Genomic DNA, 288,358 nt, shown 5'->3' on the forward strand with positions numbered 1-288,358 from the left:
GGGCTCACTACCCAGATCATCCCGTTCAGTCAATTTGACTTGATAATGCTAGAGAGTTTACATTGAAAATTTTCGATGACTATTGAATATCATTGGGTATTGATATCAAATATCATATTCCCATGTACACACCAAATTGGTCTCGCGGAAAAGCCACCATCAAAAGACTACGATGGTAGCCCGAACTTTGGTAATGCGCACCAATATTTCCGCTTGGGTTATGCAATATCGCATGCAACTATGCTAATTCGTCTACGACTCATAGCAGCCACTCAACTTTTATTTGCGTTACAGCTAGTGACTGGGTTCGAGTCTAATATCTCGTACTTATGCATATTTGAGTGTGCAGTTTATGTGCCAATTACGCCGCCACAGCACATCAACATGAGACATTGCAACGAATGCATATGTATATATATATATATATATATATATATATATATATTTATGTTGGACATAAGTCTCCAACTATAAGTCCGCTATATAGAACCCTTGACAGGCAATCTCTTTTTTGCTGGATTTGCGAATTGTCACTTTGATGAGACAGTCTTCCCGTCGTTAGGGGGAGATTAGAACGTCAATGTTCAACAGGAACAACAGGAATTGTCGTGGTCTGTCCCCACTATGTCTCATCTTGATCCCCTAAAAGTGACGAGATCACATATACTTGCTGCAAACATGTCTGTAAGGATTGATGTCCCTACAAGAGGACATGGTGCCACCCAGAGGAGATGGGTACGGCACCACTACCATGGATGATGGTATGGTGACTCCACAAGGTGGCATAATGGCGTCATAGGCCATGGGTTCCGCTAGAGAGCGTAGGAGACCCATAGGTTCGATGGATTCTCAGCTTCTCGCCCTAGGAAGAGAGCGAGTTTGGCACAACTTGATCCATTGATCATTGATACTCAAAATCCGTCTCATGAGAATATTCTGGATTGTGGTTATGTCCAAGAGACATCGTTGGGGGACCCTCAATGTTAAAACCAATTCCTGAGAATATAGAGATCTCTACGAATTACACTAGTGTACATGAAGACGTGGAATTATTGAGACCAATGACATCGAACCTTACTCCGTTGAAGAATGCCAACGTAGAGAAAATTGGCCTAAATGGAAAGATGCGATCCAGGTCTAATTGGATTCACTAACGAAGAGGAAGACGCAAGGCTTCTCACAAAACGCCCTGGAATTGACTACGAGAAGACATATTCTCTCGTAATGGATGTCATTGCACTCCACTACCTTGTCAGTTTGGTAGTTTCCGAATAACTGAACATGCAGCTTACGAATGTGGTCACTACGTATCTCTATGGGGATCTAGATACGGAATATAATGAAGGGTCTTGTGTACTTCATTCACCCAAATCAAGTGGCTCTTGACCACGGAGCGCGTTTGCAATGAGGGTGAAACGCTCACTAAAGTGACTACTTGATTGGGAAGGGATATGATGAACTATGCCCCTGCGTTTTCATGACAAGTTCTGGATTTGCAATTGTCACAGTTTATGTTGATAAACATAATTGGAACCCTAGAGAGTTAAGGGAAACCGCTGAACACCTGAAATCCGAGTTTGAGATGAAGGACCTTGGGAGAACACGGTTTTGTCTAGATTTAGAACTTGTATACCGTGTCAATAAATGCTCTGCATTTTGATAAAGTCAAATATGCACTCCCATGGTCGTCCGTAGTCGTGACCCTAAGAGGGATACGTTTCGTCCCAGGGATGATGACCAAGATGTGTTAATTGGCAGAAGTGTCTTACCTAAGTGCAATAGGCGCATTATTGTACTTAACACAACACAAGACCGGACACCTCATTTGTTATGAACTTGTTGGCTAGATGTAGCCATGCGCCAACGCAACGCCATTGGACTGATATAAAGACAATCTTTCGTTACTTAAAATGTACGATAGATATGGGCTTGTTCTATCCCTGTAGAGGGCACCGTCCAAGTGGATCTCATTAGCCCAAGTGGCACCGTCCAAGACGCTGTGATCTGCAAAAACCGCCGGCCACCCATTCTCCTCCCTTACATCAAAACAATGATGATGTTTTGATGGATTTTGCTGATGTAGGGTATCTCTCTGACCCTCACAAATGTCGTTCCCAGACCGGTTATGTCTTTACCATTGGAAGCACCGCGATATCTTGGAGGTCTACAAAGTAGACCCTTGTTGCTACTTCCTCAAATCATGCAGAGATTATTGCTCTACATGAAGCCGTATGTGAATGCATATGGCTAAGGTCTGTAATTAGACACATTCGAGGAGCTTGTGGTTTGAAGTCTACCACAAATGAACCTACATGCATTTATGAATTGAGCAAATGAAATTAGGTTTCATCAAGGGCAACAACACCAAGCATATATCGCCTAAGTTCTTTTACAATCAGCAACAACATTAATCACTTCTAAAGATTGAAGTGAATCAAATCAGATCAGAGGATAATGTAGCGGACTTATTCACTAAGTCGTTACCTAAATCCACCTTCGAGAAACATGTGAAGAGCCTCGGATTGAAAAAATTATCCGAACTCCCATGATTGTAGCAATCAGGGGGAGATGTCGACATCAGGGGGAGGAATGATGTCTACAAGATCGATCTCGAAGAGTGAATGACGTGTTGTGCTCTTTTTGTCCTTCGACCAGGGTTATTTTTGTCCCACAGGGTTTTTGTTACCTGGCAAGGTTTTTAACGAGGCAACGATCAAAGCGTCATCACCAAGTTTGAGCGGCACAAGGGGGAGTGTTGAAGGATATCGACATTAAGTGTGCCTCTTCAAACTAGGGTTTAGTTCTAGAGTTGTAATAGGAGAGAAGGTTCTAGATTTCCTAATTATATTCGGATTCTATTTCCTTGTATGACAAGATTATGTACTTTGTAAATCCCTATATAAAGGGCTCCTATTATCAATAATAGAACACACAATTCTCTCATCAATCTCTCTGCAAATCATATTTTCCTTAAATACATTACAGTTTCAATCTTTGTGTGTAATCTCTTCTTTTCGACATGCAGAATATGAAAGAGTAACTCATACAGAGATTACCATATGAGAATACATTTGAACATATTTGAGGGTGGAAAGACTAGTCCAATTGAAAACTTGGCCCAACTTCTGTCCAAACTCAGAGAGATCGGATCAACCTTCGACGGGTTTTGGACCATCTTCTCTGAAACTAGGCAGGGACTTCCACCACAAGACATAAATTTGATACCACAAAGTATAACATTGTCTATTAGCCCCAATCTTTCCATTTCAATACATACGCATGACAGTTCAAGGAAACAAAGTTGCCAAATGCCAAACATATTTTATTACTTGTAAACTAACATGAAGGATGAATCAGAAAAACAAAAACACAAGAATATACAAACGATTTCTACCATAAAATGTTTAATGCAAATAGGATACAAAACACTTGTCCAAATTTAATTTGCAATCTCCATGCACATGCTACTATAGCTACTAGCCACACCAGATTCCAGAAATCGCATCCTACAGGCAAGCGTTTGGCAGGATAGCTTACCTTTACGTACTTTCTTAAATGAACATACTTCACAATGATGCGTCGGCGTCTATGAAGTTCCTCTGCAAACTTTCTTCTCTTTAAGTAAAATAGCAAGCCCCATGCTGAAGCAATAATCAACATAGAACCCCAATCCATACGTTGCATATACCCGATCTTGAGTGTCTTCAATAAAGTTCATTTACATGGGCAGTCGAATCATAATGTCAGCATAACATAGTCATTTGATCCAAAAAGAACATGCTTAAACTTTTCCACAGCTTCATAGTCTTGCCTATCGAGAAAAAACATGTTTAAACTTGCCCACAGCTTCATAATCTTGCCTACGCCTTCATATGCTGAAACATGATATTACACTTCCTCCTGACATACTTTCTTCCATGATTTGTAATGAACAAAAAAATTGTAACATAGGCAGCTTGTAAGAACTTTGATAGTGTAATCGGCTTCGGTTATCAGCATTACTACATTCTTTAGAAGCTCATCAAGTGCCCCAAGGGAGCAAGGACGAAAGGAAAATTGGAGGTAGGAAAAAAAAAAAAAAAGACAGAGAATCCAGAAGAGTGACTGGAAAATAGGTAACTCAAGGGTAATGAGGTTATTACTAGCCGCTGGAATATTCATAAAGATTTGTTTTGGACTTTTCTGGTTGCTCATGTGAAAAGTCAAATTTTGGATTGTGAATCAAATTAGAGCACTTTTTGCCAAAATGTTATTTTGAGACACTTGGTACCTTTCCGAAATAGGAACAACTAGATCTACAAGACTCATTTTAGTGAGCTCTATCTAATTTAGGCCCAAAATATACCGTTTTAATTATCCGATTCGGGATTTAGTATTTTTAAGCAAGTTTTACATTCTTTTTAGGATTCTTTTCATTTTTAGGTTTTTAGTTTCATTTTTAATTTGGATTCTTTAGGATTCCTTGTTAGATTATGATTATGATTATGATTATGACTTGAATGCCTATATAAGCACCATCATGTTTTGTATTTGGATCAGTTTTCATATCAAATTTAATAGAAATCATAGATTTTTCTCTCTTTCAGTGGTGAATTCTAGAACTATGTCTTTTAGGGTTTATCACTTGTAGATCCCATAACTTCAGGCTGTGTCATGTGCACTTGCACCAATAAAAACGGATGACTGGATTACATTAAGTACATATTTTTGTTATTAAAAAAAAATTACCTATAAATATTAACGACTGAGATATGCTGATTCACTTGCATTGCCGGTGTATAGAAAATTTTTCAATTTTATGTTTATTTTGAGTTTAATGAACTGACAAGATAGCTACTTTAAAGTTTATTGATGAGACGTACACTATGGCCTCGTTTGGTTTGCGAAAAGGAAAGTAATTCTTTGTATTTCCCATGGGAAGGGAAATGAAATTTCTGAAGAACTTTCCATTCTGATGTTTGGTAACATAAGGAAAATTATCCGAAAAGTTGTTAAAAAGTTTTTAATTAATGTAATAAAATAATGTGTTGTGAGTAATAAATACAAGGAAAGAATGGAGGAAAGTGATTCATTTGAAATTTGGAAGGAACCATTTTCCCCCTGATTTTCCTTTGCTTTAGGAAAACATTTCCTTTCTTTTTGCATCCCAGACGCAAGTAATGAACAACTTTCTTTTCCTGATGCTTACTTTCCGCAAACCAAATAAGGTCTATGTCTTCATGTATTAGGGACTCAAGGACCCTATCTAAAAAAAAAAAAAACACACACACACATGCACACACAAAGCAGTCTACCAAAACGAAGACACATGGGCCTGGTCAATTTTTGTTTGGTCCAATATAGTCAAACACCCTGACTTCAAGCAGGCGTCACTTTTCAATGTTGTTGGCTAATGGATATAAATGCAATGTGTGTAAATTTGCAACAAATAAAATTCATAGAATTTCCCTTCCATTTTCTAGTAGCATTACAAAGACCAACCAATCCCCAACCCTTGAATTCTCCGTACATTTTTGGGGAAACTCTATAGACCCGACTTTTCCATTTCTCCACATAATTCATCAAGTTACCATTGTTGATTCAGGTATCTACTTTTGGAGAGGATTACCATTTCTCCACATAATTCATCAAGTTACCATTGTTGATTCAGGTATCTACTTTTGGAGAGGATTGTTTGTATGCACCGACAGTGTAAGTGCACTGTCAGTTATTTTAATCTCAAAAAAAAAATAACAGCCACTCATTTAATCACATCCCTTTATATATTTTAATATAAAAAAATTACATTCATTCATATTACAAGTACCTATGCGCTGTCAGTGCATGGAATACACTCTCATCTACTTGCTCATCTTTTTATTTTTTTTTCTCTTTTCTCATTTCACTGGTATACAGGGCATGGTGATCAGTTTAATGAAACTGCACAAAGTACAAACTTTCTTGGATTGGATGGTGGTTGGTTGGTTACATGCATGTCATAATATGCATGTATAATATAATCGTCTCGCTAAATCGCTAATGACCAGTTCAGTTTAAGTATCAGAAATAATGATCACTTTCAGGAAATATTTTTTTAGAAGAAACAACGATTTTCTTCTGCAGAAAAGAGAAAGCAAACTCGTTGGACTAAACTTGTATTTTTTTATTTTCATTTTTTTCAATTTAAGAATAAAAAAAGAAGACATTTTAAGGTCAAATGGGTCAAGGGGAGTACTGAGCAAGTAAGCATCAACAAATTCTTTTGGAAAACTTTCATCTTTATTCTGGGACCTTATTCTGTACGAGAAACCTTTGGTGTTACTGTTCTTTTTTGAATAGGGTTTTCTTTTACTTCTTATCTCTCTTTCTTTCAACGCGTGACATTGATCGTACAGTACTATTTCAGATTCCTGACATTTCTGTTTTTTTATCTTTCTATGTAGCTTGCTTTGTGAGGAAGAAATCAAAAATCTTTAGCTCTCTTCAAGTGGGTTTTGAGGAAAGAACTGGGTTCATAATCATTTGGTTATGTTAGAGAAAGGGTACAGTGACTTGAGTGATAGACTGATAGTGCTTGATGGTGGGTTTATCTGAGACTGTGTTTTCTTGGTCTCTTGAAGATATTTGATTATTTTCAATGAAGATCTTTACAAGAACAAGGTAGTTTCTTGGTCCATTGTGGATTTATTGAAGAAAGGTGCCATCTTTATATTGCTGTTCTAAAAATTTTGTTGTGATTTTTGGAATAAATAATTCAAATAGTAAAGGTTTAATGTAGGACACTTTTCCCTGGTATTGATTCATTTTACTGATTCTTTCTTATGTTTTTCTTCTACTACAATCTTATTGTAGCCATCCACAAACATGGGCAAATGAAATATGATGAGTATATTGTGGCTGTGTGTGCAGTCAACTTTTATGAACTCTGAAACTATTATCACTAAAGCTTTTGGAGTTTGTTCAGGCCAAAGGAAGCCCTTTTAAACGAGTTGACGCTTTTAGCAAATAATTTTGAATTGCTAGCCTTCTTAATTCTATTTAATTATAGGCAATTACTAGCACGTATAATTTGAAACCCTGGATTATAAGATTGACTTAATTTTCAAGCATGCTTTAATTTTATATGGTTCTCAAGACTGTGAATTTTCTGTTCTTGTTAATGACTTAATGCTTTGAAGGACTCTGAATGCAAGTTGTTTGAGATTATATTATCTGCAGATGAAGTGTTCTATACAGATTTATAAAAAAAGTAGAACTGATCTCTCTTTAAGAACTTATTTTGAGCTTTTGTTTTTTCTAGGTGGAAAAGATTCCTGAATCATTTCAGTCGGTTGTCCAGTACTTTGGGTCTTATCTGTATCCTTTATTGGAAGAAACTCGAGCTCAGTTACATTCCAGTATGGAAACTATTGACAGTGCACCATTTGCGGAAGTAGTTGATTTTAAAGAGTCCAAGCCATATGGAACAAAGCAATATACAATCAAGGTTGATTGTTGGCGAAACAGGTTCAGTGAACGTGGCAACGAACCATACAAAACTTTGCCTGGGGATCTTTTTATTTTAGCAAATGCTAAACCTGAAACTGTTTCTGAATTACAACTGACTGGGAGGTCATGGTCTTTTGTATCTGTCACTCATCTTGTGTCTAACATCTCACAAATTCAGAAAAAAGATGGGAATGGGGATGAGGTTGAGGATGTGGAAGAGGAAACTTCTCTTTGTTTTAAAATCGAGTCTTCAAAAGAGTTTGAAGTCGATGATAGCAGATCACTGTTTGTTGTTTTCTTGTTGAATTTAATCCCCAGTGGAAGAATATACAAAGCATTGCACATGCTGGGAAATTTAACAATTATCAAAGAAGTTCTATGCTCTGATTCTGTGGTAAGACCTGAAGGATTAATAGATTAGAATTTGTTGGTTAAATTTTCCGTTTCATTTACTAACATGGTACACTGCTAACAATACAACATACAATATGTAATGCAACACTAGCCACAGATCATATAAATCTGTCAGTGCATTACTTCTTCATAGTTAACCAAATCTCTTAATAATGGTTTGATTATTTAGGCTACAATGTCTTCCTTTTTAAAGTGAAAGAAAACAAAATCTTTCTTAACTTTATTAAACTTTTACAACTCAAGTTATTGGCACTTACTCTCTCTCTCTCTCTCTCTCTCTTGATTGTTTCATTTGACATTTAAAATTGCAGAACTTCTGTAGTTATGTTTCTATGTTGACATCTATTGTTGGAACTGACTGAAAAAGATTATGCTTGATGACAGGCTCAGGAAAATCCTTCCTATGAGAAGAATAATGACATCATGGAGAAGGGGTTAGATGAGAATTTATTGTCAGGACTCAGGACTTAATGAGGCCCAAACTGGGGCAGTTTTGGCTTGTCTTGGAATGCGGCATTGTGGTGCAAAGTCTTCGGTGGAACTTATATGGGGTCCTCCTGGGACAGGAAAAACTAAAACAATCGCTACTCTGCTTTTTACTCTGTTAAAGATGAATTGTAGGACTCTTATTTGTGCCCCAACAAATGTTGCAATAACTGAAGTTGCTTCTCGTCTTCTGAAAATGGTGACAGAAGCAGAGTTCAATGCAATGTTTTGTTCGGTTGGAAAAATCCTTTTATTTGGGAATAAGGAACGACTCAAACTCAAAGTTGGTTCAGATATTGAAGAGATATATTTGGGTCACCGTATTGAAAAAATCATTGAGTGCATAGGACCACAAACTGGTTGGAGGCATTGCTTTGCTTCCATGATAAATTTACTTGAAGATTGTGTTTGTGATTACAACATTTACTTGGGCAATGAGTTGACTGAACTCACTGAAGGGGAAGAACAAAATAGTGCTTGTGAAGTGAATGATGAACGCAGAAGTGAACCAGGAGTTAGCGAGGGGAAGTGCAAAACATTTCTTGAATATTTCAGAAGTAGATTTCTCTGTACCGCATTGCCACTAAGAAATTGCATTTCTATCTTCTGTACCCATATGACCAAAAGCTGCATTCCAGAACACATATTCAAGGATATGGTTTCTCTTATCCTCTTAGTTGATTCCTTTGAGATGTTGTTGTTTGAAGGTAATGCGATTTCAGAAGCATTGGAAGGCCTTTTTTCTTGTTCAGAGGTTGAGGGTGTATCTGAGTTATATGTAGCTGACTCAATTCCTCTTGTCATGAAGAGAAAGGAATGCCTTGTAGCTTTACGCACTCTACAGCGTTCTCTTAGTAAACTTCAACTTCCAGATTTTAGGGAAGGAACTGATCTAATGGATTTATGTTTCCGAGGTGCATCCTTAGTATTTTGCACTGCATCTAGTTCATTTAAGCTGCATAGACTGGAAATGGAGCCATTTACCTTTGTGGTTATTGATGAAGCTGCACAGTTGAAAGAGTGTGAGTCAACTATACCCCTGCAACTACCAGGAGTAAAACATGTAATTCTTGTTGGTGATGAATGCCAATTGCCAGCTATGGTGAAAAGCAATGTAAGTTGCAGCTTTAGCATTATATAACCTGTGTTTCTTATTGCACTTCATCTTTTATCTAAAATTTTTTTTCTTCTATAGGTTTCTCAAGAAGCTGGTTTTGCAAGAAGCTTGTTTGAGAGGTTAAGCACAATGAGTCACCCAAAACACCTTCTAAATATGCAGTACAGAATGCATCCGTCAATAAGTTTCTTCCCAAATTCTAGTTTCTATAATAACCTGATCCTGGACGCTCCAAATGTCACAAAAAAAAGCCATGAGAAGCACTATCTTCCAGGGCCAATATATGGTCCTTATTGTTGAAGGAATATCGATTTAGTGTGCCTTATCAAACTAGGAGTAGCAATAGGAGAGAAGGTTCTAGATTTCCCAATCCTACACGGATTGGTATTCCTTGTAACATTAGAACTAGTACTTTGTAATCCCTATATATAGGGCTCCTATTCTCAATAATAATACACACATCTCTCTCTACAATTCTCTCTCAATTCTATTATCCTTAAACACGTTATCAGCACGAGCCCTAAACCACAAAAGCCAAAAAGCCAAAAACCCGAAAAGAATTTCATATCGCCAAAACTGCCGCAGCCCCTAGCCCGTGCTAGCATCGCTGCAGCCTGCCCCGCGTGCGCCCCTGCGCCTACTGCTGCCTCGCGTGCGCCCCTGCGCACACTGCTGCTCTGAGCGCCCGTGCGCCTGCAACCTTGCACAGCAGCCCCCGCTGTCCTGCGAGCTGCTCCTGCAGCCACACGCCCCTGCGTCGCTGCCTGCGGCCCCCTACAGCTCTGCCGCACGTCTGCTGCTCCCTGCAGCACCTGTTGCGCCTGCTGCTACCTCCTGCGCGCCCATGCGCCTGCAGCTTTGCGTTTAGCAGCTGCCACCCCTGCAGCCTTACTGCACCTCTCGGCCCAGCTTCCTCCTGCAGCCCCTGCTGCACGCTGCTACTCAGATTGCTTTGCTCCATCATGCCTGCATCGACACGCGCGTGATCCAAATACAAGTAAGTATTCAAAAGAGTAAGTTTTGAAGTTCCTGTTTCCCGAAATTTATATTTCCTCATTCTTTTTCTCGGGGACTTGAAAACCTCCCTTCTTCTACATCCCACCTTTCTTATAACGTGGGTTCGATTCTTGAAAAGCGGAATCGTGGGGATTCACGCAATTAACGAACTAAGAGCGTTCGTAAGACTTCGGACTAAGAGCGTCCGTAAGCATCGATTTAACGAACTAAGAGCGTTCGTATGCTACGGACTAAGAGCGTTCGTGAGCATCTATTTTGACCATTCAAACATCATTGTTTCGGTCTAATCCAATTATTCTTGGAAATCGATTTCTTGGTAGCATAGCTCGGAAATCTTATTTATATTAGTTTTCGTGGAAGCATTGACTCCAAAACTAACTTGTTCTTGTTTCATCTTTCAGGATGTCAAACATGAACAAACTCGATTTTGTTCCATTGGATTATGCAGGCAAAAGGTACTTATTTTGGGTCACTGATGTTGAGATCCACCTTATTGCCCGTGATTTATTGCATACTATCCAAGAGCTTTGTCCTATAGAAACAGCTCCAGACCCTCAAACTGAGAAAGATAATTCCAAGGCACTTGCCTTCATGAAACGTCACATGGATAGTGACCTACAGTTTGAGTTCATAAATGAGGATAGCGCCATAAAGCTTTGGCATGCGCTTCGCGAACGATATGGCAATGTTCGTGACTCCACACTTCCGAATACAGAAGCAGAATGGAAAGATCTTCGCTTCTCTGAATTTGACACGGTCATGCTATTTTATTCGGAAGCCCTCCGCATCAGAGTAATGATGCGTCTCTGTGGAAAGATGATCACAGAAGACCAGTTGATTGAGAAAACCCTCAATACCTTCCCCGCCTGTGCTATGAGGTCCTCTGACTTATTCCGGACTCATGTAAATGTAAGACGGATCACAAGTTTCCAACAGCTTATTGAAGCTATGGCCACTGCTGAAAGACATGGCAATGAACTTGTGAAAAGAGAATTTGATAGGCTTCAAGAGAGCCATCAAGAGCATCGTCCTATGGCTAGAGAAAGTCGCCATCGACGTCATGATCCATACGATCGAAATGCTCAAGAAGGTAATCGCTCAAGGCGACAATCACACGACCGTAGGAGGCGTGATTTTGAGGGACATAGGGTTGGAAACCATGGAGCCAACGTTGGCCATGGGCACCACTTTCCAACGCCACCAGTCCTAGGGACTATGCATATTGCGCCAATGCGCCTCAATCAAGGGAGAATCCTCTTTATGGTGTCTATTTCTGATATGGAACGTCTGATCAATGGACCTGAATTTGCAATGTACCTACGAAGGTAGTCGCATCATGGTGATCAAGACATTGAGTTCACAAAAACTTTAAATCTGGCGATGAAGACAAAATGCCGCAGATTTTTATATTTCCAAGAATTATGTAATGGCAATTATGCCTTAAATCAATAAAATGACTTATTGTATTAACTCTTTCCCTCTAGGCGTACTCAAGAGTAATTGTGATGTCTAGGCAAGGTTTGATCTGAGAGAACGGTTTTAAAAGTGAGCAACGCTCCACCAAAATCTCGCCTTACCTTACCTGGTCACAACTAAATTGAAATTACCGAACGGATTGAGTGACTACGATTTGTCTACGGTTTGATTTTTATATTGGATTAGATTTTGGTCAAGAAACTTTGATGTAATCATTGGCTATTATTAATAAAGTATCGATTGATTTTATCTCATGTCATGGACATATTTTTCGAACTTTATTACTTACAAGATGTAAGTGCCAATGATTTTCATGTGGAAACATATTGTGAGAATGGACAAGAGTTCCTTTGCATCACCTCTAATGACTACGGACATAAACGAGTCTTAGAGAAACTTATGTGTCGCTCTAGTGGGTTGTATGCAACCACTATTCGAGTCATTGAATCCAACCATGTCATGAGAGATGATTTATGGGATTCCGACACATATAGGCTTTGGCACGACCATTTGGGACACCCAGGTCGTGACATGATGATCCGTATATTAAAGACTTCACACGGACATCCTTTTTTTTTTCAGAACGAAAAGAAGTAAAACTCGGTTTTTGGACATCGAAGGAGCCCCTGCGCCTCACGGCGCCGTTCACCCCCAAATCCGGCCATCCTTGGCTGGCGCCGCCTTCCCCCTGCGGCCTCAGGGTGGCATTGACGCCACCAAGGCTCCTTTGTCTCCAACTTTTACTTCTAAAGTCACTTGTGATTTTGTGGCTCAACCAAAATCCTCATTGGTTGTTTCTAAAGCCCATCATTCGTTCTACAAAGCCTGCTCTTTAGCAAAGTTAGGATCGAGACCATCCTATGCAAAGGACACCAAAGAAAATATACCATTCTTGCAAAGAATCCAAGGTGATATTTGTGGACCTATTCAACCACCATGCGGACCATTTCGATATTTTATGGTGTTGGTTGACGCATCAACACGCTGGTCACATGTCATGCTATTGTCCACAAGGAACGTTGCATTTGCTAAACTCCTAGCACAAATAATTAAGTTACGGGCTCACCACCCTGATCATCCTATTAAGTCTATAAGATTAGACAATGCTGGGGAGTTTACATCAAAACCTTTTGATGATTATTGCATGTCCATTGGGATAGAAGTTGAACATCCAGTTCCTCATGTTCACACCCAAAATGGTCTCGCAGAAGCCGCCATTAAACGACTACAAATGGTCGCTAGGGCATTGGTAATGCGCACCAATCTCCCTATTTCTGCTTGGGGCTATGCAATATTGCATGCAGCTGTGCTTATTCGTCTGAGGCCCACTGCCACTCAACCCTTTTCTGCGTCCCAGATGGTGACTGGGTATGAGCCTAATGTCTCACACTTACGCATATTTGGGTGTGCAGTTTATGTGCCAATTGCGCCGCCACAGCGCACCAAAATGGGTCCTCAAAGACGATTAGGCATTTATGTTGGATATGATTCTCCAACGATTATCCGCTACATAGAACCCTTGACAGGCGATCTCTTTACCGCTAGATTTGCGGATTGTCACTTCGATGAGACAGTCTTCCCGTCGTTAGGGGGAGATAAGAACATCAATGTTCAACAGGAACGACAGGAATTGTCGTGGTCTGTCCCCACTCTGTCTCATCTTGATCCCCGAACCGCACAGTCCGAAATTGAAGTGCGGAGAATTCTCGATCTTCAGAACGTAGCAGAATCGATGCCTGATGCGTTTTCTGATATCGCTAAAGTGACGAGATCAGTCATACCTGCTGCAAACGTGCCTGCAAGGATTGATGTCCCTAAAAGTAGAGGACATGACGCCAACTCAAGAATGCATGAGCATGGCGCCAACGTCCCATCTCTCAATGATGGTGACGTTATGGCTAGGCCCACGGCTCCCTCCAGGAAGCGCGGGAGGCCCATAGGTTCGATGGATTCTCGCCCAAGAAAGAAAGCGAGTTTGGCACAAAATAATCCATTAATCATCGATGTGAATAATCCATCTCATGAGAATATTCCGGATTATGGTTATGTCCAAGAGACATCATTGGGGGACGCTCCAATGTCAGAACCAACTCCAGAGAATAGAGAGATCTCCATAAATTACACTAGTGTACATGAGATGATGGATAGAAATTCTATGGCGATTGATGATGCATTTGCATATCATATTGCAAAAGGAATTATAGAATATGATGATATCGAACCTCGCTCTGTTGCAGAATGTCAACGAAGAGCAGATTGGCCTAAATGGAAAGATGCGATCCAGGTTGAATTGGATTCACTAACAAAGAGACAGGTATTTGGGCCTGTAACGCAGATACCCCCAAGTGTAAAGCCTGTTGGCCATAAATGGGTCTTTGTTAGAAAGCGTAATGAGAAAAATGAGGTGGTAAGATATAAAGCCCGCCTTGTGGCGCAAGGTTTCTCACAACGCTCTGGAATCGACTACGAGGAGACATATTCTCCCGTAATGGACGTTATAACGTTCCGCTACCTTGTCAGTTTGGTAGTTTCCGAAAAACTTGACATGCAGCTTATGGATGTGGTTACAGCATATCTCTATGGGGATCTAGATTCAGAGATATATATGAAGGTTCCATATGGACTTCAATTACCCAAATCAAATGGCTCTAAACCACGGAGCGCGTTTTCAATAAGATTAAAACGCTCACTATATGGATTAAAACAATCCGGACGGATGTGGTATAACCGTCTAAGTGACTACTTGATTGGGAAGGGATATATTAACAATGAAATATGCCCATGCGTGTTCATTAAAAGAACAAGTTCCGGATTTGCAATCGTAGCAGTTTATGTCGATGACATGAACCTAATTGGAACTCTAGATGAGTTAAAGGAAACTGCTAAATACTTGAAATCCGAATTTGAGATGAAAGATCTTGGGAAAACACGGTTTTGTCTCGGTTTAGAACTCGAGCACCGTAGTGATGGAATTTTGGTCCATCAGTCTGCATATACTCAGAAAATTCTAAGGCGCTTTCATGAAGATAAAGCAAAGCCTGTGAGTACTCCCATGATTGGTCGTAGTCTTGAGCCAGGAAAAGATCCGTTTCGTCCAAGGGATGAGGACGAAGAATCATTAAAGGCCGAAGTGCCCTATTTGAGTGCAATAGGCGCATTATTGTACTTAGCTCAATGCACAAGACCGGATATCTCATTCGCAGTGAACTTGTTAGCTCGACATAGCTCTGCGCCAACACGCCGCCATTGGATTGGTGTAAAGACCATCTTTCGATACCTAAGAGGTACGATTGATATGGGCCTATTCTATCCCTACAGAGAGAAAAGGAATGACGGAAAGTTGGGATCGGACCCCAAAAGGCATAACACCTCCGTCCATGGAATGGCCGCCGGCCATGTTGCCGCCGCCGCTCATGGTGGCCGGCGTCCTCCTATCTCCCTCCATCAAAACGACAATGATGTCTTGATGGGTTTTGCTGATGCAGGGTACCTCTCTGACCCTCACAAAGGTCGCTCCCAAACTGGTTATGTCTTTACCATGGGAAGCACTGCGATATCTTGGAGGTCTACAAAGTAGACCCTTGTTGCTACTTCCTCAAATCATGCAGAGATTATTGCTCTACATGAAGCCGAACGAGAATGTATATGGCTAAGGTCTATAATAAGACATATTCAAGGAAGTTGTGGTTTGAAGTCTACCACGGATGAACCTACATGTATTTATGAGGATAATGCAGTTTGTATTGAGCAGATGAAGTTAGGTTTCATCAAGGGCGACAACACCAAGCACATATCACCTAAGTTCTTTTATAATCAGCAACAACAAACACTTCTAAAGATTAAAGTGAATCAAATCCGATCAGAGGATACTGTAGCAGACTTATTCACTAAGTCGTTACCTAAATCCACCTTCGAGAAACATGTGAAGAGCATCGGATTGAGAAAGTTATCCGAACTCCCATGATTGTAGCAATCAGGGGGAGATATCGACATCAGGGGGAGTTATGATGTCTACATGTTCGATCTCGAAGAGTGAAGGACGTGTTGTGCTCTTTTTGTCCTTCGACCAGGGTTATTTTTATCCCACAGGGTTTTTGTTACCTGGCAAGGTTTTTAACGAGGCAACGGATGAAGCGTCACCACCAAGTTTGAGCGGCACAAGGGGGAGTGTTGAAGGAATATCGATTTAGTGTGCCTTATCAAACTAGGAGTAGCAATAGGAGAGAAGGTTCTAGATTTCCCAATCCTACACGGATTGGTATTCCTTGTAACATTAGAACTAGTACTTTGTAATCCCTATATATAGGGCTCCTATTCTCAATAATAATACACACATCTCTCTCTACAATTCTCTCTCAATTCTATTATCCTTAAACACTTATTCTTTTATAAATGTAAATGATGGAAGAGAGGAGAAGGATGAGGATGGACATAGTCGAAAGAATATGGTTGAGGTCGCTATTGTTTTGAAAGTACTGCGGAATCTTTACAAAGGTATGTTGGATTTGTGTCTTATCTCAGTATTTTTCAAGTTTTTGGTTTCCAAATGGATTATTTTTATTATATTTTTATGTTAAATAATAGTGCAGTTGTATACATTTATTTATCAAATGGTCGTGCTGACGGGTTAAAGTGAAGGTAAATACAGTTGACGGGTTCCAGGGTGGGGAAGACGACATAATTATAATGTCCACTGTAAGATCCAACAGCCATCAATCACTTCAGTTTATTTCAAATATTCAAAGAGTCAATGTTGCTCTCACAAGGGCTAGGTATGGTTTACTTTTGCTTGAATTTGTATGCTTTTTTAATCTCATCAATTAGTTTTGTGGAAATACCTATTGATCCTCTGATGACTTTAGGCACTGTCTCTGGATTTTGGGCAACGAAAAAACTCTATGCAGTAGTGATTCTGTTTGGAAGGCCTTGGTTCTTGATGCCAAAAGTCGTGAATGCTTCTTTAATGCTGATCAAGACAAGGATTTGGCCAAGGCCATAGTAGACGTAAAGAAAGAGTTGGACCAATTGGATGATTTGCTCAATGCCGACAGCATACTTTTCAAAAATGCCAGATGGAAGGTAAAGGACTTGGTGTTATTTGTTTCTTCGATTTCATGCAATGGCACATGGTCCATATTTTTTATGACTTTGGACTATTTGGTTATACACAGGTGCTTTTTAGTGATAACTTTTTGAAGTCATTCAAGAAACTGACGTCAGCCTCTCTGAAGAAGTCAGTACTAAACCTTCTACTGAAGCTTTCAACTGGCTGGAGACCTAGGAAGCGCAACGTAGAGACAAGTTGTAGTAGCTCTTCACTAATCTTGAGGAAATTTAAGGTTAAATCTCTATATATTGTTTGCACAACAGACATTGAAAAGGATATTGTTTGCACAACAGACATTGCAAAGGATATGAGATACATTCAAATATTAAGGGTCTGGGACATATTGCTCCTGGAGGATATCCCAAAGTTGGAATATCGCCTGGAGACTATTCTAAACAGATATGCAGATGATTTTATTAATCTTTGCAAGGAGAAATATCTTGACGGGTATGTTGTATATTTGTCATAATAATCTTGAAATCCATCTCTTCATATTATGAACTTTTAAACAAGTTACTGATTGATATCTTTGGTTCTCATTTGTGACCAGTGATTTAGAAGTTCCACAGAGCTGGCCACTTTCTCTGGAATTTTCCCGGTTCAAGGATCCTAGTGTCACTGAAACCAAGAGAGATTTTGTTGGTGACACTTCTGATGGCAGGAGTTATGTTGAGAATTCACAGGTCAGCGAGAGTTTGTTGCTAATGAAATTTTACTCTTTATCATCTGGTTTGGTGAACCACTTGCTCTCTGACTGTGGGGGTAGAGAATTGGATCTCCCGTTTGAAGTTACAGACCAAGAAAGGGAGATTATACTTCATAGTAGAAGTTCTTTTATAGTTGGACGGTCAGGTACTGGGAAGACCACCGTCTTAACCATGAAGTTATTCCAAAGAGAACAATGGCACCATTTGGCTGTGCAGGCATGTTATGGTACTGAAAATAGCAATGATGAGCAAAGTTCTGCAACTACTGAAGGGAAAATTCTACGCCAGCTTTTCGTTACAGTGAGTCCTAAGCTATGTTTTGCCATCAAGCAACATGTTACACATTTGAAAAGGTGAGAAGACTACTCATTGATAAGATATTTAATGTGATTATAAGTATTATGTAATAAATCATTACACAGTGCTTCTTGTCTTATAAACCACACATAGATTATGGGTTTGATTGCAATATTATTCTTATGGGTGAGGGGGGGGGAAAATGAATTTTGGGTAAAGAAAAAGTTGTATTTCTGTAATATCATGGATGACACTCTTTTGTTTGAAGTTTGATTCACCATTTTATTCGTCTACTAATATTATTCTGCTTTAGTACCTACTTTGCTAGCTAGATAAGCAATGCTGATGTACTTGCTCGTACAAGATGCTCTTTCTGTCCTGACTTCTGATATCTAAATTTTTCTGCATCATGTTTTCTATGTTCGCAGTTTTGCGTGTGGTGGAAGTGACTCAGCTGAAAGAAGTTTGATTGATATAGTTGATTTTGATGAGGAGGAATCCCAATTCAAGGACATCCAAGATTCATTTCATAATATTCCTCCGAGTTCTTACCCTCTTGTGATAACATTCTATAAGTTCCTGATGATGCTTGATGGAACATTGAGTAACTCATACTTTGCAAGGTTTTGCGATGCATCACTTCCTCATGGCCAATTTAGAAATTCAAGATCAGTTGTGTTCCAGGCCTTTATAAGGACAAAAGAAGTCAATTATGAGAGGTTTAGTTCATCATATTGGCCCCATTTTAATACTCAGCTAACTAAGAACCTTGATGTTGCAAGAGTCTTTACAGAGATTATTTCTCATATAAAAGGTGGCTTGGGAGCTATAGAAACATGTGATGGGAAGCTCAGCCGGGAGGATTATGTTAAATTGTCAGAGGGCCGAGCTTCTAATTTAAGCAAGCAAAAAAGAGAACAGATATATGAGATATTTCAAGATTATGAAAAAATGAAGATGGGAAATCGTGAATTTGATCTGGCTGACTTTGTAAATGATCTTCAACGTCGACTCAAGCATGAGAAATATGTGGGTGATCAGATGGATTTTATTTATATTGATGAGGTTCAAGATCTCACAATGAGTCAAATTGCTTTGTTCAAACATATGTGCAACAATGTTGATGAGGGATTTATTTTTTCTGGTGATACAGCACAAACAATTGCCAGGGGTATTGATTTTAGGTTCCAAGATATACGGCATCTGTTCTACAAGAAGTTTGTGTTGGAGTCAAGAAGCAATAAGCAAGATGAAAGAAAAGAAAAAGGCCAAATTTCTGAAATATATCATTTGACTCAAAACTTCCGTACCCATGCTGGTATATTGAAGTTATCACAGAGCATTATTGAGCTACTATATCGCTTTTTTCCTTTTTCAATTGATGTTTTAAAACCAGAAAGCAGTCTGATTTATGGAGAAGCTCCGGTTGTGCTTGAATCTGGAGAAAATGAAAATGCAATCATCAAAATATTTGGAAATAGTGGAAATATAGTTGGCTTTGGTGCAGAGCAGGTGATATTGGTGCGAGATGATAGTACTCGAAAAGAAATTTCCAATGTTGTTGGGAAGCATGCTCTTGTCCTAACCACAGTTGAGTGCAAGGGCCTTGAGTTTCAGGTGATCACAAATATATGCTCATATATTTGACTTTTAATGGCACAGAAGTTTTTATCATTGATTTAAATTTAATTTTGTTTTTAAGAATGCTTCTGCAGTGGATTAATTCTTCTTCTATATTTCTTTTTCTTATTTTATATATTTTCAAACTGTTTAAGTAAAATAGAATTGAGAGAGAATTGTAGAGAGAGATGTGTATTATTATTGAGAATAGGAGCCCTATATATAGGGATTACAAAGTGCTAGTTCTAATGTTACAAGGAATACCAATCCGTGTAGGATTGAGAAATCTAGAACCTTCTCTCCTATTGCTACTCCTAGTTTGATAAGGCACACTAAATCGATATTCCTTCAACACTCCCCCTTGTGCCGCTTCAAACTTGGTGGTGACGCTTCATCCGTTGCCTCGTTAAAAACCTTGTCAGGTAACAAAAACCCTGTGGGATAAAAATAACCCTGGTCGAAGAACAAAAAGAGCACAACACGTCCTTCACTTTTCGAGATCGAACATGTAGATATCATAACTCCCCTTGATGTCGATATCTCCCCCTGATTGCTACAATCGTGGGAGTTCGGATAACTTTCTCAATCCGATGCTCTTCACATGTTTCTCGAATGTGGATTTAGGTAACGACTTAGTGAATAAGTCCGCTACATTATCCTCTAATCGGATTTGATTCACTTCAATCTTTAGAAGTGATTGTTGTTGCTGATTATAAAAGAACTTAGGCGATATATGCTTGGTGTTGTCGCCCTTGATGAAACCTAACTTCATTTGATCAATACAAGCTGCTTTATCCTCATAACTGCATGTAGGTTTATCTGTGGTAGACTTCAAACCACAACTTCCTTGAATATGTCTAATTATAGACCTTAGCCATATACATTCACGAACGGCTTCATGTAGAGCAATAATCTCTGCATGATTCGAGGAAGTAGCAACAAGAGTCTGTTTCGTAGACCTCCAAGATATCGCAGTGCTTCCCATGGTAAAGACATAACCTGTTTGGGAGCGACCTTTGTGAGGGTCAGAGAGGTACCCTGCATCAGCAAATCCCATCAAAACATCATTGTCGTTTTGATGGAGGGAGATAGGAGGACGCCGGCCACCAAGAGCGGCGGCGGCGCCGGCGGCGGCAACATGGCCGGTGGCCATTCTATGGACGGGGGCGTTTTGCCTTTTGGGGTCCGATCCCAACTTTCCGTCATTCCTTTTCTCTCTGTAGGGATAAAATAGGCCCATATCAATCGTACCTCCTAGGTTATCGAAAGATTGTCCTTTACACCAATCCAATGGCGGCGTGTTGGCGCAGAGCTATGTTGAGCTAACAAGTTCACTGCAAAAGAGATGTCTGGTCTTGTGCATTGAGCTAAATACAATAATGACGCCTATTGCACTTAAATAGGGCACCTCGGCCTCTAATGGTTCTTTGTCCTCATCCTTTGGACGAAACGGATCTTTTCCGGGCTCAAGACTACGACCAATCATGGGAGTACTCACAGGCTTTGCTTTATCTTCATTAAAGCGCCTTAGGATTTTCTGAGTATATGCAGACTGATAGATCAAAATCCCATCACTACAGTGCTCGAGTTCTAAACCGAGATAAAACCGTGTTTTCCCAAGATCTTTCATCTCAAATTCGGATTTCAAGTATTTAGCAGTTTCCTTCAACTCATCTAGAGTTCCAATTAGGTTCATGTCATCGACATAAACTGCTACGATTGCAAATCCGGAACTTGTTCTTTTAATGAACACGCATGGGCATATTTCATTGTTAATATATCCCTTCCCAATCAAGTAGTCACTTAGACGGTTATACCACATCCGCCCCGGATTGTTTTAATCCATATATATAGTGAGCGTTTTAATCTTATTGAAAACGCGCTCCGTGGTTTAGAGCCACTTGATTTGGGTAATTGAAGTCCATCTGGAACCTTCATATATATCTCTGAATCTAGATCCCCATAGAGATATGCTGTAACCACATCCATAAGCTGCATGTCAAGTTTTTCGGAAACTACCAAACTGACAAGGTAGCGGAACGTTATAACGTCCATTACGGGAGAATATGTCTCCTCGTAGTCGATTCCAGGGCGTTGTGAGAAACCTTGCGCCACAAGGCAGGCTTTATATCTTACCACCTCAATTTTTCTCATTACGCTTTCTAACAAAGACCCATTTATGGCCAACAGGCTTTACACTTGGGGGTGTCTGCGTTACAGGCCCAAATACCTGTCTCTTTGTTAGTGAATCCAATTCAACCTGGATCGCATCTTTCCATTTAGGCCAATCTGCTCTTCGTTGACTTTCTTCAACAGAGCGAGGTTCGATATCATCATATTCTATAATTCCTTTTGCAATATGATATGCAAATGCATCATCAATCGCCATAGAATTTCTATCCATCATCTCATGTACACTAGTGTAATTTATGGAGATCTCTCTATTCTCTGGAGTTGGTTCTGACATTGGAGCGTCCCCCCAATGATGTCTCTTGGACATAACCATAATCCGGAATATTCTCATGAGATGGATTATTCACATCGATGATTAATGGATTATTTTGTGCCAAACTCGCTTTCTTTCTTGGGCGAGAATCCATCGAACCTATGGGCCTCCCGCGCTTCCTGGAGGGAGCCGTGGGCCTAGCCATAACGTCACCATCATTGAGAGATGGGACGTTGGCGCCATGCTCATGCATTCTTGAGTTGGCGTCATGTCCTCTACTTTTAGGGACATCAATCCTTGCAGGCACGTTTGCAGCAGGTATGACTGATCTCGTCACTTTAGCGATATCAGAAAACGCATCAGGCATCGATTCTGCTACGTTCTGAAGATCGAGAATTCTCCGCACTTCAATTTCGGACTGTGCGGTTCGGGGATCAAGATGAGACAGAGTGGGGACAGACCACGACAATTCCTGTCGTTCCTGTTGAACATTGATGTTCTTATCTCCCCCTAACGACGGGAAGACTGTCTCATCGAAGTGACAATCCGCAAATCTAGCGGTAAAGAGATCGCCTGTCAAGGGTTCTATGTAGCGGATAATCGTTGGAGAATCATATCCAACATAAATGCCTAATCGTCTTTGAGGACCCATTTTTGGTGCGCTGTGGCGGCGCAATTGGCACATAAACTGCACACCCAAATATGCATAAGTGTGAGACATTAGGCTCATACCCAGTCACCATCTGGGACGCGGAAAAGGGTTGAGTGGCAGTGGGCCTCAGACGAATAAGCACAGCTGCATGCAATATTGCATAGCCCCAAGCAGAAATAGGGAGATTGGTGCGCATTACCAATGCCCTAGCGACCATTTGTAGTCGTTTAATGGCGGCTTCTGCGAGACCATTTTGGGTGTGAACATGAGGAACTGGATGTTCAACTTCTATCCCAATGGACATGCAATAATCATCAAAAGGTTTTGATGTAAACTCCCCCAGCATTGTCTAATCTTATAGACTTAATAGGATGATCAGGGTGGTGAGCCCGTAACTTAATTATTTGTGCTAGGAGTTTAGCAAATGCAACGTTCCTTGTGGACAATAGCATGACATGTGACTAGCGTGTTGATGCGTCAACCAACACATAAAAATATCGAAATGGTCCGCATGGTGGTTGAATAGGTCCACAAATATCACCTTGGATTCTTTGCAAGAATGGTATATTTTCTTTGGTGTCCTTTGCATAGGATGGTCTCGATCCTAACTTTGCTAAAGAGCAGGCTTTGTAGAACGAATGATGGGCTTTAGAAACAACCAATGAGGATTTTCGGTTGAGCCACAAAGTCACAAGTGACGTTAGAAGTAAAAGTTGGAAACAAAGGAGCCTTGGTGGCGTCAATGCCACCCTGAGGCCGCAGGGGGAAGGCGGCGCCGGCCAAGGATGGCCGGATTTGGGGGGTGAACGGCACCGTGAGGCGCAGGGGCTCCTTCGGTGTCCAAAAACCGAGTTTTACTTCTTTTCGTTCTGAAAAAGGGATGTCCGTGTGAAGTCTTTAATATACGGATCATCATGTCACGACCTGGGTGTCCCAAACGGTCGTGCCAAAGCCTATATGTGTCGGAATCCCATAAATCATCTCTCATGACATGGTTGGATTCAATGACTCGAATAGTGGTTGCATACAACCCACTAGAGCGACACATAAGTTTCTCTAAGACTCGTTTATGTCCGTAGTCATTAGAGGTGATGCAAAGGAACTCTTGTCCATTCTCACAATGTGTTTCCACATGAAAACCATTGGCTCTTATATCATTGAAGTAATAAAGTCGAAAGAAATCGACACTTTATTAATAATAGCCAATGATTACATCAAAGTTTCGTGACCAAAATCTAATCCAACATAAAAATCAAACCGTAGACAAATCGTAGTCACTCAATCCGTTCGGTAATTTCAATTTAGTTGTGACCAGGTAAGGTAAGGCGAGATTTTGGTAGAGCGTTGCTCACTTTTAAAACCGTTCTCTCATATCAAACCTTGCCTAGACATCACAAGTACTCTTGAGTACGCCTAGAGGGAAAAAGTTAATACAAAAAGTCATTTTATTGATTTAAGGCTTAATGGCCATTACATAATTCTTGGAAATTAAAAGACTATATAAAAAATCTGCGGAATTCTATCTTCATCGCCAGATTAAAAGTCTTTTATAGCTCGATATCTTGATTACCATTGATCAGGTACTCCATAAAATACCATGAAGAGGATGCTCTCTTGATTGAGGTGTATTGACATAATACATATGGTCCCTAGGACCAATGGTGTTGGAATAGTGCAATCATGGCCAAAAGTGGCGCCATGGTGTCCAACCCTATACCCTCAACGTCATGACTCCTACGGTCATGTTAGGGTTTTCTCAATCAATTTGTTCTTTTGTGTTTTCCACAATCATGCATAAATAATATGATGCAGAGAGCCTCCGAACAATATTTCATAACTCTTTCAAAGTTTTAGTGAAGCAGATATTATTTCATCGTGCTTCCATGTTCGGAAAGTTGTGAATGTTACTAAAACGTTCACTAGGCGCAACCCAAAGGTTGTTAGCGTTATCCTCATTCATGTACTCAAACTGGAGGGCCATCTTCATGTGGCGCTTCATCAGGGTAAATGCCCTGGAATTTTCTATCTCAGTTTGTGAGTCTTGAGCGGTTCCTTTAGAACATGGCTCTTGGATTGTAGGCAAATAAATATCCCGTGCCCGTAGAATCCAATGGAGTAAAATCGAGCTCGTTCAAGTTTGATATCCAAAAAAAAAGAGAAACAAGAACGGATTAGTTTCGGAGTCAATGCTTCCACGAAAACTAGTATTAAGATTTCCGAGCCTTAATGCTACCAAGAAATCGATTTCCAAGAAATTTGGATTAGACTGAAACAATGATGTTTGAATGGTCAAAATAGATGCTCACGAACGCTCTTAGTCCGTAGCATACGAACGCTCTTAGTTCGTTAAATCGATGCTTACGGACGCTCTTAGTCCGAAGTCTTACGAACGCTCTTAGTTCGTTAATTGCGTGAATCCCCACGATTCCGCTTTTCAAGAATCGAACCCACGTTATAAGAAAGGTGGGATGTAGAAGAAGGGAGGTTTTCAAGTCCCCGAGAAAAGAAGAAATATTTGAATTATAGGAACTTCAAAACTTTTTTGAATACTTACTTGTATTTGGATCACGCGCGTGTCGATGCAGGCGTGATGGAGCGAAGCAATCCGAGTAGAGGCGTGCAGCGAATGTTTATAAGGTCAAGCTTGTTGAAATTCGGAGCAAATTCTCTTCTGAACAGTTTTCACTTTGATTGTTGTACTGGTCTCAAAATAACTCCGATAAGGCTGAAATTCGGAGGTCAGATAGAAGAGACAGAGATGAACAACTTTGATGAAGAAAATATTTTGATCCGATGTTCCGAACTAGATGGTTCGGAGCCTGCAAACAGACGGACGTGCACAGGAAAGGGGAGAGGTGCAGTCGGTGTGCGTTGGTGCTGCAGGGGCAGTAGGGATGCGTGCGCAGGGGCGCATAGGTGCTGCAGGGACAGCAGATGTGCGGTAGAGCTGCAGGAGCAGCAGGACAGCGACGCGGGGCTGCAGACGCACGGGCGCGCAGGAGGGCAGCACGGAGCGCAGGGGCGCGCAAGGAGCAGGCTGCAGCGAAGGCTTGGCTAGCTCTGGCTAGGGGCTGCTGGGGCAGTAGGCACGCAGGTAGGCAGAATAGTTGCAGGCAAGTGCTTGCGGCAGATTTTGGTGAGAAGAACTTTCGGGTTTTTGGTTTTTGTTTTTGTGGCTAGAGTCGTGCTGATAACGTGTTTAAGTAAAATAGAATTGAGAGAGAATTGTAGAGAGAGATGTGTATTATTATTGAGAATAGGAGCCCTATATATAGGGATTACAAAGTGCTAGTTCTAATGTTACAAGGAATACCAATCCGTGTAGGATTGGGAAATCTAGAACCTTCTCTTCTATTGCTACTCCTAGTTTGATAAGGCACACTAAATCGATATTCCTTCAACGTGCAATAAGCAAGATGAAAGAAAAGAAAAAGGCCAAATTTCTGAAATATATCATTTGACTCAAAACTTCCGTACCCATGCTGGTATATTGAAGTTATCACAGAGCATTATTGAGCTACTATATCGCTTTTTTCCTTTTTCAATTGATGTTTTAAAACCAGAAAGCAGTCTGATTTATGGAGAAGCTCCGGTTGTGCTTGAATCTGGAGAAAATGAAAATGCAATCATCAAAATATTTGGAAATAGTGGAAATATAGTTGGCTTTGGTGCAGAGCAGGTGATATTGGTGCGAGATGATAGTACTCGAAAAGAAATTTCCAATGTTGTTGGGAAGCATGCTCTTGTCCTAACCACAGTTGAGTGCAAGGGCCTTGAGTTTCAGGTGATCACAAATATATGCTCATATATTTGACTTTTAATGGCACAGAAGTTTTTATCATTGATTTAAATTTAATTTTGTTTTTAAGAATGCTTCTGCAGTGGATTAATTCTTCTTCTATATTTCTTTTTCTTATTTTATATATTTTCAAACATCATTTTCCTAGGGAATTACTTTTTTGTTGATATTGGCTCTACATCAGAATTTGAATTGTTTTGTGCTGCAATAATATTTGATTGTGATATTCAGTCAGCTGGATCTTGACATGTTTTTGTTGAGGGAATATCGATTTAGTGTGCCTTATCAAACTAGGAATAGGAATAGGAGAGAAGGTTCTAGATTTCTCAATCCTACACGGATTGGTATTCCTTGTAACATTAGAACTAGCACTTTGTAATCCCTATATATAGGGCTCCTATTCTCATTAATAATACGCATCTCTCTCTACAATTCTCTCTCGAATCCTTTTTCCTTAAACACGTTATCAGCACGACTCTAGCCACAAAGCAAAACCCAATCAACCCTCTTCACCAAAATCTGCCGAAGCCACCTGGCCCGAGCTAGCCCTACCACATCACAGCAGCCCCTACTGCCCTGCGCGCTGCACCTGCAGCCACACGCCCCTGCGTCGCTGCCTGCTGCCCTCTACAGCTCTGCCGCACGTCTGCTGCTCCCTGCAGCACCTGTTGCGCCCGCTGCTACCTCCTACGGGCCCGTACGCCTGAAGCTTTGCGTCTAGCAGCTCCCACCCCTGCAGCCTTACTGCACCTCTCGGCCCAGCATCCTCCTGCAGCCCCTGCTGCACATATAACTCACTGCTGCACGCCTCTACTCGGACTGCTTCGCTCCATCACGCCTGCATCGACACACGCGTGATTCAAATCCCAATACCAACAAGTAAGTATCCAAATGAGTAAGTTTTGAAGTTCCTAGATTTTGAAATTTAAATATTTCTTCTTTTCTCGGGGACTTAAAAACCTCCCTTCTTCTTCATCCCACCTTTCTTATAACGTGGGTTCGATTCTTGAAAAGCTGAATCGTGGGGATTCACGCAATTAACGAACTAAGAGCGTTTGTAAGACTTCGGACTAAGAGCGTCCGTAAGCATCGATTTAACGAACTAAGAGCGTTCGTATGCTACGGACTAAGAGCGTTCATGAGCATCTATTTTGACCATTCAAACATCATTGTTTCGGTCTAATCCAATTATTCTTGGAAATCGATTTCTTGGTAGCATAGCTCGGAAATCTTATTTATATTAGTTTTCGTGGAAGCATTGACTCCGAAACTAACTTGTTCTTGTTTCATCTTTCAGGATGTCAAACATGAACAAACTCGATTTTGTTCCATTGGATTATGCAGGCAAAAGGTACTTATTTTGGGTCACTGATGTTGAGATCCACCTTATTGCCCGTGATTTATTGCATACTATCCAAGAGCTTTGTCCTATAGAAACAGCTCCAGACCCTCAAACTGAGAAAGATAATTCCAAGGCACTTGCCTTCATGAAACGTCACATGGATAGTGACCTACAGTTTGAGTTCATAAATGAGGATAGCGCCATAAAGCTTTGGCATGCGCTTCGCGAACGATATGGCAATGTTCGTGACTCCACACTTCCGAATACAGAAGCAGAATGGAAAGATCTTCGCTTCTCTGAATTTGACACGGTCATGCTATTTTATTCGGAAGCCCTCCGCATCAGAGTAATGATGCGTCTCTGTGGAAAGATGATCACAGAAGACCAGTTGATTGAGAAAACCCTCAATACCTTCCCCGCCTGTGCTATGAGGTCCTCTGACTTATTCCGGACTCATGTAAATGTAAGACGGATCACAAGTTTCCAACAGCTTATTGAAGCTATGGCCACTGCTGAAAGACATGGCAATGAACTTGTGAAAAGAGAATTTGATAGGCTTCAAGAGAGCCATCAAGAGCATCGTCCTATGGCTAGAGAAAGTCGCCATCGACGTCATGATCCATACGATCGAAATGCTCAAGAAGGTAATCGCTCAAGGCGACAATCACACGACCGTAGGAGGCGTGATTTTGAGGGACATAGGGTTGGAAACCATGGAGCCAACGTTGGCCATGGGCACCACTTTCCAACGCCACCAGTCCTAGGGACTATGCATATTGCGCCAATGCGCCTCAATCAAGGGAGAATCCTCTTTATGGTGTCTATTTCTGATATGGAACGTCTGATCAAAGGACCTGAATTTGCTATGTACCTACGAAGGTAGTCGCATCATGGTGATCAAGACATCGAGTTCACAAAGACTTTAAATCTGGCGAGGAAGATAAAATGCCGCAGATTTTTATTTATAGTCTTTTATTTTTCCAAGAATTATGTAATGGCAATTATGCCTTAAATCAATAAAATGACTTATTGTATTAACTCTTTCCCTCTAGGCGTACTCAAGAGTAATTGTGATGTCTAGACAAGGTTTGATCTGAGAGAACGGTTTTAAAAGTGAGCAACGCTCCACCAAAATCTCGCCTTACCTTACCTGGTCACAACCAAATTGAAATTACCGAACGGATTGAGTGACTACGATTTGTCTACGGTTTGATTTTTATGTTGGATTAGATTTTGGTCAAGAAACTTTGATGTAATCATTGGCTATTATTAATAAAGTATCGATTGATTTTATCTCATGTCATGGATATATTTTTCGAACTTTATTACTTACAAGATGTAAGTACCAATGATTTTCATGTGAAAACACATCGTGAGAATGGACAAGAGTTCCTTTGCATCACCTCTAATGACTACGGACATAAACGAGTATTAGAGAAACTTCTGTGTCGCTCTAGTGGGTTGTATGCAACCACTATTCGAGTCATTGACTCCAACCATGTCATGAGAGATGATTTATGGGATTCCGACACATATAGGCTTTGGCACGACCGTTTGGGACACCCAGGTCGTGACATGATGATCCGTATATTAAAGACTTCACACGGACATCCCTTTTTCAGAACGAAAGGAAGTAAAACTCGAAATTTGGATCAAGGAGGAGCACCTGCGCCTCACGGCGCCTTCCCCCATCAAGTCCGGCCACCACTAGCCGGCGCCGCCATCCCCCCTGCGGCTCAAGGGTGGCTTTGACGCCACCTCTGCTCCCCTGACTCCAATTTCTACTTCTAAAGTCAATTGTGACTTCATGGCTCAACCAAAATCCTCATTGGTTATTCCTAAAGCCCATTATTCGTTCTGCAAAGCCTGCTCTTTAGCAAAGTTAGGATCGAGACCATCCTATGCAAAGGACACTAAAGAAAATATACCATTCTTGCAAAGAATCCAAGGTGATATTTGTGGACCTATCCAACCACTATGCGGACCATTTCGATATTTTATGGTATTGGTTGATGCATCGACACGCTGGTCACATGTCATGCTATTGTCCACAAGGAACGCTGCATTCACTAAACTCCTAGCACAAATCATTAAGTTAAGGGCTCACCACCCTGCTCATCCTATTAAGTCTATAAGATTAGACAATGCTGGGGAGTTTACATCAAAAACTTTTGATGATTATTGCATGTCCATTGGGATAGAAGTTGAACATCCAGTTCCTCATGTTCACACCCAAAATGGTCTCGCAGAAGCCGCCATTAAACGACTACAAATGGTCGCTAGGGCATTGGTAATGCGCACCAATCTCCCTATTTCTGCTTGGGGCTATGCAATATTGCATGCAGCTGTGCTTATTCGTTTGAGGCCCACTGCCACTCAACCCTTTTCTGCGTCCCAGATGGTGACTGGGTATGAGCCTAATGTCTCACACTTACGCATATTTGGGTGTGCAGTTTATGTGCCAATTGCGCCGCCACAGCGCACCAAAATGGGTCCTCAAAGACGATTAGGCATTTATGTTGGATATGATTCTCCAACGATTATCCGCTACATAGAACCCTTGACAGGCGATCTCTTTACCGCTAGATTTGCGGATTGTCACTTCGATGAGACAGTCTTCCCGTCGTTAGAGGGAGATAAGAACATCAATGTTCAACAGGAACGACAGGAATTGTCGTGGTCTGTCCCCACTCTGTCTCATCTTGATCCCCGAACCGCACAGTCCGAAACTGAAGTGCGGAGAATTCTCGATCTTCAGAACGTAGCAGAATCGATGCCTGATGCGTTTTCTGATATCGCTAACGTGACGAGATCACACATACCTGCTGCAAACGTGCCTGCAAGGATTGATGTCCCTAAAACTAGAGGACATGACGCTAACTCAAGAGGATTTGAGCATGGCGCCAACGTCCCCTCTCACAGTGATGGTGACGTTGTGGCTAGGCCCATGGCTCCTGCCAGGAAGCGCGGGAGGCCCATAGGTTCGATGGATTCTCGCCCAAGAAAGAAAGCGAGTTTGGCACAAAATAATCCATTAATCATCGATGTGAATAATCCATCTCATGAGAATATTCCGGATTATGGTTATGTCCAAGAGACATCATTGGGGGACGCTCCAATGTCAGAACCAACTCCAGAGAATAGAGAGATCTCCAGAAATTACACTAGTGTACATGAGATGATGGATAGAAATTCTATGGCGATTGATGATGAATTTGCATATCATATTGCAAAAGGAATTATAGAATATGATGATATCGAACCTCGCTCTGTTGAAGAATGTCAACGAAGAGCAGATTGGCCTAAATGGAAAGATGCGATCCAGGTTGAATTGGATTCACTAACAAAGAGACAGGTATTTGGGCCTGTAACGCAGACACCCCCAAGTGTAAATCCTGTTGGCCATAAATGGGTCTTTGTTAGAAAGCGTAATGAGAAAAATGAGGTGGTAAGATATAAAGCCCGCCTTGTGGCGCAAGGTTTCTCACAACGCCCTGGAATCGACTACGAGGAGTCATATTCTCCCGTAATGGACGTTATAATTTTCCGCTACCTTGTCAGTTTGGTAGTTTCCGAAAAACTTGACATGCAGCTTATGGATGTGGTTACAACATATCTCTATGGGGATCTAGATTCAGAGATATATATGAAGGTTCCAGATGGACTTCAATTACCCAAATCAAATGGCTCTAAACCACGGAGCGCGTTTTCAATAAGATTAAAACGCTCACTATATGAATTAAAACAATCCGGACAGATGTGGTATAACCGTCTAAGTGACTACTTGATTGGGAAGGGATATATTAACAATGAAATATGCCCATGCGTGTTCATTAAAAGAACAAGTTCCGGATTTGCAATCGTAGCAGTTTATGTCGATGACATGAACCTAATTGGAACTCTAGATGAGTTAAAGGAAACTGCTAAATACTTGAAATTCGAATTTGAGATGAAAGATCTTGGGAAGACACGGTTTTGTCTCGGTTTAGAACTCGAGCACCGTAGTGATGGGATTTTGATCCATCAGTCTGCATATACTCAGAAAATCCTAAGGCGCTTTAATGAAGACAAAGCAAAGCCTGTGAGTACTCCCATGATTGGTCGTAGTCTTGAGCCCGGAAAAGATCCGTTTCGTCCAAGGGATGAGGACGAAGAACCATTAGAGGCCGAAGTGCCCTATTTAAGTGCAATAGGCGCATTATTGTACTTAGCTCAATGCACAAGACCAGACATCTCCTACGCAGTGAACTTGTTAGCTCGACATAGCTCTGCGCCAACACGCCGCCATTGGATTGGTGTAAAGACAATCTTTCGATACCTAAGAGGTACGATTGATATGGGTCTATTCTATCCCTACAGAGAGAAAAGGAATGACGGAAAGTTGGGATCGGACCCCAAAAGGCATAACGCCCCTGTCCATGGAATGGCCGCCAGCCATGTTGTCGCCGCCGGCGCCGCCGCCGCTCATGATGGCCGGCGTCCTCCTATCTCCCTCCATCAAAACGACAATGATGTCTTGATGGGTTTTGCTGATGCAGGGTACCTCTCTGACCCTCACAAAGGTCGCTCCCAAACTGGTTATGTCTTTACCATGGGAAGCACTGCGATATCTTGGAGGTCTACGAAACAGACCCTTGTTGCTACTTCCTCGAATCATGCAGAGATTATTGCTCTACATGAAGCCGTTCATGAATGTATATGGCTAAGGTCTGTGATTCGACATATTCAAGGAAGTTGTGGTTTGAAGTCTACCACAGATGAACCTACATGCATTTATGAGGATAATGCAGCTTGTATTGAACAAATGAAGTTAGGTTTCATCAAGGGCGACAACACCAAGCATATATCGCCTAAGTTCTTTTATAATCAGCAACAACAATCACTTCTAAAGATTGAAGTGAATCAAATCTGATCAGAGGATAATGTAGCGGACTTATTCACTAAGTCGTTACCTAAATCCACCTTCGAGAAACATGTGAAGAGCATCGGATTGAGAAAGTTATCCGAACTCCCACGATTGTAGCAATCAGGGGGAGATATCGACATCGAGGGGAGTTATGATGTCTACATGTTCGATCTCGAAGAGTGAAGGACGTGTTGTGCTCTTTTTGTCCTTCGACCAGGGTTATTTTTATCCCACAGGGTTTTTGTTACCTGGCAAGGTTTTTAACGAGGCAACGGATGAAGCGTCACTACCAAGTTTGAAGCGGCACAAGGGGGAGTGTTGAGGGAATATCGATTTAGTGTGCCTTATCAAACTAGGAATAGGAATAGGAGAGAAGGTTCTAGATTTCTCAATCCTACACGGATTGGTATTCCTTGTAACATTAGAACTAGCACTTTGTAATCCCTATATATAGGGCTCCTATTCTCATTAATAATACACATCTCTCTCTACAATTCTCTCTCGAATCCTTTTTCCTTAAACAGTTTTTGAAATCTATATATATTTTTGGTTTATTTCTGACATTTGTATATTGTCTTTGCAGGATGTACTCTTGTACAACTTTTTCAGCTCATCTCCTTTGAAAAATCAATGGAGGGTTATTTATGATTACATGAAGGAACAAGATTTACTAGACTCTACATTACCTAAGAAATTTCCAAGTTTCAGTGAAGCGAAACACAACATATTATGCTCTGAATTGAAGCAGTTATATGTTGCTGTTACTCGCACCAGACAGAGATTGTGGATTTGTGAAACTGTAGAGGAGATTTCGAAACCCATGTTTGACTATTGGAAGAAGAAATGTCTTGTGCAAGTTAGGCGACTTGATGATTCACTTGCACAAGCCATGCAAGTTGCAAGCAGCACAGAGGAGTGGAGATCCCGTGGGATTAAGGTTTGCTCAGTCTTTATATTTAACAGTTTTGGAAAATAGTACTAAGAAAGAAGAGATATGAACTATGAAAAGAGTTGATATTGCAGTAGTACTCAATATACCACACTTGCTCACTAGTATTCATGATATATTTTAAGCAACATGCCACTATTTTCATAACTTTTTCTCACTTGTTCTATATGTATCTTGTAGCTATATCGTGAGAATAACTATGAAATGGCCACAATGTGCTTTGAATTAGCTGGTGACACTTATTGGGAACAAAGGTCCAAAGCTGCTGGCCTTAAAGCTATTGCTGACCGTATGCGAATGTCAAATCCTGAAGAGGCTAATTCTATTCTTAGGGAAGCTGCTGAAATATTTGATGCTATAGGGAAGGCTGATTCTGCTGCGAGATGTTTTTCTGATTTGGGGGAATATGAAAGAGCAGGTATGCCTATTTTACATCATTTTACCTTTGTCTACAAGCAATTATATTAGTGTGAAATGGTGATGTCGTTTCTGTGATTTTGTTTGATCTATCATCTGTTAGACTTGAATCTTCAATTTTTTTTGCTTCCTGTTTGTGTGTGTACTCCCGATTAGTGATGAAATCTCTATGGAATTCATTTTCTTAATTCTATTGGTGCAGCCAGGATATATTTTGAGAAATGTGGTGATACTGAATTGGAAAGAGCTGCTGAATGTTTTTAGGGTTTCGAATGCCGAATTGTTGGATGCTCTTAATCTCAAAATTCAACACCTTTATGTATTATATGCTTCCATTTTCATTTATATATTCTTTTTGTTCAGATTGTATTGAAAATGTTTATATTTATGATGTGCATACACTGGAAAGTGACATTGTAGTAGAAGCAATGGCAGTAGGTATTGAGAGTTTCGTGTTTCGCACTTGTGTTCTAATCACCATCTTCGTGTAGGTGCCGCCGCCGCCGCCTTTGTCTCCTGGAGCCAGAGTATTACCTTCTTCTCTAGACGTTAAAGTAAACCCTGGTCAGTGCCTTAACTCCCACTCTTGTTGCTTCACTCATATGCTACTCAAATTGATCACTAAGATATGTTCAATTTTTTTAGAGTGTCTCTCTGTCTGTGCCAAAGGCAAACTCTTTGATAAAGGTTTGGGATACATCGATTATTGGAAAAGGCATGCAGTAGAGAACTCTTCTTTAACTAGAGGAGAAGAGGGGATACATAAGATGGAACAAGAATTTCTAGAGAGCTCTGCACTCCACTATCATAAGACGAAAGATAAAAGATCCATGATGAAATTTGTTAAAGCCTTCCAGTCTATATCATTGATGCGGAATTTTTTGAGGAGTTTGGGTAGCCTTGATGAACTTCTTTTGCTGGAAGATCAATTTGGAAACTATTTGGAAGCTGCGGAGATTGCACAGATTAAAGGCGAAATTCTACTTAAATCCAATTATCTTGGAAAGGCAGGTGAATTCAAAGATGCCTCAATGCATATCCTATTCTATGTACTTGCCAGCTCTCTTTGGTCATCTGGCAGCAAGGGCTGGCCCATGAAGAAGTTTGCACAACAAGAAGCTCTTTTGAAAAAAGCCAAGTCAGTTGCCAAGAATGAGACAGCTGACGACTTTTATGAGTTGGTTTGCACCGAGGTTGATATCTTATTGAATGAGCAGGATAATTTGGCTGTGTTGAAACATCAAATGAAGGCTTCTCAGAGACATGCAAGTATTATAGGTGAAGTGTTACCTGCTCGAAAAATGTTGGATTCCCATTTTTTCAAGGACTGATACTTATTTGTGGGAAAAAGAATTGATCAGTGATTTTGTGAAGCATTCTGAAGACATGATATCCCAAAATCAGGTTTCCATCGAATCCCTAGTTTACTTCTGGAATTTTTGGAAGGAAAAGATTGTTCTCGTGATTGAATGTCTAGGATGCCTTGAAACCCAAGGTGTTAATGTAAACAGAAGTTATCAAAAGTTTTGTTTAAACTACTTGGGAGTATGGAGGCTATCTAATCAAATGAATCCTGTGTACGTTTTACTCTTCCCTGATGCTGATTGGGTCAGAGATGTGGACAAAAGTTATTTCCAAAGTCATGGGAAGTTGGTCTCCATTGATGTTCGCCAGCTTATTTCAGCTGCTCAGAAATATTGGAGTTCAGAACTGCTTGCTGTAGGCATTAAGGTTTTGGAAAAGCTTGATGAGCTTTTCAAGTTCTCTATCCAGAGTTCTGATTCAACATTCTTCCAAAGCAGGGCTCTTACCTTCATCTATGATGTTGCGGTATATCTCCTGAATTCCAAATGTTTGAAGAGAAGGCCTCAAGATGCCAAGGCACTGCAGAAATTTGTAACTTTCTCAACTGAAAGGTTTGTTGCTTGCGTGTTTCCTTTAGATTGGAGGAAATCATTTAGAGAGAATATGATTTCTCTTAGAAGAACTGATGCTTCAAAGAATGTACTTAATCAAGTTATAGTTGAATACATCAGCTCAAAGAACGAGCTGTCTTATGGTCAAATTGGAAGGATCGCAATGACCATTCTCGGGTCTGGTATGCTGAATTTTGAACTATGTAAGAAGCTTGTGAAGAAGTTGGACTCCAATCCACCATGGAAGGACTTTATTGAGAACCTATGTGCGAGTACTGAAGCTGGAAATACCAGTCAGAAGCCTAGAGAGGTGTCTGTTATGTGGCTATTATCTGAGGCTTTAGTTGAAACTTATAATGCAAACTGGAGGGTTGTTAAAGACTACATATCACCTGGTTGCTTCTTGTATCTTGTGGAGCGTCTTCTGATTTGGGCTTCTCAATGTCGAGGTTATGTTATCACCACAAGTTCTTGTTTCACTGAATGGCTGATGTACCAGGATGAAGATACTCATGTGCAACCATCTATAGAAGGCATCCTTCATTTTGTTAGTAATGTGGTTACCGAATGCCTTTGTAACAAGGCAAATCTGATTGAATGGATTAGAAAGTCTAATGCAGATTGGAAGACCTGTTATTCACTACTCGTGCCAAGATTGGTCTTTCTACTATGTTTGCTTTGTGTGAACTTTGGAATATGCTTGGATGTACTCTCTGATGTGCTGGGAAGGAGCTATATCACTGAACAACTTCCATGTGAATTTCACGACACCCTTAAGAGGCGGAGGAGGAACAATTTTCTGAATATAAATGTGGAAGTGCTTGCAGCAGCTCTCAAGAAGATTCACAATACTTTGGTAATTGCTAGTTTTGGGTTTGATTGTTCAAGGTTCGTATGCCCAGATGCCATCTTTGTTGACATGAAGGCCATTCAGTCCAAGGATGACCTATTCAGAATAATGTTTCCTAAACCACCAGTCATTCAAGTTGCACCAGGTCGAATTGGATTTGTTGAAGCTGGAGGTAATACTCTTTGTGGTGGTGTACTTTCTGCAAATGATATCGATGCAGGGAAGAGCTCTTTAAACTCCAACTTGGTGGGAGAAACTGATGAGCAGTTTGATGCTGAAGACGGTCAGAGTAGAAGTGAGGAAATCTGCAAAGCCAATGTGTCTACACCAATGTGTCCACAACCTGATGCAGTCTCGGCTTCTACTTCTGCAACCCAAGCAAACAAAAAGGGCAACCGCAAGAATAATACTAAGAAAAATAAGGCGTGAAGAGGCCGAAAGTAGCCATCAAATGCAACTTGAATTTTCTCATGTAGGAATGTTCATAAGTTTTTTTTTTTTTTTTTTTGAAAGGGCCGGTGCGGCTGCCCTCAAGCCTTGATTAGTGAAACAACGGAATACATGGGGGGGACATGAAACCTAAACCCCAGATAACAAATTACATCAAGAGAACTTCCTGAGATAGTAACAGGAGCCTCGACTACAAACATGTATCCAAATAAGCACCAACTAGCAAAGAGCGCTCTGGCGTCTCTATTTGCTTTGACATAAGTCACACAGCGGTGACACAACGGAAAGATAACTTGATCTGCAACTCGATTACAGTTTAGCATAATTTCCATACGTACAGCTTTCCCTTCATGTTGCCACTGGACAAAACATCCAGCAACACTAAGTTTCACCCTGCCACTAGGCGGTAGCGACCATTTGACCAAGCAAGGAACTCGCTGCCAACCTAGAGCAGACACATTACTGCTACTAAAAAGATGCGACCATTTGCCAATGCAAGGAACTCGCCACCAATTTAGAGCAGACCAGGCACATAGAGTGCACTTACCGGGACCAAGCCCACAACCTCCTACCTGCACTCGATAGGGACTTATTGAAAATAAAAAGCAATACAATAAAGCATAAATGTAACACTGGACCGGGGCCGAATACCAGATAGCCCAGGTCCAGGCCCAACTAACAAACACAACGAAAAACAAAGAACTAGGCCGTCTCCGGTCCAAACAGCAAGGCCCTAAAACCGAGGCCCGGTCCAACCACCCCTTCCCCAACGGAAACAGCGCCGCATCCCACCAAGCTTTCTGTCGAAGCGCTCCGCTGTCACGATGCCGTCGCCAAGCACCGCCCCGGGCCAACACAAGCCGTGACACCCAAATCTGCCGCCGGCAACTCGCACCCCACCACGCACCACCACGCCGCGTCGCCGCATCCTTACGCCGCCGTCGCAGACAAACCCACCACCCTGCAGCCGACCTCAACCAGAACGATCTCATCCTCCACAGCATAGATCTCTGGAAAGCACCCTCGCGTCGCTGCTCCACAACCTCCGTATAGGGTATGTTAAGTTTTGGTTTTTAACCTCTAACAACTGAAACAAAAACAGAAAAGAGAGAGTGAGGAACGCGCCCCACGCGCGAAGAAAAAGAGAAACCTTCGACAGTGTGATTCTCTCCCGGCCGAACGTGGTCGGCGTTTCTGCCGCTGCGTAATGTTCATAAGTTTATGTATGTATCAAAATTCAAAACCAGATTATCTTCGGGAACTACTTATCAGTTTTTATTAGTGATTGCTAGGTGTTTGAAGCAGAGTTAGTGGAGTGATAGAAACTGAAACTGGATTCCAACTTAACAAAATGTGTGACATAGCAATGGATCTTGTTTAGGCCAAAAAAATCAGCTCAAGGGCTCAATTCGAGTTGCCTTTGTCTGTGAAATTTTTTTTTCTATTGAATAGTAAAAATTAATAATCAACTATGCCAACATGTCATCTATCATGTACATTAAGTTAGGAACGAAATTGAAGATCAAGATCAGCAATATTAGTGAAGAATTGATCATTCGATGATTTTTAGGGAGCGATAAGCACTGAAGTTTTGCTTACACAAGGGTGCTGGTCATTCCATTGCCGCCCAGTAACCAGTATTCACTTTACTCTTGAAATCTGGATGATAACTTTAAGCCTAAACAGTTGAGCATCGTTGTTATTGATGAAGCTGCACAGTCGAAAGAGTGTGAATCAACAATCCCTCTTCAACTACAGAGTGTGAAGCATGCTGTTTCTTGTTGGGGATGAATGTCAGCTACGAGCTACAGTGATGAGCATTGTAAGTAGATAACTTGGCAGTTATATACACGTCTACTCGTAAGTTTTTATTCCACTTCCAATTTATGTGCATTTTATTTCTCCTTTCTTTTCTGCTGTTGATATTTTCAATGATTTTATTCATTGTTTTTTTATGTGACGGTTTGAAGGTTTACATAGCCTTAGTAAGGATAAATGTGTATTCCCTTCCGATAATACTTTCACAATACTGACAATAGATATTAGCATTACTCACCTAATAAACATTTCTAATAGACTGTGAGAGATAATTGCATTTCAATCATTTATTAAATTTAAAGAAAAAACTATAACCTACAATTATGCATTTATTTTTAGCGTGAACTGCACTTGTCTCTCACTCTCAGTCCTAAAAAAACTATCCAGGTACAATTAGCATTGTGTAATTTTCTTCTTTTGGCTCTCTTTCTGAGTCAAAACAGAAACCCAGTATTAGTATAGTATCTCCATATGCAGCTCAAGTAGCAGGCCCTAATTACCAACTTTCAAGATTTTGAGCAATGGGAGAATGACACCTCTTCTTTAAATTAAGTACTCCCCGCACTCTCTCATCTCGTCTGCTCTTACTGAACAGAACCAACTTTCATTATAGAACATTACAGTTTCAATCTGTGTGTGTAATCTCTTCTCTTCTACATGCAGAATATGAAAGAGAAACTCATACAGAGATTTACCATGCGAGACTACAAATCATATTTGAGGGTGGAAAGAGTCCAATTGAAAACTTGGTCCGACTTCTGTCCAAACTCAGAGAGATCGGATCAACCTTCGACGGATTTTGGACCATCTTCTCTGAAACTAGGTAGGGACTTCCACCAGAAGACATAAATTTGATACCACAAAGTATAACATTGTCTATTAGCCCCAATCTTTCCATTCCAATACCTGACATGCGTATTTCAAGGAAACAAAGTTGCCAAACATATTTTATTACTTGTAAACTAACATGAAGGATGAATCAGAAAAACAAAAACACAAGAATATACAAACGATTTCTACCATAAAATGATTAATCCAAATAGGATACAAAACACTTGTCCAAATTTAATTTGCAATCTCCATGCACATGCTACTACAGCTACTAGCCACACCAGACTCCAGACATCGCATCCTACAGGTAAGTGTTTGGCAGGATAGCTTACCTTTACTTTCTTAAATGGACATACTTCAAAATGATGCGTCGGCCTCTATGCAGTTCCTCTGCAAACTTTCTTCTCTTTAAGTAAAATAGCAAGCCCCATGCTGTAGCAATAATCAACATAGAACCCCAATCCATACGTCGCATATACCCGATCTTGAGTGTCTTCAATAAAGTTCATTTACATGGGCAGTCGAATCATAATGTCTGCATAACATAGTCATTTGATCCAAAAAGAACATGCTTAAACTTTTCCACAGCTTCATAGTCTTGCCTATCGAGAAAAAACATGTTTAAACTTGTCCACAGCTTCATAATCTTGCCTACGCCTTCATATGCTGAAACATGATATTACACTTCCTCCTGACATACTTCCTTCCATGATTTGTAATGAACAAAAAAATTTGTAACATAGGCAGCTTGTAAGAACTTTGATAGTGTAATAGGCTTCCGTTATCAGCATTACTACATTCTTTAGAAGCTCATCAAGTACCCCAAGGGAGCAAGGATGAAAGGAAAATTGGAGGTAGGAAAAAAAAAGGAAGAAAAGACAGGGAATCCTAGTTCTACTTACTTGGTTCACAGTGTTTTCCATCCCATTAGTTCTTTAGATACTCTAATGTGAATATTTTTTCAAAAGTAAACCCATTTGTCAAAGGTCGAATAAACTGATAATACTCTTGCAGGTGTGACCATCTTAGAGCCACTTGCTGCACCTAAAGAGTAGTTGATTAAATCCAAGTACCAGATTCAGAAGCTACTTCAGGTTTAGTCTCTGGAAGGGTAATAGAAATTGGTTGCCATCCTGACTGATGATGAATGATCCATTTCTTCATAGCAATTGACATATTCAACATCTGGAGTACTTCACCCAAAGCAAGCTCTTGCAAGCAATTTTTTTTCAAAATTGTAGCTGCTTCATATCTGTAGAAAAAATAATGAACAAGAGCCACAGTCAGAACTCAACATTCAGCAATCTCAAGTAGCTGTATATTTTATTGTGGACACTTACTTGCATTGAGAAGCCATTATTGCCGATCGTCCATCTGATGAACTCAGAAAATTCTGTAACTTCTCCCATGTAGCTTTAGAGTAGAGATTAAGATTACCGCCTATAAGATTCACACACTTCCATAATTTTTGCTTTTTGCCAATATACATTGGAAGTGCAGCACCCAGGTTCTGCTTCACTACCATATGTTGCTCTATTGCATAATCCAAGGCCTTCCTTACATCGGTATTTCGGTGTTTTGGATCCCCATAACGGATGCAATCAGTAATGTTTGCTTCAGTAGGCATAATTTTCTCTACTTTCAAGGAGTTCAGGGCTAGTAGAATAACACCAATAAGGCCTTGAACATGTTCAGAAGGTGGTGCACAACCTTGACTTCCCCAGGTACCATTACTGGGAATGTCATTTGCTATAATGGGGGGGGATGAAGGAGGACGATATTCAGAACCACGAGGATACCTGTTGTTCATGGAATCATGATGAAACGGCTGGCCACCCCCCTGCATATTATGGCCTTTTTGGGGTCCATTATGGCTTTTTTGGGGTCCATTAGAGCTGCTAGGATTCTTCGACTCACTAGACCTTGGTCTATTATACTCTTCTCCAGTTCGATGTGGAAACCTGGGTGGATTTTGAGCATAATTGGGGTAATCAAAGATATTTAGCTTACCCATGTCAGGCACATTTGTAGGTGGAGCTGAAGAAAATCGAGGGCCATCAGGTCTGGGAGGAATAGGTCGAAAACCATGACTATGAGAATTCGGAGGGTACATATTATCCAGTCCAAAATTAGGTGGCATATGGAGGTTGTTCGGCCTCAAATGAGGAGGATACTGGTTTTGCTGACCTAGAAAACTATTTCCATTACTTCCAGAAGGGACAGAATTTCCAGGGAAGAAATTGGGCGTAGACCAGCTAGTGGAAACAGGATTCTCACTAGCACCAAAGAATTCGTGTGGAGCTTTCCTAAACTGCTTTGCCTGTGTCTGATCTGTTTGGTAAGGATAATCATTATTCTTGTCATCTTGGACCCCAACCGGCACACTTGATGCTCTTGATATGTTGGGTTGATTTTGATTTTGATTTTTCCTGTTAGCCTTCCCTTTCTGCTTAGGATCACCACCCCTTCCACCGTTAGAAAGCTTCTGATTTCCCCCAGCTTGATTGTCAAAGTAAGGTATCGATTGGTTAGTCTGATGATTTTCAGGCATCGACTGCTGCGGCATTTCTGGGTTAAAGGAATTGGTACCACCATTAGCAAGCTGAGACGATTCACCACTCGTAAGTGGGGGACCTCCAGCCGAGAGGCTTGTCCAAAGCCACACACTCTTTGCTGCAGCAATGAGGGGTGCCGATGCTTTCTGTGGTTGTGCGAGAAGAATATTATATCTTCTCATGCGTAACTGGTGTAGAGCATTAGAGAAGTCCCTGTCTCCGGAAATAAGCAGATAATTGCAAGGAGCAGGGTTATCTACTGCCCAGAAAAGCATATCAACAAGAATCTTCTTGTCACTTGCATCTTTTACACCTGTTTCACATCAATTAATGAATAATCTAGAATGATCAATTTTTAGCATCTAAAATCATAAGCAAAGCAATGATGTTAATTTTATTTATTGCTAGTGATTTTGCATTTGTCGGTGAATCAAGCACACTAAATTCAAGTCACTATTTTTTTTTTTTTTTTTTTTTTAAATCGATGAAATTAAAATCAAAGACTTCAATCCAAAAATCAAAAATAGTATAAAAATTAACAAAAATCAAATAAGTAGGAAAAAAAAAGAGAGAGAGAGAAGAAAAAACCTGCTGGGACGTGATTGAGGGCGATGCCGGTGCTGGAGAGCGCGTGCTGTACAGAGGCGGGGATGCGATTGGTGTCGCCGTAGGCGGAGATGGAGACGGGGCCGCAGTAGTTCATCTTGACCAGCGCCGAACTAATATTCTGGGCGATGGCGTGGACGTCGCACACCTTGGGCACCTGGCAGTTCTCTATGTCCCACCACACTGACGTCTTCGCCTTCACGTACTGCTGCTCCGCCATGTTCGCCGTCACTCCGTTCACATCTCCACGCATTGCCGATCGAGATCTGATTCAATCCGACTGTTCTCTGATCACTAAACCAAAATTCCCCCAAAAATCCTCTTCTTCGATCGCACCGCTAGATCGAATCGATTCCCCTTTGGAATTTTACTTCTTTATCTTCATAGATTTTGCTCGGTTACTCTCTCCCCTCTCTCTCTCTCTCTCTCTCAACTTCGCGTTGGAGTCGTTTGGGTTTGGACTACCTTCTCTGCTAGCACCGGCTTTATTCGAGCGGTGGAGGCTTCTGGTTTTACCAAATTAGCCCTGGCTTCTATTGGAGTATTGGGAGGACAAAAATGTCAAAGAATAGGACTCTGGCTCAGTATTGCTTTGACTCCTTGGAGGCTTCGTTCAGATACATCGAGTGGTTGGCTGTTGAGAGTCCCCTCTTCGGCTGAAATATTCGGCTAATCTGTAAAAATGTCTTGACGTGATTAGTGGGGAAAGACATATTCCAACCCTCTTTGCACTTCTTCTTCTTCTTCGGATGCCTCATTTTATTACCACAGTAAATTTACTTCACACGATAATGACAATGACAGTAATTAGGCTTATTTTGTTTCTACAGTGTCCCTTCGGTTATTTGGTGACCAAAGAATTTTCAATCACTCGTTCTGTTGCAGCAAGCGAGAGCAGAGAACTACAGAATATAGCTTGAATAATTCGTATTTTTGAAATAACATATCGACATTGGAATCAGGTTGAACAGTTAAAAATTAAAAGTTAAGAGTTATCTTAATGACTAAAAGAACACTACTGATTTGTTCATAACTGAAGAGAGAATGAATAAACAATTAAATAGGTGTGCCGTCCTTTCAATTCTGTTTCATTACAGTGTATGAGTTTTGATTAAGGTTTAAAGGGGGGAAATTACTGGATCAAGAGAAAAGCTGTTGCCCAAATGGTCCAATACCCACTAACAAAAGCCGAAAGCAAGTTGGGAAACAGTAAACACGTAAACACGCATTATAAATTAGAATCTAGAACCCAGAAAGAAGAAAAAAGAAAGAAAAAAGAAAAAAAGAAGAAAAGGTTGTTTGAATTTAAAACCATACAGTTGTGCCCCCATATAAATTTTGTCAAAATTACAGAGGAAGAACCACTAACTTTAGAGAATGGTTTTTTTACTTGCACCCACTAACTCTCTCTCATTGAATAGTAATTACTGTTACAAAAATCAAACAAGACAAAAAATAAAAGGAAAAAATACTTAGGGTTGAAGAAATTATACCTCACAAACTTGGCCTCAGCTTAAAAAATCAAACAAGACAAAAAAAAAAAAAGGTATGTGCATAAAACTTAGGGTTGAAGAAATTATACCTCACAAACTTGGCCTCAACTTAAAAAATCAAACAAGACAAAAAATAAAAGGGAAAAAAAATGTATGTGCATAAGTTTTGAAATTATACCTCACAAACTTGGCCTCAACTTAAAAAAAATTGCAGAAAAGAATACTTTGTTGTTTGATTCATGAGAGCTGTGAAAAACCTTGGTCGCAAGCCCTCACATATATAGAAGTAAGGGTAAGTTGGGTTTCAAACTCTAAACGAATCCAGAAAGGGTTAATTAATTAATAACCTTTGTGGTGGCTTGACGAAGGGGAAATTTGGAGAAGAGGTTAATTAATTAAAGGGTTTTTGTCTATTTACCCCATTTTTAGGGATTTTTTTCCCACTTACCCCATTAAGTTTTTTTAATTCTCCCTTACCCAAAACACTCTAAGAGAGTCTTTCCCTAATACCCCATTAAGTTTTTTTTTTTTTTTAAGACTATTTTACCATCACTCCTTTGTTACTTAGAGAGAGAGAGAGAGAGAATGAAAGAGAGAGAAACTATAAGAGACTTCGCTGGAGCCCCGTCACCGGGCGCAGGAATCCGGTCACTAGTAGCCGGATTCCTGTCACTGGTGCCACCCACCGGACTTTTCTGAAAACCTCGCTAGAGGTTCCCAAAGAGGTCGTCGGAAATCTCATAGGTCGCCGAAAAGGTTTATTGCCCCCAATAGACATCTATTGGCCCCTAATAGACGTCTATTGGGGGGTGATAGACATCTATTGCCCCCTAATAGAACTTTCGGTCATCGAAATGGGAACTAATCTTCTTAAAATTAGGCAAATAAAACTTTGATTGAAGCAAAAAAAACGAGGAGATTACATCAATTCAAAACGTCTATTGCCCTCTAATAGACGTCTATTACATTCAAAACTTTTTTTTTCTTTCCTTCTGTCCCATTACTTAAAAAAATAATAATAATAATAAAAATTTGACTTGGGCACCCAATCTTCTTCTTCTCCCTTCTTCCATGGTTGCAGACCAGAACCCTAACTTCTTCGTCGTCGTAAAACACTGAGGGACAAAGAGAACTGCTTATCGACAACGCCGATATCGAAGTAAATGAGGTCGGAGCTGGGCACATCGACTCGGATACCTTTCACCGGAAATCAAAGGAAGAGATCCTGAGCGGAGACGCCGGACAAGTCGGTGATTCGGTTGAAAGTGAGAGTCCCGGACAAGTTTGGTCATTATTCCTTTTATATATAAGGGGAATATGACTATGTTTATCCTTTTTTTAGATAATAGGTCGCAAAAATCTAGATTGCTCTACTATCTTTTTATTGTTCTTCGAAGCTCTAGGTTTTGATTAGAATAAAAGTGCATGGACTTTCAAAAAGGTGGATGTACTGAGAGTATTGGGAGCTTGTTCTTTAGAATATATAGATTTTTGTACTCTGTGAATTAGCTCTTTCTGACGACCCCATAGGGGATTGTCAATTTTATACTGTTTGCTGAATTTTAATAGAATTACTTACCTCCGTCGATCAAAAAAAAAACTTAAAAATTCATTTTATCTTAACAGAAAAAAAAAAATGATCCACTCTCACCTTAGAGCTTGTGATCCACAAAAAAATAAATGCTTTCACATCTCATTTATTCAGCAGTTTTCGTAAATCGATGGAAACCTGTGAAAGCTTCTAAGTTTGGTACCAAAAACTCCCACCTATTTTTTGCTGATGACTTAATGCTCTTCGTTGAGGCTACTGCTTCCCAAGCCTACACTCTCAAGAAATGTCTTGATATATTATGTTCCCTTTATGGTCAAGCTATTAGCCATGAAAAATCGTCAATTTTCTGTTCTCCTAACACTAATAAGCATACTTTCTCTGGCATTAGTAAAATTTGTGGCTCTCGTATCACAAATAACTTGGGCAAATATTTGAGAATGCCTTTCATTCATAACAGAATTAACAAGCATACTTATGCCGATCTTCTTGATAAAGTCCATAGTAGATTATCTAGTTGTAACAGCATGGTTCTAAGCATGGCAGGAAGGTTGACTCTAATTCATTCAGCGACCTCATCTGTCCCTATGTATGCTATGCAAACAGCTAAGCTACCTATGGATCTTTGTGATAAGCTGGATAGGGTCAATAAGAATTTTCTATGGGATGATACTGCTGAAAAGAAAAGAAAAAATTCATTTAGTTAATTAACTGGGATTCTGTTTGTATGCCTAAGACTCTCGGTGGTCTAGGAATCAAAAATACTTCTAACATGAATCAGGCCATGTTGGCCAAAGCCGGGTGGAGACTTAGAGCATGTGAGTAGGAATTAGGTTTTAGTTAAATTTAGCTAAAGTTGTGAAATATAGCTATTAATTTAACAATGTTACTCCAGCAGTAATAGCTATTTGTAAATAATATACTATATTTTATCGAATCGTAAACTGACATGTGGACAAAAGATGAGAGAGAAATATAACTTTTGTTTTAGCTATGCATGATCTCTAACTAAATATAGCTAGCCATTTTAGTTAAAGCTAAATTTAACTTAACTATAGCTAGTTTGTTGGAGTTGAATTTTGTTTTAAAAATAGTCATATATAGATAAAAATTGAATTTTGCTAGTCTGTTTGGAGATGCCTTATGCAAAATGACGCTGGTCTTTGGGCTGAAATATACAAGAAAAAGTATTTGAATAACTACAGTATCACTGACCTCAACTACAAGCCGAGCTCAAGTACATGGAGAAGCATTGCTATATATGGTGCCTCTCTCCTTAGAAGTGGTCTAATTTGGCGTCTTGGTGATGGTAAAACCATCAAATTCTGGTATGATCACTGGATCTTGGATAAGCCTCTAGAGTTTGCCCTCCCTAATACTTGCTGCTACCATATGTGATTTTTGAAATGGGATTGGTTGGGATATTGATTTTCTTGCTTCCTCTGGTCCTATTGATATCATGCAAAGAATTTTGAAGGCCCCTACTGGATTTGAACACTGTGGTGATGATGTTCAAATATGGGAACATTCTTCAAATGGATGCTTCAGTGTTAAATCTGCTTATAACTCTCTCTTTGATTTTACTGCGCAGAATATGTCTCAATGGAAGCTTGATATCCCTCCCAAATTAAAAACATTAAAGTGGGTGGTCCTGCACAAAAAGCTTTTTACCAATGCGCTTAGGAGAAATTTAACTAATTCTTCTTCTTGTGCTATCTGCAATAACAGTGATGAAAACTCATTCACCTCTTTAGGGACTGTGAGGGAAGCTATTGATCTCAACCTGTTTGCATTGAAAACTCCTTTGCTCTTTTACTGGATGAGCATAGTATGTTTCTTCTTTTTATGACCCATGAATATACCCATCAATTAAGTATTAACAATCATCACCACAATATACCCATGAATATACCCATCAATTGGAGAAGTTCATATCGAATCCATTCGTGATAATTGGACTTTTGCTATCACTCCGATGGACAGAGCAGGTGGTCAGCGAATCCTCGATAAGGGCCCGTGGTCGGTGATGAGATATGCGGTCTGTGTACATCTTTGGCCTCTGGAAGCTCGGCTGGAAGATGTTCAGGTCCATCTCCTCTCAATCTGGATCCAAGCTCATGGCTTGCCTCTTGGCCAAATGACCAGATCCAATGCTCTCCTTATTGGAGCTACTACTGGATCTGTAATTGAGGTTGAAGACCCAAATGCAATGAATGGCTGGAGAGGGTTCCTCAGGCTCAGAATCAGCATCAACACCCGTAATCCCCTCACCCCTGGAGTCTGGATCCGGAGTGGGAATCGCCCTCCTGTGTGGGTGGAATTCAGGTATGAACGCATCTCCCTTTTCTGCTACAACTGTGGAAGAATGGGCCACAGTGAGCGTTTCTGCTCCCATTCCCGACATCCAAGGGCTAAAAGGCTGGGGGCTTGGATGCTTTCTCCAACCCCTCGACGGCCAAACCGCAATCCCTCTGATGGAGAACGCGGCTGGGACCGTTTTCAGAGACAGTGTTTTCAGAGCCGCCAAAACAGATATCAATACCCAGGCCCACCCTCGGTCATGACCCCTCTCATTCAAGCTGCTGAATCAACATCACCCCAGTCACATCAGTCCAACCGGGGAACAATCATCATATCGGGGCTCCCTGCCTTTGATCCGGAGTGCCCCATCCATGGTCATCCTCTCCGTCAGGGGTCGGGCTCTGACATGTCTGACCGGGATAAAGGTAAAGCAAAAGCAATTATGGAGGATGACCCAATTATTAACACTAATCCTGATGCTGTTAGGCACAATGGTGCTTTACTGGACCCCTCTACCTTCCCAACCTTGGGCCCTGATGGCGAGATAACTATGGGCCTAACCCAATTTTTTTATGATCACTCCCTCAAGGACTTCATCTCTGTTAGTTCTGTTGATCATACTTCTTTGGGTCTGACTGATCACTCTTCTGTTCCCCTTTCTCACCACCCTTCTCAACCCCAGCTTCCTCAGGCCTATCAAACGAATATATCCAGGCCTGCTCCCAGCCACTTCTCTACAAAATCAGACATCCCTTACAACCAGTCCGTCCACACAAATAATCTCCCAAACACCCCCACTGAACTAGTCTCTTTCCGGTCCCCTTCTACTCAGACAACCCCAACGCTTCCCAGTTCGCCCCCCACTTCAAGTCAGGAAGGTGTTGTCACTGGTATTGCCTCTTTCCTGGATCAGCTTCGTCTCAAATGTCAGACTGATGATTCCTTTCTTCTCTCTGACCGGCTGACTAAAAAGACAAAATCAAGCTCTATCCCCACTACAACAGTTGGAATCTTACAAGGAATCCATATTTCCCCTTACTCCCCAAATGATGATCTCCCTGATCCAGATTTGGATTTGCCCCTGAATCTGCTTGCTGCTAGGGGCCGGGGCCGATCTGGTCGCAATAGGAGCCGAGGAGGTCGGGGAAGAGGGAGAAAACGAGGTACTTTGGTTGCCTCTGTTATGTCACCTCACCAATCTGAATCCATACTTAGGGAGACTCTCTCCACTCCTGAAGGGCTTTTTGCCGTACAAATCATCTTAGCTGAGACTTACCAGGCAACTATCTCACCTTTGGACCTGAGTCTCAGTTCTTTTCAGGCCCTGATCCCCCCCCGCCAACACCTCCACCGTTGACTTCCTTGCAGCACTTTGTCAACCCCTATCAGGTCCGAACTCCTCTGCAAATCCTCCCTGACCAAACAAACCCTGTTGGTCCCCCCGATTTTTGTGTCTACAGATCTGGATCCCTCTGCTCCTTCTACCTCGGGGACTACAATATTTGATTCAGATCATGCTTTTGATCATGGCACCGGTGGCTGGCCAGATGCAGCCACGGGGTCACCATGAGGCTTCTATCCTGGAATTGTCAGGGCTTGGGGGCAGCCTTGATTGGAAAAAATCTCCGGCGGTTGAAAAAACGCCATACCCCCTCGATGCTTTTTCTTATGGAAACTCGGCAACAAGAGCCTGTACTTAATTACTGGAAGAAACAGCTGCTTTTTGACCATGTTTTTGTGGTAAATCCTTCAGCTAGCAATGGCGGTGGCCTGGCTCTCTTTTGGGACAACTCTGTCCATGTTACGTGCATTTCCGGTTCAGTTAATTTTATTAATACCTCTGTAACTTTTGTATCGGAGGCTTTCTCTTGTAATCTTTCTTGGATGTATGGGAATCCCCATGTTAATCAGAAAAATGTATTCTGGCGTTCTCTTTACACAGCCTTCTCTCCACATATTGGCCCTTGGTTGTGCTTGGGTGACTTCAATGAGATCCTTTGGCTTCACGAAAAGTGGGGGGGTCTCCCTCAACCTCAGTGGAGAATCAGGCTCTTCCAAAACTTTTTGAATCATTCACATTTGACTGATCTACATTTCCAGGGACCTAAATTCACCTGGTACTGTTTTCAGCATGGAAAGGTGGTCATCAAGGAAAGGCTGGACCGTGCTTTGGGCAATAATTCTTGGATTGTTAATCAATCCCGATCTCAAATCTTCCATCTTCCTTTACTGGGATCTGACCACCGACCAATTTTGGTTGACACGGCTCCTGCTCAAAAGATTAATCCTCATCTCTTTCGTTTTGAGCATCTATGGACTCTCCACCCGGATAGCTATAAGATTGTCCAAGAAAATTGGAAGCCCTGTCTTCCTCCTTCAGCTAGTGTGTCTTGGGCTAGAAATTTGCAAAGCTGCAAATCCTCCCTTGGTTCTTGGGCCAAAAACACCTTCCCAAACTTTGGTAAACAGGTCAGCTCTAATATCAATCGAATCCAATCCCTTTTGGATTCTGATCAGGATGAAATTCAGGGGGATATCTCTACTGCTACTAATCAGATTGCTTCTCTCTGGTCTCTTGAAGAAGTTTATTGGAAGCAGAGATCCCGCATCTCTTGGCTGGCCCATGGGGATCTTAATACTCATTTTTTCCACCAGAGCACTTTACTCCGCAGATGCCGGAACAAAATTCTTCGGCTTAACAATGGTTTTGGCCAGTGGTTAACTACTGAGGACTCTATTGTCTTGCATCTCAACAACTATTTCAAGGATATGTACACAGCCATACCAACTAACTATACCCAAACTGTTCTGGACTTTGTTGATCCGTTGGTCACGGATGAGATGAATGATTCTCTGATGGCTTTTATTTCCCTTGAGGAGGTTAAAGCAGCAATTTTTGAATTAGGAGCTCTCAAAGCTCCCGGCCCGGATGGGTTCTCTGGTTCCTTCTACCAGACTTACTGGGACATTATCAAGGAGGTTGTTCTTGCTGCAACACATCAATCCTACGAATCAATGACCATTCTTGAGCAATTCAACAACACTTTCATTGCATTAATTCCAAAGGTAGAAGCTCCCCAACTAGCTTCACAGTTCCGGCCTATTGCTCTGTGCAATTTTGCTTACAAGATTTTAACTAAGATCATCTCCAACAGGTTGACTCCTTTTATGCCTATGCTAATTTCTGAAAACCAGTCGGCCTTTGTCTCTGGTCGCTAAATTCAGGACAATATCTTGGTGGCACATGAGATGTTCCACCACCTCAAACTCTTGAAATCTGGTATTTATGGGGAATTTGCTCTCAAACTTGACATGAACAAGGCTTATGACCGAGTGGATTGGAATTTTCTGGAGGTGGTGCTACTCAAACTTGGGTTCCACCGTACCTGGGTTCGCCTTGTTATGAATTGTGTAACTTCGACTTCCATGACTCTCTTGATCAATGGCTCTCCAGGTAGGAAATTTAGACCCACAAGGGGTTTACGCCAGGGTGACCCGCTATCCCCCTTTCTCTTCCTGTTTATCAACGATGTGCTATCTACTATGATCAGAAAGATATGTCATGCAGGTCTTTTAGATGCAATCAAGCTAAACACTGATGGACCTTTGGTTAGCCACCTCTTTTTTGTTGATGACTCAATCTTCTTCCTCAAGGCCACTTTGTCAAATTGCGAGGTGTTGTCTGATACAATTCATCACTACTGCTGTGCTTCGGATCAGTCTATCAATAAGCAAAAGTCCACCCTCTTCTTCAGCCCCAACACCCAACCACAGATTGCTCATCTCATTAGCTTGGTTCTGGACATGAAATCGGTCCCAAACCCGGGCCGATACTTGGGTCTTCCTACAGTTTGGGGCAGATCAAAGATCTCAGCTTTGGCTTATGTTAAAGATAACATACTTCAGAAGATTTCGGGTTGGTCTAAATCAACTCTATCTCAAGCAGGCAAGGAGATATTGATCAAATCCGTTGCAATGGCAGTCCCGATGTACCCAATGACTGTTTTCAAGTTCCCAGCTGGGCTCTCAAACCAAATAAACTCGGTGTTGGCTGATTTCTGGTGGGGGAATGCTTCATCCCCGAGTATGCACTGGAAAAAATGGGCTTCTCTTGGTATTTCAAAATCAAATTGAGGTTTGGGTTTCCGGAATTTGGCTGATTTTAACATTGCATTGCTTGCAAAGCAGGGTTGGCGCATCCTTTCCAGTCCGAATGCATTGTGGGTAAGAGTTCTAAAAAGTAGATATTTTCCTCGTTCCTCGTTCCTCTTTCCTAGAGGCCACCCATGGTTCTTCCCCTTCATGGGCTTGGTCTAGTCTCCTTGAAGGTAGGCATCTCATCACGGGTGGAGGAATGTGGCAGGTTGGTTCTGGATCCCAAATTGACTTCTGGAAGGATAACTGGATCCCTAGATGCCCCTCTGGTAACCTCCTCCAATACAGGCCCCAAAATGCCCCTTTACTGAACTCGATGAATGTCTCTCATGTCATCGATAGATCATCCAACTCTTGGAACCTGGATCTGGTCTCATCTTTCATTCCTTTGGAGACCTTGAATGCCATTCAAGCTACCACTTTTGGCTCCCAGAACGACCATGACAAGCTAATTTGGGCTCCCACTTCTTCAGGAGTTTATTCGGTCAAGTCGGGTTATGCACTTCAAGTTTCTGGTACTTCACATAACCTTGCCTCTCACCCTCATCAATCCCATTCTATTGACTCCAAAGTTTGGATATGGCTATGGAAAGTCCGAGCTACTCCAAGAGTGAAACATTTCCTTTGGAGGGCTCTGTCAAATGTCTTGGCTACAAATCACAATCGTCACACTAGACACTTGACTCAATCTCCTTTGTGTCCGCTGTGTCAATCTCACCCTGAAACGGTTGAACACATTCTCTTGTTATGCCCATGGGCCATGCGTACCTGGTTTGCCCACCCACTCTCCTATAGAATTGACTCTCAGACCATCACTTCTTTGGACAGGTGGCTTACTGAGTTGTTCCTTTCAAATGGTGGCCTTTGCAAGACAGACTCGCAGTTCACTACACATGTGGTTTTCTTACTGTGGTACATTTGGAAAGAACGGTGTAATTGTGTGTTCGATCATATCTCCCCTAATTCTCTTTCGGTGGCGTCGAGGGCTTTTAGAGCTTCCTCGGAATTTCTGGCAATTCCTACTTTCATCAGCCCAAAGATTCACCGCCCTTGCAACTCAGAGGACTCCTCTCATTGGCTTCCACCTCCGGTTCACTCTTGGAAAATTAACACGGATGCGGCATGGGATTCTTCCACTCTTTCTTGTGGGCTCTCAGCTCTATTACATGACTCTACTGGAACTTTAGTAAAAGGCTTGTCCCAGTCGAATTTTGCTTCCTCATCCTTGGCTGCTAAAGCCATGGCAATTGATCTTGGCCTCAGCCTTGCCTCCTCTATACCTCTATCTTCTTTTCAGTTGGAATCAGACTCTTTGGTTTTGATATCAGCTTTTTTAAACCCTTTGTCTGCGGTTGACTGGTCGGCTTCTCAGATTGTATCCTCCATCCGAACAAAGGCTTCTAGCTTCAACTGTGTAAACTGGCGTTGGACCAGTAGGGGGACAAACGCTGCTGCGGATCTTGTGGCAGCGTGGGCCTCGCGCAGGGTGTGCCCGGTGGATTGGGTCTCTAATCCCCCTCCCTCCCTAATGCGCATTTTACTTTATGATGCAGCTGGTCCCCCCCCCCCCCCCCCCCCTTAGCTCTGCTATCTTGAGGGTGCGTTGGATTGGAGTTTGTTGTCCAGTTTTTCTTTTCTGTCTTTGTTTTCCTGGCGTTTAGCCTCTGTTTCTGTTGGCTTCTTGGCCTGTTTGTTTCTCTTGTAATGTTCCTTTGCCAAAAAAAAAAAAAAATTAAGTATTAACAAAAACATGTTTCACTTAATAATTGAACATGATATATTGCAATATTTGTAATTAACCCTTAGACCATGATTAGTGTTCTCCGCCATTGATGCAGAGTAAAGGTCTTTGCAAAGTTCTCGTGTTCTTGGTTTCATGCACCAATTCTTCAATCGGCGTTAAGTTCATATCTTTATGTTCATGTTCTTGGTGGTGGTGGTGGTGGTGGTGCCAGAGAGTTGTGGTGTTATGTTCTTTTATTTTTGTCTTGTTTGTTAGGTTTGTATTTTTGTAAAACAATTTATTTATATTTTAGTTTTGATATACATTAAAGGAGTTATAAAAATCGTTGGATATAGTTAAATTTAAGGGCTAAAAAAAGTGTCAAAATAAATGTCCCTTGATCCTGACCCATGTTCAAAATGCCGGGAGTTTATCCTTGGAGCTTCAAAAAGTTACCTTCTTCCCCGCTGTCATCTTTATGTAGGACTTTTTTGGGAGAAAACTCAACATACAGAGTGAGATGGGAAAAAAACATAAAATAAAATAACGAACGGGTACTCTAATATTCAAGCAAATTTCCAATTAAAATGATCTTAACAAAGGAACCATCTATAAAATCATTAACATCATCACTGTGACATATAATTTCATTGCCAAGCTCATTTATAAACGAATATTCAAATAAATTTCTAAATACAATGGTCTCAGAAACCATTTGTGAAATTATAAAGATCCTCACCCATGACTTGCATTTTAATTTAGTTCCATAAAAACTCAATAGTAAAATTTCACGGCCAAACTCATTCATCAATGAATAAATGTTGAGCATTATATATAAAAAAAAAAATTTGAAAAATGAAAACCCATTCCAATAAGAACATACCCCCCCTTGCATTATGAACAAACTAAATACACAGTAAATAATGAAGCATATAGCGCATTGTGCAAACAATTTACCACAACCCTCTGAAACAATCTTTTTGTTATATTATGCATGCAGAGTTACTCATGCATGCACATTTGACACATCTTCACAGGCAGAGCTAGAGAGAAGGATTGAGATTGAAATCTACAAGCTTGGTGATTCACCAGTAGGTCCAGGCCGAGCATTTAGCAGTGGTTGTAGGGCTTTGACCACAATGCTCATGTTTGGGCGGAAATCAGCCTCATATTGCACACACAAGGCAGCAACTGCAGCCATCTATAATCAAGAAATAGTAGCATTTAGTACTAGATGTATGCAAAAGCAGACTTGGCTATGATGTTTTATGCCTTCTAAATACAAATTCAAGGGGAAAATAACAATGAATCTGCTAGTTTGGCAACTGCACACTTGTTCCAATAACAAAATCAAATCCATCAAGATTACATATCTGAGTATAATATATGCATGTGAGTGAGAGATAATGAATACCTTCGCAACAGCCTTGGGGGGGAATTCTCCTCCTAGTCTTGCATCAACACACTGCCTAACTTTGTCTTCACTAAGTTTTGGTGTAGCCTACCACATCCCAAAAATTCCAAAATCAGCTTGGTTCATATGAACAAGAGCATATTCCTATGCTAACAACTAAGAGACCGATAACAGGTGCATAAGAAATAATTAGCAACACAGGCGCATAAGAAATAATTAGCAACACATATAGTACCCATGTCACTAGGCTCTGCTGTCCCCGTGGTAATGTATGATCAACAGGTTTTCTTCCGGTCAAAAGCTCTAGCAGGACAACACCAAAACTGTAAACATCACTTTTGGCATTCAACTGTCCAGTCATCGCATATCTGTCACACACAGAACACAATTAGTGAGTATGCTAGTACTCAGGGCCTGCGAGATACAAAACTGTAGGTAGTAAGTATTTAATGGCTAAGCTGATGCTCGGACTGATTAATATGCAATGAGGAAAAGAAGTAAATCGTAAATCCTCTGAAAGATTTTGGGGTTTTTTTTATTGTGCAATTACAAGATTGAAGGACTCTAAGGCATCAAAACAGCATCTTTTCGCTTCAAGTCGAGAAGGACCAAATGAATTACGTAGTTGCAGAACATAATCTTTGGAGAACCCAATAAAAGCTTACTCTGGGGCATGATAACCAAAGGTTCCTAGAACACGAGTGGAGTGAAGACGTGCTGCCATATCAGGAGCTTGGTTGGATAAATCAAAGTCTGCAATCTTAGCAACATCATCATCAAATATTAGTACATTGCTGGACTTGATGTCGCGATGAATGATATGGGGGGCCGCTTTTTCATGTAAATACTCGAGTCCTCTTGCAGCACCCACTGCAATTTTAACACGCTGTGCCCAAGTTAGAACAGGACCAGGTTGAGCTCCTTTGACACCTTTCCTTCCTGCATTAAGAAGAAGATATCAGTTGAATCACTATGATTTCCGAAAATTGAAAATATGACAGCAGTCAAGTACTTACAAGAACGTAGTCTAAGTATAAAAACAACATGGGTAATTTCATTGCCTATGCAACACATTAACCAAGGTTGTGAAACTAAAAACAGCAATCATGTAGTACTCTTACATACCATGTAGAATATCATGAAGAGATCCATTAGATGCAAACTCATAGGCAAGAACACGAGAACTCCCATCAACGCAGTAACCAAGAAGTTGAACAAAATTATCATTTTTCAGCCGTGATACCATAGAAACCTGCAGCAGCAATTTATCAATTGACAATTGAATTATAATTAACTCACATAGCAACAATAATAATCGACAACTTCTTTTACAAACCTGCGCAAGATATTCCTCATCAGGTTGTTTGCTGGCATCGAGCTTCTTGATTGCTGCCTGCTCCCCGCTTTTAAGTACTCCAAAATATACTCTTCCATAAGAACCTTCCCCAATCAAGGCACTTGTCCCAAAGTTATCTGTAATTTCCTTTAGCTCCTCTACTGGTATAAGCGGAACTTCAATAGGTTGGGCCTTTACGGCTTGACCACCTTTGGGCGCATTGCCGGAGTCATGATGAATCCCCTCATTTCCTGCGTCACGAAACCCAACTCAGATTGAATTCCGAAACTTGAATTGATAAAACCAGTGACAGATATACAAAAAAAAAAAAAAAAACAAATGCAAGTCAAATACCCAAAACAAACAAAAAGAAGCATCAAATAATAGTCAGCGTGAACATACAGGCTTGAACTACAGGACAGTGCGCATTACCTGCAGGATTTTTCATCATGTAATGACCTCCATTGTCAGCAGATTTCTGCATATCATCTTCATCACAACAGCCGAAGCAGCTCATGATTCTTTTCTACACACAAAAACCCACAATCAAAATGAGGAAATGAACAATACCCAAGTCATGAACACACAAAAATCAGCAAAAAAAAAAAAGTGATCCCCTTTAAATCTAATCCCATCAGAAACAGCAAATTTGGTTTCTTTAATGCAATACCCTTATAGGCAAATACAATTTCAGCTCAGCTATGGCATGAACATGCAGATCAAATAAAAAAGATTGAAACTTTAAGAAATAAAGAAGAAAGACGTAGAGATCAGAGCAAGAAAATAAAGAAAGGAAGAAGATTTGAGGGACAGATCGGGAGAGCTTACCTGAATCTGAAGTGGGTTGATTTGGGAGTGAGAGAGAAAGAGAGTGAAGGACTGAGTTGGTGTGAGTCTTGGGAGATCTGATGAGCTCCAAAGCCGGCGAAGGAAGCGCAGCGCAGGATAGGAGGGAAAAGGGTGCGTAGGATAATCAATCAATCAATCAATCAAGATTATAATTCTACTGATTTTAATTTTTGATTTTGGATTTTATAAATATATAAATTTTCTACAAAAATTTATTTCCTGTTTTTTCTCTGTTTTTGGTGTCGGCCAGATTTGACTCTGCCCTGCTTCAATCTTGACTTTGACCGTTTGACTTTTTTTTCCCCAGGGAAGGGTTCAACTGCAGCCTGCCACGTGGTCAAAACTGGTTCGTCCGGACTAGGGTCTGGAAGAAAGGCTCATCTCGTGGAATTCGTCTCTCCTGCTAGTAGTAACTTCTCAAAAGTTTATTAATCGAAAAAAAAATAATAAGATGGGTATTTAACGGCTAATCTGTCTCTGTATTTTACCGCTAATCTGTCTCTGTCTTTCGGAATTAAGATGATTAATGTCGGTTTGGGTCACACCTGAACTAATTGAAAGATTGATACGGTAATAAATTACCATAGTACAAATTGATTATCTGTACTTAAATTTGCAATCTTTAGATATGTTTAATGTTGATGAGTAGATTCACCATGTGGGATAAGTTTTTCCGGAATTAAATGTAAATATTTACCCACTATGAGGAATTTGTTCTTAACTACTTCACTTATTGAGCAGTTGAATCTTTAACCATGTGTCTGCTTATCTGGAAATAATTCAATCGATGAATCAACTATGACACAACTTGAAACTCAAACAAATACTTAGTAACCCCCCACAATATAAGGTGAAAAGTGATTATAAGTTGTGAGCTGCAGGATATTGTGGGGGGTTATAAGTATTTGTTTGAGCTTCAAGTTGTGTCATGGTTGATTCATCGATTGGAATAATGATCACCATTCCAGATAAGCAGGCACATAATTAAAGATTCAACTGCTCAATAAGTGAAGTAGTTAAGAACAAATTCCTCATAGTGGGTGAAAACATAACCCAAAAATAAACAGATCGAAAAAAAAAAAAAAAAATTGGGCTACACTTGATGTGGAAGGCAATGAAGGAGATGATGGAAAGTTGGAAACCAATGAAAATTATCCCTATCTCTTTTCTAATTTGTCGGTTCTAGGGTGCGTACTTTACATTACTAATTGTGATAGAGAATAACTAAAGTTACTCGGATGATATTTTTTTTCATTATCTTTAAAAAAAAATGTAATATTTAATATATTTAATCTTAATATATTGTTGCCTTCCAAACAAACCTGGTCATATATACTTCAATGCCTAGACTAATGTAGCCACGAACATCTTTGCCCAATGGTTAATGGGAGTAAATCCTTACCAATGTAGTTCAACAATTGTAGAGAAGCAAAAGCAGCAGAATTTTCAAGATGTAAGTCATTCGTGAGTCAAACAATTTGGAGTTAATCAATGGCGTCAACAATCGCATTGGAAAAGGTAATCGGATCGAGGACTCTTCCTCTCTTCTCTTAGAATTCCACAGTTGAAAAGCCATTAATTCCATGGTGCTTCTTGGAACCCTCTCCCAGTCGACTTGTTCCTGTAGCTAAGGACATGCAGGATAGCAAGTTTAGAGGATTCTAAATAGAAAAACTTCTATCATTTCCATTTGTTTGGGGATCACCAGTGAAGCAAACTATGCTGCAAAGGAAACCAAATTAAGACTTGTAATCAACAATAAGTCCAACAGACTCCTGATCTCTCTTATTTGCTCTTCTCGATCTTCTATTAGATTTTCACATCTTCAAAAAAGCCTCTTTCACAGTACTTTTTTGAATTGGATTGCCAGTGAAGCAAACCATGCTGTAAAGATAGCCAAATTAAGATTTGTAATCAACAATGGATAGACAGACTCCTAAGATTTGTAATCAATAATTTACTCTTGTGTAGTGAAAATCCTTTAGTTATTACTAAATTAAACGAGTTTAAAGCAAGAGACACTGGACTTGTATTTCCGCAGATTATCCCAAGCCGAAGCAGCCAAATGAGTGCATGAACTTGAACGTAACCATGTAATATCTTTTGCTAAATGAGGGTCAAGTACAATAATAGACATGGTAATCCAAATTTCAAGCAACTCGAAAGAAGAAAATATAGGCCAACACGGCAACACCAACTAACAACTGTTCAAAATGCCACAAAACTAGCAGACAACCATCTTTGCCAATGATATTAGGATTCCAATTTAAAATGAGGGGACCAAAGAAATGCCAATTATCAATACCACAGATGAGTGTTCGAAGCATTCCCAATTTTTTAGAAATAGGTTAGTCTTTCATCCGCATGTACCCTCTGCAAATCATCAAATCATCTATGGAGCTGCTAGGTGCAAAACTATGGATAGCTAATCTCTCTGGTTTGGAACTTAAGAATTCAAAATTTGTACATATTTAGTGGTAATCACTTGATGAAGATACGACTAAACTGAAAGATCGTTCGGTTAGAGACAATAATTTAGCAGCTTCTGGCTTTGTAATTAGAGACTTTTGTGGTAATTCTCTCTTTGTCGCAACTAAGAACATTGGTCAAGAGGAGGGTTATTAGTAGTCACGTACTGCCATTATCCAAGGGTTATTATCGAGGGTGTTTCCAAGCTTCTAATTGACAACATTAATGGAGTTTGTGAAGTGTCTTGGAGTTAGAGGATGAAGTTGTTGATGAAAGATATCAAATCAATTGTTGTTGGGTTGGAGTTTCTTCAGTTTAAAAATGTTTTTCGAGAGGTTAATTTTATAGCTGAGGCTATAACTCTTGATCATGATATTTAGTATGTAGATTTCTGGTCAAATTTCTTTTATTTTTTTGTAGTTGATATGAAAGTTTATTTCTCCAATAAAAAATATAAAAAATAGAAATAAAAAAAAAAACTCCCAAAATCCCTGTAATACCCCGAAAAATCCAAATTAAATTCCGTGGATTTTTAGAATTGATTTCGCGGTATTAGGAGCGAGTACGAAGCTTGGAGAAGTTGTGGAAGTAGTTCGAACGATTTTATTTTCGAAATCGAACGTTATTTAGGGGATCTCAAAAAATGACTTTTTATACGTATGGAATTTGGGAAAACTTCCTTCATGAAAGTTGTAGAGCTCGTCGATACGATCGCGTGCATATGTGGAACGCAATATTCGGAGTTCGTATGAATAAGTTATGAATATTTAAAAATTGAGAATTTTCTATAAATAGGAAAAATTTCAGAATTTTTCATTAAGGACGAGAGTTTTCAATTTTGCGGAATAGTCCCTCCGTTCTCTCTCTCTCGACCTTCAGACCCGGCAGGTCAAGCTCGACCCGACCCGGCCTGTTCTTCCTCCTCCGGCCTCCTCCGTCCCCGGACCCGGGCTCCCCTGGGATCGCCGGCCCACGACGAGCCTCCCTCTGGTGTCGCTTTGCTCCGCCGCTGCCCCGAAAGCTGGATCGAAGGAGCCACAGTTCCGATCGGTGACCCGACCGGAAAACCAATTTTCCGGCATCACCTCAACCGATCCTCTCGGTTTTGGGTTGTCCTTCTCCCCCTGATCATACCCATATGAGCCTTGCACGACGATTTTGAGTGTGGAGTGAAAGATCACGAGTTGAAGATTTCGACGTCTCTGATTCAATCTGGAATCTGATCAGACGCACGAGATTAATCCAACTTCCAAGCTTGATCTAGGACGATCTAGGCCAAACCAGACTTAGCTCCAGGTATGGAAGTCGATCACCCTTTCATTTTGAACAAGTTTGTAGTTGGTCGCTTTTCCATCGGAGGTGGTTGACCCGGAGTTGACCGCCGCGTTGACCGCCCACTGACCACCGCTTGTGGCGGCGCGTCAGACCATATTTCGAGTTTTCATTATCTAGGCGATGATCTATGCATCCATACGAGCGTTTTGATATATAACATGGTCATGTTAGAAAAAGTTGATAAATAGTGGATTTACGTTTTTACGTTATTATTTACGGTTTTTACGTTTTATCTTCGGTTTACGATCTGCGAAGATCAGACCATTGGTTTTGCTTCAAATTTAGATATGTTGATCGTATGACTGTACCGATGACTTTGTGAGGTCACGGGCGAAGATCCGACCGTTGGATCTTCGTATAATTGTAAAACAGTAATTCGGAAGGCGATTCGTGAGAATCTGACCGTCGGATTTTCATATAAAATTATGGAGATATTAGTAAGGGCAATTCAGGAAGATTGGACCGTTGGATCTTCGTGATAATTTTGGAGGATGGTCCTAAAGGCGATCCGTGAGGATCCGACCGTTGGATCATCATTAAATTCAGATCCGACCGTTAGTTCATCGTTTAATTTGAATCCGACCGTTGGATCATCATTATATTCAGATCTGACCGTTGGATCGTCGTTTAAGTACGTTTATGAGTTGTTGGCTAAGTTAAGATCATTATTGGATTAGGTGATCGATGGATTGATTTGGTGGACGATTCGGATTGATATATTTGGCTTTTTAGAAGACGCAGCTGGATTAGAGGTGAGTAAACCTCACGTGGTTCATATTACGAACCGAATAAATTTAATTACTTTATTTTTATCGCAATTGTGTGAAAATATTTGTGGAATAAATATTTGTTTTAAATCATATGGACTTGATCAACTACGGTCCATAGGTAAGTAAAATGATTTTATTGTACAAATGAATTTCACGGTTTTTATGCTTGAACTATAGTTGGTATTAGTGGTCATCCCTGAGCGGATGATTACGTATATATATATTTACGTGGAATATATATATTGGTTGATGTGTGATTGGTGTGATGAAATGATTGAGAATGGATTGGATATTATTCAAGCTATTAATCTCGCATTTTAATTGTTGAATAATGAAATGTTGATCATGTGGTGTGAAAGCTATTTTATATGCCCACTTGTGATTATGTGGAAATTATTTTAAGAAATAAAGATTTATCTTGAAATAATATGTCTCTTTATGTGGGTGTACATATACATATATACGATCTATAAATCATAAAGATTGTATTTTGTGAATTTGATTATGTCTGAGAAGTACAATTGTGAAGCCGAGTGATTTCTACAACCCCGTGCTTAAATGAATTACTGGTAAATGTGTTTTGGTGTTATGAGACGTTAAGCCTGGGCCCTAGTCCCTATAGATAGTGCACTATTATACTCTTAGGAAAGAGGTGTTCTCCTTGAGTATACATACTTTGGATTTGTCCTCTGTATGCTACGGCTTACCCGTGCTTTGGGTATAGTAGACATACCCTAGTACGTGGATTTGTGATTTGTTACCAGTCAACCTGGCTTACCCGTATTTTGGGTATAGTAGACATACCCTAGTACGTGGATTTGTGATTTGTTACCAGTTAATCCGAAAATTCACTAAAAAGAGAAGTGTGCTTATATTATCCTGATCAAATATCTATCTGTGATATATTGCTAATATGTGAAGGTGTTAGTGAAAAGAGAATCAAGCATGCTTTGCTTTAATGTTATTTCACATATTAATGTTGCAATATTTGTTGGTTGTGATCAGTCAAATGTGGAGTTTTAAAAGAAAGCATCGAGAATATACTTATATGTTTCTGTGATTTTTGGAGTTACCTTGTGAGTGTGTTGATTGTTTACTTGAGTTATAGTAAATATAATTGAATAAATCAACAGTTCTTTCTTGTTTACTCATACGGGCTGTCAAAAGCTTACCGGGTTTTGTGTTGTTGCAACTCCCGGTACACTATTCAAAATGTGTAGCGGGTAATCCTACAGGTCAGGAGAATCAGGGCAGTGATCGTGCGGTTTAGAGTATTAGTATTAGATTTATAGCATTTGTTTTGTGAGGAGAATTGTGCTCTCTTGAGCTTTATAATTTGTTTTGGTGAGAGTGTACTGTAATAAGTAGCTTAAGGATTTGGTTTATGTAATTATTGAGAGGTGTAATGTGCAGTTGATTTTGAGAAAAAAATTCTTAGATTATAAACAGGGTATTTGAGGTTCATGCTTCGAATATGAATTACTTAAATTCAGAATTCGGGGTGTGACAATCCCAATTTATTGATGGCATAACCAGAGCCCGTAAGGGCAACTCCAACCATGGGGTGCCAAACTTGATTTTGGCCAATTATAAGACTTTCCATCTCCAATCATGGCTTTTTGGTGGATCTGGTCTTATAAATATAAGACTTGGGGCCATTTAAAGTCTCATATTTGAGACTTTTCCAAGACCAGGACTCGGTCACTGTAGATGGGGGCCAGCCCACTTGCTGTCTCAGCCCAAATGATGAACCAACGAGCCGAGAAGAGGAAGTAACGAAGACGCGCGCGCCAGCTGAAGGGAGGAAGAAGCACGCGCGCCACGGCGCTCGAGAGAGAAGGTGAGCTGCTTTTTCGTCTGCAGATGTGGGGCCCGCCTTCTGTTTTGTCCCCTGGTGACCGTTGGAACCCCCAACGGTCATGAAATGTATGGTCCTGATTGATCAGGTTTAAATATGGACGGTCCGATGTGCACTTTTTTTTTTTTTTACTCAACAGATCCACTTTCAATCTGATGGCTCAGATTTGAGGGAAAAAAACTTATCAACGGCTCTTATTAATTGAAGGGTTATTATTTCCTTTTTGTTCCAAAAAAAATAAAAAAAATTACCAGAAAATTGAGGGGAAAAAAATATACCCGTCGAAATTCGGCTATTTGGCATATATGCCGACACAAAACATCAAAATATCTTATAAATACTTAGATTCTTTGTCGTATGTGCCGACACGTTTGTCGTATATGCCGACAAAAAAAAAGTTTTAAACTTTTTTTAATTCATTAAATAATAAGAATAATTTTTAAATATTATGATAAAATGTTAAATTTTTTTTTTACCTTATTTAATTAAATTAACATATTTTTAATATAATATTCATCAAAATTATACTCATATTATATTTTAATCAAGAATAGTGAAAATAGCACCTCCATATAGCACCTCATGGTTGGAGATGAGAATTGAGTCCTATATGAATAGTACTTCAAGGGGGGTGCTAAAATGAGAATAGCACCCCCAAATTGTGCCAATGGTTGGAGTTGCCCTAATGATATAATAGCAATCGGTTATGCCCATAATGATATAATAGCAATCATCATGTCATGAACTCCTAAATGAATAGGGAAACCACTCAAGTGTGCCATTTTTGTTGTGTGAGACTGTAGCACATGAATAGATGTGCCATTATTTTCCCTTTGCTTCTTGTTGTTCAGTGCATAAATAGACCATTTCCCTTTGCATGCTGCATAAGTGCATAGAATGGTGCCCCATTGGAAATCAGGAAAGAAATCAAGTGCATCCGGGACAAGCACCACAAAAGCAAATCGGGAGAGGATCCTCTCCTGAGCTCCCTAACCACCTGAGCTTCCTAAGCTTTCTACCAGATTATGACACGTGTCCAAGCTTAGATTTAATGGTCCACAAGTTCTCCATTTATTTCCCTACTCTTTTGCTTCCCCTTCTGTCTCTTCTGTTCTTCACTCACACGACCCAAAATTGCATAGAAGAAATCTGCTCAGTTCGTAACAAGTTCACTGTGAACACCACAAGACCTAGTGAAATCCATTTCGGCAATTGCCGCTGCTTTACTATGATCTACCACCACTTCACTGCCCTTAAATCGAAAAAAAGAGAAGATTTTATATCACCCAATTCTTCGTTTACAAATGGAGAGAAAATCCCACTCGGACAATCTTCAACCAAGGCCAACGACGATTTCATTTCCATACTGAAAAACTCGCTCTGCTTCGGGTGGTTTTGGGCAATTTCCGGTCTAAGATTCAAGATCCTTCAATCGGTTTGATTACTTGGTTGATTTTATCCTATTTTATCTTGTCTTGTCCTTCATCCCTTGAATTTGGGGATCTGCATTTTGGATTGATTCATACTTTTCTGGATCAATCGCTGATGACTTTCCATGAAGAGGAATTGGAGGAGTGAGCACTTCAATATTCTTTAGTCATTTTTGAAGGTACTATAGAGATTGAATTGATTCATAGAGACAAGGAGTTTGAATGTTTTTAAAGGTTCTTCTGATTAGGCTGCAAGTACTCTTATCACAATAAGAAGCATAATTCTAAATATTACCAACAACAAGCAAGTTAAAGATTAAATTTGGGGCTGAATTTGGGGTTGCGATTCAATCGATTAGTTTGATTTGGGGCTGGGTTTTTCATTCATGGGTTTCTTCCATGCAAAATTTCTTTGAGTAATCTCTTCAACAACTACAAGATCAACCACAGAAGTCGCGTAGTAGATTGCTTGCTAATCCCAAGTGCAGGAGTCGCGTAGTAGTATAGACTCAGAAGTACGAGTGTCGTTTCCGCCGAGAGCAGTGAGAAAAACACAGAATGATGAATAAACTGAAAAGAAAACAATTTGAATGAGTTTAGTTGAGGAGAAAATTCAATAAGGACATTCACTAAGGTTTCGGGGTTCCACCTTAAATCACCTATGCAATCATATTAATTCAACTCTTTTCCTTGAAACTTATTCAAGAAAACTGACACTAAGGATGAATTCAATTTAAGGTAGTTCAAATACACAAGGCCCAATCAATTTCTCTAGGAATAGTTCAAGTATAACCTGTACCTATGGCAACAACCTATCAAGACACAATTCCAACGAAATTATTTATCAATCTGCAACTCTACTTAGTCTCAAAAGCATGGATATTTTTACTACACAATAGGAAAAACATGGCTGATCCTATGAAATAGATTATCAAATACCCATCAATCAATCAAAAAGTAAATGCAGAAATTAAACTTGAACATCCAAAAACTGAATTTGCTTTGAAGTTCTTGTCGAATCGAACTAATAAAAACTACATAGGAAATCCAAAGTTTCTCCCCTAGCCTTAGCTAGGAGATTAGTTCTCCATAAGAAAAATGAAAGCAAAAAGATCCATAAGTTTTGAAGAGTACAACGCAGAAGACGAACTTAGGTTGAAGGAAAAGAAGAGAGAAGAGAAATCTGCTCCAACCTCTCTTAATAACCTTTCACTTTTGCCCCAAGAAAATCTGAAGAAGAATCCAATCCCCAAAATACTAGGAACCATTTGATGAAGTTTAATTGCTTTCCACTTCTTCTCAGAATCTGGTTTAATTGGGAGATCTCCTTCCATCTTGACATGACGTCCATCTTGATTCTCTGATTTCACGGAGATTGGGCTCTTCATACTTATTCAGTTTCCTTCACACCCCCTTAATTAAGGGTTATTGATTCTGAGTATTTGGAGAGTTTGGGCTGCAGGAGGAGTGTCTTCAAAAGAGTGGAGAAAATGATAGAAAGCTGGTCACGTGAGGCTTATCTCTTCTCCAAAGTTGATTATATATATTGGCAATTGACCACATAAGTCAACGTGTCCACCTCCAAGTCCAAGTGCAGCAATGGCCTTTAATTGTCCAATTCCATCATCCAAGTCCCAGACCTAATAAAGCAAGAATATGATATAGTTAGATTAAATTAGGCCAATAAAATACTCAATAGTTAAACAATTATGAAGATATGAATGTATTTTTAACCACTTATCAAACAACTACAAGATCAACCACAGTATCATACCCATTAAAGTTGTCATTTTATTTTACTGTTTGTATTGACTAGTTGATGTTTGTTCCTTCATACCCATTGGAACCCACTTGATTAATTAATGCTTGTATTGAACTATTGATTAGTTGATGTTTGTATTGCTGAGTGAAGTGGAAGAATAGGAAGGGACGAGAGAGAGGCGCAGCAAGCATGTGGAAACTAGAAAATCTAGAAAAGAAGAATGGGAGACAGAAAGAACGATAAGAACAAACTAAAATTGTTGTAGACCATTGGATTCATTAAAGACACGTGTCATAATCTGGTAGAAAGCACAGGAAGCTCAGGTGGTTAAGGAGCTCAGGAGAGGATCCCCTCCCAAGCAAATCAGACTCACCTGCCCTTATTCCTTAAAGTATTCATTTTGGCTGCTTTTACATCAAATCCCAGTGCACAGATTCTCCTTTTTTCACCATTTCCATATATGTACTAATGCAACTTATTTTTACACTTTTGCCCCCTTGAACCAATACTATAGTACTCTTTACCAAAGGGTATGTTTGGTATCTCAATCTATACCCCCCTGTGAAGGTGTACTATCAATCTCAGTATATAAACGCCTCAGTACTGCTCATACTTCTTCACTAAGCTCTCTCTCTCTCTCTCGAAATTTCTCTCCGATACTCATACTCCGACTTATTCAGAGTAAGAGATGACAATGGAGGTGACATGGCGGCCTTTGGCATTGCTCACTATGGGAGTAGCTCTTCTTTCTTGTTTTGCTACTCGCACAGGTGTGTGCTACTTAGCCATTGTCCATTAATTTGAAGTCGAATGCTCCAAGTTTTAGCATGTTTATAAACGTCAAAGCCTATGTTTTTGTTTAATTTTCAAAATTTCTCAATTCGTGTAGCCCTAACATTGCAGAGTCAAGGAATTCTGTCCCTCAAAGTGATCGAGTAAAGGTGTGTTATTTATTTTTTTTCTCATGAATGGAATGAAGAAAGAGAATTTGACCCCTGTTGTGTCACATGATTCATTTCTTTTTTTTTTGTCGTAACTTCTCTACAGGTACTAGAGAATGAGGAAGCTGCACCTACATGGTGTATTGCCAAGCCTTCTGCAGATGTCGAAAAGCTTCACCACAACATTGACTTCAGCTGCGGCCAAACTGGAATAGACTGCAGACCTATTCTGCCCGGTGGTAATTGCTTTGATCCGGACAATGCTGTTTCACATGCTTCAGTTGCAATGAATCTGTTCTACAAGGCCACCGGAAAGAACCCTTGGGACTGCCATTTCAATGGCACCGGCTTAATCATTTATCAGAACCCATCTGTCGGCATTTGCCACTATCAAGCTTAAGGAATCATGCTAAGTTCATAGGAGTGATAGGACTGCAATTCGGACAGAGTCTTTTTTCCATGTCAAAGTTTAACAAGTCAGTTGCTCTTATTGTACTTGTTATTGTTATCCTACTTTCAATAATGTACCAGTATATGTTGGTCTCAAAATCTTTTCTAAATATCTGCCGATTTACTGATACATTTTCCCACCAAATGCACTACATTACAAATCTTGTCCTAATTTTTGTGTGCCAAACTGCCAATATATATGCCAAGTTTTTAAAACTTGCTCACAACTTTGCACTAGCAAAATCTACATATGTAACAGAGAGTGAAAGAGAAACAGATGAACACAGGTTTGAGGTTTGAACCAGCTTAAACCAGATAATTTGTTTCTTTGACATAACAAATATGAAAGGAATAACAGGTTCATGTTTGAAAGCTAATAACTAATAACATGGATAGCTTCAGTGCCATCAATTTGGACAAAATTCTGTTCATTACAGAGACACTGGTGGATGAAAATACAGTAATCCATTAAATAAAATAAGAAAAACAAATAATAGAAAAGACGAGCGATAACGTATGAAAATTAGAAATTAGACTTTGAGAACACGCATATTATTCATCCCACTTGATGCAAGCACTGAATGACCGGCAGGGCACACTCGATCAATCTCAAGACTGAGGCTTCTCCCACTTGAGGGGCTTCACAACCTCCCAGGTGAAGTCAGGGTCATCCCTTCCGAAGTGCCCATAGGCGGCTGTCTTCAAGAATCTTCCATTGCCACCCCTCTTGAGGTCCAGGTTGATGGTCATCATACCCGGCCTGAAGTCAAAGTTCTCCTTCACAATTTTAAGGATCTCCTTGTCAGGGATCTTTCCAGTTGCGTATGTCTCGACAAAGACCGACAAGGGCTCAGGGACACCAATGGCATAGGAGACCTGCACGAGGGCCCTGCGAGCAAGACCATTTGCTACAATGCTCTTGGCAGCCTGCCTGACAATGTAAGCACCACTCCTGTCCACCTTGGTAGGGTCCTTTCCAGAGAAAGCACCACCACCATGGGCTCCCCAACCACCATAGGTATCAATAATGATCTTGCGTCCAGTGAGACCTGCATCACCATGAGGGCCACCAATCACAAAGCGACCAGAGGGGTTAAGATGGAAGATTGTCTTCTCATCCAGGTACTTCTCGGGGATGACAGGCTTAATAACATGCTCCTTGAGGTCAGCAGCAATCTCATCGTTTGTGACAGTCTCATCATGCTGGGTGGAGATAAGAACAGTGTGGACACGTAGTGGAACCATAGCACCGGCTTCATTCTGGTATTCAACTGTCACCTGGGTCTTGCCATCAGGTCTCAGCCATGCGCAAGTACCATTCTTTCTAACTTCAGTGAGGCGAGCACCAAGCTTGGTTGCAAGGACATGGCTAAGGGGCATCAACTCAGGGGTTTCATCAGTGGCATAGCCAAACATGTGACCCTGGTCACCAGCACCAATCTCCTCTGGGCGCTTGGTAAAGTGACCATGGACACCCTGAGCAATATCTGGGCTCTGCTGCTCAATGTTGACTAGGACCTTGCAGTTATCGGCATCAAGACCGACATCATCAGAAACAAACCCAATGTTGCGGCATGTGTCACGGACAATCTTCTCGTAGTCAACGATGGCCTTGGTGGTGATCTCCCCGAACACCATTACCATGTTTGTTTTGGTGCATGTCTCACAGGCAACCTTGCTGTCAGGGTCCTGCTCAAGGCAAGCATCAAGCACTGCATCAGAGATCTGGTCGCACAGCTTGTCGGGGTGTCCCTCGTTCACAGATTCAGATGTGAATAGGAAAGTCTCCATTTTCTACACAACAAAATAATAAACCGAGATACAATCAATATCAAGATAAGCAGTCACGCCATGATTCATGCAACAACAAAACAGTCATAAATGCAACAAAATTGTAATACTAAATTCAAAAGTATGGAGGACTCCACACAATTGGCAACCGGATTAAATCTGAATTAGAACATCTACTTTTACAAAAGTAACTGTAAAAAAGAGTCATATTCCAAAGCATCACATCGTATCAAATATAAAGCCGAACAGAACAGAATCTACTTTCAAAATACAGAATCAGAACACAATGCTTGAGAAGGGAACTACCGCAACATGTCCATGACTGAAAACGACATTTCAAGAATAAAGGAGAGATCGAGAATATATATACATACATCATCTACTACAATGACACCAAACAGAACACGCAACACATATCAAATACACTCGATCTACACCAAAATCTTCGGAAATAATAAATTTCATAGCTACAAGCAGTAGAAACCAACCAAGCCAATAGGCCATGAACTATATATAGACTCAGATCTGCAAATTCACTATATGAAAATGAAACACCAGCGAGCAACAAAGAGTGAATGTCAACTAAACCAGGCTCAAATCTATCAGATCTTAAATATTCCGAAAACAAACTCATAAACCCCAACCAAAACTCCCCATAAACATCCAGATCTGCAAGCATTTCAGCTAATTAACCAAAGCAGAAACAAAAAGGGATTAGAAGGACGAAAATGGCACCTGTAGAGCGTAGATCTGAAACTTGGAGGGAAGGAAGACGGAGGCTGTGGTTTTCGAACCAGACCCCTAACGAACAGGAAGGAAGGTGAAATTGAAATTGTGGGACTCAAAAGTCTATGCAGCCTCAAATGCCTGCGCCTTGGTATTTATAGATCAGCTGTGCTCACCGGTTTACCGGGCCCTCCGGTTTTGGGCTTTTTTTTATTTACCTTCATTAACACGATTAGGATTAAGTAGGGCTGTGGCCGTTGGATGAGATGATCAATGGATGGGATTAGTCTGGGGTTTGGTGAGAATATCTTGTACCTGGGGGCTTAGGTATTACTGGCTAGTGCCGGTCTTTCCACCAACCCTAACCGGTACTCGGCTCGCTTAGCTCAAATGGCTTGGCTCCGCTTCACTCAGCTAGTAGAACCTTGCACCTTTTTCTTGTATTTTTTAGATTCGAAAATCTCTAATTTTGTGAATTTATTCTAAAGACATACAATTTACGCGGACATTAACAGTTGAGTTTTGATTTATTTAGTACGTGAAGCTCACGGGTTCAAATTAATCGCACTAATATTATCAGATGGGCTAGTTAGAGGTAGAGATTGAATAAAAAAAAAAAAAACCTAGTTTGACATTGACATACCCTACTAGGTGTTGGTATTGGCCCTTTGGGTCAATTGTTCTCAGTGTAGAAAACTTCTAGGCGTGTTGAATGAAGACATGAACTTGTGCATTATACATTTTGGACTAGAAAACCCTAAATGGGTTGTAGCGTTAACGGAAAATGAAAAAAATTAAATATCAAATCAGATAATAATTAATTGAAGATCCTCATTAATTGAAATTGAAAATCTTACTCTGATTAACTAATTACCGTTGGTTAATTATTGGGAGGGAGTGAATTGCAAACCATTTACAGAAACGACAAACCGCTGTTTTGCCTCTTTGGTTGGAAACGACAAACCGCTTCGGTTAGATTTGTAATCTTTTTATTTCCATTTGACTCAGAGCCAAATAAAGGAGGGGGAATATCTAAATGGGAAGCGGGACAAGAATGGAGCATGAATGCACGAGGCATTTGGCTGTGGAAGTACTAAGCTGCCCCTGTGGGACTAAAGCCAGTGCCTGGAGTACGAAAGCGGTGCCCTTATTTACGTCATTTCTTGAAAGGAACTGCGGCAGTACATTAATTATGAGAATGATTATTTTTAGTGTAAGCATCCTCTATAACAATTAATTACAAAATAGAAAATCCAGGTAAATAAAGACATTTCTCTTAAAATGGGATCGTATTTCTAGTCTTGGAAACACAGCTGGCCAAAGAAAAAGAAAATCTAGCCTTATTTTCTTCAGTGTGTATCGAGAATTTGGTATGTCTTTATATCTTCAAATGAACCAAATTTTTTTTAATAATATCACAAATGATCACTCAATTTTTACATGTTTGACACTTTGGTCACTCATTTTTTAAATATATCATTTTTGTCACTCAATTTTAACTCTGTTAATTCACTTTAGTCATTCTGTTAATTTTTTTCATTAACAAAATTTTTATTTGCGACAATATCAATGATATTTTCGTCCGACTAATTGTGAAAAATTAAGAAATCTGAATTTGAATGATTGGGAGAATTGATTAAAGTTAGATAAAATGCTCATTCGGTGACTAAAGTGATTCACAGAATAATTGTTGAGTGGCTAAAGTGATATATTTGAAAATTGAGTGACCAAAGTGTCGAATGAGTCATAGTTGAGTAACTATTTGTGAAATTCTCCTTTTTTTTTTTTATCAGATAAACAACTCAAATGTTACAAGTCTTTTATGAGTTGAACTCATAACATCCCACTTACGAATGAGAGACTATGTCACTAAACCAAATGGTACTGGGCTAAATCAACCATTTTTATGAGTTTCTCATCATTTTTTTCTTTTTTGTATATTCAAAGTTTTATTATTATTATTTTTTTTTTTTTTTTTTTTAGTGTTTTGGGTTCATAGAGGCTGATGCTCTTGATCCTCCTATAACATTGTTGATTGTCTTTAACGAATTTGTAAGGAACCTAATGTTGGATTCTTAGAGAACTATTTTATCATATATATGTGATTTTGTTGTTAATGTGCTTGTGAGCCACCCTTACATGTAGTTTGGTAATTTTAAGACATGGTGTAGAAAACAGAGTATTTTTGTTAATGTTGATTATAAAGATTTATTTTAACTCTCAAAACTATTTTTTCTCTCTAATTTGTGAAAACAATAATTACTTTTATCAGTTGGAATACAATAGAAGTAATCCTCATTTCTGAAAGAAGGTAAAAGTTTTTCTACAAAATGACAATAACTTTTCTAAAGAATGACTATAGTTTTTTGGTTCGTTGACAGTAACGTTTCAGTTAATGACAATAATTATTTGGACACAATGATATGTTCATAAATAATACAAATTAAAAAATATTTAAGTGGCCTAGAAAATAATAAAGTTACTAAAAGTGATCTTATATGGTAGCCCAATTGCCATTATTGATACAACTTATCAAAACAACCACCGGATTGCTCCAAAAAACTAGGACTATTTGGGTCTAGGGTTGGAAAATTCTTCTCGTCTGACGACGCTCGGGTCCATCTTTGGGTTCGCCTCGCAGATGATGGGCTACTACCGGGCGGGTGATTAGCTATTGCCTTTTGTCCTGTGGAATTGTTTGGGGTTGAGGTGTTGATGATTTGGTCGACGTCGTTTTTCCCAATCAAACTTTGTGGTAGGATGTCCATTGATACCGGTTTCAAGGAACGAGGTGGCGGCCCAGGGTGAGATTGGATCTGATCCACATCTTCTCCAGGCAACAGTGACATCAAATTTTGCTGGCGGCTTGGCGCGAGGGGATCTGAACTTGTTTTGATGTTGGGTCTAGCTAGCTCTTTTTCCGATAGCATCTTCTCGAAGTGGGCTTTACGGTGACAACTTTTCCTTGAGTTGAGGCGGCAGGTGCGCGTGCGGCTTGTTGAGCAAAGGTTTAGTCGTGGCGGCGGGTCGGCTCGAGGTGTAATACCCCGGAAAATCCAAATTAAATTCCGTGGATTTTTAGAAATGATTTCACGATAGTAGGAGCGAGTACGAAGCTTGGAGAAGTTGTGGAATTAGTTCGAACGATTTTATTTTCGAAAACGAACGTTTTTAGGGGGTCAACAAAGTTGACTTTTTATACGTTCAAAATTTGGGAAAACTCCCTTCATGAAAGTTGTAGAGCTCGTCGATACGAGTTCGTGGACATGTGGAACGCAATATTCGGAGTTCGTATGATTAAGTTATGAATATTTGAAAATTGGGAATTTTCTATAAATAGGAAAAATATCAGATTTATTCATTAAGGACGAAAAAATGCAAATTTTGCATTTTGGCCCCCGGTTTCCTCCGTTCTCTCTCCTCCCTACGCAGCCGACCCGACTGACCCGACCCGGACCCATCTCCCTCCTCCGGCGTCCTCCGGCCACGACCCGGCCCTCTCCGGACTCGCCGTGCCACGCCCAGCCGCCTGGTGGCCTCCCCTTGCACCGCCGCTGCCCCCAGACGTGGATCGAAGCCCCCCAGAGCCTAGCATTCGACCCGACCGGATCTTGGCCGTGCCGGCGTTGCACGGGCCGATCCTCCCCATTTTCGTGATCTCCTCCTCCCCCTGATCATCCCCATATAGGCCTTGCTTGACGATTTGGAGTGTGGAGTGAAAGATCACGAGTTGAAGATTTCGACGTCCCTGATTCAATCTGGAATCTGATCAGACGCACGAGATTAATCCAACTTCAACGCTTGATTTAGGACGATCTAGGCCGAACCAGGCTTAGCTCCAGGTATGAAAGTCGACCACCCTTTCATTTTGAACCAGTTTGTAGTTGGTCACTTTGCCATCTGAGGTGGTTGACCGGCGTTGACCGCCGCGTTGACCGCCCACTGACCACCGCTTGTGGCGGCGCATCAGACCATATTTCGAGTTTTCATTATCTAGGCGATGATCTATGCATCCATACGAGCGTTTTGATATATAACATGGTCATGTTAGAAAAAGTTGATAAATAGTGGATTTTCGTTTTGACGTTACTATTTAACGTTTTTACGTTTATCTTCGGTTTACGATCTGTGAAGATCTGACCATCGGTTTTGCTTCAATTTTGGATATGTTGATCGTATGACTGTCCCGGTGACTTTGTGAGGTCACGGGCGAAGATCCGACCGTTGGATCTTCGTATAATTGAGAAATAGTGATTCGGAAGGCGATTCGTGAGAATCTGACCGTCGGATTTTCATATAATTTTGTGGAGATGTTAGTAAAGGCAATTCAGGAAGATCTGACCGTTGGATCTTCGTGATAATTTTGGAGGATGATCCTAAAGGCGATCCGTGAGGATCCGACCGTTGGATCATCATTAAATTCAGATCCGACCGTTGGATCATCGTTTAATTTGAATCTGAGCGTTGGATCGTCGTTTAATTACATATTTGAGTTGTTGGCTAAGTCAAGATCATTATTGGACTAGGTGATTGACGGTTTGAGTTGGTGGACGATTGTGGATCGTATTTTGAGCTGAATTGAAGACGCAGCGGGATTATCGAGGTGAGTAAACCTCACGTGGTTCATATTACGAACCCAATATATTTAATTGCTTTATTTTGCAATCATATGAACTATTGTTGGTGTATTAGACATTCCTGTGTGAATGTCTGTATATATATTATTACGTGAAATAATATGTATTGTTGGAGTTGTGTTGAGTTTATTGTTGAGAAACAATATATTGTGAGAGGTATTGAGTTTATTGTTGAGAAACAATATATTGTGAGAGGTGTTGAGTTTTATTGTTGAGGAACAATAAATTGTTGTGATCTGTGGAGATCACTAGGTCACGAGGTGACCATGGCATCTATTAGTGAATCACGCTCTCGTACCGGGCTGGTGGTTATTAATAGTATTAAATCGTAATCACGTCTGTGGCCGGACGAGTGGTTACGTTCAGTTAGAGCTCTAGTCTGTCTGCCAAATGTGGAGTGACCTTATGAGTGAAATTGAGAGTAACTCATAAGTGTCAATATATATATGGTAACCTTATGAGGGAAATTGAGAGTAACTCATAAGGGTCTATATATATATATGAGTCTGTCTACCAAATGTTGGGAAATCTTATGAGCGAATTTGAGAGTAACTCATAAGTGTCTATATGTATATATGAGAGTGAGTGATCTTATGAGCTAAATTGAGAGTAACTCATAAGTGTCTACATATATATATGAGAGTGAGTGATCTTATGAGCTAAATTGAGAGTAACTCATAAGTGTCTATATATATATATGAGTCTGTCTACCAAATGTTGGGAAATCTTATGAGCGAATTTGAGAGTAACTCATAAGTGTCTATATGTATATATGAGAGTGAGTGATCTTATGAGCTAAATTGAGAGTAACTCATAAGTGTCTACATATATATATGAGAGTGAGTGATCTTATGAGCTAAATTGAGAGTAACTCATAAGTGTCTATATATATATATGAGAGTGAGAAAGTAACGTGGGTTTGTGGTAGTCTTGAAATCTAATAAATCAACAGTTCTTTCTTGTTTACTCATACTGGCTGTAAAAAGCTTACCGGGTTTTGTGTTGTTGCAACTCCCGGTACACTATTCAAATTGTGTAGCGGGTAATCCTACAGGACAGGAGAACCAGGACGGTGATCGTGCGGTTAGAGCAATTGTTAGAGTTTTACAACAATTGTAAGTTGTGAGGTGTGTTATGCTCATTTGAGCTTTATAATATATTGTGAGAGTGAATTGTAATAATGAACTCGAAGTTTCGAGATTTGGTTTTTTTGTAATTGTAATTATTCAGGTTTCGGATTTGAATTTATCATTCAAAATCCGGGGCGTGACACGAGGAGTGGTAGCGGTCTGCTCAAGGGAGGTGAAGGGAGAATTGGGCTAGGAGTTGGGCCTTGGGTTCTGACTTTTTCTTTGGGCCATATGGGTTTCTAAATAGTTAGATTTTTCTTTCTTTCAATTCACTTTGTTTAGGGAACTCTATGTTAGTAGCTTAGTCTATTTTCAATAATTCTCTAATTTTTAGAGAGCTATACACTTTTATGTGCTATTAGCGAATATTCTGAAGTAGTATTGAAGGAGAAGATCCGCTATTTCAATGTATTTGATGTTTAATGAGTGTACCTAGTTTTACGCACCATTGTGGGTACTAACACGTATTAGTGTCTGTCTATAGATTGCAGCGAAAAATATGTAATGATCATTCTACCTTGAGTTGAATGATATTGCCGCCCTTGTGGGTTTGATTAAAAAAAAATAATTTGTTGGCCCGATTTAAATTAGAATTCTTTTCCCTTATGATAAAATAAAATAAAAAATAATAATAATGAATTTTTCCAATCCGAGCTTGTAAATTGATAGAGATTATTCTTCACTTTTTTTATTTTGTAACTTTTGCTTTATATATATATATATATATATATATATATATATATATATATATATATATATATATATGTATTTTTTTTTTTAAGGGAAACGTAGCGGAGCATTTAATCAGTAACCCATATGAATTTTGATGTTTTGATAAGGTTGGCATTGACATTGAACTACCAAAATGTTGAGGATTCAGCACAGACAATGACATAATCGTGACCTTGGTCCTTCAATTCTTAAACCATAAGAAAAACGTGCGTAGGGAATCGAATGGAAGTCATCTTTTTATCTTTTATCTTTTTTATTATTATTTATGTCATGAGGTAGGAGCAAAAGACTAAAATGCTATTTAGTCATAACTCATAACTGATGTGAATTATCTTTGTTGAAAAAAAAAAAAACTGATGTGAATTATGCATCCGTCATGACACGTAATGAAAGCCATTTTTAAACAGACTTTTGTGCATATTTTCAATGTGATTTTCCCTGTTCTCTCTTAAATTGCTTGAGATGAGTGATTTGATTGATAACATTCTTAACAAGATAACGAGATATTGAGAGATTCCAAATACTCTTATCCTTATCTCCAAATTATATCCTGAGTACAAGTTAATTGAATGCAAAATTAGTGAATTATGATATCTCGTTCTTTTACTATTTTCGATTTGGTCAAATTATGTCAACTTATTTATTTATTTTTTATTTTTTATCAATAGCCAATGTTAAATATGACTCACCTGGATCTCCAGGCTATGACAAAAGAGAGCCATAAAAGACAAATTTAAAGTAAAACCCTAGATTAGATTTAACTAACATAATGCAACCTTAGAATTAAGTTCCAAGTAACAAGTAAGCTGACACTATTAAGGAAGGTTCTGAACGCAGTCAAGCGTCTTCCCTAATTTATCAATTCAATCTCACTAATAACTAAATATTTTAGACAATATCAATCGTTCCAGTAAAATATATGTCCCTTCCAAAAAAGAAGATACACAAAGAAGTGACTGTCTCATTTGTTCATTCTTTTTTAAAAGTTTTCATATTTTCTCAATTCAACGATGCATGATTAACGCTTTGCCCGTGGTCATATAGACCAGACTCGTTCGGTCAATGGCAGTTTAGTTATGTTATCGGTTTCAGGCTTTCAGCACGTCTTCTTTCCTGTAACTAATGAGAAAAAAACATATTTCGAGTCTTCAGGTGGCATATGGGTGTGGCATGACGCATGCTTGTTATTTTAGGTTTACTCGTCTCTACGGAAACAAGTACAAACTTGCTTGATGCATCCCATGAAAACTAGGTTTTATGCATTTCATACATAAGCTTTTGAGGTGGGTTTGATCACGCCCGCACCCGCACCCAAATCTGAAAGAGAAAGCTAGCCATGATGGATCATTCCTCAACGAAAATCAGATTTGTTTCTTCCGATTTGGTTACAAGTCAAAGTCATTATTGACTTGGGAGGCATGTTGCATGATAAATTGGTAATTCCCTCTTTTGGGATCGAGATTGTGAGAGAGCCATAGACTACAAGTTTGGTCACCAACCCCAATCCAGTAATTGACCCAATTCATCCACTTCTGGGTTCCTTCCAGGGTAGAATGGGAATACCATTTAACCAACCCCATTCAAGAAGCATTGAACTTTCAATATGACTTGGCAGCTACTGATAAGGAAGTGACAATGCATTATTTGATTAAGAAAGTGGTGCAGTTGGGATTTGTTAAGGGCTGAGGTAGGTGCGGTTCCCACTTCCGGCCGGTAAACAATCCCAAAATGTTGGGGGAACCGGCACGTACCGGTCGTCGTTGTTGATCTGACATGTCTGTCTATGGTCCTTGGTTGGTGAAATGGCTTGTCTGTGTGTGAGTGAGTGCCTAAATGTAGATCCAGATTCCACATAGGACATTTTAGCAAGGTTGGTGAGCCGTGGAATCGTTAGCTTTACAAAAGAAGCACCCTCCAAACTCCAAAGGTGCAAGGAAATTATGAAAATTAAATCAAAGCAAAGCAGCCAGCCGGAGCCGGCAAGCCTTGTGTTTGAAGAAGGATGATGATGATGATGATATTGGTCGTCATTATATATTAAGCACTTGTTAATCAACTTGCTAACAAGGGGCAACTAATTGTCCCTACTCCCTAGAACGGCTTCTACTGTTTGGCTTATTATTCGATGGTGTTTGGCTGCTAAGGATGGGACTATTGTGTTCTCTGTAGTTTGTACCCATAAGCATCTTTTCTTTGAGTGCCTCCATAATGATGGTGTTTGGGCAAGCCTCATGGGGTTAAGTGTGGAGAGTGTTTGCTGAGATTTTGTTGTTGGGTAAATTAGTATAAATATTTATATTCAATAAATCAAATCAAGCAACTGAATTTATGAAGCACATGGTATAAACACAAACATTATAAGGGAGAAGAGAATTGAAGAGTTTGACCTGAGAGGCATAGCATTCGTTGTTCTAAAGTAGTAGACGTCTCCCTACATGCATATTATGACGATCGTTTACAACTTCAAGATACAAATCCTTGAAGTCTCACAAGATGTCTATCCCGCTTTACACGACTAACGGTATATGGGGCGTCCAATGTTTATCAATTGCCAAGAAATATGATATAGAAATAGAAATAGAAAGAAGGAAGATGAAGAGTAAGAGAATGAGAGCAACGCAAAATGTGTCAACTCTTTGTTTCAAGAGTTGAGTAGTTATAGAACTCTTCATAACCATTTGAAAAATATATGACTCTTGAGTTTGAATAAATAATACTAGAAAAAACACACCGATGAGTGTGAATAATTGATTGAATAAATGTGAGAAAATTTATCACAAAAAGTGGGGAGTTACTACAGTGGGAAGTATTTTCATGGATGAAATGCACATAGTGGGAAGTTACATGTAGAGAAGTGTAATTTTTTTTTTCTTTTCGTTGCTTTTTCAATTTTTAATTTATTTACCTTCATATTCCTTAATTATTAAATATATTTAGGATAAATTAATATATGATGTAAGGATCTATATGTAATTTCACAGGCACTTAGGCTAGCAAAGCCTCTTCCCTTAAATGTAGTATATATACAACTTCTAAAAAAAAAAAATTAATAATAATAATAATTATTATTATAATAAATAATAGTTTTGAATCTTAATAATTAAATAAGAGTTCTTGACCCATATAAGGACAAAAATCTTTAAAATTTTCCCCACAAGTTGAGTGTTAAAAAATTATTTTCTTATAAAGACACTAAATCAAAAACTGATACAAAATTATAATATTATCCATCAACTACCCCAAAATAATTTTACACACACACACATTCTCTCTCCCTCTCTCTACAATCCAGTAAGATAGATGCTCTCTCACAATTGATCAAGCGACATCAAGAGCTTATCTACAAAAGTAACAGTCATCATGTTAGTTTAGTGACCTAGTGCAACAATATAAAATGAAACAATTATTGACCCTCAAAAAAATTTTCCTGACCATCAAAAAAATTTTGATGACCCTAAATTTTTTATGTTATTCAACAATTCTGAAAAATCTATACTTTCAATTTAGGGAAATTTGTTTGACCATCATAAAAATAAAAATTAAAAAAAGGCTCCCAATTTGTACTAACAAAAATTTATTGACCTTGAGGGAAAAAAACACATTGAAAAATTTTCCGACCCTCAAGAAAAATATATTGACCCTCCAAAAAAAAAAAAATAGAGGCTCCCAACTTGTACTAACAAAAATTTCTTGACCCTCAGGAAAAAACACAGAGGCATATTTCTTGACCCTCCCAACTTATACTAACAAAAAATTGTTTGGGCTGTTATTTTTATCTTTGTGGGGAGGAATATGGGCTTTATAAAAGCTATGGGGAAATTTTAAATGGATCTCAACTTGTGAGGAAAACTTGAGGGGAAATTGATACTTTGGGTATTTTCCTTTAATTGAAGACATACATTTGTTGGCTAGATTTTATTGAATGGGTTGCTTCAAAGTGGAAACATTTATCTATACTTTTTTTTTTTTTTTGGAGGAACATTTATCTATACTTATTATCCTTGATTTTAACTTCTTATACTATCTAGCGAGCATGAAAGTCGAAACAGCCGCTTTTCGTGAATGAATGCATACGGTAACTTTGCTTCTTACTACAGTAATCTTTTTGGCAAAGTAATCAAATTGCCCACACATTTTTCATGTATGTCAATTTATGCCTTGAATTTTTAATTTTGATAAATTTACATCATAAATTTCTAATTTGTGCAGATCTACCCCCTATCTTGAATTTTCCGTCACTTTTTTTGTAATTCAATCCAAGTAATTTTATGTGAAACTCAACTTAAATGCTAGGCACGTCAAAGTATTTTCGTCTTTGTTAGAGCATCTTTAGCAGACTCTCTATTTTGACTCCTTAGCTATTTTAGAGAGCATGTTTAGCTTTTTATCTATTTTAACAGCTGCACCAGACTCCTAAGTGACTATCTATTATAACTTTTAGCTATCTCGCTCCTAAATATAGAGAGCGAGATGAGACTCTCTTTAATTTAAAACATTCTTTTTGAGTTACTTTATATAATTTATAAATACATTTAAACTATTTAATATTCCTTTAACAAATAATATAAATTCAAAATTAGCTAAAATAGAGAGTAGACGTATTTCTAAAGTGGCTAGCCAAAATGACTTTTTAGCTACTTTAGCTAAAATTTGACTCAAAAATGGCTAGCATTGCTAAAGATGCTCTTACCCCAAGCGTGTTATTCTTAGGGCTTATTCTTATTGATTGCTAATTAAGCCACCAAAGTGGTTTTCGGAATCCTTGTCCGTAAGAGAAAGGGTACTCCTTGTTGAATTAGAACTCAGGGTTGGTGAACGATTTAAGTACGAAAGCCTCGTTCTTTAGCCGCAAAGAATATGGCAGATCAGTTCAGAACAGTTGAGATCAGATCTCGTCGTCGTTCTGTTCAAGGTATGGAGGAGTTGTGTTATTTTGACAAGGTCAAGCAAAGAAGCCAGGGCATTGGGGAGAACAAGCTTCTCATCGTACTAGAGTTTTTCAGGGTAAGAGGCGTCGAACTTAGCAGTAGGCTGCCAATTTCTGTTGAAGAATATTCTAAAATAGCTGAAAAACGTATTGGAGTCCGCTTTTCACATATAAAGCAATTGTCGTCATCATCATCATTCAATGAAAATGTGTATGCACGAAAATTATCTGAATCTCTTTCAAGCATGGGTGTCCCGCACGATTTACACCAGGGTATTCTTCAAAAGTTGTTTGCGGCGGTTGTGGCGGCCGTCTCCGCCAACACTATTGTTGTGGGTGTGTGGGAGTACACCACTCACCTCATTGGTGTTGGCGTTGATGCTGATGGAGATGTATATGGAGGAGATGGAGAGGGAGATGTATACGGAGGACGTGCAGATGTATTTCAATACGAATCTAGTTCTAGGCCGAAATTTATTCCTGCAAGTAATTCATCAATTGAGGGTTTGGAGCAAGTGACACTTGATATTACTACTATCACACAGACGCCCTCGTGTGTGATTTGTTTGGAGGATTTTGCAGCTTTTGTAGATTATCAACAAAAAGAACCGATTACTCGGTTGCCCTGCGGACACCATTATCATGTACATTGCATTGTGCAGTGGCTGGAGTTCAGCCACCTATGTCCTCTCTGCCGATACCCAATGCCAACCGAAGATGATCGGTCAAATTGTGGAGGGAGCGAAGCCAGCATTGCTCGTTGATCAAAACACACCCCTATCGCATGCCAAGAAGTGCTAGCTAGCTGCTAGCTGTCTCTTCTTAATTAATATTTAGCTGCTACTGTGATAATTTAATTTGTTTTCAGTGCATCATCTTTTTTATTTATTTTGTTGGGAATTTTGTAGGTGACATTGGGATTCTTTACTCTACTTGTTTAAATTTTATTACACTTTAGTATGCTGAACAATTTTAGGTTGGTTCTTCCAAAAAAAAAATAAAAAAAAATTAAGCCACCAAAGTCGATATTTACTTTAAGAATCTGAGGTCCTTTTGCATGGAGAAGGGTTTTTGTTTCCAATAGGCTAGGATTGCATCAAAACTGTAGAGGATTTTGGGTTTTCTTCATTAAATCAGCATTGTTCAAAGCAGCAATGTCTTATTATTGGCGTAGTACGTAAAATGTTACGTACATTAGAATACCTTGAATGTGTAGCAAAGTACGAGGTGGTAAAATGTTTACGCGCGTAGTCTCTACTCTATACTTATTTGTAGTAGTGCACAGTTCGTCAACCTTGTCAGATTCAGTGTCTCATATAAATTAACCTGTAGAATCAGATGGTACCATCTCTCTGAATGTGCTGATTGATCGAGATAGATAAGCCCCAACAGAAAATATTTTATATCAAGGAACGTGTTTTATGATATCTGCATTAAAAGCCATGTTCTGGACTTATGGCAATACATGTAGACGTCGGTCACCACTCTGACGAGTGTGTTCACTAGACAATTTGGCAATACGGCACTACATGTAGAGTTACGATCGTCTACGTTCATCAATTTATTGATATATTAAGTAGATCTGTTCGATTTAGAGGTAGATTAGTTTCGTATATTGGTAGACTAGTTTGAGACCATTTAACTTGTGTACTAAATTAATCTACCTCCGATTGAACTAAGTTTACTTGATGATCGATACATCAAAGTAGAACTTCCCCTACATATAACTGAACAAGTCATATATTATCACAAGCTATCATTGGTTGCACTGGCTTTTTACCCATGATCGATATGTGTCTCAGTGCTCTCCACCTGTATCATTCTAATTTTATCAAACGCCCCTTGGGGATGTATTAGTGCCCTCAAAACTGAACACAAACAACAATGCGACTTGCACAAGATCTATACACTTAAAAAAGAACATGTAACCCACTAAGCAGGATATTTTATGGTACTTTTTAATGTACCGATATGTCAAGTAGACTTTAGTTTGTTATAAATATAGACTTAATTTGATACAGAAATAAACTTAATTCGATACAATGACTAGTTCAATATCGAAGTAAAGTAGTCTCATACTAGTCTACTAACTAATAGAATTAGTTTAAATATGAATCGATTTAGTCTATTAAATATATTATTCTAAATATCGAACGAGCTTGAGGCCATGAGCAATGTTTTAGATTTGCAAAGCATATAGCATAGAAGAAACAACCGAAGATGCAAAATTAAAAATAGCTTGAGACCTCAAGTCTTATCCTTAATTTTAAATTTGGTCCTACCATTAAACTTGGCTCATTGGCCTTTAAATCAAGTCCAACGTTACCTCAGGGAAGAGGACCACAGGATAAACCGATCTGGGTTTGGGGTAACATGTCCAAATAATTTAAACACAATCTATCATATCGTTCCCTGATTGGTTAGGAAGGTGAGTTGAATTCTCTAATCAATTGATCACCCCAAGGACCAATGAGGGAAAGGATGAAGATACACATGGATACTTGGATAGGATTATAGATCTCACAGAGCCCCTATAAAGGAGAATCTGATCTTCTGCATTCTCAACCATCAAACAACTCAGTAGCTTAATCAGCACCTACTTACCCTCTCTCAAAGTTATTACACATGGCATCCACGGCTCTCTCGTCTCCATTCATAGGCAAAGCCATTATTCCTTTAAACACAGAGACAGGGCTTTTAGCTGTCCAAGGCAATGGTAGGGTTTCTATGAGGAAGACAGCAAAGAAGCCAGCTGCTTCATCAGGCAGCCCCTGGTACGGCCCTGACCGTGTCAAGTACCTTGGACCATTCTCCGGTGAGGCTCCATCTTACCTAACCGGCGAGTTCCCTGGTGACTACGGGTGGGACACCGCAGGGCTATCAGCCGACCCAGAAACTTTTGCCAAGAACCGTGAACTCGAGGTTATTCACTCCAGATGGGCAATGCTTGGGGCTCTGGGCTGTGTTTTCCCTGAGCTTCTTTCCAGAAATGGAGTCAAGTTTGGTGAAGCAGTGTGGTTCAAAGCTGGAGCTCAGATCTTCAGCGAGGGTGGCCTGGACTACCTTGGAAACCCAAGCTTAGTTCATGCACAGAGCATCTTAGCAATATGGGCAACCCAGGTTCTTCTCATGGGAGCTGTTGAGGGTTACCGCATTGCTGGAGGGCCACTTGGAGAAATCACCGACCCATTGTACCCAGGAGGCAGCTTTGATCCTTTGGGGCTTGCAGATGACCCAGAGGCATTTGCAGAGCTTAAGGTGAAAGAGCTTAAGAATGGAAGACTTGCCATGTTCTCCATGTTTGGCTTCTTTGTGCAGGCCATTGTAACCGGAAAGGGCCCTATTGAGAACCTTGCTGACCATCTGGCTGACCCTGTTAACAACAATGCCTGGTCGTATGCCACCAACTTTGTACCTGGCAAGTGAGGACATGCACCTAGCTAGTTACCAACACAAGATCTAGCTAGCAGCTACGCACTTATTTCTATGTAATTTAAGCTTCAAAGGATGGACTCCTCAAAAATTGAAATCTATCATAAGAAATTCTAAATCAAGTGATCCGAACTGGAAAAAATGGCTAAAGATATACATTATGTTGGGCATCAAAGTCTCTCTAGCCGGGTTTACATTTGTGATTGTAATATAAATGGTTATGTTAGGAAATGTATGCAACTAGAAGGATGAGCAGTCGAGCATTTGGTCTTGCAAGAGTAAACAAGTTGTTGCATAACAATGTAAGAACTCTTCCAAGGTGGTCACTCAATAGAAGCAATTATAAGCAAAGCTGCTGCTGATCCTAACCGAAGGCAAGTACTTCTTTGGCATACTATATATTATGTCTTATAAACAAATCCATTAATCCCAGCAGTTCCTACAACTTAAATAATTAGCATATATAAAGCAGTTTGTGATCCAGGGACCCTCTGTTTCTGCCATTCATGCTTCCTTCTCCTTAAGCCCTTCATATTTTTGAAGAGAGTAAATGGTTGCCAGTTAAGTTGACGAACTCAATCTAACTTATTTGTTACCGATTACAAATTTTTCATACGGTAGACAATTAGACAATGTCCAAACACAGATCAACATCACAGCAATGCACTTACTATATAACATAAAGGAAGCTCTTGAGATGACAAATATACCAGAAACTAGGAGCAAAATTTCAATTCACAACATTAATGTATCAATTTGCCGGAATAGGGTGTTTTGCAAGGCCATCCTTGATGCAGAACGGATGACAGCCCAATTTGAAGAACAGTTGGATCGTGCTAAAGGAGGAAAACGAAAAGTGACTAGTAGACACGAAACAGCTCGGTGTCCGATTGGGACGTGCCTTAGCTTTCCGGAAAGGGAATCGCGTTGTGGCATTTTTAAGCCTTTCGGGCTCGTTTAGGGCCTCAAAACTGCATTTTTCTATTTTTCGGACTTTTGGTTTTCCTAGTTATTTTTGGGTTGTTTTCGTTTTTACCCATGGGCTTTAGGGTTTCATTGTTAGTCGCCCTAGGGTTACTTTTCTCTTATTTATGCAGCCGCAAGCGGCTGCAGAACCTATCTTTCAACTTTTAATCAATAAAATAGAGAATTTCTCTTTTATCTCTGGTGGACTCCAGAATCCTTTTGTTAGGTTTATTGCTGGTAAACCTAGTTATCAATCCGACTGCGTCAATCCTGAATAAATATGCTATGAAGAGGAGTACAGAAAGGCCTAGTTACAACACTATTCAGCCAGAAGGCTTGATTCCAATTTTCATCTCTTCCGTGGTCTTCAATTAATGGTGTGTCTTACACTGGGGATATCAGAGATCAAAATATATTCCAAAATTAAAGTATAAGCACCTTGCAATGCATTCGAATTTGCCCTTCTGGAGAACTTAATTAAGTGTTTCTGATGTAGCTCATTTATGTGCGGAGTCTTGTTCACTTCTAATCTTGCTCTTATGATAAGTTTGATTTTAAAATTGTTCATAGTTCTGCAAAATATATTCCAAGTGATGGAGATTGGTGGTCTCTTATTGACAATGTTATGTCTGGCAACATGCTTTCTTCATATTCAATATATTTTAGGAGTTCCCATCTCTACATTTTAAGTGATATTCTGCATCCATGTTCTATGCTATTGCTACACAGGAAGTCTAGGGACTTGTTTGGCATATGCTACTCAGTTAGGTGAACCAATAGGTGATCTAGCAGAAGGTATAACTCCATCCTGATCCCTGATTAAGTCACTATCTTTGATGGCTATTTATCAATCTGAAGTATCGGTGTGTGTTTTAAACAGGCAGCAGACAAATCATCTACAACTAAGCCACATTGATGTTGTGGTAAATTTAGACTCATATCTACTTGATCTTGTAATTGATATATCAAGAATTAGTTTACATGCCAAAAATCATGTTTTACAACTATTATGCTAGATATAGTTTTTTTTGCGTGCCAACACTATATGAATAAAAACTCTCATATTAGCTTTCTCCATTATCTCAAAGGTGTAAAGAAACTTTGTTAGAATGGAACAAATATTTTGCTTATATATAGATCTAGGTCATGAAATTTGAGTGCAATACCTAACACCTCATGCCAATGTAGATAATAATTTCACAAAATACATATGGTGTGGTATTACCTGCTGTTAAGGGAAAGTGAACTTAACCAAAACCTTCATCCAACAAATTAACAAAAGAGAAAGACAAAAGAAATTCTTCAAATGATCTATAACTAAGCCACACTATTATATGAAATGACATGATAACAAAATTTAATCAAGGACATGAGCAGGATGTTTTCAATACTAATCCAAAGTCTACACTTGATGGGCCATTATTTTGGGCCAAATTAGGAATCCTCCTCGGTCCACAAACAATTCAACAAAAAAGAAAAAAATCAGAGAAAAGGAAAATCCCCAAATCATCGATAAGAGTAAAAGACTAGAGAGGCTGCCACGCCAAACTGTTTTTGAGTCCCAACGACGAGGAGCATGGCAACGGCCTTCTCTTTTGCCCAAGCTGCTCTCTTCTCCAAAACCCCACTCTCTCTTCGCACCAATGCCCTCAGAACCTTAACCTTCTGCTTACCCTTCTCTTCTTCTTCTTCTTCTGCAGCTCTTGCCAAGAAATGGAGGCACCCAGTAACTTCAGCAGCGCTCGAGCTCGGCGGCGTCAAGATTGCTAGAGATGGTAACTTGGGTTTCTGCAAGCCTCTTGCTTTCTTTTGAAAAATATGTAATATATTTTGGGTTATGGTTTTTTAGATGTGTTGAGGGATGACCCCACAAACAATGTTCCGGATACGATATTCGCAAAGCTTGGAATGCAACTGCATAGAAGAGACCAGCACCCACTTGGAATTCTCAAGAATGCTATCTACGAATACTTCGACACCAATTACTCGAACACGTTTGATAAGTTCGATGATCTTTGCCCACTTGTATCTGTTAAAGAGGTACGACACTGATCATGTTTTCTACTTTGATGTCATAAGAAAATGTATGTTTCTTTGTTATTCTAAGACCTTGTGACTTAATTCTTGACAATAAGTTACTTCTTTCAGAATTTTGATGATGTATTAGTCCCTGCTGATCATGTAAGTCGAAGCTATAATGATACATACTATGTGGATTCTCAAACCGTTTTGAGGTGCCATACAAGTGCTCATCAGGCAGAGTTATTGAGAAGAGGACACACTCATTTCCTTGTAACTGGAGATGTGTACCGTAGGGATTCCATTGACTCTACACATTACCCTGTGTTCCATCAGGTTTCGTATCTATAATGCGCACTACAATTTTATTGCTAATTAGGTTGTTGGAATCATTTCATATCTGATGAAATAGTTTTCTGCCCCTGTAGATGGAAGGCGTGTGTGTTTTTTCTCCAGAAGATTGGGCAGCATCTGGGACAGATGCAACATCTTATGTAGCTGAGGACTTGAAGAAATGTCTTGAGGGTCTGGCACGCCACCTATTTGGTAAGATAAGATCATAAGAGTGACTAATATCTTGAACACTCATATATGACTGTAATTTTGGGCACACCATTAAAAGGTTAGAATCCGAAAAGTATTGTGCATAAGTTGAGAATATGGAGGCTAGTTCCTGAACTGTAGACAACAAATACTCACATAGAAGCAATATTTGAAGTAATATTGAAGGAAAACTTTGCATATAGCTATTAAGTATATCAAAATTTTCTCTATACATTCGTGGAGTCGTTTATTCCTTTTTTTTATTTATTTTTTAATTATTAATTATAAGGTCTTCATTTATTTCTCTTTTTTGCCTTGTAATTTTCTTATATTTGATTTGATGAGATCAATATTTTCAGGTGCTGTGGAGATGCGCTGGGTTGATACGTACTTTCCATTTACCAATCCATCATTTGAACTTGAGATTTTCTTTCAGGTATTGATTCCAATCATTTAATGGGTTAGAACTTTGAATTTTGATCTGCTTTATCTGTCTCATGTGATCATTCTGTTGGAAATTCTTTTGTTCCATTTATGGGTAATCAAAACTTATACAATAGTCAGGGACATATCTTATTAACTGACTGCAAACAACTTTTCAGAATGGCATGTATCCAAGAAAGACAAGATGAATTAAAACAATCTGCTTGTTGTGATATCTAGGAACACTAATAGGTGATGAAACTATGGAACTTGATGCATGTCCTAATTACATGTACTGAACATTCTTGAGACTCTTAGGTTTAGTTTGGTACTGCTGTGGGAATAATTAACTTTTTAAAAACTCAGTTGTTAAAGTAGTCAAAGGTAAGAAAAGTCAGCCAAGTGTTTGGTGAAATGAGTTTTTGAATTGACATAATCATACAATGCTATTCTAAGGTTTGGATGTTTTAGTGTTAAGTATTATGAAAACGTAGATGCACCAAAATGGACATGGGGCTGCAAGTGTTTACCATTTATTTTAGCACAGAACAAAATGTAGAAACCAGATCTTCGAATAGCACAAATTTTACACAAAAACATTAACAACATTTTCATTATATTATAACCTTGGTGGATCAATTAAAGATGGCAAATCAATAGAAATCTGCTCATTGATTTGTTACATAAAAGACAAAGTCTGATTTACAGGAAATATTTGTATAATACAGAGTACAGATTTGAGCTTTTTGAGAGACCAATCCTTGCAAACGTCAGGATCCGGTCTGAGTTTTCATGTTTCCAATGCCTGGTGGATGGTCTGAGTTCAATCACATCTGTCCATAGCTAGAAAGAAAGAAAAAAGAAAAAGGAAAAAAAAGAAAAAGAAAAAGAACATAAACAAAGCAAGAAACCCATTGAGCAAATCAAGCCATATATTAGAAGGAATGCTACCAAAAACTTAAAAACCAATTAGGTTAAGAGTAGATATATTGGAACTAGCAAGTCAAGAATAATCAAAACTATTCTAAATGAAAAAGCAACTTACAGCACTTGGGAAACAAATTTAAACAGTGAGCCACCAAAATTGGAGGGGAACTACAGAAGAAGATTCTCAGGAAGAAAGATGAGCGACGAAGGGGAAGGGTTGGATTCACACAATCACAATTCACTGGTGTTTAACTTAATAAATGAAAGAAAAACCATCTTATCTAAGAAGAAAGAAGAATTGAATGGCTATAGTAGTACAATATAGAAGCATTGGACATAGATTCAGGTGAACAAGAGATGGAGAAGAAGGAAATGGAAGAGAAAGGGGGAGGACCGGAGGAGGTTTCAATTGTTCGCAGAGGATAAGGGCTGAACTTTTGATGAAAAGGTGTGGGTATTAGTGGCATTTGCAAAATTTCATTAAACCTTGGGCCTTTCCATACGCTACGGGAAAACTCAGTTTTTAGAAAGCAGGCAAGGGGCAGCTTTCTGAAAACCACTGTTTAGGACCTATGGTTTCAATAAACCCGCTATAAATATTTTTACCAAACAGAAATTCCATCTGATACAGTGAGAAAAAGTGATTTCAGGCTCCAAAACGCAGAACCAAAAGGGTCTTAGAAACAAAAACAGAAAGTGCTTAAATTCATGTGGACCAAAATTTATAAGAGTTGCAGTAAGACATCTCAAACTCTTGTCAAAGATTGGCACCATTACCTGAATATGGTGAAGTTTTATAAATGCCACCTCCAGCTCCCTCCCTCATCTCAAAACCTAAATGCCTCTCTCCCTCTCTCTCTGCTTTTGGTCATGCATCATATTTAAGTTAGTGTGTGTGGTTCTTTTCTTAGCATTACAGAACATTTATAAACTGATATTGAATATGATTTCAGGAAAAGTGGTTGGAGGTTTTGGGTTGCGGAGTAACAGAACAAGAAATATTGAAGAGAAGTGGGAAAACAGACAATGTTGCTTGGGCTTTCGGACTTGGATTGGAGCGGCTGGCAATGGTTCTATTTGACATCCCTGATATTCGCCTTTTCTGGTCAACTGATGAGAGGTTTACCTCTCAGGTGGTTCCTGTACCCATTAAATAATGTTTTTGTATTGTTCTCTCTCTCTTTCCTTTTTTTTTTTTTTTTTTGGAGCTCGAGTCTTCTTGAAAAGTAAAAACACCAAATTATCAGTCTTTGATACTTGGGTAGTCAACTGATATCTTTCTTTTCCTTGTTTAATTGCAAGTCTGATTATTTGATTTTGGATTTCTTGTTACAGTTTTTGAAGGGGCAGCTGGGAGTCAAGTTCAAGCCATATTCAAAGGTATTTTTGCAACACACTGAGAGAAGAAACTTACATCTTTTGTATGCAATATGGTTTCTACTGATGCTTTATATTTGATTGGAAGATTTTCATTAGGTGTAAATTCATAAAAGCTATGTAATTCTCTATGTATTAGTCACCTGAAGGCAGTTTCCTTTATTTCTAACTATAGGTTTACCGGATACATACTGCCGGCAAACATTTCTTATCGTATTTGTTCTTTTGTTTTCAGTATCCTCCATGTTACAAAGATGTTAGTTTTTGGATCAGTGAATCTTTCACCGAAAACAATTTATGTGAAGTTGTTAGAGAGGTTGCTGGAGATCTTGCTGAGGAGGTATGTCTTTTAGTGTTTGCTCTGGTGTAGCCGTTGAAAATCATCAATTGAAAGAATCTCTTGCACCAAGAAAATATATTGGTTCTTGTGGAATATAGTCCTTGCATTTCACAAAGTATTTTGTATTTCAAATTTGAAAGTTCCATCAAGCAGTTCCCTGAGGAATGTCTGTTCAAAGATTGTATTGCCCTGTAAATTCAGTATATTTTGACGTTTTCTCAACCTTGTCTGTCCAACATATTGTTCCAAAATCTCTCCAAAAACATGTACATTGTGCTCCAAAAGACTAGAAGTCTTGTGGAATAATCCCTAATACTTGCATATATATTTTTCCAATCCATCAATATTGGCTGTTTTTCATGCTGTTTACTGAAATATCTCTTGTATAATGCCAGGTGCAATTGATAGACAATTTCACAAACAAGAAAGGAATGACCAGTCACTGTTACAGGATTGCTTATAGGTCTATGGAACGATCACTTACAGATGAGGAAGTCAATAAATTGCAGGTAATTCATATACATAAGAGTTCGTAACATTTCTTTCGTTCTTACAAGCATACATAAAGCATAACCTCAAAACTTGTTTCAATTGCATATGCAGGGTACTGTAAGAGAGTTGGTTGAGAGCAAGTTGAAGGTTATCTTGAGATGAGAGTTCCTGGTGTACAATAACCTATTAGCTCAAAATTATGTAAATTCTGAACTTCGTTTATAGGTGTTGAATTTTTGCTTAACCATGTAAAACTCCTGTCTTGTTTCTGACCAACTGTATTTGAGCCTGCCTAATACACATGACTTGAAAATAAAACTAAAAACTTTTGGGAGACAAAATGTACTCTCAAAGGGTTATAGGTACGAGCCGAGCTAAAAAGGCACATAGGCCCAGTAAATGAGGCACAAAGGCCCAGCAAACATAGAATAAAATCCGCAATGGGTCTAACTTAGATACAAGACAAAAGCCCAGAGAAAAAATAGTAAACTCTAGAATCCTATCGAACTGCCACCGAGGGATCTGCTGTCGCAAAGTCCTGCTGCCAAATTTGAGCAACTTCTTGGATAGAAGCAACTGTTGCAGAACCATATCGCACCACCTCCTCCAACTAGTTATTGCTAAGGGTGGGTGCGGTTCGGGGCGGTTCGGTGTTAGGCTAAAACCGCAACCGAACCGCTTCATTCGGTTGTGCTATATTTAAAACCGCAACCGCATTTTAAAAACCTACACCATTTACTTCGGTTACACCGTTTTGCGGTGCGGTGCGGATCGGTTTCGGTTATGTTCGACTTTCTTTTGTTTTTGACATATTTTCGACCAAAGTCGACAAATTTAACCGTCCTAAAATGAATAACCATTACTATCAAAATATCAACAAAATAAAGTATAAACCACTCATAATCTGTTCACTAAATCAAGTAATGAACATTACAAGTAACCTGTTCATGACATCAACATCTCAAGTTCTCAACTACACAAATAAGTAATAACATTAAGTTAATGTTAAACCTGCAGATCAACTATCAAATTATTCAAATATCAACAATCTGCTCCAGCTGTTCAACATTTATAACCAAAAAGCAATTTCCAAAACTAAATCAAAGTTCCAACAGTCTAACAATCTGTTTACAGACCAAATAGCTAACATGCAGCACAAACATAAATCAAAGTTCCAACTTCCAAGTTCTAGCAATAAATCAAAGTTCCAGCAGCACAAAAACTTCAAAGTACGAAACATTAAATTTAAAGTTATTACAAACTATAGTTAAAGAACTTAAAGGCTGCAACATCAAGTTCCAAGTACCAAACAGAAGTTAAAGTTATTAGTTATTACAAACCAAAGTTAAAGCAGTTCATACTTGAATGAAACCGGAAGGGAAGAAGAAAAAACAGAAAGTTGGGTCACGGAGAACTTGCTCCAGCAGCACAACAATTTATTTCAAAAAGTTGTTCCATTAGTCCGATTTCCAGCAGCTGCAACCTACTTCATCCCTCAGAGTCAGACACTTGGGTCACAACAGAGTCTAATAAAAAGTTAAAAACCAAAAACAACAATCACAAACCAACAACTTACCAATTAATTTATTCAAATTAACAATTAGTGTAAAGTAAAAAAATATTAAAATACCTGATTCAAGCTTTTCAAGCTCACCATAAAGCTCCAACTCGGTCTTCGTCGGCTCTTTGTACTCATTAAAAGCACCACCTCTTAACCAATCATTGAGACAAACCAGCCCTTCAACCATTGTCGGAGTCAAGGAAGCTCTAAATGGGTCAACAACCCTTTTTCCTAGGCTAAAAGCAGCCTCCGAAACCACCGTTGAAGCTGGAACAGCAAAGACATCCTTTGCAATTTTAGACAAAACTGGAAACCTAGGAGAATTCTCTTTCCACCAATCTAAAATATGAAATTTTGTATTGGTAGGGTCTTCGGCAGCTTCAAGCAAGTACTTGTCGACTTCATTCCTTATCTCAACCACATCTTTTTGCTTCCTAAGCCTCAAGAACTTGTTCATTGATGCAGCATGACTATCCTCCTCTCCGACATTAGAAATTGATTGAGTAGGTGGCTGTGTAGCTTCAAATGACGCTTGTGCAGCCACAGGGTCAGAATTAACATACTCATGATAAAGCTGCATCAATTGACCCTTAACATCATCTATCATCTCCGAGACCAAGGACATGTCTTGCTGCAACAGAGGGAAAAAGAACTCAAGATACAATATCTTGTATCTTGGATCTAATACCACAACAAGCAGCAAAATAGGGTTCAAGTCCTCCAACTTCAACCAATACTTGTCGAATTTTTTCTTCATTGATGCCCCAATGTTAACCATCAAAGGATCGACACTTTGGCTGCATTTTTCCAATTCTTCAATGATGGTACACATCCACACAACAGGCTGGTTTGCAGTTACCACTTTAGTGCCGCTAAATGCCAAAGTTGCATCATAAAAAATCTTGAGAAATTTCACCAACCTAGCAGCCTTCTCCCAATCCTCTTTCTTAGGCGGCCCGACCCTTTTTCCTCCCCCAACCCTTTCCTGAAAGTAGTTTTCATACTGCTGGTCCTCATCTTCCAACCTCACGAAGGCCTGCCTATACTTCACAGCTATGTCTAACATGAAATAGGTGGAGTTCCACCTTGTGCACACATCTAAAGGCACAATACCCCCCTTATGATCAACCTTCTCTCTAGATGCACACTTCCTAAATTTCTCTAGCCTTGCAGGTGAACTCCTAATAAACTTCACAGCGTTCCTAATTGCATCGATGGAGGAATCAAGCTCCTCCATCCCATCCCTCACAATAAGATTCAAAACATGGCAGCAACACCTAACATGTAGAAAACTCCCACCTAACACTAACTGCTTCCAATTCCCAATCTTCTCCTTCATATACTCTATTGCAACCTGATTACTCGATGCATTGTCAACTACAATGCTGAAAACTCTCACAATACCCCAATTAATGCAGCATGACTCCACCAATTTCCCTATTGTCTTACCCTTGTGATTCGGAATAACAGTGAAGTTTATTATTCTCTTATGGAGTACCCAAGTCTCATCTATGAAATGAGCTGTCAAGACAAGGTAATTGATATTCTGGACCGAGGTCCAGGTATCGGTGGTAAGAGAAACCCTCAGATTGTTCCTAGCTAAAAACTCTCGAATCTTTTCCTTCTCAAATTGGTAGATATCCCTGATATCTCTACCAATTGTCCTCCGAGAGGGAGGATCAAACCTTGGTGATGCAATTTTCATAAACTCAATAAAACACTGCCCCTCTACATGACTAAACGGCAGCTCATCCCTCACAATCATTTTAGCTAAAGCCCTTCTACATTCATCTGGGTCCCAACCCCTAGCAACTAACTTACCACCACTATCAGCAGAATCAAAGGAAAGAAATTTTTGCTTCTTAGCTGGTTCGTATGCCGGACACTTCTTGCATTGGTAGAGCATATGAGTCCTCATGGATGTCGTCCCATTTGATCTTGAGTCGCAAGCATACGTGGTGGGACAGTACTTGCACTTAGCTCTTGGTTTCGCCATCGGAGTACCATCCGGATTCTTCATCTTCTCAAAATGATCCCATGCTGCAGACTGGTTCTTCCTCTTCACATAGTCAGCTTCACTAATTGGAGCAGCAGCTGCAGAAGGTGGTGGGGGAGGAAGCATAAGCGGTGCAGCAGCTTCACTTGTAGCAGTTGGTGTTGTTCCGGTGCTTGACCCAGTTGGTGTCACATTGGGAGTTTGAGATGCTCCACTTCCCTGACAGTAAAATAAAAAACAGAATTAGCATGATAATTTAGCATCAAACCACAACCATCAAAGTCTCAAACTATCATTAGCATCAGTAAAGAATCAGATACAAACAGAAACAAGATACAAATATAAACAACAGAGCAGCTCAATAATGATTTCACACTTGTAAATCAAAACATTCCCAATCGAACCACAATTCTCAAACAGTAAGTAAGAAACTGATGAATCCAAAATCCAGCTACTAAGAACAACACCCATTTTCAGAGAATGCAGAGTAACTAAGATGCTTGTTCATTCTACAAAAACTATTAAACTAACAAATCCAAGAAACTAAGCCAAATTTATGAACAACAAGGTACACCAGCTCATAAAGAAACCCAAGAAACAGAACCAGTCATGGAGTTTTAAGATCCATCAGATTAACAAATTAACCCAAGTAAGATGACTAAGATCCATCAGATTAACCCAAGTATGATCCATCAAATCGAAACAAGCTGAACAAATAGAAACAAGCTGAACAAATTAACCCAAGTAACAAATCGAAATTAACCCAAGTATGATCCATCAAATCGAAACAAGCTGAACAAAGTCGTGAGTCGAGAGAGATGAGGTCGGGAAGAGGCTAGCAAAGTCAGTCTTCGGCGTCGTCAGTCGTCAGCGTCGTCGGCGTCAGTCGTCAGCGTCGTCGGCGTAGTCAGCTTCAGTCGTCTTCGTCGTGATTCGAGAGAGATGAGGTCGGGAGGAGGCTAGCAAAGACTGCAAAAGTGCAAAGTGAAAAACTGAAAATGAGAGGCTGATGGGTGTTTGCGAATCTGCTAGGGTTTTCAATTTTGAGACAGTAATCCAGTGCAGCAGGGAGTACCTGTACCTGGACCTAAACCAATTACAATTCGACAGCACATTTAAAAATATAAACATAATACTAAAATAACTAAAATAATATTAATTTAAATAAATAATATATATCCGGTCCGGTTCGGTTATTACCGGTCGGTTCTAATTACAAACCCGGTTCCGAACCGTTACAGACCGGTTCGGTCCGGTTTTTTTTTTTGCAGCCCTGTTTCATCCGGTTCGGTCCCCAAACTGGATTTCCGGCCCGGTTCGGCCGGTTTTTGACGTCCGGTTCGGTTTCTGCCCACCCCTAGTTATTGCTACCCTAGTTTGATTTTTTTTCTCTTCTTCGTTTTACTAGAATCAATGACATGCATTAATGCAACTTGTTTCATACCGAACATATCACATCAGCAAATATATATTTGATATGCAAATACATACGGTAGAATTATTCATAATTCAATATATTGATATACATTACAAGAAATATACTACAATTCAATATGACAATTACTAGGCCACGAGCATGTGACAATTACGTACCAATTTTTGGGAGACAAATTCGCCATTACCCCTCGATTATTTCACCTTCAGCACTCTGGTTCTAGCTAATAACTATATAAATACACACATAAGCAGGTGATCATTAGTTTTGTCTTAGTTTTTTTTTTTTTTTTTTTTTTTTTTGTGTGGGTCAAATAGTTCATTCATTAACAGAAACATACTACAAATGTAGATGTAGATGTACGTAAGGAAGCAAGGGTCCTGAGCCCAGAAGCCCAATAAACAAAAATTTGATTAACCTACATCTAACAGAAAATAACAAACCGAGGCCTAAAAGCCCAACAAAAAAAAAAAAAAAAAAAAACCCTAGATCTATGCATTGCCTCCAGGAGACCAGCCGCCATGGAGAGAGGTACAAATTAAGCGCTCCAGGTCTCTGCTAGTACTGGGGATTCACTCCAGGTTTCTGCGTACAATCCTAGACTATGCTGTGGTCTGACTTGCTAATGTCAATTTTCCACCTGTTTTTCGTATTTGGAAAATACTCTTCTCAAGTCCTTGGCTGTGAGAACAAAGCCTTCTACTTTCGAAAAGCACTTCACATTGAAGCCAGAGATGGGAAGCTGGCATAAATTCTTCTTTTGTATTACCCAGTCGATCAGTTCTTCGGCGCCGTAAAAGGCACCTTTGTCAAGGTTGCCTGACGGGCAATTTGAAATACTACCCTTTTCTGCGTCTTCAGTTGCAACCTGATCATCATTACTGGTAGTTCCGCAGGTCGATAATGCGCCTTCTGTAATGAGTAGCATTCTATGTAGTTGAACTCCCTTTTGGAAAACCTCGTCGCCGTCGTCATACTTCACCGGCTTTAGATTGTAACACATCATTTGCAATACTCCATTATCCATCATTTTAAGCTTCGGTACCTATCGAATATAAGATCGCCGAATTATTAGCTATGTTATGTCATATATTTATCAACAAATTAAGCGTGTTCATTAGCCTAGGATTTTTTTTTTTTAGGGATGCAAAAGAAGTCAAAAATGTTCTTCAATTCAAGAATCATGTATGCAAACAAGTCTACAGTGGAGAGAGAGAGAGAGAGATTTGGGACATACTTTCTTTAGCAGTTCCATGCCGAGGAAACGCCTAAGACACTTCATCGGAGTAGTAAAGAAAAGAGTCTCAAGATCAGTATCTTTGTTCTCTTCCAGTTTTTGCTCAATGTTCTTCATAATGTCTTTCTTCAAATTCTCTGGGAGCTTATGGCTGTCCATCCATTTTCTTATACCTGTCTCTTTCAATCGTATCTTTTTTCTTATATCCTCCCATCTTTCAGCTTCCATGGACACAAATGTCTGTTTCACCAGAAACGATTAATAAGCTCTATTAGCTGCTTAAATCCAGCTTAACTACAGGTTACATATAAACTATACATATGAAAACACCATGAAGGAAATCATGATGCGTGTATTGAAGTTGAACACATCTACACAAAGATAGAGTACCAATAGAGAGATTCATAACCAACCTGTACATTTCCAATGAGATATATAAATAGTAGCAAGCCAATGACAGAAATAGAAACTGCAAAGCAAGTTTCCCACACATAGTTGCTTGTTTCTAGATTTGAGCCAAAATTACTGCAAAAAGCCAGAAGTAATATTAAGACATTAACAATGAACTAGTGTGCATACAACCTATATTTGGAGCTCAAGAAAAAGGAAATTAGTTTGTATCGAAAAAAAGAAAAGAAAAGGAAATTAGTTAATTAAAAATATTTGAAACTATCCATCTATGACTACACTACGGTTATTTATCCGGTCATCAGGTAATTAAAGAATTTATAGTCATTCACTTTTAGATTTAATATCAAGCGTTGAAACTAAATCAATATACTTTAAGTGTTTTAATCACAACCATTGATATTAAAATGATTCATGACCGCAAATTATTTGATCATCTGATAACAGTGGCCAGGCACTGTGCTGCAATGCACAGTTGGAGCATTTCACATGCGTCGAAGGGGTTTATCTTGGGCCTAGGAAGCCTTTGGGTTCCCCTTGACAAAGTCAAAAAAAAAAAAAAAAAAAAAAACCACCATATTCGACCATTGCAAGAGACATTACAGTAAAAGAATCAAAGTTCAAACTTATTGTAAAACAATAGTTGACTTTCTGTGCATATAAGCAAACCTTAGATTACGTAATCCCCACCAAAAAGAGTAAGATAACTTCGTTCCAAAAGGTATATCCCGTGTGATATTATTTTTGAGGGAATGCAGAAATATTCCAAAATCAAAATGGGGCTTAGCATTCTCTTCAGCACTTATGGAGCATAATTGATTAAGGAATGTGGAATTTCTTGCAGCAGCATTGTGACCCTTGCAGTATAAGGTACTCATACATCCTTCAACTGTACTATTCTCTACACATGCTCGACGCCAACAAGAAGTTTCTCGTTGAATAGAAAAAAAGTACCAAAAAGCTCCAAGGACCTAAAAGACAACACACAAATTATTTGCTGACCATATTATTAATGAACGGAAAACTCATGTAGCTATATATATATATATATATTTTATGAAAGCAAAAAAGGATAATTCAACTATGTAGGGGGATTTCAACTGTGGGGAGATGTATTTTAGCAACCAACAAACTCAAACATGAGAATTTGTCAATTTTGAAAAATTAATCATATCTTTCCCCAAGTCAGCAATTTTAGTAAAAAAAAAAAAAAGTTCATCAAGTCTAGTTTGCAAACTAAAGATTAATAAAATGAAGTGACGTGATGGGAATTAAACTTACATGACTTGCAAGGATATATAGAAAAAAGTTCAACAGAGCTTTAGTCCATATTCCAGTAGTTTGTCTGAGTTTTTGAGATGATAGGTAAATTCGATAGATCCTCGGCAGATATTGAGCTAGAACAAAGAAATTCAGAATCTTTCTATGCCGCAAGTGTCCATGGCATCTCATTTCGAAGAAGACAGATATTAGAAGCAGCTGGAAAGAATAAATAATTTTGGTCATCAGATTGCTAAACCTATATATCTATCTACTTATTAATTAAACTAGCTATTTAAAATAATTGGATTAACTCAAACTATGATCTGCTTACTTGTGACATGGGAAAAACAGCTAAAATGCTGGTTAGCGTAGAGCGCCAGGCTAGCTTCCTAGCAGCTGATTTAGCAAATGGAATTATCTCCGCTGCTGATACCTTCGAAAATTCCCAATATTCCGATGCCACTTCATCAGACTTTTTTTCTTTTTGTACTTTGTACGCATCGTTGATGGCTTTGCAAACATGATATATGATACTCACTACGAAAGTGACATCAGTGAGCGATCGCAAAGTGAGAGCTATAGCCATCAACTCTATGTTTACTGCAACGCACTTTTGTTCTGCATTGATGACTGGAATGTAGAAGAACAACGGGTCTAATGAGACCGCGATCACACATGCAATTACGAACATCGTATTCCAGAATGAACCTGAAATAAGTGTTTCTCCCAATTTTTGTTTTTTTGAAGCTGTATCTGGATCTTTCCACAGGGGATCTCCCAGTTGTGACTCAACATTGTCGGCATTGTGCTTGCTTCCCCGTGTGTTGCTGACCAATGAAAATAGAATCAAATGGAATTGACGAGAAAGAGAAACGGTAACCAGACATACAGAGACTGCAACTCCTTGAAATCATGATACCCGAAAAAAAATAACGAGGAAAAGAAGCTGACCTCATCATAGGGCCATCATTGGGTACCTGCGTGTTAGACATATATGTTGGATAGGATACGACTCTGAAAGATAGTCCTGAGAAATTACTGAAAATATGGAAACTGAGGTGATTACTGATAGCCTGAACCTATCATATATAGTAAATTTATGAAGTTTGAGCGAGGATGGAGAAGGGGAACCTCTAGAGATCGAGAAGCAGATAGAAGGAGAACGTACAGCCGAAACAAAATTCTGGTTGGTGGAACTTTGGAAACAATTTCAATATGGGAAATGAAAACCGAATGGCTAGTAAGAAGTAGAACCAATATGGACAAATTGGTTGGATTCAATTATATAGAAAAAGACGTACACCAAGAGCAGCTCACAGCATATATAATATAACAAGCTACAAGAATAGGGAGTCTAAGGCCATCTCCAACCGAAAGGGCTAAAAATAGCCCTGAATTCTGTGCTATTCATCGATGTGACATCAACCGTCTCTAACCCGTCAAGGTTTTGGAAAAGGGGCACCGACATCGGTCACTATGGTTGAAGGATGGAGCATAGGTGGCTAGGTTTTGGAAGCTGAAACATTTTTTATTAATCTCTATTCAAAATATTGTTTTAGAAGTCCTATTAACTACATATAAGTACTGTACATGACAGATATTGATATTTTTATGTCTATATTTTTACGTACGTATTATCGTTTTGAACACGTACATATCATGCATGTTTTATAATTTGTCGTTTCTGTATTTTATGGCCCAATTTTTCAATAAAAGTTACCGAATTATTTTTGACGTTTAATTCTAGTTCCAAATATTATTAACGTAGTCTACACGAATTATTAAGCACTTACAATCATAACATACACGTGGACAACTTATATTTGGTAACTTAGAGGACATATGTCGTTGTACATTCACATGTAGGCAGACCTGGATTTGGTATCATGATATAGTAATATGAGTTTTACAATTAAAATCAATTGACAGTGGTTGGTTGGAGAGGCCCAATTCTTATAAACAATTATTTATAAAGATTTTGGTCTCCAATCTTTAGACTTGTTTATCAGGATGCGAGTCTCTGCGGTGGTTGGTTATGACACTCAAATAATTTTATTATGGTATCAGAGTCAAGTTGGCTCACTAGTGAATGTGCAATGGCCACATGTGATTCATGTCATCAAATATAAGTTGTCTATATGTATGACTTGAAAAATCGTCACATGTGTGGCAGTATATGAAAATGTGAAGTATATCCTACATTGAAAAACCAATAGAGTACAAAAAAATTTATGCCTCTCCGACTATTGTTAATTAATTTTGACTGTGAAACTTAAATTACCCTTTATTATAAAAAAAAATGAAACGAATATATAACACGAGTAAAACAAAAAAGGCAAATGCTTGAAAGAGACTTGGGACATTAGATTGCTGATCGTAGAAAGTTAAATTTCTTGGCCATAAAGGAATCTACTTTACTTTGTAGAAGGGCGACAAAGGTGAAAGGGCGACGATCTCAGGACTCATAAACATATTTGAAGGATTCTCGATATCTGATATGGGTTCAAATAAGATCGGCAACTAGATTTTCAACAGCATTGTGCTCCACCGTGCTCGCTGGCAAAAATGAATTACTGCATTTACACAGTTTTTTGTTTTCATCTCAAAGACTAACAGTACGTGTAATTCACGTACTGTTAAAAGACGAAGCCGAGTGCCCACCTGGGTGGACAGAAGAAACTCCGATAAGTGAGTCATTATCCTGTCTTCATCAACCAAGATCCGTCATTGTCCTCGATAATTGTCCTTGTCTGTTAACCAAGACCCATAATTGTCCCTTGTGTAATTGTCCCAAGACCTGTCCCCGTCTATTAACCAAGACCCATAATTGTCCTTGTCTATTGAAATTGTACGTCCTGCCCTGTCCTGCGTTGTCTATTGAAGAAGGCTATGTACGGAAGCTGAGCTGGTTAAAGATGAATGAGAAAGATTAACCCAGACAATAGCTGTAAAAAGTTCTACCTGGTCTAAGATAGAGATAGTAAAAAAAAGGTTCTGGACCAAGGGGAAAATCTACAGCTACAGCTAGTCTTTAATCAATTAATAGTCCTTCTCCCAATGCAATATTTTGTCTGCATGGTTAGCTTCCATTAATTAAACCCCACACAAGGGGCACCCAGACAATAGCTGTAAAAATATCTACTTTGTCTAAAATAGAGATAGTAAAAAACAGTTCTGGGCCAATAGGGAATCTACAGCTAGCCTTTAGTCAATTATTAATCCTTCTCCCCAATGACAAAATTTTGAGTATTGAGGAAATATCGATGATTAAAAAAGTTGAAATTTCGACGGAAATATTGAGTATATATCGATATTAATAAAAAAAATTAAGAAAAATGATGGAAATTTGAAAAAAAAAAGTGAAAATTTTAAATGAAACTTTTAGAGATGTTTGTTTGATCAATTATCTACTGTATTTTAAAAGAAAATCTTGAATAAATATTATTATATAGAGGATATATGAGATTACAAATTTTCACTCTCTTCATCATCTCTCACTATAGAGCTTGATAGTCATTAAATGATATATCGCCCTTGTAGTTTTGCATATATATAAATACATATGTGTGTGTGTGAACAATATGGCTTAGAGGAAATTAGCGATGGATTTTTGTGCTAATAGTTATTACAAATATTGATCAATTTTGGCCGTAAATATAATTATATGTACGTGTAAAATTTTGAAAACTGTAGAAAACCTAAAAATATTGGTGAATTTAAAAAATCGCAAGTTGGTTATTGGTATAACACAAAGTTTCAGATTCGTAAAAAAAAAAAAAAGAAAAAAAGAAAAAAAAGGGGTAAATAAACATATAAGTTACATAAAATCAAATGGAAGGGCAGCGAAGTTGGTTGAGCTGCTTATGTGTTTCACAATCAATCAAACACGTACTCTAGTGACCAGTGACTTTATTATAAAGTTGTGCGATTGGTCTTTTTTCTTGTCATATTTTCTGTGTATCATCAATTAGCTTTATCTTGGTCTTTTTTTTTTGTCATATATTCTATGTATCATCAATTAGGTTTATCGTACGGTCAGCACTGTGACTATCAAAGCTAGCTATGTCGCTTTTACAGAAGTTTCCCGAGACCGATACATTATTTTTGTTTGTCTAGAGTCTGGACTCATGAGGACGAAAGTGGCCTACTGCTGCGAGGCCGGTACGATGCTCCGACTTAAATACGAGGATTTTTCTTGCTCTTTGAATTTGCTTTTTCTTTCTCGTTTTTCTCGTTAATTTTGGACATGTAATGATGTAATACCACCGGTTCCCAGCTTTCTCCAACTAATCTGCCCCTCGATCTCCAATTTGTTTATGTTGATATTTTGAGTGAAATTATCAGCATCTAACAATCCAAATTCCCAAGTGTTTTCGTCCCAAAAAAAAAAAAGCTATCCAAAATGTTATCTTGCAAAATTTTCTGGAAAAGTGACTTGAACTTTACAATTACAATTGAATGTGGCCCAAAAACACTTATACAATAATACAACCTTGTTTGACATTTTTCAAAAGGGAGTTTTTGTTATCTTCCAAGACCCATAATTGTCCCTTGTCTAATAACCAAGACCCATAATTGTCCTTGTCTATTGACATGGTACGTCCTGCCCTGTCCTGTCTATTGAAGAAGGCTATGTACGGAAGCTGAGCTGGTTAAAGATGAATGAGAACGATTAACCTAGAGTCCTAGACAATAGCTGTAAAAAGTTCTACCTGGTGTAAGATAGCAAAAATTCTAACAGGATACAGACTTTACTATAAAGTTGCACGAGTGGTCTTTGCCTCGTAATATTTTACTGTGTATCATCAATTAGCTTGATCGTACGTGATGTTTTCAGTGAAGTCAGCACTGTGACTCTTATCAAAATTCAAAGCTAGCTATCAATTGCTTTTATAGGACGAGATCGATACAGTACGTATTTTTGTTTGTCTGGACTGCAGGGCCGGTACGATGCTCCGACTTAAATATTTGGATTTTTCTTTGTGCTTTTTCCTTCACGTTACTTTTTCTCGTTAATTTTAGACATGTAATACCACCGGTTCCCAGCTTTCTCCAACTAATCTGCCCCTCTCCAATTTGTTTGTTGATATTTTGAGTGAAATTGTCAGCATCTAACTATCCAAATTCCAAAGTGTTTTCGTCAACAAAAAAAAAAAAAAAAAAAAAAAAAACCTATCCAAAGTGTTAATTTTCTGGTTAAATTTTCTGGAAGATATAAGATCATTTACCATCACAATCAAAATCAGCATGATTCTTGGCTACGCCAGGTGTAAATTACGCCTGTACCAGCCGTTAATGGAAGGTCAATATGGTCATTCAACAATACACAAACGACAAGCCAGATGGAGTGGGTTAAAAAAAAACCTTTACTGCGGTCCCATCTCTCTCAATGAGGGACGAAGTGGTCATTTAATATTCCACTCCCTCTCACCTGCCAAGTCGTGTTGTCGAAGCTATATCTCATCGGAAACTCTGAAATTTCAGCAAAAGTAGCAATACACACAGATTTTAAACCTACTGACTTTCACACTGATAAAAAATCTGTGGGATTTGATCTTTAGCTACAGACATCAGTGTGAGATGATCAACTGGACCCTACAACGCACATGTTGCCAATATTACCCACTGAAATCTTTGTGACATAAAGTTTCTCACAGATATCCGTGTGTCTCAAATATTAAACAGATACTGACATCTATGGGAAAAGTTCTACACACGGATATATATGTGTAATAACAAAAATATAATTTATTAATTACTTTTATATAGATAGACATCTGTAGCAAAGGTTTTACACACAGATATCTGTGTCTAATAACAAAAAAATGATTTATTAAACTATTGTATATTTATAGATATCTGTAACAAAGGTTATACACACAAATATCTGTGTCTAATAACAAAAATATGATTTATTAAATAAATTTATACTTATAGATATCTGTAACAAATGTTTTACTCACTGTCATCTGTGTCTAACCCGGTGGCCTGGGCTCCGCGTATGAGGGTTCAATATTTGGCCGGCCGGAAGCCAATACGTGCGGTGGCGATTGTGATCAGTGCAGGAGAAGGACGGCGAGATTTGGGTTGGGTGCCCAGATCACTTTCAAGGCCCAATGTGTGGCCCAACTCATGTCCTAGACCCAAATCAGCTGGAACACTTTGGGTGTCCAAATTTTTTTTGGATACTTCTTGTATTTGGGCCCTTGTGTGGACCAAACTGATGAACTCTAATTTTTTAGGGTTTCGTATTTGGGATCCCGGAGGGTTAATTCGAATTACAATTTGGTTTGTCACATGTGGTACTAGCGAATCTTCTGGAGTAGTACTGAAGGAGAATTCAAGCTATTCTGTAATGGCGGAGCATGGCGTGTTCAATGAATGGACCTATTTCTATGTACCACTGTGGGTACTACCACATCTTCTTGTTCTGTCTGTATATGGCTGCGGAATGGTATATAACGGCCATTCTGGTTTGAGGCTAGCACGAGTTTCTCTTGTTTGGATGACGCTCCAGAGAGTGTTCTGGATGTGTTACGATATGATTGTAATCAACTCGATTGAGTTTTAATCTATAAAGTTATTTCTTTGATTCAAAAAAAATAACAAAATAACATTTATTAAACAACTTTATACTTACAGATATCCGTAACAAATGTTTTACTCACTGTTATCTGTGTCTAATAACAAAATAACATTTATTAAACAATTTTATACTCATAGACAATTATAATTTTTTAATTCTTTCCCTAAAATTAAAAAAAAGTTAATAGGTTTTGAATTTCAAAACAGAATAACAATTACTCATAATAATAAGAGTAAGTAAAAATTACTCACAGACATCAGTGTGAGTAAACAATTCTCACCGAAATCAGTGTGAATTTAAACGAATTTGAATTAACAAGTACACAAATGTCGATGAAAACTCTAACTGCCACTGTTTTCTGTATGTAATAAATCTGCATTTCTCTCTCTCTCTCGTCCCATTTCCCAGTATATGTTATGTTATGAGTTCTATCTTCAAACAGTCTACACATATCCAAGTGGAGTGCATGTATCTCTCCTTTCCCATAGCCTATCTTCCCCTTCCCAGTCTCAGTCTCAGTCTCATCTTCTTCCCAGCCTCACGCGCATAGAGAAAAATATGATGATGCAGCTCTCTTCTACCCCTGCCCGGATAGATCAGGAAGAAGCAGAGCCCAAACATTGAAGGCAGATCGTGTTGCTGGATCAGAAAGGATATTGCGTTGGTGCTCCGATCGAGGTGGTTAATGATATCGTCGGAGGGTGCAAATGTTTCTGGTTGATTCTCCTCTCTGATTTCTGATACCATCGATCAATATTTTGTTTCAGATCCCACCTGTGTTAGGCTGGACTTGGTCCGATCTGTTGGACGACTAGGATGGATCGTTTCGGGTTGGCGGCGTTTTGAAGTCGAATAGCGCCTGCATCTCTCTTTTGTTTCTGTTTATGTTTTTTGTTTCTTTGTTGTTGTCAACAAGTCCTTAGTACTCCGATAAGGTTATAGATCTAGAAATCTAGTCGGATTCTTTAGGGTGGAGGATTTGGTCTGAGGTAAGTCTTGCTGCGATTTGTTGGCAATGATTTATGACAGGACCCGCCCCGAATTTCGCCCTGAAATCCGAGGTGGCCCTGCGGGGCCCACCTTAGAGATAACTCTACCGGGAACTGGTCGAGTCATCACTAAAGTGGACTACCCAAAACAGTAACCCACGATAGGTCAGAGCCAAACAAAGAAGTGCGGAAGCAATTCATCAACTATGCCTCGAACCATGTACGCCCGACCTCAACTAATAGCGCCTGCAAACTGGGCATTTGAAACCGAAGGGCCCAGGGAAAAGTACACGAAAAACGTTAGAGTGAGTGGACAAAAATAAACAATTTAAAAGAAAAAGGATTTCATACTTTCCCACACTTATTCCTTTTAAAAACACGATGCATGCAACATTTAAGAAAAACACATTTAGCTTTAAATCCAAGGATTTCAAAACGATAAACCGACTAGCCTCGCTAGTCAAAACATTCGAAAATCATGTATCGTAAACCGAAATCTCGTTTCTCAAGAAAATAAGACCAGCCCCGCTGGTTACGATAACATCGAAATCCACAATTCTCGTGAAAACATACCAGCCCCGCTGGTTACGAAAATAACGGACTAGCCCCGCTAGTCAAGTCACGAAAAAGTATGGGGAAGAAGTTATCACCATACAAGAAGGGAGCCTCCCAGGCTCGGGTCGGAGTGTCCCACACTCTGGAGCATCCCATGCTCTGCTCTTACTCACCCACAAACACATAGTAAGCAGGGAGGAGTACTAATAGGCTAGCTAGCAATAAATATAACGACCCAGGTATGGTGGGTTAAAATCCATCTGAAAACTCGAAAATCAATAAGGCTTCCCCATCATCTCACGAGAAAATACATATGCCAATGACGTGACCCCGCACGCCAAAAATATTCTCGAAATCATAAACCAAATCTGAAAACATCAACAAGACATTCCAAATGCCAAATTCCATCGAAATCCCATTTCGAAAAATATTCAAAATTCTTAATATCGACGAAAAGAAATGTATTATAAATTTCCGGAAATCACCTCGGAAAATAATTCGTCGAAAATCACTTAAATCACAAGTTCAAATCCGAGCGGATAAAACTCACGTTCCAAAAATCATGATGGAAAATCCAAGTAATATTCCAAAACCGAAATCGTATCCGAAACTAAAATAATATGGTAATTAATAAAACATTAATTCGAAAAATAAATGCATGCATCAATATTCAAAAACAAACGTCCACTCACAGTACTATTGGCGACCACACAAACGAGTTCCTTCATCTAGCCATAGCTCGCAACAACGTCCTGTACACAAGTACATTTCCATAAACGACAATTCGAATAAATAATTACGAACCTAAACGAAACCCGAAAATCCCTATCTTCACTACTTCTCAAATTCAACCCAAATCTCTTCCACAACACCAATTCCTCAATCAACATATTCCACAACGAAAACGAGGAAAATCCGACGGCCGGATTTCCAACAATTCCATCACAAAACACCGAACTTCGAAAAATCACAAACAATTCCAAACTCCTCCAAAATTCACCAAACTTCATATACAAGCTCTACAACATATATACAATTTAATGGACTAAAAACTGGAATTAAATCACTGCTCAACACACCTCCACGCGCCACCAACAGTGGCGGCGCGTGGGCCCCACGCGCCGGCGGCCACCACCTCCGATGGCCACCAAACTTGGACAGTAGCATCTACTCAACACACTCAACCATTCATTCAACTACAACAAGTGCCAATTTTACCTGAAAGAGCTCCAGTTCGGCCGGTGAACACAAGCCCAGAAATTCCTCAAGAACCCTAAAATTTCAATTCATCAATTCGACATCTACACAACAAATCGTGACACAAGGCCATAGGGGAAATGATCAGTGATGAAAACCGAACCTTCGATGCCAATTTCGTGGCCGGAAACGGCCGGAATCGCCGGAAATCGACGAAACTCTCCAACTGCTACAGTGGACTTCACGGCTCAATTCCGAGCTCCACCGGTCGAGCCACCGCAAAACACCACCCCAGGCGTGACAAGGGAGAGGAGGCGAGCCTGCCGGTGCCCGGATTCCGTCGTGGGTCGGCCGGAGAAGGAAGAAACCGGAGGAAGAAGAAATCGGGCCGAAGAGGAGAAAGGGTCGGGGGAGAAGAGAGAGAAAAGCCGGTAAGTTTCCAAAATGGAAACTTACCACAGTAAATTGGCTATTTATAGAAACTTACCATGAACAGTAACCATGAACAGTAACTTTACTATTTCGCTTATAACTTTTGCATACGAGCTCCGATTTTTACGTACCACATATCCACACGCTCGGTTTAACGTCCCCAACAACTTCCATGAAGAACATTTTCTCAAATTTTGACCCGAACAAAAAGTCGACTTTTAGGGCCACTAAAAGTACTAAACCGAAAGTAAAAGTGAAAGTAAAGGTCGTTTACCGTCCAAATGACTAGTAAACGGGTGAATTTGGGTTCGGGACGTTACAATCTCCCCTCCTTATAAAAATTTCGCCCTCGAAATTCACACGGACAAGTAGTAACTACATACGTCCCCAAATGTCACTTACATAGTCGATCACGTCATGTAACACATCTTCCGAGACTTGTTTCAACTTCAGAACCAATATCTCACAGCTTAACCCATTACCACCAGTAATAGCACCAAAATATTAAGACCACTCAATTCCTCCAAAGCAATCCTCTACATGTATTAAACTCAAACAACAAACAATTTTCCCGGACGACAAAACACCATTCACCAAGTCTTCCATAAACGGTATCCATGATAGAGAACAAATGGCACTCGTCCAATATCTTGTATCAAACACCACAACACTCGGATCCGAAAGTGGTCCCACCACATAACAATCCAATTTCCTCGAATTAATCACCACTAGAATACTCCACCATTATCAGTGACCATAGTCACTTGAAAACACGGCATCTAGCCATAAAAATTCAAAATATTTATTCAATTTCCTCTTGTAAATGGTTTCCAACACTGAGGTTCCCAAAGAATCACCAAAAACTTCCAATAATATTTCAAATGCTACATAACAACCAATCACAACACAAAACACGTTTCCTCGAAACTTGGTTCCAAGTCAAAACCACCATTAGTTCCAATCCCACCAACGATCCTGATTCCGAAACAATTATATCATCCAGAGGCAGCCCAAAGCTATCGTCACTCGTCTCAGACACTCAAACACAAACTTGAACTCTGGTTTCCGCACCATAATCCATGCCCCAACAAAATGGTTGGCAACGAGGAAAAGACAACCACAACATTTTCCTCGAATCACATTTCGTAGTACAACTCGAAACTCTAGAGTAGTTTTACTCTACCATCACCAGGGATAGGCGCAAGACACTTAATCAATCGAATACACAAAGGAAACCCTAGGAGGTCGGCGTACAAGAGGCATAGCACCAGAAGAAAACCAACTAGCTTTGTACCTTACACACTTGATGTATACCACAGTACCGAAGAGTACACGATGGGGAACCGCTGCAGTCGGGCCATCACTCGAGAGGTACTGGGCAACACCAAGCATATAAGGTAACAGAATAGAAACGAGTCTACAGAACCTAACAACCTAATGCTCTGATACCAAATTGACAGGACCCGCCCCGAATTTCGCCCTGAAATCCGAGGTGGCCCTGCGGGGCCCACCTTAGAGATAACTCTACCGGGAACTGGTCGAGTCATCACTAAAGTGGACTACCCAAAACAGTAACCCACGATAGGTCAGAGCCAAACAAAGAAGTGCGGAAGCAATTCATCAACTATGCCTCGAACCATGTACGCCCGACCTCAACTAATAGCGCCTGCAAACTGGGCATTTGAAACCGAAGGGCCCAGGGAAAAGTACACGAAAAACGTTAGAGTGAGTGGACAAAAATAAACAATTTAAAAGAAAAAGGATTTCATACTTTCCCACACTTATTCCTTTTAAAAACACGATGCATGCAACATTTAAGAAAAACACATTTAGCTTTAAATCCAAGGATTTCAAAACGATAAACCGACTAGCCTCGCTAGTCAAAACATTCGAAAATCATGTATCGTAAACCGAAATCTCGTTTCTCAAGAAAATAAGACCAGCCCCGCTGGTTACGATAACATCGAAATCCACAATTCTCGTGAAAACATACCAGCCCCGCTGGTTACGAAAATAACGGACTAGCCCCGCTAGTCAAGTCACGAAAAAGTATGGGGAAGAAGTTATCACCATACAAGAAGGGAGCCTCCCAGGCTCGGGTCGGAGTGTCCCACACTCTGGAGCATCCCATGCTCTGCTCTTACTCACCCACAAACACATAGTAAGCAGGGAGGAGTACTAATAGGCTAGCTAGCAATAAATATAACGACCCAGGTATGGTGGGTTAAAATCCATCTGAAAACTCGAAAATCAATAAGGCTTCCCCATCATCTCACGAGAAAATACATATGCCAATGACGTGACCCCGCACGCCAAAAATATTCTCGAAATCATAAACCAAATCTGAAAACATCAACAAGACATTCCAAATGCCAAATTCCATCGAAATCCCATTTCGAAAAATATTCAAAATTCTTAATATCGACGAAAAGAAATGTATTATAAATTTCCGGAAATCACCTCGGAAAATAATTCGTCGAAAATCACTTAAATCACAAGTTCAAATCCGAGCGGATAAAACTCACGTTCCAAAAATCATGATGGAAAATCCAAGTAATATTCCAAAACCGAAATCGTATCCGAAACTAAAATAATATGGTAATTAATAAAACATTAATTCGAAAAATAAATGCATGCATCAATATTCAAAAACAAACGTCCACTCACAGTACTATTGGCGACCACACAAACGAGTTCCTTCATCTAGCCATAGCTCGCAACAACGTCCTGTACACAAGTACATTTCCATAAACGACAATTCGAATAAATAATTACGAACCTAAACGAAACCCGAAAATCCCTATCTTCACTACTTCTCAAATTCAACCCAAATCTCTTCCACAACACCAATTCCTCAATCAACATATTCCACAACGAAAACGAGGAAAATCCGACGGCCGGATTTCCAACAATTCCATCACAAAACACCGAACTTCGAAAAATCACAAACAATTCCAAACTCCTCCAAAATTCACCAAACTTCATATACAAGCTCTACAACATATATACAATTTAATGGACTAAAAACTGGAATTAAATCACTGCTCAACACACCTCCACGCGCCACCAACAGTGGCGGCGCGTGGGCCCCACGCGCCGGCGGCCACCACCTCCGATGGCCACCAAACTTGGACAGTAGCATCTACTCAACACACTCAACCATTCATTCAACTACAACAAGTGCCAATTTTACCTGAAAGAGCTCCAGTTCGGCCGGTGAACACAAGCCCAGAAATTCCTCAAGAACCCTAAAATTTCAATTCATCAATTCGACATCTACACAACAAATCGTGACACAAGGCCATAGGGGAAATGATCAGTGATGAAAACCGAACCTTCGATGCCAATTTCGTGGCCGGAAACGGCCGGAATCGCCGGAAATCGACGAAACTCTCCAACTGCTACAGTGGACTTCACGGCTCAATTCCGAGCTCCACCGGTCGAGCCACCGCAAAACACCACCCCAGGCGTGACAAGGGAGAGGAGGCGAGCCTGCCGGTGCCCGGATTCCGTCGTGGGTCGGCCGGAGAAGGAAGAAACCGGAGGAAGAAGAAATCGGGCCGAAGAGGAGAAAGGGTCGGGGGAGAAGAGAGAGAAAAGCCGGTAAGTTTCCAAAATGGAAACTTACCACAGTAAATTGGCTATTTATAGAAACTTACCATGAACAGTAACCATGAACAGTAACTTTACTATTTCGCTTATAACTTTTGCATACGAGCTCCGATTTTTACGTACCACATATCCACACGCTCGGTTTAACGTCCCCAACAACTTCCATGAAGAACATTTTCTCAAATTTTGACCCGAACAAAAAGTCGACTTTTAGGGCCACTAAAAGTACTAAACCGAAAGTAAAAGTGAAAGTAAAGGTCGTTTACCGTCCAAATGACTAGTAAACGGGTGAATTTGGGTTCGGGACGTTACAATCTCCCCTCCTTATAAAAATTTCGCCCTCGAAATTCACACGGACAAGTAGTAACTACATACGTCCCCAAATGTCACTTACATAGTCGATCACGTCATGTAACACATCTTCCGAGACTTGTTTCAACTTCAGAACCAATATCTCACAGCTTAACCCATTACCACCAGTAATAGCACCAAAATATTAAGACCACTCAATTCCTCCAAAGCAATCCTCTACATGTATTAAACTCAAACAACAAACAATTTTCCCGGACGACAAAACACCATTCACCAAGTCTTCCATAAACGGTATCCATGATAGAGAACAAATGGCACTCGTCCAATATCTTGTATCAAACACCACAACACTCGGATCCGAAAGTGGTCCCACCACATAACAATCCAATTTCCTCGAATTAATCACCACTAGAATACTCCACCATTATCAGTGACCATAGTCACTTGAAAACACGGCATCTAGCCATAAAAATTCAAAATATTTATTCAATTTCCTCTTGTAAATGGTTTCCAACACTGAGGTTCCCAAAGAATCACCAAAAACTTCCAATAATATTTCAAATGCTACATAACAACCAATCACAACACAAAACACGTTTCCTCGAAACTTGGTTCCAAGTCAAAACCACCATTAGTTCCAATCCCACCAACGATCCTGATTCCGAAACAATTATATCATCCAGAGGCAGCCCAAAGCTATCGTCACTCGTCTCAGACACTCAAACACAAACTTGAACTCTGGTTTCCGCACCATAATCCATGCCCCAACAAAATGGTTGGCAACGAGGAAAAGACAACCACAACATTTTCCTCGAATCACATTTCGTAGTACAACTCGAAACTCTAGAGTAGTTTTACTCTACCATCACCAGGGATAGGCGCAAGACACTTAATCAATCGAATACACAAAGGAAACCCTAGGAGGTCGGCGTACAAGAGGCATAGCACCAGAAGAAAACCAACTAGCTTTGTACCTTACACACTTGATGTATACCACAGTACCGAAGAGTACACGATGGGGAACCGCTGCAGTCGGGCCATCACTCGAGAGGTACTGGGCAACACCAAGCATATAAGGTAACAGAATAGAAACGAGTCTACAGAACCTAACAACCTAATGCTCTGATACCAAATTGACAGGACCCGCCCCGAATTTCGCCCTGAAATCCGAGGTGGCCCTGCGGGGCCCACCTTAGAGATAACTCTACCGGGAACTGGTCGAGTCATCACTAAAGTGGACTACCCAAAACAGTAACCCACGATAGGTCAGAGCCAAACAAAGAAGTGCGGAAGCAATTCATCAACTATGCCTCGAACCATGTACGCCCGACCTCAACTAATAGCGCCTGCAAACTGGGCATTTGAAACCGAAGGGCCCAGGGAAAAGTACACGAAAAACGTTAGAGTGAGTGGACAAAAATAAACAATTTAAAAGAAAAAGGATTTCATACTTTCCCACACTTATTCCTTTTAAAAACACGATGCATGCAACATTTAAGAAAAACACATTTAGCTTTAAATCCAAGGATTTCAAAACGATAAACCGACTAGCCTCGCTAGTCAAAACATTCGAAAATCATGTATCGTAAACCGAAATCTCGTTTCTCAAGAAAATAAGACCAGCCCCGCTGGTTACGATAACATCGAAATCCACAATTCTCGTGAAAACATACCAGCCCCGCTGGTTACGAAAATAACGGACTAGCCCCGCTAGTCAAGTCACGAAAAAGTATGGGGAAGAAGTTATCACCATACAAGAAGGGAGCCTCCCAGGCTCGGGTCGGAGTGTCCCACACTCTGGAGCATCCCATGCTCTGCTCTTACTCACCCACAAACACATAGTAAGCAGGGAGGAGTACTAATAGGCTAGCTAGCAATAAATATAACGACCCAGGTATGGTGGGTTAAAATCCATCTGAAAACTCGAAAATCAATAAGGCTTCCCCATCATCTCACGAGAAAATACATATGCCAATGACGTGACCCCGCACGCCAAAAATATTCTCGAAATCATAAACCAAATCTGAAAACATCAACAAGACATTCCAAATGCCAAATTCCATCGAAATCCCATTTCGAAAAATATTCAAAATTCTCAATATCGACGAAAAGAAATGTATTATAAATTTCCGGAAATCACCTCGGAAAATAATTCGTCGAAAATCACTTAAATCACAAGTTCAAATCCGAGCGGATAAAACTCACGTTCCAAAAATCATGATGGAAAATCCAAGTAATATTCCAAAACCGAAATCGTATCCGAAACTAAAATAATATGGTAATTAATAAAACATTAATTCGAAAAATAAATGCATGCATCAATATTCAAAAACAAACGTCCACTCACAGTACTATTGGCGACCACACAAACGAGTTCCTTCATCTAGCCATAGCTCGCAACAACGTCCTGTACACAAGTACATTTCCATAAACGACAATTCGAATAAATAATTACGAACCTAAACGAAACCCGAAAATCCCTATCTTCACTACTTCTCAAATTCAACCCAAATCTCTTCCACAACACCAATTCCTCAATCAACATATTCCACAACGAAAACGAGGAAAATCCGACGGCCGGATTTCCAACAATTCCATCACAAAACACCGAACTTCGAAAAATCACAAACAATTCCAAACTCCTCCAAAATTCACCAAACTTCATATACAAGCTCTACAACATATATACAATTTAATGGACTAAAAACTGGAATTAAATCACTGCTCAACACACCTCCACGCGCCACCAACAGTGGCGGCGCGTGGGCCCCACGCGCCGGCGGCCACCACCTCCGATGGCCACCAAACTTGGACAGTAGCATCTACTCAACACACTCAACCATTCATTCAACTACAACAAGTGCCAATTTTACCTGAAAGAGCTCCAGTTCGGCCGGTGAACACAAGCCCAGAAATTCCTCAAGAACCCTAAAATTTCAATTCATCAATTCGACATCTACACAACAAATCGTGACACAAGGCCATAGGGGAAATGATCAGTGATGAAAACCGAACCTTCGATGCCAATTTCGTGGCCGGAAACGGCCGGAATCGCCGGAAATCGACGAAACTCTCCAACTGCTACAGTGGACTTCACGGCTCAATTCCGAGCTCCACCGGTCGAGCCACCGCAAAACACCACCCCAGGCGTGACAAGGGAGAGGAGGCGAGCCTGCCGGTGCCCGGATTCCGTCGTGGGTCGGCCGGAGAAGGAAGAAACCGGAGGAAGAAGAAATCGGGCCGAAGAGGAGAAAGGGTCGGGGGAGAAGAGAGAGAAAAGCCGGTAAGTTTCCAAAATGGAAACTTACCACAGTAAATTGGCTATTTATAGAAACTTACCATGAACAGTAACCATGAACAGTAACTTTACTATTTCGCTTATAACTTTTGCATACGAGCTCCGATTTTTACGTACCACATATCCACACGCTCGGTTTAACGTCCCCTACAACTTCCATGAAGAACATTTTCTCAAATTTTGACCCGAACAAAAAGTCGACTTTTAGGGCCACTAAAAGTACTAAACCGAAAGTAAAAGTGAAAGTAAAGGTCGTTTACCGTCCAAATGACTAGTAAACGGGTGAATTTGGGTTCGGGACGTTACAATTTAAGCCCAGATCTGCTTTTACTGAGGAGAGGAATTAGTTTTCATGGAGTTCTTGTATCATTTTTTAATAAAAATTGAGAATTAATGCTATATAAAGATTTATAATTAGAAGTGAATACTATTTTATTATTTTTGAAGGAATACTATTATTTCCAAAATTTAATAAATTCATCAGATTGTATTGATTCACACGGATTGCACTCCCTTTATTTCACACTGATTTGATGGATATATAGAAAATGAAATCTGAGTGGGTCCCATAGAAAACTCTCGCACAGACTTTTTTATCTGTGTGCAAAGGCCAATGGCCACCCCCCTCAAATGGGACAGAAATCTAATCTGTGAGTGTAGGGTGGCCAATGAGCATCACACACAGATTTCAGTGGGTAATAAGACTAATACATACGGATTAAAATCAGTATGTAATAGCCTTTTTGCTAGTGGCGATCCACACCCAAATTGAAGGTAATTTGCTGCAAGCGACGATCAAGTATCTCAGCAATCACTACAAGAGAAAATAGCAAAAGCGAGGAATTTCATTGTGACAACCCAAAATTCGTTGCAAAAACTTAACAAATACGAGGAAATTTCAGTTATCGCACATGATCCCATCGGCGACAACCAATTTGTCGCATAAAGTAAGTATTTGTGACAAATTGACAGTTGCCCATTTGACATTATGCGACACCCAATTCCTCACAAAATGTCAATTAGGCAACAATTTCTACCAACTGTCGGTTAATGTTTCTGTGACAACTTTAACATCCTTGCAAAAGATTAATTAGGCGACGACTTCTAGCAATTGTCGCTTAATGCTTATGTGACAACTGGATTTTTGTCACTGAAGAATGATTTAGCAACAACTTTTGTGAGTTGTCAGTTAATGTTTATGTGACAACCTTAAGTTCCTCGCTGAAAATCAATTGGGTGACAACTTTAACTAGTTGTCGTTTAATGTTTATGTGACAACTTGAATTTCCTTACTAAAAACTAATTAGGTGACGACTTCTACTAGTTATCGCTTAATGTTTATGTGACAACTTTAATGTTCTCGCAAAAGACCAATTAGGCGACGACTTTTACAGGTAGTCGCTTGATGATTATGTGACAACTTGAACTTCCTCACTAAAACTCAATTAGGCGACAACTTCTACTAGTTATCGCTTAATGTTTATGTGACAACTTTAATGTTCTCTCAAAAGACCAATTAGGCGACGACTTTTACAGATAGTCGCTTGATGATTATGTGACAACTTGAATTTCCTCACTGAAACTCAATTAGGTGACGACTTCTACGAGTTGTCGGTTAATGTTTATGTAACAACTTTATTTTTCTCGCAAAAAGCCAATTAGGCAACGATCTCAACGGGTTGTCACTTAATGTTTATATGACAACTTGAAATTCCTCACTAAAAACCAATTAGGCGACGACTTCTATTAGTTGTCGGTTAAAGTTTATGTGACAACTGCAATTTTCTTGCAAAAGATGAATTAGGTGACGATTTCTATATGTTGTCAATTAATGTTTGTGTGACAACTTGAACTCTCTCGCTGAAAACCAATTGGACGAAAACTTGTATGAGTTGTCAGTTAATGTTTATGTGACAGTTTTAATTTTCTCACAAAAGACCAATTAAGCGATGACTTTTACTGCTTGTCGCTTAATGATTATGTGACGACTTAAACTTTCTCACAACCCACTGATATATCATAGAGGAAAATATCTTATTTTCTACCGTTTCTGCGAAATTTCTCTAATATCGTCAAATATATGTGCGAAGAGAAAAAATATTAGATATATCATATATCCCAAATATCTAATATATCTCCGAGGTGAATCCCCTCATAAAGAGGCAGGAAATGGCCTAATAGAGAGGCAGCTCAATATGTTTGTGAAAAAAACCTCGAAGTGAAATCTCTTAAAGCCAATCTGGGCAAGGTGAATCTAAATGAGGTGAAACCTCTCAATGTTGATTTGGGTGAGATAGGAAATTCCCTCAAGGTGAATCCGTGTGAGGAGAAATCGCCTCAAAACGAATATGAGTAAGGAGTAATCCCCTTAGGGTGAATCTTGGTGAAGATAAATCATCTCAAGAGAAATCCAAGTAAGGAGAAATCTCCTTAAGACGAATCTGAGTAAGGAGTATCCTCTTGAGAGAAATCCGGCTAAGAAGAATATGTAATACCATACTTCTACGAGCTGTCGGTTAATGTTAATGTTTAAGACATCCTTGTAACAAAAAAAAAAAATGTAATACCAAGGCAAACAGAGAGACTAGTCTGTGGTTGATCAAACAAAGAGAGGTAAAGTGTTGCTTTTGTCAATTTTCCTAGCAATAATCAATTGGATAGTGTAATTAACAAGCTTGTGGAAATTAAAGAATAATCTCACTAAGAGACAAAAGAAAATAGGTCTATTGCATCACATCTTTTAAGGGTAAAATCTCCCTATAACTTGATTTTAAACTTTTAAATTTGTATATTGCTATGTTTCTACTTTTGAATTAACTTAGAAATTAGAGCCTTATATAGGGTGTCAAACCAGTGTCTTAATAGTTATCATTTTGTTTTTTTACAGAATAAGATTTATAAAATAAGACTTTTACTAGAAAGACACCCTTACTTAAAGCTTTAAACTACCATACTACAATCTATATGTCACAAACTCGCTCTCATATGAAATTTTTTGAATAATGCCCAGCGGCGGTGGTATCTTCCGGAGTCTAGAATTGTAAATTTTAAACCCTAAATAATACAAAATATAGAGATTTTGAATGAAAATTATTTAAAAAAATGCGCCATCATTGAAAAAAAAGGCGGAATCCATCAAAAGACCGGGTTTTTATCAGAAAATAAAAAAATAATAAATACATAGAAATTATAGAATAAAAACCTAGTTAATTACGACCCCATGCCCTAAATCTGTAGAGAGAGGCTGGCGGCCGTATTCTTCTTTACCTCCCAAGACAACTTCTTTCTCGTCATCACCAACCTAACCTCCACCCCCAATCTTTCGTCATGAGTAGATGGCGATGAATGCCGAGACAGCGGAGGGGATGCCGCCGTCACGCTCCTCGTTTTCTGAAATGGTTCGTCGAAAGTTTCAGCCTTCGTCGCTGCTGTCCGCCGCGACAACTACCGGACCGGGTTTGGTGCGATCCACTCCGCTGTCTTGACGTTCGTCACCATCTACACGCAGCCGTTTTCACTCAAACCAAGCGAGCTCCTCCCATCACATCACGAAGAAAAACAATGGTGAATCTCCTGCTTCGGGTTTAATTTAGCTTTCTATTGTTTAATTATACTCTTCATTGACATCTCACATTTGTTTCATCTTTTTGACTTTGGCCTGATTTTTAATGGCTCTAGTAGTAGTAATCTTGCTAGCTGTTACTTCTACTGCCTTTCTAGGCAAAGCGAAACCAGTAGCAAGTAATCATGATCACTGAGCTTTTATTTGTAATTTTAGTTATCTTTTGGCAATCAAATCCTACAGAATTTTGCTTTCTTCGCTCTAATGATTGAGCTTTGATTTTGTTATGTTGCTGATTGCATTTTAGAGAAATGAAGAGCTGATATGGCTGGAGGAATTCTTATTGAAGTAGCATGTTTAACATTGCCTATTGTTAAACATTGCCTATTCTTATGCCATATTTTTTCTGATGAGATTGATGCTTGGTGAATTACTGCTATTATTTGTGTTCTCTTGGCCTCAAACTGCCAGTCTTATCGATGATATTCTATCTCTTGGTTTCTATTTGTCAGTGTGTCCTGATTTTGTTGTGGATTCTTGTAATTTGGGAATATTAATTGATAATGAAGGACTAGTTTTCTCCTTCTCTCTTTCTTTACAACCTCTGTTATATTTTCTCATTTCTACTGTATTGTGTGTGTGTGTGTGTGTTGTATTTGGTGTGCTGGTTTTGTCTTCAATTGCATCTTATTTGGGCGCTGATTGAATTTTGCAGGTTTCTATATTATCGATGACATTCTATCTCTTGTTTTATTCCCACCTAAAGGACAAGTTGAATAAGATGGAGGACTCAAGGTGAGTCTAATCTAGAGGCACAGCGGACGACAGGATCCTAATCATAGTGGAGCAGTCTAGTCATGGAGGAAGATTAGAAGCAGGCTAGTAGCAGTATTTTTCAAAACCATTTAGATAGTTACCCTTTTTGTATAAGAAATTATATGTATAAGATCCGCCATGCAGAGTGTATGAACCTCTTATGCATTTTATAATGTAAAGCATATTTTTTGTGCTTCAGGTTTCTATTCAATTTCATATCCAAATTAGCTACTAGATATCAATTTTCACTTTGGGTTGTTGCTGATATCATTTGTCAATGTTGACGTAAAAAATTTAAATTTCTCACTTAATTGAAAATGTGACAATTTTGTGTTGTCGCAACCAATTGTCGCCTAATGTGTTTTACTGATTGTTAAAAGTGATGAAATTACACAGTTGTCGCTTTTTCAATATGCGACACAATAGGTTCCTTGACGAAATTATATGAGACAAACAAGGAGTCTCGCATATAATTTTCTGCAACAAATGTATATGTGTCACATAATAATATATGCAACAAAAATGAAACCTCACAGTTATTTTTTGCAACAAAAATAAATCTCGCATATAAATTTTTGGTCAGACATACAAGCCTTGCAAACAGAATATGCAATGTAAATTCGTTCCTCACATATGACATCTTGCGAGACACATAAGTATGTTATAGAATACTATACGCGAGACTTCATGTTTGTTACAATTTGTAACAAACATGAAGTCTCGCGTATAGTATTCTATAACATATTGTGTCGCTTATTGAAAATGTGACAAACATACAAGCCCCGCATATGGAATATGCAATGTAAACGAAGCCTCATATATTAAAAATAGTAACAAATATAAAGTCTAGCATATAGTTTTTGGTAACACACTTGTGTGTCTCACAATTTGTGATATGTGAGGAACCAATTGCGTCGCATATTGAAAAAGTGACAACAGTGTAATTTAGTCGCTTTTGACAATCAGTAAAACACATAAGGCGACAACAGGTTGCGACAACCCAAAGTCGTCGCATTTTCAATTCAACGAGAAATCTAGACTTTTTACGACAACTTTGAGTTGTCGCCGATGACAATTTCTCTTGTAGTGAATTGAGAAGTCTGATGAGGAATAGATGCTTGCGATGAGATAGAAGATGAAGGTTCGGAGGTTGAAGACGATGATGCATGATGGCTGAAGAATGAGATTCGAAGAGCTCTAAAACTCTGAAAGCTCAGGAGTCTCTATGTTTCCCTGAGATTCGAGGCTGTGGTTGATTTGGTTCTCTGTTGTTTGGCTCCAATTTTGTTGCAGCTGGTCAACAGTCTCTTTTCTTGTGCGGGCGTGCCAGCACCGTTCGGGTGCGGTCGTCGGGGATGTCCCTTGACCTGACTTCTTTCAAGCAATTGTGGACGAGGAGAGCACCAACCTCGTCGTGGGATTCTTTGTGCCTCGTGGTGAGGACTTTTGCTGAGCTTCTTGAAAATCACCAAATCGATACTCGATGTTGTAGATCGAGCAGAGCGAGAACCACCGGGAAGTGAGGAGAACTTGCTAAAGCGTGACTTTAGCTTGGCTGGGTTGCTAGGGCGTTACCCTTGCTTGGCTGGTTCCGTAACCGTTGTGGTCGCGGCACTACCGTCGGCTTCCGAGGAGACTAGGACCGAAGCACGTTGACAGAGGGTTTGGTGGCACTGAAAGTCGGCTTCTGAGAAGACTAGGACTAGGAGTGTGATCACCGGTAAGAGAAAGAGAAAGAGAGAGAGGAGTTGCTCTTAGAGAGGTTTGCTCTAGAGAGAACTTAGATCATCTTAGAGATGTTGTTGTTGAATGTGAATGTGTGTGTTAGAATGAGAGGAGAAGGTGTTTATATAGGGAAGAAAAAGAAGAGTGAAATGATGAGTGGAAGAAAAATAATGAAAGTAGATCTAAGTTCACTTGTAAAATATGGAAAAGATAGAGAAAAGATGAAATGAAAGCAAAGCATGAAGGTGCAGCAACATGGAAGTGGTGATGATCTATTAAAGAGATTGTAGAAGAAAAATATATCCAAGGAAAAAGAGAAAAGCATCTAGCTTTCTTCATGTGGGTAGGAAACATGAACATGTGAATATTGAGCTGGTTTTAGGTCAGTTTCTGCCCCTTTATTCCTTCAATTATTTCTCCAACAAGACTTCATTATATGCCTTCGACTTCTTCATATGAAATGTTCCACTATGAGTGTAGATCATCCTGACAAATTTTCATATTTTTATTCCATGTGGTTGGGCCGAAAATGCTGCTGGACCTATTACAGGTCCAGTTTTCCAGTTTTGCTTCTGTAGAAAATTGGGCTGATTGTTTGAAGGCCTTCCACTCAAAAAAACTCTGGCACTCTTCATAAGAAATGATCCTTGGGCTGTCTAGAATGGATCTGCAGAGTTTCAGCTCATTTCAAGTTCATTTGGTCAGTCTGCCGCCTCCTTCCTTGTTTAGCTCGGTTTCTCCTAGCCGAAGTAGGAAAATGTGCTAAAGTTGACTTTTCATGTTTCCATGCTTCCATGCTTTCATAGTAGGCTTTATTTAGCCTCTAAATATATATTTCGAACTTGTCGACAACATATAGCTTGAGCCACTGACATTGGCTCAATTTCTCCAAGACACGCCTTGTCAGGCCAAAATGCTTATTTTGGATCCAAACATTCCCCCCCTCTCCATGCACAACCTCTGTGTAAGGCTGTGACTCAACAGTGAGACCCTTATGTTGATTGCCACCTATAGGAAAGTTAGTCTCAGAAATGACCTCTTCGCGAGCAGGTTCTGGAATCGTGAACTCATCGAGCCGTCGACGGTCCTCCGCGAGAGCTTTACTCAGATTCTCATGGTATGCGGTAGAATTCTTTTGAAGGATATCAAGCCGCTCTTCTATGCTCGCATTCTCTGGAATGGGAATGGGCACATAGCCTTCTATCGTCGCCATGACTTCAGGAATTTCTTTTGGTAAAGAATTTCCTCTGGCATCCCAATGATGGTGAACATAAAAAGACTCTGGTGTAGTCCCACTGGGCGTGCCAAAATGTTTGGCTCCAATTTTGCTGCAGCTGGTCAACAGTCTCTTTTCTGCGCGGGCGTGCCAGCACCGTTCGGGTGCGGTCGTCGGGGATGTCCCTTGACCTGACTTCTTTCAAGCAATTGTGGACGAGGAGAGCACCAACCTCGTCGTGGGATTCTTTGTGCCTCGTGGTGAGGACTTTTGCTGAGCTTCTTGAAAATCACCAAATCGATACTCGATGTTGTAGATCGAGCAGAGCGAGAACCACCGGGAAGTGAGGAGAACTTGCTAAAGCGTGACTTTAGCTTGGCTGGGTTGCTAGGGCGTTACCCTTGCTTGGCTGGTTCCGTAACCGTTGTGGTCGCGACACTACCGTCGGCTTCCGAGGAGACTAGGACCGAAGCACGTTGACAGAGGGTTTGGCGGCACTGAAAGTCGGCTTCTGAGAAGACTAGGACTAGGAGTGTGATCACCGGTAAGAGAAAGAGAAAGAGAGAGAGAGGAGTTGCTCTTAGAGAGGTTTGCTCTAGAGAGAACTTAGATCATCTTAGAGATGTTGTTGTTGAATGTGAATGTGTGTGTTAGAATGAGAGGAGAAGGTGTTTATATAGGGAAGAAAAAGAAGAGTGAAATGATGAGTGGAAGAAAAATAATGAAAGTAGATCTAAGTTCACTTGTAAAATATGGAAAAGATAGAGAAAAGATGAAATGAAAGCAAAGCATGAAGGTGCAGCAACATGGAAGTGGTGATGATCTATTAAAGAGATTGTAGAAGAAAAATATATCCAAGGAAAAAGAGAAAAGCATCTAGCTTTCTTCATGTGGGTAGGAAACATGAACATGTGAATATTGAGCTGGTTTTAGGTCAGTTTCTGCCCCTTTATTCCTTCAATTATTTCTCCAACAAGACTTCATTATATGCCTTCGACTTCTTCATATGAAATGTTCCACTATGAGTGTAGATCATCCTGACAAATTTTCATATTTTTATTCCATGTGGTTGGGCCGAAAATGCTGCTGGACCTATTACAGGTCCAGTTTTCCAGTTTTACTTCTGTAGAAAATTGGGCTGATTGTTTGAAGGCCTTCCACTCAAAAAAAGCTCTGGCACTCTTCATAAGAAATGATCCTTGGGCTGTCTAGAATGGATTTGCAGAGTTTCAGCTCATTTGAAGTTCATTTGGTCAGTCTGCCGCCTCCTTCCTTGTTTAGCTCGGTTTCTCCTAGCCGAAGTAGGAAAATGTGCTAAAGTTGACTTTTCATGTTTCCATGCTTCCATGCTTTCATAGTAGGCTTTATTTAGCCTCTAAATATATATTTCGAACTTGTCGACAACATATAGCTTGAGCCACTGACATTGGCTCAATTTCTCCAAGACACGCCTTGTCAGGCCAAAATGCTTATTTTGGGTCCAAACATTCCCCCCCTCTCCATGCACAACCTCTGTGTAAGGCTGTGACTCAACAGTGAGACCCTTACGTTGATTGCCACCTATAGGCAAGTTAGTCTCAGAAATGACCTCTTCGCGAGCAGGTTCTGGAATCGTGAACTCATCGAGCCGTCGACGGTCCTCCGCGAGGGCTTTACTCAGATTCTCATGGTATGCGGTAGAATTCTTTTGAAGGATATCAAGCCGCTCTTCTATGCTCGCATTCTCTGGAATGGGAATGGGCACATAGCCTTCTATCGTCGCCATGACTTCAGGAATTTCTTTTGGTAAAGAATTTCCTCTGGCATCCCAATGATGGTGAACATAAAAAGACTCTGGTGTAGTCCCACTGGGCGTGCCAAAATGTTTGGCTCCAATTTTGCTGCAGCTGGTCAACAGTCTCTTTTCTGCGCGGGCGTGCCAGCACCGTTCGGGTGCGGTCGTCGGGGATGTCCCTTGACCTGACTTCTTTCAAGCAATTGTGGACGAGGAGAGCACCAACCTCGTCGTGGGATTCTTTGTGCCACGTGGTGAGGACTTTTGCTGAGCTTCTTGAAAATCACCAAATCGATACTCGATGTTGTAGATCGAGCAGAGCGAGAACCACCGGGAAGTGAGGAGAACTTGCTAAAGCGTGACTTTAGCTTGGCTGGGTTGCTAGGGCGTTACCCTTGCTTGGCTGGTTCCGTAACCGTTGTGGTCGCGACACTACCGTCGGCTTCCGAGGAGACTAGGACCGAAGCACGTTGACAGAGGGTTTGGCGGCACTGAAAGTCGGCTTCTGAGAAGACTAGGACTAGGAGTGTGATCACCGGTAAGAGAAAGAGAAAGAGAGAGAGAGGAGTTGCTCTTAGAGAGGTTTGCTCTAGAGAGAACTTAGATCATCTTAGAGATGTTGTTGTTGAATGTGAATGTGTGTGTTAGAATGAGAGGAGAAGGTGTTTATATAGGGAAGAAAAAGAAGAGTGAAATGATGAGTGGAAGAAAAATAATGAAAGTAGATCTAAGTTCACTTGTAAAATATGGAAAAGATAGAGAAAAGATGAAATGAAAGCAAAGCATGAAGGTGCAGCAACATGGAAGTGGTGATGATCTATTAAAGAGATTGTAGAAGAAAAATATATCCAAGGAAAAAGAGAAAAGCATCTAGCTTTCTTCATGTGGGTAGGAAACATGAACATGTGAATATTGAGCTGGTTTTAGGTCAATTTCTGCCCCTTTATTCCTTCAATTATTTCTCCAACAAGACTTCATTATATGCCTTCGACTTCTTCATATTAAATGTTCAACTATGAGTGTAGATCATCCTGACAAATTTTCATATTTTTATTCCATGTGGTTGGGCCGAAAATGCTGCTGGACCTCTTACAGGTCCAGTTTTCCAGTTTTACTTCTGTAGAAAATTAGGCTGATTGTTTGAAGGCCTTCCACTCAAAAAAAGCTCTGGCACTCTGCATAAGAAATGATCCATGGGCTGTCTAGAATGGATCTGCAGAGTTTCAGCTCATTTCAAGTTCATTTGGTCAGTCTGCCGCCTCCTTCCTTGTTTAGCTCGGTTTCTCCTAGCCGATGTAGGAAAATGTGCTAAAGTTGACTTTTCATGTTTCCATGCTTCCATGCTTTCATAGTAGGCTTTATTTAGCCTCTAAATATATATTTCGAACTTGTCGACAATATATAGCTTGAGCCACTGACATTGGCTCAATTTCTCCAAGACACGCCTTGTCAGGCCAAAATGCTTATTTTGGGTCCAAACAATATTGTCGACAAGTTCGAAATATATATTTAGAGGCTAAATAAAGTCTACTCTGAAAGCATGGAAGCATGGAAACATGAAAAGTCAACTTTAGCACATTTTCCTACTTCGGCTAGGAGAAACCGAGCTAAACAAGGAAGGAGGGGCGGCAGACTGACCAAATGAACTTGAAATGAGCTGAAACTCTGTAGATCCATTCTAGACAGCCCAAGGATCATTTATTATGAAGAGTGCAAGAGCTTTTTTTGAGTGGAAGGCCTTCAAACAATCAGCCCAATTTTCTACAGAAGCAAAACTGGAAAACTGGACCTGTAAGAGGTCCAGCAGCATTTGCGGCCCAACCACATGGAATAAAAATATGAAAATTTGTCAGGATGATCTACACTCATAGTGGAACATTTCATATGAAGAAGTCGAAGGCATATAATGAAGTCTTGTTGGAGAAATAATTGAAGGAATAAAGGGGCAGAAACTGACCTAAAACCAGCTCAATATTCACATGTTCATGTTTCCTACCCACATGAAGAAAGCTAGATGCTTTTCTCTTTTTCCTTGGATATATTTTTCTTCTACAATCTCTTTAATAGATCATCACCACTTCCATGTTGCTGCACCTTCATGCTTTGCTTTCATTTCATCTTTTCTCTATCTTTTCCATATTTTACAAGTGAACTTAGATCTACTTTCATTATTTTCCTTCCACTCATCATTTCACTCTTCTTTTTCTTCCCTATATAAACACCTTCTCCTCTCATTCTAACACACACATTCACATTCAACAACAACATCTCTAAGATGATCTAAGTTCTCTCTAGAGCAAACCTCTCTAAGAGCAACTCCTCTCCCTCTCTTTCTCTTTCTCTTACCGGTGATCACACTCCTAGTTCTAGTCTTCTCAGAAGCCGACTTTCAGTGCCACCAAACCCTCTGTCAACGTGCTTCGGTCCTAGTCTCCTCGGGAGCCGACGGTAGTGCCGCGACCACAACGGTTACAAAACCAGCCAAGCAAGGGTAACGCCCTAGCAACCCAGCCAAGCTAAAGTCACGCTTTAGCAAGATCTCAACACTTCCCGGTGATTTCGCTCTGCTCAATCTGCAATATTGAGTATCGACTTGTGAACAAGAAGAAACTTCAGCAAAGTCCTCACCACGAGGCACAAAGAATCCCACGACGAGGTTGGTGCTCTCCTCGTCTACAATCGCTTGATAGAAGTCAGGTCAAGGGACACCCCCGACGACCGCACCCGAACGGTGCTGGCACGCCCGCGCAAGAAAAGAGACTGTTGACCAGCTGCAGCAAAATTGGAGCCAAACAATGAACACCATCATGCATATTATTCCATCACACATCACTCACAAGAATATATATATTCCACGTAAATATATATATATACGTAGTCATTCGCTCAGGAATGCCTACTAATACCAACTATAGTTTGCAGTTACTAAATAACTCTCAAAACAATAAGGGTATTCCGTTCATTAATGAACCTTATGAGATTACTCACCTCGAAACTCCCGCTGCGTCTTCAATATAGAACAAAGCAGCCAATCCGCCAAATAACCGTCCAAAATACTTCGTCAAGTACCTAAGGAAGTACAGCTCTGATTCAGTCAACGAATCACAAGGAATAACGTTCGAAACCCTAAATCGAACCAAAATACCCAAAGTGGCGCCAATCGAGGCAAAACCACATCCGAGACCTCCCAAAGTCTCCAGAATACGTTCACGATCGCTATGACCAAACCACAAGTCGATCGGATGCTCGAATACCCACGGATCGAATAAATCCACCGGTATGAAACGGTAAAAATCATAACAAATCCATACAAACTCCAAAATTTGCATATTATATATCGAAACGCTCGTATCAACGAGTAGAAATATATAATACTAGAAACAGTTCCCAATATGGCCGGAACGTCACCAGAACGCCGCCACCGGCCAAAACTCAATATTTCACAAAACTCCCAACATCAAAGCTTATCATCTAAGCATGCTTGTGAATTTTCATAACTAGCTCGAAGTCAGAAAACAAGCATAAAGGGTCGAAAACTACCTCACAAGCCTTGAATTTTTGCTCAATCCGAGTTGAACCGATTTCCACGTAAATCGATCCAAACAAACACCAAGGATCGATCAAGGGGGCTCCCACGAACCCAAAGATGGAAGCTTGAAGCCGTGCCGTCGCCGGAACTAGGATTTCCGGTCGGGTCCGAAATCCCCTAACTTTGTCGACTTTCAGCGCCGCCGTGGAGGAGGATCGCTGCTAGAGAACACCACAGAGACAACCAGACGGAGGAGACGAACCAGCTGTCCAAATTTCAAGGCCAGAGATCGCCGGAGCTGCGAGTTCCGGCCGGGTCGGATCGCCGGGTTCGGGTCGGGTCAGACGGAAGATTTCGTCTCTGAAGGAATCGAGAGAGAGAAGAGAGTTTCCAGAAAAGGAAACCAAATGAAAATAGTAGTTTCCTACTCGGGAAACTTGTATTTATACCAAAATGGAAACTTCTTCCAATGGCCATAACTTCCTCATACAAACTCTGATTGACGCGTTTCACATGTCCACGAACTCGTATCGACATGCTCTACGACTTTCGTGAAGGAAGAATCAAAACGTATCAAAAGTCAACCTTGAACCCCCCCTAAATCCACACTTTTCGAATAATTATTCGCCCGAAACACTTCCGCTCCATCCAAAAGCCACGAAACCGTCCAATAACCACAAATTAGATTCCGGAAAATCCTCGGAAAATAAATATGAATTTTCGGGGCATCACATTCCACCCCCCTTAAAGAAATTTCGTCCTGAAATTTAAACGTACCAAACCAACAAGTATGAATAAACTCATCCCCAAAAATCCAATTCTCATTCCTCCCAAATTGTCCTCGTCTTGCTGTACAACATACCTAGGTCAACAACAGATACAGGTACCCTACCTAGTATCACAACACTAGGAATCTTTACCACACCGCTTGGTGGTAACCCAATCATTTCAAGGATCTCATCCTCATACACTATCCAACAAAGACTCTGTGACTGCAGCACTACACACAGGCCACACAAGAGTCCAGAGTCCAGAATCCTGTTATCACAACAGTATCTGTATCACATCATCGATAATGCAAACCTTGCATTACAAGAATTGAAAATGAAACCTTCATTTCAACTCAAACAACAATAGCCCAAGCATCACAACTCAATAAGTGTCTACCCAACTTGAGACACAAAGCCAAGCTAAGGTCTGGCCCTGCCTGACCCGCACACACATCATCACCTGTCATTGTAATCACAATCAAAGTGGCCTCTACTACCACAACAATTAAGGATGCCTCACACCACAAACCACACTCAAAGTCTAACTTTAGTCAACAGGGAAAACCCAACACAACACAACACATGGAAAGAAGTACACAACTATCACACATTATTCTAGCACACAAGCAGAATTAGATAAGGTACCTTCAAATCCTCACACACATCAGCTTGAGGAAACCATGTGTTTGGACCCAAAATAAACATTTTGGCACACCCGGTGGGACAACATCAGAGTCTTTTCTCTTGAATCACATTCAACCACCGGGCTTCAAAACAAACATTTTGGCACACCCGGTGGGACAACATCAGAGTCTTTTCTCTTGAAGCACATTCAACCACCGGGCTTCAAAACAAATATTTTGGCACGCCCAGTGGGACAAGGTTAGAATTTTTTTTTTTCTTGAAGACATTCAACCACCGGGCTTCAAAACAAACATTTTGGCACACCCGGTGGGACTACACCAGAGTCTTTTTATGTTCACCATCATTGGGATGCCAGAGGAAATTCTTTACCAAAAGAAATTCCTGAAGTCATGGCGATGATAGAAGGCTATGTGCCCATTCCCATTCCAGAGAATGCGAGCATAGAAGAGCGGCTTGATATCCTTCAAAAGAATTCTACCGCATACCATGAGAATCTGAGTAAAGCCCTCGCGGAGGACCGTCGACGGCTCGATGAGTTCACGATTCCAGAACCTGCTCGCGAAGAGGTCATTTCTGAGACTAACTTGCCTATAGGTGGCAATCAACGTAAGGGTCTCACTGTTGAGTCACAGCCTTACACAGAGGTTGTGCATGGAGAAGACGGTCCACAAGAATGTTTTTCTGACAATGAAATTGTCTCTGAACATATAGCTGATTTCTCCACTGATCAAGCCAAATATGTGGCTACTGATCAGATGCATGGGGGGCAAGATATGACCCATGATCATCCCTTTGATCAAAAGAAGCAAGTTCATGATCATTTTAATTGTGACTCTGCTACTGGACGTCATGGGAAAGGTGATCAAAATCAGGACCAACTTAATTATCAATTAAGTTGTGGCCTACAGAAGCCAATCTGTGGCTTTATTAATCAATTCAACTTGAATTTCTTCATATATTCTTCAAGGCCAAGCGGTGGCTTTGATATATGTGGAGGGCACATCTACAACCCACGTTGCATGAATGGCCAGAACAATTATTTTAGTGGCCAAGTTGTCCTTCGCAACTGTAAATTTAAGTATCATCAATACAAGTTAACTCTTGTTTACAATTATCCAGCAAGTGAAGCTCTTGACGTGGAGAATTCAGACCAGCAAGTGGTCGTTTATAATGGCCAATCTGTGGCTAATCCTGAAGACACCATGTTCTATGACATGGTAGTTGGCGACAAAGCCGATCTTGAAACATCTTCATCTCCAAAAGTGCAATTGAAGATCATGCTTCGCCAACCAACAAAGATACTTGGGGGGCAAGATTACCCCTCTCTCGAGCCAAATTCCTCCAAATTCTTCAAGGAGAAGTATCTTTGTTCTTTTCCTACAAGCTCTCACAGGAGGGATTTTTACCCTACAAATTTTGATACATCGGAGCTTGGAATGAAGCATAGATGGCCTCCCCCGTGGTCTTCTAGAGGTTAGCCAAACGTGTCGCTGCTAGCTCCTTGTTTTGTTATTAATTTCCTGTTAGTTTTTAGTTTTTTACCTTTATTTTCATAGTAAAAAAAAAAAGTTGAATTTGGTAAGGGGTTGTGAATCATAACGGAATAGGTGAAGTCTCTTTTGTTAATATTGGCCTAAACTCCTTATTGGTGCCTAGTTCAGGTCCCTTAAGGTTAAGGGCGGCTTTTATTAATACTTGTTGAACTGTCTTCACAGTTATGACATTTCTCATCTTAGTAAGTATAACCTATGTGAAATGGTGTCTAGAAAGGGGACAACGTTCATGACAGGTTCTTGAATCCAGAAGTGCGTGCAAATGGGCCTAAACCACTATGTGGGAGTAGCTCATGCCAAAATGGATTCTGCCTCTCTTGTTCGCCCTCCCCCACCTGGCCATTTCAGTAAGGTTGCCCAAAGGATTTGAAAGAAAATTTGTGTCTAGACGACTATACTTGGGCCGCATGTCTAAACCTTGATTCACATTGTCTTATTAAAAAAAAAAAAATACAAAAATACAAAAAGAGTTTCAAATTTGTGCGTCGCGGAGGATGCAAAAAATTGTGTTCTTGCCTAATAGTGGCTGGAACTTGCTAATATACTTAAGAGGCCATTGGTATTGGTCTGGGCCCATATACAAGAGGCATTTAATATGCCTAGTATGGTATTAGCAGTGGAGGAGGTCAAATCAATATTTTTGCCAATAATTGTGGCGAAAGCTGGGTTACGAATTGTTGGCAGCGAGGTGGTTTTAATTACATGGCCTCTCAAAGGATGGTTCGCGAAGGAAGACTGGCGATTAATATATGTATGCTCATTATATATAATTAAGAGGGAGAGAGTCCACTATTCAAGTAATTTTAGTCAAGCCAATACAAGTGGCTTTGGAGCAACAGCATTATAAGAGCAGTGCTGATTCAAGACCTCTTCAGTCAAGACGAAGACCCTTTGACTTCGAGGTCTGGGGGGCAATGTTTGGACCCAAAATGAACATTTTGGCCTGACAAGGCACGTCTTGGAGAAATTGAGCCAATATCAGTGGCTCAAGCTATATATTGTCGCCAAGCTCGAAATATATATTTAGAGGCTAAATAAAGCCTACTATGGAAGTATGACAAGTCAACTTTAGCATATTTTCCTACTTCGGCTAGGAAAAACCGAGCTAGACAAGGAAGGAGGGGTGGCAGACTAACCAAATGAAATTGAAATGTGCTGAAACTTTCCAGATCCATTATAGACAGCCCAAGGATCATTTCTTATGAAGAGTGCAAGAGCTTTTTTTGAGTGGAAGGCCTTCAAATAATCAGCCCAATTTTCTACAGAAGCAAAACTGGAAAACTGGACCTGTAAGAGGTCCAGCAGCATTTTCGGCCCAACCACATGGAATAAAAATCTGAAAATTTGTCAGGATGATCTACACTCATAGTGGAACATTTCATATGAAGAAGTCGAAGGCATATAATGAAGTCTTGTTGGAGAAATAATTGAAGGAATAAAGGGGCAGAAACTGACCTAAAACCAGCTCAATATTCACATGTTCATGTTTCCTACCCACATGAAGAAAGCTAGATGCTTTTCTCTTTTTCCTTGGATATATTTTTCTTCTACAATCTCTTTAATAGATCATCACCACTTCCATGTTGCTGCACCTTCATGCTTTGCTTTCATTTCATCTTTTCTCTATCTTTTCCATATTTTACAAGTGAACTTAGATCTACTTTCATTATTTTTCTTCCACTCATCATTTCACTCTTCTTTTTCTTCCCTATATAAACACCTTCTCCTCTCATTCTAACACACACATTGACAACACAACATCAAAACATCTCTAAGATGATCTAAGTTCTCTCTAGAGCAACCTCTCTAAGAGCAACTCCTCTCCTTCTCTTTCTCTTAGCGGTGATCACACTCCTAGTCCTAGTCTTCTCAGAAGCCGACTTTCAGTGCCACCAAACCCTCTGTCAACGTGCTTCAGTCCTAGTCTTCTCGGGAGCCGACGGTAGTGCCGCGACCACAACGGTTACAGAACCAGCCAAGCAAGGGTAACGCCCTAGCAACCCAGCCAAGCTAAAGTCACGCTTTAGCAAGATCTCAACACTTCCCGGTGATGTCGCTCTGCTCGATCTACAACATCGAGTATCGATTGTGTTAACAAGAAGAAACTTCAGCAAAGTCCTCACCACGAGGCAGAAAGAATCCCCACGACGAGGTTGGTGCTCTCCTCGTCTACAATCGCTTGAAAGAAGTCAGGTTAAGGGACACCCCAACGACCGCACCCGAACGGTGCTGGCACGCCCGCGCAGAAAAGAGACTGTTGACCAGCTGCAGCAAAATTGGAGCCAAACACCATGCAACCATGATTCCTTCTAACATTCCATATCCTTTCCACCGAAAGGACAACATAAATCACCACTGTGATAATGTTCTATTTGCTAACTTAACCATCAATAAGCAAATCAAGTCTCATCTAGACAATAAAAGAGAGAATACTCTCGAGACTCTCTTTCAAGCTACATACTTATAAGTCTCCAGCAACCTCGACTGTTATCCCCATAAGCTATAACGGCAGACAGACAAGAACTCTGACTGACATCGTAACCACTCATCCGGCCAAGGACGTGATTACCGATAACATGCCTTTGTCACAATTTGTGATCATCTGTGATTCAATCTCGATCACCATCTCTGATCAGTCACCATCTGTGACTCAATATCGATCACCATCTGTGATCAGTCACCATCTGTGACTCAATATCGATCATCATCTGTGATCAGTCACCATCTGTGACTCAATATATCACCATATGTGATCAGTCACCATCTGTGACTCAATATCGATCACCATCTGTGATCAGTCACCATCTATGACTCAATATATCACAATCTGTGACTTAATATCGATCACCATATGTGATCAGTCACCATCTGTGACTCAATATATCACCACCATCTGTGATCAGTCACCATCTGTGACTCAATATCGATCACCATCTGTGATTAGTCACCATCTATGACTCAATATATCACAATCTGTGACTTAATATCGATCACCATATGTGATCAGTCACCATCTGTGACTCAATATATCACCACCATCTGTGACTCATTATCGATCACCATCTGTGATTAGTCACCATCTGTGACTCAATATCGATCACCATCTGTGACTCAATATATCACCATCTGTGATCAGTCACTATCTATGACTCAATATCGATCACCATCTGTGATCAGTCACCATGTGTGACTCAATATATCATCATCTGTGATCAGTGACCATCTGTGACTCAATATATCACCATCTGTGATCAGTCACCATCTGTGACTCAATATCGATCACCATCTGTGATCAGTCACCATCTGTGACTCAATCTATCACCATCTGTGATCAGTCACCATCTGTATTTCAATATCGATCACCAAATGTGATCAGTCACCATCTGTGACTTAATATATCACCATTTGTGATCAGTCACCATCTGTGACTCAATATCGATCACCATATGTGATCAGTCACCATCTGTGACTCAATATATCACAATCTGTGACTCAATATCGATCACCATCTGTGATCAGTCACCATCTGTGATCAGTCACCATCTGTGACTCAATATCGATCACCATATGTGATTAGTCACCATCTGTGACTCAATATCGATCACCATCTGTGACACAATATATCACCATATGTGATCAGTCACTATCTGTGACTCAATATCGATCACCATCTGTGATCAGTCACCATCTGTGACTCAATATATCACCATCTGTGATCAGTCACCATCTGTGACTCAATATATCAGCATCTGTGATTAGTCACCATCTGTGACTCAATATCGATCACCATATGTGATTAGTCACTATCTGTGACTCAATATATCACCATCTGTGATCAGTCACCATCTGTGACTCAATATCGATCACCATATGTGATTAGTCACTATCTGTGACTCAATATATCACCATCTGTGACTCAATATCGATCACCATCTGTGATCAGTCACTATTTGTGACTCAATATATCACCATCTGTGATCAGTCACCATCTGTGACTCAATATCGATCACCATCTGTGATCAGTCACCATCTGTGACTCAATATATCACAATCTGTGACTCAATATCGATCACCATCTGTGATCAGTCACCATCTGTGACTCAATATATCACCATCTGTGACTCAACATATCACCATCTGTGATCAGTCACCATCTGTGACTCAATATTTCACCATCTATGATCAGTCACCATCTGTAACTCAATATCGATCACCATCTGTGATCAGTCTCAACACATGAAATTCTACAATCACAACTCAATACATAATTTCACAATCCTCGAGCAATAATGAACTCATTTTCAAATATTGCTCACATCTTAACGAAATTGAAACACCTCACGGGTGCCACCTGCCCCACAGGTGCAACCCTAACAGGTGCAGCTACCTCTCCAGTTGGCGCCTGTTAATGAGTCATGTGCCTCTTCCAGAACTCACCCTCATAATCCCTCACACTCTTAGTCCCTTGGGCTAAAGAGATGAACTGCTCCCAGCCTTAAATCTCCTTAGCCAACGTTGACAAACGAGTGGCATCCACAACATTCACGACCTCCACAACAGGTGGAACAGGCAGCTCAACATCCAATGCCTGGACATCATCCTCAAAAATCTCCTCAACAGGAGGAATCCTGCCCCTACCTCGAGCACTACCCCTGCCTCTGGGTCTACCTCGACCCCTAGCTCTGCCTCCTGGTGAATCCATCACCCAAGGAGCAAAACACACTTGATTAATACTTGCAAAATCTCCAAACGCAAGCATAAGTCAAACAACATGACTTCAACAATCTAACAACTAAGCTTGTATGAAAGGATACAGTTTTCTCCGAAAACAATCCTCATCACCCCACCAGAGTTCAATCCAGAGGTTCCCATTCCTCAAATGACTGCAACTCAAAGAACCAACACCTAGGTTCACAACTTCACTAACAGAGCAAACCAATGCTCTGAAAATTCTACACTCTAACTCACAACTAGCATTCCTACATACCCAGTGATTATATCAATACTGAAGAGCATCAGATGAGGATCCGCTGCAGACAGGCCATCACTCGGGTAGTACTGATTATCACCAAATATGTACCTTACGCTCTGATACCAATCTGTCACGCCCCTGATTTTTAACAAAATTAAAAATAGATATATAATCTCATACTTATATATGCGCGATTGTTCAGCCATCATTACAAAATACCTGGAAACTTTTCCCTTTTAACCCAAGTACACATTGATGCCCTGAACCCACAATAATAACATATACTCGCCCTCCACAAGAATTCGAAATGATCGGTTCGTTTTATATATTAACTTAGGCAAGTATTTTATAATCGAAGGTGGATGCTTTTCGTCTCCTGTGTCACTGGGACTTGCACTAGTCATTGTTTATCATGTCTTACCTAAGCACGGTCCCGTTCCCCTGGTCAGCAGCTGACCAGGAGAACATCTCTGTACCTAAGCATACTGAAGAAGTTTCAAAGAACTTAAATTTGGAGCTTTGGGGTATGTGTGTTTCACTGTTTTGTGTCAGAAGGGAGGGCAATGGGATGCAGAGACACTACTGTTGGATTGATCAAGACAGAAGATATGATGCCTAACTAGTAAGAACAGACACCACATATTAAGTTTGCTCTACACGGGGGTTGGTTTCACACACACACAGATTCCAAACACTTCTTACCAACGATGAAACAACATTTAACTAGAAGAAACAGATAATGGTAAAAATCTCATATAAATGAAAATAAACAGGAAAAAAGAATAAAAAAATGATGAGATGAGGTCACCTCTTCCTCCAAAGATGCATCTAAACACATTATTCTACTTCCGAAACTTGATGTGAATTCAGCTAAAAGAGACACATCACAGCTCGTTGCAGAGTGATCACACAGCCTCCACAGCTTCAATGTTCCTCTAGGATCAGTAGTGAAGATGAACCTACATGGTGACAACAGCAGAATTGATGAGCTGAATATTCTAACTTTAGGCATCTGAAAAACAAATCAAGAAGATTTGAATGTCTATCATGGGAAGTCTAAGTAGCATGGCCATAATCAGTCTGCAAATTGGCACAGCGATATTAGTAGCAACTCTAGAATATGATCAACATTGACATTCATGGCCAATACATCTACATGGGAAATTGGATAGCATCCATTCAATATGTATGAGTAACTTAGGTATGGATGAGAATTATAAGTGAACATTACCCGTAACCTAGTGACTGGCACCAATGTGCTCTAAGGAGTTGTCTTTCTATTCCAGCTGACCAAGTAAAGGCAAAACCAACTCTAGGGGTACAAGCACCATATATAACGCCAACAACTGTCATGTTTACTTTACCATCTCCAACAGCAATCCAATCCTTAACACCAGAAGAAAGTTTGAATGGTTCTGACAATAAATCCATGCAAACAATTGGCACCTCCTCACTGACGCGAACAAGTTTTGTCCATTCTACTTCGGTAATCGGTACCCAATAGCTTAGCATGGTACATATAACCATGGTTTGTGGCAACATAAAGGGTGTCCTCACATGTAAAACGCAAGCAACGAACATATTCACTTTTGCTGGAGAGATAAGAAAGAGGCCAATAAGTCCACTTTTTACCAATAAAGTAAACAATATTTTGGTTTGTTTAAAAAAGAAAAAAGAAAAAAGGAGCACTCAGGAAGAGAACTTGAAAAGGCATATCTGAAAGAAAGAAAATGGGTGTGTGTGTGTGAAACTAAATTAAATGTAAGCATATTTATAAAGCTTGAGGTCTTAATACACCATCTATTTGACAAATGTATCATCATTACCTGCCGCCAAAGAAACCAAGATTTTAAGCAGTTGGACTCTTATAGTCCAGTCCATTCTTTTCTATTGTGCCAAGTTGGGTAGTCCACTGATATCTTTCTTTTCCTTGTTTAACTTGCAAGTCTGATTATTTGATTTTGGATTTCTTGTTACAGTTTTTGAAGGGGCAGCTGGGAGTCAAGTTCAAGCCATATTCAAAGGTATTTTTGCAACACACTGAGAGAAGAAACTTACATTTTTTGTTATGCAATATGGTTTCTACTGATGCTTTATATTTGATTGGAAGATTTTCATTAGGTCTCTAGATTCATAAAAGCTATGTATTAGTCACCTGAAGGCAGTTTCCTTCATTTGTAACTATAGGTAATAGGTTTACCGGATACATAATGCCGGCAAACCTTTCTTATCGTATTTGTTCTTTTGTTTTCAGTATCCTCCGTGTTACAAAGATGTTAGTTTTTGGATCAGTGAATCTTTCACCTAAAACAATTTATGTGAAGTTGTTAGAGAGGTTGTTGGAGATCTTGCTGAGGAGGTATGTCTTTTAGTGTTTTCACTTATATAAATTTTCTGGTGTAGCCGTTGAAAATCATCAATTGAAAGAATCTCTTGCACCAAGAAGATATATTGGTTCTTGTGGAATATAATCCTTGCATTTCAAAAAGTATTTTGTATTTCAAATTTGAAAGTTCTATCAAGCAGTTCCATGTGGAATGTCTGTTCAACAATTGTATTGCCCTGTAAAATTAGTATATTTTGATGTTTTCTCAACCTTGTCTGTCCAACATATTGCTCCAAAATCTCTCCAAAAACATGTACATTGTGCTCCAAAAGACTAGAAGTCTTGTGGAATAATCCCTAATACTTGCCGACATATTTTGCAATCCATCAATATTGGCTTTTTTTTCATGCTGTTTACTGAAATATCCCTTGTATAATGCCAGGTGCAATTGATAGACAATTTCACAAACAAGAAAGGAATGACCAGTCACTGTTACAGGATTGCTTATAGGTCTATGGAACGATCACTTACAGACGAGGAAGTCAATAAATTGCAGGTAATTCATACACATAAGAGTTCGTAACATTTCTTTCGTTCTTAGAAGCATACATAAAGCATAACCTCAAAGCTTGTTTCAATTGCATATGCAGGGTACTGTTAGAGAGTTGGTTGAGAGCAAGTTGAAGGTTATCTTGAGATGAGAGTTCCTAGTGTAGTAGCCTATTAGCTAAAAATTATGTAAATTCTGAACTTCGTTTATAGGTGTTGAATTTTTGCTTAACCATGTAAAATCCTGTCTTGTTTCTGACCAACTGTATTTGAGCCTGCCTAATCACCACTACAATAACATGATTTAAGGACACCTAAACCGTGTCCTTAAATACATACAAGGACACGTTAAAAACGTGTCTTCTATCCGGGTGTCATTGTAAGTCCCAAACAAGGACACCGAAAATGTGTTCTCTTATCTATACGAGGACACAGTTTATGTGTCCTAATAGCTGTGTACGTGGTGTCCTTAAATGTATAAGAGGACACCTAAATTGCATCCTTATATTATCAAATAAGTGTCCTCTTTTCTATATAAGGACACACAAATTATGTCCTAAAAACTCTGAAAATGGAGTCCTTAAATCCATAAGAGGACACAGAAAATAAACTCTCATGTGTCCTCTTTTCTATTCTAGGACACTCAAATTGTGTCCTCAAATATTTGAAAATGGAGTCCTTAAATCAATAAGATGACACAACAAATACACTATCAAGTGTGTCCTCTTTTCTATATAAGAACACACAAATTGTGTCCTCAAGTACCTGTAAATGTAGTCCTTAAATTCATAAGAGGACACAAAAATACATTCTCATATGTGTCATGTTTTTTATACTAAGACACATAAATTATATTCTCAAAGTTCTGAAAATTGTGTCATTAAATCCACAAGGGAAAACGTTCTCATATTATAAAAATTGTGCGCATAACATCGAGTATACATCAAACAAGTCCATATAAACCTAAGATTCAAAACATGCAGCCTGCAAAAAGCACAAGTCCAACACTAGATCAAATGTACTACAACTGATTTGAAGCTAACTAGCTACCTAATTCAAAGCACTAGCTGCTAGGTAGCTGCTGCTGCTGCTGCATATATATACACCATCCAAAACAAGTATTAATACCTGCAAAGACAACAAGTCCAACATCCAGAATTAACTTATTACTACATTAGAAATTATGCTATTAGTACTAAGGTAAACATAACTACTACTTAGTGTAACGCATAAAATCACGTACAGAGTCAAAGTTTTTTGAAATAGTGTTCACTAACTCAATCTTCTCTATAATTACCTTGGCATATTTTAATTTTCCTTTTCATGATGTGACTGTGTGTTATCCACCAATGCTGAAATTCGCAGACGGATTTTGAACTGATACATATGGTGAATGATGTCTGGGATAGTGAGCGAAGAACAAATAAAGTTACTTTTGCACCAAACGACCAATACTGCCAAGCTAATTGAACATTCAGTATTATTCTAAAACTCACTCTAACTTGAGCTCATCAAGAGCAGGACTCAATGAAGCTCAAGCTCAAGCTTATTCACCAATCTCCATGGCATCAACTGAAAATCCAAGGGATGCAAAAATTGCCACCAAAGTGGTTAGACAAAATCTGTCATGTAAGGCAGAATCCAGAAGTTTTATTCTACTTCGATTTTGAAATTGCAAGAGGGTAGCAGAAGTAATCCTAATCATTAATCAAGGAGTACTTCCATATCAGAGAGAATCAAAACTTTCCCTGCTTTCTTTCAGCCAAAACTCTCACAAAATCGATAAGAACACAAATCACAATTGAATTCCATACAACCAAATCTAAATAACAGAGAAATAAGTTGAAAAAAATCACCTCAGGAACACTTTCAGCTGCTTCAAAAAAGCTTTCCCTATCTGAAACCAAATAACACTGTCAGTGAGTATAAAATCCTAACAAATTTGGAGAACCAAACCAAATAGTACCAAACATTAAAATGTGAATAAAATCAAAGTAAAAACTTAAGATTTCAGAGTTTTCCATTCAAAACGATGAACTTAAGCATTTACTAAACAATAATAAAAAAATAAAAAATAAATAAAAATGCATGTTTGTTGACAAACATATGAATTTGAAGTTTGCTGACAATTTAGTAAAAGATGGAGCTTTATCATATTGTTAATAGAAGAACTCAGATAGAATCAAAGGTACATGCAATTAAACAAAATATTATGATGCAGAGAGAAAAAGAGGGCATTGCAGTAAAGAGATTATGATCTAAGTGGCCAAAATTCATTGAAATTAATGTAGCTTTGTGTGATTTGCTGGCCATTGCAATAGCAAACCATAACGCTTGCATAGCTACGGCTTAGTTAATATCGCTGTGTTCTTCGTGTTTGGTCTTATGCAGCTGTTACTTATGTTCGGATTTTAGAAGTTCTTGTTTCCCTTTATTAATAAACATAAATACTTGAGAAGCTCCCAACTAATAATCATCATCAGATTGGCCACAAAAGATTGGAAATATAATTTGATAATGTATGTCAACTAAAGAAATGTAGAACAGTAGAAAAGGAAAGGAAAAAAACTGTCAAAAGAGAAAACCAAAGGAAATTAACAAAAAGACTTTTCTACAGAACATTATACTAACATCAAATTAAAGGAAAAAAAGGGTCACTAAATGCCCATTCAGTTGAATTTGAGTAATATCAAGTGATAAACAACCAATTAAAAAGATACTACTTACCATTCCAAAGTAAAAACATCATGGCAAGAGCTGCTACTGTAGACACTCCTGCATCTGACAATGATGCTTCTGTCAAATGTCTTGGAATTTTTCTGCACATAGGGTAGGCTGTAGTATATATATTATTTTAAAGGGCAAGTCATTTCGGCTATTTTTTATTTATATATCTACCTTTTTTTCTGCTTTCAAATAGACACACCAAACCTCAGATCACTATGTAGAACTAATATCAGCTTCTTGAATCATTCCAACATCATTTGCACCATCACCAATTGCTAATGTAGTCTTCCCAGTTCCTTGTCTTACTAACCTCGTTACCTAGTGCCAAAAAAACTGAACAAATCAAGACACGGCACACTGCTATACATACCCATATTGATAAGTACATACCCATATTGATAAGGATATAGTTCATTTGACAATTGAAATTAGAAAAATGAGATTTTGGAATAGAAAGCAACAAAAATTCTTACCAATGCCTTCTGCTTAGGGGAGACACGACAGCATATGACAGATGCACAATCAACAGCTAATTCCAAGAATAGATGCTTCATATCAGCGTCCAAAGCATAGGTCAAAGTTTTTCCATCAATAATTAGTGCAAACGCTGCATGTGGATCTGTTTCCAACTTGATCATTTGAGAGGCATTTGTAATTTGATTCAAAATGTTGTCTTTCACAGCCTCATCATTATTCACGGCAGTGCTTTCTACTTAAATGGTTAGAGACAAACCCTATGTTGATTGCAGTTTCCATCTTATCCCCTGTCAACACCCAGATCTTGAAACCAGCTTGTGCAAGATTGTCTATGCATTGGGGCACCTAAGAGAATAAAAAATGGTACTAAGTTGCCGTAAATCAAAGAGGCAGTTCCTTATTTACTACTGTAATAAGAAGCTTATCTTATCCCTTTTTGCAATTTTCCCTCCACAGCTGTAGGCTGTAGCACCAACCATGATCAAGTCTTTTTCCATCTTCTCTGCTACTAGCTCGAGCATCACCTCCCTATCAGCCCCAATAGATGATTTTGCTTTCTGAAATTCGTTGTTCCAAGCAGAATACTCGGACTCCTCAAGCTTTTTATAAGCAAGTGCCAACGTACGCAACCCAGCTTCTCCATATTCATTCAAATGCTTGGTACTAGCTTCCTCATAAATTCTTCCATTCTTTGACAGTCGATCAAAAAATATGAAGAACTAAAAAAGCTAAAAAAAACAAATTCAAGAGTAAAAAATAAAAGAAAATAAAAAAACATAAGAAGCAACTCACCCAAATAGGCAAAGAAGAGCCAATCGATGCATGCAGAGTGAACAACAAAAAAAACCGGAGAGCAGCAACAGCAACAGGAAGAGAGTGAACAGCAAAAGCTGAAACAAAATTTAAAAAAAATTAAAAATCGATTGGACCTGAATCTTCCAAAATCAAAACAATGTTCCAATACAAAATAGAACACAAACTACTCACCGAAATCAGCAAATAGGAAGCCCCCAGCAGCAAAAAAGAAGAGGTTCTAGACAAAAGAGAAATCGAATAGACTTCCAGTTGTAAACTCGTATCAAGAGGCATCAATTCATTAACACTGCAAAATATACACAATGGCATATCAATCTCACTAATGACTTCAATAAAAGTTTATATTTTTAAGCCCAAATTAGTATCACTACATGTGTAAGATTAATTCAATTTAGGCACCATCTAGTTTAGTACTTCCTACTTGTTTACTACTAAGACTAGAAGCTGGCAGATCATGTTCAATTACAAGAACCCACAGAGATATATATGCAATCGCTGCTTTTCCAATTCCACCCCATGCCCCAAATCCCAATACATGCGAAACATCTTCCTATCAAAAATGGGTTCGGAACCTCAACATGCTGCAATAAGACATTCAGTGCTATCAAATTTTTCCCAGAATCTCCCAACCCAAGACACAAGCATAACAAGAAATTAGAAAAAATAAGGATCGAGTAACCTCCAAATTCAACTAACCTCACTAACCACTGAACCCATGATATGTCTCATCAATTCATCAATTCATCATCCTTTGGTTGGTGGATTGTAACAAGATCAGGTAGAGGAGTCATGGGTCCTTGCTTGCCATTGGGATCCCAGTCAAGCATGATCTTGACCTTAATGAACACCCTGCCTAAGGAGAATATGTCTCATAGCTGCGTCAATGTACTCATTAACTGGCTGACCAGAAGAAATCATGTAATTATATAAACAAAAACAGTATTCAACATTCAACAACCATTCACAGAGGCCAAAACAGATGCAAATGCAATTCAATTAATCAATCGATTCAATTCCCATTAACAGAGGCCAAAATAGATGCAAATATGCAATTCAATCAATCAATCGATTCAATTCTCATTCACAGAGGCCAAAACAAATGCAATTCAATTATTAATTAATCAATTGATTCAATTCCCATCCAAAATAGATACAGAGGCCAAATATTGATATTTCAAAACAGATACAGTAAGCAAAGTCGTCCAACACAGCTCGAACCCAGCAACTTAATTGAACCCAGAAACACCACAGCCCAAAATCAAAAACTTAAGAATGAGAAACTTAATCGAACCCAGCAACTTAACAAGAGATTCAAGAAATTCGAACCCATAAATTGAGCTTGAAGAATCACCGAACTTGAACCCAGAAATCGAACCCAAATTTCTCCAAGCTTGAGTCACCGAGCTTCACAGAATCACAGCTTGAGGAAGAGTCGAAGAGAGCAAACCAAGAGTGAAGAGTTCGAGCCTTCGACTGAAAAGTGTAAACCCAGAAATTGTGAGATTGTGAGAATCATGATTCATGAGAGAGGCAGCAAATCAACTAAAAGTCTAAAACCCAGAAATTCGACTTACCAGCGAGGTAGCAAATCAACAATGTCACCGGCGACTGAGAGAGAGGCTGAGAATAGAGGGGCCGTGCAGCTGTGCCGGAGAGAGAGAGAGAGAGAGGAGAGACGACGTATCGTCGTTTTGATTTTGAACCCAAGAACCCTCACACCATTACTACGAGTTGGACCTTGTTGCGAGTCACCTTGTAGTCGCCACCTCCTCCACCGACTCGAATCAGCTCGAAGCTCCTTTCAGATCGAGTTTCTTTTTTTTGTTCTAAAAACTGGAAATAGATTAAAAGAAACATCATCTTTCCTCTTCTAGTGGGTTTTAATTGAAGAGGGAAGTCGAAAATTTGGGGAGGAGGGAAGTGAAATTTGGGAGGGAGGAAGCGAAATTTGGGGAGGGAGAGGGCTCGGGCGCGAAAGCAAATTTTGGAGTTGTTTTGGAGCAGTAAACTGAAATTGGCTTATTTAGGACACCACATTCAAGAGGCCGGCTGTGTCCTCCGAATAGTCTCAACCCTCTAAATAATCTCATTTATATGTGAGTGTCCTTATAACCCTTCAAGGACACCACATGAATAATGTGTCCTTGATAGGTGTCCTTATAGCATATAATTGTAGTAGTGAATACACATGACTTGAAAATAAAACTAAAACCTTTTTGGGCCTCAAATGGTTACACCAGAAAAATTGTTTACCAAGTGCTAATTTTTTTTTTTGATTGATGGTTGATTGTATTAGAAGATCTAAAGGATCAAACAAAATACAAGAGGTACAAAAGACCCAAGCAAAAAAAGTACAAAGGCCCAGCAAACATAAATAAAATCCGCAATGGGTCTAACCTAGATACAAGACGAAAGCCCAAAGAAAAACTAGTAAACTCTAGAATCCTATCAAACTGTCACCGATGGATTTGCTGTTGCAAAGTCCTGCTGCCAAATTTGAGCAACTTCTTGGATAGAAGCAACCATTGCAAAACCATATCGCACCACCTCCTCCACCGATCGGAACACACATAGGGCTCAAAGACGCCCAAGAGAAAAGTAACCGTAGAGGGCGTGATTGCCAAGGCAATCTGAACAACCTCTTTAAAGTGGACAAAAATCCTCCAACGGACGAAAGCTTGCCTAAATGTGGTGGAGAACTAAGTCGATTTGGAGCAACGGTAGTTGTCATTAGCACAACAAAATCATTTTTCTACACAGGTGGTAGAGAACTTGTAGCGGTGGTTGATGAGGATCTTATCCTCTTATTCTCAACTAGTTATTGCTACGCTAGTTTGAATTTTTTTTTCCCTTCTTTTTATTAGAATCAATGACATGCATTAATGCAACAATAAAGACACCATACCAAACATATCACATCGGTAAATATATATCTGATATGCAAATACGTACTGTAGAATCATTCATAATTCAATATATTGATATACATCACAAGAAACATACTACAACTCAATATGACAATTACTAGGCCACAAGCATGTGACAATTACGTAATAGTCTTTGGAAGACAAACTCGCCATTACCCCTCGATTATTTCACCTTGAGCACTCTGTTTCTAGCTAATAACTACATAAATACACACATAAGCAGGTGATCATTTGTTTTGTCTTAGCTTCTTTTTTTTTTTTTTTGGGTCAAATAGTTCATTCATTAACAGAAACACACTACTATTTAGATGCAGATGTACATACGGAAGCAAGGGTCCTAGGCCCAGAAGCCCAATAGATAAAAACTTGATTAAACTACATTTAACAGAAAATGACAAACCGAGGCCCAAAAGCCCAAAAAAAAAAAAAAAAAAAAAACCCCTAGATCTAAAATCACATAGCACCGCCTCCAGGAGACCAGCCGCCATGGAGAGGTACAAATTAAGTGCTCCAGGTCTCTGCTAGTACTGGGGATTCACTCCAGGTTTCTGCGCACAATCCTAGACTATGCTGTGGTCTGACTCGCTAATGCCATTTTCCACCGGTTTTCGTTTTTGGAAACTACACTTCTCAACTGCTTGGCCTTGAGAACAAAGCCTTCTACTTTCGAATTGCATTTCACATTGAAGGAAGAGGCGGGAAGCTGGCCTAAATCCTTCTTTTGTGTTACCCACTCGATCAGTTCTTCGGCGCCGTAAAAGTCACCTTTGCCAAGGTTGCCCACTGACGGGGAACTTGAAATACTACCCGTTTTTGCGTTTTCAGTTGCAGCATTTCTGTCGGTCAATAATGTGCCTTCTGTAATGAGTAGCATCCTATGTAGTGGAGCTCCCATTTGAAAAACCTCGTCGCCCTCGTCATGCATCACTGGCTTTAGATAGTCACACATCATTTTCAACACTCTTTTATCCATCCTTGCAAGCTTCGGTACCTATCGAATATAAGACAAATTAAGCGTTCATTAGCCTAGGGTTTTTTAGGGATGCAAAAGAACTCAAAAATGTTCTTGCAATTCAAGAATCATGTCTGCGGTGTAGAGAGAGAGATATATATATATATATATATATAGATTTGGGACATACTTTCTTTAGCAGTTTCAAGCCAAGGAAACGCTTTAGACACGTTCGGGTATGTGTCGGAAGAATAGAGAAAAGATTCTTAGGATCAGTATCTTTGTTCTCTTCCAGTTTTTGCTCTATGTTCTTCATAATTTTTTTCTTCAAATCGTCTGGGATCTCATTTCTGTCCATCCATCCTGAATATTTCTCTTTCAATTGTATCTTGTTTCTTTCATCCTCCCGTCTTTGATTTTCCCATCTTTGAGTTTCCCATCTGTGAATTTCCATGGACATAAATGTCTGTTTCACCAGAAACGATTAATAAGCTCTATTAGCTGCTTAAATCCAGCTTAACTACACGTTACATATAAACTATACATATGAAAACACCATAAAGGAAATCATGATGTGTGTATTCAAGTTGAAATCATCTACATAAAGATACAGTACGAATAGAGAGATTCATAACCAACCTGTACATTTCCAAGGAGATATAGAAATAGTAGCAAGCCAATGATAGAAATAAAAACTGCAAAGCAATTTTCCCACACATAGGTGCTTGTTTCGAGATTTGTGCCAAAATTACTGCAAAAAGCCAGAAGTAATATTAAGACATTAACAACGAACTAGTGTGCACACAACCTATATTTGGAGCTCAAGAAAAAGGAAATTAGTTTGTATCGATAAAAAAGAAAAGAAAAGGAAATTAGTTAATTAAATATTTGAGAGTATCCATCTATGAATAGACCACGGTTATTTATCCAGTCATCAGGTTATTAAAGAATTTATAGTCATTCACTTTTAGATTTAATATCAAGCGTTGAAACTAAATCAATACACTTTCAGTGTTTTAATCACAACCATTGATATTAAAACGGTTCACGACGGCAAATTATTTGATCATCTGATAACGGGGTGAAAACCACCATATTCGACCATTGCGAGAGACAATACAGTAAAAGAATAAAAGTTCAAACTTATTGTAAAACAATAGTTGACTTTCCGTGCATATAAGCAAACCTTAGATTACGTAATCCCCACCAAAAAGAGTAAGATAACTTCTTTCCGAAAGGTATATTCCCTGTGATACCATTTTTGAGGGAATCCAGAAATATTCCAAAATCAGAAGGGCCCTTAGCATTCTCTTCAGCACTTATAAGGCAAAATTGATTAAGGAATGTGGCATTTCTTGGAGTAGTATTGTGAACCTCGCAGTATAAGGTACTCATACATCCTTCAACATTTGTACTATGATCTACACATGCCCAATGCCAACAAGAAGTTTCTCGTTGAATAGAAAAAAAGTACCAAAAAGCTCCAAGGACCTAAAAAACACACAAATTATTTGCTGATCATATTATTAATGAATACGGAAAACTCATGTAGCTATATTTTATATATTTATGAAAACAAAAACGATAATTCAACTATGTAGGGGGATTTCAACAGTGGGGAGATGTATTATAGCAACCAACAAACCTCGAAAATGAGAATCTATCAATTTTGAAAAATTAATCATATCTTTCCCAAGTTAGCAATTTTAGTGTAAAAAAAAAAAGAAAAAAAAAATATTCATCAAGTCTAGTTTGCAAACTAGAGATTAATAAAATGAAACTTACATGACTTGCAAGGATATATAGAAAAAAGTTAAACAGAGCTTTAGCCCATATTCCAGTAGTTTGTCTGAGTTTCTGAGATGATAGGTAAATTCGATAGATCCTTGGCAGATATTGAGCTAGAAGAAAGACATTCAGAATCTTTCTACCCTGCAAGTATCCACGGCCTCTCATTTTGAAGAAGACAAATACTAAAAGCAGCTGGAAAGAATAAATAATTTGGTCAGATTTCTAAACCTATATATCTAGCTACTTATTAATTAAACTAGCTATTTAAAATAATTGGATTAACTCAAATTATGATCTGCTTACTTGTGGCATGGGAAAAACAGCTAAAATGCTGGTTAGCGTAGAGCGCCATGCTAGCTTCCCAACAACTAATTTAGCAAATTCCCAATCCGATGCCAATTCAGGCTTTTTTTCTTCGCGTTTTCTGTAGGCAGCGTTAATGGCTTCGCAAACATGATATATGATATTCACTACGAAAGTGACATCAGTAAGCGATCGCAAAATGAGAGCTATAGTCCTCAACTCTTTGTCTTCTGCAAGGCACTTTTCTTCTTCATCGATGATTGGAATGTAGAAGAACAATGGGTCTAATGAGACTGCAATCACACATGCAATTACGAACATCTTATTCCAGAATGAAATTGAAAGAAGTGTTCCTTTAAATTTTTCTTTTGTTGAAACTGCATCTCGATCTCCACACGGGGGATCTGGCGGTTGCGCCTCAACATTGTCGAAATTGTACTTAATTCCCCGTGTGTTGCTGACCAAAGAAAATAGAATCAAATGGAATTGACGAGAAAAAGAAAATGAAAACGAGATGGACTCATCATCTATACTATTATTAAGAGAAGAGGGTTTGTTAGCCAAAATTGAAAATTTTGACAGATTTAACCCTGAAAGATTTAAAAACTTTGAGAATAAATTAAATCACAAGGATAAATAGGACAATTATAAAATAGATTTTTATTAAGAAAATTATAAAAAAAAAATGATTCCACAACCCCCATTTTTCTCTCCCACTATTTTCTCTCTGCGATAACTACCAGTGAATCTGTTTCTTCTCAATAACTACCCACATTTTTTTTAAACGAAAATTTTTTGTACACATGCAGAGCATGTGATTGCAGACTAGTTTCTTTTATGTGATGTTCTACATTTTTATGTTTGTAGCAATATAACTTAAGTCAATGGTATGATTTTAGAGCATTAATTCCTCTTCTTAAAGTCTATATCGTCAATCTTAATAAACTCATGCACGTAGCAAAAAGAAAAACCTACTGCCCAGAAATTTTTTATTAGTTAATGATAATGATAAAAATCTGCTGTCGATAGTCATAATTATAAAAATAAAAATTTGCTTGCAAGGGAAAATCAAATACTACATATCTGGCTCATAAAATAAACGGTAACCAGACATATACAAAGACTGCAAATCCTTAAAATCATGATACCCAAAAAAATAACGAGGAAAAGAAACTAACCTCATCATAGGGACATCATTGGGTACCTGCTTGTTAGACATATATGTTGGATAGGATAGGACTCTGAAAGATAGTCCTGAGAAATTACAGAAAATATGGAAACTGCAGGTGATTACTGATAGCCTGAACCTTAATATATGTATCACATATATAGTAAATTCATGAAGTTTGAGCTTGGATGGAGAAGGGGAACCTCTGGAGATCGAGAAGCAGATAGCAGGAGAACGTACGGCCGAAACAAAATTCTGGTTGGTGGAACTTTGGTAACAATTTCAATATGGGAAATGAAAACCGAATGGCTAGCAAGAAGTAGAACCAATGTGGACAAATTGGTTAGATTCAATTATATAGAAAAAGACTTTCACCAAGTGCAGCTCACAGCATATATAACAAGCTACAATAACAGGGAGCCCAAGCAAACAACTCTATTCCCCAAAGTAACCTTGCGTTTTTTTTTTAAAGTCAGCTGAATTATTTGAGTTTTTTTTAGTCAGCACTCAGCCGAATTATGTGGAATTATACATATTTCCAAAATTTTCAATTAAAAAGAGCTAAATTACAAAAAAAAAATTATTTTTTTATTTTAATTTTATTAATAAAAAAAGTCAAGTTTAAGATTAAGTTTTATTTTTATTTTTATAATTAGAAAATTATACAATTAATGGTAATAAATATTTAAAAAGTTATATTTACACTTTTCATTTATTAAATAATTTATATGTGTTACAGTTTTGTATGTGCAGATGGTAATATTTGAAAGAAAAAAAATTCTGGATCACCTTGATTTTTTCTTCAAATTTATGTTTCAGAATTCATATATACTATCCCGTTAACATGTGCTCCGCACATGTCTATTGGCTTTTATTTTTTATTTTTATTTTTAAATTAAAAAAGTTACAACAATTTCTTTCATTTTTTGAAATAGAAGGTTCATATCATAGATGACCAGCTAAAAAGCCAGAGTCTACATACCCTTACAAGACAAAAAAATGGCGGGGTAACAACCAAACTCCTATCTAAGTACTGCAAACTCATTACAAGTCAAATGGAGCCCACTTTTAAAGCGGACTCATAAACAAAGAACAACTTCGTGTCTTCTGAGGCAACATCATCTTCTAGCCAACTATCCGTCAATCACGCAATTGTGGTACGAAATAAAAAGCTACTTCCCAGCAAACAAATAGGAGCCAATTCCTCATCTATAAGCCACTTTCTCCAGTCCAACTCGAGATAATTACCAATTCCGGAGAACCATGATCTAAGTTATGATTGGCACTTTAGAGACCATAAAGGCCCAACATCACCCAAAGAGGTCCATCTCTCGGGCTAGGCTAGCCCAAGCACTAGGTAATGAATGAGGGTGTCAAGGCACCCTCCAACCTGACCCAACTGTGAAGAGAATTAAACCAACTCAACTGGGCCCAAAAGAGATGAAGCCCACATCGTCCAGGCCCAAACCCAGAGGCCCAACCCCAGACAAAACCACTGCCCAGAGCTCTACTCCCCTGTGGCCAGCCTGCCGCCTCCCCGTCCGGTGGATGTCCAACCCAGACAGTCATCCCTGTATCCACTCCCCTTCCAATCAAAACCAGTTCTTCGATCAGAAGCGGCACCACTCGATCGCAACACAGATCGGGAGAAAACCGAATTCAACCGTCGATCCTGACGCCGATCGATCAAGCACCAGCAGAAGCAATCTCAGGCTCCCCAAACTACTGTACTCTCCTCGACACCGGCAGCCGAGACACCAAATCACTGTGAAGCAAGACACCCAAGTTTCCTATCCACGACGAGGTACCTCGCCGATACTAACAATAAACGACAACCGGAAATTTTCCGCTGCCGCCGCCGCACACTGCTCGAAACCCTAGGGCTTTGCTAGAGAGCGAAACTTCCAAGTTATTTCATTTAGTATTATAAATTATCTAAGATGCTCTATTGTTTAATTTTACACCCTCAACTACAATTTCTTTCATAATTTTAGGGAAGCTTCTCATTTTTTCATGAGAGGTATTGCAATTTTTTCAAATATAATATACTCTATTGACTATCTTATCCTCATATAGAAATAATTTATTTATTAATATTTATATTATGTGAGGGCATATATGGGGTACTTCAAAATTTTAACCATTCACTCAAGAATTGGCTTAATTATATAAGATATATATATATATATATATATATATATACATTTTGAATAAAGTCTAAAAGACTTGTCATTGATACGAAAGCCAGAATGGTTATTACATACCATTCCCCTGCCATCTATAGACATGCAAAAAGTTATGGCGGTACCACAGAGGTACATAGGAACATGTCCATGTATTAAACATTTAGTGCTCACTCAATCATAAAAAGCCTATTAAACTATGAACTACAAACATAGTACATAGACTCACTACAAACATAAAGAACAAAAGTGTGATTAGTTGGGTCAATCCCCTGGATCCCAAATACGAAACCCAATAGAGGAGAAGCCCATCAACCGAGTCTAGCTTAGAATCGATAGGCCCACTACCAAACCCTCCTCCGTTTAGGCCTGAAAATGACTTTGGGCTTCCAATTAGGGTGAAAATTAGGCACCCAAACTAATGTGGACTCCCAAATTGAATTAGGCCCCAAAACGGAATTAGGCCTCAAAACTGATTTTGGCACCAGAACTCCATCTTCATCATCTTGCCTTCGGCCATCCACCAGTCGTGCCTCTACCACACCCGATCAGAGAGCTATGCCTTCTGCCTCGACCCCTTGAGACCGGATGCCTCCGTTCACAGTCACAGTGCGATGGAAGCCTCTATTGCGCAATTCCAAAGCCGACTCCGAGCCACCCAGCTAGCCACTTATGGCCGGTAAAACTAGAGATCCACTTTAAGCCCATCCCTTAATCAGCATGCCTCTCATAGCCAACAAAACTAGCATCGATTCAGATCGAGAGATTCTTCTAACTCACCGCTTTGTGACGCGCCGACATTGCCATCAAGTTAGCCCATGCAATTTTGGATAAACTCCCCAAACTCTTCGTTGCCCTCCCTGCCGGAACAACAAAAATCTGGAGGTGAAGATTTGGTTCTGAACCACGCTGGATCAAGATCGACCTCCACCTTGATGACTGCACATCCATTTGATGAAGCACTGCCTCCATACTCATTCTTTCCAACAATAGCTAAAGCCATATGTGCAATTTCAGTCGTCCTATTTTGGACCTCAAACAGCCGATCTGGATCGAACTCGATTCGGCAAGAAGCAGAAACTGTGAAAGTTCCAAACACTTGGCTTTGTTGGGTAATCATCGAGAAACATCAGCATTGAAGGGTTGAGATTGGATGGCGGGTGGTCGAGACCTCCACTTAGAAGGGGGACCGACATCGGTCGCTATGGTTAAAGGACGAAGCACAGATGGCTAGGTTTTGGGAGCCAAAGCATTTTTTTATTAATCTCTATTCAAAATGAGTGCTTCTATTCATACCTCCATATTTGATAGGTAAACCTCTACAAATTTTTGTAACATGTTTTAACCCATTTTGCCCCTCGAGAAAAAAAAAAAGTAAGAAAAAAAAAACTTCTTCTTCCCTGCTCTTACAGACTTTCTCATCAGTCTCTTTGACTCTCACTCTCTTGGTTGAAGAGTTATTTTTCCAATTAATTTTGGTAGGAGTTGAGATTTGAGATTCAAGGATGGGGTTTTGGTTTTAAATTTGGGAAATTCTCCCTTTCTTCTTGTATAGAAAGGGTAAAGTGTGTTGTAAGGGTCTATATATTTGATATCTCGATTTTTCTACTTTATCAAGTTTTATACCATATGTATTCTGCTATATGGTTTTAGCAATTGCAAATTGCAATCCTGCAATTGTCATATAATTCAAGTCTGTAAGGACGTATCCTCCAAACTTGAAAATATAATTGGCATAAACAATTAAATACTAGCTTCCCATAAATCACAAAAAGACACAAACAGTGAGAGAAGAAACAAAGAGAGAGAGAGAAGGAGAAACAAAGAGAGGAGTACGCGAAGGAGAATCAGAGAGAAGAAGATAGCCGAAGATGGAAGACAGCTCGCTAGTTTTTATTTTTCTCTTTCAATTTTTTGGAGGGGCATTATGGGATATAAATGTTTATAATTTGAGGAGGTTTACATGTTAAATGTGGAGGTATAAATAGAAGAACTCATTCAAAATATTGATTTAGAAGTCCTATCAACTATATATAAGTACTATATATGACAAATAATGATATTTTTATGTCCATATTTTTACGTACATTTTTCATTACATATCGTTTTGAACAGGTATTTATCGAATTTTATAATTTGTCGTTTCCATATTTTATGACCCAATTTTTCAATAAAAGTTACTGAATTATTCACCTACGTATTCTTGACGTTTAATTCTCGTTCCAAATATTACTAACGTAGTCTACACGAATTATTAAGCACCTACAGTCATACTATACACATGGACAACTTATATTTGGTAACTTAGAGGACATGTGTCGTTGTACATTCAAATGTAGGCGGACTTGGCTCTGTTATCATGATATAGTAATATGAGTTTTACAATTAAAATCAATTGACAGTGGTCGGTTGGAGACCCAATTTTTATAAACAATTATTTATAAGGATTTGGGTCTCCAACCTTTAGACTTGTTTATAAGGATGCGAGTCCTTCCAATGGTTGGTTATGACGCTCAAATAACTTTATTACGATATCAGAGTCAAGTTGGCTCACTAGTAAACGTGCAATGACCATACGTGATCCATGTCATCAAATATAATTAAGTTGTTTATAGGGGTGCACTGAAAAAACGGTTCGGCAACCGCACCGAACCGTATAAAAGCGGTTCGGTTGCGGTTTTGGGTCATAAACCGCCCGATTTAAACCGACCCACACCAAATTTATTTTAATTATATTTTATATGTATGACTTGAAAAATCGTAGTATATCCTACATTGAAAAACCAATAGAGTACATAAAAATTTAGGTCTCTCCGACTATTGTTAATTAATTTTGATTGTGAAGCTTAAATTACCTTTTATTATAAAAAAAAATGAAACCGAATATATAACGCGAGTAAACCGAAGAATGCAAATGCTTGAAAAAGACTTGGGATGTTAGACTACCGATCGTAGAAAATTTAATTTGTGGGCCATAAAGGAATCTACTTTACTTTGCGGAAGGGCGACGATCTCAGGACTCATAAACAGATTTGGAGGATTCTTGATATCCGATCTGGGTTCGAATTAGTTGCCGATCTTGATTCTCAACAGCATCGTGCTCCACCGTGTGCTTTAGCTGGCATTTACACAGTTTTTCGTTGTCGTCTCAAAGACCAAAGAGTCTTCTTTTGCTCAAAGACTAACACCGCGTGTAATTGATGTGCTGTTAAAAGATAAAGGTGAGTGCCGACCTGGGTGGACAGAAGAAGCTCCGCTGACGAAGACCCATAATAATTGAGTCGTCGTCCTATCTTCATTCTATTAACCAAGACCCATAATTGTCCTCGTCCATTGACGAAGACCCATAGTTCATAATTGAGGAGTCGTCCTGTTCTTGTCTATTGACGAAGACCCGACGACTTTGAAGAAGGCAACAGCTTCCATAGTTTCCATACTAACCCAGACAATAGCTGTAAAAAGATCTACTGGGCCAAGAGGGAATCTACAGCTTTAGTCAATTATCTGCATGGCTAGCTTCCAATAATTAAACCCAAACAATAGCTGTATTCTTGGTCTAAAATAGAGATAGTAAAAGAAGTTCTGGGCCAAGAGGGAATCTAAAGCTATTCTTAATTGATTAAATATCAGTCCTTCTCCCAATGCCCCGCAATATTGAATATTTTGTCTGCATGGCTAGCTTCCTTTTTTTTTTTTTTTTTTTTTTTGGCTGAACAAAACATTCCTTAATAAGAACACAAACATACAACAGTACACCCAAAAGATGGAACTCCTTCCATTAATCAACGCATACTAGTGACTTTATTATAAAGTTGTACGACTGGTCTTTTTCTTGTCATATTTTTCTGTGTATCATCAATTAACTATATTGTACGTGATATTATTAGTGAAATCAGCACTGTACGTGACTCTATTAAAGCTAGCTATCTTGCTTTTACATGACCAGATCGATACATTATTTTTGTTAGTCTGGACTCATTATTTTATGGGTTTTTGTCTATTTACCCCATTTCTAGGGATTTTTTTCCCACTAACCCCATTGTGTTTTTTTAATTCCCTCTTACCCAATACACTCTAAGGGAGTCTTCCCTAATACCCCATTAAGATTTTTTTTTTGTTTTTAATTTTTTTTTAATACCATTTTACCCCTCACCCCTTATTTACTTAGAGAGAGAGAGAGAGAGAGAAACCATAAGAGACTTCACTGGAGCCCGTCACCGTCCGCCGGAATCCGGTCACCGGTCGCCGGAATCCGGCCAACTTTCGCCGGAATCGGGTCACTGGTCGCCAGATTCCGGCCAACTTTCGCCGGATTCCAGTCACCGGCGGCCGCCCATCGGACCTTTCAGAAAATCTTGCCGGAAATGTTTATTACCCCAATAGACATCTATTGCCCATCAATAAAGGTCTATCGCCTCCCAATAGACGTCTATCAGCCATGTATTGCCTCCCAATAGACGTCTATTGCCTCCCAATAGAACTTTTGGTCTATTGCCCCCCAATAGACGTCTATTGACCCCCAATAGACGACTATCAGCCATGTATTGCCCCCCAATAGACGACTATCAACCATGTATTGCCCCCCAATAGACGTCTATTGCCCCCCAATAGGACTTTCAGTCGCCAGAATAGGAACTAATCTTTCTAGATTTAGACAAATAAAACTTTGATTAAAGAAAAAAATGAGAACATTACATCAATTCAAAACGTCTATTGCCCCCCAATAGATGTCTATTGGCCCCCCAATAGAACTTTCAGTTGCTGGAATGGAAACTAATTTTTCTAAATTTAGAAATATAAATCTTTGATTAAAGAAAAAAAAAAGAGGAGAACACATCAATTAAAAACGTTTATTTTCCTCAAATAGACGTCTATTGCCCCAATAGAGAGGCAATAAACCTCTAGGCACCGATGGAAGAGAAAAATATGAGAAAAATATATGTAAAGAGACTAAAGCATAAACATTGAGCTACAGAACAAATCATTAGTTCACTACTCATTTCAATCATGCTTTCTTTTCTTCTTGCATCGGCCAATGGAGTATGGGCATGTTGTATACCATGATCTAACAAGCTACCTAGGTATAGCTGCACCAGAAAATATTAAAATTTCAACAAACTTTGGAAACAAGTTCTTATTCTCCTGACATACGAACACAATTAACCTCCTCTCCCAATTTAGATGCCCCATCTATCTGGTGGACCTACGCATTAATGGAATTGCCACCTAAAGCTGCCGGAATTGCTTGCATCTGGACACCCATCTGAATTTGTCTGCATCATAACAACTAAGCAAAACCAAACTTTAATACGCAGAAATATGATTCACATTAACCCTTATAACAGAGCACCGCTGCATGCAATTCGACTCAAATTGCTCAAATCTAACAAGCAAGGAACAGTTAACAATAACAGATCACCAGAAAATACAATCATAAAGTGGATTTCACCTAAGAAAAGTAGCAAACTAGATCAGGCTACCCGTTTCAGTGGCAGACCCAAACCAAGGAACCTACCGACGCATCAATGTCATTGTTACCGGACTCGCTGGAGCTTAAAGTCGGCGCCGGAGCTAGAGAAATCCAGAGTAGAAGGCGCGGAGGTCAGCATCTTAGACGTTGAATGCGGGGCGGAGATCGGAGGATTAAGACGAAGAGGTCAAGGTCGTCGACGTTAGGGTTCGGACCTCGTCGGCGTTGTCCTCGTCGTCGTCGCTCGAAGAGGAGACGCACTGAGCAGATCGGAGAGGGATGAGAGAGAGAGAGAGAGAGTTCAGATCGGAGAGGGATGAGAGAGAGAGTTCAGATCGGAGAGGGATGAGAGAGAGAGAGTTCAGATCGTGGAGAGATGAGAGAGACATAGAGGCAGATGTAATTAATTAATTAAGTGAAAGGCATAACTGTCATTTTGTTTTAAACAGGGTAAGTGAGAATAAAAATTTGTTGCTGGGGTAAGTGGGATAATTTTGGCCAATTTTGGTGCTTTTGGTCAAGGACCCTTATTTTATTATCTATACTAAAGCTCTAGATTCTATGAATAGTAATATGCAATTAATATTGACTTTTCATTCCCCCAAAAAAAAAAAAAAAATTATATACAGAATCCAAACATATAATTGAGAGTGAGATAAGGGAAGATTTTGATTCCATAACTCACACACCATTGAGTCCAATGGCTTTAGTACATGGAAAAATGCTTCTGATGAAACTCACATTATTAGCAGCTGCAACGACATTGCTAGCTGCAGCAGCTGATAAACCCCTCCCACCGCTGTGGTGACATCACAATACCATATCCATTTGGCATCGGTGACGGCTGTTACATACTACTGAAGGGACAGGAGAACAAATTCGAACTCACTTGTGATCATTCCATTACGTACAGCCCCATGATATCACTGAACTGGAAGTACGGCAAAAGCCTCCGTGTCACTGATTTTATCCTTGCTGAGGGTGAGTTGCAAGCTATGAATTTTATAAGCAAGGATTGTTACAATGAGAGCGGCTATAATGTGGAGAGCAACGTTCCTTGGCTCCGTTGGAATCTTCCTTTCAGCATTTCCGGTTCCAAAAAAAGGTTTGTCATCGTAGGCTGCGACACTTATGCTGTTTTCAGGGTTTTCGTGGCGAAGAAGAGTTCATGATAGGGTGCACGTCCGTTTGCCTCAACATCAGCAGCGAGGATCAAAACTCTTGCTCTGGTGTCGGGTGTTGCCAGACCAAAATCTCTGAAGGACTGAAGAATCGTACTGTGACATTGCTTAGCTATTACAATCATACGGATATATGGAAATTTAATCCCCGCAGCTATGCCTTCCTTGTGCGAGATGGCTACTTTAACTTCAGCGGTAAGAGAAGTTTCAAAGAGCTCAAGAACATGGATCAGATGCCAATGATCGTTAATTGGCAGATTGGAAATGAGACATGCGAGGTAGCTAAAAAGAATGCTGTGGATTATGCATGCAAGGCAAATTCCAAATGTGTCAACCGGACCAAGGGCCCATACCCTGGTTACTATTGCCAGTGCTTACGAGGTTACGAAGGAAACCCATACATCGGTTGCCGAGGTGATCTCTTTGCCGATGCAGATGTAATTTTATATTTATGATTGATATGTGCATGATATTCATATTTTTTTGTGTGTGTTTATGAATTTTTTATGTTCTTTCAGATATTGACGAGTGTTTGGCTGAAATTAACCCATGCGGGAATGAAACGTGCCAAAATTCACCTGCAAGTTACTCTTGTCAATGTAATAATTAAAGGGTTCAAAAATGAAAGTCCTTTCAAGTGCATTGCTCATCCCACGGCAAACAACACTCCTCTGAAAATTTCATTGGGTATGTTCTAGCCAATACAACTCTTGTACCTGTCGTATTGGCATTCCCATACAAAGAGTCCATTTATGTGGAGTCAGTTTTTAGGAAGTGATTTTGGGCTTTATGGAATTATATTCTTAAAAGATTTTCTCTGATAAATAAAAGGGTAGTTTTTAAGTCCTAGGTATTCTAGGATTCTGTGGTTATCTTGGAATAAAAACTCTTTCCTAATACAAGTCGAATTAGGGTAAAATATTGGTTTTATTGAGTAGTTGCCGCAGGCCTATTATATTAACTGAAGAAATACACGGTCTGCAGCACACATTCAGAAACGCAAGAATTTGTGATAGGGTCTTGCATGTTTGTTTGAGTTTGTGTCTTCACAAATAGTCAAAACACTTGGTCCATGTATAAGTGTTTGTGATCGTAGTTTCATATGCATAATACTCTCTCGAGATCAGTAGGGAGACTGTGAAGAAAGAAGAACAAGATTTGAAGATCGTTCAAGTGAATGAGTTCTAGAAGGAAGACATACTTTGTATTTGATTTTGTGTGAATCTTATAGCCGAGCTAGTGCTATTCAAAGTTTGTAAAAGAGCATATCATTTTCAATATGATGATCTTTATTTTGGGTTCTCAAGAGTAAGAGCTCCGCAGTGTTTTTAATCTCATACTTGAGGTTTTCACTGCGTAACCAAAATTTGGTGTTTAGTTTGTTATTTTGGTTTCTGCTGCCCAGTTAGGATTGATCAGTGCACTGCAATCCTCGTTTTCCAGAAAATCATATTCTGTCCTTGTATTTTCACTTGGCATCAGAGCAGGTTCTAAAGCTTTTTTAGTTGATCCGTGGTCAAGGATGGAACGTGAATATAACAGAGCCTCTAGTTCTATAAATTGCCCGCCTTTGTTTGATGGTGAAGACTATTTACAATGGAAGATTATGATGGGGGCTTTTCTCTACTCTCAAGATGAAAACATGTGGAATATAGTTGAGAATGGATGGGAACACCCAACAAAGGCAGAAGATTCAAAGAAAGTAGAAGGGTCCTCTGCAAGGGTTCTCAAACATAGGAAGGAATGGACAGAAGAAGAAGTTCGTGATAGAACTTGTGACTTTAAGGCAAGGAATTCACTATTCACAACTTTGTCCAAGAAGGAGAGGATGAGAATTAGCTACTGTGACACAGCCAAACAAGCTTGGGATCTACTTCAGGTTACTTATGAGGGAAACAAGAAGGTTAGAGGTCAGAAGCTTCAAAGACTCGTATTGGAATTTGAGAACATGATCATGGGGGAAGATGAATCAATTGATGATTTTCACGCTCGACTTCTCAATGTGACAAACCAATGCCGTAGCCTTGATGATTCATTTGAGGAGCATCGAATAGTCAAGAAATTTCTCAGAGCTCTTCCTTCAAAATTTCAAGCCAAGCAAATTGCCATAGAGGAGACTCAAGACCTGGACACCTATTCTCTTGACGAACTGATAGGTAATCTCAAAACCTTTGAGATGAGGATCAAGCCCGAGAAAAAGGTAAAAAATATTGCTTTCTCTTCTGTTAAAAAGAAAGATTATATTGTTGATGATTCTGTGGATTAAGCTTTGTTGACAAAAGAGTTCAAAAAAATTTTAAAAAACAAATCCTTTGGAAACTCTTCGAAAATTTTGCCTAACAAACCTAAATGCTTTGAGTGTGGTGGAATTGGTCACCTTGCTGCCGATTGTGGCAATAAAAGGTATAATTTGCGTGGAAACAAGGCTCTAAAATCTACTTGGTGTGATAGTGATGAAGGCTCTCAATCTGAGAATGAAGAGGTAAATCTTGCTCTTACTTCTTCTCTTAATATTGATTTTTCTGATGGTTCTGACTGGGAATATGATACTCTTGATGAAGAAACAAATGAAAAGTGTAAGCAATTGTATAATGCTTCCAAAATTGTTCTTCGAAAAAATAAAAAACTTGAAGAAGAAATTGAATCTTTAAGAGTGAAAAAGATGAAAATTGAGCAAAAATTTGATACTTAATTCTTTAAAAGAATAGGAAGAAGAACGTACTGACCTTGATGATAAGATTAAAGTTTTGCAGGGTGAGGTCAAATCTCAAAATTGGGACAAGGAGCATGATGAGCTTATAAACAAAATCAAAATTTTGCAGGTTGAAGTCAAGGCTCAATCTAATCTAAATGTTTCACTAACCCTTGAAAATGAGAAGTTGCAGGATGAATTATTGAGGGTCAAGGAAAGCTTGAACAAGTTCTCTATAGGGTCTGAAAAGGTCTCAAAAATGATTGGATTAGGCAAAGCTCATTGCAACAAAGAGGGATTAGGATATAATGGTGAGACCTGCAAGCCTTTAAGGTTTGTAAAAGGTGTGGAATGTGAAAGCTCATCAAGTCAGCCACAAAGTTCTTGTGAAAATGGGTCTGGTTCCAAGTTGCTTGCAAAATCAGAACCGCGTGTGACTCACAAAACACTTCAGAAAAGCTCCTCGGTAAGTCCTGACAAACTTTGTCAACCTAGGTATATTCACAACCCCAAAAACTTCATTCCTACTTGACATTATTGTGGAAAATTAGGACACATACGTCCTAGGTGCAATATGTTGCGCAGGGCTACTCAAAATCAGAGGAAAACGTTGAGAATTAACTCACCTGCTTCGCTGCAAGCTGAGTTGAAAGAGGGTCTGAATTTGATCGCCAGGATTGCAAAGCTGGCTTCAATCCCCGTGGATCTAGAAACAAAAACGAAGCAGAAGCAAATCTGGATTAAAAAATGTTCAAATAATCGTTTTTCTACTCATATGGATAATCTTGATAATATGCTTGAGCGTGCTTTTGTTCCTACTGATCACAAATTGGATAATTCGTTTACTAGGCCTTTAGACATAACTCAATTTGAATAACTTAGAAGCACCGTTGGTGGATGCTCTAAGTATTGATACTCTCACTTCGCTTGATCCATTTTGCATGCATTCATGGTGTATGTCTTCATGATAGTATAGGTGCATTTTCTTTACGTTTCTGCATTGTTAGGTTCAGTTTCTGGAAATTTAGGATTGAAAAACAGTGGTTTGTATACCCGAGTGTCTGACAGATTCAAAATTTGACAAGGGCCATACTCTTTTCTTTAAATCTGTGTGCAATAAGGTGCCTAGCACGTTTTGAACTTGTACTTACGTCACTCTGTAATTGTGAGCTTGAACAACATATTCTCTACAATCTTGAAACATCACATGCACACATACTCGAAGTGGTGGTAAGTTTTAATTGATGGTTGGCTTGTTCTCATTGCTCATGTACGAAATTACTCTTGTTGGTTGCTCCTTGATATAAAAAAAAATGTAGTTAGTTAATGGAGCATGGCCAGGCTATTCTCAAAGTAAACAGGCCTCGGTCGTGACGAACGATATGAGGATTGGGAAGAAACGAAAATGGTTTGGTCACCCCGGTGGATTGTGAAACTATTGACTCGAGTAGATGTGCTCTTTGGGATGTCCTTGTTACATTTAGTACCCTAAAGTCATCTGACTTGGGAGCTGCTGGCATAATACTCGTTACATGGGTCGTAGTTTTCTTAAAATAAATAAAATAAAATAAAATTAGTTATGTTGTGTGAAAGGCAAAAAAAAAAATTCTAAATCATGCCCACACAGTGTTATAAGGGGGAATAAAGTTTATATGCTTAATTGTGTTTCGTATGTGAGCTTTGCTTTTCAGGTTTCCACAAATATTACACACCCCATCTTGAGATATGTTCACTCTACACACCAAGAGGTATAGAATACTCGATCATCATCTCTCTTACCCTGTGGTTGTCGGAATCGATTCGCATGTGTGAACTTATTTTATTGCACCCTTATTTATGGTTAAGTGGTATTGCTCTTGTTGGAAAAGCTATGCAAATTAAATCTATTCTTAGCATTTGGATACAAACCCACTCATTGTGTGTTTGTATTTCATTCTTGCATCTTTCATAACATGATCACACTTAGGGGGAGTATTAATACTTAGACTATCTTCCTCTGATTGATTCGACTTGGGCTAGTGTCTATTGTGCACCTTCTATTTGTGATCCTTCTACATCGCTTCCGCTACGTAAGTTACCTTTGTCATTCCTATTCAAAAAGGGGGAGAAAGCAAATTCATAACTGTGATAACCTTATTCTATCTTTGTGTATTTTCACAATGTGTGTGTGATAAGTGTTTCAGGATTGACAGGTGTGTTCACAAGGGAAAGTTCTCAAGTACCTGTTGAGGGGGAGTTTTCATACGGTAAAGTTGTTTTGTATAGGAATGCCAAAGGGGGAGATTGTAGGTACAACTCTTGTACCTGTCGTATTGGCATTCCCATACAAAGAGTCCCTTTATGTGGAGTCAGTTTTTAGGAAGTGGTTTTGGGCTTTATGGAATTATATTCTTAAAAGATTTTCTCTGATAAATAAAAGGGTAGTTTTTAAGTCCTAGGTATTCTAGGATTCTGTGGTTATCTTGGAATAAAAACTCTTTCCTAATACAAGTCGAATTAGGGTAAAATATTGGTTTTATTGAGTAGTTGCCGCAGGCCTATTATATTAACTGAAGAAATACACGGTCTGCAGCACACATTCAGAAACGCAAGAATTTGTGATAGGGTCTTGCATGTTTGTTTGAGTTTGTGTCTTCACAAAGAGTCAAAACACTTGGTCCATGTATAAGTGTTTGTGATCGTAGTTTCATATGCATAATACTCTCTCGAGATCAGTAGGGAGACTGTGAAGAAAGAAGAACAAGATTTGAAGATCGTTCAAGTGAATGAGTTCTAGAAGGAAGACAAACTTTGTATTTGATTTTGTGTGAATCTTATAGCCGAGCTAGTGCTATTCAAAGTTTGTAAAAGAGCATATCCTTTTCAATATGATGATCTTTATTTTGGGTTCTCAAGAGTAAGAGCCCCGCAGTGTTTTTAATCTCATACTTGATGTTTTCACTGCGTAACCAAAATCTGGTGTTTAGTTTGTTATTTTGGTTCCTGCTGCCCAGTAAGGATTGATCAGTGCACTGCAATCCTCGTTTTCCAGAAAATCATATTTTGTCCTTGTATTTTCAACTGCAATTAAAGCAATTGGCTAGTTAAAAAGAATCTCTTACAGCCCAAATCTTTACTGCAGAAGAACTTAAGAAGACAACAAAGGATTACGATGAAAATGAAAAAATTGGTGAAGGAGGTTATGGAACAGTCTACAAAGGCGTACTCGAAGATAAAAGAGTGGTTGCAATAAAGATTTCCAAAATGACCACCTAGGACGGAGGTGATCAATTTATTAATGAGGTTATTGTTCTTTCTCAAATCAGTCATAGAAATGTGGTGAGGCTGCTAAGCTGCTGTTTGGAGACAAAACGCCTTGGCTAGTTTACGAGTATGTTGGTAATGGAACTCTGTATGATCACATTCATAAAAAGAATGGAGAACCACTTTCATTTGTACAGCGATTGAAGATAGCAACAGAAACTGCGAGGGCACTTTCACACTTACATCGTTCCGCCATCCATCGAATTATTCATCGAGATGTCAAGGCAACGAATATACTGTTGGATGAGAAACTTACGGCCAAAGTGACGGACTTCGGAGCTTCAAAACTGGTTCCTGAAGATCAAACTATACTTTCAACTTTAGTGCAGGGGACAATGGGATACTTGGACCCTGAATATGTTCGGTCCAACACACTAACAGAAAAGAGTGATGTTTATAGCTTTGGAGTTGTCCTCGTGGAGCTACTGACATGCAAAAAAGCAGTTCGCTTCGATAAACCCGAGGCGGAGAGAAACCTGGCCAACGTCTTTGTTTCTACAATAAATAAAGGTCCGCTGCATCCAATTCTTGATGGTGAAATAGTCAAGGATGGAAATTGGGAGATCATCGAAAGAGTTGCCAAGCTCGCAGAAGAATGCTTGAGTGTGAAAGGAGATGAAAGACCTTCCATGGAAGTGGTAGAGAGGAAGCTAGATGAAATACTGAAAACTTTGGAAAAGCAACCAGGGGAATAGAAGCTTCGTGCCTCCTCTTCCAGAGAGACAGACTGTTGGAAATTTTGATTGTGTATTTCAAAATACTTTGTGTAACTCCCAATGCTTTGAAAAACTATTTACTATACATTTATGCTAAAACGTTACTAATTCATTATGTTCATAATATTAGGGCATATTAAGGTTACGGGAGTTACAATATTCCAATAATTATTTTATTAAATTTGCATAATATCTTTAAGCCTTTTCATCTACTATATATACCTATCACTTCTTGGTCTTACACACACAATGAAACTTATTATTTTCTATATTTCTCTTAATAGCCATTTTTCTAGTGAGTTCTTTGTTCTTGCTCTTCCATAATGCCAAAGGAAAAATCAAGCATTTCTAGGATCCAAGTTTGCGAGTGTACGCTTACAAGGATTAACGGTTGTTGTACCCTGGAGGGTAGGGCGCCACTAACCTGCTACACCGAGACATTGTCTCCGAGGGGCGAAATCTACTCTTAAGGGCAGTGTTTACACGCCTCAACCTTAAACGCTTTTCGAATGATGTGTTCCTTAGAATCCTACAAATTCAAGAGATAAGTTCTATAATCCTTGTTATTTTATCTATCATGGCAATAATATTATGATTATTATTTGTTACTAATATATTGTATTTTTGAGATCTTGTAGGAGGTGAAATGTGGAGAAAGAAGTATGATCCATCGACCGAATTTTCCAACACAGACCACTCTCTCGAGTCACTTTCAAACACTTGCATTGTGGAGGTTAGTGGTGAAGGCGATGGTGGCTCTACCGAGATTATTAGCAGTGCAGATTATGACGCCAGCATGCAAAATAAAAGCCCAAAAGCCCTTTCATGAATCATGATGGTCGATAAATATCTTTCGGCCGTTGGAGCCTTTTCGTATTGGATTAGGAACTAATTATGTGCTCTCTCTCTCTCTCTCTCTATTCCAATTTGATCATTCCCGTGTCTTGTAAAATAAAAGGGACATGAGTACCGCTGTTAGTCATGTATGTTTTTTTTCTTGAGGTGAAAGTTATGTATGCATAAAAATTGGATTTTCTAGACTTGCTCTATGTAAGTTCAAGAAGTTTTCTTTAGATATACTATATATCCTAATTGCTAAAATTCAAGGTGAAAAAACAAAGGATTAATTTCAGTTTACCTACCTGAACTTTCACCCATTCTTCATATTAGTCCCTGAACTTCCAATTTGATCAAGACTACCCCTGAACTCTCAATTTCCATCACCCGTGCCCAATCCTTCACACTTTATCCAAATTATCTGTCAATTGATGACGTGGCAAGAGACAAATGGTTAAATTTCTATAATACCCTCGTCAAAATTTTCTACTCTGTTTACATCCTCGCAAAAAAAAAAAAAAAAAAAAAAAAAAAGGGCAGATGCATCGCCCTCTCTCTCTCTCTCTCGCTCCTCCGATCCCAAATTCAGACAATACACTTTCAATAAGAAGAAAACACAAAAGCTCCAAGCACAAAATTTCATCTAGGTTTCCTCAGAAGAACCTCAAACTCCAATTTAGGTAGTGAAATCTACCCAATTCCTCATCTGGGTTCTTCTAATTTCTTCACAAAAGCCTCAAATTTGATTTGGTTATCAAATTCTACCTCATATCTATCTCATATGGGATCTACTCATTCTTATGATTTCACGACATCGACACAACGATCTCAGCATCGACCCGTTTAGAATTGCTCTCTCCCAAGACACCCCCCAATTCAATTTCAATTTCTCTTCGTCACAAGACTCCTCCTCGCAGTGGTCGCAGTTCGATTCAGAGCCCTATTCGTTGAAGAGGCCCAATTCGCAAAACGCCGATGTTAGGAGATCGAAGAAGGCCAAGAAGACTTGCAAAAGCCACTGCGGTGCTGGCGACGGCAACGTTGATGGAGGCACAGGAGATCGAGGAGATGATGGAGCAAGTCGACGGGGTCAATTTCGCTCTAGATGGGCTGAGGAAGGGTCAACCGGTTCGGATCAGATGACAATGTCTTGGAGCTCGACGACCAGGGAGTTCGAGGCTTCAAGTGGCTGGCTGAGGAGGAGGAGTGGGAGCAGTTTTAAGGCTGAGATCTTCGTCAATGCTAGAGCCGCTGCGGTAGACGGTGGCGGATTGTCTAGCTTCGTTGGCGGCTGCTCGCACCATGCCAGCAGTTCATCCTCCGCTGCTCTCGGAAGCTTCGAGAATTCTGAGGGTGAGTGAATTGTGCGTGTGTGGTTTTGTGATTTCAATTTTTTGGATTTTGAAATGCTGGCTTGGTTTGTGGAATCTAGGTCTTACTGTGTGTGTGATTTAGCTTTGAATTGGTGGAATTTGGGGTTGCGGAGTCGAGGATGAGGAGGAGTAGTAGAAGGAGTTTCCAATTGGCGACATGGCGGTGCTCCTTCATCTGTAAGAGATTTCGATGAACAGGCATGGGAAAGAGAAGGGCGTCATTGTGTAGGTTCTTGTGCATTGTAGGTGAGTCAAGAGTCTGAGTTGGACTCATGCATGGCCGAGTTAAATGAGTTGTTGTTTCGAGTCATAAGCTCATGAATTGATTGAGCTGTGTTGTTTACTTTTTTGTTGGAGTTAATAGATTTCCTGATTTCCCTATCTGTGATAGGTTTGAAGTTGTTCCCCAAAATGATCGAGGCTCAGGGATCTGGGGGTTACTGTGATCAACAAAGACTTAGCTTATTTGTTTTTTTTTTTAATGCAAATTATCTATTTTAGCCCTCTCTGTGGGCCTGACGGCTTAAAAATTTGCTTGCTGACTCGTTCCACGTCAGCAGTAAACGGAATTTTTGGACGGCGTTAGGAGAGTTGGACACGAGTGATGGAAATTGAGAGTTCAGGGGAGTCTTGATCAAATTGGAAGTTCAGGGACTAACATGAAGAATGGGTGAAAGTTCAGGTAGGTAAACTGAAATTAATCCAAAAACAAAAGGTAGAAGAAGGCTAGCAAGAAATCTAAGAAAATCTAAGAAGGAAAGAAGAAAGGCTACTGGTATTTGATATTTTTCTAGTAATTTTACACGGCTTAGAATTTAATATCCAATACATGATTAGGCTTGGGTAGTTTGGGATTGCTTTTGAAACCTGCTTTTGGTCCAATTAAAAAGTATTTCTGGTCCTTTCAAAAAAAAAAAAAAGTGTTTCTGGTGGAAAACGAGGCTGTTTGGTAAACTTCAAAATTGTTGCTTTAAGCGATTATGTGGGCAGTAGGAAATTAGAAGCTACTTTTAGTTGCACTTTTCACTTCCAACTTACCGAACACTCAGAAATTATTTTTCGTTCTTACAACACTTTAAAAACAGTTTACCAAATACTCAGTTACTTCTTCTCACAGTAAAATTCAGAAGTGCTTCTTCTTACAGCACAACAATCCCAAACTGGGCCTTAGTATATCTAAACTGAGTCTACTAATAGAAGGCTATAACAAACTTCATTCTCCATTTCCAGATGATTGATACGTGTGGTTTGACTATCAGAATTTGGCTCTCCCTTGTTGACCAAATTTGTTGAGATTACTCTCTTTCTCTTTAAACACTAAAAATCTCACAGAAAAGAACATACTCCAAATTCCAATAACAATACACAAAAAGACCCAAATCTTTATAAATTGTTACAAAGTCACAAATTTCTAATGTGAGACAGTATTCCACATTTACAAACCCACCTATTATGGCTTGGCTGGAACAGAAAATCCCTCATCCAAGTTACAAATTATCAAACTTTGTATGACGAAAATTAATCAATTACACAAAATAATAAAACTACGTAGTTTCGTTTATTCGATGAGGACCCAAATTGAAACCAGCTACCTAAAACTCCCACCATCATAGGGCATTAACATCTGAATTTGCATGCTGTCATACCCACTAGTTGTGCCACTAGAGCCTTCATCACCATCACCTTTAACATTAACAATGTAAGCTTCTGAATTGATAGGTGACCCCAAACAAGTACTCAGTCCTTGGGATTTGGATTGTAGAGTTATGTTGGGATCTGGTTTGGTATACTTGTGCTGGAAAGTTTTGGATGGCTTCTAAGTCCTTGGCTGCAACTCCCGTGACGTTTCTGAGTCACGCGGTGGTGACGTTTCTGAGTCACACGGTGGATCGCCTGTCGGCGATGACGACAAGTTCGCTCTCCCCTTCTGCTGGGTTTGCTAGTGGGCTGACTGTCATTGGGCTTGTTTGTTGTTGGGTTTTGTTATTTACTTCCTTGCTTATGTACCTTTGGCCCATGTTTGGGTCTTTGTCTGTAAGTTTGTGTTTGTGATTCAATAATACTCTATTAACCGCCAAAAAAAAAAAAAAAAAAAAAAACAAGTACTCAGTCTCCTCGGGACATGAATTTTCATTATTTTCCCATGGACGCTTTGCTGTAATTTGCATTCCCTCCAACTCCATGGCTACTTCATTGTAGGCCTTCCTCTCCTTATATCCTAGCCTCAGACATCTTTTTGCTAGATAAGCACAGCAGAGAGCTGTCTCTATGTTCTTCTCATTCACTATGTCAGCATCAAGAATTTCAATCTAGCAATCTTTCTCTATTGAAGAAACAAAGAAACTTGCCGGGCATCTCTCTGCTTCAGGTCTAGCAAAAGAAAGTGCCACTCTGCTCGTTAGTACTTAGTAGCTCTGCGAGGACAACTCCAAAGCTATTGACGTCACTCTTTTCGGTGAGTTGATTGGAATGAAAGTGTTCAGGCTCCAAGTAGCCAAGCGGCCCTTGCACTAGTGTTGCTAGTTCAGTTTGATCTAGAGGAATGAAACGCTTTGGCCCTGTAATTGTCATCTAATAGTATATTTTGTTGCTTTCACGTCTCCATGTATGATGGGTACGGAAGTAAAGTAAGCTAGCTAGCGCCCCTGCCGTTTATGATGCTCAAAAAGAGTGCCATGGGTAATGTAGCCTCAGTCTCGAAATAACAACCGAATAGTTTTACTACATTTATGTGGTTGATTTAAGAGAGAACGATAACCACATTAACGAACTGCTCACTTTGAGTTGGGGCGCCAATTTTTTATTTTTTTATGTTAACAACTTTCTTATCAGGTAGAATTCCTTTGTAAACTGTTCCATAGCCTCCTTCACCAAGGATCTCATCTGCAAGGTAATTATTTGTGGCCTTCTAAAGTTCTTCCTGTAAAGATTTTTGTTGATTCCATGGCTCCTCCATGACTAGCGAGTTGTTGTAGCGTTAAGCCAATAAGCTAAAAGGTTTAGAAACAAGGGATGGAAATGTAGTATTGAGCACACCTTAATTGATGGCCAATACCATGTATTTATATTCAACAGATACTAGTGATCACTACAAGTCGTTACACAAGATAGAGTAGAACTCTATTATATTAGATTTACATATACAATTGATAAGCATGATAATTATAAAGAAGGTGGGATAAGGTCGGTACAATGATGGGCCACGGGACACGCTTGTCGCTGTTTAACATGGTATCAAAGCGGGTCCCTCTCCAATTACGTCTCCAATTATCATGAGCCCGAATTTGGGTTCCTTATATTGCCATCGGAAAAATTCCGATCGGATTGTTACCAAGTGTCCAATGTGGGCCTTGGATTGTATTGACCAAGTCTCTTATATGAGGCTTGTGTCCCAATTTCCAAAGTGGGAATTGGATTAATTAATTTCACGTGCTAACCTAGAGCTAGGTTGCACGTGAGGGGGCGTGTTGGAGAGGAAAGATCCCACATTGGAAAAATGACAAATAAAATATAACTTATAAGTGGGTGGCTCTTACCCAATTGTACCGAGGCCTTATGTGATTAAAACTCAACACCTAATGGGTGGTTAAGTTGGGACAGTATCGGTACAATGGTGGGCCACGGGACACGCTTGTCGCTGTTTAACATAAGCCACCGTTTTCTTTGAAGTACTAATTTTTGAGCTTGATGAGCCTTCTTTTGTTCATTTCCCAAAATATCCACGAAATTAAGACCACTCAAACTAAGAAGCCTATCCTGACACCTGCACATTTGGAAAATGAAATATCAATATTTCTGGCGGTTGAATGCTAAGGGTAGTTCCAGACTTCTAGATAGACCAAAAAGAGCAGTGTTATTTTTCATATTCGATGCTATAAGTCTATAACTGTTCATTTTTAAATCTTGTAATGCCAAATAGCAGATCTTTGTGGTGTTTGCACTTAAACTGTGGTTAACAAAAGTGCAACCAAGATATAAATAACTCACTTCTTTTAGTTGCTCCAACCTTCTTTCCAGATCTTCCACTGATGCTTCCTTATGAATACTTTGTAAAGCAAACAGCACGTGAGAATGGAGATCATCTGAATGATGCTGCTCAAGCTTACAACGTGGTACTGGGGATTGCCATCCCACTGCATAGAAAGGACAACAAGCTTCATTGAAGAGACGGTGATACAATGTCTGTCCATCTCACATCTTGTCGGGGCAGTTTTGTTCGCATGGAATTATCTTGATTCTTGAAGGAGCATATTGCATCACGTTTATACACCTGACTTGCACAAATTATGGCATTACATCCTTCATTTGTGCAACTCATAGACCTGTAGCCACAATTTGGAAAATTCTGTTCAAGCTCCTCTTGGGTGCGAAAATTTCATATTGCAGTGATGCTCATTCTTGAGGTCGACATTCTTTAGCAAACTCTGTGCTATTGTCTCTATCTCATCAACCAACCAAAACCCATTTATTTCCATCTCTTGAACAAAATCATCTATTTTATCTTCTCTCTTTTCACTTAGCAGCCATCCTCAAACACGACTAAATAAATTTCTCTTGGACCTTGCAAAGTCATCAAACAAAATCAGAAATGATGTCATAGAGATGATCAGACACTTGTCGATCTTGGCCACCTTCTAGGATAACAGATTGTGCAACAAAATTCTCATATCTTTGAGTGACATACTCCACCATTTCCTTTCTCACATCGGCCGCCACAGAAGCAAGGGTCTTGAAGATATCACCAGATGTCTTATCAACACAAGCAGTAGCTAATCCAGGAATGAAACCTTGAGCTATCTTGTGGACTAATTCCTCATCGTAAAGATCAGAATGGAATGAAGGACCTCCATTTTTCCCATCTTCAATCTTTTCTGGTTCAAGTTCCACAGTAGTTGCAGGTAGATCATCAATGGTTGACAATTCCTATAAATAATATACACTTGATTACCCAATAATCATTGTTTTCCAAGGGGCACATTGTTAATAACTCAATATGAACAATTTTGAAGTCCAATTGCTCATCACAAATTTAAAGCAAAGATACAAAGACTTCCACATTTTGGGTCTAATTTGTGAAATTCATTTTTGAAAACCTAGTTGCCAGATTTTTCTCAGTGTCAAAGCTTGTTTTGCCCTCACAGATTCGCTATATGGGTATCAGAATTAGCAGGTAAAAAAATATGGAAAGAAGGAAAAAGTTTGTGGCTGCTGGATGAATCAATACAAAACCCAATTCTTTGGTCTTTTTCTAAAGAGTTTTGAATTACCTGCATCATTTGCGTAAATAAGCGGACGAGATGTGTCTGGTTCAAAATCTCACAAAATCGTTTTAGTTCTGCAATACCCAATGCCAATAATCAGAAGAATGAATAAAACTCGACAGAATTAGCCAAAGCAATCATAAGAGTGAATAAGACCCTGAAGGAAGTCCAGATATATCAAATTTGAAAAATGAAATTACATTTATGTGTTTGTTTTGTAGGTACTCGTCCTTGCGTAAGTATCATGTCTGACTCTCTCCAAGACGTTTTAGGTAGGAGGAGAAAAACAAGGAAAAGTTCTCCAAATTGTACTCTGAGAAAAAGGAGGAAAATGCAACAGAGAAGTTTTGAATGCCCCTTTCCTCATCAAATCGAGGAGAGGGATTTAATTTAAATGGTTGGTACGATTAAAAATGAGAAGAAGAGAAAAGAAGGGCAGTGGATTATTTAGTATTTTATTAACTTCTTTTTGTCATCCAACAAGTTTTTTTTTTCTTTTTTCTTTTTTTGGTCTGAAGCATCCCACAAGGTTAATATAAATACACTTTTTCTAAGAAAAGAATATTCCAAGCAAAAAGTAAAAGAGTATCTTAAGGTTAAATGAGTATTTATTTTTGATAACACAAATGGTCATTGCATTCTAAATCAAGATGTTAAATACACTGACCAGGTCCCTCAACATTCTGGCGAAAATTTTGATTCTTAATTATTAAGGTAAGACATAACCCATTGTCAACACCCCGAAGCTCTTTTAATTGCAAAAACAAAAACGAGCATACTATAATAGAACTTAAAACTGTTGGATCTAAGCAGCATATAGTAACCAAGAAAACCTAAATAAATAAAAATAAAAAAAACAATGACATTACCTTCCCTCTTACTGGGTTATATCAACTGATGCCAGAATTTCAGAGAACTCCAGCATCTGCATTCCCCTCCCAGCTACTGCAATCTGATATTTGTTCCTAAATAAAACAAACAACACTTGTAAATTGTTATCTGCTAAATTTTATATTAATCAAATGCTACATCATTGTCCAGTAAGGCACTCTACTCACCTGCCACACAGTTTAGCATCCAGTGCTTCTGGCTCTGGCACACTGATGACCAAATAAGCATACTCGATTAATTTACCTTCCTCCTGGAGACGCCAGCACCTGACACGCTGATCCAGACCAGTTGAAAAAACCCAAGATCCGTCTGTCCAAACACCTAAATAAAAGAAAGTATCTTAGTAAACATGATCAATTTTAGCAGATCACAAACTAGAAGATCAAAATTCAAGTAGGAAACAGAGACATCAAGGGGTAAAAGAAACAAGGAAAAAGGAGTTCAACTACACAAAACTTCTTTACGCTCATCATGTACTCAAAGACGGCATTGTGAAATTAGGATTGAATATATGCCTTCACATTGAATATATGCCTTTACCTTTTACGGCAGAGCTGTGAGCTGAGGGGACTTTATCATGATTTAAGAATCGGATCCAATAGTTCTTCTTCTTGTCTTGGTTAGAATGAACTAACTTCTTTGCATTTCCAAGTTCAGTGATTGAATTTTTGATTTCCAGTGTCATATTATCAAATTCAGAGCTAAATGTTGACACTGACAATTCAAATGTAAGACAGCTAAGGGCTTGATCATCACCCCCACTAATTAAATTATAAAGAAAACCGATTTCAGGACGTACACAACCCTCTACATTTGAAATGTGGAGAGAATTGACACCAGATTGGTGAATGGCCTTGAAGACAAGTAAAGGTGATATTTCACATATGTCCGATGAGGAATCATAAGCACTTGCTTCTGAATCTAGGCAAGCAGTATGAATAGCATGTGAAGAAGCCGTTCTACTGCTCCCATTATCATTTAGCATTGATGAAGTTCCATCCCCAGAATGCTTTGGCAAATTCTCATCAGCTTCCACTCCAGCTTTAACAGTGGTGGAACTGACACCTAGCCTACTCGTTGACATGCTACTGCCTAAAGATCTCCACCATCGTCCACCCTGACTTCCCCTCCCTGTTCTCGGCCGTTTCTGACAGTCAATGAACTTTTCTGTATTAAGTACTGACACCAGCTGCATAAAAGCTTCAATGCTTCTAGTGAGGTCCCAAAAGGCAATGCTTCCATCAGTAGCCCCACTGATGAGAAAATACAAACTTCCAATCTGCCAATTGCCTGTGAATCAAAGTGACAAGAAGCAACACTTCTGTAATGCAACCCAAAAAATCAAGATATTAAGAATCAGGACAAACATTTTGAATAAGACCCTAGCGTGCATATGCTTAAAAAATACAAAAAATAATGACAAGGGGAAAACCTTGGGCGACAGAGAGCCAAGTGACTATCTACATTTTGAAACGTAATTTCAAATGTCAAAAGATATCAATCTTACATTCAACTAAAATGTCTAGACTGTGGATGAGTTGTGAGATAGCAAGAGAAGCCCAAGAAAATACCAAAAATACTTTACTTGATGGTTAGAGACAGAGGAACAGCACTTATTCTAATGGCATAGTTGCAATGGTCAATGCCACTTAAAAGGTGCTTCCCAAACAAAATTCCCGAACTAAGATGCAGTTCTGATTCAGACCAAATGCAATTAAGGGAGATTCTGAATAGCCACATTCTTAAAATTACATCATTCGATTTGCAATACGAGGAAATTATGTAACTAATGGGGACCAACATTACGATCCAGAATAGAGGGGCTCAACAATTCCAACTATGTATGTCAAAAAGTTTTCCCAATGCACAAACTTCTACCCACTAGAATAATAACTAACCTTCAGAAGGTAGACATGCAGGAAGGATGACATGCTGTAGGGACAGAACTGGTGATGATAGAGGACACAGAAAAGCAACATCAAACCTACAGCAAGATGAAGTTATAGAATATCATACAGGAGGCCATGAAAAAACATTAAGAAAAAGAAACAACAAAAGCTCTTCATAAATACCATAGCCTATAGGGCAAAACTAGAGCCCGTAATGCAAGGGTGGCATCAGAGCAAGCAACACCAATAAAACAGACAGTTATCCTGAAAAGCAATGCAAGACAATGTATTAGGTCCAAAGTGGAAATTGACAAGAAAGACAAATCTTAGTTGTTTTCTATTACCTGGAATTGGCACACTTTACAAGAAAAGCAGTAACAGCCATGTATCTCCAGTCATCTTCATATTTATCTTTAATGCAGGAGTTCGACTCTTTGTTTCCCTTTTCTGATGCTGCATCATCTTTACCATCAGCATCGCCAGCTTGATCAGCTCTTTTCTCGATGTTTGTTGGAACTTTTTGAAAACTAGAATATTTTGCTGGCATATCTGTAGAAAGCCACTGGAATGACATTGAAGGCGACTCTGGGGACAAACATGTATTGCCATTTCCAGTGTTGTCATGCTGCGGATCACGTACGATTTCTTCCTTCTTGTCTACTTTCCTACTTCTTAGTAGCCAAGAAGTCAAGACCCGCTTTGCACCAACAGAAATCAATAAAGTCGGAGTCTCTCTATTCTCTGTTGTTCCATTGTTAGCAGTTCTTATATTGGGAATGCCAGTCATATCTGACGGAAGTATGTTTATCTTTGACACACAGCATATTGATCTCACAGCTGATCCACCAACATGCTCCCCAAGCAATTTTGATCCAGACCAATTATCAACATCTGGCATATACCTAAGTAAACCATTACACGATTAGCTGCTCTTGCATAAACATTTACTCACTTTACTGACTTGGGTGGAGTTGCAAAAATATTTAAAATGCCAAGCATATGCTCATTTCTCTGTAGTACATACATGCAGCAAGCATGTATACTCTCAGCTGACCAACTTAAGGTCTCGAAAATAGGATAAAATATTCAATTATATTACCAAAAAAAAAAAATCAGCAAACTGGCCACATTTATCAGATTCTAAACTGTTGTGTTTTTGGCTCATTGATACAATCTGAAAATTAGGATGCAGAATTCAAATCCAAGTCTAGAAAGGAAAGAGGTTTGCGCGCAGCTTTTCTATAAGTTCTAGGAAAGTTAGTCTTTCAAGTTCTATTAGGATTTGTATTAAAAGCTTAGTCTATTAGGGTTAGGAATCCTAATCCCATGTTGTATCAGCAGTCTCTATGCCCTATAAATAGGAGCTGCAGTCAGTTTTCTGATATAGAAGACAGAAAGTGCAGAAAACTGAGAGTCAAGGTGATAGAGAGATAAGAACTAGTCAGAGGGGTTTGAGGGATCTGCAATAAGTACTTGTAAACACCTAAATTTTTCATAGTGCTAGTGAATCTCTCAAGAGAGATCACGAAGTGGACGTAGGCTAAAGTTTTGGCTGAACCACTCTAAAATCTGCGGTGTTGTTTCTGTTTTCAGTTCATCTATTTCTGATTTTGCTTTAGTAAAACACAACGATCCTAAAGGGGGCTTACACAATAAGTGGTATCAGAGCTTAGGCTCAAGGTGTTTTGCAATGGTGAACGGCAAAGTCATTGTCGAAGCAGGAGATGTGAAACCGTCCATTAAGCCCTTTAATGGCAAGGACAACTTCACGCTTTGGCAGAGGAAGATGAAGAACGTTCTGGTTCAGCAAGAGGTTGATGAGGCAATTGGAGATAAGCCTGCAACAATGACTGAAGCAGATTATACGAAGAAGAATAAGAAAGCAAAGAGCTCCATTGAGCTGCATCTTGCTGATAATGTCTTGCTTCATATTGGTGAGAATATGACTGCAAAGCAAGCATGGGAGAAGCTTGAAAGCGTCTACAGGGGTAAAACTATCAGCAGCAAGCTACTCTTGAAGGAACAGCTCTTTGGCCTCAAGATGGAGGAAGGGGATGATCTTAATGATCACATATGCAATTTTCAGAATTGCATATCAAACTTGGAGAAGGTTGGAGCAAAGATGGATGACGAAGACACGGCTGTCATGTTACTTCATTCGCTTCCACCTTCATTCAAGCACTTCAAAACCACCATGATATTCAAAGATACTATCACACTTTCTAAAGTGTGTGAGAACTTGGAATCATATGTCAAAATGGACAAAAATGAAGAAAGTTCTCAAGCACGGGGACTTCATGTCCGAGGCAAGGAGAGAGGAAGGTCCAGGAATAGAGGTGGTGGATTTGAAGAAAAAGGCAGGTCTAAATCCAAGGGGAAAGGCAAAGAAAAGAAGAATGGTTGCTTCGAATGTGGTTCACTCGACCACTGGAAAAGGAATTGCAAACAATGGAAGGAGAAAAAGGCGCAGATGTTAGGAGAAAGCTCCAAGTCAGCCAATGTCGTTACTGGAAATTATAGTGACGATGGAGAACTTCTCGCAGTAACAACCAGCTCCGGCGCGCTTAAATATTGGACCTTGGATACAGCCTGCACATTTCATATGTGTGCACACAGAGATTGGTACGACACATATGAAGAGAGGAACACCGGGGAAGTGTTGATGGGAGATGATTCACCTTGTAGAATCATGGGAATCGGAACAGTAAAGATCAAGATGCATGATGGAATTGTCCGAACGCTGGGAAACGTCCGACATGTCCCAAAATTGAGCAGAAATCTGATTTCATTGAGCACTTTGGATAGGGCTGGATTTTGGTATAAATCTGAAAAAGGACAGCTCAAGGTAGGAAAGGGACAAATGGTCTACATGAGGAGTGTGATGCAACTAGATAACATGTATAAACTTACGGGTTCTACAGTGGTAGGTGGAGCTGCAGTTTGTACGGAGGAAGACAAGACTGAGCTTTGGCATAAACGGCTAGGGCACATGAGTCAGAGAGGGTTGCAAGAATTACACAAAAGGGATCAGCTGGAAGGTGTAATGAGCTGCAAGCTTGAATTTTGCAAGTATTGCACACTAGGAAAGCAGACCAAGGTGACGTTCAATATGGGCAGCAGTGAGAACAAATCCAAAGGAGTATTGGACTATATTCACACAGATGTTTGGGGGCCTACACCAACAAAATCAAAGGGTGGAGCCAGATATTTTGTCTCTTTCATAGATGATTTTTCAAGGAAAGTTTGGGTATATTTCATGAAAACTAAAGACCAAGTTTTCACTAAGTTCAAGGAGTGGAAAGCTGAAGTTGAAAACCAAACAGGCAGAAAAATCAAGTGTTTGAGAAGCGACAATGGAGGTGAATATAGAGATAATCAGTTCTTACAGCTGTGCAAGGATGCGGGCATCACAAGACACTTTACTGTTAAGAAGACTCCTCAACAAAACGGTGTTGCAGAAAGGATGAACAGAACTCTCATGGAGAGAGAAAGAAGCATGAGACTTCATGCGGGGTTGCCTGAAACTTTTTGGGCAGAAGCGGTTAATCATGCATGTTATTTGATTAATCGATCACCTTCTAGGGCTATTAACTTCAAGTGTGCAGAGGAGGTATGGTCTGGAAAGCCAGTTGATTATTCCAACTTGAGAGTGTTTGGTTGCAGTGCTTATGCACATATTCCCAGCGATGAAAGAACCAAACTGAAACGTAAGTCCCATGAGTGCTTGTTCATCGGCTTTGAAAAAGGGGTGAAAGGTTATAAGTTGTGGGATATAGTCAACGACAAAAGATTGATCAGCAGGGATGTAATCTTTGATGAGAAGACTATGCCATTGAATGAGGAGGTTAATAGCAAGAAGGAGAAGATGGCTGTTGTTGAAGAAGAAGCAATCAAGATTTCATTAGCTAAACCATCAGATGAAGATTCCCAAGTTCAGGTGGAGCAAATTGAGCAAGTAGGGAATGATCAAGGAGCTATTGAAGAAACAGAGCAGCAACAACAGTCACCAGTTAGGGCTCAGGTGGAGCAATCCCCACAGAGGGGTCGAAATTCCCCTATCCCACAAGCACCTGAGTCATTTAAAAGAAGCATAGCACTTGACAAACCGAAGAGGAATCCAAGAAAGATACAAAGGTTTGGGTTCGAACCGGAAGAAGATGTGAGTCATGCTCTGAGTATAAGTCAAGGAGATCCAACTACTTATCAAGATGCCATAGAAAGCGAAGAACGGGCAGGTTGGATTGGTGCTATGACAGAAGAGATGGAATCTTTGCATAAGAATTCCGTGTGGGAGTTGGTTCCTAAACCCAAAGAAAGAAAACTTGTTGGCTGCAAGTGGGTGTTTAGGAAGAAAGAAGGAATACATGATGCTGATGCCATAAAGTACAAAGCACGTTTGGTGGCAAAAGGGTATTCGCAGAAAGAGGGAGTGGACTATGACGAGATTTTCTCTCCGGTCGTCAAACACACTTCGATTCGGTTATTGTTGTCTATAGCAGCTCAGTATGATATGGAGATTGAGCAGATGGATGTGAAAACTGCGTTTCTTCATGGGGACCTCGAAGAAGACATTTATATGTCGCAGCCGGAGGGTTTTGTCGAAACAGGAAAAGAGGATCTGGTTTGTAGGTTAAAGAAGTCCCTATATGGACTTAAGCAATCACCAAGGCAGTGGTACAAGCGTTTCGACACATACATGCTGAAAATAGGCTACACAAGGTGTCTATATGACTGCTGCGTTTACTACCATGTATTCGAAGATGGGGAGATTATTCTACTACTTTTGTATGTAGATGACATGCTAATTGCATGCAAGGATATGTCGAAAATTCAAGAGCTTAAGAAGAAATTGGGAGCTGAATTCGACATGAAGGATCTAGGAGCTGCACAAAAGATCCTTGGAATTGAAATAAGGCGGGATAGAAAAGCTGGTAAAATTTGGCTTTCACAAGAAAAGTACATTCTGAGGGTACTTGAACGCTTCAACATGGATGGAGCTAAGGTTGTTTCTATCCCATTAGCTGCACATTATCAGTTAAGTGCAAAACAAAGGCCATCAAGTCAAAAAGAGATTGATGCGATGAAGGATGTTCCATATGCAAGTGCAGTAGGGTGTCTCATGTATGCGATGATTTGCACAAGACCAGATTTAGCTCAAGCATTGAGCGTTGTCTCTAAGTACATGTCAAATCCGGGTAAGCCCCACTGGGAAGCAGTGAAGTGGATTTTGAGGTATTTAAAAGGGACTAGGCAGCTTGGAATCATGTTTGAGAGAAAACAAGAAGTAGCATGTGTGGCTGGTTTTGTGGATGCAGATTATGCAGGAGACTTAGATAAAAGAAGGTCCACAACAGGTTATGTTTTTACTTGTGGAGGAGGACCTGTGAGTTGGAAATCAACTCTTCAAGCAGTCACAGCTCTATCTACTACTGAGGCAGAATATATGGCATTAACAGAAGCTTCAAAGGAAGCTATTTGGTTGAATGGGCTAGCAAGTGAATTTGGAATTCACCAAGAAGGCGTGGTAGTGAAGTGTGACAGTCAAAGTGCCATTCATTTGGCAAAGAATCAGGTGTTTCATGCAAGGACGAAACACATTGATGTTCGCTATCACAGGATCAGAGATTGGGTAGAATCTGGAAATATCTTTGTGGAGAAGGTTCACACAAATGACAATGCTGCAGATTGTCTTACCAAGCCCGTTGCTGTAGAGAAGTTCAAGCATTGCTTGAACTTGCTCAGTATCACAACATGCTGAGTTGTGGTGGAGCACCTCCTCACTTGAGGTGCGTTGAGGCAAGAAGAGTCTTGCCAAGGTGAAGGTTCTTGAAGGTTTGTTCGGGATTACTTCAAGAAGTTCAAGACATCCTGAAGGTTGCAGCAATCGTTTTGGTATCAACTCACCAAGGTGGAGATTGTTGTGTTTTTGGCTCATTGATACAATCTGAAAATTAGGATGCAGAATTCAAATCCAAGTCTAGAAAGGAAAGAGGTTTGCGCGCAGCTTTTCTATAAGTTCTAGGAAAGTTAGTCTTTCAAGTTCTATTAGGATTTGTATTAAAAGCTTAGTCTATTAGGGTTAGGAATCCTAATCCCATGTTGTATCAGCAGTCTCTATGCCCTATAAATAGGAGCTGCAGTCAGTTTTCTGATATAGAAGACAGAAAGTGCAGAAAACTGAGAGTCAAGGTGATAGAGAGATAAGAACTAGTCAGAGGGGTTTGAGGGATCTGCAATAAGTACTTGTAAACACCTAAATTTTTCATAGTGCTAGTGAATCTCTCAAGAGAGATCACGAAGTGGACGTAGGCTAAAGTTTTGGCTGAACCACTCTAAAATCTGCGGTGTTGTTTCTGTTTTCAGTTCATCTATTTCTGATTTTGCTTTAGTAAAACACAACGATCCTAAAGGGGGCTTACACAATATAAACAGCATACAATAGCCATACCTAGTCAACCTCACAGTTCCGTCTTCACAGCCAGTTGCAATCCAACTAGATCTATAGAGCAGATGGTCCTTCCCAGTTACTCCAGGTTGCAATTCTTCTGAGACAAAGCATATGGAATGCATCTCTCTCCCATGGAATTGCATATGCAAATTCCTAGAGAGTTCCTTCCTTTCACCATTCAGTGCCCAGCGTCGATGAATATAAATGATATCATCCTGACAAAGAAATGAATATTGTGCTTACTTTTAGCATAAACTCAAAATTACTAGAAAATGTTTGAACCTTACTTTTCAAAAGTGAAAATAATGAAAGACACGCATAGTGGTTAACTATAAAGATAAAATGTGGCTAGCAGCAAATCAAATCAATTATGATGTATGTCATATCATGGCCTCTTATAGATTTGTTCCAAAGTTAAAATAAAGTGAGGCTTGTAGCTTTGGTGATAGAGAGCAATTCTACCCAAACCTAGGGTCAATGTTTGACTCTCATTGTTCCCTCCTGGGTCTTAGCCCTCCTTTATATCAAAAGAAAATTGACAGGAAAACAGCTTTGTAAAGGACGATTCCATTGTTTCGGATATAAAAAAAAGTTACGACCGGTTTTTTGACCCCCTTCATGTACCTATCTTTCTGGAATACTTATTCTGGTGGGTTTATTTATTTATTTATTTATTTATTTTCTGAAATTATTTAATCAAAATAGGCAGGCTGATACAAACCTTAACATATGCAAAGCAGTTCTTTATCTCTGGTACATCACCAAGATAATAGGAATGAGGACGCCGCCATCCACCACATGGGATTTGGAAGACCTGGAACAAATATGGACTCAGGCACCAAAAATGAAGAACACAAGTAACTTATAAATCATTTTAAAGGAAGCAATATGATGTGCAGGAAGAGAATTTACCTTGGTCTCAGTTAATAAATTCCAAATTATAAAATCCACTGATGCAAAACCAGCAGCATAATGACAGTTTGATGGCTTGTTCACAGAGCTATTGCACACAGAGACAGATTGAATAAGACTCAACTCCTTCACTTGTTTCATCCCTATAAATTCCAAATCCTTCCTATCTTTGTCATATTCCAGATAGCATATACACCCATCTGCTCCAGTCTGAGAAGAGTGAGAAGTTAATTACGTAACCATGAATAAGTTATGAATATGATAATACATCAGTGTGTTTTTTCCTTTAATTTTTTTTTTTGGTTGAAAGACAAGGGAATGATATATCGCAACAAAATTTCTCATGATACACACATACAGAGACATACACAAACAAATGATAGAAAAGAAGTATCATATCAAGTAAATTTTGCCTTACCGAGCATATTTCAATCTGATTAGAACTTAGTCTAGCAACAGCAACACTGGAGATGCTTGATATCCCATGAGCTCCTTTGAAACAACTTGATGGAGATATTTTAACATCAGAAGCGACCAATGTGCCCAGCAACACACTCTTCAACAAAGGGAACAAGACAAGATTTCCACGTATATCTCCACATACCAATACCTGCAATTTGAACTTGAGGGGATATAAAAACAATTGACGGTAAATCTAATTCAAGTCCAGCAAGGGCATCAATTCGAAATGATCTGTTCGGTTTACATATTAACTTAGGCAAGTATTTTATAATCGAAGGTGGATGCATTTCGTCTCCTGTGTCACTGGGACTTGCACTAGTCATTGTTTATCATGTCTTACCTAAGCATACTGAAGAACTTTCAAAGAACTTAATTTTGAAGCTTTGGGGTATGTGTGTTTCACTATTTTGTGTCAGAAGGGAGGGCAATGGGATGCAAAGACACTACTGTTGGATTGATCAAGACAGAAGATATGATGCCTAACAAGTAAGAACAGACACCACACCACATATGGCTCAATTTAAGTTTGCTCTGCACGGGGGTCGGTTTCACACACATAGATTCCAAACACTTCTTACCAACGATGAAACAACATTTAACTAGAAGAAACAGATAATGGTAAAAATCCCATATAAATGAAATTAAACAGGAAAAAAGAAAAAAAAATGATGAGATGAGGTCACCTCTTCCTCCAAAGATGCATCTAAACACATTATTCTACTTCCGAAACTTGATGTGAATTCAGCTAAAAGAGACACATCACAGCTCGTTGCAGAGTGATCACACAGCCTCCACAGCTTCAATGTTCCTCTAGGATCAGCAGTGAAGATGAACCTACATGGTGACAACAGCAGAATTGATGAGCTGAATATTCTAACTTCAGGCATCTGAAAAACAAATCAAGAAGATTTGAATGTCTATCATGGGAAGTCTAAGTAGCATGGCCATAATCAGTCTGCAAATTGGCACAGCGATATGTGTAGCAATTCTAGAATATGATCAACATTGACATTCATGGCCAATACATCTACATGGGAAATTGGATAGCATCCATTCAATATGTATGAGTAACTTGGGTATGGATGAGAATTAAGTGAACATTACCCGTAACCTAGTGACTGGCACCAATGTGCTCCAAGAAGTTGTCTTTCTATTCCAGCTGACCAAGTAAAGGCAAAACCAACTCTAGGGGTACAAGCACCATATATAACCCCAACAACTGTCATGTTTCCTTTACCATCTCCAACAGCAATCCAATCCTTAACACCAGAAGAAAGTTTGAATGGTTCTGACAATAAATCCATGCAAACAATTGGCACCTCCTCACTGACGCGAACAAGTTTTGTCCATTCTACTTCAGTATCCAATAGCTTAGCATGGTACATATAACCATGGTTTGTGGCAACATAAAGGGTGTCCTCACATGTAAAACGCAAGCAACGAACATATTCACTTTTGCTGGAGAGATAACAAAGCGGCCAATAAGTCCACTTTTTACCAATAAAGTAAACAATATTTTGGTTTGTTACAAAAGAGGGCAAAAAAAAAAAAAACAAAGAAAAAGGGAAGTGAAAAGAAAGAAAATGGGTGTGTGCGCGTAACTAAATTAGATGTATGCATATTTATAACTCTTGAGGTCTTAATACCCACCCATCTATTTGACAAATGTATCATTACCTGCCGCCAAAGAAACCAAGATTTTAAGCAGTTGGACTCTTATAGTCTAGTCCTTTCTTATCTATTGTGCCAATGGATCACTTACTCTAGCTCAGTATGTGGACGACCAAATTTTTATATTGCATTTTCAAAAACTTAAACAGAGTTTTCTGAGTACAATCTTATATTTTCTCCTCTTTGATAATATTAAGATTGTGTAGTTTAAGAGTGCCGAGATGAACCCCAGAGTTTGTAACATTCAGGGTAGTACCTGTCCATAGGTCCAATATTCTCGGATAAAGTAGGGATACGAGTTGTGTATGCAACTATTCCATCAATTTGTTTTGTCTCTGCATGTCCCTTTAATCCCCAAGAGAATGGAATGTGCAGCTGATGCACTTTAATTGCAGAGTCAAAGCCAGCAGTAATTAGAAGCGAAGATTTCGGATCATACAAACATCGCCATATACCCCTTCCTCTGTACATAAAAAGAATGGAAATGATTAAGGCTGTCTGCCACATAATTAGAGTTCCTGGAACTGTTACCAACCAATTTTTTCCAGAATTTATTCTAAAACAATGCTGATATTGTATACAATGATTTACAGATTTATATGATAGAAACCAACGTAATCATTTTCTGTTTCACAAAATTCAACAGAAAAAAGAAACACTAGTCACTTACGTGTGCTCCTTGATTGTCTCTAGGTGTTTACCATCCAGGCCCCACACACGACAAGTACAATCCTCACCAGCTGTGACAATTAACTTCATAAGAAAAAAAACATGTCGAAGAAACTGGTTAGGAATCAGTTACTTATAAGAATCTTATAATGTAGTGTAGACCAACTTGGCTATTGCACATTGGGAAAATTAACCATATGCAAAACAGAACCGGAACAATAAAGTTCAGTTGAATAGAAGATAAAGTTTATAATGCTGCGAAGACCAACTTGGCTATTGCACATTGGGAAAATTAACCAAATGCAAAACAGAACAGAACAATAAAGTTCAGTTGAATAGAAGAAAAAATTCATAATGTCGTGTAGACCAACTTGGTTAGGGATGGTAAAAATCCCCAGCGGGGCAGAGTTTCATTGGATACCCGCCCCTAATGGGGGGATAATTTGGGGACAAATGGGGAATGGGGATGGGGATCCCCAATCCCCGCTATCTAAGATTGGGGATGGGGCGGGGATGGTATTGTGATCCCCATTCCCAAACCCGCCCCAATAATATATATATATATATATATAAATTTATTTTTTATTATATAAATCACAAATATATACATTTATTACTTTACTTTAATGGCTACACTTTTACTTTAATAGTTTTTTTTTTTTTTTACTTTTGCACTCACTGAATTATGATTTATGAATTTAATCATGTTTTCATTTTATTTGTTGTAGATTTTGATTTTAAAAAAGACAATATGAGAAAAAAATTAATTAATTTATTAAATTCTTATTGGAGATTTGGGGCGGGTTTGGAGGCTTAGTCCCCAGTGGGGATGGGGACGGAGAATCCCCAGTATATTTTTATTGGGGATTGGGGCGGGGATGGGGGTGGAAAATGACCTCGGGGATGGGGATGGTATTGTGATCCCCATCCCCAACCCGCCCCATTGCCATCCCTAAACTTGGTTATTTCACATTGGGGAAATTAACCATATGCAAAACAGAACCAGAACAGTAAAATTCAGTTGACTAGGAGATAAAATTTAGGCAAATTAATTCATATAACCAAGAATATCTACACAAATTGAAGATAGGCTGGACTGAAAATCCAATAAATGACAACTCTTCTTGACAATAAATTTGAAATATCTGATCTCACTGGGAGTTCATTTTCCACTAACATAATCTCTTTTTAGGACAAAAAGGCAATGTTCAAACATTTTGTAAAGCTTACCGATCCAAAAATGCAGCAGTCCCAAACTCGGGCACTGTGACCAAATAACATAAGCCCAATGGAGTCCGCTGGCTTCTTAGAATGCATTGCTTGAGTACAAACTGCCCAGACACGAGCACTGAGCCAATGAAGAGAGCAAATCAACGATTAGAAACACTCATTAATAAAAAAATTAAAATCAAAAATCAAAAATCAAAAGATCAAAGAATTTAAGCAACTAATTCACCTACGATCGTCAGATACAGAAACCAGTTTTGATCCATTAGAGGACCACGATATGCGAAAAATTGAACCTTCATGTCCACCAAGTTTGCTAATATGAATAGCTTCATACTGGCAATTATGAAGCTGAACACTATTTGAGAGTGAATTGCTTTGATCAATGCGGTGTTCTACTTGGCTTGTCAAACATGATGTATTAGACTGAGGAGCCACTTTCCAAACAATGATCTGTGCAAATCCAATTCATGAAAAGAGTTCAGAAAGGCAAAGAGATCTGCAAATTAGGTCATTTATGGGGCTGAGGCGGGTGAAGTAGCTTTAGTCGGTTTCAGCAAAAGTAGTAATGAGAAGACCATGCTTCTCAAAAAACATTTACAGTCACACACAGCAGGGGGACTAATTCAATCATTTAAGTTTGTGGGGAATTATTGAAAGGCAAGATTAGCGACCTCATTATAGATAGTACCGGATGCAATGCGCAGAACTTCAAGAGTTTCACCCCATAACCGCATTGAATACAGAAGAGTCCTCTCTACAGTTGAATACCAAAAAAAAAAAAAAAATCAGTTCTTGAACCAGAAAAAGCAGAAGCTCAAAACAAATCAATCACTTCAATTAAAACTAACCAGGATGCTGAACTTGAAGAACCACAGTAGAAGTAGATACATCCCAAAGATGGACAGAGTTGTCACTACACCCAATAGCAAGACACTGACCTTCCCCATGCTACCACAGTAAAAATCACAAACAAGTTTCACTAAATAGTAAATAATTGTTACAAAACAAAACCAGTTGAAGTTGAGCAAGCATTGATACCATGATGAAGGAAACATCCAAGACCCAATTCCCAAAGTTGGGCAACAAGTGCAACAGCCTCAAACCAACACTGACTTGCTGCCCCAAATGAATCTCCAATCTAAACATCTTGACCCTCCTTTCCCCAAACACAGCGATTTCGAAAGCAACGGTTCCCTCAGGGCCATCAGTATGAGTAGCGCCGCAGCAAATGCCATGGACGCGAATGCCTTGGAAAACGTCGAACGACCTCATCATGGTTCCCAGTTCCAAATCATAGACCAAGATTTGCGAACCCGACCCGGCCACTAAATAAGGAAGCTCCCTTATTGACAGGTGAGAAGGTAGGTGAAGGAAACACAGGGCCGAGACTTCTCCCAGATATTGACCACTTTGCAGACGCCACGAGCCGCTCTTCTTCTTCTCCATAGCCATTGCCTTCTGCTGCTTTCTCTCACAACTCAGCTGCTACTGAAACCTCAAACCCCTTTTGTTCTAAAAGGGTTTAAGAGCTAATGGGCCGGGTCGGGTCGGGTTGAAAAAACTGGGCCGAAGTAAGAACTTGTTAGAGATTGACCCGATATCAAATTCGTTGGCGCATTTAATATAGGGGCTGTGACCAGTTACCCATTTTAGCCCAAAAAATGCCCACTTACTCCACCAAGAGTTTTTTAACCCCATTTACCCAATCTTACATCTATTGACATTTTAGCCCCTGTTAATTAAATTAAAACTCATCCATCTCTTATCAGTCTCTCTCTCCTTCCCAAACTCTCTCTCTCTCCCCCCGATCTCCACCTCCACTCTCTCTCTCTCTCTCTCTCTCTCTCTCTCTCTCTCCTCCCCATGATCTCCACCTCCGGTCTCTCTCTCTCTCTCTGATCGCCGCGCCGGAGATGCAGTCCAAATCTGAACACGACGATGAAGCTCCAGTCGGCGATCCAACGTTCTCGTCGCCGTTCGATTGATCGGCGATCCAGCCACTCCAACGTCCTCGTCGCAGTTCATCGGCAATGTGTCTACTGCCCCTAACGCTGCCCCTAAACCCTAAACTTAACACGAAGACATTATTTGGGGGCAGTAATGTGTCTACTGCCCCCCCCACTAAACCATTATTACTGCCCCCCACTAAACCATTAAAACTTGCCCCAGTTTTGTGAAGGGTTCTGACTTCGTATGAAGACATTATTTGGGGGCAGTAATGTGTCTACTGCCCCCCACTAAACCATTAAAACTTGCACCAGTTTCAAGGATTCACAGTGTATTGCACTTTATCACAAACAAATCAACAAGAGATGATTACTGTCTCCTAAGAAAGACATTATTGGGTGGCACTAATGTGTCTACTGCCCCCCAATAGACCATCAAACATTACACCGCTTCCTATGTTTCGCAGATTATACAAGTTATTCACACTCAAAACAACAGATAATGTCTAAAAACCCACATTATGAGGGTCAATATTCTGTCTACTGCCCCCCACTAGACTAACACAAACAACACAATTTTTTTCATTTATCAACTACTGCAATTTAACACTACATTTACTTTGGAATAGCAGTTTTCAGTCCGTCAATAAATAAAGCAGTCATCATTGGCCCCCAATACAAAGTCTACTGGGGGGCACTAATGTTACAACTTTTATGGTTATGACTGCACAATAGCAGATAGCCATTTTCAGTCCGTCGTCGATTCCTTCAGAAGGTCAACCCCGGCCTCGCCGAGCTTCTCAGCGACGAGGACCGTCGGCTTGGCGTCGAGCCTGGCAGCGGAGAGCACGACGACGAGTTTCGGCGCGGCGATGGCTAGAGCAGGCGTCGTGGGCGACCTGCCGGAGGGATGGAGGGAGGGAGAGAGAGATCCGACGTCTTCTGGAGAGAGAGAGAGAGAGAGAGAGAGAGAGAGAGAGAGAGAGAGAGAGAGAGAGAGAGAGAGAGATAGAGAAATCGGTGAGGGGGGAGGAGAGAGAAATCGGTGAGGGGGAGAGAGAGAGAGAGAGAGAAACTGAGAGTAGAGAGATTGAAGGAGAGGGCAAAAAAGTCCCAAAAATTAATAAAAAGAATTAATTGGGTAAAGGGGAAATAATCCCTTAGAGTGTTTTGGGTAAATGGGGTTTAAAAACTCTTAGTCGGGCAAGTGGGCACATTTTAAGCTAAAAATGGGTAAATGAGCATTTTCCCTTTAATATAAGGTTGCTTGGAAGGCCATCTTTTCTGTTTGCATTGCGTTTGCGGCACTCTCTTCTTCTTCTTGTTTGTTTGATCTCTGTGAATTTCGAAGAGACCATCGAGAACGCAGAGTTAGAAGAGATGGGTAGAACAAAATCATTCAAGGACGAGCTTACATTCGGTTTGTTTTCGCCTCTTCAATTTTCTCTTCTTGTTTTTTTTTTTTTTGGTTTTTGTTTAGAATTTGAGTTTAGTGATATGATTCCGTCTCTGTTTGAAATATGAATCGGACTGACAGAGCAAAGGGTGCAAGAATCGCGGGATGTTCAGGCCAAATACCCTGATCGAGTTCCGGTAAGAACTACCCCAACTGCTTTATTGATCATTTTTCTTTGATAAGGTTACTTACAACTGAAGATTGTTAATTAAGCGTACATGCATGGATTACTAACCATGACCTGTTCCTACAGGTAATTGTTGAAAAGTATGCCAAGTGCGACCTTCCTCAGATGGAAAAGAGAAGGTTAGTTTTCAGAAACCTTTAATTATTTCCGGCACTAGATCACACACATAGTGTTTCATTCTCATCTTAATATATGGCATCATATAATTTTTTCTGAAATCTAAATTGGGATAGCTATATACGTTTGTAATTGGAATCGAACTGACAGAACAAAGGGTAGAAGAATCGATCACAGGATAATTTTCAGGCGTAAACCCTAAACAGATGAAGATATGCATAATTAGGGTTAGAGTGGTTTCTTTCAAGTTTGTTTTACTTATTGAGGCAGGGTAGTATTGCTTTGCCAGCAGGTCTATCCAAAAATCTAGTGTAGCTTTTAGAGGGTAGAATGTTTATAGTCATAAAAACAAACTAATGGCTGTTTGTTTGTTTTAACACATTTAGATGACGATCTCATCTATTGAATGATGTTTTAGAAGATAAGCTTTAAAGGGTGACCTAGAAAATACCAATTCTGATCATTCACAACACGACACTGTTTCTGAATTGTGTTTGGTCTTAACTACTGCCTACCAAATTTGTTAAAGAAGGTAGCAATAGGGTATAGATTTTAGAATGGTTGTTTAACCTGTAACTGATAGGATTCTTTGTATTTCTAATCTGCTAGACAATAAAGGAATAGGGAAAAATTTTGGGACTGACTTCCATTAAGTTTTGTTTACAAGTAGCTACCTTCTGAGAATTGACTAACAAGTATTCTAGATTTTAGAAAATTGGTTAGTGACAAGGTAGTTTGGAGAGGGTAGAATGCTTGTTTAATTTGACTGATAGGTTGAATACTTAACACATAAATAAACTTATTTAGTTTAACAGCATCACTATAGAAGACCTCTGATTATCTCTTCCTTGATCTATAGATATCTTGTCCCCCGGGATATGTCTGTCGGGCAATTCATTTATACTTTGAGCGAGAGACTTCATCTGGCCCCTGGAAAAGCGCTCTTCGTATTTGTAAAGGATACTTTACCCCCAATAGGTAACTTGTGAAATTAAATTATGTGTCTCAATTTACGTTTTAATTTTCCTGCAAGAGAGTTTTGTTCGATAAAATCATGTTGTAACTTGTAAGTTTTTTTGTGTGTGTGATTTTGCAGCTAGTATGATGAACTTTGTCTATGAATCCTACAAGGACGAGGATGGATTTCTATACATGTGTTATAGCACCGAGAAAACCTTTGGTCATGCTAGCTAATATCGAAAGACATGATCAACAATTTCTTTCGTGTACATTGTTCTTAATTTATGCAAAACTCTCGATCTCAGTACATTTATTTTCTCATTATTTTTAATATTCAAATTATGCCTCAGAAGAGGATTTGAACCTCCAAAATCCACACTGTCGCTTGAAATATTGAGTCTCGTGTGTTGTACAAGGCTTCGTTTGGTTTACGGAAAAGAAAGTAATTCTTTTGTCTTTTCCCATGGGAAGGGAAATGAGATTTCCCAACAATTTTTCATTCCGATGTTTGGTAACGTAAGGAAAGTTATTAGGAAAGTTGTTAAAAAGTTTGTAAATAATGTAATAAAATAATATGTTGTGAGTAATAAATGCAAGGAAAGAATGAGGGAAAATTATTCATTTGGGGTTTGGAATGAACTATTTTCCCCCTTATTTTCCCTTCCTTCAGGAAATAATTTCCTTTCTTTTTGCATCCCAAACGCAGGAAAGGAACAAGTTTTCTTTCCTGATGCTTACTTTCCGCGAACCAAACGTGGCTTTGGGGTAAACAATTATTGAATCAATTGTTCACCTACTAAATATTAGAAAATGGAATTCTTTTGGGCAAGTGATTGTTGAATCCTTTATGTAGAATAAATGTATGATCCAATGTCAATTATGTCTCCAAGAGTATATGAGCCTCCACTCTTTTGCTATAAATATTAAGTTTCACGCATATGTCTTACCATTTCGATAGTGTAAAATTTTTGTGATGTTATTTATATCGATTACATCACATAACACACTCAATATATATAAGCTGTATTTTTATATGTTCTCTAGATAAGATCCAAATATAAACCACACAAACAAAAATGCAAACGATAATGAAACCCCTTATTGCCAAAAACGAAGGACTTCTCAGATGTCACAAGAAATCCAAAGAGGTTCGTCAAATTGACCCTTGAGTTTATCTCCAGCTTCGGAAGGACCCAAACGCAGCCGCCCCAAGTCCAGCTCATCACCCGTGTGCCACGTCGGCGTGCCATTCTCATACCCATTCCACGTCAGCCTCCTCAACCCACTCCCGTCCAATCTCACCACGTACAAATCCCCGTACGGCTGAAACTGGTTCGGAAACGACACCGGCTCAGCCGTCACGCCGTCCAAGTTAGCCGTGAACAGCAGCCACTCCCCGTCTCTACTAAAGCACACGTGGTTGATCCTCTCCCTGTCCACGTCATCCCCCGCCACGTGGATCCTCCGCAACCCCGAGCCGTCCGGGTTGATGACGTAAATGCTGAACACAGCATCATCGTCCGGTTTGTGCCGGTTCGAAGAGAAGGCGATGAGGTCTCCTCTGGGCGACCAGCTCGGCATGGTATCAATACACGGCCCCTCCGTCAACCGACGGATTCCGCCGTTAAACTCGCCGTTAACGGCGTCGACAATGTAGAGGTTCTTGTGGCCGGTCCGACCGGACCGGAACACGAGCGACTTGCCGTCTGGGGAGCAGGAAGCGAAGGCGTTATTCCCTGTGTCTTCGCGAGTGAGGATCTTAACGTTGCATGGGACGTCCTTATCACCGTTCAGATCAGACGGGTCAAACTCTATTCGCGCAATCTGGACCGTTGTCTTTGCTGACTGGAAGATTCCGCCTATGGATGTGTATATGACGTGTCTCTCTGTGGGGCTCCAGCAGTTGTAGAAGGCCGTGCGGCCTTTGATTAAAGTCCAACACTTTGACCCGTCGGACCTGACGATTTTGACGCCGGGGTTTCCTTGGAAATCGGGATTAAACGCGACGAGATCGGCGTCGGGAGAGAAGGTCGGGAAGAAGCCGTTAAGCCTCAGCATTTGGAGATGTGTGACGGGAGACGACACCGGCTCCAGGTGAGGAATGATCGACTCGCCGCCCCACTGAGTCGACTCGCCGCGGAATCGGTGGTACCCGAGGAACTCGGAGTCCGGGGAAACGAACGGGTTGTAATGGTGGAAATCCGGGTTCAGCGTCGAGGTGACCGGACGGAACGTCTTCGTGTCGACGTCGAAGACCTCCACGTGTCGGAACTTCGTGTCGCGGCGGCGAGTGGCGACTGCGATTCGTCTTCCGTCGTGCATGGCGGCCGGAGTGAAGCAGTGGAGACCCGACGGAGTGACCCGAGTGGGAGTCAACGGGTATGCAGAGGATTCGAAATCTTGGGGGAAGTCAATTCGGAAAATGGTCCACCAGCCGTCGTCGTCCTGGCGGTGAAAGTAGATGAAGGAGTCGCCGGACCAGGTGGGCCACCCGCCGCGCTGACAGACCACCACACGCTCTCCGGGCTGTGAAGCTCGGAAGACGACGATGTCGGTGTTGAGCTGGTGAAACTCGCCGTCCCAGGGACGAGAGCCGTACGAAGCGACGGCGACGAACTCGCCGGAGAGAGAAACGGCCGGACTGTAATCGACAGACCCGGGCGGAGTCAACCGGGTGGTCTTCTTCTTTTGGTTCTCACCATCAAGCTCAGTGGAGTAGAGAGCAGACCAGCTCTTGAAAAGCCGGTCGGGCTGTTCGTGAGCTGAGATGAAGTAGAGCTTGCCGTCCTTGATGATGGGCCGGTCGTGGAAGAGGCTTCCGGGCACGGAATGCAGCAGTCGGGGGTTTGGGATTCCGGGTCGGGTTAAGTAAATGGCGGGCGACCCGGTTCGTTCGGAGATGAAGACGATGGACTGGTCGTCGTCGCGGGCGAATTGGGCGTTGAAGTTGATGGATTTGCCGTCGGTGAGGCGGTGTTCGAGGGGGAGATGGGAGGAGCTGAGGCGGAGGGAGAATAGGTCGAAGCCGTAGTGGGGTCGGCCAACGGTGGAGAAGATGAGAGTGCCCTTGGGCTCCATTTTCGATAGAGTGGATTTTGTGAGAGTGAGAGAGAGTGGAAGATGAGTCGGTGTTGTTGTTAGGGACATTCTCCAGGTTTTATAGGGTACAAGATGACGAAGCATCTTCGAGTTTTCACACTGCAGCAGACAACGATTTGGAACGAAATACAAGTACGTAGTTTGAAACTTTTGAATATAGTAAAGACTAAACGATTTACAAAGAAAAATCGAATACGATATCTGATTTCCAACACTAAAAAACAATAGAGGTTACCAGTCCCGTTCTCCTGGTCAGCTGCTGAGCAGGAATGATTTGGTCACTGGTCACTCACCGTCCGATTTCAAATATAGTAAAGACTAAACTATTTACAACGAAAAAATCGTATTCGATTTATCTGATTTCCAACACTAAAAAAAATAGAGGTTACCTGTACTGAAGCTTTGCCAGCTTATCTCAAGTATCAAAGGTATTCTTAAGCATCGACACTTGAATTGTGAAAAATGAAATGTGAGTTCAATACAGAGTTCACTAGATCAGTACAACAATAGCTTTGGTAAAGCTTCCAATCTCAATTTAGAACTTCCCTCCGAAAAAGTACGTTAATCTCATCCTAGAAAACCAGTGAAGACAAAACTGTTTCAAGAAAGATTGGTGCTTCTAGCAATTAGTAGGTGGTTTTCAGGAGAGACACTAGATGGTACGTATTTGACAAACTGCGCTTCTAATCCATGTTCCTTCATCCACACTAACCTACCCATGTCTATAATCTGCTTGCACATGAACCCTAACGCAGCCCTTTCAACTGCTTTCATATTTCTCACGACGTCTTCAACTCCATTATCTCCGTGGGGTTGCTTCTTTCCGCTGCACAAGATTTGTCGCCAACTTATAAATAACCATTCAAAAGGAAGAAAAGTAAAGGAATAGAAATTCTAGATGCTAGGCATTCAAGTAAACAAAAGTTCAACATGATTACATGGATTCAAGATGAAATCCGCAATCGGTAACATCAGGAAGATCTGTGCCATGATCAGCATCCACTGCCCAACTAGTGAACCATATAATTACATGGAATTCCTCTTTTGTGATCCCCAACTCTAATAGATACTTCTTATCTGCAAGGAATCCAATTTTATTCAGCCATTCAACTATGAAAATATATCTGCAAGTAATTTGTATGCGATGTTTAACTACTAATTCATAAATTATATGGTGAGATCAATTGATTACTTATGTAGTGCTTCCACTGGCAAAGATGATGGCAACATGTGGCAATAGCTAGACCTCTTAGGTTCGGGTTAACACACCCTCCACCATTACTTTGATTGGATTGTTCCCCAAGGCAACATCTCAGAGTCAAATCTACACAAAATACATAAGAAAAATATTTAATTTAAATTGTTTGGTGAAACAGAAATTCTCACAACTGAAAGTTGTTCACATTAAATACAATGATTATCAGTGAACTTCATGTTGTCTCTATGCAATGCTACTTTGAGTACTGAATGCAAGTTTATCTAATCACAAATATGTTTACCTGTTGCAGGCCCACAAAGATGTTTACCGATAGAAATGAAAGGACCTCCCCGCAATGACTCAACAGCATTCAGGTTTAAATCCTCAACTGCATAAGTTAGGTGGAAAAGGCCATTAAGTACCCAGTTCAAACATTGTAATAGGCATTAATCATTGGCTGTTTTTTATCATGCTAGAAAATCAGTTTAGATAATATGAATGATCTATAAACTAAGACAGTTGGTTTGTATCTTCAGTTTCTTATTCTCATTTCTGGTTTGCAGAGCAAGATCATGATTTTACAACCTTTTTTTATTGAAACTAGTAGTAGAAGATGAATATCTGCTTTGTAAGAGTCCCTAGGGGAACAAATTGACATGGTGCCAAAGAAATGGTGTAGCTACTCTCTCATGCTAGTTTGAGTAATGTAAAAGACTCAAAAATATCGGATTACCACATTGAGTTGGGAACACAAAAAAGGCAAAACAAAATTCCTGGGTTGCTATTGCCTTATTAATAATCTCTCATCTAAAACCATAGCATTGTGGACAGGTTTGCTTTGTAGATAGGTAAAACAAAATTCCTGGGGTGCTATTGCCTTCTTTATAATCTCTCATCTAAAACTATAGACACCTTTTTTTTTTCTTTTTTGCTGGAATATACAATGAGACACTGTCACCCTTACTAACTAAACAAACAAGTGCAGGTTTCAAGATGTAAAACCAACAACAACTTGTACACTCGACGTTCCCATATAGTTCCATTGTAATTTTCCATAAACCATAATAAATGCAATCACATTTGGTTGGAGATGCACTCAAGAAGTACAGTACACGTGGAGAGAAGTAGTAAAACACAAAATAAGAGCACAATCAGCACTTTAGATGAGAAGTTGCTTGCCGAGTGCTAAAGTTATACAAGCCCTAAGATGATGAACAGGCAAAAGATGCAACTCAGTCACGCAACAGTAATATAGTTCACATGAGTGGCTGCTCCTCTATGCAAAACATGCAATCGTCATAAATTTAGAGGGATGGGAAGAAATAGAGGAAAAAATAAGGGTCAACTATACACCTAAAGCAGGAAAGGAAAAGAAATAGGCAGGTGCAGAGTTTCAAGCTGCAAAGTTAAGAAAGTCAAAAAGTCACTAGTACTTGACTAAAACAAAGTTCATTTAGGTAGATCACAATCTGAGCACATATGCATTCCCACAGATATAAATGAAGAAAACCTAAAAGCTATTAAAGATGCAGAGTAGCTTCTTTTGGACGGCAATAGAACCATCTTATATATTATATATTAATAAATAACCACAATTGCACGCTAGGATTTCTACCTATGGACACAAATCTAGTGTTTGAAGAACAAATGGTCTTTGGTGTTGGCCAGAGAGTTAATTCCAAATAGTAACCATAGGAATAACCAAATGCAAAATGAAACACAGTAACATACATTTGTATGCATGCAAGTTTTATCTGCATATTTGCTTGAATGAAGATCCTTAACAAGATAAGTAAGTGCAATAAGTTGTCTCCCTAAACATTTATCTATCATATCCCCTGATGAGATTATCAGTTGGTGTACAAGTTATCGTGGAGAAATGGAACTACAAAACAACTTTGGGCATGAGAAAAGTTTCAGAAAACCTTACTGTCAATTCTCAAACGTTGCAGTATCAAGCTCTCTTTCTGTCGCAAGGATCGATCAGCCTACAAGTAGCATAGTCATAACAAAACAAGGGTGATCAGCGCCTATTATAATACAACACAAGTGATATAGACTTAGGAAAAGGATACATTGAATAAATTCACCTTCAGCTTGTATGACTTCCTTTCAACCAAAAAGACCCTCTTAATGCCGTAACAATCTGCCAGCATTTGTGTCAAGTATCCTCTCCCCGCTCCAAACTCAACCACCGCAGGGACACCATTGCTATAATCACAGTCATCCCTCACAGGGAACCCATCGCCATCATCACAGTTAGCCCTCTCCTTTGCTATGGAACTCTTTATTACCCCAAAATCTTCCATGTTTCCAAGAATCGACACCTGCTGCATAACATGTTTCTCTTGAAATGGCAATTTTCTGCAAACAACAATTTATTCTTACATAATCTAAAAAACCCCCCACCAAGATAAACAACACATTCCAGCTTATACATACCTGTCTACCTCTCTTTTGATCCACATTCCGCAAGCTTCCGGTACCTTATACGACTCCTGAATATCCTTGCATATGGACTTATGAACAGACTCAATTTTTTCGATTAATATATAGAAATCAGGCACAGACATACTATAAACAGTCCTCTTCATTTCCGAAAGAATGTAGCCGAAAGCCTCCGACTTGGGGTCATCAGCCAATGCCGAATCCTCCACTCTAGTACAACTGAGTGTTTCTATTTCTTGTTGGTCTTCTTCTTTGCCAGCATTGATACCCTTTTGGTAAAAGGGCTGGTGAGTCAGAGACTCCACTTGTTTGAGCAATGGGCATCTCCTAAGATGTCCTTCAAGATTTTCTTCAAGCACAGAACTACAGAAACACATAGATTGATAACAGAACAGAACAGAACAAGTAAAACAATTGAGTACAGAGACTATGGTTTGGTGGAAAGCTCAGACAAAGAAGAAGTAGTTTACTGAGAAGGGTCTATTGGGCATGGAATCCACTGGCTGTCGGACCTGGGTGTGTGGTTGCCACAGAACCTAGCATAATTTGATTTTGGTTAGGCAAAGTATTTGAGAAATCAGCAACCAACAAATCAAAAGGAAAAAAGATATTGAGCTTACACTGATTCAGTGAGGGGAACATTGGCACAAAATCTCTTCTTTTTAGGGAGCCAAAACTTGCAGCGGTTTTCCATTACTGCGCTGTTTCTTATTCCCTCTTTGGGTCTTCTTCCCTGCAGCCCTTCTTCAACCTTGACTAAAATAAACCGCGCGTCGTATTTGTGGATGGAGGCTGCGCTGCGAGCGGCATGGAACAAATAAGGTGCAATTTGGTATTGTTCGTAGCGCTTTTTAATGAAGACTATTAAAATGAGAATTTTATAACAACTTTCTAATCAACAGTTTAGAAGATTTATTTTTTTATTACATTACCGTAAAATCAAGCTTTAAATGTTTATGTATGTATGAGTAGATCTTTTTTGAATTTTTTTTTTTCTGAATTGCTAATCGTTAAGGTAGAGAACTAGATCAAATCAATGGATGAATCAAATCTGTCAAAATTGAACCGTTCATATTCATAAATGATAAATCATGATTATGAATGCCTTAACAATTTTCAATTTGGTTGAAAAATTGACAATATTGTTATGGTAGGTAGTTCCAATAAATATTTGTGACGGAAATGAATCATTGTGGATATGGCTCTCCGCCTGTCCCTATCTTTGGTAAACCCTAGCCATCATGGCTGGGAACTCTATCAATGGTGTACGACACCAACACCAAGCAGACCTTTCTCTGCCTCTCGCTGTCTTCTTGCGGCAATCCAACGTCGTCTTTATGCGACGAATTTTCATTCGGTTTGTCTCTCTATGGAGACTCACCGAAGTAAACTTGGAATTGAGAGTGGGATGATCGAGGCTGGTCTCTCGAATTGGCTATTAGGAGTAGATCTGGTTGGGATACGACCAGGCCGAAAGCGACTCAAGGCCGGTGAGGAACTGAATTTGTCGGCAAGATTTGGGTCGAACTGGTTGGGTCAGACGAATACAGCTTGTTTGATCATGACTCAGGGAACGGCGGCGATGGGCCTAGAGCTTAGTGGCGATGGGAGGTGCGATCCTGTCTGCAATGGCAGTACCATGAAGCTATATCCGGTGATGGCTAGAATCTCTCTGCACCGATCACCTATTAAGGTAGGGCCTTGGGTGCTCTGGGCTTGTTCTGATGCTGCTACGATCCGATCTGCAGGAGAGAAGGTACGTTCACCATGGCAGATCCATGAACCTCTCCAGGGTACGGCAACAGAAGGGGTTCTCCATGGTGCAGTGGCACGAGGCTGGACTATCCTTAGCGCGGAGGTAGAAGGCGGTCAGCAAGCGGATAGGCTGGACAGATGGGTGCCCACTTCCTATTGGGTGCCTAGATCAAATGCATTGCAAACTTTGGTCATATTCCAACTAGGGGAATCGTGTGTGCTGCAGTCAAAAGGATCCAAACAAATGAGCTCTACCTCTATGAGTTTTCGCATTTGGGATCCAGGAGGATTATCTCTAGGGAGCAAGAGACTTGTTTTGCTTATCTTTCCCAACCTCCTAGCCCAACTGTTAAGGGCAAGGAGCAAATTTAATTTTTGTTATTTTCTTTCTAGACTTTGCCTATAATTATTATGCACTAGTTTTCATAGTTTTTAGGCTCGCTTTTGAATAAGTGAGCATTGGTTGTCTAATGAGTGGTGCTAGCATACCACGTCCTAAACTTGTCCTTAGTATGGCAAGGGAAGGTATGTATCCGTGCCATTCTGGCTTGAGTATGAATGAAATTGATGTTTGGTTCAAAAAAAAAAAAAAAATTTTGGTTGAAAAATTGCGTAAATAATCTACATATGAATATTTAAACATCTAACAGTTGATTTGCGGAAATATGATTGAAAAGTAAATCTCACAAGAAAATCCTCATGAAGTCCTCATTTTAATTGTTTTTGTTATAATCTCACCATTCTTCTAAAATAATTTGTTGTATAAAAATAAAAAAGAGTATTTGTTGAAGGGTTTGGTTGTACAATAGAATTTGAGGAAATGCATTAAAACCCTCTTTATTTAAATTCACAATCCATTAAGCCCCTCTTTTTTGTTGATGTCACGCTCCGAATTTCAAACACAATAATAAAACAATTACATCAAATATAGAGCACCTGGCATGATGGTTCGGACACCAATACTAATTAGCTGAGAAATTTTTCCTTTAAACAAGGCACCCAACGATGTCCCGAACCCACAATGTAAATATAGACTCGTTCTTTAGAGTCACATATTACATTAAGCAAAGTTTACAAATTAAACTAAAACATCAATTCAATAAGGAACTGCACACACAACACTCATTACACAGCGGAAGACTAATAAGTGCGTATCACAATTAGGTAATAAACCTACCACTGCAACAGCAAGGAAAATCTACGGCTTCAACCATGCTCACCCTAACCTGCAGGATAAACCCCTACACCATGAAATAGTGCACTGGGTTGCAAACACAAACCCGGTAAGCTTTTACAAGCTTGTATGAGTAAACTCAAAAACCAGCAACAGAAACAACATGCTTAAGTCCTCTCAACCTAACAGTCAATAAGCATATTTCACAGCATCAACTATCAATTCCACTTATTTCAATAACATGCATCAACAAGACTACTCATAAAGGAATCTATATGCTCATGTCTCAATTTAGCATTCAAATCCATGATCATAGTCCAAAACAAACCCTTCAAGTAATGCTTGAAATCATATTTGATGCTCAAAGGCGAATTTCCAAATCACGATATCCAAAGTCATGGTAATGCAACTCAAGGAAGCAACTCACCCCAAATGATAAGGAAAACAACTCACACTTTGATTCCTTAACACACAAAATAAAGGAGAACAACTCACGCTTTGATTTCCTTTGAAATTGTAATAAAAGAAAGCAACTCACACCTTGATTTCTGTCAACACGAAATAAAGAAAGCAACTCACACCTTGATTTCTTTCCAATCGTAAATAAAAGAAAACAACTCACACCTTGATTTTTGTCAACACGAAATAAAGAAAGCAACTCACACCTTGATTTCTTTCAAATCGTAAATAAGGAAAACAACTCACTCCTTGATTCCTTAAAACATATACTCATAAGTTAGATATAACCTCGCTCCGTTACCCCATGAGATACACTGGCAGACAGACTAGAGCTCTAACTGAAATTGTAACCACTTGTCTCGCCAAAGACGTGATTACTCGATATACTGCCTAAGGTCACCATCTAACCTTAATTCCTCTGACCTCTCAGTGTCTCAGAATAAAACATTAAAGAAGTCGCACAGGACTCAAAATGTTACACAAATATCAATACTTTTCAAACAATAGAAACCAATCATTTCCCCAACATTTGTTTTCCGAAAAGCCACCACACAAAACAATAAAAGAGCACAATCATGCATATTGTTTTCCTCAATCAACAAAACCACCCATAAATATACATATCATGTAAATACACACACACACACACACACGTAGTCATTCACTCAGGAATGTCTACTAATACCAACTATAGTTTGCAGTTAAATAAATAACTCTCAAAACGATAAAGGTAACTCCGTTCGTAAATGAAAATTGTGAGATTACTCACCTCTGAATCCTGCTGCGTCTTCACACACAAATCGAGAGAAGCATTAATCGCCACAATCCACTCAACACACTTTCCACGAACTTAATCACATCAAGGTCACATCTTAATACCACTTGTGGTACGAAAACATCTAATTTCAAAGCAAGCGATTAAAGTTCGAATCCCCAAATCTAACTACAACCCAAAAGTAACGCCAATCGAGGAGAAACCACATCCGAGACCACCCAAAGTCTCCGGAATACTCCTACGATCGATATGACAAAACCACAAGTCGATCGAACGCTCGAATCCTCACGGATCGAATAATCGAACGGTTTGAAACCGTAAAAATCATAACATATTCATTCGATCTCCAAAAATTATGTATTATAAATCAAAACGCTCATATCGATGAGTAGATGATATATAAAACCAGAAACTGTCCCTTACATGGCCGGAACGCCACCACCGGCCAAACTCAAAATCACAACAATCAAACCATCCAGAAATGTTCATCATGAAGAGTTGAGCAACTTTCATACCTGGAGCTAAGCTTAGATCGGTCTAGATCGTCCTAGATCAAGCTTGCAAGATCGATCAATCTCTGCCGTCTGATCAAGCTCCAAATTCGTTGTGCACCGCTGATTTTCAAACCTTGATCTTTCACTCCACACGCAAAATCGTCCTTCAAGGCGGGTAGGGGGATGATCTAGAGAAGGAAGAGATTCCAGAACTGGGAAGGATCGACTGAGACGTCGCCGGAAAATGGAAAAACCGACAGGGTCGGTCCGCCGCCACTGTTCACGTCTCCGATCTCCTTCTGGGTTGCTCCACCGGTGAAACTGACGTCAAGGGTAAACGGAGGAAGGCCGGGTTCGCCGTCGCGCGTTGCCGGAAAACAGCGATGGGTCCGGGTCGGGTCGGCCGGACTTCGTCGGGTCTGAGGGGAGAGAACAGAGAGAATTTGGGGAAGAAAATGAAAAAAAGGAAAATTTTGAGATTTAATGAAAAATCCCGGAATTTCTCCTATTTATAGAAATTTCCCAAATTTTCAATCGCTCATAACTTTCTCATACGAACTCTAATTTCCGCGTTCCATATGTCCACGAACTCGTATCGACGTGCTCTACGATTTTCGTAAATGAAGTTTTCAAAGTTATGTTTGGCGGATGGTTGAGGTCTAGAGCACCTTTTACACTACTTGACTCCTTATCTACATTGTTAGGTTCCCTATTCGCAGAGCTCGGGACTCTTTGATCCTCAGGTTGTCTTGAGCTTTGCAAAATGAGCTACCTACACCAGCAGGAGAGGTAACTTTAGCAAATAGTTTGGCAAGATCCGCTAAAAGCTCTGCAATATCTACGGAGGTATCACTCGACAAATCCATAATCTCCGCAAGCATGCTTCTAACAACCTAGATGCAGTTAGCGCACACTAAGTTAGATCTAATATCTCTCGTTCCCCTCCCTTCTTAAACTTTTCAAATTTCACACTAAGAACATAACCTTGAACAGAAACCCGTAACCAGAGTGCAATCCAAACCATATTCCAGCACTTACCTCAAATTTAAGACAAAACATAGTCGTAGATCCACTTCACCTGCATTACCAATCCAAACACAGCACCATATCTTTACAAGAAACAACATATTGACCAAAATCAAAGCCCATAAATCATGTAAATATTCAAAAACCAGAAACCACACAGCTCAGGATAATTAATTCAAGTCAGAAATCAAGAAATACATGAATTGAAACATAGAAGAGAAAGTCCTCAGAACGATAAAATCACATGTTTGGCTCGAAGAGGTGAAAGCTTTGAAGATGGGAACGGAGCTTTCTCCGATTACCACAAACATTGGAAGGTTTTATGCTAGTAGGGTTCTCGGAAGTGGTAGATCAAAAGTGAGGATTTGACTGCCCAAGCCCCTTCGTATCATTCTCCGAAACGAATCCGAACCATAGAGTGAAACATCCGAGATCAAGCCACGTGTCCCATTAATAAGCGGTTATTGGAACGGTTTCCAAGGTAAAGTCTTTTCACTTCTGCACGCTTTCCACTTCCCACGCCCGACGAATCAAATGACGCCACATGTTGATTATGGGTATGGCATTCTACCACACGCAAAACCGCCATAAATGAGCAAGATGCGCTCAGCGGTCATTCGCTGGACAACTCAGGTTGTCTGCTGAGCACCAACGCTCTTTCAGAATATGCAAGGGACAAGTTAACAGGCTTTATGCTGCCATTGATCCGGTATGTCAACCCCTAACGCTTGGGCAACTACGTCAGGATCGCTACTTGACGCCCACTGCTTCAGCGCAACTCCCCCTCATCAAACAATATATTTTTCTGACGAGGACTTTTCTTGACAGGGTAGTGGGGGACTCCTCGGTGGGCCCAATGAGGGCCCCATTCGAAAGGATGAAGCGTGTGTCTGGAAAATATACACCGCACTCACAGATACCTTGCTTCAGGGGAAACTTTCCAATCAAGAAAAGCCTCTTACTTAGGGACTTTGGAGACTTGTTAGTGGGTCCACCTGCTGAGCGTTCAAGCTTGTGCTCGTGCTGAAACTCAACTGGACCCCACATGAAAAGGATAGCAACCTCGGAAAGAGTAGCACACGTATGTACACGTAGACAAATGTGATGAAACCAGGTTAAGTCGGTTTGACAGCTAGCCTGGACCCCAGTCATCCTCAGCGCCTATAAAAGGGGACCTCGCCCCCATTCTCGAGGTACTGTTCATTTCACATCCACACATCTCTCAAAGATGGCTTCAGCTTTATTCCCTATTGACTTGAGCGTCGGAGGAGAGAAGTCCGGATAACTCCGGACTTCCTCCTAACAATATTTTCTTTTGTAGCTTCCGACAAACAGAGGCTTTCGTGAACATAGTAGTTGAAGGATTTGCTCACTCAGCAGCTATCAGCGGAATCACTCCTCAACAAATGCCAAATAGAACCACCCTAACCCAAAAGAAGAGAGAGACGCTAAGAAATTCCTGTTTTAGCTTATGAAGAGAAAAACTTGTGTCATTTGGTCATACTTGACCAAATACTCATGATTGCTCGAGAAAAGAACCAAAATGGTTTATAGATCAAAAGTACTTCCATTCTTTCCCTTTGACCTTCACTTGTCTAGCACATGATGGATCTCTTTGTTTCTCTATCAGCTCGTTCTTTTCAATCTTCACTTTGATCTTCGACATATTTTTCTGTGCATCAAACCTGTGGCCTCTCACCCTGGTCTGTCGCAAATGCACCTAAACATTATATGGATAGTCTCTACTCTCTACTCCCCAAAGTTATGTCCCATATACCGTGGTTATATCTGTCATTTCTGTAGGATTGCTCATATTGTATTTTCTACCTGTTTTGAACTTTCATTCGTCAAATTACTTTTAAGTTCTTCTGCAAAGAGTAGGTGGATTTGCATGCCACAAATGATTTGCTGGGTTTTTGGTATCAAAAATACAAATTTCGAACAAGTTAGAATGCTCAAAATACATGGAAAGCTCAAGCATTTCAACACAATTGCATCTAAATTCTTATATGATTTAAGATTGTGATATCAAATTCTTCCCCTGCTTTCCCCTGTACCTTCTGATGGGGGAAAATGGGATATAAGCATGAAAAGAACAGGGGAAGAGAGTTCAATAATTATTATACATACAAAACTGAGCATGAAAAACGAGCTCTCACTGTTACTTGAATTATTGTGTGCAGTCACTTTGTATGTAAAGTCTGAGCTTATGAATGCAACCTGTCAAATGTACGGGGAAACAATTTGGGGAGAATTGAACCTTTTGCCTTCACGACCAAGGTATATATCCAATAACAGGGAATATGAACCAATGCCAACCCAAAATAACTGCAGGAATGAATACAGAGAGTAAAATTAAGAGTTAAATCTCAGATTTCTTTTTTGTTTATCGATAATTGAAGATGATGAAAATTGGCAGATAAATATCAGAGTTGGTGCTGACAACATACCATACAGGCGCCCAAGGTGTATTTAGCTCAAGAAAAGGATATGGCCACCTGAGAGAGACATATACAGAGGGAGAGAATATATATGTTAGTATGATTTACTAGCTAAGATATTATCTCCAGGCCAGCGATACCGGCCATGGTGAATTATGTAACAATAGGTCCTGTGTATTGAATTTTGCAATTTTAGTTCTGTGTTTAACGATTCATCATATTCCTTCTGACTTTCTGAGCTCAGCCTCTATCTATCCTTGTGTGTTTAACAATCTTAGTATCTCTTAATGAAAGCTACCAAAATTGCGGCATTCCAAACAGACGGATCAAAATGGAAATTTTAACACAACCAAAACATAATTTTTCTATAATATTAGGTACTAGAACAAAAAGGAATGCTTACCAGTCAACACCAAGGGCGTGAATGGTCCATTGGAAAGTGATGTAGAGGGAGCCAAAGAGCACAAAGTATACAAACCCTAACGAAGGAAACGGCTGAAACCAAGATGGATTGAGACTATGAGGCAAGATCGAGCATATATTACACATGGTAAATAACTTGGTGTTGAATATACAAGTTCTACAACTCTACAAGTAAGATAGGATTCCAACTTACAAGTCTATTGAGAGCGGTATCCACAATAAGAAAACCGGCATTTACAGCATGCATAGCTCCTATCAACTGCCAACAACAGATATCACAGCAAGTTAAGAGGATTCGTTTTGACTATTAATAACTTAATGTGCTTGAAAATCTGACTGGAAAGACTCACCAGGGTCATTTCAAATTCCATACTTGTTAGAAATGGAAGTATGAGACACCAAAAAACTATATCTGTAAGCATAGAAGCACCTGCACTTGTCTGTTTAGTTTCAAAAAACATGTTCATTAGCTGAAAGCTTTCAGTTACCTGACCACCCATCAAAATATTCAAAACAGAAGCTGCACATATATATAATGGTGATTTAAGCGACTACTAAGTACCCCATTAGAACCAAGCCTAGAACAGCTACAAAGTATGAAACTTAATCTTTTGTTATTGATCATTCATACCAAGGATTGTAAAACTCAGAACCCATCACTCCATTAGCAAAAAGATGAGAAATTAAGGGACTAACCTGATACATAATCTGCATTAGATTTCCAAAGAATCCTGCTTTTTGTTGGCTTTTTGACTTGGGTTTGCCCTTCAATTCATTCCTTGCAACAAAACATCCATGAGCAGATATAATCGTCCCCAGCTACACACACAAATCAAAATCATAAGATTAACAGCTTCCTAATTTGAAATGAGAACAGCTGTTAGCTAATTCAGTCAGTAAAATTGTTGATAGAAAAGGTTAAATTGAGCTTATCATACCCCAAAATAGAGAGTAACGAGTATAAAAGTCCACCTGCAGGCCAAATTGTACCAAAAGAACACAAAATTTACTTAATGAAGTGTGAAATTACAAAATCTGACAATCTCAAGTTCTCAATAAACACTGAGGAACTTACTGGGTGTAGAAAACGAGTGTGAACATTGGGAATATGGCGAAAAAGTCGTAGAGCATTTTGGCCAAGCAAAGGAAAGCGAAAGCTCTGTAGAACAGAAGCCAAATAGGATCCACTGATTTCCAACATGTACTCCACAAGTCAACAGAATTCAAAGGTTCTTGCTTTGAATTCTTGACATATTTGAGAGCTATAATAGAAGGACCTGTGATAATCAAAGCACAAAGTCCCACTTGCCATTGAAGCCAGTAGCCAAAGCCTTGAGCAGACATTTCTGAATGAAGTGCAAGAGATAAGACAAACCCAGAAAAATCTCAGAGGCCCAAAAATGGCGGAGAATCTGAAGTAACCCTCTCTGAGTGAGTGAAGATGAGAAACGTTAAAATACAGGACTGTGGATAGGTAGGTGAAATGGAAGACAAGAGAAGGTAGACAGAAACTAGTAATAGAATATAACCAATAATTACGCATGTGGAGGAGGCAGAGGTTGAAAAGTCTAGGAAGGCCTGCTGGTTTGCTGCTCACTCTCTTCATACTTGACTGCTTACCTCATGGACCTCGAGCCTCCATATTTAATTTTTGTTCCGAGTTCAGACACACTTGTCATAATTGAAGTCGTAACTGGCTTGTACTTTACTACAGAAATACAAAACAAAGGCGTATGTAATTTATTACTTTTTGTTTACATGAAGTCGCTAACTAATTTTTTTCTTTTTGTTAGAATGAAATTTGGAACACATTTAAATTTATGAGAGAAGAATAGTACACTTCATTTTGAGAGTTAGTTTACAAAAAAAATTATTTGATGCAATCTTTGACCCAAGAAGCCCCCCTCTCTCTTATTACTAAAATCACCACCGTGGACAATACCACTACAATATACCAGCAACAACATTAACTTCATACGTTCAGCTGGGCCATGAGATTTCTGATGTCAGCAACAATCATATCATTGACGGGTTTTTTAATTTTTTAATTTTTTTTTTAAAAGGTTTGGAACCCAGCCTAACTGGAAGGCTCAGCCCCACACTCGTTATTTATAATATTAAATAAGTTTTGTTGCATCGAGGGTGACGTAATACCTGAATTCCGAGCAAGCATAGTTGTGTTACAATTATCCTCATAGAGAACATCCTGTATAAAAGTAGGAGCCACATCTAAACAAAGATCCGCAACATGATCTAAACTAGCAAAGTGAGCAAATCTATTCGCTACACTATTTGCTTCACGAAAAATGTGTCGAATTCCAATCCAATCAAAACTTAGCATGTAAATTCTACAATCATCTGAAATTCGACTAACCTCATGCTAATTAAGATGGCTACGTTTTATTACTAAATTCACCTCATGCTAATTAATAGGAGAGGATAATAAGTAATAAGAAGCAAAATCCACACACTTGTTTTAACTTTTAAGCATCAAGAGGTCATTGCTAATTAAAGATAGAGAGATATCATATTGTTCTTGCTTAGCAACTGCTCCCATTAAGAGATCCTCGATCACAAAAGAAAACACCAATGTTACAAACATAGTATTGGTTCAAAGAAAAAGTTGTCAAGCCAAAATAATTGTGACTTGAACATTTTCCTTTTTGAATAATATTAGGTGAACAACTTTTTTGGGTACCACATGCATCCCACCTTATGTGGCAGTTGATGTGGCACAGCCACGTCATTTTATGAAATTTTGTGATAGGTTAGACTTTTTGCCACATCAACTACCACATAAGATGAGATGCAGGTGGTACCCCAAAATGTATGTGGTTCACCCAACATTACTCTTCCTTTTTGTATCACTGTATATTTCCCTTATATTCGGTAACTATTTTTGAGTCTTCCCATCTTTGCAACTGCAAGTCCCACAAAAGGAGCATGTTCATCTTTTGTTATTTACTTCTGTTTAGAGGGGAGAACTTCTAATGAGGACTTTCTAATCAATGGTTTGGAGGCCTACTTTTCGATTACATTACCGCAAACTAACCATTAGATGTTTATATATGCATGAGTAGGGGAAATGTTACCACATGAGTCCTCAAGTGGTAAAATGAGTCATCAAAGTGGTAAAAATAGTTGATGTATGAGAAATATTAACATACCATAGCCTTACCCACATGGGTAGATCACTTTTAAAATTTTTCTTCCAAATTGGTAATAGTTAAGGTACTGAACTAGATCAAATCAATGGACGAATCAAATATGTCAAACCTGAACCGTTCATGTTCGTAAATGATAAATCGCAATTACAAATGCCTTAATGATTTTCAATTTAATTGGTTCTACACATGAAGATCTAAACATATAACGGTTGATTTACATAAATGTGATCAAAAAGTGGGTCTCATAAGAAAGTCCTTATGAAGTCCTCATTTTAGTGATCCTCATTAGAAGTTCTCCCCTGTTTAGAGAATCACCTTCATTTACAGGTCTGTTTCTATCATAGTGAATATTTCTATGCAGAGTTCATGAATCACAAACAGAAGAAATTCATCAGCAGTTGCCATGGCACAATGCCCCCCTCAATCATAATTCTTTATTGGGAAAAATTATATTTAGTCCCTGAAGTATGGATTCGTCCTCGTTTTAGTCCCTGTCTTTCTAATTTAATCACAAATGTCCTTGAACTCACAATTTTCAGTCCAAGTGGTCCATTCCCTCCATTTCTTCTGGTTGCTCGATGACGTGTCAATTATGTACTTGCCAGCTCAGCGCCACATAAGACACGAATTGTGTAAAGTGACGAGAATGCCCCTGCTTCAGTTTCCTCCAAAATAGTTAGTTTTTGGTAGTCATCACAAACACGAAATCAAAACACCAAGCTTCAATTGAAACATCGAAATTAGAGCATACCCATTTGCCTTATTTGCCCAGATTTTTTGAAAGTGGATGCCCAGACAAGCTTGTGATGAATCACCGAGAGGAGGTGATGAGTTGTTGCCGGGATGTCGGCCGGAGATGTGATGGTTGAGGCTGACCCGACGAAGGTGATGGTGATGGTGATGGTGGTGAGCCATGGAGGCAACCGGAGTTCGTCGACCGTCAAAGAGAAAAACCAAAACCCAAACCCAGAGTGCCTCTCGTTTCATCTCTCTCCCATCCGTGATCACAAACCCATAAACACCTCAACACAAACACCAAGCTAAACCACACCATTGCCACAAACCCACTCATCAGCAAAACCCACAAACCCTTATTCTTATCCACACCTTTACTCTTTCCCGACGCCAAAGTCGGCAACTTCTCCTCGTCGTCGGCTCTCCAACAACTCGCCAAAAACATCGACATAAGCGATATCCCATCTCCCAAAGCATGATGGATTTGGAAAATCCCAACGTTGTGAGCAATCAGGAGATGAAACTCCCACATGGGTTTGTTGGTAGAGAGCCCCAAGCCGGTGGAGAGGTTGGCCAGGTAGTCGTTGATGGCGGTCTCATTGTTAATGCCGGAGGAGACGGGGTCGTGAAGGACGATGATGTGGCGGTTGAGGGTCGATTTAGGTGGTTTTGTGCCAGCGTTCTTGGCTGTGGGAGTCACGCACCTTGAGGCTAGAGAATCTTGGGTGGGTGAGCATGAGGGAGGATTTGACCTGGGATTTGATGGAGTCGATGTCTATTGGGTTTTTGAAGCCGATGACGCAGTGGATTATTTGGTTTGGGGCTGCAGGAAGAGACGGTCGGCCGGGGTCACAGGTTAGTCGGAGTCGGTTGTTGCTGCTGTCGCAGACAAACCCATACTGGATTCTCTATTAGCAGCGACGAGCACGGGGATGTGCGCGTTAGAGGCAGAGGACTTAGGTGGCTGGTTTGACTCACCGAAGGTCGCATGGGCTACTTCCGGGCATCGCCGGACGACGAAGAAGATGCCGGTGGATCTTCAAAGGCCGCTGAGCACGATGGTGGTGGAGGTGAGGCACGATGGTGCCTAGATATCCACTGGTGGAGGAGAGAGAGAAACCTAGATCTATTTTCTCTCTCCTCGAGTTCTCTCACACTAGGTCTAAACTCTAAAACTACCAAAACTGAAGCAGGGGCATTCTCGTCACTATACACAATCCGTGTCTTACGTGGTGCTGAGCTGGCAAGTACATAACTGACACATCATCGAGCAACCAGAGGAAATAGAGGGAATGGACTGAAAATTGAACTCTACATAACTGACACATCATCGAGCAACTAGAGGAAATGGAGGGAATGGACTGAAAATTGAACTCTACATAACTGACACATCATCGAGCAACCAGAGGAAATGGAGGGAATGGACTGAAAATTGTGAGTTCAGGGACATTTTGAATTAAATTAGAAAGACAGGGACTGAAACGAGGACGAAACCATACTTCAGGGACTAAACATTATTTTACCATTCTTTATTTAAATCTATACAACAATACTGACCCTGTAAGTATACATTGAAATTTCAAAATTGCCCTTCCTCCGCTCTCTTATTGGTTTACCGCACCACACGTGGCACAACGGCCCTACTGAAGAACTGCTCCACAAAATGTGGAGAAATAGAGAAACATATGAATATGTATTTGCTTATAGAACACATGCCTATGTCCTTGCATATAGGTCAAGTGTCCATTAATTCGTCGGAAACCATGTGAGGAAGGAAAGAAAGCATGGTTAAGAACTAGAGATCTATAAACAAGTACAAAGTTCTTATAGGCCTATGTATTTGGAATCTCACTGGTTTGATAAGATTCCAAACCTCTGACAAGAAGCAGAAGAAAACAACTAAGATTATAAAACAGGATATACAAAACCAATTCTGAAATTCGGATATAATTTTGAATAATTTAAACAAAACTATCTATGGGATGTAGCTTCAGTGTGACACAAAAGCTATGGCACAGGTCCAACAAACGTATTGTAGAATACTGAATCACAAATTTCCAGAGGGGATGGCTCGGTGCATTGCCTTCTTTATATAGACAAGAAAACAATCAGAATCAAAACCACTCCCAATTGTATGAAGTTCTTGGTGCAAGAATAAAACCTAAACTAGTATGGCCTCACGAAAGCATGAGGAAACAATTTGGGGAAAATTGAATACTTGGCTTTCATAATCAGCGCAAAAATCCCATAACAAGGGATGTGCATCAAGGCCATAATAAAATACCTGTGAAAGAAAAAACAACATTAGATTAATTATGCTGATAAGTACTTGTAGTAAAGGCACGAGAGAGGATAGCTAGTATACCATAATGTAGCCCATGGTGTATCAAGCTCGAGGAACGGATATGGCCACCTGGAACATACTCAAAGTAATGTTACTAGCTCTATAATGACAGGTTCATAATCATTGTTTTCTCATCAGTTAAGTTTGTGACAGAGAAAAGGTTTCAGTATTATGCATACCATGGGAAACCGAAGGCATGAATGACCCATTGGAAGATGACGTAGAGGCAGCTCCAAAGAACAAAATATGAAAGACGGAACCAAGGAAATGGCTGTAAGACAAGATGGAAATGACATCAGTAACATATGGAGAAAGACATGGTATACAAAAACCAGGTGTATAAGAGTTTCCAAGCTGCCAGATTGAAAACTTACAAGGCTATTAAGACTGGTGTCCAGAAGAATAAAAAACGCGTTCAAAGTATGCATGCAACCCATCAACTGCCAGACTCATATACAAGTTAGTCATTGATAAATCTATTGAGGTGTGATGGGAAAAATGGAATAAATAGCAGAAGCATTGTATGTTAAAAATGATAATGGATAATAATTACAGTTAATGGATGTACTATGAGAATTGGATATATTAAAAAAGTAGAGTCACACCATATTTAGGCCGAGGTGAGAAGTTGATAAAAATGGGACGATGACACACCAAAAGACAATGTCCGTGAGCACAACTGCTCCTGCACAAGTCTATTACCAAGACATATCAGCTTCTTAGCGTACTGAATATCTCAAACACAAGGCACCCATGAAAATTTCACTGGAACTATAAACTTCTAGTAACCTCCGATGAGATGATAACTAGTTAATTTATGTACAGAAATATACGTTTATTGGAATAGGCTACAGAGTACAAAATGGCTTCTTGATTAACTAACCTGGAATGCAATTTGCATGAGATATCCCCAAAATCCTGCTCTGAGTTGAATCTCCTCCTGAGCATAGCGGCTTTGCAATTTGATGGTTCCGCTATTTCCATTTTTCCTATAAGTATTAACACTTGCATTATTCTCTTCCAAATCTATTCTTGTCCCATTTGCAGAGAAGGGTTTGTTTGAGGACAACCACCATCCATAACCAGACACTATGGTCCCCAACTATACAGAGAAATTAGCGATGGGTCAGGTACTGGTTTGAAATAAGTAGGGCTTTTCTATTTTATGTTTGAGAATCAAAACCAAGGTTAAGCACTGTTCATAGATACAAAACAAATGTATCTCTTGGTAGAACTCTGCAGACAATAGGTTATAAGAACTAGAGAGATTTTGTGGTACAGCAGCTAACAGGTAAAAAGTCAATAATGAGATGAGATGTTGTATAGTCTGACATACCGCAAAATACAGCATAACCAATGTGAAAGTCCACCTGCAGATTAACAACATCAAAAATAATAAAGGAGATTACTAACAGAACACCAACACATATGGTCAAATATCATCAACAAATGAAAGTCAGTTAGATTTGAAGGATTGAAATCTAAGGAGAAAACATGTACTGAGAATGAATATGGTTTGAAAGTTTAAATTAAATGAGAAAAGTCAAGAACATGATGAATAATACTAACGATTGTTAAGAACTTTGACAGTGTGTAGGTTCTTCAATGTTTATTATTAACCAGTTTATGACCAATTGATCAACTTGTTTGTCTTTTCAGGAGCATTTTGATATAATTTGTAACCAGTTCTATCATGTTTTTATGCAGACAAAACGTATCTTAATCAAACAGCTGCAGAGTCATGTGCCTTAAGCACATGAGGTGCGGAATGTTGGGTGAGCTTGAAGTATCATCCTCTCACACAATTGCCTTACCAAATTGATCAAAGGTCATACCCTTTTCATCAAAACTGCTATTACTATCATATCCTTAAGCTAGGATTACTGTGGATGAGTCATTAATCTACTTTCCTAATGGGGGTATGTGCAAAAAGTAATGAAGCAAAACCATTGTCAACAAACACAGAATTAGGAACACAAACTCAAACTCGTTGACCGAGAGCAACATATCTAGTCATCATATATCAAACTATAGATGCTGGGCATAAACGAAATCAATCTTACTCGGTGTAGTAAATGAAAATGGAAGCATCCCAGGCCAAAATATCCCAAGCCAAGAAGCCGGCCAAGACCAGAAACGACACAAACCGAATGGCCAAGAGCCAACCAGGGTGAAGCCCTTTCCAGCAACTAGTCCAGAGCTGCGAAGTACTAACATGTCCCTTGGGCAATGCACTCACGAACACCTCGCCATCGGGTCGGGTCACCAGAAGGCTCTCATACGCGGTGCTGTCTTCGACTCTCTCCGAAGCTCCTTCCTTCCTCCAGATGACCCACAAAGCCCAAACCAGGGAGAAGCCAACAATGCCGAAGCAGACGAAGTCGTACCAGTAAACCACGAGTGCCATGGTTGGAGGGGTCTCTGGGTTTGTTGGTCCGGAAATGAAGACCCAGAATTGGGAAAAATGGGGTTGAGAAGGGTCATTGTAGGGTGTAATTGCTCTTCAGGGAAGGTGTTTCGGTTGATAGTTTGATGGGGAGGACTGGTAGTTTTGACCGTCCGGTCTGAGTGAACGGGGAGTTCTAGTGATGGTCTTATTGGCACGTTGTACGCTTTTAGGTGATTGGTCGGTGATAAAGTATGCTAGAGAATAAAGATGGAGACGTGGACGGGGTAGTAATAATTCCAAAACGTCGGGCATTCTGAGTTTGCTACTTTACTAAATTGTATGCACTAGGCCACAAGCATATGTGTCTTATTTGTTTGACCCTTCTATTTTGCTATTCAGAATTTTCTTTTCTCGAATTCGAGTCACGTTCGACCCATTTTAAGCTGACATATTCACACTTCATACCATTTTTGGACCGGTCTATTTATTATCGTGATCGGACTCGTACCGGCCTATTTACTTGAACGTTAAGCCTGACCCTGCTCATGGATGTCCATCAATTAATGATGTGGTGTAGGACGCGCTTATTGTTGTCTCATTCAAAACTTTGCTAGGTAACAAAAATTCAGTTGAAATAAAAATAACCTTGATCGAAGGAGAAAAAAAGTGCAACGCGCCTATGTCTTAGGTCGTATAATTTTGAATGCTCCTCCTGATAGTTGTCAGTTTGAATCATATATGTAATAAAATACGTGTACCATTTATAGTGGATATGGGAGAGTCAGAGTTGAAATACCCCCTATATGGATAATCCACATTCCAGTTGACCGACTAATTTGAATTGTTTTGTTATGAAGCAAAGATATCCGCCCAAAACAAACTAATGTCGAGAGTTTACTGAAACTATTGAATTCAAAATATGGTAAAGTAGCTCCTGGTTGTGTCGAACACATAAGTGAGACCATGTGTGCTTTGCATAAAGGGGACCATCATAAATTTCCATTATTGCAAAGATTATGATAATACCAACAAAACTATGATATTCTCAATAAATCTTACCTCACATCATAAGAATAGAACCAATTTCATATGCTCAAATTATAGATAAAGATATTAGCTAAAGAATAACAATATAAAGGAACAACAATGGACACATTTACCTTTATACAATATTCCGAGCATTGAAATTTTAGTATGGCATACTTAATAACCATAAATATCATTTTTTACAATTGAATAATTTCACATAGGCTCAATAAGAGCTTCTTATTTAATTCATAATTTCATGAAAGTTAGAATAAATTGCAACATTATGAACATGATTCGAATTCGATTTCTTAGTCTTGTCATAGTACTTATTGAGGCAATAAGTCATTCTGACTATAATAGAATGAATATATATGAGCTTCAGACTCTTTGATTCAATGAGCGAGTATAAGCATGAAGTTCTTTCATTCTGTCTCCATCCTCGTTCGATCTATGGCCTGAAGTGGAGGTTTTGGCTAACAAAGGTGATGGGAACTGTGGTGGTTGCGTGCGGTGGCTAGACCTGGTGCATGTCACTGATATCGCTTGGGCTTGGTCCCTGTCCTCCATTCTGTCTTTTGGTGAAGGCGACGTCACCAAATGGCGACCGGATGCCATGTTTTTTGATACTGCAGAGAGCGAAGGTGATGGGAGAGAAAGAAGAGGGAAGCGGTCGAAAGATAGAGAGAGGGTGTAAGGTTTCTAGGGTTTCCCATGTTATTAACTCCTTATTTATAGTATGCGCGAAATGATGAATTTGCCCTTGCGGCAAAATTACCCGGAATGTCCTAGCTAACCTCATTCGGGTTTCGGACTCGTTTTTCATCGATAACTCCTTTTTCAGTTTTTTGATTTCACTTAGTCCAAAACTCGAAACTTCGTTACAACCCAATTTGTCGTCCTCGGAACCTCAACAAACCTTTGACTTAATGGACTTAACGAACTCCAGCAATTATCTAGGCCCAAATGAAAGAACTTTAGCCCAAACGTCATTTAAATAGACCAATTGGTAGTCTTGATACCTAAATGATCTTCGAAATTTATTCTTTCCATCTTAGTGGCCTTGCCAAATTTTTATTGGCAAAAATTTTCTTTTAAAAATTAAATAAAAATTTTGGGCCTCACAACTAACTACAAAGCAACATTTTCAAAATAGTCCTTTAAAAAAAAAAAAACATTTTCAAAATAGTACATGGATGAATGATTTTATTCCCTCTATCTCATTAGTATTGTTATTTGATACTTTGTGCATCTTTTAAGATTGCACAAGATATCCGATCCTTTTTTTACCATTGAGAAAAAGAAGCAATTCGATCTTTTTTAACAATAATATATGTGCTTGTTGCCATTAGTTTATAGGTGCTCTATAGTTGCCATTTCTTCTATTAAGGGATCCCTTTTTTAGTCATTTTAAGGGATTTCTTGTGGGTCTCGACCGTTGAGTTTTTAGGTCTTTATGAGCAGATCAATTATGCAAATTTTTAGCCAAATTGATGATTATTTGGATAGCGAACTAGATTGAATTAATGGATAAACTAAATTTGTCCAGTCTAAACCGTTGATGTTTGTAATTGTAATTTACAGTTTTGAATGCCTTAACGATCGTCAATTTGGGTAAAAATTTGCATAAGTGATCTATTCATATAGACTTAAAAATTGAACAGTCAAGATGTCCATATGTGATCGAAAAGTTGGTCTAACAAGCTATCCTTTAAAATGGCTTAAAAAATAGATCCCTTAATAGAAGGGAGCTGTATATATGGGATTATCAAAGCCCTTCTAGTGATGAACCCTTTTTTTTTTTTTTTGTCATTTTAAGGGATCACTTTTCGATCACATATCGATATCTCGATTGTTGACTATTCAGAATTTAGGCCTCCATGAGTAAATCAGTTATTCAAATTTTTATCTAAACTAGAAATTGTCAAGGTACTAAAACAAATAAATTGACGAATGTTGAAAGAAAATAGACTTAGTGTGCCTAATCAAACTAGGAGTAGTAATAGGAGAGAATGTTCTAGAATTCCTTGTCCTACTCGGATTAGTTTTCCTTGTAACATTACAACATGTACTTTGTAATCCCTATATAAAGGGCTCCTATTCTCAATAATAGAATGACAATTCTCTCTACAATCTCTCTCAAATATCATATTCTTAAACACGTTATCAGCACGAGTTCTAACCACAAACCAAAAACCAAAAACCAGAAAATCTTCTTCATCACCGTAGCTCCTAGCCCACGCTAGCCTCCCCTGCGCGCTTGCCCCTGCAGCACCTACGCGCCCCTGTACACGCATCCCTGCTGCCCCTGCAGCACCAACGCACACCGACTGCATCCTTCTCCTTTACTGTGCACGTCCTTCTGCTTGCAAGCTCCGAAACGTCTAGTTCGAAACCTCAGATCAAAATCCTTTCTTCATCAAAGTTGTTCGTCTCTGTCTTTTTCATCTGACCTCCGAATTTCAGCCTTATCGGAGTTAGTTTGAGACCTGTACACCAATCGAAGCGAAAGCTGTTCAGAAGAGAATCTGCTCCGAATTTCAATAAGTAAGTCTTTATAATTAAAGTTCCCGCTTTTGAAATTTATTTTCTCCTTCTTTTTCATCGGGGACTTGCAACCTCCCTTCTTCTACATCCCACCTTTCTTATAACGTGGGTTCGATTATTGAAAAGCGGAATCGTGGGGATTCACGCTATTAAACGAACTAAGAGCGTTCGTAAGACTTCGGACTAAGAGCGTCCGTAAGCATCGATTTATGACCATATAAACATCATCGTTTCGGTCTAATCTAATTATTCTTGGAAATCGATTTCTTGGTAGCATAGCTCGGAAATCCTATTTATATTAGTTTTCGTGGAAGCATTGACTCCGAAACTAACTTGTTTTTGTTTCATCTTTCGGGATGTCAAACATGAACAAACTCGATTTTGTTCCATTGGATTATGCAGGCAAAGGATATTTAGACTGGGCCTTTGAAATTGAGACCCATTTTACTGCCCAAGATTTATTGCATACAATCCAAGAGCTTTGTCCTATAGAAACAACTCCAGACCCTCAAACTGAGAAAGATAATTCTAAGGCACTTGCCTTCATGAAACGTCACATGGATAGTGACCTACAGTTTTAGTTCATAAATGAGGATAGCGCCATAAAACTTTGGCAAGCGCTTCGCGAACGATATGGCAATGTTCGTGACTCCATCCTTCCGAATTTAGAAGCAGAATGGAATGATCTTCGCTTCTCTGAATTTGACACTATCATGCAATTTTATTCGGAAGCCCACCGCATCAAAACAACGATGCGTCTCTGTGGAAAAACAATCACAGAAGACCAATTGATTGAGAAAACCCTCAATACCTTCCCCGTCCATGCTATGAGGTCCTCTAATTTATTTCGGACTCATGTAAATGCTATACGGATCACAAGTTTTCAACAGCTTATTGAAGCTATGGCCACTACTAAAAGACATGGCAATGAACTTGTGAAAAGAGAAATTGATAGGCTTCAAGATAGCCATCAAGAGCATCGTCTTATGGCTAGAGAAATTCGCCATCGACGTCATGATCCATACGATCGAAATGCTCAAGAAGGTAATCGCTCAAGGCGACAATCACACGACCGTAGGAGGCGTGATTTTGAGGGACGTAGGGTTGGAAACCATGAAGCCAACGTTGGCCATGGGCACCACTTTCCAACGCCACCAGTCCTAGGGACTATGCATATTGCGCCAATGCGCCTCAATCAAGGGAGAATCCTCTTTATGGTGTCTATTTCTGATATGGAACGTCTGATCAATGGACCTGAATTTGCAATGTACCTACGAAGGTAGCCGCATCATGGTGATCAAGACATCGAGTTCATAAAGACTTTAAATCTGGCGATGAAGACAAAATACCGCAGATTTTTATTTTTAGAATAGTCTTTATTTCCAAGAATTATGTAATGGCAATATGCCTTAGTCAATAAATGACAATTGTATTAACTCTTTCTCATGTGGCGCATCTAATAAAGTATGATGTATAGGAAAGTAATTGAGATTAGTGGTACTTAAGAGAGATTCGCTCCACCGACATCTCTCTACTTCCCTGGTCATATTTTATTGGAGTTACCAAACGGATAGAGTGACTACGATTTGTCTAAAGTTTGATTTTTCATTTGGATTAGATTTTGGTCACGAAACTTTGATGTAATCATTGGCTATTATTAATAAAGTGTCGATTTATTTCATCTCATGTCTTGGACATATTTTTCGACTTTATTACTTCAAAGATATAAGAGCCAATGGTTTTCATGTGGAAACACATTGTGAGAATGGACAAGAGTTCCTTTGCATCACCTCTAATGACTACGGACATAAAAGAGTCTTAGAGAAACTTATGTGTCGATCTAGTGGATTGTATGCAACCACTATTCGAATAATTGAATCCAATCATGTTATGAGAGATGTTTTGTGGGATTCCGAAACATATAGGCTTTGGCATGACCGTTTGGGACAACCAGGTCGTGATATGATGATCTGTATATTAAAGACTTCACACGGACATCCATTTTTCAGAACGAAACGAAGTAAAAATCGGATTTTGAACTCTGAAAGAGCCCCTGCGCCTCACGGCGCTGTTCACCCCCAAAACCGGCCATCCTTGGCCGGCGCCGCCGTCCCCCTACGGCCTCAGGGTGGCATTGACGCCACCAATGCTCTTTCTACTCCAAATTTTGCTTCTAAAGTCAATTGTGACTTCGTGGCTCAACCAAAATACTCATTGATTGTTTCTAAAGCCCATCATTCGTTCTGCAAAGCCTGCTCTTTAGCTAAATTAGGATCGAGACCATCCTATGCAAAGGACACTAAAGAAAATATACCATTCTTTCAAAGAATCCAGGGTGATATTTATGGACCTATTCAACCACCATGCGGACCATTTAGATATTTTATGGTGTTGGTTGATGCATCGACACGCTGGTCACATGTCATGCTATTTTCCACAAGGAACGCTGCATTTTCTAAACTCCTAGCACAAATTATTAAGTTAAGGGCTCACCACCCTGATCATCCTATTAAGTCTATAAGATTAGACAATGCTGGGGAGTTTACATAAAAAACTTTTGATGATTATTGCATGTCCATTTGGATTGAAGTTGAACATCCAGTTCCTCATGTTCACACCCAAAATGGTCTCGCAGAAGCCGCCATTAAACAACTACAAATGGTCGCTAGGGCATTGGTAATGCGCACCAATCTCCCTATCTCTGCTTGGGGCTATGCAATATTGCATGCAGTTGTGCTCATTCGTCTGAGGCCCACTGCCACTCAACCCTTTTCTGCGTCCCAGATGGTGACTGGGTATGAGCCTAATGTCTCACACTTACGCATATTTGGGTGTGCAGTTTATGTGCTTATTGCGCAGCCACAACGCACCAAAATGGGTCCTCAAAGACAATTAGGCATTTATGTTAGATATGATTCTCCAACGATTGTCCGCTACTTAGAACCCTTGACAGGCGATCTCTTTACCGCTAGATTTGCGGATTGTCACTTCGATGAGACAGTCTTCCCGTCGTTAGGGGGAGATAAGAACATCAATGTTCAACAGGAACGACAGGAATTGTCGTGGTCTGTCCCCACTCTGTCTCATCTTGATCCCCGAACCGCACAGTCCGAAATTGAAGTGCGGAGAATTCTTGATCTTCAGAACGTAGCAGAATCGATGCCTGATGCGTTTTCTGATATCGCTAAAGTGACGAGATCACATATACCTGCTGCAAACGTGCCTGCAAGGATTGATGTCCCTAAAATTAGAGGACATGACGCCATCTCAAGGGCAATTGAGCATGGCGCCAACGTCCCCTCTCACAATGATGGTGACGTTGTGGCTAGACCCACGGCTCCTGCCAGGAAGCGCGGGAGGCCCATAGGTTCGATGGATTCTCGCCCAAGAAAGAAAGCGAGTTTGGCACAAAATAATCCATTAATCATCGATGTAAATAATCCATCTCATGAGAATATTTCGGATTATGGTTATGTCCAAGAGACATCATTGGGGGACGCTCCAATGTCAGAACCAACTCCAGAGAATAGAGAGATCTCCATAAACTACACTAGTGTACATGAAATGATGGATAGAAATTCCATGGCTATTGATGATGCATTTGCATATCATATTGCAAAAGGAATTATAGAATATGATGATATCGAACCTCGCTCTGTCGAAGAATGTCAACGAAGAGCGGATTGGCCTAAATGGAAAGATGCGATCTAGGCTGAATTAGATTCACTAGCAAAGAGACAGGTATTTGGGCCTATAACGCAGACACCCCCAGATGTAAAACCTGTTGGCCATAAATGGGTCTTTGTTAGAAAGCGTAATGAGAAAAATGAGGTGGTTAGATATAAAGCCCGCCTCGTGGCGCAATGATTCTCGCAACGCCCTAGAATCGACTACGAGGAGACATATTCTCCCGTAGTGGACGTTATAACGTTCCGCTACCTTGTCAGTTTGGTAGTTTCCGAAAAACTTGACATGCAGCTTATGGATGTGGTTACAGCATATCTCTATGAGGATCTAGATTCAGAGATATATATGAAGGTTCCAGATGGACTTCAATTACCCAAATCAAGTGGCTCTAAACCACGGAGCGTGTTTTCAATAAGATTAAAACGCTCACTATATGGATTAAAACAATCCGGACGGATGTGGTACAACCGTCTAAGTGACTACTTGATTGGGAAGGGATATATTAATAATGAAATATGCTCATGCGTGTTCATTAAAAGAAGGGGAAATAACTGGTCCCCCCTATACTTTTTAGGATTCGACAGTTCAGTCCCTGCTATTCCAATTTTAACAGATAACTTCCCACACATTCAAATTTCACACAATTTGGTCCAAAATGACCATTTTACCCCTCACTTCCTTTTTTTTATATATCTAATACACACACACACACACACACACACACACACACACACACACACACACATATATACATATATCTACATATACATACATACATACATATATATATATATATATATATATATATAGACACACACACACACACACATACACATTATACACACACACACACACATATGTATAAAATTATACATATATTTATATATATATATATATATATATATATATATATATAGATATATACACACACATTAGACACACACACACACACACACACATATATATATATATATATAAGAGAGAAGAATAAAAAAAACAAAAAAAAATAAGTGAGGGGTAAAATGGTAATTTTGGATCAAATTGTGTGAAATTTGAATGTTTGGGGAGTTATCTGTTAAAATTGGAATAGCAGGGACTGAACTGTCGACGCACCAAAAGTATAAGGAGGGACCAGTAATTTTCCCTTAAAGAACAAGTTCCGGATTTGCAATCGTAGCAGTTTATGTCGATGACATGAACCTAATTGGAACTCTAGATGAGTTAAAGAAAACTGCTAAATACTTGAAATCCGAATTTGAGATGAAAGATCTCGGGAAAACACGGTTAAGTACAATAGGAGCATTATTGTACTTAGCTCAATGCACAAGACCAGACATCTCATTCGCAGTGAACTTGTTAGCTGGACATAGCTCTGCGCCAACACGCCACCATTGGATTGGTGTAAAGACAATCTTTCGATACCTAAGAGGTACGATTGATATGGGCCTATTCTATCTTTACAGAGAGAAAAGGAATGACGGAAATTTGGGACCGGACCCCAAGAGGCAAAACGCCGCCGTCCATGGAATTGCCGCCGCCGCCGTTCATGGTGGCCGGCGTTCCCCTACTTCCCTCCATCAAAACGCCAATGATGTTTTGATGGGTTTTGCTGATGCAGGGTACCTCTCTGACCCTCACAAAGGTCGCTCCCAAACAGGTTATGTCTTTACCATGGGAAGCACTGCGATATCTTGGAGGTCTACAAAACAGACCCTAGTTGCTACTTCCTCAAATCATGCAGAGATTATTGCTCTACATGAAGCCATACGTGAATGTATATGGCTAAGGTCTGTAATTAGACATATTCAAGGAAGTTGTGGTTTGAAGTCTACCACGGATGAACCTACATGCATTTATGAGAATAATGCAGCTTGTATTGAACAAATGAAGTTAGGTTTCATCAAGGGCGACAACACCAAGCATATATCGCCTAAGTTTTTTTATAATCAGCAACAACAATCACTTCTAAAGATTGAAGTGAATCAAATCCGATCAGAGGATAATGTAGCGGACTTATTCACTAAGTCGTTACCTAAATCCACCTTCGAGAAACATGTGAAGAGCATCGGATTGAGAAAGTTATCCGAACTCCCACGATTGTAGCAATCAGGGGGAGATATCGACATCAGGGGGAGTTCTGATGTCTACATGTTCGATCTCGAAGAGTAGAGGACGTGTTGTACTCTTTTTCTCCTCCTCGAGCGTGTTTTTATCCCACAGGGTTTTTCACTCGAGCAAGGTTTTTAACGAGACAACGGATGAAGCGTCACCACCAAGTTTGAGCGGCACAAGGGGGAGTGTTGAAGGAAAATAGACTTAGTGTGCCTAATCAAACTAGGAGTAGTAATAGGAGACAATGTTCTAGAATTCCTTGTCCTACTCGGATTAGTTTTCCTTGTAACATTACAACATGTACTTTGTAATCCCTATATAAAGGGCTTCTATTCTCAATAATAGAATGACAATTCTCTCTACAATCTCTCTCAAATATCATATTCTTAAACAACGAATCAAGTCTATCAAACCTGAATAATTCATGTTTATAATGTTAAATTAGATTATAAATACCTTAACGATTTTCAATCTGATTAAATTCAGAGTGATCAATTTTCAGTTTTCAACAGTTGAAACAACAAACCCACATATAACAAAAAAAGACCCATAATCTAAACCTCTCATTGTTTTTCAAGAAACCCATTCAAGTCAAAATGTGGAAGCTGAAAATTGGGGCAGACACAGTAAGAGACGGTGGTGATCATCAATGGCTGAGGAGTGTGAACAATCACTTGGGCCGCCAAGTTTGGGAGTACCATCCAGAGCTTGGGACCCCTGAAGAGCTTCAACAAATCGAAGATGCTCGAAAAGGTTTCTGGGACAATCGATTTGAGACCAAGCACAGCTCTGAACTCCTCATGAGAATTCCGTTTGCAAAGGAGAACCCATGTGTGACTAATCTACCACAACTCAAAGTTAAAGATGCAGAAGAGGTGACAGAAGAGGTCGTGGCAACCACATTACGCAGGGCCATTAATTTTTATTCAACAATCCAGGCACATGATGGTCATTGGCCTGGGGATTATGGGGGTCCCATGTTTGGTTATTACACTTTCAATTACAGGAGCTCTAAATGCTGTGTTATTCATAGAGCATCAACGGGAGATGTGTAGATATCTCTATAATCATCAGAATAAAGGTGGGGGATGGGGTCTACATATTGAGGGCCCAAGTACCATGTTTGGTACAGCACTAAATTATGTTAGTTTGAGGTTGCTTGGAGAAGGTGCTGATGATGGACAAGGGGCAATGGAAATAGCACGAAAATGGATATTAGACCATGGTGGTGCGACTGCAATCACTTCATGGGGGAAGATGTGGCTTTCAGTACTTGGGGCATATGAATGGTCTGGAAATAATCCACTACCGCCAGAAGTATGGCTATGTCCTTACTCTCTCCCGGTTCATCCAGGAAGGATGTGGTGTCATTGTCGAATGGTGTATTTGCCTATGTCTTATCTGTATGGGAAGAGATTCGTTGGACCAATTACACCTACAATCCAAGTTAAACAGAACAAAGACAAAGGGAAAGTTTGGGAATTTCTGATGTATTGATCTTCTCCAAAAATGGAGTACATATACAAAGTATACACATTCCTAATAGGAAACTAATTACATCGTGATATTCTCCCCCTTAACTACATAATATTCTCCTTAACTATACAATCCTAATTATACTACAATTCCTACAATTATGGAGAGTGACTCACACCAACACTCCCCCTCAAGTTGGAGCATACAAATCACGGATGCCCAACTTGTCAAGTGAGTCAGAAAACGCCTTGCTAGAAACTGCCTTTGTAATAATGTCCGCCAACTGCTCCTCAGTAGGTACGAAGGGAAAAGAGATGATTTGTTGATCTAGCTTCTCTTTGATGAAGTGTCTATCAACCTCCACATGTTTTGTGCGATCATGTTGGACAGGATTATGAGCAATTTCAACTGCAGCTTTGTTATCACAGAATAAGGGCATGGCTTTCTTCTGCTTGAACCCCAAATCCCTCAACAAGTGCCTCAACCACAACATCTCACAAACTCCACGAGCCATTCCTCTATATTCTGCTTCAGCACTAGAACGGGCCACCACCTTCTGCTTTTTACTCTTCCAAGTAACTGAATTCCCACCTAAAACGTAAAGTATCCGGAAGTGGACCGTCGATCAGTTATACAACCTGCCCAGTCTGCATCTGTATACCCCAAAACATCCAAATGCCTATGCTTAGAAAACACCAACCCCCTTCCAGGAGCAGACTTCAAGTACCTCAAGATCCGAACTACAGCTTCCATATGAGCCTTACTAGGATTATGCATGAACTGACTCACAACACTAACTGCATAAGCTAAGTCTGGTCTAGTGTGTGACAAATAAATTAATCTTCCAACTAACCTCTGATATCTTGCCTTATTCGTGGGTACTTGATCTAGATACTCAGCTAACCGATGGTTCTGCTCAATGGGTGTGTCAGCTGGTTGGCAATCAAGCATACCCGTCTCTGCTAATAAGTCAAGGACATACTTTCTCTGGCTCAACATAATACAATCTTTTCCTCTAGCAACTTCAATTCCTAAGAAATATTTCAAACTCCCCAAGTCTTTCATTTCAAATTCTGCTGACAATGCACTCTGCAACTTCTTAATCTCCTCAAGATCATTACCTGTCACCACCATGTCATCCACATAAATAATTAAAGCTGTAACTTTACCCTTCTAATGCTTAAGGAATAGGGTATGATCTGAATTGCTCTGCCTGTACCCAATTCTCCTCATGAATGTCGTGAATCGACCAAACCAAGCTCTTGGAGATTGTTTGAGGCCATATAGGGACTTCCTTAAACGACACACCACCTTGACTCCAGTGGAAGTACCATATCCCGGAGGCAAGTCCATGTATACTTCTTCATTCAAATCACCATGAAAGAAGGCATTTTTTACATCAAATTGTTGCAGAGGCCAATCAAGATTAGCAGCTAGAGACAGAAGTACCCGGATTGTATTGATCTTTGCTACTGGTGCACAAGTTTCATCATAGTCCACACCATACTTCTGGGTATAACCCTTCACTACTAGCCTTGCCTTATATCTGTCCACCGAACCATCTGAATTGTGCTTCACTGTATACACCCATCTGCACCCAACTGTTTTCTTTCCAGGAGGTAGTGATACTAACTCCCACGTTTGATTTTTTTCAAGTGCATCCATCTCCACAGCCATTGCTTTTGCCCACTTCTCGTCCTTCATTGCATCCTGCACTTTACTAAAAAGTGACACAGAAGATAATTGATTCACAAAGGCTACATATGGTTTAGACAACCTATGAGTAGACACATAATTAGCTACAGGATATTTGGTCTTAGCACACAAGCTTGGTTCATATTTCTTGGCAGGCTGGCCACGATTGGACCGTTCTGGTAAGACTCGTGTTGGAACATGTGTAGAATCAGTTAAAGGAGTAACACTATTAGACAAAGGTGGGTCATGGGACAAAGGCAAACTACTACGTACCTCAGATGAAGATTGAACAGGGGAGACCACTGATGGAGAGGGAGAGACTGAATGATTAGGAGCTTCTTCTTGAAAGGTAGACGATTCGGCAATTGTCTTTTCTGTTTCGGAATTCACAATGCTCTGTTCGGCAGTTGCATGGCGAAGGGTAGACGATTCAGTAATTGCCTTTTCTATTTCGGAACTTGTAATGCTCTGTTCGGCAGTTGCATGGCGAAGGCTAGACGATTCAGCAATTTCCTTTTCTGTTTCGGAACTCGCAGCGCTCTGTTCGGCAATTGCCTTTTCTATTTCTGCAGGAGTGTCGTTGGTTTCTGGGGCATTGGACACTTCCTCTTCACTAACCGATCGATCGTTTGAGATAAAGCGATCGATCGTTGGCCCTGTTTGGCACTGTCCTTCATAAAAAACACCCTGCTCCCCCTGACTATAAGTCGTAGAAGGTGGAAAATAACATGTATCCTCACTGAATGTCACATCCATGGTGACATAAAATCGTTGAGAGGGAGGATGATAACACTTGTATCCTTTCTGCTGAGTCCCATACCCGACAAAGACACACTTGAGAGCCCTTGCATCTAACTTAGAACGTTGGTTCTTATAGAGATGGACATAGGCTACACAACCAAAGACACGAGCAGGAAGGGTATTAAGAGATGGGATAGAGACATAACTAGACAATACCTCGAATGGAATACGACCTTGAAGAGAGGAAGATGGGAGACGATTAATAAGATGGGAGGCACACAACACTGCCTCTCCCCAAAGGTATTTAGGCATATTGGCACTAAGGAGAAGGGCACGACCCATGTCTAACAAATGACGATTCTTCCTCTCAGAGACCCCATTCTGTTCTGGTGTTTGTGGGCAAGTGGTTTGGTGAAAAATTCCATGAGATTGGAAGTAATCACAAAATGAATGATTAACAAACTCCCCCCCCCCCCCCCCCCCCAATTATCAGACCGAAAGACCTTAATACGAGTATCATATTGGGTACAAACAAGATTATGGAAGGCTGTAAAGGCAGAGAAAACTGCATCTTTTGACTTAAGCAAAACAACCCAAGTTAATCTGGTGAAGTCATCAATGAATAAAACAAAATAATGCATTCCTGAAAGAGTTGAATTTTTGGAAGGTCCCCATAAATCGGAATGAATTAATTCAAAAGGCATTGTACTAGACTGAAAGCTAGAAGGATAACTAGACCTATGACTCTTGGCTAAAGAACATGTTTCACAATGTAGACTAGAATCACTTATTCCCAAAAAAAGGGAAGGCATCGACTTCTTCATGACACCAAAGGATGGGTGACCCAAACGGCGATGCCACAACCACAATTCATTCATCCGATCAGAACTCAATGTCAGGGCAACATGACCTTGTGGAGTTGATGGTGCTTGTGTCGGTCCTTCGTACATGCAATCCAAGTGAAACAGTCTCTCCCTCAGATCTCCCTTGCCAATTATCACCCGAGTACATAGATCCTGAAAGATAACATACATACGATAAAAGGTGACAGAGCATTTGTTTTGTGTGTTTAATTGAGACACAGACAAAAGATGATGAGATAAAGAGGGTACATAAAGGACATTATAAAGAGTAATGGACGGTGTAACCTGGACTGACCCAATTCCTAAGACCGGAAAGGACTCACCATTGGCATTAGAGACATGTGTTATGGATGGGGAGGACAACGTGACGAAGAAAGACTTATCATAGGTCATATGATCAGACGCACCAGAATCAATTATCCATGTATTACTACCAGTAAAGCCAGAAACATTTAAAGCGACACTAATTTTACCTCGATTCTCCTGATTTAGGGAAACATTACCCTTAGTTTGATCTTGACCCTCCACATCATAGAAATCAGGTTCTTGCTCCTGCACCAGTTGGATTGCCGCCTTGCTTTTCTGACCATTGTTACTTCTTTTCCAACTAGAGTTATTGGAGTTGAGTCTTAGCAACTTGGGGCATTGACTCTTGTAGTGGCCAACAGTTTTACAATAGTTGCAAGTCACCTGACTGTTGAACAACGAACTAAGGGACAAATCTGCCATTCTTCTTCTTCAAGCAGCAACACAAACCACAAAATTTGACACGACTAAGGAAGGAGAGGCTGACGGCAAGTATTGCAAAATTTAGGGTTTTAATTAGGGCAAAAGGAACAGAGGATGAAGACAAATGACAAACTCTTAAAGAGTACAAAGACAAATTTGTAGTGGAAACAAACGAACAGAGTCCAGACGGATCTCTGCTCTGATACCAAGTCAAACAGAACAAAGACAAAGGGAAAGTTTGGGAATTTCTGATGTATTGATCTTCTCAAAAAATGGAGTACATATACAAAGTATACATATTCCTAATAGGAAACTAATTACACCGTGATATTCTCCCCCTTAACTACATAATATTCTCCTTAACTATACAATCCTAATTATACTACAATTCCTACAATTATGGAGAGTGACTCACACCAACAATCCAGTCATTGAGAAAGGAGCTATATACAGTCCCATACCATGAAGTTGATTGGAATGAAGCTCGTAATCTATGTGCAAAGGAAGATCTATACTATCCACACCCAATGGTTCAGGATATTCTGTGGGCTTCTCTTCACTATGTACTTGAACCAGTTTTTATGCGTTGGCCGGCAAAAAGATTGAGGGAGAAGGCTTTGGACACTGTTATGCAGCACATTCACTATGAAGATGAAAATACTCGGTATATCTGCATTGGCCCTGTTAATAAGGTGTTAAATATGCTCTGTTGTTGGGCGGAGGATCCAAACTCAGAGGCATTCAAGTGGCATCTTCCAAGACTATATGATTATTTGTGGATCGCTGAAGATGGCATGAAAATGCAGGGCTACAATGGGAGCCAGGCATGGGATACTTCTTTTGCTGTGCAAGCAATAATATCTACTAACCTTGCTAAAGAATTTGGACCTACTTTAAGAAAAGCACATGAATACATAAAAGATTCTCAGGTCTTAGAAGATTGTCCTGGTGATCTAAACTTTTGGTATCGACACATTTCAAAAGGTGCTTGGCCATTCTCAACAGCAGATCATGGATGGCCTATCTCTGACTGCACGGCGGAAGGACTGAAGGCTGCCTTATTACTATCAACACTTCCAACAGAAACAGTTGGGGAATCATTGGATATGAAGAAATTATATGATGCCGTCAATGTTACCCTTTCCTTACAGAATGATGATGGTGCATTTGCAACTTATGAATTGACTAGATCATATAAGTGGTTGGAGCTAATCAACCCTGCAGAAACTTTTGGTGACATTGTAATAGATTATCCATATGTTGAGTGTACATCAGCAGCAATTCAAGCACTTACACTATTTAAGAAATTATATCCTGGACATAGGAGGGAAGAAATAGAAAACTGTATTGCTAATGCTGCAAAGTTCATTGAAAAGATGCAAGCAACAGATGGCTCTTGGTACGGTTCTTGGGGAGTCTGCTTCACCTATGCTGGGTGGTTTGGAATAAAGGGTTTGGTTGCTGCTGGAAGGACTAATGAAGACTGCTCTAGCATCCGTAAAGCATGTGATTTTTTGTTATCCAAAGAGCTTGCTTCTGGTGGATGGGGAGAAAGTTATCTATCATGTCAGAACAAGGTGTATTCAAATCTACAGGATAATAGGCCACATATAGTCAATACTGCATGGGCTATGTTGGCCCTGCTTGGTGCTGGGCAGGCAAAGAGAGACCCAACTCCATTGCACCGTGCAGCTAGGGTACTAATAAATTCTCAAATGGCAAATGGAGATTTTCCCCAGAAGGAGATCATGGGAGTTTTTAACAAGAACTGTATGATTAGCTATTCAGCATACCGAAACATTTTCCCCGTTTGGGCCCTTGGAGAATATCGTTGTCAGGTACTCAGGTATTGGAGGCCCTCTGAAATATGTCTTTGTTCAGCTTTTATCACTCGAGATAATGAATTGTTATCTGATCTGTATGAGATCTTTTCTCAAACGTGCTCAAATCAATCTAATTACTATGTGCTCAAAAAAAAAAATCTGATTAAATTTAGAAGTGATCTACTTATAGAGACATAAAAATCTAACAGTCACTTTATCGATATGTGATCGAAAATTGAATCTCATAAGTCATCTCTTAAAATGATAAAAAAACTCTCTTGATGGACGAGGTCATATATTTACACACATATTATATATATATTCAGCTTGTAATCCACATCATCAGAAGGTAGTGGTTCAATGTACTCGATCATAAATAGAAACTCGAGCCTCTGTTTTTTTTTTTTTTTGAAAGGGTTTCTTTTCTATTATACCATTGCTTATAACATAAAATAAAGAAAGAAAATTCAACTTAAAGGGAAGAGGAGGCATAATGGGGGAACGAGACTTGAACAGTGGGAAACATGATCAATAAACATTGCAGAATACAAGGAAAAGGCACATGGATTTACTGCTAACAATGTTTGACTTGAACAGAGAAATTCTATTTAATTTTAAAATAAATAAGCAAAAAAGAATTAAACTCCAACCTTGAATTAAAAGTTGGTTCAATGAACCGACAACTAAACGCAGCTCGAGTTAGTTGGGTGAAAAACTGTGATCAACCACCGAGAAGCCTCCATCAACAACTAAGTTGTGTCCGCTAACGTAACCCGATTCATCTGAAGCAAGGAACAGAGCTGCCTCTGCGACATGCCTAGCCTTCAACACAGTCCCCTTCAAGTTTGCAATGGCACAGCTGTTGGCTTCGACCTCATTCGGCTCCAAGTTATAAGCCTTACACGAAAGAGGCGTTGCAACACCAAATGGGGAAATACAATTTACTCGAATCCCATAAGCACCAAGCTCACTGCAAGCCGATCTCACCAACCCGATTAAGGCATGTTTTGATGTTGTATAAGCATGTGGAGCTGTACCTCCAAGTGAACCTGCAACGCTTGTAGTGCATATAATTGAACCGCGGATTTTTCTAGCCACCATGGCACGCGTGGCGTGCTTGATTGTTGCTGCAACTCCGCGGACATTTGTGATCATTGTGTTGTCGAAACCTTGGATGTCGAGGTCTAAAATGCCAGTCATTGGACCCATAATGCCTGCATTGCTGAACAAAATATTTAGGCTGCCGTATTTTTCCAATGTGTAACTTACTGTTTGTTCAACTTGGTTTTCGTCTCTGACGTCGCAGTGGAAGTATGAAACTCTTTCCGAGGCTATTGAGGCCACAACTTGAAGACCCAATTCGTCTTGAATATCAGCTACGACAACGAAAGCTCCATTCGCTGCGAAAAGTCTTGCTGCTTCCTCACCAATGCCACCAGCTGCACCAGTGATGAGGGCCACCTTGCCCTCCAACCTAATTGAAGCATTTGAGATTGTGTTGCATGAAAATATATTGGTACTGATCTAAGAAGGTTGAGAAATAAAGATAATTGTAATGGTTACCTTGGCTTAGACATTGATGATGAGGATGATGAAATGCTTGTATTCTTTATGGTTATGCTCAAACTTCCAAATGAATCTTCTTCTCTTGGATCGGCTATTTATAATACCCCAATGGTTCATATATTATTGTCTGCTATGCTAGGATGCAGAGCTCAATGCATAGACGTGGGAAAAAGAAAATTATAAATTGCACAAGGCTGTTGACAACCAGCTTAATTTAATTTAATTTTTTCAAATACTCATTGCCCCCTCAACCCTTATAATTTGGGAGTTTTGTCCCTTTACATTAATTCTAGGGATTTTTTCTCCTTTACACCACTTACTTATTTTTTTCCTACTTACCTATAATAACTCTTGGGAAAAATTCACCAACGGTGTCTGGACACTTAGGGGACTTTCAGAATGATACCTGAACTTACAAAGTTATCAATGTGATACCTGGACTCATTTTTTCGTATCAACGTCGTACCTATGACTAATTTCCGTAACGGCTCCGTGACGGAAATTGGCCGTAGGTATCACATTGATACGAAAAAATGAGTCTAGGTATCACATTGATAACTTTGTAAGTTCAGGTATCATTCTGAAAGTCCCTAAGTGTCCAGACACCGTTGGTGAATTTTTCCCAATTTTGCACGTGCAATGCACGTGAGTCACTTAATGAAGATAAAAGGACCGATTTACCCTCAAATTTTTTTTTTTTTTTTTTCTTTATTCTTCTTTCTTTCTTTCTTTCTTTCTTTCTTCTTCTTCTTATTTTCTGGTTTCTTCTTCCCCTGATTTGAATCATCAAGATTCAAATCATCTTGCTCGTCCGATTCCCACCGCGGATCGCCGATCAAACACCGCCGCTGCGTCTCAATCCACCTTCATGCACCACAGATGTTTCTGGTTCCCCCAACTTCAAATCCTATAGCAAATTGAAATTGTGCATTGAGGCTTCACCTCTCACTCCGAGTTCATCCCCGCCGCCGTCACCAATGACTTGACCACAACAACCTCCACCACCGCACAACAACTTCGTCCTCCGCTACTTCTCGATTGGGTTTGGGGATAAGGACTGCTTCTTCCTCCACCGCTAGCGAAATCATGGAGGCTCAAGGCCACATTCTAAGGGCCACCGGCCGGAAGGACCGCCACAACAAGGTTTGCACCACCAAAGGCCCCAGGGACCGCAGCATCAGGCTCGTCGCCCACACCGCCATTCAATTCTACGACATGCAGGACCGGCTTGGATACGACCAGCCTAGCAAGGTCGTCGATTGGCTAATCAAGAAAGCCAAGGCCGCAATCAACGACCTCGACTAGCTGCCACCGTGGAACCCAAACTAAATTTATGTTCATACAACATTTTCTCCGACGATGCCGATATTCGCCGCGCAGGACACGCAGAACGTGAGCCTCAATTTCTCGATGGTGGAGGCTCCGAGTTCTTTGTCTACTAATCGGTGAGACACAATGGTGGGTAGCAGCGGAGTGGCGAAGCTGGTGAATAAGAACAGCTCGAATTTTCTGCAGGTGAGGATGGTGTGGAGGCCGAAGTTGTTAATCTTTGTCTGCCTAAAATTGCCTCTGATCGAAGTTGGGCTAGAGGCCGAAGTTGTCGGCTAAACCGATGAAGTTGCAGGTGAGGATGGTGTGGAGGTGGTGTTGCATGTCGGGAACGAAGGAGAGGATGGAGGGGTGGGATTAGAGCTGTGATTTGAGAGTGGAGGGCTGGCGGGGTCTGAGTTTCTGATCAATGGTGTATAAAAGGGGGTCGGAGGAGAGAACGAGAGTGGTGGTGGTCAAGTCATTGGCGGCGGCGGCGGGGATGAACTCGGAGTGAGCGGTGAAGCCTCAATGCACAATTTCAATTTGCTATAGGATTTGAAGTTGGGGGAACCAGAAACATCTGTGGTGCATGAAGGTGGATTGAGACGCAGCGGCGGTGTTTGATCGGCGATCGGCGGTGGGAATCGAACGAGCAAGATGATTTGAATCTTGATGATTCAAATCAGGGGAAGAAGAAACCAGAAGAAGAAGAAGAAGAAAGAAAGAAAGAAAGAAAGAAAGAAAGAAAGAAGAATAAAGAAAAGAAAAGAAAGAAAGAATTTGAGGGTAAATCGGTCCTTTTGTCTTCATTAAGTGACTCACGTGCAAAATTGGGAAAAATTCACCAACGGTGTCTGGACACTTAGGGGACTTTCAGAATGATACCTGAACTTACAAAGTTATCAATGTGATACCTGGACTCATTTTTTCGTATCAATGTGATACCTACGGCCAATTTCCGTCACTAAGCCGTTACGGAAATTGGTCATAGGTACGAAAAAATGAGTCCAGGTATCACATTGATAACTTTGTAAGTTCAGGTATCATTCTGAAAGTCCCCTAAGTGTCCAGACACCGTTGGTGAATTTTTCCCATAACTCTTATATGTTGTTCCCTGATACCCAATTAAGTTTTTTATTTTTATTTTTTTTATTTTTTATTTTTTTTATATATTTATTTTTGAGACTATTTTGCCATCACTTATTTGTCACAGAGAGAGAGAGAGAGAGAAGTCATAGGAGACTTCGCCGGAATCCGGTCGCCGGGATCCCGTCACCAGCCTCCGGACATCTCTGAAAACCTCTCCGGAGGTCCTCAGGGATCTCATAGGTCCACAGAGAGGTTACCGGAGACTTTTATTGCCCTCCAATAAAATCCAATAAACTTTTATTGCCCCTCAATAAAAAAAAAATTTATTTGGAGGCAATAAAAGTTTATTGGGGGAGGGTAATAAAAATTTATTGGAGGAAATGAGACTAATCTCTCTAAAATTAAACAAATAGAACTTTTTTTTTTTAAGGGAAGACGGCAAACTGTATTAAGTGAAACTAAGGAGTACATGGAGCGATGTAGAAGCATCGAAATAAAACAAAAAAGCATAACAAGATGCACAAACGCATCTATAATGAAAAAAGAATAATAAAATATAACAAGAAGCACAGACGTATCTGAAATGGGAGGTAACCAGGATGTGACTTGATGCCGAACGACATCGCTGCACTGCATATGTCACGAAAGCAGTGTAAATGTAATAGTAACCGTAACTAGTGATATTACCACCTAGGAGAGGTGATTCGCTCACCAGGAGTTCGAAAGTAACCGAAGGTGTCAAAAACTCGAAAATTAGCAAACGAACTCCTAAGAACCAGAAGCAATACCAAATCAAAAAGAGCAACTGTCTTGGATCTATGATCAGGATTTGAGTGTTTCCTGGATCCCAAATCCGGATCCAAATCCGGCCTGAAGCAATGAGATATGACCAAGCAGGCTTGACACAGATACAGGCCCAAATAGATCTGCTGTGGGCACCTAGGCACTTGGGCACCCTCGCTCCAACCCAACTTTGGACACCCAAAATGCAGGGCACCCCTCCTGAGCCGCACTGCCATGACGTCGAGCCGCACTGCACCGCCACTGCCATCCCCTGACCAAGACCGGACCGGGGGTCCCCCTGCAACCAAAGTGCCCAACTACGGCGCCTCCAGCCTTCACCCGAAAGGCCCGATCTCTCTGTCACTACCCACGTCAGCTAGGATCGCCACTGACGTAGAGAAATCGAAAGCAACTTCTCCAACCATCGCCGGATTTCAGCAACAACCCGGAGCCGAATCGCTATCGCCGAAGAAAGTCCGATCGTACCTCTTACCCGACGCCTCCACTTGGTAGATCCCGAATCCCACGTCTGGTTTGGATCCACCAAACCACGGCACCGCCGTTCGTCACCACCGTCCGTCACCACCTCTGAAAGGGGCGGCAGAGCCACGAGAAAAACCCGAAGATGGAGGATCCCACCGAAAAACCGACGAGATGAGGGTGCAGCAACCGGATGGTTGAAAGGGAAAGGTACATGAGTCTAGAAAACTCTCCGGCAGTGACCGCGAACACCATTGACGCAAGCCAAAGAAAACGGACGACAAAACCCTAGGGTTAGCTGCCGCAAGGAAGAGAGAGCGAGAGCTCTCATTTTTTCCCGACTATCTCAACAAATAGAACTTTGATTGAGGAAGAAAATAAGGAGATTATATCAATTCAAAATCTTTTATTGCGGGGCTGTAAAAGTTTTGGGGGGCAATAAAACATATAAAATTTGGGATCAGGAAGGGGGACTAATCTCCCTAAAATTAGACAAATAAAATTTTGATTGAGGAAGAAGTTGATGAGATTACATTAGTTAAAAACATTTTATTGGGGGCAATAAAAGTATATTAGAGGGCAATAAACAACTTTTAATTTAAAATTCGGTATTCTAGCAGCACGTATGCACATCTAAACAACATTATATATTGCTATACTCAAGACTCAATGAAACTTTGTCAAAAAAAAAAAAGTAAAAATATTCCATAATTCCACACTCGCATAAAGGTCATGCCCAAGTAAAAAAAAAAAAAAAAGGACCTACTCACATAAACGCCTAGCTTTAAAAAATCTATGCTCACATCCAGATCTGGAACAAGAATTTTTGTTCTCATAAACAAAGTGAACTACAAAATGGATCTACACCACAATACTTGTGATAAACTAAAGAAATTCGTTTAGTCAACATACTCGAGCGCATCGCCGGAGCAGTTCACTGGCAGCAGCACAAAAACGCGAATAAATCTGGCGAACAAGACCACTCCCAAGCTGAAATTGATAAGCTGCAAAAGAACCACGGCGTCCAAACCCGATGTCGTGGACAAATCGTCCTCGGTGAGCTTCGAGGCTCTTCTGAGCCAATTGGGAGAAGAAATCAGCCTCTCTAGATTGAAATGGCTACTCTTCTTGTAATCGCCTTCGGCCAAAACTCTTGGTATGTAGACCTCGGAATTGCTCGGATGTTTTCTCAAGAAGGAGTAGAGCGTGAAGAAGAGAACGCACAGACAGGAGTTTATGGCCAGTGACGTCAACGCAATACAAGTGGTCGGGTTCCGGGTAGACTCGGGAGGTCAGATCTGGGTAGTCGCAGAGAGACGACATCGTTTTGGATTGGAAAAATGAGAAAGAAGGGCCCGCGTAACCGGAGGCTATTAAGGAGACCAAGCCAGCGGCTCCCAGGCCTGTGTCGTCGTATATATATATATATATATATAGAGAGAGAGAGAGAGAGAGAGAGAGAGAGAGAGAGAGAGAGAGAGAGAGAGAGAGAGAGAGAGAGAGAGAGAGAGAGAGAGAGAGAGAGAGAGAGAGAGAGACAGAGAGACAGAGAGACAGAGACAGAGATAGAGACAGAGAGAGACAAAGACAGAGAGGAAAAAAAGAAGAAGAAGAAGAAGTGTGATTGTACAAAGAGAGAGGGAGGAGAGAGGAGATGAGAGAGATCGATGATGAGAGACAGTGTATGTGGCAATATGTAATTTTTAATTTTTTTAGAGCCCAAAATCATCATTTAGCTATTAAATTGTGTTAGTGGGAATAAAAATCTGTTGCTAAGGTAAGTGAGTTGATTTTTGTCCATTTTGGTGCTTTGGGTTTGGGTCAAGGCCCCAATAATTTAATTCCAACCCCTTGCTGTTCTAAGAAAGAGCTGGTCTATTACAACCTAAACCATATGCTCTCGATGCTGCTCTAGGGTTTTTCAAAAAAGTCTTCTTGCCACTGTCTGACGGCGCGTCCATGGACGCTGTCGTCAAATGGGATATGTTGCTAGGTGAATGCGGCTCGTTGGATCGAGGTGTCTTCGCTCTTGATCGACGGGATAGGTGGCTGGTGGTAGGTGAGATCGGGATCGCCGGGATGGTTTGGTTAAGTTCTTGCAGGCCGGTGTTGTGGGTTAGATTGGCGGTAGGGAGGTTGATTTCAGGCGCTGGTTTGGTGGTGAAAAGGGCTGGGGAGACGAGCTCCGTGGCAACGATTCGACTCCTGGTTGGACGAGATGGTGGAGCTCTCCCAGATCCGGTCTGGGTTAGATGATCTGGTTTGGTTGGGAGCGATTTGTTGGGCGCCAGTGGTGGAGCGAATAGGTTGGGACTGTGCCAACGATGGAGCATCCGTCTTGTAACAATTCTCCAATCCAGATCCATCGCAGGTGGTGGCAGGTCGTGTATAAGGGGAAGATGGGGGTGGTTTTGCAAGAATTGGGTTGGGCCCTCTTTGGTGGTTGTGTTGTCCCTACTACTTGGGCTGGTGTTTGGGTTTGGGCTCATTTTTTGGGCCCTGCCCAGGTTGTTTTTTCCTTTAATATTGTTATTTATTTATGTTGTTTAGTGTGGTTATGCTCTTTGCGAGTAATAAGTCCCTATATGTATCGTATAGGGTTAGTCGGGCTATGTGCCTATGTGTGCACTCAAAGTGCCTTGTCTGCTCTAGGAAGGCGGCGAGTTCCTTTCTTCGTCAAATGATCGTTGCCGCCTAGTGGCAGGGTGAAGCTACGTGTCGTCGGATTTATCCTCCGGCGGCAACATAGTAGGAAAGCTGTGCTTTTAGTAATTATGCTATGTTGTAATCGAGTTACATATCGAGTTATCTTTCCATTATGTCACCGCTATGTCAAAGTAAATAGAGTAGCCAGTAGAGCACTCTTTGCTAGTTGGTGTCCGGTTGAATACATTTCTTTGGTAGAGACTCCATGTATCATTTCAAGACGTTCTCTAGATGGTTATTGTAATCAGGGGTTTAGGCTCAATGTCCCTCCCTTGTATTCGATAGTTTCATTAATCAAAGCTTAAGGACAGCCGCACTAGCTCTTTATTCAAAAAAAAAAAAAAAAAAAAGAGCTGGTCTAAAAATCTCGAAAAGAAAATCAGTGAGTATTATTGCAAAATTCTTCTATGCACAGCAATGCAAGTGGTCCAACACCTAATATGCGATCTCAACTCTTGATATTTATTGTCAACTTTTTACCATAATAACCAAAAACTATTCTTGAAGTTATACAGCCGTCCGTTTCTATTAGTGCAAGTGCACGTCAGTACTCTTTATCCCTTCCGGCATTACTATATGCAAGATCAGTATATTATACCTCAACTTTTCTTTTCTTTTTTGTGTGTGAGATATTATTTATTTGATAGCTAAAATCAAATTCAATGTCTTCTTCGGTAATCTCATATGGAAGATACATAATAACCTACAATTGAAGCTTTCCAAATGTTGCCTAACTATAGTTGCAAGAGTATAATTGGGTTTCAAAAAGCAATCCCTTTGGGATGGAGAAATAGTGTTTGCTTATATGTGACAGGATCTTCCCCAGATTTTATCCTGAAATTCGAAGTGGTCATGCGGGGCCTACTTTAGGAGAAATTCTACGACAAATTTGGTAAACTTCCCCTAAATATGGACTATCCAAACCTGCATAGTAAACTAAACACTTCTAATAACATAAATCCAACTTCAACTTCTGGAGCTTACTTGCTCCTCATAATAACAACCAACTTCTAACTAGAATTTAATAGGTCACAGCCCTTAGATCTCAATCATCATATTACTATACAAACTCATTACTACTACTTAAGATGATCTGTTTTAAACAGGAAATCAATAATACAAATTAAAATCCTAGCACTTCAATGTAGCTCTCACTAAGCGGCTACTAGGATCATCACCCCAAGCGACTACTCACCAGACGACCATTAGGGCCATCTCACCAGTAGCACTCACTAGGTGGCCACTAGGATCAACTTAGTCGTAGTATTCACTAGGCGACCATTAATAGAAGATGTTGTAAATGATGGCTATCAACTCACTCGTAGCTCTCACCAAGCGGTTACTATGATCGTCTCGCCAGTAAAATTTACCCGGCTGCCACTAGGATTGTCTCTAAAAGAAATATTTTACAAATGACGGATTACACAATACAACTACTCGCCCTGATAGAAATATCTATATTCTACTGCTGACTAACTCATAAGAAATTGGCTATGACTAGAGGGTACTGCCGACTAATCGTCTCATGCCATCTGGAGGGTAGTACCGACCAGATGACGCATCGGAGGGTACTACCGACCTGAATACTCTTCTTACTCTATCTGAAGTATCTAAATAACACGTATGAAATGGGCGATAACTAGAGGGTATTGCCGACCAGATAACGCATTAGAAGGTATTGCTGACTGAAATATTAGGAGGCGATGGCTAGAGGGTACTGTCAACTAACCATCTCATGATATCTTGAGGGTACTGTCAACCAAATGACGCATCGGATGGTACTACCAACTAGAATACTAGGAGATGATGGCTAGAGAGTACTGCCAACTAAATATCTCATGCCATTTGGAGGGTACTGCTGACCGTATATATGTATATATATATATATATATATTAGAGAGTACTGCCTGTAATGCCTCAAACTGTGCCTCACCAATTTGAGCACGTCACAGTGCCACGTGTCTCTAAGACATAAACCGAAGGTTCAATTTACATCCTAGAAACTCGCAAGGCATTTTGTTTAATAATAATTTTCGTAAAACATACAGTGGAAATGTTTAAAATACTTTTGAGGTGAAAAACTTTTAAAATGATAAATTACTTTGTTCGTCTAGAATTTGAAACAACGGCTTGCTCAAGAAATCATGATCGAACTCCAAGAAGCAAGAAGCTTAGCAAAGTTTTGATACAAGACAAATCTTCCAACAAGTTCCGGAATAATGATATTCAAGAAGAAAAAGTCAAGATAAGTCCCGAAACCTGATTTTCGTATGATAATTTGTTTAACAGTTTCCGCACATCCTGCTTCGTCTGCTACTATCCCGTCACCAGTGCACTGTACCTACATCCACACTGTTGTAGGAATGGACATTCGTCCTCGCTTCTCAATAAGGGTTTCACTCCGGCTAGGTTTGTAAACCGCCGCATAAAACAATAATTTTGGATCCCAGTATGAAAATTTACTTAAACCATCTCATATAAAGAACGAAAAAAATTAAAATACTTTTCTGACTCAAAAACCAATGCATGAAACTCAAATGAATAGGTGCAAGTAATACCTGGTGGCCGGTCTCATTGACCAACTATACGACCTTACCTCAAATAAAGTAGCCAGATAAACATAACGAGAGTGTCCACTTATGGCGTATCACCTAAAAGTAGTGTCATACCTCAAAGGATGTTAGACACTATTCAGTCCATACAGCCCCGTGCAGAGGTTTAAGGGATTGATGTCCAAGGAAGTCGCTAAACTCTTCTCACTCTCAAGCCATCAACAAACTCTTATGGAATGGTTAACATACACTACATTTTAATAAACCAAACCATCCAACTCAAACATGCATCAACATTTAATTAAATGCGGAAAACCACTAACTGAGTGAGTCCCAAATCCCTTACCTGGATTCTGACATATATTTTACGTCGTCCGAGCGATTTCGATACCTCCATTCCTCGGGTAACTAGAGTCTTAATTTCTGACATAACAATCGTTAGTAATCCGCCGAATAGTATTTAAGTTTCGGCAATTAACTAATCATCCGACCAACTTTTCCTAGTTTGACAAGGATTGACCAAGGTTTGACCAATCACAACCAATACCCTGTTCGACCAATTACACACCATAACAAAATAATTTCAAAGACCGACTTAGTTTGAATTCATCTTAGTTGCCCACACTACTGAGGACACCCATCAAATTCCAGATTCATACCAAAGCTAATACGAATATTATTTGGTCAGTGTCAATACAAATCTAGTATTTACCTTCTAGTAACAATGCCAATTTTCTTAATTACTGCTCATTTACTTCTTTATCACTGCCTTAATTGAAACAAAAATCCAGTTTACCATTCCTAGTTGCACGGCTTACAGTAAACATCCACATGAACAACCAATAGTTAAAATGTAAATTTTCATAGTACGATTCCCTAACATTTCCAGGAGAACCCACTGACCTTGATGTCGAGCAAAAGCCAAGTAGGAAACCAACAAACTAGCTCCTTTGACGAAGAGCACGTTAAGCCAAGAAAATCATCCTCTATTGCTCATCTCCACTTCAAATCACCAATTCTGAATTTTTATCATAACAACCACCAATTATCGTTCCAACCCATAAAATTAAACTAGAAACTACCAAGGAAACCCAGAACCTTCACCACAGGTAGTGGTATCAATGGTGGCTGAAACACCTAGAATTTAATTTTCAGTCCGGTCTTTTACCAGGCTTGGGATTTCAACTACACAAACCCAGTCCAAAGAAAAATAAAACGGGCCGGTCCCAGGCCTTGGAATTTCTGAACAAACCCGACCCGTGCCTAGGCCTACTTTAAATCAATTGCGAGACTTCTATAACGTAGTTTGATTTATACCTTTGATTATCCTAATTAATTTCTTATATGATTCGTAATAGAGTTACTAGCATCTTCAATATTAGAAACCTTCGATCCCAAACTCATACCTGAGGCAGTGCTCGACCGCTGATTCTTTATCGGTCACCGAAGAAATTGTTTGAAGATTTGGATATGTTCAAGCTTATTTGCGACTTGATGCACAAGATCGATTATGTCTGACAGGACCCGCCCCGAATTTCCCCCTGAAATCCGAAGTGGCCCTGCGGGGCCCACCTTAGAGGAAAATTCTACCAAAAATTTGACAGAACTTCCCCTAAAAATGGACTACTCAAAACTTGTAGAAATGAAATTTACACTTCTAAATTACTCATCATTATTCTCCTGGGGCGGCCACCCTGCTCCCCAAATCACAACACCGTCCAATTCAAATAACACAAAACGCAACTTGAATAACATTAATCCCACAGGTAATCAGAGCAATTCTAATAGAAAGGTAAACAAAGTAAACCTAATTCAAAGGCAAACGCGGAAGTCATGCTGTTGACTATGCCTCAACTCCATGTACGCCCAACCTCAACTAATTTCGCCAGCAAACTGGGCATTTGAAACCGAAGGGCCCAGGGGAAAGTATTGAAAAACACGTAAGTGTGAGTGGACAAAATTAAATAATCAAGATAATTTAAAAGAAGTAACTTGAATACTTTCCCACGTATTTAAACTTATAAAACATCGATGCATGCAACGTTTATAAAACTTTATTTCTTAAAATCAGGAAACTGGAAACTGTAAATCAAACCCGCTGAGTATCGTATCATCGGACTAGACCCCGCTAGCCCAGAAATAATATAAAAGTAGGGGAAGAAGATAGCCATACGAATGAGCCTCCCAGGCTCGGGTGATAGCCTCCCAGGCTAAAGTACGTACTCCCATATACTCCCGTTATATACCCACACGCCACTAAGTGTAGCGATTAGGATACTGGGCTTCAGCATTACTGTCACAAAGACAGTAACCAACGCCACAAAGGCGGACGAGCTTCGGTGATCCCATCACCTCGCCACAAAGGCGGACATCAATGCTAGCAATGATAATAGTCACCCAAAGTATGGCAAAAGAAAATCCGAAAACCACATAAATCCATAAAGCTTCCCCAAATTCTCACAGTAAGTCGAAAATATCATCGACGTGTCCCACATGCCAAAAGTATCTCAAATCAATAGCAGAAAGGCGAGATCAAATTATAAATCGCAATTCAAAAATAAAACCGAATCAAGAATCATCAATAATGCATTCCCAATGGCAAAACCGAAAGTCGATAAATAAACAAGAAATATAATTCCATCGAAATCCCATTTCAAAAAAATCTTTCAGAAATCTCAAATCGACGAATGAAAATAAATATGAAATTCCGGAGATCACCTCGGAAAAATAATTCGTCGAAAATCAACATAAATTATAAATTCGAATCCGAGTATAACAAATTAATATCCGCAAGTCATAACCGAGATAAATCGTAATCAATCTCGAAAAATCATTATTGAAAGCAAATCCACGAGATAAACCGAAATCAATTCATATGCTTGAAAAGTAATATGTTAAATAACTAGAGCATTACTTTAAGAAATAAATGCATGCATCATTATTTAAAAACAAAAGTCCACTCACATTACTATTTAGGCAATCACGCATACGAGTTCCTTCGTCGAGCAATAGCTCGGTACGTCGCCCTGTATATAAATATAATTCTTGAATAACGATTCGGCAATTAAATACGATTCTAATATCTTATCCCCCTAAATCAAACTTCCAATTTCTTTTCCAATTTAATCCAACTTCACCCCTAATACCAACTCATTAGTTTAAAGGTTCTAGGGCAGAGCCGAGAGAAATCTGACGGTCAGATTCTCGTAATTCAATGATCGACATCCCAAACTTCGGAATTACACAATCGATACCAAACTCCTTCAATTTCCCCCAAACTTCACATACAAGCTCCACAACATTTATAGGATTTAATTGGGCTAAAACAGGAATTAAAAACCTACCCTACTCGCCTCCACGCGTGTTGTAAAATTTTAATTAAAACTCGCAAGCGCACGAATCGTCGTTAGTACAGTGTGCAAGTACGAGGTCGTTCCAACTGAGGATTGATAATCAATTTAAATCCTAGCCTAATTAACAAAATCACATAAACAATCAAGCAAAAGAAGATATTGATTTTTGAGTTTTCCAATAAACAAATAATGTGAAAATTAAAGAAAGAAACAAAGAAACAAATAATGATAAAACTTAGGGTTTCAGAATCAATCCACTAACAATCCTATTTATGTTTCAATGCAATTAACAGATTCTTTTATTTCTTTAGATGATAATCCCGTATCTAAGTCCTTCTCAGGTACTCTAGACCATAGTTTTCCTTAAGTGTATGATGCTCTCCCTCTCGGGTAAAGATCTTATATCCTAACTATGCAGTTTATCCTTCTCAGGTATAAATTTAACATGCAAGACTCATTACGCTTTAGAAAACAAGGGAATCAAGCAAACCATTAGTCTTTCTCAAGTAATAATGTAATTTACCACACTTAATCACAAGAAGCTAATCAAATTATATTGCATCTCTGCTTCAAATTTATCTTCCAATTACTATATGCAAAGCCCTAAGGTTATCAATCAAAGAACTTAAACATAAAGCATCAATTCAAATAGTGATTAAGCATTCATCATAAAGAAACTATAAATCCATCAATATAATATCAAAGTACATAAACAATCATGATAGAGCATCATCTTAACCCTAGAAAAAGGTTTAGCAAAAGATAACTAAATAAAACATAGGAAAGACATAAAAAGAATGGAAGGGAAAAGATGGGGAAGATGGATGAGTCGTCTCCGCTCCTTAGGAGTCTACATTGTGCTCCGAGACTCCTTTTTTTCATGTAAATTCGTGCTCCCTTATATAGGGAAGATTTCTGCTCATCTTTGGCTTCATGTTTCCTTGTAAAACTTGGGTTTAGATTCATTTCTTCATTTGGAATGGGAAAACCTTGAAATATCTCTTGTAGAAGTAGGAATAAGTTCATCATTGAATCCTCATCTGAATTAACTTCCTTGAAACATTAGGATTGACGATCTTGTGCAACGGAACTTGAGTTCTCCAAGAATGGTTGTAAATTCCCGAGCAGATTTCCTGTCCGACCATGCATATAAGGCTCATTGTCTGATTCGATCTGGATAACTCCCAGTAATTCGAGGAAGTTGGATGTTCTGCACAGACAGATTCTGGGACCTGGGCGTCTTTCAATCCTAGTTAGCTCCTTTTAGCTTCTTTTCTTCTCCTTATGAGACAAACCTACAAAAACACTATAACAACATAAATGACTCGAAATAAGGAGGACTCAGCATAAATACTAAGATTAAGAGGCAAAGAAATATAGGAAAATATGAGCACATCAAATACCCCCACACTTAGACTTTGCTTGTCCTCGAGCAAAACAACAAAAACTAAGAACACACAAACACAAAACAAAACAAACAAAAACACACTAAGCCTTTCAACATTAGTCTTAGAAATCTCAAACTTTCATGGCATCAAGATTAGCACAACAACCAAGAATCAATCCAACATTTATTTGAGAGTTAACAAAAACATATAACTTAACATATAAACATGTAGGACATGGGGGCAACATTGGTGATATTAATCTCAGCATGCTTTAAACAAGTTATGACTCAAATCCTCACCGGTTTACCCTCTTTCTTCTCTCAGATTCACGGCTCATGCAAAAACATATATTCACTCAAGTTATATGTGAGAGAGATAATATATAAGACAAACAAATAACTCACATATAATAGAAAGAAAAAGCTTTTTCTGAAAATATTTTTTCAAGTATGATCTCATGAAGGATACCAACTACTTGCACAAATGAACTCAAGCCATAGGTTCAACTCTTATAACTCATCTCCACAGATCAAAGGCTGCTCTTTTCAAGGATCAAAGAGGTCTTATAATTAAGGTTGTAATGAGGCCAAGGCTTAGGGTTTATAGAAACGAAGGGATAGAAAAATCACAAAGTATCCTAAAAACCTAGTAGAGCTCTTGTTGATGTAGAGAGACAATCTTGAAATTCACCAAATCAAAAACGTCATAGACTCCTTCAAAGTCTTTATAAAGGGCCAAATGTCATCATTGTTCTGCTTCATTCTAAACATCCTTTGAACACTTGTGAATTGGACAAAGACCAAATTTTTCTTGAATAGATCTTCACTTCAAAGCAAACTCCAAATCCACAATGGGGGGACTAAAATCCATAAACACTTATCATATTTTTTCTTTTGCCGTCACATATAATTTTTTTTCAATTTTCTTCTTTTTTCTTTTCACGGCACATACATAAATTTTTTTTTTCTATGGACAAGTCTTACCCCCGCACTTTCCTTTTCTTCTCCATCTTCATTCTTTACGCCAAAAACCTCTTGTATGTCTAAAAAATTAGCTCCACTAAGTCTTTAGAACATGGGTGAGGATAAAACTATACTAAGGTTTAGGGTTTAAGGATTATGAGGGTGATGAAAGAAAATGCTTAATGTAGGCTCAAAGGGGTTTATCTAGGGAGGTTGCACATCTTGTACACACAAATAGGGACACGTGGCTATTTGGCAATGGTGGTAATTTCCTAGGGTGCCTTTATCCTTTCCAAGGTCCAAACATGTATTGATAAAAGTCTCAACAAATATAAGAGTGAATTCTAGCATTCTATAGTCCATTAAATTTAATCTATGGCAAGCAATCAATCAAGATGAAAGAATAATGAGATCAACAAAATCATCGCCAAGAAAATAAGATGACATATATTTTTTTTCATTTAACACTCAACAAAGAAAAGGCAAATAGGCTCAAATATCTCACATAGGTTATGTATGAATCAAAAACTTATCCTAACATGCTCTTTTCTGTACCATGTAAGCAACCACATCCACTACACATACATATGACAATCATACATTCTTATTAACCAAAGAATAAAGTCAAACATAATCTCAATTTTATGATCCTCTTAAGCCATAATTTCTGAAATATATACTCATCATAGTTGTTGAAAGGCCTAAGACTCAAGAAAACAAAAACCAAAAATAATGACGCAAAAAGAACAAAGAAAACAACAACAACAAAAAAATTTCATTTTTTTTTTATAAACCCACAAAACTAAAGACCTAATAGAAACAAAAATCAAAATCCCTTCCCCCACACTTAAATCTAACATTGTCCTCAATGTTGAAAGAATTAAAGCACGCAATGCACATAAAAGCATGGAAAAGAGATAAGTAAAAAAAAGAAAAAAAAAAAACAAGAAAGTAAAGAGAAGAGTTTAGAGCTCCCTGGGATTTATTGAAGACTAGCATGAAGCCGATGTTGAAGTCAAAAGGATCGCCAAAGTCGTCGGAAAAAAGATTTCCGCGCAGATTGAGTATTGTTCGGTATTTCTCAAATATCTCTTAACTCACAGCTCCAAATGATGATCTGCTTAGTGCGTTGGAAACTAGACTCATGTAGCTTTCTGGTGATATGCAATAAGCCTATTAAAACTTCTAGGCAGATATCCAGAATCTACGTCAAAAAGATGGTACAGAACCTGAAACACAAAAAGATAAATATTTAGCAAACTTAAAACTAAAAAATATAAAATCAAGATTGGTAATCAAGTTAGAATCAAAATCAATCATCGATTCCCCGGCAACGGCGCCAAAAACTTGTTGTGAAATTTTAATTAAAACTCGCAAGCGCACGAATCGTCGTTAGTACAGTGTGCAAGTACGAGGTCGTTCCAACTGAGGATTGATAATCAATTTAAATCCTAGCCTAATTAACAAAATCACATAAACAATCAAGCAAAAGAAGATATTGATTTTTGAGTTTTCCAATAAACAAATAATGTGAAAATTAAAGAAAGAAACAAAGAAACAAATAATGATAAAACTTAGGGTTTCAGAATCAATCCACTAACAATCCTATTTATGTTTCAATGCAATTAACAGATTCTTTTATTTCTTTAGATGATAATCCCGTATCTAAGTCCTTCTCAGGTACTCTAGACCATAGTTTTCCTTAAGTGTATGATGCTCTCCCTCTCGGGTAAAGATCTTATATCCTAACTATGCGCGCAGTTTATCCTTCTCAGGTATAAATTTAACATGCAAGACTCATTACGCTTTAGAAAACAAGGGAATCAAGCAAACCATTAGTCTTTCTCAAGTAATAATGTAATTTACCACACTTAATCACAAGAAGCTAATCAAATTATATTGCATCTCTGCTTCAAATTTATCTTCCAATTACTATATGCAAAGCCCTAAGGTGATCAATCAAAGAACTTAAACATAAAGCATCAATTCAAATAGTGATTAAGCATTCATCATAAAGAAACTATAAATTCATCAATATAATATCAAAGTACATAAACAATCATGATAGAGCATCATCTTAACCCTAGAAAAAGGTTTAGCAAAAGATAACTAAATAAAACATAGGAAAGACATAAAAAGAATGGAAGGGAAAAGATGGGGAAGATGGATGAGTCGTCTCCGCTCCTTAGGCGTCTACATTGTGCTCCGAGACTCCTTTTTTTCATGTAAATTCGTGCTCCCTTATATAGGGAAGATTTCTGCTCATCTTTGGCTTCATGTTTCCTTGTAAAACTTGGGTTTAGATTCATTTCTTCATTTGGAATGGGAAAACCTTGAAATATCTCTTGTAGAAGTAGGAATAAGTTCATCATTGAATCCTCATCTGAATTAACTTCCTTGAAACATTAGGATTGACGATCTTGTGCAACGGAACTTGAGTTCTCCAAGAATGGTTGTAAATTCCCGAGCAGATTTCCTGTCCGACCATGCATATAAGGCTCATTGTCTGATTCGATCTGGATAACTCCCAGTAATTCGAGGAAGTTGGATGTTCTGCACAGACAGATTCTGGGACCTGGGCGTCTTTCAATCCTAGTTAGCTCATTTTAGCTTCTTTTCTTCTCCTTATGAGACAAACCTACAAAAACACTATAACAACATAAATGACTCGAAATAAGGAGGACTCAGCATAAATACTAAGATTAAGAGGCAAAGAAATATAGGAAAATATGAGCACATCAACGCGCCACCAACAGTGGCAGCGCGTGGGCCCCACGCGCCGGCGGCCACCACCTCCGATGGCCACCAAATTTTGGCAGCAGCAACATCACAACAGACCAAACAATTTTCTCAACTACAGCACATTCCAATTTTACCTTATACCACTCGAAATTGGCCGGTGAAGAAAACCCAGAAAAACCTCCGAACCCTAGAATTTGCAATCGTCGATTCGACCTCCACACTGCAAATTGAAGTGAATGGCCTTAGGGGAAATGATCACCGGCTTGAGGTGCCCCTACTGTCCCAATTTGGTGGTCTGAAACGGCCGGAAATGGCTAAATCGCCTGAAAAGCTCAAACTGCCCCCGTGAGGAACCTTACTTCGATACGAGGTTTTCCGGCCAAATTGCTGAAATCCAAGGGCACCAGTGTGAAAAGGGGGAAAAGGCGATCACGTGGTGGCCGGACGGCGAAGAATTGAGGGGAAGAAGAAACCGGCGAAAATGAGGGAGGGAGAGATCGGGGAAGAGGAGAGAGAAAAAGCTCGGTAAGTTTCCGAAATGGAAACTTACCACAGTAGTTTCCACCCTTTTATAGAAACTTACTATGAACAGTAACTTCGTATTTCGCTCATAACTTTCGCATACGAATTCCGATTTTTACGTATCACATATGCACGCGCTTGGTTTAACGTCCCTTACAACTTTCATGAAGAAAATTTTCTCAAATTTTGACCCGAACAAAAAGTCAACTTTTAGGGCCACTAAAAGTATCAAAACAGAGTAAAAAGTGGAAGTAGTTGTCGTTTACCGTCCAAATGACTAGTAAACGGTTAATTTAAGATACGGGATGTTACAATGTCACTGGTGGATGAGATATTGGACAACGTAACACTGCAGCTTGTGATCGTCAACTATGGATCAAATTGGGAGACTGGAAAGAGAAGATTGGGGTCAGAAGAGAAATTGGGGGAAAATGAAGGAGAAGATAGTGCTTTTAGTGTTTGATTGGGCTTGGGTTTATTCCCAGGCTTAAACTGTTTTACTTTTTTTGTCTCTTTTAGCTGACGTTAAAGTTCATAAGCATAATTGACTGCTTCAGCGGCTAGCTCTCGAACTGGTAAGTTAATAGGATTCTACAACTTCTCCTTTTACCTGTGCGTCAAGGATAAGGTACTAGTTTCAATGAAGTCTGCATGAGCTCTTGTTTATCAAACTTTTCATCGCCTTGAATGCAATGTAATCAAACTTATGGAAGTTTCCTCAGGAGTCGATTGGGCAGACATCGATAATGGTTATGTTTTGCTACGGTAGTGACAAGTTGGAGGCGTGGGTACCATGTTCAATGTTGGGTTGGCTCCGTTTATTTTAGTATTATGTTCAATATAGTATGGAGATTTTTTATTTTTTTACAACGATAGTGTGCGGTTTTACCATACTTAAAAGACAAATTCTTACGTAGGGCAGCCATGTCACGTGTCTAGTACGTCTGCCCAATCAAAACTCAGAAATTAAGTGGGACTCAGTTTCTAAAATTGTGATACTATCACTCATTAGTTAAGTGAAATACCCAAAACACCTCAATGCATGTGCACTGATTGGTCATCCCTACAGACACGTGGCATAAGTCTTACAATCTCTCTACCATTTTTTACTAGGGCTGTAGGTGTCAAAATGTAAAATTATTTTCTGTCTGTGGTCAAACTTCTTCTTCTTGTTTTTTTTTTTTTGAGAGAGAAAGAGGTCAAAATTATATTAAATTAAGTTTCAGCAAGCAATACAAAAATGACCCACTTCTAAGGGGTCGTTAGAAATAGTCATTTCTCAGCGTATAAAAATCTATTCTAAAGAACAAGTTTCCAGTACCCCCAATATACCCACCGTTTTTGAAAGTGCACACACTTTTATTGAATCAAAGAAGACTAGTATCCCGAAGTAAGATAAATTTGATCAACCGAATTGATACCTTCTTTGTGGCTAAGAAAAATAAATTAAACAACTATAGGAGAGGAAGGTGATGCCTCACGCTCAACCAAAGCCCTATTTGAGCCAGCCCAGGCTGTGAAAGTCTTTAGGACTCAACCCATCCAATCACAGCTTTGCTTAAGACCCACAATCCAAAATGAAGCTCAGATGGCCCAAACTGAAAAATTTTCTATAGGCACCCATATAGCCTCCACCACACTATTCCAGGTCACCATCACCGTCGCCTCGCGCCGCCCCTACACTGCTCCAGGTCACATTAGACCAAGATCATGAACCCAGAAAAGATCCGGCACCACCATCGCCAGAGAGCCGCCACTGACGCCACAGTCACCGCGTCCACCTTCGGCAGGAATACCCAAACAGTCACCACTTCGTCCATCCTCATCCTTGGACGTTGCTTCTCCCAGATCCAAGAGACACCTCTCGGTGCGCCGCATCAATTCATCAGCAAAACCCAAACGGTTCATTACCATGTCGTTACCAAACAACACCCAAGACCGTGCTGAAAATTTGTTATGCCGCTAGATCGACAGTGATGATAAGAAGCAGACAAACAACCGCTAAGTTCGACAAGGGCAATAACCATCAAGTTATTGGGAAAGTTTGTCGTAGATCGGAGATCAATGAGTGAACCCTAACATATGCCGATCAGAGTTTGTGTATATGTTTGTGTTTGTGTTTATGTTTGTGATGGACTTCTTGTAACGTTTCCTTCTTTTCTTCAATTATCAATGAAACTCTCGTTTCTTCTAAAAAAAAAAAAATAATAACAATTTTTTTTTGTAAGAAAAAAAAAATAACAATTATTAATAATTGACGAAGTGGAAGTGGTGTTAGTTCAGTGATTAGAGCAACTCCAACAGCTTCTCTATATTTTGATTTTTTCTCTACTTTAAGGAAAAATGAGCCTCTTTTGCTCCAACAGATTCCCTATAACTATCCCTATTTTAGGGGAAATGAGGAAAAAGAAAACCAAATTCCCTAAAAATTTAAGGAAGAATATGAAAATTTTAGAGATTGCTGTAAAATAGGGAATGTGTTGGAGTTGGAGAAGAAAAATATGCTAAAGATTTGACTTTTGCTTCTATATTAGAGCAACTCCAACAGCTTCTCTATAATTTCTGTATAATAGGGAAGCAAAAGTCAAAGCTTTAGCATCTTTTTCTTTTCCAACTCCAACAGATTCCCTATTATACAGCAATCTCTAAAATCTCCATATTCTTCCTTAAAATTTTAGAGATTGCTGTAAATATAGGGAATTTGGTTTTCTCTTTCCTCACTTTCCTTAAAATAGGGATAGTTATAGGGAATCTGTTGGAGCAAAAGAGGCTCATTTTTCCCTAAAGTAGAGAAAAATCAAAATATAGGGAAGCTGTTGGAGTTGCTCTTATACAAAAATTATAGGGAAGCTGTTGGAGTTGCTGTTAGAGCATCCACTATTTAAGATTCAGGTCTTGAGTCACCATAAAAATATGAGTAAAATGCTTTGATCCTCTTTGAAAAAATAAGAAAAAAAAAATTATTAATAATAACAATGAACCTTAATTTATGTAATCGTTTTCAATTTCATTACAAGTTTACAACGATTAAGTTTGAGGCTTACATTTTAGTTTTTATAACATTTTTCATGACATACAAATTGTCTTTTCATAGGAACATAAGGTATTAAGATGCAAACAACATTACCCTTTAATACAAACAGCATACATTAAATAATAAATAAATAAAAAGTTGAGAATGACTGAATGAAACTTAAACCAGTAGTACGTAATTCATAGATGTTCCTAGAACAATCAAAAATACGAAAAATATACCACCAAAAAAAAAAAAAATACGAAAAACATATGACCTATAAGGAATAGACTACGTAGTCAAACGTGGAAACTCCTCAAAAAAAACAAAAGGTGGAAATTTTCAAGTGGAACAAGTGTCACTCCGACAACAGATGGCAAAGCCCACCGGGAATACCAGCCACGAACTTGAAGCAATGGGAACCTTTTAGAAGACCGACCTTTTTCCCATTTCTGACGTACGGGCTTGGGTTCAAAAAGAAGCCACTAGTAATTTCCATGCAAATTTATGAGTCGCATGCAACTTGCACCATTAGCTTCTCCATTTTTCTATTCTCTCTTTTTCTTTCTTTCTTTTACCATTCAGATTTTCTACAACATTTTGTTTCTTAAGACCAAAGGAAGGAATTACTGAAAGCTCGAATTCAGGACTGTGTTACATAGACATTTTTTTTTTCTTTGATGAACCTTATCTTTCAAAACGGCAGAAAATTGAAATTTATTTTGAAAAAAATAAAATAAAATAAAATTCAAGCATGGTACGTGATGATCAAGGAAGACCAACTTTAGCCTCTGTTGAAAACCTTGGCTACGGTGGATGTCTTGCTATCAAAAGCTCTACTCAAAGAGGCGGAGAGCTGCACTGAATGCGGCACTGATTTATGGCCATAATAACAGTCAAGTAGAAGAAGATTTTAAGATCTTAATTTGCAGTATCAATGAGAAGTCTCTGTATCCTTCGACAATCAAGTTTTTAATTAAACACAATAAAAAAATATTTAATGAAAAATCAATCTTATGACAAATGTTCTAACGAATTTTTGACACTCTTTAAATTCGTCTAACTGGTTGCAAAGATTACCTTCACAAACTCATACCTTAAATTTTGATAGTTTCAATGTTGGTTGCAGTAGATCAGTCACCCCCTATAACCTTGTTTTATTTTATTGATAAGTTTGTTTTGAAAAGGAAAATAAGTAAATAACAATTTTATAGCATCCACCGCTCGAAGCAATTGTTCTGGTTTCTTTGATTAAATTAGAACCCCACACTCGGCAATACAGCCAATCACATCGGATTTTTATACTTCTATTTTTCCACCTCCTTCCCGAAAATAGACCTTCTAGCGTCTTCTATACCACGGGGCCCTCTCCAGAACTTTCCCTTGACGAGCTTTCCACCACCCGATTACTCATTCCAACACGCGTACGGCCTGCATCTCAATTCTCGAGCAAGAGTATCTCCAAATTCCATGCATTTAGCAAGAATTTCGCAAATCTTGAATTTCATTTCACGCTTATTTAACCCCCCACCATCCCTTAGAACCAAACACCCAGCAAACCAGCCTGCCCAGTTCTCGATCAGCTATATCAATATCTTCCTCTCTTCCCTCTCAGCACCTCCATAGTCTCCCTCAGATAATCGCACCTTCATTAAGTCCTCTCTCTCAGATAATCACATATATATGGCTCCTGAGCTCGTTCCCTCCGTTCCGAAATCCACGGGCTTCACCCGACCCGCCACCCTTCCGAGGCGTGCGTACGTCACTTTCTTGGCCGGCAACGGTGACTACGTGAAAGGCGTAGTCGGATTGGCCAAGGGCTTGAGGAAGGCCAAAACGGCGTACCCTCTAGTCGTTGCGGTATTGCCCGACGTCCCTGAAGACCACCGCCGCATTCTTGAGTCGCAGGGTTGCATCGTCCGGGAAATCGAACCCGTTTACCCTCCGGAGAACCAGACCCAGTTCGCCATGGCCTATTACGTCATCAACTATTCCAAGCTCCGTATATGGGAGGTACGTAACTCATGTGTCCCTTGTTGTTGGGTTCTTCGTGCTCCACGTAGGTCAAACTTTTCTTGTTTTGACGAAATAACCCTTGTGTCGTTTGTTCTTGCAGTTTGTGGAATACGACAAGATGGTATACCTGGACGGAGACATTCAGGTGTTCGACAATATAGACCACCTCTTTGACCTGCCGGACGGCAACTTCTACGCCGTGATGGACTGTTTCTGCGAGAAAACGTGGAGCCACACGCCGCAGTACAAGATCGGGTACTGCCAGCAGTGCCCGGAAAGAGTCAAGTGGGACACCGAGCTGGGCCCACCTCCGTCGCTCTACTTCAACGCCGGGATGTTCGTGTTCGAGCCCAGCGTTTTGACCTACCAAGATCTTTTGAAGACCGTCAAGGTCGCCCCAACGACGCCGTTTGCGGAGCAGGACTTCTTGAACATGTATTTCAGGGATATTTACAAGCCAATCCCTCCGGTTTACAATTTGGTCCTGGCCATGTTGTGGCGTCACCCCGAGAATGTTGAGCTCGACAAAGTGAAAGTCGTGCATTACTGTGCAGCAGTGAGTATTAATGTCATATATTTTTGTTAATTTTGTTAATTTTTAGTGTATTAATTTTGGAATGAATTTTGTTAATGCAGGGATCAAAGCCATGGAGGTATACTGGGAAGGAAGAGAACATGCAGAGGGAGGACATCAAGATGTTGGTGCAGAAATGGTGGGACATTTACAACGACGAGTCGTTGGACTACAAGAAGCAGCGGAGCAATGCTGTGGTTGCGGCGGTTGAGGCTGCGCAAGCGGTGGACATGCAGCCTTTCATTGAGGCTCTATCCGAAGCCGGTGCTTTCCAGTATGTGACTGCCCCTTCTGCGGCTTAGTGAAAGGCAAAAGCGTAAATGTGAGAAGGGGAAGAAGTAGTAGTAAGAAAGTGAGCTTTTGGTTTTTAGCTTAATTTGTTTTGGTTTTTAATTTGTACCATACTGGGAGTGCTTGGTTTGTGGAAAGAAAGCGCCGTTGATGTAATCATCTTCTTAATTTTGAAGCAATGGTGCTGAAATGTGAAATACAATAATTAGCTATGACTTGCAGTCTATTTTTGGGTTTGATTTGTTAGATGCATAGTCTGGTTTCCATCATTTTCAGTCAGCTAATTAGAGCTTTCATGCTCGATCACTAAGCATCACTTGCTTGGTGAGGTATTGGGTCTATAGACTGACCCAGTGGACAAACACACACTAGCTAGAACGTTGCTTCACCGTTAAATCTAAAATAACCTTTTGTTATAGGACTGTCTAGATTTAAAAATAATTGCTTCAGGTTTTGCCAAAGCCTTTGCCATTCGCAGAATTCTGAGTCGTGCATCATCCATTACGTTCTTTCTTGAATTCTGAGAAAATATACGTACGTTCCTCGTCCCCGGATTTAGAACCGTGATCGTAAGTTTGATCCAAAAGACCAAAACTCTTGCAATCATTGAGCTTGAGTTGACTCATTCAAGCCTCTTGCAACCACGTGTGTCCAACTTATCGAGAAGACGAGAGACTTGGTGAAGTTTGAAAGCTCTTGCACTCATATTACTGTAAATGTCACGATTGAGGTGAATGGAGTAAAATGATGACTCTTTCCACTCAAATACGCAGGGCACGTTTACTTACTTGGAATGAGAGAGAATGATTACGGGGTAAAACTATTTCTATGTTTAGTTGTTTACTAACACATAAGGGAATCGGAATGATTCCGGATAAAAATATTCATGCGTTTACTAACACATGAAGGAATCAGAATAGGTGTAGGTCTCACCTCCTTATAAGGAATCGATTCCTGAATACTCAGGAATTTGATTACGAAGGGGGGAGATGGGTTTAGGAATCAACTCCTCCGGAATCAATACCGATTCATTTCTTCTCCCATTCCAGTTGTCTCTGATTCATGATTATTTTTCATTCCAAGTAAGTAAACGTGCCATCAGATAACTATCGGCGAAAATACGTCATAAACCTAGTGTAATTCGTGACTGGGGCCGTGATCGACCTTTCCAATGCCACGGCTGCCGGAGTCCACTTATCTCCAACTCGCGGATTTAGTAGTTGCTGGAACTATGTGGTATGGTTCAACTGTTCAACAACTACCCCGATTGAATTGTTCGGTCCCACGCGCTATCAAACCGGTGTTGTCTCTGGGTAAAACAAACAGGCACAACCAACAAGCAAGAAAGGCAACCAAATAGGTGGGCTCCATATCTTCACCCTCCATGCCTAAGTCATCAAATACTGTAAGGTCTGCAAGAGTTTGTTGTCGGATCTCATGGATCTTGCCAGATGGATTAAACGCATTTGGGGGTGGATCTCTTTTGTTCCTGTTGCTTTTGTTCGGAGGCCTCTTATAGCGCAAAGTTCCTGTATACCAGTATCGTATCCATGAAGTTATCTTCACTTTCTGCCCTTGACCTTCCTTGCAAAGCTTATGGTAGGCGAGAAACAAATAGCGGCTCTGTTGACTCCCTTTGCTTGTTGTAGAAAGCTCTTCAGCAGCTGGAATAACCTCATCATAAAATCGTCCGACAATGGGCAAACCTCCAAGTTGGTCCAAATCTCAGAGGGAGATAGACATTTCCCCACTAGAAGTGTGGAGGGTATTCGTCGTAGGACACCAATACTCACAGAAATCCCGTATGACAGGTGCAACACGGTCATAGCTGAATAGTGAGGCGAATATCGCTCGATAGAGACCGGCCTCCCGAGTAAGCTTGTCATTCCTACTTAAGATATCTTCTACCCATTCCCAGTAGAACTCTGTGTAAGAGAAGCCCCATTTTGCTCGAAATGTACTGCTCCACTGCACTGAACCGTTGCATATACGATATCTGAGAAGCGTGAATGGGACCTGAGGGTTGTTCTGATCATGATGCGAAGACTTCAACAACAACACGTTTGAGCTTTGTTTGTCGTGGCCAGATCTCTGTTTAGCTAATTGGCGAGGTGCCACATGAGTCCACTGGAGGATGTGAGCAGAAGGGTCATAAGGAGGAACATCGATTGCTTGAGGCCCAGTCCATGATGGATACACCTGCAGAGTAGTGTCGTCGCTTTAAGTGTCCTCCGGATCCTTAAGGATGGTGACTGTCCCTTTCTTGAAGCACTTGAAGAAAGCCATGACCACAAAAGGACGAGAAGCGTGATAACGAGTGCCTGACAATGTACGCAAAGCCTACCTGCTTTTAGCAGACCTTACCACGTACAAAAGTGGAGGAATCCAAGCATTTAGGACGTTCACGTTCTTCTCTTCGACGTCAGCAAACACGCAAAGCCTAACTGCTTTGAGTAGATTTTCCCACAATCGAGAAGTAGAAAAATCCAAGCACTTAGGTCGTCTGCGTTCTTCAATGGTCACTAAAAATCCTGAAAAAAAAAAGAGAAAATATACATATTTAAAACAAATTTTCAGAATCATGCATGATGTGAAAAAAAAAAAAAAAGTGACGTCATGAGACAAGAAGGTGAAGGGGACATGTGAACAAGCAGCCATGTTCCCCTGGTCAGCAGCTGACCATGGGGAATATGGTCACTCACCGTCCGATTGAAATCGGTCGGTTGATTGCTAAGTGATGAAATCTGAGATGAGAGCTGTCAACCGTCCGATTGAAATCGGACGGTGAGTGACCATATTTCCTATGGTCAGCTGCTGACCAGGGGAACACTACTGGTGAACAAGAATGATTAATGATGGATGAATCATCTGTTGGTTGTTATCGAAAAAAAAGAAAAAAAAAAGAGGATCATGCTATGGGCTGCACGTGCAGGGATGGAGTCATGGCTAAAGTCATACATGCTATAATCATATATGTTCATATGTCAGAGGGTAGAATCATGGCTAAAGTCATAGTATGTATGAAGGAAATAATAATCAAATAAATGTTAATAAACAGAGGAAGACAGAGCAGCTTACCTTGCCGCTACCAACAACCTGCGTCAAATCAAGGTCCCAGAAGCAGCACACCATTAGCAGTGGATTTCTGTCAGTAAATAGAGAAAGCAGGAATTATCACCAAAGCCCTGAAAAAACAAAGGAAGAGGAAAAAATATATATTTTCAGAAAATGCTCTGTCTTGCCTTCACGTCAGGATCACCAAAAAAAAAAAAAAGAGAGTGTGCTGGGGTCAGCCTGTGGATCCAACATTGTAACTACATAACCTAGTAGATATGTGCTTCCGAAATGGATCTACAACAAAAAAGTTACCAGCAGCAGTCGGCTCCTCTGCTAAAGGTTTTGTGATGGTCCTCTCATATTGTCGACGTGTGCAAAATCCATGAAATACCTAATATAAAAATAATTTATTTGTTGCCTTCATAGCAACTGCGTTCATCCATTCTGATACATCAATAATGAGTTGCAAATTTGCTTGGAGTTTGTTTTCCTCAATGTGATTATGAAAGTAGTATTGTTTTATTATAAAGAAATAACGTCACCGTTACATACCATGCCGCTGTCATGAAGGCAAGAAATAACATATATATATATATGACTATGTGATCATATATATATATATATATATATCATTCTTCATATCTAACATGGGAAAGGAAAATGATTTCTCCAACGGAAACAAGCCCAAGAAAAAGAATCATGCTATGGGTCCATATCAATGTATCATGTCAGAAGGTCAAGGCAGATTAAATGAAGATCAGGGCAGATAGTGAAAGAAAAAGAAAATCCATGATAAAAGAAATCCAAAGAAGATAGAGAGAGAGAGAGATACCTCAGTCTCCCTTATTGCACCAACGACACGTGAAATTCCCAAATTAAAAAAATCAAGCTCCTGTCAGAAGATAGAGAAAGAGAGAATAAGTGACCACACCTTGATTGATAATAAAGAATTGAGTAAACAACAAATCACCTTGCAACGCCAAGCACACGGCACGACTGGACTGTAAATTTGAGAGCTATAGTCAATCAAGTCTTGCCAGCACCAATACTGAATGTTGAAGGATGAGTTGGAGGAGGGCCTTTATTTATATTGAAAGGCTAGAGTTACTCACGCAAGGAATTTCCTAGTTGAGACTAGGAAAATATGGAGGGAATCAAAATTTCCTCTTATATATGGCACCAATTTATGATAGCTAAAATTTTGTAAACAAATATCTCATTCGAAAAAAAAAAAAAATCAAGGATCCATTCCATAAATATTTAACGAATACACTCCTATATTATGGGCTTTGTCACCTGCCCGTTTGGAGTCCTTGCCATATTTGCAAAATTAAATCTTGATTGCAAGAGAATCTCTATGAAATTAAATCAAGATTTCGGGACACTTTCTATAATTTTAAATCAAGATTCTAAGGGAATCTCGGCAAGTTTGGAGTTTTAGAAGTTAACTACGGTGAAGCAAAGCGCCGCGTCAAGCTATGAAAAAAAAAAATCAAATTCATACTTCAAGTCACACCTCCAACACGTGACGACATATTTATGGCGCACCTCGAAGTGGGGGCATTTGTAGACACCAAAAATTTGATGAAAATAAAATTCATTAAATAATTCGGTCAACACTTGAAATTATGACCGAACAAACATAGTCGGCATGTGAGTCCTACAAAATGTGCGCGTGGCTTGTGAGTAAGCAAAATCACGCAGACTCAGAGAACGACACTTGGCGACACATGAACGGCCTGGCGGCAATAAATGAATTTGTTTCGGCTAAATCAATTGATATTAAAGCGGATCAATCAAATTAAATCAATTGATTCCAAGTCAAATCAAATATTAAATTTCGTCTGCTGATTAGATGTCAATTTATTTAAATTGATAATCAAGATTAAAATTAGTCATCAAATTGATTGGCTAATTCCTTAATAGTCGTGATTAAATCAATTAATTAAAGCTGATTGATTTGATTATGCTATTAATGAAATACAATTAAAATCAGCCATCAAATTGATTGGCTAATTCCTTAATGGTCGTGATTAAATCAGTTAATGAAGGCTAATTGATTTGATTATGTTATTAAGGAAAATGTTTTCAATTTCTATGTACTTGGCAAAAGCAATAGGATTGGTTCATAGTTTTCAATTTCTATGTACTTGGCAAAAGCAATAGAATTGGTTCATAGTTTTCAATTTCCATGTACCTGGCAATTAAAAGCAATGCAAATTGGTAAAATTAGTAAAACAGGTTATTCTATAAAACTAATAAAGAAACTTAAATCATATGTGTAAATATACTTTACATGTATGTAGATTAAAAATGAAAAGTCGAATTATTGTTCGAATTGAGCTTTAAACACTCTGAGCTTTAGTGACAGACTATGCTACTGAAATGTGAGTTTCCCCAAGCCTATTTGAACTGTTTGTATACTATAGCCAGTTGTGGTAAATATGGTATAGCATTGAAAGACTATTGTTGATGGATAGATTATTAAAAGATTAATTTCCTTTGTTTGACATGGCTTATCTCAATGCACAGATTATTGTTGATGGATTATGTTAATTAAATGAGATTCTAGTGTGTGTTTTCACTGGCCTCTTCAATGTTGGCGTGAGTCATGCCATGTAATTAGGATTGTGAATATTGTGTATTATTAGGATTATTCTGTTGTAATTAGTTTCCTAATAGGTCTTGTAATTAGTTTCCTAATAGGTCTTGATGTATCTTGTATATATACTCCGTTCTTGGAGAAGGTAAATCATATCAGAAAATTCTCAATCTCTTATTCCTTTGTTCTGTTTGACTTGGTATCAAAGCCGAGATCCATTTGAATTCGGTTTGTTCTTTCCACTGCGAATATAGGGTTCTTTTGATTCGGTCCTTTTTGATTTGGTTGAATTGGTTCTTTTGCTTCTACAAGTTGATTTCATCCTTTGTCCATCAGTTCATCCTTTTTGTTCTTGTGTCCGTCCATATCCATCCTGGTTCTTTGGTATTCTTTTTGTTACAATTTGTAGGGTCTGGAAAAAAAAAAAAAAAAAAAAGATGGTGGATTTGACTCTTACCGACGGGAATACTGGAGGATCTTAGAATGGAGGGGTGAACTTTGTGGCCCGTGAGGTTGTAATTGTTCAGAATGTGACAGATAATTCAAGTTTTGGTGTAAAGCTCGATGGCACCAATTATCAGTTATGGCAGAGGCTTATGAAGATCCATATTCAGGGGATTGGAAAGTAGAGTTATGTTACCGGTAGTGCAGCAAGACCTGCTGCAGGACCAAAAGCCGATGAATGGGATACGGCAAATACTAATGTGATGGGAATTCTTCTCAAGGCTATGACTCCGGAGGTAATGAGATTATTTGCTAACTATGATTCTCCCAAAGCCATTTGGGATTCTGTTGCTGCTACATATTATGATGGGAGTGACTTTGCTCGTGTTCATGAATTGAATGTCAAAGCTTTAAAAATAACTCAGAGTGGACAGCCTGTTGCAACCTTTTATGCGAATTTGAAGACAATTTGGCAGGAGCTTGATCAGAGAAACCCTAATCCTATGACTTGTGAAGTTGATATTAATTCCTATCGGACTGAGCAGGACAAGATGCGTGTCCATATTTTTCTTGCTGGCCTGGACCCTTACTTTGAAGGGGCAAAGAATGAGTTATTGCGTCTTGCAACTCCACCTAAATTGGAACAAGCTTTTGCCTATATCCGAAGAGATGAAGGTAATAAGGCTGCCGCTCAGAACCTTCATATTGAAATTTCTGGTTTAGCAATCCATGCTACACCTCCACCACAACCTCAGATTGGGAATTCTACCCTAGTTCCATCTCAGAGTCAGTATCAGCCACGGAATCAGGGATATCAGCAGAACCAGAATTATAATCAAATGGCTTGCAACTATTGCAAGGAAGTTGGCCATTTCAAGAATCAATGTCCTAAGCTGCGAAGGTTTAATTACAACAACTCTGGTTAGAGAGGAGGCAATAATACTGGAGGACGTGGAGGACGTGGTGGTAGTCAAAGAGGCAAAGCGGCAGTCCAATTAGTGCCAGAACCTGACTTCTACGGCATTGCAGGGCAAGATCCCTCACAGGGTAATGTTTCCTTGACTAAGGGAACTCGAGGTAAAATTGGTGTTGCTTTACATGTTTCTGACTTTACTAGTAGTGATACATGGATAATTGATTCTGGTGCGTCTGACCATATGACCTATGATAAGTCCTTCTTTATGTCTATGTCATCCCCTTCTATATCCCATGTTTCTAATGCGAATGGTGCGTCTTTTCCAGTCTTAGGTATTGGGTATGTTCAGGTTACACCATCCATTGTATTGCATGATATGCTTTATGTACCCTTATTGTCTCATCATCTTTTGTCTGTATCCCAGTTGGGGTCACAAAATAAATGTTTTGTAACCTTTTATCCAATGTATGTTATTTTTCAGAATCTGTGCACCAGGGTGATCATGGGCAAGGGAGACCTGAGGGGGAGACTGTTTCACTTGGATTGCATGTACGCAGAGCCAACACAAGCACCGGAACAGCCTTTAGCCCTGACATTGAATTTTGACAAATTAAGTGAGCTATGGTTGTGGCATAGGCGTTTGGGTCATCCATCTTTTGGAGTTATGAAGATGTCCATGCCTTCATTGTTTGTGGGAGTTAGTGAATCTAGCCTGCATTGTCAAACTTGTGCTTTGGCTAAGAGTCATAGGTCTAGTTATCCTTCGAGTTTTCATTCTAGTACTATGCCTTTTGAGTTAATTCATTCAGATGTATGGGGTCCTTCTAAATATTCTACCCTTTCTGGAATGCGATATTTTGTGTTATTCATTGATGACTTTACTCGATTATCCTGGGTGGTTTTACTTAAGTCCAAAGATTTTGTTTTCTCTGCTTTTACAGCATTCCATAAGCTTGTTCGTACTCAATATGATGCTCATGTTAAGGTCTTTCGTTCTGATAATGGGGGTGAGTTTGTCAATCATTTGTTTCATAAATATTTCCAACACCATGGCATCATACATCAAACTTCATGCCCACAGACACCTGAGCAAAATGGGGCGTTTGAACGGAAAAATCGTCATCTTCTGGACATGGCTCGGTCTCTTCTACTTAGTGGTAACATGCCCAAGTATCTTTGGGGAGAGGCCGTATTGTGTGCTTCTGATCTAATCAATCGTCTTCCGTCTGTCCCTCTTCAAGGTCGTGTCCCACTTGAGGTCCTGTCTAACTATGTTTCTATTCCATCTTCTAATACTTTTCCTGCTCGTGTCATTGGTTGTATTGCTCATGTTCATCTATATAAGAATCAGAGGTCAAAGTTGGATGCTAGAGCTCTAAGTGTGTGTTTGTGGGGTATGGTTCTCATCAGAAATGTTACAAATGTTATCATCCTCAATCCTAGAAGTTTTATGTCACCATGGATGTTACGTTCAGTGAAGATGCATGTTATTTTTTGCCTCCTGTGACTCCTCATCAGGGGGAGAAGTCTTGTTATTATGAAGATTTGTTTAGTGGGCAAGATGGGAGACTAGCATCCGAGTTCTCAAGGCTGGAGTGTTTTGGAACGGAACTTGAAAAAGAGGACAGCAGCCCACCGAATGGAGAAGAGAATTTGGGGAGTCAGCTACTGACCAGTCTACCGGATCAGTTTGAAGAGGAAGTGTCTGATTCTGTTTCCGATGAAATTCCCGATGTCACCAATGCCGTTTTGAACAGTTCTTCTGTCTCTCCCTCTCCTTCAGTGGTCTCGCCTGCTCAATCATCACCCGAGGTATGTTCTAATCATTCTTTATCTAATACTCCTTCTGTGTCAACTAGTGTTCCTTCTTCTGTGTCAGATATTGTTCCCACCGAAACTCTGCCTAGTCGTTCCACCCGTGGTCAACCCCCGAAGCACTATGAACATACTCTAAATGCCAAAGCTAAATACCCCGTTGCTAATTATGTGTCGACCCATAGGCTGTCTAAACCGTATGTGGCCTTTGTGAATCAATTATCTTCTGTGTCTCTCCCTAGTAAAGTGCAGGATGCAATGAGGGATGAGAAGTGGATGCAAGCAATAACAGTCGAAATGGATGCTCTTGAGAAGAATTGTACGTGTGAGCTAGTATCATTACCACCTGGGAAGAAGACAGTTGGTTGTCGGTGGGTGTATACTGTGAAACACAATTCAGATGGATCGGTGGACAGGTACAAGGCAAGACTAGTGGCTAAAGGCTATACTCAGAAGTATGGAGTAGATTATGATGAGACATTTGCACCAGTGGCCAAAATTAACACAATTCGGGTACTTCTTTCGTTAGCTGCTAATCTTGATTGGCCTTTACAACAGTTTGATGTTAAGAATGCATTCTTGCATGGTGATTTGCATGAAGAGGTTTATATGGATTTGCCTCCTGGATATGGTACTTCTACTAGAGAGCAGGTGGTGTGCAGATTGAAAAAATCTCTTTATGGTTTGAAGTAGTCTCCCAGAGCTTGGTTTGGCAGGTTCACCAAGTTCATGAAGAAAATTGGCTACCGGCAAAGCAATTCAGATCACACCTTGTTCCTTAAACATCGGTGTGGTAAAGTGACTGCCTTGATTATTTATGTTGATGACATGGTTGTGACAGGTGATAACTTTGAGGAGATTCAAAGGTTACAAGGTCAGTTATCTTTAGAATTTGAGATGAAAGATTTGGGTAATTTGAAATATTTCTTGGGAATTGAAGTTGCTCGTGGGAAGGATTGTATTGTGTTGAGTCAGAGGAAGTATGTTCTCGACTTGCTGGCAGAAACAGGTGTGCTTGACTGTCAACCTGTTGATACTCCTATTGAGCAAAACCATCGGTTAGCAGAGTACTTGGATCAAGTACCTACGAATAAAGCAAGATACCAAAGGTTAGTTGGCCGGTTGATTTATTTATCCCACACTAGACCAAATTTAGCCTATGATGTTAGTGTGGTGAGTCAGTTTATGCATAATCCCAGTAAGACTCATATGGATGCTGTATTTCGTATTTTGAGGTATTTAAAGTCTGCTCCAGGGAAGGGATTACTCTTTTCAAAACACAGTCACTTGGATGTTTCCGGGTACACAAACGCGGACTGGGCAGGTAATATTACAGATCGCAGGTCTACTTCGGGCTACTTCACATTTGTGGGTGGTAACTTGGTTACTTGGAAGAGCAAGAAACAAAAGGTGGTGGCTCGTTCTAGTGCAGAAGCAGAGTATAGAGGAATGGCCCGAGGACTTTGTGAGTTGTTGTGGTTAAGAAATTTGTTGAGGGATTTGAGGTTCAAGCACGAAAAGGCTATGCCACTTTATTGTGAAAATAAGGCTGCAATTGAAATTGCTCACAATCCTGTTCAGCATGATCTCACGAAGCATGTGGAGGTAGATCGACACTTCATTAAAGAGAAGCTGGCTGGACAGATCATTATGTTTCCCTTCGTTCCTACTGAAGAACAGTTGGCGGATATTCTTACAAAGGCTCTCTCGAGTAAAGCCTTCTATGACTCACTTGACAAGTTGGGCATCCGTGATCTGTATGCACCAACTTGAGGGGGAGTGTTGGCGTGAGTCATGCCATGTAATTAGGATTGTGAATATTGTGTGTTATTAGGATTATTCTGTTGTAATTAGTTTCCTAATAGGTCTTGTAATTAGTTTCCTAATAGGTCTTGATGTATCTTGTATATATACTCCGTTCTTGGAGAAGGTAAATCATATCAGAAAATTCTCAATCTCTTATTCCTTTGTTCTGTTTGACTTTCAATTCTTTTGGAGTATTTACTATGGCACGATTCTAACGTCATGCCTTGATTCTACACTATGCTCAAGGACTTGTGGAATGAAACTCCATGTAAATAGAAATTGAAGCAAGAACGATGAGATAAATATGCATTTATTTTAGTTTTTCATTGTCTCATCTGCTGCCTGAATAATTAACATTTTTGCCATACAGTACTGCACCAGAGCTGGTTGGTTTACTGGTAGAGCTGAATGATGCACTTGAAGAGCTTGAAAAAGATTAATCTACTCGAAGATAAAAACAACACACCCAAAAGAGAAATCGCCAGAAAATTGATCAGATTGTCCAATAACAAACTCCCCAGGTCCCAAGTCCAAATTTTTGGAGAACACAAGCCCAACCATTGGGCTATGTTTTGGGCCGAAACTAAGCCCAGCCCCCAAGCTGATCACCTTTGTTTGGACACCCAGCAATCTGATATGGGTACCCAGACAAGGCAACAGCCTAGGCCCGCCGTTGCCGCCGTCAATTGCTGCACCTCCACCGTCTAACTACCCTGAATCACCGCGCCCAGTAGTGCTTACACCCCTCGCGCCTCAACCGCCAATCCCAGATCCAGGTGTCGGCAGTCATAGCCAAGAAACCTCCCCGCGACGGACATCCCAACCTTTGTCGTCAACCTCGCCACGCTGAACTCAGGTGGCCTACCCCATTGCCACAGCATGCGATCAGAATCAAACCCCCTCGAACCCAACCTGTTGGACCAAATGCCGCATTGCAAATCCGAGATCGGAGACAAACCCCAACTCAGATCTACTCCACACCAACCAACGCTGAACAAGAACACGATCTAAGACGCAATCAACGCCTTCATCACCACATCTCTGGTACCAGCGGATCCTCAGACGAGTGCCATCGTCGCTCAAACCCTAGAGTTTGCTTGTTCTAACACTAAGAGTTGTGAATAGTAAAAGAATTTGATAAAAAGAATCATGCTCAATCGGCTTCCTTGTGCTATAGCTTAGGTGATATCATGAAATTTTTATATAGATTGTGTATAAAATTTATGAGTTTCTTATATATTTACATATCATGAAGTTTTCTAGTCCTTAATGAGAGAAAATTATTCTGCTTCCGCCATTAATAGTTGTTACTGCTTTGTTTGATACGCTTAATTATGGATGCCTTAGACACATCTTTATTTAATTGTTTCTTATCTGGTACTAAATTCTTTTCTTATCACCAAAAAAAAAATAATAATAAATAAATAAATCAAGAAATCACAAATGTAATTCCCCATTTGCAAGCCGCTTACTTTTAAGCCGATTTCAATACCGTTGTTTCCTTTCTTGCACTTCATTAATCGCACATTACTTGCCACTCATTTCATTTCTCATAGCCCATTACTTCATTGATGTTTATGCTTGGCGCTTTACTTTAACTCCTCCAGTTTAGAAACTATGGAGAATATCACAAATGGTCACTCAACTTTACCTATTCGACACTTTGGTCGCTCACCTTTTAAATATATCACTTTAATCACTGAACTTTAACTCTGTTATTCACTTCTTTATTTTTTTTCATTAAAAAAAATTATTTGTCACAATATTAATGATATTTTCGTCCAATCAATTGTGAAAAATTGAGAAATCTGTATTAGAATTAGGGCTGGGATTGCGCCCGGCCCGTGTAAAATTTATAGGGCCCGGACCTGGACCGAAATTTTCGGGCCGGGCCTAAATAACATTTTTTCAGTTTTGGGACCGAGTTGGGCCCGAACCGTTTTTTTTTGGGCCGGCTTTTCGGGCTTTTCGGGCCCAAAAGGTTAAAAAAAAAAAACAAGAACAATGAGCTGTTGTTCTCAGATCTGCTCCAAACCCTAAGAGAATAAGAGATCTAGTAGCCACACTCTAAGCCTTATTTAGGTCCCAAATCCCATACTGTAACACAGTGACATAAAATACCTATAAATCTCCTCCCCATTCTCTCTAAACCACCAATCTCTTCTCACTCTCACCCACCTCTCCACCAATCCAGTCAAACCCAGAAGACTCCTGACCACCCACTCCAAGGGTGACGACTCAGACGACGCCCCCGACCGCCTAATCGCCGCCGTCTGTTATTTCTACCCCTTCTTCAACGGCATACAATACGGTAAATATGTGATCACTCAGTTCACTGCCATTCAAGCTCTGATTCAATTGATCTGATGGTAAGGAGGACTGGGAAGAGAAGGGAAAAGAAAAAGAAAAGAGAAAGGAGGCTGGAGGCGTATGGGAAGAAGAAGAAGAAGATAAGAAGAGCTGAAGAGAGAAGAAAAAAATAAAATAAGGGGAGAAAAGAAACAAGAAGAGACAGGATTATCTTGAAAGAAGAGAAAAAATAGGAGAACGTGTGAATGGAGAGAGAAAAGAATAGAATAGTTGTAACAGAAAAAAGAAGAAGAATAAAATAGTCTAAGGAATTATACATGATTCGGGCCTTTGGGCTTTTTTTTTCTTCTAATTATAAGGCCCGAGCCCGGCCCGTTATATAATGATTTCGGGCCGGGTTTTATAAAACTGACAAATTTTTTTAAAGGGCCCGGACCGTTCGGGACGGGTTTCGGGTTTTCGAGCTAAATGCCCAGCCCTAATTAGAATGATTCGGAGAAGTGATTAAAGTGAGATAAAATACCTCTTGGGTGACTAAAGTGATTGACATAGTAATAGTTGAGTGACCAAAGTGATATATTTGAAACTTGAGTGACCAAAGTGTCGAATGAGTCATAGTTGAGTGACCATTTGTGGAATTCTCTCTATAATCTATATTATTTGTACACTTACAATTTCATGCCTAAGCTGTCACATTAAGAATAGTCGTGACATAGTTATTTGGATACGTGCCAACATCTTTTGGCTTGGGCAGTCTTTTGTTTCCCTTATTTATTGACAACATTGTCTCACAATATTTTTGATTTAAAATGTTAAAATTTTATTAATGAAATTCAACAGTAAGGTCTTACTTGTTTCACGGATTTTAAAATTTGGGAAAGGAAAAGTGCTACATATTTTTCATGTTTTGGAAGTGCAAAGTTGGGAAAATGATTCCTCCTACAAAGGAAAATAGGGAGAAAAATGAATTCTTTCATTCTCCTGAGGAACCATTTTCCTTTCTCATTCTTAGCATTAGTTACACTTTTCTAACATTTGTTACATTACAAATGAACCTATGAAAAATTAAATACCAATTTTCTTCCATTATACTATGAGTTATTGATTCCACTTCATAGTGTTAATGGAAATACAATAGAACAATCAGGGATAAACTTGAGATTTTGAGGCTTGTGTTGACCCATTTTTGACAAATTGTCAAATGTCCTTTTTGGCTGCGTTGACTAGAGTAGGTTGCGAGCGTTCCAACACCTATTGGTGTAATCTCGCCGGGTCTTGATGTTCCTAGCACTTTCCTGACTTCTTCTCCAAGCGACTGCATACCTAGAATAGGACTCCGAGCCAAATCCACCGGTTGCCTTGAGAAATGACTATATGCTCTCGATGACAGGTGTGGGAGCGACTGTTCAGTTCTACCTTCTCGTCAACACGTGATGGTTGACCTAATCGATACTATATCAGCACCTATTGGTGTAATTTTGCCGAGTCTTGATGTTCCGGGCACTTTTCTGACTTCTTCTCCAAGCAACTGCATACCCAGAATGGGATTAACTCTTGGCAAAATCCACTGGTTGCCATGAGAAATGACTTTATGCTCTCGATGACAGGCGTGGGGAACGACTGTTCAGTTCTACCTTCTTGTCAACACGTGATGGCTAACCTAATCGATACTATATATGAGAGATATAGCAGAGCTTACAACGTAGGCTAAGGTGGCTCGTTGACCCGAGTGTCCAAGTTGTGGTTAGCGGCTCCTTGCTTCGAGTGCCCAGGAGGGTGCCACTCTTTAATTCGAGTGGCGAGGATTGACGGCTCGTTCCTTTGGGTTGTCCAGGAGAGAACTGCTTTGTCACGAGTTTCGGGCGAGGTTTAGACTTCATAGAGTACTTCGAGGGAGATTCGGGTTTAGCAGTGTGATAAGGTTTTCAAGCACAAGGTTTTCAAGCACAAGTTTTTATGAGTTGATTGTGTGTATGTGTTGGAAGTTATGAATAATTTAGAATTATGAGAGTTTTATGATTTGAGTCATTGTGACATAATGTGACCGTTACAATAGTTACAGGAGTTACAGAATTTGAGTTCTCAAGTACTTATGTCTATTTTCATTGTTGTAGTTATGGCATTGTCTAATGTACGCCTATATATGTAGGCTAGTCTAGTTGAGTAAGGTGTAGAGGAGTATTTTGCAGAAGTTTTATTAGAGTAACTTTATTATCAGGTATTTTGAGAGTCTCCTCCATATCTCTCTCTATGAGCTCTGTACATCTCCCATATTGTGTGTCATTCATTCCATACATCTCCCTACCCAAATTAGTTATCAACATTTGTGCTTCCGCTGATATCCAACAAAGTGGTATCAGAGCCGAAGGCTCGATCTTATAGCGCGTTTGGTTGTTGTGGTTATTGTTGCTATGTGGTAGAAGAAATCTATGGTGTATGAATTATTGGTGATGGACAACAAAATTGAAGGATGGGTAAAAAAAAAAGAGGGGAAGACACAAAGAGAGAGAGAAAATGAGTGTACGGATGAAAAAAAGAGAGGAGAAAGTGTGAGAGAGGGAGTAAAGAGAAAAGGTGAGAAGAAAGTGAAACATGGAGAACAGTTTAAGAAGAAGTATCAAGAAGGATGAAAGACCAATGTGATCTTTATGAAAGGGTAAAAGTCCCTTAAACAAAATGTAGGGTAAATGTCCCTAAAAGAATATGTAGGGTAAAAGTCTCTGAGAGAAGGAAATAAGGCTAAGGTTAAAGTCCCTGAATGAAGGAAGCACATAGGTGCCAAAATGAAATTACATACTCCCTAGGGGCATAAATGTCACACCCCGAATTCTGAATTTAAGTAATTCATATTCGAAGCATAAACCTCAAATACCCTGTTTATAATCTCAGAATTTTTTTCTCAAAATCAACTGTACATTACACCTCTCGATAATTACATAAACCAAATCCTCAAGCTACTTATTACAATACACTCTCACCAAAACAAATTATAAAGCTCAAGAGAGCACAATTCTCCACACAAAACAAATGCTATAAATCTAATACTAATACTCTAAACCGCACGATCACTGCCCTGATTCTCCTGACCTGTAAGACTACCCGCTACACAATTTGAATAGTGTACCGGGAGTTGCAACAACACAAAACCCGGTGAGCTTTTGACAGCCCGTATGAGTAAACAAGAAAGAACTGTTGATTTATTCAATTATATTTATTATAACTCAAGTAAACAATCAACACACTCACAAGGTAACTCCAAAAATCACATAAACATAAAAGCAAGTATATTCTCGATACTCTCTTTTAAAACTCAACATTTGACTGATCACAACCAACAACTATTGCAACATTAATATGTGAAATAACATTAAAGCAAAGCATGCTTGATTCTCTTTTCACTAACACCTTCACATATTAGCAATATATCACAGATAGATATTTGATCAGGATAATATAAGCACACTTCTCTTTTTAGTGAATTTTCGGATTAACTGGTAACAAATCACAAATCCATGTACTAGGGTATGTCTACTATACCCAAAATACGGGTAAGCCAGGTTGACTGGTAACAAATCACAAATCCACGTACTAGGGTATGTCTACTATACCCAAAGCACGGGTAAGCCGTAGCATACAGAGGACAAATCCAAAGTATGTATACTCAAGGAGAACACCTCTTTCCTAAGAGTATAATAGTGCACTATCTATAGGGACTAGGGCCCAGGCTTAACGTCTCATAACACCAAAACACATTTACCAGTAATTCATTTAAGCACGGGGTTGTAGAAATCACTCGGCTTCACAATTGTACTTCTCAAACATAATCAAATTCACAAAATACAATCTTTATGATTTATAGATCGTATATATGTATATGTACACCCACATAAAGAGACATATTATTTCAAGATAAATCTTTATTTCTTAAAATAATTTCCACATAATCACAAGTGGGCATATAAAATAGCTTTCACACCACATGATCAACATTTCATTATTCAACAATTAAAATGCGAGATTAATAGCTTGAATAATATCCAATCCATTCTCAATCATTTCATCACACCAATCACACATCAACCAATATATATATTCCACGTAAATATATATATACGTAATCATCCGCTTAGGGATGACCACTAATACCAACTATAGTTCAAGCATAAAAACCGTGAAATTCATTTGTACAATAAAATCATTTTACTTACCTATGGACCGTAGTTGATCAAGTCCATATGATTTAAAACAAATATTTATTCCACAAATATTTTCACACAATTGCGATAAAAATAAAGTAATTAAATTTATTCGGTTCGTAATATGAACCACGTGAGGTTTACTCACCTCTAATCCAGCTGCGTCTTCTTAACAGCTCAAACTACAATTCCACGAATAGTCCGCCAAATCAATCCATCGATCACCTAATCCAATAATGATCTTAACTTAGCCAACAACTCATAAACGTACGTAAACGACGATCCAACGGTCGGATTCAAATTAAATGATGATCCAACGGTCAGATCCTCACAGATCGCCTTTAGGATCATCCTCCTAAATTATCATGAAGATCCAACGGTCTGATCTTCCTGAATCGCCCTTACTAATATCTCCATAATTTTATATGAAAATCCGACGGTCAGATTCTCACGAATCGCCTTCCGAATTACTATTTTACAATTATACGAAGATCCAACGGTATGAAAATCCGACGGTCAGATTCTCACGAATCGCCTTCCGAATTACTATTTTACAATTATACGAAGATCCAACGGTCAGATCTTCGCCCGTGACCTCACAAAGTCATCGGGACAGTCATACGATCAACATATCTAAATTTGAAGCAAAACCGATGGTCTGATCTTCGCAGATCGTAAACCGTGGATAAAACGTAAAAACCGTAAATAGTAACGTAAAAACGTAAATCCACTATTTATCAACTTTTTCTAACATGACCATGTTATATATCAAAACGTTCGTATGGATGCGTAGATCATCGCCTAGATAATAAAAACTCAAAATATGGTCTGACGCGCCGCCACAAGCGGTGGTCAGTGGGCGGTCAACGCGGCGGTCAACTCCGGGTCAACCACCTCCGATGGCAAAGCGACCAACTACAAACTTGTTCAAAATGAAAGGGTGATCGACTTCCATACCTGGAGCTAAGTCTGGTTTGGCCTAGATCGTCCTAGATCAGATTTCAGATTAAATTAGGGACGTCGAAAAAGTCAAACCTTGATCTAGTGTTCTACTCTCAAAATCGTGATGAAAGACTTACATGGGAATGATCAGGGGGAGGAGGAGATCACGAAAATGGGAAGGATCAGCTCGTGCAACGCCGGCGTCGACGTTTTCCGGCCGGGTCGGTTTCGCTCGTCTGGGTGTCTTCGATCCAGCTTTCGGGGCAGCGTCGGAGCAAGGCGGTGGCACCAGGAGACTGGGCGGCTCACGGCGAAGCTAGGGATGGCCGGGTCGTGGCCGGAGGACGCCGGAGGACGGAGACGGATCTGGGTCGGGTCAGTCGGGTCGGCTGCGTAGGGAGGAGAGAGAACGGAGAGTTTGGGGGACCAAATTGTAATTTTGAGAAAATTTCGTCCTTCCGAAAAATTCAGGTTTTCCACCTATTTATAGAAAAATTCCAATTTTAAAATATTCGTAACTTATTCATACGAACTCCGAATATTGCGTTCCACATATGCACGCGATCGTATCGACGAGCTCTACAACTTTCATGAATGACATTTTCCCAAATTTTGAATGTATAAAAAGTCAACTTTGTTGACCCCCTAAAAAACGTTCGTTTTCGTAAATAAAATCGTTCGAACTAATTCCACAACTTCTTCAAGCTTCGTACTCGCTCCTACTATCGTGAAATCATTTCTAAAAATCCATGGAATTTAATTTGGATTTTTCGGGGTATTACAATAAAGATGCCTAGACGAATCACTTCCTTATGGCATAATGGTGCTCGATGAATAAATGCATCATCAATATTAATGCTCTCTTTTGCATTCTCATGAAGACGCCAACGAATATTCTTGTTCTTCTCAAAAGAGTGTTTCAAGGATCGGTCAGGAAGCTGAGTTTGCCTGAACCTGCTTTCATAACAACCATCGATGGCTCCTCTCACGCTCCCAGATACAAGTGTGAAATTGACACCAAAGTTGTAAAGCATCCCATCTTCAAAGGACCATGGAAAGCCACCAAGAAAGAATCTGAAAATGAAGTAGCCTTTGTTGCTTTACAATATCCACAGTTTGAGAAAGAAATCTACGTAGTACATTTTTTACTTTGATGAATTGATGGGCTCAAGGAAAAAGTGACAAAGCTTATTGCAGAAAGATTTCTTACAAGAATATATTGACCACCTTGATGGAGTAATCACGAAAAGACAATTTGATATAGTTAAGCTAGAAGTAGAGAAAGAAGAAAAAATTTGCAACAACCAGAATGTAGAAGAAAGTGTGGATCAAAGAATGAGTATCGATCGAAAGGAAGAAATTGTCCACATAACCGATGACTAAGGCTAGAAGCTAAAGAGTCACCTTAATAATTAGAGTGATTCTAAATTAAGGGAGGATGTTGGAAGTTATGAATAATTTAGAATTATGAGAGTTTTATGATTTGAATAATCATGACACTGTTACAGTGGTTACAGGAGTTACATAATTTGAGTTGTCTTTATGTATATTGTAATTGTTGTAGTTATGACATTGTCTAGCTGGCCTATATAAGTAGACTAGTCTAGTTGATTAAGGTGTATAGGAGTATTTTGGAAGTTTTATTAGAGTAACTTTATTATCAGGTATTTTGAGAGTCTCCTCCATATATCTCTCTAGGAGCTCTGTACATGCATGCCTTAATTTGGGCTGTACATCTCCCATATTTAGTGTCATTCATGCAGTCTATCTCCCTACCCAAAATTAGTTTTCAACATTTATGCTTCTGCTGATATCCAACAGTATGCTTGTTCGCACTAGCCCTCTTTATATCGAGGCTGATTCCTTGACCTCCAAGCAAATAATCTCCTTATTTCACCCAAATTCTACTACCAAGAGATTCATTAGAATTCTGTTTCTTGGTAAGAAATCCAACATTGTCTTCTACTTAGAGCTTTAACTTTAATGCTTTCCCAATCAGCTTTGAATCCTTTCTTAAACGAGGAACCCTAGGTCGGCAAAATCCTAGGATTTTCCTAGTTAGGCTTTTAACGGGCTTGAGGCAAAAAATAAAAAGAGGCCTACATTAGAGGAAAAAAATGAAAAAAAAATGCAAAGAAAATTGAAAAAAAGAAAAGAAAAATAAATAACGATTCTTGGTCTAAGGTCTTTGTAACCAGGATAAAAAATGACCCTCAAAGCTATTGGTCTTTGCAACCAGGATAAAAAAAAAAAAAAAAAAATCTTTGGAGTAGAGGATGACGTATCACCATCCACTCCATCTTCATTCATTAGAATAGCCCAAGTTGAGGAGCCCCAATCAATCTCAGCCCAACAAGAGACCCAAGCAGCCCACAGGGAGCCTACCATCCAAATTCGAGACCAAAGACCCCAACTATGAGCTAAAGTCCACTCCAGGCCCAACAATCTTGGAACCCAATAGCAAACCCTAGCCTCCCTAACAGCCAAACAACCGCCCTCCTCAGCAGAACCACCTTCACCACTACTGTCGCAACCTTTCCCATCACCATTATAGAAGTCTTTGTGACCGCCACCGAGCTTTCCCATCACCACCGTACAATTCCGGCATGGGAGAGAGAGCTCCATTATCACCATCACTGTCCAACTGTAACCCGACAACAATCTTTCCTGTCGAATAGGAAACCCGTTCACCACTGACATCGTCATCCTCGACCACTATAAGAGCCGATCGATCCCATTTGATTGAATCTGAACCCAAGTCGACCTGAGCAACATAGCCATCACCGAGTCCCTATCCCACAGGATGAGGATGAGGAAACTCGCGCTATCGCAGCCAAGATGGCCGCCATTAGAGGCTCTGGTCCATCAAGAAGACAAAACTGATCCAGACATAAATTCAAGGGGTGTCGAAGCCAATCAAGGTCGGAGAGTTTGCAGCGCCGCCATCGTCAATCAAGGTCGGTTGCAACCTTAGAGTTGCTCTCGAGAGAACAGAGAGCTTCATTTTTGATTTATTAGGGGATTCGAACCTAACCTAACACTGACAAAAAGAAATGCAGCTTGCCAACTACACCCATGCTATTTTTAAGTAAAAGACTTATTTTTTATGCAATTAATAATTTTGCCAAACTACCCCCAATAAAAAAACAAATAGGGTCGACGAGACACTGGGCTTGAGGTGGCTGCCTCACGGGTCTTACCTCAGACTCAAGTCTGGGAACAATTTTCCTAAGAAATCCATTTCATTAACCAAACGAGCTCTAAGTTCACCTGCCAAATAACTGAGTATGAAAATTATGCTCATCAATATTTAGATCTAAGATCCGATAAAAAATAAAACAACTCAAACTTAATTTAGTTCTTTTCAACTATTAGATTTAAGTCTTCAGATGACTAAGCATAATTTATTTGTTTAATTACCGAGTAAATAAACATTACTGCTCAAATGGTACAAGGTCAGTGAACTAGCAATCCAACAACGGGTGGATATGTCTCCAAGCCAAAAAAACATTCAAAGAATAGGCCAATTATTTTTTTGATCAAATAATTGCATTCATATGGAAGAAGTTACAAGCGGTATGAATATTACAAACAAGGCCACTAATGGACCACTTATAACAAGGTCAGACCAAAAGGCCTGAACACCACTTCCAAGTTCCAACTAGAGCTACAAGATCTCCGTTACACCTTGAGGCAAGGAAAATGGTCATACCGACCAAGAAGACTCAAAATCCGACGAAATACCAACATCGTTGGTAGGAAATTGTCGGTATACCACCTGGGTAGCGACTCTGAACCCAAGAAGGAATAACAAATCCTCGAGTCAACTCCGCCTCCTGAGTAGTGAATACTCGTGATAAATGCAGGTGAACAACGACATCACTCGATCAGTGGTGTTTTATAATGAGGCACCAGCACGACCAAAGAGGGTCACGATTATTCAAAACAGTAAAGCAAAACAACAAACAAACAAACAAGCTAAACAAAAAAAGAAAAAGCAAACAAACGGAGATGCAATAGCCCAAATCAAGACTACCACGACTAGGCCCACCACTAAGTATTGGCCCAGATAAGCACCCCTATACCTGAAGCCCACCCTAGCCCAAGCCCATTCTGTGACCCAGAACCGTTTCACCGTCTGCTCCTATCCGATCACCTGCTCCTCCGTCAGTCCCTCCACCACCTTGCATCGAGCTACAGATCGAAGCCTCCCACATTACCTGGGCAACTGATGCCACCGAGGCCGCCACCATCAGATCTGCGGCTCACCGCACCCAATTGGAGAGGAGCCCCCTGAGACAACCCGTCAACACCCGATCAGTGCCCCAATCTGACCTCAGATCACCAAAGAACTCTGATACACCGGCGAGTAGCTCAGACTGACCCGATCTGAAACAAGATAACTTGGATCTGGTACAAGAAACTCCATTCCCTCCTCCAACCACGAGACAAACCATTGCCGTACCTAGATCGGAACCCTCCCTCGACAGTGCCAGTTGGATCTACAGCTCCATCCCAGCCACTCCCTCCCTTCCTACTCAGCCACCAAACCAGGACGAAAACAGAAAGATCAAGACAACTCAAAAGGGGCCATGCACTCCAAAGACACTTCCTCTCCCAGACCGAGACACCATGGCGAGGTCGCCGACAGTGTTCGACCGGGAGAGGGGAAACCTCTCTCTGTTCGTGTTTTTCGCTAGGCGAAGAGACCAATTAAAAGTGTGTCAATGGGCAGCTTTATTACATTTACCATAGACATAATTAAATGTAGCGTTACATTGTCCCACATGATAAAAATTGATTGTGAAAAAAAAAAATTGAGATTCTTTTTAAGGTATCCCAGCCAACCGCCACATGTTGTTGAGTTGATAAGAGTCTCTCAGTGTGGTACCCTCACATCCGGTTTGAATTCCTCCGATGCTAATTGTAGTTAAATCTCTATCTATTCTTGGTGACCAGGAGGGAGGACGCGTTCTAACATGACCCTTCGGCACATATTAGTCTCTAGACCTACAAAGTCTTTGAGGATACCGTGTGATTTCGATAAAATAAAAAAAATCCATTCCCAATTAGAAATTTCCCCAATTGTAATAACTCGTCCGCCCAGATCCCAAAAAAATGGCTCTATCCATTAAGTGACTGGGTTTGAGATTGACAGTTAGTAAATAAAAATCCTCATTTGATACCTCATTATCCCTATCTGATCAATTGTCAGGTTTTTGACTGGATCATGAGTCAATAGATTGACTCGTCTAATTTCATGGCATCTGACCAGAGTAAAGATTAATTACAATTGCATTGATAAATTGCTAAAATGATCTGCTAAGAGCATCTTTAGTAAACTCTCTATCTTAGCTCCTTAATTATTTTGGAGAGCATGTTTAGCTTTTTATCAATTTTAACAGCTGCACCAGACTTCTAAGTGACTCTCAATTTTAAATTTTAGATATCACGCTCCTAAATATAGAGAGCGAGATGAGGCTCTCTATTATTTTTGTTAATTTAAAACGTTTCTTTTAAGTCATTCTATTTAATTTATAAATATATTTAATCTATTTTTTCTTCATTCAATAAATAATATAACTTCAAATCTAACTAAAATAGAGAAAATTAATGTAGACGTATTTCTAAAGAGTGTGGCTATTGGGGCCTCCAAATCTGCTCACTTGACCTCACTCTATTATGAATTATTAAATGACATATATAACCTACTATAAAATGACTATTAAGGACAATAATTATACCAAAAAAATATTACATTGATTTTCTATAGACTTTCTAATTCAATAATATTAGATTGCATTCTTTATTATTTTCCTTATCTATTTTAATTTTTCAATTTCACTACATACTCATTAAAGCATTCATTAATAAGAGTTAAAACTATGATTATGTGACATAAAAATATATGATATACATGTTGAACGCGTATTGGTGAGGGAAAACAAAACAAATCATATTATGACATAAATCTAAGTCTATCCATTATATTTACAAAATAAATAAATAAAACAAAAAATGAGCTAGCAATTTTTTAAAACAAATATTTAAATAATTAATCATGAGGTACATCTTCATATTTTTTTGCAAAGCTAAAACAGAAAAAAACAAGTTTTTGAAAAAAAAAACCACAAAATAGTTCATGTTATTTTCTTGTTGATTAGAAATTAATTTTTAAAACTCAATACCTTATGTTTAATTTTTTTTTATTGAAAAAAAACTTTTATGTTGTCTGATTAAGGAATGAATATGTAATTAAGATTTATAGAGTAATTAATTCATTGAATTAACTAAGTTTTTTTTTAAAAGATAATAATTTGTTTGCAAATTATATGAGTATTTGAGGAAATTCAGTGAGGTTTAGTGAGTAAATTTAGTAGTAAAAAATTTGATAGGAGGTGTAAAAAGTATAGGAGGTCAAGTGAGTAAATTTGGAGGTTTCAATAGAAAAACTCATTTCTAAATAGGCTAGCCAAAATAACTTTTGAGCTATTTTGGCTAAAATTTGACTAAAAAATAGCTAGCATTGCTAAAGATGCTCTAATGAGCATTTCAAAAAAAGATGCTCTAATGAGAAGTTATATAAATTAATTTGGATTGATGAGTATAGTATACAGAAATTATAGCCTCTCTTGGGTACGTACAGCATTTTTTACGATTTTTTTCTATGGTTTTGATATCGTCGTCCTATGAAAAATGTTGGGTGTTGCTGATTTCTAAATAATTTTTTCTTGCAATTTTGGTTTTCTAATTGACGAGCTTGTACTCGAGTTCTTATGTAACTAATTACATCAAGTAATTCCAGTATGGAACGTACGTTGTCCCATGGTAACGCTTCTGGTCATCATGATCAGCTTGCCTAGGCATCTTTAATAGAAATCTGAGCGTTTTTGTGCATTATTTACCGCTCTAAATTCTAACCTTGATAGTTTTCTATACCTTTTCCATGAGAAATTAATTTATAGTAGTTGCTGCAACAATATAAATATCCAACGTACTCATTCTTCATCAGCACGCTAAAATGGCTTCTGACAACCATAGCTGGTCGATAGTACTGTTTCTTGCTCTCCTTTTGTACTATCACTCAATCGTCGTCACTGCAGCTGATCAAGCCTTGCTTGACAAAATCTGCAAGCTGGCTCAGAGTTACGATTTTTGCCTCTCAACACTGCGCAACGACCCACGTACTGCTCAAGCTGACCTTCGTGGCCTTTCCCTAATCTCCATTGCAATAACCATTGATGAAGTACGAGATGTTTCCGATCGACTGCCTAACATTCCTGTACCTAATCATCCCGTCGATCAGCAACGGAAAAAAGCTTGTCAGACTGATTATAGTGACGCATTAGCCAGTTTCCAGAAGGCTTACCAGACCTCAGCTAAAGGGGATTACTGGGGTGTGATCGACTTGGTGAGGGTTGGAGCAAACAAAGCTATAGATTGCGAAGACATATACAAGAGAGATCCGATAAGCGTGTCACCAGTCTCTACAGATAACCACAAAGTGATTCAGCTTGCAGAGATCACTTTAATTGTTATTGATTTTCTAACCAGACATTAAATCACTTTTGCTTAATAAAACAAAAACGATCATGAATGTATTAAGGTCAGACCAGTTTAATGTTTCGTTGAACCTTTGATTTTGGTCCTTTAAGAACTTTTCAAATAAAAAGTGAAAAATTATATTTTTGTCGTTGTCCTATTTTGATCTATATATGCTATGGAAAATATTTGAGATTTCAAATAGGGTGTGCGGCTATTGTCACTGTTGTGTTTTAAATGATTACTCGCAAGTGCATGAATCGATTGTAGTATAGTTAGCGCAAGCACGAGGTCGTTCCAACAAGGATTGAAATTCGAATTGATTCTAACTCAAATAACCAATTAAACACATAAATAAACAAATGGCTAAATACTGGTTACTACCCTGTGGTTTAGGTCCAAAATCAATTCAGTCCCTGGACTTTTAATTTCATCAAAAACACCCATGCAATTTCAATTTTGATCTAATAGGTACAATCTGTTAGTTTTCTGATAATTGAGTCATTTAACTTGTTGATGTGGTTCATATATGACCTATGTTTTATGATGTGGTGTTGAGGTGACATGCATAGTCAATTTAGGAGTGGGTCTCACTATTAGAAATCTATCAAATAAAAAGTTTTTCATCAAATAATCCAACTATAAGTTGAACCCATAACAGAATATTAACGAATTGGACCTATTAGATCAAAATTGAAAGTACAGGAGTGATTTTGATGAAATTAAAAGTCCAGGGACTGAATTGATTTTGGACCTAAACCACAGGGTAGTAACCAGTATTTAGCCCATAAACAAATATTTAATTGGAAAGATTGTGATGATTGAAACTATAACTAAACAGCTAAGAATAGAAACAAAAGAGTTAAGAGAAGGGTTTTTCAGAAGGTTGAAAACTAAGAAAATTGAATGCTAAGACTTTGAATCCACCACCTAGTACTTCTACTCTTTTGCTAGCTGACAACCATTGAATTCCCTAGATTTCATGCTAATGATTCCCGTACATAAGCCTTATTGATCCCGGACATATGTCAATGTTCTTCTAACCTATGAATTCCAACTTATTGATCATATATAGAACTCAAGCAGCCAAACTATAATTTACTTCACTTAATGATCAGGTTCAAGCAAACATGTTCAACTCCATTAAGCACAAGCGAACTAGAAAATCATGCAAACAAGAATATCGACTATGATCAAGCACTTGTATTCTTAATTCACAACTCTTTAATCACAAGATTGAATTATCTTTTGGCCTCCTAGAAAACACCTACTCTTTGATCAAGCCTCATGTTCTCCAACCAAATAACTAATAAACAAAACCTAGGTCTTATTGATCCCGAGCAAATATTTTGAATAAAAGTTCTATTGAAACGATGATTAAGAGTTTAACATAGAAATCCTGAAATTCAATAGCAGACCAACTAAACAAATAGAATAGTCATACTAGGGGCTTCATCTCAGCCCTAGCTTAAGAATTTAGTAAAAAAAAAACGATAAAAATATAGCTTAAGAATTTATCTTAAGAATTTAGTAAAAAAAAAGATAAAAATAACTAAGAAAAAGGGGAAATGATCATTTACCCAATTTCAACAACAAAATTGCCCACTTGCTCCACCATGAGTTGTTAAACCTCATTTACCCAAAACACTCTAAGGGATTATTTCCCCTTTACCCAATTAATTCTTTTTTTATTCTTTTTATTTATTTTTGGGACTTTTTTGCCCTCTCCTTCTTTCTCACTTAGAGGGAGAAATCATCCTCCACCTTGCCGGACTCCGGTGACTAGTGGCCGGCCTCGGACTCCGGTGACCGGTGACCGGAATCCGGCGACCGGTCACTAATAATACCCAGTAACCATATTATTGCCCCCCAGTAATCA

General features: G+C 39.5%; 21 protein-coding genes, 2 long non-coding RNA genes and 2 pseudogenes across 36 annotated transcripts; 12 read left to right on the forward strand and 13 right to left on the reverse strand.

Moving 5' to 3' along the window:
- Window positions 1-6,376: 6,376 nt before the first annotated feature.
- Window positions 6,377-10,023, forward strand: LOC133722391 (helicase sen1-like). The gene is made up of 4 exons (XM_062149285.1): window positions 6,377-6,639; window positions 7,280-7,861; window positions 8,266-9,481; window positions 9,563-10,023. The coding sequence occupies exons 3-4, from the start codon at window positions 8,321-8,323 to the stop codon at window positions 9,782-9,784; spliced, it is 1,383 nt and encodes a 460-aa protein (XP_062005269.1). The 5' UTR covers window positions 6,377-6,639; window positions 7,280-7,861; window positions 8,266-8,320; the 3' UTR covers window positions 9,785-10,023.
- A 6,591-nt stretch (window positions 10,024-16,614) lies between these two features.
- On the forward strand, window positions 16,615-19,742 carry LOC133723959 (uncharacterized). Its single transcript, XM_062150831.1, has 5 exons — window positions 16,615-16,749; window positions 16,840-17,056; window positions 17,149-17,531; window positions 17,635-18,144; window positions 18,517-19,742. The coding sequence occupies exons 1-5, from the start codon at window positions 16,664-16,666 to the stop codon at window positions 19,733-19,735; spliced, it is 2,415 nt and encodes an 804-aa protein (XP_062006815.1). The 5' UTR covers window positions 16,615-16,663; the 3' UTR covers window positions 19,736-19,742.
- A 20,429-nt stretch (window positions 19,743-40,171) lies between these two features.
- Window positions 40,172-43,719, reverse strand: LOC133720258 (uncharacterized). The gene is made up of 3 exons (XM_062146472.1): window positions 43,228-43,719; window positions 41,425-42,952; window positions 40,172-41,336 (listed from the first exon to the last, which is right to left on the reverse strand). The coding sequence occupies exons 1-3, from the start codon at window positions 43,496-43,498 to the stop codon at window positions 41,144-41,146; spliced, it is 1,992 nt and encodes a 663-aa protein (XP_062002456.1). The 5' UTR covers window positions 43,499-43,719; the 3' UTR covers window positions 40,172-41,143.
- Window positions 43,720-48,847: 5,128 nt separating this feature from the next.
- LOC133723133 (uncharacterized) lies at window positions 48,848-54,448 on the forward strand. The gene is made up of 6 exons (XM_062149964.1): window positions 48,848-49,867; window positions 50,689-51,654; window positions 51,814-52,042; window positions 52,157-52,702; window positions 52,866-54,299; window positions 54,405-54,448. Exons 1-6 carry the CDS (start codon window positions 48,848-48,850, stop codon window positions 54,446-54,448), a joined length of 4,239 nt encoding a protein of 1,412 aa, XP_062005948.1.
- Window positions 54,449-55,240: 792 nt separating this feature from the next.
- LOC133722215 (pto-interacting protein 1-like) lies at window positions 55,241-58,209 on the reverse strand. Of its 2 annotated transcripts, none has more exons than XM_062149040.1 (8): window positions 58,045-58,209; window positions 57,649-57,737; window positions 57,217-57,467; window positions 57,006-57,132; window positions 56,546-56,819; window positions 56,116-56,248; window positions 55,881-55,967; window positions 55,241-55,667 (listed from the first exon to the last, which is right to left on the reverse strand). In XM_062149040.1, exons 2-8 carry the CDS (start codon window positions 57,731-57,733, stop codon window positions 55,536-55,538), a joined length of 1,089 nt encoding a protein of 362 aa, XP_062005024.1. In that variant the 5' UTR covers window positions 57,734-57,737; window positions 58,045-58,209; the 3' UTR covers window positions 55,241-55,535. The 2 variants fall into 2 exon arrangements, with proteins under 2 accessions (XP_062005024.1, XP_062005023.1); XM_062149039.1 differs by having other exon boundaries at window positions 57,649-57,742.
- A 9,977-nt stretch (window positions 58,210-68,186) lies between these two features.
- On the forward strand, window positions 68,187-69,503 carry LOC133720380 (major pollen allergen Ole e 10-like). Its single transcript, XM_062146640.1, has 3 exons — window positions 68,187-68,459; window positions 68,593-68,630; window positions 68,737-69,503. The coding sequence occupies exons 1-3, from the start codon at window positions 68,378-68,380 to the stop codon at window positions 69,028-69,030; spliced, it is 414 nt and encodes a 137-aa protein (XP_062002624.1). The 5' UTR covers window positions 68,187-68,377; the 3' UTR covers window positions 69,031-69,503.
- On the reverse strand, window positions 69,424-71,762 carry LOC133720379 (S-adenosylmethionine synthase 1). Its single transcript, XM_062146639.1, has 2 exons — window positions 71,607-71,762; window positions 69,424-70,874 (listed from the first exon to the last, which is right to left on the reverse strand). Exon 2 carries the CDS (start codon window positions 70,869-70,871, stop codon window positions 69,690-69,692), a length of 1,182 nt encoding a protein of 393 aa, XP_062002623.1. The 5' UTR covers window positions 70,872-70,874; window positions 71,607-71,762; the 3' UTR covers window positions 69,424-69,689.
- Window positions 71,763-85,576: 13,814 nt separating this feature from the next.
- On the forward strand, window positions 85,577-86,852 carry LOC133721755 (chlorophyll a-b binding protein of LHCII type 1-like). The gene has a single exon (XM_062148465.1). The coding sequence runs from the start codon at window positions 85,649-85,651 to the stop codon at window positions 86,447-86,449; it is 801 nt and encodes a 266-aa protein (XP_062004449.1). The 5' UTR covers window positions 85,577-85,648; the 3' UTR covers window positions 86,450-86,852.
- A 2,067-nt stretch (window positions 86,853-88,919) lies between these two features.
- LOC133720820 (phenylalanine--tRNA ligase, chloroplastic/mitochondrial-like) lies at window positions 88,920-142,138 on the forward strand. 3 transcript variants are annotated; one of them, XR_009851986.1, is made up of 10 exons: window positions 88,920-89,196; window positions 89,271-89,461; window positions 89,570-89,776; window positions 89,869-89,986; window positions 90,343-90,419; window positions 92,287-92,466; window positions 140,965-141,009; window positions 141,240-141,344; window positions 141,754-141,867; window positions 141,962-142,138. XR_009851986.1 is itself a non-coding variant. In XM_062147299.1 (10 exons), the coding sequence occupies exons 1-10, from the start codon at window positions 88,998-89,000 to the stop codon at window positions 93,702-93,704; spliced, it is 1,287 nt and encodes a 428-aa protein (XP_062003283.1). In that variant the 5' UTR covers window positions 88,923-88,997; the 3' UTR covers window positions 93,705-93,811. The 3 variants fall into 3 exon arrangements, 1 of the variants encoding a protein (XP_062003283.1); XR_009851985.1 differs by lacking the exon at window positions 140,965-141,009 and adding an exon at window positions 92,669-92,713 and having other exon boundaries at window positions 88,921-89,196; XM_062147299.1 differs by lacking the exons at window positions 140,965-141,009; window positions 141,240-141,344; window positions 141,754-141,867; window positions 141,962-142,138 and adding exons at window positions 92,669-92,713; window positions 92,946-93,050; window positions 93,446-93,559; window positions 93,654-93,811 and having other exon boundaries at window positions 88,923-89,196.
- On the reverse strand, window positions 98,867-153,442 carry LOC133720818 (cyclic nucleotide-gated ion channel 1-like). 7 transcript variants are annotated; one of them, XM_062147296.1, is made up of 8 exons: window positions 153,225-153,442; window positions 102,394-102,480; window positions 101,774-102,269; window positions 101,461-101,658; window positions 100,849-101,150; window positions 100,185-100,296; window positions 99,772-100,011; window positions 98,867-99,579 (listed from the first exon to the last, which is right to left on the reverse strand). In XM_062147296.1, the coding sequence occupies exons 2-8, from the start codon at window positions 102,432-102,434 to the stop codon at window positions 99,163-99,165; spliced, it is 1,806 nt and encodes a 601-aa protein (XP_062003280.1). In that variant the 5' UTR covers window positions 102,435-102,480; window positions 153,225-153,442; the 3' UTR covers window positions 98,867-99,162. The 7 variants fall into 7 exon arrangements, with proteins under 7 accessions (XP_062003280.1, XP_062003281.1, XP_062003279.1 ...); XM_062147297.1 differs by lacking the exon at window positions 153,225-153,442 and adding an exon at window positions 102,574-102,816 and having other exon boundaries at window positions 102,394-102,495; XM_062147295.1 differs by lacking the exon at window positions 153,225-153,442 and adding an exon at window positions 102,574-102,815 and having other exon boundaries at window positions 98,868-99,579.
- Window positions 121,654-123,005, forward strand: LOC133722241 (uncharacterized). The gene is made up of 2 exons (XR_009852577.1): window positions 121,654-121,987; window positions 122,293-123,005. It is a non-coding gene; the product is annotated as an uncharacterized LOC133722241 (long non-coding RNA).
- LOC133720762 (uncharacterized) lies at window positions 138,509-140,512 on the reverse strand. Its single transcript, XM_062147233.1, has 5 exons — window positions 140,217-140,512; window positions 139,794-139,944; window positions 139,688-139,708; window positions 139,407-139,461; window positions 138,509-138,702 (listed from the first exon to the last, which is right to left on the reverse strand). Exons 1-5 carry the CDS (start codon window positions 140,510-140,512, stop codon window positions 138,509-138,511), a joined length of 717 nt encoding a protein of 238 aa, XP_062003217.1.
- On the reverse strand, window positions 144,767-145,289 carry LOC133720678 (probable phospholipid-transporting ATPase 5). Its single transcript, XM_062147101.1, has 2 exons — window positions 145,061-145,289; window positions 144,767-144,905 (listed from the first exon to the last, which is right to left on the reverse strand). The coding sequence occupies exons 1-2, from the start codon at window positions 145,223-145,225 to the stop codon at window positions 144,801-144,803; spliced, it is 270 nt and encodes an 89-aa protein (XP_062003085.1). The 5' UTR covers window positions 145,226-145,289; the 3' UTR covers window positions 144,767-144,800.
- Window positions 153,443-160,174: 6,732 nt separating the features above from the next.
- LOC133723779 (uncharacterized) lies at window positions 160,175-161,054 on the reverse strand. The gene is made up of 2 exons (XR_009853264.1): window positions 160,720-161,054; window positions 160,175-160,491 (listed from the first exon to the last, which is right to left on the reverse strand). It is a non-coding gene; the product is annotated as an uncharacterized LOC133723779 (long non-coding RNA).
- Window positions 161,055-163,464: 2,410 nt separating this feature from the next.
- Window positions 163,465-168,572, forward strand: LOC133723134 (wall-associated receptor kinase 5-like; annotated as a pseudogene).
- Window positions 168,573-173,789: 5,217 nt separating this feature from the next.
- Window positions 173,790-191,703, reverse strand: LOC133723864 (uncharacterized). 5 transcript variants are annotated; one of them, XM_062150732.1, is made up of 21 exons: window positions 191,248-191,703; window positions 191,058-191,157; window positions 190,881-190,963; window positions 190,436-190,659; window positions 190,210-190,327; window positions 188,981-189,063; window positions 188,567-188,773; window positions 187,744-188,097; window positions 187,323-187,473; window positions 186,596-186,787; window positions 186,178-186,387; window positions 185,987-186,079; window positions 185,266-185,480; window positions 179,162-179,719; window positions 179,001-179,081; window positions 178,827-178,912; window positions 177,469-178,218; window positions 177,096-177,249; window positions 176,919-177,002; window positions 174,764-175,699; window positions 173,790-174,539 (listed from the first exon to the last, which is right to left on the reverse strand). In XM_062150732.1, exons 1-20 carry the CDS (start codon window positions 191,659-191,661, stop codon window positions 175,582-175,584), a joined length of 4,275 nt encoding a protein of 1,424 aa, XP_062006716.1. In that variant the 5' UTR covers window positions 191,662-191,703; the 3' UTR covers window positions 173,790-174,539; window positions 174,764-175,581. The 5 variants fall into 5 exon arrangements, with proteins under 5 accessions (XP_062006716.1, XP_062006720.1, XP_062006721.1 ...); XM_062150736.1 differs by having other exon boundaries at window positions 190,898-190,963; window positions 191,248-191,415; XM_062150734.1 differs by lacking the exon at window positions 173,790-174,539 and adding an exon at window positions 176,044-176,111 and having other exon boundaries at window positions 175,561-175,699; window positions 176,907-177,002.
- Window positions 191,704-193,416: 1,713 nt separating this feature from the next.
- LOC133721638 (autophagy-related protein 8i-like) lies at window positions 193,417-195,247 on the forward strand. Its single transcript, XM_062148302.1, has 5 exons — window positions 193,417-193,575; window positions 193,693-193,748; window positions 193,865-193,917; window positions 194,775-194,893; window positions 195,012-195,247. Exons 1-5 carry the CDS (start codon window positions 193,536-193,538, stop codon window positions 195,107-195,109), a joined length of 366 nt encoding a protein of 121 aa, XP_062004286.1. The 5' UTR covers window positions 193,417-193,535; the 3' UTR covers window positions 195,110-195,247.
- Window positions 195,248-195,830: 583 nt separating this feature from the next.
- On the reverse strand, window positions 195,831-198,080 carry LOC133722632 (uncharacterized). Its single transcript, XM_062149506.1, has one exon. The coding sequence runs from the start codon at window positions 198,056-198,058 to the stop codon at window positions 195,998-196,000; it is 2,061 nt and encodes a 686-aa protein (XP_062005490.1). The 5' UTR covers window positions 198,059-198,080; the 3' UTR covers window positions 195,831-195,997.
- A 312-nt stretch (window positions 198,081-198,392) lies between these two features.
- On the reverse strand, window positions 198,393-202,449 carry LOC133721371 (uncharacterized). Its single transcript, XM_062147960.1, has 9 exons — window positions 202,241-202,449; window positions 202,091-202,156; window positions 201,615-201,983; window positions 201,263-201,536; window positions 201,103-201,160; window positions 199,474-199,560; window positions 199,167-199,298; window positions 198,913-199,051; window positions 198,393-198,800 (listed from the first exon to the last, which is right to left on the reverse strand). The coding sequence occupies exons 1-9, from the start codon at window positions 202,312-202,314 to the stop codon at window positions 198,575-198,577; spliced, it is 1,425 nt and encodes a 474-aa protein (XP_062003944.1). The 5' UTR covers window positions 202,315-202,449; the 3' UTR covers window positions 198,393-198,574.
- Window positions 202,450-209,264: 6,815 nt separating this feature from the next.
- Window positions 209,265-211,769, reverse strand: LOC133721253 (uncharacterized). Its single transcript, XM_062147819.1, has 8 exons — window positions 211,243-211,769; window positions 211,106-211,139; window positions 210,864-210,986; window positions 210,518-210,607; window positions 210,361-210,426; window positions 210,148-210,239; window positions 209,754-209,801; window positions 209,265-209,631 (listed from the first exon to the last, which is right to left on the reverse strand). The coding sequence occupies exons 1-8, from the start codon at window positions 211,509-211,511 to the stop codon at window positions 209,511-209,513; spliced, it is 843 nt and encodes a 280-aa protein (XP_062003803.1). The 5' UTR covers window positions 211,512-211,769; the 3' UTR covers window positions 209,265-209,510.
- A 4,220-nt stretch (window positions 211,770-215,989) lies between these two features.
- Window positions 215,990-218,904, reverse strand: LOC133721236 (uncharacterized). Its single transcript, XM_062147792.1, has 8 exons — window positions 218,477-218,904; window positions 217,750-217,783; window positions 217,297-217,515; window positions 217,019-217,108; window positions 216,788-216,853; window positions 216,593-216,684; window positions 216,435-216,482; window positions 215,990-216,353 (listed from the first exon to the last, which is right to left on the reverse strand). Exons 1-8 carry the CDS (start codon window positions 218,818-218,820, stop codon window positions 216,236-216,238), a joined length of 1,011 nt encoding a protein of 336 aa, XP_062003776.1. The 5' UTR covers window positions 218,821-218,904; the 3' UTR covers window positions 215,990-216,235.
- Window positions 218,905-228,665: 9,761 nt separating this feature from the next.
- On the forward strand, window positions 228,666-235,699 carry LOC133723136 (cycloartenol synthase-like; annotated as a pseudogene).
- A 310-nt stretch (window positions 235,700-236,009) lies between these two features.
- LOC133722520 (short-chain dehydrogenase reductase 3b-like) lies at window positions 236,010-237,154 on the reverse strand. The gene is made up of 2 exons (XM_062149403.1): window positions 237,065-237,154; window positions 236,010-236,975 (listed from the first exon to the last, which is right to left on the reverse strand). The coding sequence occupies exons 1-2, from the start codon at window positions 237,076-237,078 to the stop codon at window positions 236,201-236,203; spliced, it is 789 nt and encodes a 262-aa protein (XP_062005387.1). The 5' UTR covers window positions 237,079-237,154; the 3' UTR covers window positions 236,010-236,200.
- A 22,352-nt stretch (window positions 237,155-259,506) lies between these two features.
- On the forward strand, window positions 259,507-261,064 carry LOC133722050 (galactinol synthase 2-like). The gene is made up of 3 exons (XM_062148858.1): window positions 259,507-259,981; window positions 260,085-260,540; window positions 260,621-261,064. Exons 1-3 carry the CDS (start codon window positions 259,652-259,654, stop codon window positions 260,858-260,860), a joined length of 1,026 nt encoding a protein of 341 aa, XP_062004842.1. The 5' UTR covers window positions 259,507-259,651; the 3' UTR covers window positions 260,861-261,064.
- A 24,894-nt stretch (window positions 261,065-285,958) lies between these two features.
- On the forward strand, window positions 285,959-286,498 carry LOC133723137 (pectinesterase inhibitor 5). The gene has a single exon (XM_062149965.1). It carries the CDS (start codon window positions 285,959-285,961, stop codon window positions 286,496-286,498), a length of 540 nt encoding a protein of 179 aa, XP_062005949.1.
- Window positions 286,499-288,358: the final 1,860 nt, after the last annotated feature.

This window comes from Rosa rugosa, chromosome 7, assembly GCF_958449725.1.
Source record: "Rosa rugosa chromosome 7, drRosRugo1.1, whole genome shotgun sequence".
Taxonomy (NCBI): domain Eukaryota; kingdom Viridiplantae; phylum Streptophyta; class Magnoliopsida; order Rosales; family Rosaceae; genus Rosa; species Rosa rugosa.

Bases quoted from the DNA above. Each gene is read 5' to 3' on its own strand.
- LOC133721253 (XM_062147819.1), bottom strand. From the start codon at position 211,511: ATGTCTGCTCAAGGCTTTGGCTACTGGCTTCAATGGCAAGTGGGACTT. The intron at 210,427-210,517 runs GTGAGTCTTTCC...TGTTGTTGGCAG, and splicing joins TGGAATTTGAAATGACCCTG to TTGATAGGAGCTATGCATGC. The intron at 209,802-210,147 runs GTAAGCATTCCT...TGTCTCTCTCAG, and splicing joins CACGCCCTTGGTGTTGACTG to GTGGCCATATCCTTTTCTTG.
- LOC133722215 (XM_062149040.1), bottom strand. From the start codon at position 57,733: ATGAGCTGCTTCGGCTGTTGTGATGAAGATGATATGCAGAAATCTGCT. The intron at 57,133-57,216 runs GTTTGTAAAAGA...TTGCTGCTGCAG, and splicing joins ATGAGGAATATCTTGCGCAG to GTTTCTATGGTATCACGGCT. The intron at 56,820-57,005 runs GTATGTAAGAGT...TTCTTAATGCAG, and splicing joins TCTTCATGATATTCTACATG to GAAGGAAAGGTGTCAAAGGA.
- LOC133722632 (XM_062149506.1), bottom strand. From the start codon at position 198,058: ATGCTTCGTCATCTTGTACCCTATAAAACCTGGAGAATGTCCCTAACA.
- LOC133723864 (XM_062150732.1), bottom strand. From the start codon at position 191,661: ATGGCTATGGAGAAGAAGAAGAGCGGCTCGTGGCGTCTGCAAAGTGGT. The intron at 191,158-191,247 runs GTATCAATGCTT...TTACTGTGGTAG, and splicing joins TGGATGTTTCCTTCATCATG to CATGGGGAAGGTCAGTGTCT. The intron at 187,474-187,743 runs GTAATGTTCACT...GTCACCATGTAG, and splicing joins TGCCAGTCACTAGGTTACGG to GTTCATCTTCACTGCTGATC.
- LOC133720820 (XM_062147299.1), top strand. From the start codon at position 88,998: ATGGCAACGGCCTTCTCTTTTGCCCAAGCTGCTCTCTTCTCCAAAACC. The intron at 92,467-92,668 runs GTGGTTCCTGTA...TTCTTGTTACAG, and splicing joins ATGAGAGGTTTACCTCTCAG to TTTTTGAAGGGGCAGCTGGG. The intron at 92,714-92,945 runs GTATTTTTGCAA...TTTTGTTTTCAG, and splicing joins AGTTCAAGCCATATTCAAAG to TATCCTCCATGTTACAAAGA.
- LOC133721236 (XM_062147792.1), bottom strand. From the start codon at position 218,820: ATGGCACTCGTGGTTTACTGGTACGACTTCGTCTGCTTCGGCATTGTT. The intron at 216,854-217,018 runs GTGTGACTCTAC...TGAGTCTGGCAG, and splicing joins CTCACCTCGGCCTAAATATG to TTGATGGGTTGCATGCATAC. The intron at 216,483-216,592 runs GTATGCATAATA...AGTATGTTCCAG, and splicing joins CATGCCTTCGGTTTCCCATG to GTGGCCATATCCGTTCCTCG.
- LOC133722050 (XM_062148858.1), top strand. From the start codon at position 259,652: ATGGCTCCTGAGCTCGTTCCCTCCGTTCCGAAATCCACGGGCTTCACC. The intron at 259,982-260,084 runs GTACGTAACTCA...TTGTTCTTGCAG, and splicing joins CCAAGCTCCGTATATGGGAG to TTTGTGGAATACGACAAGAT. The intron at 260,541-260,620 runs GTGAGTATTAAT...TTGTTAATGCAG, and splicing joins TCGTGCATTACTGTGCAGCA to GGATCAAAGCCATGGAGGTA.
- LOC133722391 (XM_062149285.1), top strand. From the start codon at position 8,321: ATGAGAATTTATTGTCAGGACTCAGGACTTAATGAGGCCCAAACTGGG. The intron at 9,482-9,562 runs GTAAGTTGCAGC...TTTCTTCTATAG, and splicing joins CAGCTATGGTGAAAAGCAAT to GTTTCTCAAGAAGCTGGTTT.
- LOC133720379 (XM_062146639.1), bottom strand. From the start codon at position 70,871: ATGGAGACTTTCCTATTCACATCTGAATCTGTGAACGAGGGACACCCC.
- LOC133720678 (XM_062147101.1), bottom strand. From the start codon at position 145,225: ATGATCAAGTTGGAAACAGATCCACATGCAGCGTTTGCACTAATTATT. The intron at 144,906-145,060 runs GTAAGAATTTTT...TTTTGGCACTAG, and splicing joins CCCCTAAGCAGAAGGCATTG to GTAACGAGGTTAGTAAGACA.
- LOC133723959 (XM_062150831.1), top strand. From the start codon at position 16,664: ATGTCCACTGTAAGATCCAACAGCCATCAATCACTTCAGTTTATTTCA. The intron at 16,750-16,839 runs GTATGGTTTACT...TGATGACTTTAG, and splicing joins GTTGCTCTCACAAGGGCTAG to GCACTGTCTCTGGATTTTGG. The intron at 18,145-18,516 runs GTGAGAAGACTA...CTATGTTCGCAG, and splicing joins CATGTTACACATTTGAAAAG to TTTTGCGTGTGGTGGAAGTG.
- LOC133721638 (XM_062148302.1), top strand. From the start codon at position 193,536: ATGGGTAGAACAAAATCATTCAAGGACGAGCTTACATTCG. The intron at 193,576-193,692 runs GTTTGTTTTCGC...TCGGACTGACAG, and splicing joins CAAGGACGAGCTTACATTCG to AGCAAAGGGTGCAAGAATCG. The intron at 193,749-193,864 runs GTAAGAACTACC...CTGTTCCTACAG, and splicing joins AATACCCTGATCGAGTTCCG to GTAATTGTTGAAAAGTATGC.
- LOC133721371 (XM_062147960.1), bottom strand. From the start codon at position 202,314: ATGGAAAACCGCTGCAAGTTTTGGCTCCCTAAAAAGAAGAGATTTTGT. The intron at 199,561-201,102 runs GTAAGGTTTTCT...TAACTTATGCAG, and splicing joins GCAACGTTTGAGAATTGACA to TTGAGGATTTAAACCTGAAT. The intron at 199,052-199,166 runs GTAATCAATTGA...GATTCCTTGCAG, and splicing joins CCAGTGGAAGCACTACATAA to ATAAGAAGTATCTATTAGAG.
- LOC133720258 (XM_062146472.1), bottom strand. From the start codon at position 43,498: ATGCGTGGAGATGTGAACGGAGTGACGGCGAACATGGCGGAGCAGCAG. The intron at 42,953-43,227 runs GTTTTTTCTTCT...GATGTGAAACAG, and splicing joins CCTCAATCACGTCCCAGCAG to GTGTAAAAGATGCAAGTGAC. The intron at 41,337-41,424 runs GTAAGTGTCCAC...TTTTTTCTACAG, and splicing joins ATAATGGCTTCTCAATGCAA to ATATGAAGCAGCTACAATTT.
- LOC133723133 (XM_062149964.1), top strand. From the start codon at position 48,848: ATGACCCCTCTCATTCAAGCTGCTGAATCAACATCACCCCAGTCACAT. The intron at 49,868-50,688 runs GCAACTATCTCA...CTACATTTCCAG, and splicing joins TCTTAGCTGAGACTTACCAG to GGACCTAAATTCACCTGGTA. The intron at 52,703-52,865 runs GTATTTCAAAAT...CCTCTTTCCTAG, and splicing joins GAAAAAATGGGCTTCTCTTG to AGGCCACCCATGGTTCTTCC.
- LOC133720380 (XM_062146640.1), top strand. From the start codon at position 68,378: ATGACAATGGAGGTGACATGGCGGCCTTTGGCATTGCTCACTATGGGA. The intron at 68,460-68,592 runs GTGTGTGCTACT...CTAACATTGCAG, and splicing joins TTGTTTTGCTACTCGCACAG to AGTCAAGGAATTCTGTCCCT. The intron at 68,631-68,736 runs GTGTGTTATTTA...ACTTCTCTACAG, and splicing joins CTCAAAGTGATCGAGTAAAG to GTACTAGAGAATGAGGAAGC.
- LOC133720762 (XM_062147233.1), bottom strand. From the start codon at position 140,512: ATGGTTATATGTACCATGCTAAGCTATTGGGTACCGATTACCGAAGTA. The intron at 139,945-140,216 runs GTAATGTTCACT...GTCACCATGTAG, and splicing joins TGCCAGTCACTAGGTTACGG to GTTCATCTTCACTACTGATC. The intron at 139,462-139,687 runs GTAAGAAGTGTT...CAGTATGCTTAG, and splicing joins TAAATGTTGTTTCATCGTTG to GTACAGAGATGTTCTCCTGG.
- LOC133720818 (XM_062147294.1), bottom strand. From the start codon at position 153,072: ATGTCTAACAAGCAGGTACCCAATGATGTCCCTATGATGAG. The intron at 152,311-153,031 runs GTTAGTTTCTTT...TTCTTTGGTCAG, and splicing joins AATGATGTCCCTATGATGAG to CAACACACGGGGAATTAAGT. The intron at 151,251-151,544 runs GTAAGTTTCATT...TGTGTTTTTTAG, and splicing joins TATATATCCTTGCAAGTCAT to GTCCTTGGAGCTTTTTGGTA.
- LOC133721755 (XM_062148465.1), top strand. From the start codon at position 85,649: ATGGCATCCACGGCTCTCTCGTCTCCATTCATAGGCAAAGCCATTATT.
- LOC133723137 (XM_062149965.1), top strand. From the start codon at position 285,959: ATGGCTTCTGACAACCATAGCTGGTCGATAGTACTGTTTCTTGCTCTC.